The sequence below is a fragment of the Nesoenas mayeri genome (genome assembly GCF_963082525.1).
Source record: "Nesoenas mayeri genome assembly, chromosome: 2".
Taxonomy (NCBI): domain Eukaryota; kingdom Metazoa; phylum Chordata; class Aves; order Columbiformes; family Columbidae; genus Nesoenas; species Nesoenas mayeri.
In genome coordinates this window covers 89,404,804-89,693,161 of record NC_137543.1, presented here as the reverse complement: position 1 = coordinate 89,693,161, position 288,358 = coordinate 89,404,804, and the positions used below count along the sequence as shown (strand labels likewise).

General features: G+C 39.8%; 3 protein-coding genes across 6 annotated transcripts; 2 read left to right on the top strand and 1 right to left on the bottom strand.

Moving 5' to 3' along the window:
- The first annotated feature begins 24,145 nt into the window (after positions 1–24,145).
- On the top strand, positions 24,146–69,543 carry DUSP22 (dual specificity phosphatase 22). The gene is made up of 7 exons (XM_080338789.1): positions 24,146–24,435; positions 30,486–30,519; positions 39,015–39,097; positions 55,103–55,152; positions 60,509–60,583; positions 62,893–63,064; positions 65,880–69,543. The coding sequence occupies exons 1-7, from the start codon at positions 24,415–24,417 to the stop codon at positions 66,063–66,065; spliced, it is 621 nt and encodes a 206-aa protein (XP_080194915.1). The 5' UTR covers positions 24,146–24,414; the 3' UTR covers positions 66,066–69,543.
- Positions 69,544–91,079: 21,536 nt separating this feature from the next.
- Positions 91,080–104,379, top strand: IRF4 (interferon regulatory factor 4; the record flags this gene model as incomplete). Its single annotated transcript, XM_080338787.1, is given in 12 exon segments — positions 91,080–91,110; positions 91,113–91,264; positions 91,266–91,281; positions 92,871–92,882; positions 92,885–93,168; positions 93,626–93,812; positions 94,611–94,699; positions 95,262–95,403; positions 97,162–97,269; positions 98,561–98,914; positions 102,078–102,190; positions 104,236–104,379. Coding segments are annotated over 12 exon segments (1,632 nt in total).
- A 27,766-nt stretch (positions 104,380–132,145) lies between these two features.
- EXOC2 (exocyst complex component 2) lies at positions 132,146–261,055 on the bottom strand. 4 transcript variants are annotated; one of them, XM_080340025.1, is made up of 28 exons: positions 260,985–261,055; positions 247,575–247,730; positions 243,072–243,248; positions 241,508–241,634; positions 230,904–231,017; positions 226,000–226,124; positions 213,963–214,043; positions 209,925–210,070; positions 209,735–209,816; positions 209,132–209,234; positions 206,200–206,318; positions 195,398–195,523; positions 191,546–191,670; positions 187,512–187,580; positions 187,104–187,261; positions 183,940–184,061; positions 180,294–180,355; positions 177,542–177,622; positions 176,501–176,560; positions 175,531–175,592; positions 174,555–174,621; positions 172,590–172,706; positions 168,253–168,394; positions 143,759–143,814; positions 140,328–140,450; positions 137,997–138,058; positions 136,575–136,634; positions 132,146–134,319 (listed from the first exon to the last, which is right to left on the bottom strand). In XM_080340025.1, exons 2-28 carry the CDS (start codon positions 247,690–247,692, stop codon positions 134,226–134,228), a joined length of 2,778 nt encoding a protein of 925 aa, XP_080196151.1. In that variant the 5' UTR covers positions 247,693–247,730; positions 260,985–261,055; the 3' UTR covers positions 132,146–134,225. The 4 variants fall into 4 exon arrangements, with proteins under 4 accessions (XP_080196151.1, XP_080196152.1, XP_080196153.1 ...); XM_080340026.1 differs by having other exon boundaries at positions 230,904–231,011; XM_080340027.1 differs by lacking the exons at positions 247,575–247,730; positions 260,985–261,055 and adding an exon at positions 247,189–247,233.
- Positions 261,056–288,358: the final 27,303 nt, after the last annotated feature.

Genomic DNA, 288,358 nt, shown 5'->3' with positions numbered 1-288,358 from the left:
ACTTGGTCATGCCCTTAAAAATTTCAGGGGAATGAGAAAATGAAGGTTCAATGATACCTGAAGTGAGGCCCGTTCTGGTTGGAAGAGGCTGACTTGTTTTTCTCACAGACTTTTTTCCTGCTGGTAGTTTCTGGGACTTTCCCTTCCTGGAAAGTTGTTCTCTGTGGCTTGTAGCTTACAGCAAACTTTGTCTCCAGTTCCCATCTGGCACTTTCAGGAGCTAAGCCAGCTTTATGCTTTGGCTCACTTCTCCCACTCAGAAGAGTTTTCAGAGCAAAGTTGCAGATATAATTGCAAGGGGGTCCCTATTCTTAACCTAGCACAGCACTGTAGAGATTTTCCATGCTTTGGGTATGGGTACAACTGCTTTGCAGTCTGTTTGACAGGTCCAGCACGGCCACTAAGGGAAGCAGAGAAGGTGGCTGGTTCTTCTGTTGGCTCCATTTGCAAGGTGTCAGCCTTCCACATGGACACAGCCTTGTGTCCATTTTTTCACTTTTGTTCAGGTGGCAAAAGTACTGGCTGACTCCTTTCAGTTGCCACACAGCTATTTGTCCCTGAGTAAGCAACACATTGTGGCTGATGGAAAAAAGGTCCACCTGTCTGAAGTCTGAAAATAAATCCTTGTTTGTTGCTAACAACTGGCAGATGCCTTCTGGAGAAAATCATGAACGGGGAAACTGAGGTCTCTGGGAATTTGCCCTTAGAACAGGGTGAGTTGTAGAGAGGGAAGCAAAGGCAGCGATGGTGGAGATGAAAAGTCAAACCTGTCAAGGGGTTTTGGTGCAGTGGCATTGGACTAGAAATAGGTGCTGGTTTCACCCAAAACTGTGCTACACTGGGTAGAAGATACTTGAAGTTATATAATATATATAACAAATATAAACATATTTGATTTAAATCATGCAGCATTTACTCTTGCTTTGGCCTTTAGTACCCAGACTTGCTGCCTAGCAGTTTGAAATAAGTTATGTACTGAAGATCAGCGTGATGACAATAGCCTCAGGCTGTGTGTCAGGCTAACCAAAAGGTGCCTTCTGATGGCTGACTCCCTTGAAGAGCTTGACTTGGATCATTCACCGAGGTAAAACAAAGTATGGCCATTTCATAGAATTTCAACTTGCATCTGGGGTATTTTTCACTGAGATTTTGGATACGTTCAAATCCACAACTGAGCAAGACTCTAGGACAGGGACTACAAACAGATTGCTGTTGAAAAGGCTTGGCATGAATACCTGTGTGTTGATCTTGATGCGCTACCTAACACAAATAAGAGTCATATTCCTTTGTCATGGTTCTAAATATTTCATTATATTGTTTGTTTGCTGCTTATTTCATCAAGCTGAAGTGAAGGAGAACATAATAGTCTGTGAAAGACTAAATCTGGACCCACATTTATCCAGGCAACAACAGTGTGAGTGAAGTCATGTACAGTCTCTAACTGAAATTAATTTAGCTGCCTTATTGTCTTAAAAAAAAAGTTCCTTAGTGCAAAATAGCAAGATTACTCTATTTTACTCTCAACAGCATTTTTTCCTTCTAGGATTTTTGGTTACGTGATTGATTAAAGTTCATTTTTTCTTTGGTGACTAAGCTACTATTAAACTATCTGTGCAGGCAAAAAAGGGAATATTAGAGTTGAGATTCATAGTTTTCTTTTTAAAATTCTTCCATTTTCATACTCTTCACATAAAGTCAGTCCCTGATTAGGATTATGACAAGGTATATTGGGAGACACCCACTGGAAACTATTAATACAGATTTTCCCTATGGCTCTTTCTCACTCTTGCCTTCTTAAAATAAGGGGAGAAAGTAATAACTTTGCATGAATTAGTTTCTGTGGCATAAGGATCTAGTAGAAGATTTTTATCTCAAGATGCAGTGTAGAAACAAGGACGAAAGTGGGATGTCGAGTGAGAAGCTCCAGGATCTGATTCAATTACAAGTCCAGATATGAATTTCAGTGTTTGTCTGAATATTCATTTCATCACTAACACAAGATAAAAAGGCAGAACTGGAATTGTGGGTGAAATAATTCATACTATGTAATGCGCATCCACTGAGTTGCAGCTACAAAGTTTACCCTTCAAAGCAATGACCCAAAGAAAAGAATACTGGTTGCACTACTTTGGTATAAACAAAAGATGTCACTATCAGACACAAAAAGCATTGAGCTAATTAAAGATTGTTCCGAAACTATTCAGATCATACCATTATGATATAATAATGATTATTTTTAGTTTCTTTCTTTCAACAAAGGGAAACCACTGAAGACACTCTGTGAAACTACTTTATCTGAAAAAAAAAAACCAAATTCAGATCTACAAAGCTCCTTTCTTGATAGGAATGGTTATAGAAATGCTTCCAAGTTCCTGTAAATGCCCCCACATTTCACACATCATATCATGTGAAGCTGTTCTTGACCCTGAAGAACACACGGGTGAATCATTAAACCAAAATGAAAGAAGAAGAATATGGAGAATAGAAAGTGTGTGAATTGTGAAGACAGAACATAGTACAGAGTAGAACAAAGGGGAAGTTTCAAAGCAGAAGACAATAGAGCGAAAATAACACCAAAAGAAAAGATTATCTCCTGCACTCACCCACATTCTGGTGGGTTTAAACTGAACGCAGTAGGACAATATCTGTTACAGTATGGAACTCAATTTTCATTATGCCATTGAGGTCGAACTCCTATTGCCTCTTCTGGAAGCAGGACTGGATTTATGTGTTGTAATCAAGCTAAGCAGTAGGGCAGCGGCTTCGTGAAAGGAGCATCATTAACAACAAAGCTGTTTCTGCAGACACAGCCAGACTCCTTCCAAGATCAGTTGGATTGGTTTATCCTGGCCTCTTGGTCTGAGTTACCTCCCCCAGAGACATCGTGGGTTGGATCTGAAAATTGTTGCATAGGCCAACTTTCTTCCAGCTTTTGTGAGAGTTTCAGCTCTTCCCTCTGCTTCTCAAGTGTGATAGAGCAGAATGTGGTCCTTGGGTTTTCATCTGTCTTTATTGAGGTCAAGCTCCCAAAAGCCCAGACTGTTTTCCCAAAACCAGTATTTGGAAGAAATGTCCTATCTGCATGCATGATACTCTTTATCCCTGCTTCCACTTCCGTTTAGGCATCCTCTGCTGGACTATCATGATTCTTGTACATATTTTTCAAAGTTTGCCTTTTTTTTTAATTAAGTGTGAACACGAGATTCAAAAAGGAGCTCGTTCAAGGGAAGAAGTTCGTTGTCCCTCTGTTAGTCCCTTGGGGAATCTTTTCAATACTCAGTACAACTGGAGACTTGCATTCATTTCTCTGCAAGTCCCATCTGCTCTGGGGAACTTCCCCATGTAGGGGGAAACCCACATTCAGCCACAGCTGGGGGAGTCCCAGGCAGCTGGACAAGAGGAGTGAGGGGTGTAAAGGGCCTAGAAATTGCTTCAGAGAAGCAATTGTGTAGACAATCTTCAGTGCACACCAGTAGATGTACCTGGACTTGGAACACCTGTAGATTTGAGAGGTAGGCCTACTAGTTGTTCCATGATGAAACAAGATGGCCACCTTGGTCCCACTCCTTGGAAACAGCAAGTTTGGAAATTTGGTGAAAGCAGGTCGTGGAAAGTGATGGGAACTTTTGCCTGATAAAGCACTGGGCAAATCTGGGTAAACATGTTAGGTTTTAGCTAGATGAGAGGAACAGAGGAGGCCTCTGATGTTTGCAGAATTGAAAAATAAAGCTTAGGTTCACTAGTTGGGAGGTGGCATCTCTATCTACTGCATTGTATCACGAGATGCTAAGAGGTTATCCAGGGAAGATACCTATATGGCATCATGCCATTGATCTAACGTATCCCTAGGTCAGGTTAAGTGTGGATGTCATCCTATGCTGTGTTTAGAATCAGATTTTATAGGTAAATTTACCTCCATTTAAATAGTTTGTTCTGTGAGAACAACTCAGAAAAAGAAGTCTTTTTGAACCTCAGTTTTGAACCTATCTAAACAAATGGAAGTTTTTCTATTTCTTTCACAGGATCTTTAGACAAAATTATAATTTTCTAGCTGAATGACAATGGAAGTGTTGGTGGTTTGGTCTTACTACAGATGAAGGACTAGAAGGAGTACAGCGCCGGGTAGGTTTGTTAGTTTTTCCTGTCTTATTAAAACTCTAAAATAAGTGGCAGCAGAAGATGCATCAAGAACTTTTCAAGTGTTATCAAAAATGTTGATCAGTTTTGGATCCCATAAGAACTTCCCTGAAAGGCGAAAAGCACAGGTTTCTTTTATTTTCCTTACCTTGGCATCTCCTTAAACAACTCAGGTATGTCACTCAGCAGGGTGTAGCATTACGCTAATTATAGCAGGCGACACAGCATATAACAAGAGTGAGCTCGTTCATTTAAATTAGGAAAAAAAAATCTAGAAGTTAAATTACTTCTGCTTCTTAAGAAGTTTGTATAGTATGTAGAATTTGTATTTCTTAAGCTATTTCTATATCATTGCCACCTTTTTCTAAAAATTTTATATGTATCTCAGTCTAGTAAGTGGTTACATGATATATTTATAGATGTTCTTTGGTTGCCAATTCACATTTTTATTTTCCAGCAATTTTAGGACATTCCTCTGTAGCAGTACTTTCCAATGATACTGTTGTAAAATCTTATATATAGATCAAGAATCTGCACTGATGAAATAAATCTCTATATGTAGAAAGCTTTTTTTTTTCCTCATGCAACAGCATAATCATCTCCCCTGGCACTCATATCATATTCCAGTAGTGATATATGTAGATGTATCTCTGCAGTGCACAGAATCCTGAGTTATAAAAAAATCTGCTAAAATGTAAGTGTTAGGGAGCTCACCAGAGCTCTTCATTTTGTTTGTTTATTTATTGTTTAGTGATTTCCCAGACTGAAAATTTATGTTGTATGGTTCTGTGCCAGGAAATTACAGTAAAGCTCATTTACAATAGGCTTTGTGCAACACTTTGGCATTGCAGTAAAGTCTTTACGGTACACTCCCTTGACTGTAGTGGAATAAGTGAGCTCCTGATGCATCTACTCTGGTAAATGAGTATGAGTAAACTGTATCATATTGTATACAATCATCAGAACTATGCAAGCATTTAAAAACCTCATCCAGGATGCTTTAGAAGCGATTTTATTTTTTTGGAAAACGTGTAATTTACAGAACTGTTATAGTGTTTGGAATACTGCAGAATACCCTAGAATTAATACAAATACAACATATTATTTATTAATTTTTAATTAATGTGCATATATTTCCATTAAAATTAGAATTTTTACCCAGGTACTGCAAACCCCATTGCTATCAAGGTGGTTCTCTAAGAGTAACTCAAAAAGATAACAGAGGAGCACAGTCTGGTAAGGAAGAGTGAACTTGAAGTGATCTCACTATAACATATTTTTTTAGGACTCACAACAAAGGAGCATTTCAAAGGGAAATGTGAAGGTGCATGTCAGTAGGACAGCAGAAAATACGAAGGTGTGTATCTCAAAATGTGACGGGTGGCTGTATCACAATTTATTTGGAAGGAACCTCTCATACTCAGCATTTGAATAGCAAACAAGGCAGTAAGTAGATTAGGACTAAATTGTGACAGGTCCTACAAACAGAAGACTAGTAGGGTTATAGTTAATATGATAGAAAAGCAAGAATAAGAGGAGAGATGTATCAAGAAAGGACATTAAATCAAAATATCAAGGTAGAAAGTTTGTCTTTGCTGAACCATTTGCAAGATTGTGTTGCCAAAGCTAGGAAAAGAATTTACTGGGGGAGAATTATTAACCATATTAAGCTTACACTGATGATTACACATCCACGGTGAGCTGTCAGAAAGACAGGCTGAGTTGTTAGCTTGGCTAAAATGATTCATGCCTAGAGTGGAAATGTGGATTTGTAAGCGATGAGCATGAAGTTGTTAAGTGCACTGGGGGAGTGATTATTCAGAGATAAGCGACAGAAGAAGAGAAGGGAACCAAACCCAGGGTTTGAAGAATACCCCATCCCCCTTGCAGTGCTGGAGTGGGATAAAGATGTCTCCAAATAGCTTTGTGAGCTGTTACAGAGTGTGGAGGAGAATTAGGAGAGAACGGAGACCCTGAAGCCAATGAGCATCAAATTTTCAGAAATTACATTACAGTTGTGTCAAGAACAACTGGCAGACCAAGAACAGGAAGCCTGCTGCACTAGAATTGTAAACTTCAGTTAAGAAGTCACTAGAGACTATGGTGAAAATAGTTTGGCTGAATTCAATTGCCAAGAATAGAACTGGAGGAGGCCTAAGATGTAGTTAAAAAAGCAAATCTAAACAGTGCTTATAGGTGCCATGTTCAACAAACTTGGAGTACCTGAAATCATTAATTAGGTCTACTTGCTAAGTTAGACCACATTGCTAAATAATTCTAAAAGAAAGAGCTCTTCCATGTTCCAAGTATAAAGCCTATAGGAAACAGCTGCAGTTAGTTTAGAGAGTCGACTGGTAGTATAGGATGAATTAGTCAAAATAAGTGAAAATGCATGTAAAAAAAATAAAACCTGACTAGCCAGTTTGGTGTAAAACAAAAACAAACCAAATAAAACCCAATCCAAGCCCAAAACCAGTTGAAACAAGCCCAAACTGATAAAGGTAAATGGTGAAAATGGAAGAAAAATAACACAGATATTAGAAATTAACAACTAGAAATAATTGATAGAGTTCAGAAAAATACATTTAAAATCCACAGGAAGAGCTATGTCAACATTGCACTGATTTTGAAGAGAGAAATTTGATGCTTATCTTTGTATCAATTTCCTGTACATAAATACAGGCCATGATTTCAGGCATTTTGCCTTATTAATAAAAAATATATTTACCTGCTCACTAATTAATCTTATTCCAAATGAGATGAGAGAAAAAAACTGTAGAAATAACACAGTTCAGGATAAAATGTAATCAAGGTTATTTGTATTGTGAGGAGAAACACAGACAGAAAAGAGGTTAAGAAAAAGGGATAGGGAGTGATATAAAGACATGCAAAATAGACTAGGAGCTGGAATAGGGAAGGATCGTGATAGCAAGAGAAGAAGTTAAATGAGGAGAGCAGATAAAAACCTCTACTTGTGAGGTGAGAAGGAGGAGAAAGCTAAATAAAAGGCATGAGCAACTGAAAGCAAGCTAAAATGAGGAGGAAAATCACAGTATATTTAATCAGTTATCACTTAAAAGAAATTTATGGCTTCTGGTATGATTTAGCACATATTCTGTAATCCTTAAAGTTCGCAACCAGAAAGGAGACCCACTCTGTTAGACACTAGATATCTTAACACTTTTGCCTCACTGGGCTTTTTTGAGTGAAATCAACCTCTTTCCACAAGTATTTTCTTTCTGATCATAAATTCTAGCTCTAAATTTATATTTTCCTTTTCCCTTGCCTTTCATGGAGATTAATTTTTTGCATCCAAGAAGAGAGTTAAAAGAGTTTACATTGTTCTGGATTATTTGTTCTCTCTAGCTCTCACTTTACAGACCCATCCTCTTATATTAGAAAGTTCTTCTGCTGATCATGACTGGAATGAGTGACCTTTCTACACAGAAACATAGTGAAGCTATCTTTCATCTTTTCTTTCTAAAATGGTACCAAGAAAATGCTGTCAGTATTGATTCAGACTGCTTCAATCCTGTGAATTTTGTTTCCATTGCCTGCAGTATAAAATCAATTTTTTCTTCCCTATTCAGACTAGAAGGCTTTTGGAAATCACCAGAAGATTTGTTTGAATGTGGTCTGTATCTCAGAGACAGAGGTAATATTTTACACCTAACTTCAGGATGGAAGACTAAAGAGATAGACCTGTATGATGAAATGAAACTTGGAAGTACTTGGAACACTGCAAGACAACAAATGAAAACCAAAATTTTTAGTTTCTAATTGGAATGCACCCAAAACTAGCAAAATGTTTTAGTCAGGAGCAAAGGGTGAGAAAGGCTTTGGGAAGTTCCAGTAAAAGCTGAGATTTCATTAAGGCTAATCTTGAAGTTCCCCCACCCACATATGTCACCTGATATTCAAAAATATGCACAGAAACCAGAAACTGTATGGAAGATTTTAGTTTCAGCTGCATTTCCTAGCCTTACTTACAGGACCAAGAAGAAATGAGAAAAGTTCTCTTAGAAAATAGGAATCTCTTCTGAAAGGCTCCAGCATAGAGAAAGATGCATTTTATAAAAGGCTGCCCTTTAAAATTTGAAGCAGTAAAACCTCTTCGTGTTTTTCTTAATTTCTGCTTAAAACCCTACAGTCATTCAAGAGTGGATATGCAGTTATGCTTTGCAAAAAACAAATAAAATATATTGCTGGCTGCAAAGATCTTAAGATCAGCATAAGCAGATGAAGAAGGGTAAGAGGGAGGAAATAGCTTCATCCCCATTTTCCTGAGGTGCAATTTTTACCATAGCCATTGGATATCTTTACCCTTTAGACTTTAATAGGTAAATAGATACCAAAGGTGACTTTAAATAAAGAATTCTACTTTCACGATGTAAATTAGACGTTTCAAACTCTTAATGTACTCCAGCTGAACTACTTTTGTCTCTGAACTAATTCATATGAAGCTCTGCACTGCAGCCCTACTGAAATGCAGAAAATAAGCCCAAATTCTCTGAATCTCAAATCTAGTGTATTTGCTACCACCCTTCCTGTTATCCATTAATAAAGATGGGTTATGAGAACTGGAAAGAGAGATAAGATCTTGGAATTAATTTTTAGCTTGCAGAAATTACTTTTATCAATTAACTGAGGAGATCAACACTTTGAACAAAATAAAAAAAATAATGGAAAGCAAAAAATTGGTGATACTTTAGATTATCTTCAGTGAGTCATCAAAGACTGCAGAGAAACAAACAAACAACAACAACAAACCCACAAAATGATGTATCGAAGTAGATATAATACTGAATATAAGTCTCAGATCTCTGGATCCCTGTCTTAAATCCCCGATGACTGAAAGGAAGGCATGAGTGTAAGAAATCTGATGTACAAAGAAACTGCAATGTTTACATACAGCTTGAATATGTAGGTTTACAGACCTGTATAAGTACAAGATGGCACCTAACAGTGAGCTGAAGATGTTCATGTTTTCTTGATGACTGAGATTGTGGAGAAGGTTTTTAGGATAAAGTCTTAAAGTTCTGTCTCTGTTGTCTTTAAAGCTGATGGCTAGACATCATGAGAAAATACTAAAATAAGGTGTTCATTAGGATGGCAGAGGAAAAGTCCGGGGAAGAAGCTGCAGAAGGCTAAGATTAGCAGGAGAGAGCTGCGATAGCTGCATTCTATGTGAGACCCCTTAGCAGTAAGTGATATAAGGAAAGAAGAAGCAGAATCATTGGGTCCAGGACGAACTGAGGTTGGAAGAGACCTCTGGAGGTCGCTTAGTCCAAGCTCCTGCCCAAAACAGGGAGTGTGTCACGGTCAGATCAGGTTGCTCAGGCCTTGCCCAGTTGGGTTTTGTTACACACAACATCTATGGGCACCTGTTCGTGTGCTTAACCACCCTCCCTGTGACCAGGCGTGAAACTCTAGAGGACCATGTTGGATGTTGGAGAATGGTACAATCATTTAATTTTAAAAGGATGATTTCAGCATTAGGATGAAGTGCCAGAAGTTGTCAGCGAATGAGGTTTCAGGACTGGCAGGTCACAAGCAATTTTGTATAAGCCCTTGAAGCACAGCACAGAAAGAGATGAGACTTTCATAAAAAGCTCCTATGAGCTCTAGAGATAAGAGAACTTGAGTTTTATTTACACTGGTAGATAGACATTTAATTTTTATATGATTCTGCAGATTCTATCTCTTTCAATGGCTGACTTGCCTGTATTTCTAATGCAGCTTTATGTCCCCATCTGTCTGAAATGTTAATAGTCAGATACCTTCCCTAGCATTTAAAATATTCTGACAAATGAGAGTCAGAGTCAAAAAGAAGGATTTAATTTAGCCAGAATGACTTCCACAGTGGGTCTTCTGTTTAGAGGTTCTTTCTGGCTTTCGAAATAGAAGATGAAATGCCTCATAGTGCACAACCATCACCCAAACCCAAAGTTAATAAAATGCTATTGATTTTGGTGGAAGCAGAGTTAGGCTGACACTTTGTGGTTTTGAAAATTCTACCCATAGATGAGAATTGAAACTACTCAGAATATTAACTGTGATGGAAAAAATTCATAAGTAATAATATTTGAGACTGGGAGTTACATCTCACAACCCAGTAATGCCGTGTGCTTGTGTAGGTGCTGGAGCAATTCAGTTTTCTCACCTCTGTGCCACACACACAGAGTGACACCCTGCCCGAGGCAAGGCAGAACCGCTTTGTTATCAAAGAGCGTCTTGGGGGCCACAAAATAATGAAACAATAGCTTGAATGTCACAAGCACACAACAAGAACGCGAAGCACGTAGCAGACTTCCAGTTAAACAGCAACCCGGATGTTTATTCATCTGGTAAGTAAAATTTATAGAAGCAGTACATTTCAGGCCCTAGGGAGAGACTTGCACCTTGTTCTAGATTACCTGCTGGAGTGTGCCGCAGCTCCTCGCAGGTTTGTACATCCAGGCTTTGCTGCTGAGGTGTCGGTGGAATAGGAGTAGTTGTGTTTTTAGGTCAAACTCCACCCAAGCTGGTGTTAGGGTGCAGCTAAGGTGGGTACCTGGTCTCAGGAACTGGATAGTTTTCTTCTTGATCTAGGAGCAACTTCAAGGCCTGTCTTTCATTTCCAAAAAGTGTAGTGCTTCTGATTTTCCTGCTGCCCACATAACTGTCACCACTTCTGCATTTTTTTCTGAAATAGCAGCCTTCTGTCTGGTCAGCCACCAAACTAACACAGGGCTACTGAAGATTCACTAAAAAAAAATCTGTGTCTTAAAGCCAGGAAGAGTCCAATGCCAGTATAAACATGGCTCTGCTCTGAAGTCACGAGCCAAGAATTCCACCTGCTGTAGGAACAGCTGACATCATCACTTGCATTGGTGACCAGAAGAGGGGTTTTCCCCTGATTCGATCTCTATCCATCCTGTAGTCATGACCAGGTAAAGGAGGTGATATTTGATTCAGTTTCAATGTGAAGAAGTTCAGTCTTTTGCAGAAAGGACTTCCACAGCTTGACTCAACACAGAAGCACTTCCTCTGTTTCATATTGTACGTCAGTCACCCTGAAAGCAGTGAGCGTGCAAAGAAGATATTCAGAGACATAATATGGTATTCTGGAGAAAAATTTCAAGAAGGAGAAAAGCAATTAGGAGCTCTAGTGATCAGGCTGGATTTACGCTATCATGTTGTACGTTAAAATAAGCACATTTATAATGGGAAATGCTGAAGATGACAAACATGAAGCCCTATTACTGGAAGCAATTTTCAGAGTAGAACTGCCCTTGAGATGTTAAGTCTGGCTGAACACATAAAGCTGAAAAATACCTTGGATGAGCTCAAGGAGCAGTAGATACTGCTGTATATAAACAATGCTTATTTTTAGTCAAAGTTGAGGAACAAAAGAAGAGTTGTGCTTGGTCAGATGGAATGTCCTTTTAGCCCTTTTCCTATGGTTGACAGCAGATGCCTAGGAGGGAATTAAAAAGTAAGTTAAGTATTCCATATAGTGAAACTTTTCCAGAATATTCTTCTGACCTTCAGTAATGTGTAGCTCATGGACTTCTGTTGCCAAAGGCTTTGCTATTCAGTGACCCTTTATGGATTTTTCCTGTTGCTTACTGAGCCCATAGAGCACCTTTGTACACATGGTCTTTTGCAGCAAGGATTTCCACAATTTAGCTCAATGTGTAAAGGACCACTCATGTCCTTTGTTCCAGCCTGCTCTGTGCAAGTTTTATCTGATGCCCCTTAACACTTGTACTGGAGAAGAGATCAGGGACAGTCATTGGCTATTCATTTTGCCTATGGCATCTACTTGAACAGATCTCTAAACCCATCCTTTGCCAGCCACCTGTATTCCAGGATGGAGTCTTCTGAGTCTGTATTTACACAGCAACATGTTCCACACTCATGCAGGTAATACATGTTAAGTATGAATTATGCTCAAGCTCCAAAGCTTCCAGATGAACAGGCAGTTTGGAAGGAAGGCTTAGTGACTTGAGATGTGTTTTGCCCATAGAAAACTTTGACTAATTTTAAATAACACAGTATTTTCATGGAAAATGATGAGTGGTAAAAGCACTGAAGCTTTAGCAACATTCATTCTCATCTCTCTTCATCTCACTTCTTCCCATAAGCTGGTTTACTATGTAGACATTTTGGTTTACTTGAAAGCCTAACTTTACTTTTATACTTGTATGTGCTTTGGCTGTTAGATTGCATAGTGATTCATCACTGCAACAGAATAAAGAAAACAAATTTACATGTTCTTCCTCATTCTGGCTTTGCGACATGGGCAGAGGAAACCAACATCTTGAAATTAAGATTTAACATCAAAGTTTTCAGCAGAGAATCAAGTATGCATCGAAGGTGCCAGACTAACAGCACAGAGACTGAAATCCTTTGTGTAATCACAGAAAGGCTCACAGAGGCAGCAACAATGTATAGTTACCGAACATCGCCATATAGCAATCTTTTTCTGAGAGAATCCCTACCTCCCTCTACTAGAGATGGTTGAGTGACCTATTCTATGTCAGCAACTTGTCAGAAAGCTTTCAGACATGGGGAAAAGGGTACAGCTCTTTTGATTTCAGTGAATGTTGCACTTGATGGACTGGAGCTGGCTGTCACCTTCTGGTTTCCAATAGAACATAAACTACGTTGGGAGTATTTGAGGATATGAGACATACAGTGGTGTGATTTGACTCAGCAAAATCAACCCTTTTAGAGAAGGTCTATTTCAAATTTCTTGTAGGGGTAGAGAGGCACTGAATGTGCAGCATGGACAGGATGTCATAGATCTTGTTCCTCGAGAGCTGGTCCTTTGCCTTGTTCTCTTTCGTGATGAACTGCAGAAAACATTTATTTCCTGCCACTTGTGTTCTAAAATAATCCCCACTGTCGGAGTGAAAAAACGGAGAGGTCTGCGTGTTTCAGACAGCATTCTGCTGCCACATAGATTGTCCACCAAAACATCAAATGGAAATACTTTTCTTCAGTATGATCACTGCTATGGGTGTCACTTCTGTACAAGTGGAAGAGGAGGCAAGGAGAGGACAGAAGAGCCACCGGACAGCAGCCATTTCTTTGTTAGCTCTGTGAACTTTTTTTTCCCTTGAGCTTCTTGGGACTAGTATTTCAACCAGCACAAGCTATTGCCACCTGGACTAGCACCAGCTCTGCTGCTCAGCTGTGAGTCGTAGCAACACATAGCAGAAATATGTCTTGGGAAAGTCACAGCAGGAACTACCCACCACAGAGGATGTGTGTCCCAATAGCAACAACTTCGACTAGCCCTCCTCCTTTCTGCAGAAGGCTCTCCTTTCAGAAAACATATAAAGTGATGTGTAGAAATGTTAATTTGCTCATCTCTATGTTGCTTCTCTGTTTTCTGTACAGAAGAGGCCAGCATAGACACTAGCCTTTTGCAAATACATCTGTCACGATCCTGCTGACCCCAGGATGTGGAAAGAAGGTGGATCTGGTGAAGGTGTATAGATTCATGCGTTGGGTTCATTAAGTTCTAGTAGCTTTTGTCTTTGTGATTTCTTTCCTACTGTGATATTTTATGTTCAGCCCTGCTGACAATCTGGTGCTGTTAAGCCACAGCCATGCCATTGTTCTGCAGTGCTTCCAATTTGCATGGAAAATTATTCATGTTAATAACTATCCATTGTTCATGTGTTATCTTCCTAAGGCATGTTGGAGAGCTACACAATACAAGCCCTGCTGTCAAAAGGCTTCTGTAGACTTGGAGGCATGAAGTGATTTGCCTTCAGTGAATTCCGATGAAGGCTTTTAGGGGCTTACATAAAATCAGCCATAGTTCTTAAGATTTTCTTCATTTCCCCTCAGGTCATGCTGTCCCCCTTTGCTTCTGATACCAGCCTTTGACCCAAATACTTCTGCCTGAGCTACTGCTGAGCTTTGTTGTGTTTCAGAGGGACACCACTTGTCCTTCTGCACGGCGATGGAAAGTGCTTCGCTTGTGGTACAAGGGAAAGGTACTTTCTCAGCTGAGGTTGACTTAAGATATTGATTACAGATTATCACTTGAATTCAGCAAACAATATTTGGCCTACCCTTGCATTCTCTGCAAAGGGGTTTTCCTGTTCTTACATACTGACAGAATAATTGCTGGTTATGTGAAGATACTTGACACTTTAGGTCCATTGCCATTTTTCCCCATTTGTATACATAAGATAAGGTTCTGGAAAATAAAAATGTTTTTTAGCAGGTAGGTTCATGAACATGTTTTCCTCATCTCCAAAAACTGCTGACATGCTCACATTAAAAGAAAAAAAGTTGATGTCTGATGCGTGTAATCCAAAATACAGAAGTAACACTAATATAAGATGCAATGTATTGCAGAAAACTGTGACATGTTTTTAGAATATAAGGGAGTGCTTCAAAAAACATCAAAGCATCTTTTCAGTTGCTGTTTAAAACCACTATTGTTTCTCAGTTTTTAAGCACTATCACTCAGCACTGGTTTTGCTTCCTAATGTTGATTTGCTTTCAGCTGAGCCTGTGTTTCACAAAGTTTGTGAAACACACCTGCTTAAACACTTGGGCAATATGGAGCAAATCTGAAAAAGGCTCAGTATTTATTATTTCATAACTGAAACCCAGTCAGGTTTCTTTTGTATTTTAGTATGATATTGTAAGCCACACAGGAAACCTACCTTCATTTCTATAGTGACTTATTCTACAATACTTGGTCAGATAATATCAACTATATAATATATTAAAATTACTCAGTGTTGGCACCACTCCTAAAGACAAGCCCATCTACGTGCATGATAGCTCTATTCAGATACTAAAAGAATATAAAATGAGTTTCATTTTCTGCCAGATGACAAATGAAGTAACCATCAAAGCAGGTGAAATAATAATCAAATGAAAAAAGACACTGTGAAATTTCCTGAAATGTCTTCTTTCTCTATTTACAAAAAGATTAGGTCAAGTGAATCTTTTATGACAAATGGTGTTCCTGTTCCTACTGAAATCAATGACAAAGCTTCATTGACTTCACTGGCAGCATAACTGCTCCTGTTATGCAGTAAAAATACAAACCCTGACTGTGCCTTCGTGGACTTTATTGTACATTTGCATTTACCCTACCCAAGTCTAACTAGAGTTTGACTATCGCATTCCCTCCAGGCAGGTTTGACTCTTTCTGAACAAAATACAATTGTTTACAATGAAGAGACAGAAGTATTTTTGCTTACAGAACCAGGTTCAGAGACATGAGTTAATGAAACAAAACTTAGTAAGTGTACTGACAAGCAGAACATTCAGCCTGTCATCAGCATTGCCAGATTTACTTCAGTGGAAATATACTGCTTTTTCACACGTAGTGCTCTGGCAGACTACCCAATTTTCTCAGGTTAAGGGGAAGCTTAGGCATGAGGAAGACTAGAAACTTCCTGGTCTCAGAGGCAAATACATCTCCTTGCTCCCCACCCTTCTCCCCATTCCAATTTCCCCCAGCATTTGTATAACAGTATTTTTCAGAAATCTTTTCACAGGATTCCTCAAACCCCAAAAGGCTCATTAAAAAGCATTAGTTTGAAGGATGAAAAGCAAAAGTGGGAGCTACTGATCATTTTTCACAATTAAAGGAAGTTGCAAGAGGAAGGCAGGGGAAGGAGATGGTGCCAGGCCCTGCATTGTCCAAGACATTCACAAATGGGCTGGAAGAGATGGTGGATAGCCAAGGTGCCTGATGATACAAAGTTGTTTCCAACAGTCAAATGCAAAAGCTGCCTAAGAAAGTAGTACGAGGATCTCACATTATCAACTGACTCGATAGTCAAATGGCAGAGAAAATAGATAGATAGATAGATAGATAGATAGATAGATAGATAGATAGAAAACAGTGCATATGGGAAAAATACAGCCCTAATAAATGCAAACAGTTCTGAATGAGTAGTTGTCACTCAAGAAAGAGATCTTGGAGTCACTGTAAATGTTAATATAAAAACACCAGCTTAACATTCAGGCCAGGGACTGGGTGTGCCCTTGGCTCGCAAACCTGACCTGTTGGTTGCCAGAAAATGGAAGATACAAAAAGGGAAGGAACCCTCTGTACTCACCCTGTTTGTCATAGGTGTTCATTACTTGCCACTGTTGAGAGAAAGTGTAGAGCTATGTGGATCTTTGCTATGAACCAGAAGAGCTGCTCTTATATCCTTACGTAAAATGAACTGTTAGAGAGAGTAGATTTAACCTGGAGTCACAAAGGAAAGTGAAACTATAGAGAAGTATAAAACCTGAGAACCAGTGTTTCAAGTCGTGCATGTAATCGAGTCCCAGACAAAGGACCAAAGGATCAGAACAAACACAAAAAGCCTCAGAAGAGCCCACAAAGAGACCCTGAATTAACCCTTGATGGGTTAGAAGCTGGCTGGGTGTTGCTGGTGCTTTAGCACAGGGGATGAACAAGACTCTAAAATACCACAATAAAACATCATGGAAGCACTGGAAGAGCTCAGAGGCAGATGTGAGCGATACATCCTGGAACTGCAAGGTGTCCAGTAGGTGCGGAAAGAGACTGACATCAGCTTAGTGAACAGAGTGTATACAAGGAAGACAGAATCAGCAGTTCCAGTAGTTCTTCCCTTGGAAAAAGACACTGGTTGAAAAGATCAATGAGCTGTCAACCTGAAAGCAAACAGAACACATCTCAAACTAGTAATTCTTATCTTCCATGACATAACCTTACTGATGACTGTGCCTATTGTGCTGGATAAGGCATATGGGACATTATAATGTCTGAAAATGTCTTTAGTTCAATGGCCATGAATTTATACCATGTGCAGTGGCACACAGGTCTACATATCAACATCAGATGTTAATCTGTACTTAACTGGGCCACACCTGATGTTAGAATGGGAATTTGCAGAAGCACGGGGAGACAGACACAGAGGCAAACAGCAGAATTTGAAGTCCTGGCATTGTTAACTGCTTCCTCAGCTTGAAATCATTCACATCCCCAAAGGTACTAAACAGTTGCTGAGAGCAGCTACGATCATACTGATCCAGGGTGTCTCAGGTGGCCATATACTTAGAGAGAAAACACATTTTTTAGTATTACTTAGAGATGGCAGGCAGGCAAGGGGCACTGAATCTGCTATTAACCTGAGAACGTCTTAATGGCTTACACCTATACACCCAATAAGGCCTGTTTCTTTGCTGTAAGCGTGCTCCCTGCTCTGCTTCCCACTCATCTCCTGTTCTCAGCTGCCCTGCAGACCACTCACAGACTGAAGTGTCCTGGACATGCAGAATCCCTGATGCACTGAAGACACACTGCCAGACTTTCAAGGCAACCAAGTAGCTTGGAGGCAGCTTTGGAGGGACTCAGTCACCATAGTCACACAGATAACTGCAACAGGCCAGAATAACAGAACCAAGCAAAAACTCTGCAAAGACAACCGAATAACTAACTCTGGATGATAATATTGTTGTATCAAGAGTGAGCCACCACTACAAGCAGGGCCCTCAAGAATAACTAAATGTTCTTGGAGAATGTAGTGAATATATTGGAAATGTAAGTATTTGGATGGTGTTTTTTGCAAGTGGTATTTAAGGGCTACTGTCTTAGATTTTGGCTGAGAAAACAAAATTTGGATAGAGAACCATAGCTGTAACTGTTTCCAATTTTCCAAACACAGGAAATCTTAAGACAATTCCCATTAAGCAGAAGCTATGAGGAAAATGTCATCAAAATAAAGATCCCTGCCCAGAGTTTCGGCTGGAGGCAGGTCGTGATTACTGAATACCAGAGTCTACACTGAGTATCATGTGATGGTGGAGGGATGGGGAACTATCTCCTGGCACTGACTACAGCTGCTCTACAGGTGATTCAAAGATTCCTGCTAACTTTGGCAGGTCACACCCTCATGGCTCTCAGCTGACAGCTGAACATCTCAGTGATGTTCACCAAGTTTCAATGGGAACTTCAAAACTCACCTCTTTCTATGCTGAAGAGTTTTCATGGACCACATAGGAGAAGACAAAGGGATATTATGGTCTATTGGCTTCCTGCAGAGAGGTGTTGTGAAGGCTGTGTTCCCTTAGGATTATACATATATGAACTGGAAACTGAGGTTAGGTTATCATAACATTATTTTTCCATTTGAGGACACTTTGACGTGTGCCGAAAGAAAAGAATACACACCTAGCTTATCAAGGGAACGCATTTGGATATTTTCACTCACACTCAGCAATGGACTATTCTTAGTAACTAATAATATGCATGTGCCTCGCAGTATGCTTTTTGATAGCCTTGTTTCTGTTCCTTAGGGATCTAATATTTTACCATATTTCCAAGGAATCCTGCATTAAAAGAAAATGTCTTACTCTTTTTGTAACATGGCAGTTATCACACTGAAAAATAGATAGCACTGCTGCTAGGACCAATTTCTTTCTTATATTCAAATTGGGGGTAAAGGTGTCAGGTTGACCTGGTAAATATGTGCAAGTCAAAGCAGTATAAATTAAGGTTATAAATGTTAAAGAAATCATCTCTCTTTTAACCACTTAGTGAAATCAGAATTTTCAAGGCAAATTATTTTTTCTGTCTCTGTTTTCTAAATGTTTAAACCAAGCACCCCACAGCAATCCCAGTATCTGCGCTTCAGTTGCAATCTGTCACGAGTTTTAAGGTGGATTCATTTAAGTAGATACAAACAAAAGTAGCTGCTGGCAGGTTTAGAGACACACAAGTGCAGTAATTTGGCACATGGTTGCCATGGCAGCTAACCTACAACTAAATGATCCTGTGTGCTTTTCTCAGCCGTTCTCTAGCATTGTTCCTCCTGCCTGCATTGTCAGTTCCTTTTTTTTTTTTTTTGTGAGACCTGTCTTCCGCAAAGCCCTAATTTGTGCCACTTTGGTCTCATCTGCTGGCTCAGCCCTTTCGCCCTGGGGTACCACTTATTCTGCTGATATTATCCATTAATGAAGGGGAAGCAGGAAGAGTACAAGGCAGAAGGAGATGATGGTCCTCCAGCTACTCTGCTTGTTGAGAGCAGCTTCTTGAAAGCTGATTTTTGCTGAAGTAAACCACAGAGGTAACTCCCTTCAGTTTCAGGACTTAAAGCTTGCTGCAACATCACCGATGTTGATGAATTTACTGCAGATTCATGGTGACATAATAAAAGCCAAATTTGGCCTTGAGACAGTGAATTTATCAAATGATGAATGAATTCTGCTCTGTGGATATGTGGCAGTATATCAGGGTGCTATCTCTTCCATCCAGAAAACAGGCTTTGAAATGCTTTAGCAATGTTTATTACCAAGTAGAAATATTAAAAGAAAGGGCAATGAGTCCCCCAAGCTCTTTCCCTTCCATTGACCTCCCTCTTAGCATAGTTAGAAAACAAGCCCAGTGCTACTTATGAATTTTAAGGTTTTGTTATTTATTTCTAGTGAAACAGTTCCTTTCTGTCAAATCACTCTATTTCAGAGGAAATCCATTCCACTGGCTATTTCTGACCAATCATCCTTTTTATCTCCCTTCTTGCCATCTCTGAGAACTAAGTTGTGACGCTGCTTCAGGGGAACCCAACTCAGGTCTTATCAGTTCCTGACAGATCATGGAGAGCTGACGTGCCTTCTGCCTATGGCTGAATGTCAGCTCAGGGTTCACAGAAAGTGAGATCAGAAGATAAGCAGTAGAGAGTATTTACTTACTTATTTTTAAGATAGTAAGCTCAACATGCTGTCAAAGCAGAAGTTTTGTCTAATCTTTTTAAGAAGGTTCAGTTTCGGTATCAAGTTGTTTGTTAGTTTTCAGGCAATTGCCTAGAAGACGATCGCTGCTGCTGAAGACTTAGCATTGCCAGATACATTTGCGTGCAAAGTCAAGAAGTGGGGATTACTCAATTTATCATGCCCACATCACAAATAAGTAGAAAAATCCCTGGATTTGTAGGATTACAGGCCATGCTAAAGTGACCTCTCTTTTTGGGGTACTGAAATTTATGAGATTCAGCAAGAGTTTTTTGGTCTTATTTTCCGAGTTCATTTTTTCAGTCCAGTCATCTCAGGATAACTTGCTTTTTAAAATAGACTTTCAAAATATTAAAAACAGTACAGATGCTGAGCACAAGGAATAAGATCTTCAGAAGTGACAATGAATAAACATTTTATGATGATTTAGGCTTGCTGAAGACCTGCCCCCATAAATGCATCATGTCATAGTTTATTAAACAACAGCCAAAGAACTAAAACAATCAGTTTTTGGAATAACTGGCAAGAGGGCCAGGTCTGGCAACAGTATTGGAATTCCCCCTCTAGACCTGTGGGGAGGAAAAGGAGATACTATGCATCACAGTAAATGTTTAAGACAGAAGTGGATTTCCTCCCACTGCTATTTGATTTTGGTATGTTACACTCTCCCACTCTAATTTTTGCTTTCGCTCTAAAAAGCTGCGTGCATGCAATAACATTCTAATAAGGGAAAGCACTGCAGGCTGAAGTAGGCATCCTGAAGGGAGTTTCAAAACTTGAAAATAAAACAGAATCACACTTCCCATTCAGAAGAATGTGAATGTGTGGCACTTCCTATTCAGAAAAATGTCAGATACTAAGTTAGATATACTTGTCTTCCATCTGTATTGCCTAATATGATGTCACATGAATTGCCCATGCACAGTACTTTTCAAAGGTTGGAAATATTGTTATTTGCATTTTACAGATAGAGAAACCAAATTATGCGCAACTGACTCGACAAGCCCAGATTTCCAGCATAATAAGCACAAGGCCTTCCAGTTATTATTATTCCTTAGCACAACACAGACCCCTGCAGTTATCAGGAATATTATTTATTGTTTATCCTCTTGTCTCACAAAAAGAAACTACTTGCCAGATTGTTGACAAGGAATGCAGGCACAATGTGTTCAGTAGTTATTATGGCAAGCAGTGATTCATACCTTTTGGACCTCAGTCGTATCTTGCACAGCATGAGAATAAAGTAAATTACATTCTGGAGAGCTTTGTCAATTAAATATTTAAGCAAATATCTGTGATAAAGCTCACTGCTATGTTTTCCAGCAGTATGGAAGCAGAGAGGAGGGGGAAGTGCAGTACCTTAAGTCAAGCTGCTGCCCTTCCAGGCCTTACAGAGAGAGTGCTCTGATGTGTTTGAGGCTGATGATGACATGATACAGCCCCCAACATCTGCAGAGAACTAAGGGAGGGGTAAGTTCTGGAATTGTTCAAAAGCAAAATCAGTGTCTCCCTAGCGTTTCCCTGTTCTGCTGTGAGCTGAGGCAGGAGCAGGCATACTGCCTGGTCTGAGAGGTTGGGGGCAAGGGAGTTGTGAGCTGAAGCGAAGGTCCTCACTATGCCAAACAATCCAGACTGAAGCATGTGTTGGCTTCCTACTGCTCTGCTGGCACGGTTCCACGAGGTATGGAAGAAAGCAGCAGCGGATGGCTCATACTGAGTCTCCTCTAACCTGGGTTGCGTTGTAGCTCAGCAATGCTCCCTGGGCCACCTAGGTCAGATGGAGCAGAAGTGGCCAAGCTTCAGCAGTGCTTGCTGCTTGCTTTCTTCTTGCAACACCAGGATAAGATTACTTGTCAAACCTCTTGCTAGCACCCTGCCTCCTTGCCCGTCACTCCACACACCACTGTCACAGAAGCTGGTGCTAAGCTGTCAACCAGCTGCAGATGGCACAGGAGCCCATCCTGCCTCAGCTGCCCCAGGCTGTGCTCCTCCAGCAGCGCTGCTCTCAGGTGTGCTCCTTTCCCTGGAAAATTAAGCATCTGTGGTGATGACATAGCTGTTTCTAGGCTAGAGTTTTCCAGCTTCTCAGGCAGTTAAACTGACGGCTTAACTTCTGTTGGCTTTTAAGTGTGTCACTAGTCTCTGTGGGAACAGCGCTGGTTTTTGAAGATGTGGCAATCCAATAAGAAGCCACTGCAGAGACAGGTGGTCCTGCTCCCTGTCTCCGTGTGTGTTGCTCTGACCCCAAAGGGAGCGGCTGTCACCCCCCAGCCTTATATGGAGTTACTTCTCTGAATGAGTTCAGTGTTGGGTCAGACAATTGTTGGAGCTGCTTAAGGAAGAGGTCACAGCTGTGCCATTGATGGTAACATGGAAAACACATGACTGCCTTTTTGGCAACAGTCAGTGTTTGCAACGGGAGGTTTTGAAGTTGTCCTCGTAGAGTGGGCTTGTACTGGCAACCGCTGCCTCTGTAGCAGTCCTCCTCACTCATAGAATCATAGAATGGTTTTGGGTTGGAAAGGACCTTAAAGATCATCTAGTTCCAACCCTCCTGCCATGGGCCAGGACACCTTCCACTAGACCAGGTTGCTCAAAGCCCCATCCTACCTGGCCTTGAGCACTTCCAGGCATGGGGCACCCACAGCTTCTCTTGGCAACCTGTTCTGGTGCCTCACCACCCTCCTGGTGAATCATTTCTTCCTTATATCTAATCTAAATCTATCCTCTTTCATCTATCTCTTCATTTCAGAGATCGTCCATCAATTATTTGATATTTGGCTCTGCTGCCTGTTGGCTTTGCCCTTTTCTCTGTCTTTCCCCTTTCCATTGCCTGTCTTGGGCTGCAGTTGCCCCTGACCTGTCCAGTCCTACTGAAGTGTGCCCAACAAATGACATCTGGACATGACAGAGCTTCAAGTCACACACGACACATGAATACTGGTGTAATATTTTGTTGATTTTTTTTCCCAGTATACCATTTATATATATGCTATACATAATATATATGTTATGCTGAGAATAAAGACCTAATTGTCCACAGTGGGGTATTTTAAATATTTCTCTAAAATATTATACCTGTTTCACTCTGATGCATATATAAATGCATAGGGAACGTGAAGGTGGCTACAGAGTAACATCCCTCTTGTCTTTGTTTTGCATTTTAGCCACTAAGAATTCCACTTTTGGGGGGAAGTTATTGGGCTGGTTAATGGGAGAGATCTTACATAGTTGTGTCCTGTCCCCATGTATTTAAACTGTGCATCCCTTGAGTCCCTGTCTGCGTTCCTTATTACATTAACTCTTTGGAGTAAATTTCCCTCATTAACCACCAAATCCTCAATCATCATCTCCCAAGACAACATCCCCGTGGCTAGAGGGATATGGCTGTATCATGTTATGTTTAACTGTGCATTACGAAGCAAAAGCGCGGTTTCAGGAGGACTGCACAGGGCTTTGAAGCCATGACAGCCAAGACGCTGCAGTGAGCATCCTTCCCTGTCTGAGAATGGGCGTTGGACCAGATGGCCTCCAGAGGTCCCATCCCACCTCTGCCAGCCTGATTCTGTGATGTTCGCTTCAAACTAATTGCTTTTTCCTCTCTGTTCGTCTCAGTTAAGGCCACAAATGTCATTCGTGTACTTGCCAACCTGCCGTGCCTGCAGCGTGGCTGAGACCAAAAAGCAGGAGGCCAAGGCAGGGCACAGGTCGCCTGGCGAGGCCTTGTTCTCCGTGCAGCCCAGGCTTCACACCTGCCGCCAAGCGCCTCCCTTCGGCCCGACGCCTGGGCACCGCACGCCGGAGAGGGGCGGGCTGGCAAGAAGGGGGCTGCGGCCGCAGCTCCGGCGCCCAAGGCCCGGTGCCTGCCGTCAGGCACGCCGCCATGGCCCGTCCCAGGTCGAAACAAAACCGGTCTCGGGATGGCAGAGGCGGGCAGCACCTGCCCGCTCCAGCACCGCCTGCTGCAGCGCTGCCCTCTCCGGGCGCAGAGGGAGCTCCCGCCGGGGAGCCGCAACGCCGATCTGCGGGTCAGCGCCCGCGGGAGGCGACCCCGCCACTTACTCACCCCCTCAGGACCGGGGCGAGGCCGCGCCGCGCCGGGTGCCGCGGCCGCTACAGGTGGGGCAGGTCGGCGGCGCGGGGGCCGCTGGGAGGTGTAGTCCCGCCGGGCGGGCGGCGGCGGGGCGGCGCGGCGGCGCGGACTACAAGCCCCAGGGCGGCCGGCGCGCCGGGGCTTTAACCGCGCGTGGGGGCGGCGGCGGGAGGCAGTTCCTGGTGGCACGGCCCCGCCGCTCGCGGCTCCCGGGGGCGGCCGAGCGGAAACCCGCCTCCAGCCGCCAGGAGAAAGCCCCGGGCAGGGCGGGGGGAGATGCGCCTCACCCTTCCCAACAACGGCGAGCCGCGGCCATCCTTTAATTAACAATTAGCTCGTCCCCAGTCACCCCCGGCAAGCACTGTCCCATGCACGCTGACCCGCCGCCGGCAGCTCGCTAGCCGGCAGCTGACGGCTCCTCCCGCGGTGCTGGCGTGCGGGTTGCTTAAGCCATGGGGAATGGGATGAACAAGGTAACGCCGCTCCTCGTTTTGTTCCTGTGCGTGAGTGCATGTGGGCGGGCGAGGCGCAGCGCTGGCCGGGGGTGGCGGTCCCTCCCGCGGCGCCCCCTCCTTTGTCTTTTGCCGCCGGGGCGGTCTGCGGGCGCCCGCTTATAAGAACAAAGGCCAGGGCAGGAAAGGCTTTTCCCTCTAACTTCGGGGGTCCCCCCGCCCCGGGGCGAGATGGGAGGGAAGGAGGCCGTGGCTGCGCCGCTCCCTCGGGGCGCGCCTCCTTCCCAGCCGCAGCGCGGGCAGGCGGGAGGGGGGCCCCGGTTTCGGTGATGCTCGCTCGGGCTTCCCCTCCCCGGGCGGAACGAGATTACGGGGCTGGGGGCGGCCCCGCGCCCCCAACGGTTGCTAACGGCCGCTGTCGGCCGCCGTGCCCCCCGGCGCTGTGCTTCAGTCAGCCGCAACGCCGGGCCCTTCTCCGCCGCAGGGCTGCGGGCCGGGGCCGCCTCCCTCCTCGGCTGCGTTCCCTGCGGGGGGTGCCCCGGGGCGGCCTGGGGCAGAGCCAGCACCCCCGGGACTTGCGGCGGGACCCGGAGCGTCGGGCGGTCAGCCCAGCGAAGTCAGCGAGCGCGGGGTCGAATCGTTTTAACTTCTCCGTGGCTTGCTCCCCCTTCCCTGAAACAGGGTGGTGGGCGCTGACCCGCGCCCCCCGCGCCGGGCAGTGCGGGTTCCGAGGGCACAGAGCAACTGGGGGATGCGGGCTGGTGGGACAGGAAAGTGGTTGTCCCCAGTGGAGATGGCAGCAAGGAAGGAAGATGGATCTGTTTTGCAAAGGGTGTTGGCTTTTTGGCAGTAGGGGCTTATCCTAAGTGCCCATTCCCCCAGCATGTCATGGTGGTTATCAAGGAACAACTGTGATTGTTTTTTTTTTCCTCTGTATCTCCACCTCTGTTTTAAACCGGAGTTTGAAACTGTGGTGGTAACTAGCCCTTTATATATAGCTTACTATAAGGAACAGAAGTTGAGTCATTTCTTCTGTCTGACATCCTGCTTTGAGTACTTTAGGAGTATATTTGCTGAGAGCGTGGCCTCTGAAAAAGCTCACAAGTTGTCAAAGTCCTGACATCTTTGCCCCTGGAAGTCACATTGGTGAACGTCCAGAATGCTTAGCGTGCCACCTGGAAGGTGAAGCCTTTTCATCCTATAGATAGAGGCATTGAAATAGAAACTTTAGGTAGGGGAAAGATCTGGCTAGTTATTCCAACCAAGACAGCAGGTAGGAGGTAGAACCTTCGTTGGACCTTCTCTCCCTTTTTGGTTTCAAAGCCTGGGGATAATGTCGCCAGTCCTTGGAAGTACCTTCTAGGACAGGCCAGTTAGGAAGAAACACAGCTGGAAAAACTTCTTGTAGATTCCTAGTATGTTTGTAGTATTTTTCTGGGAGAGTTTTAAATTATCAAAACATTTAGAGTGACAGGATATGGGATGTTAAAGTTGCAATCTGGTGGTGGGGTGGGAAAGACTATTCTCAGCCCTTTGAAGCTGAGCATTCTTTGTCTGCATTACATCTTCCCGTGGTACTGTGTGGGCAGGAATCAGCAATCCGTGACTCCAGGCAATTTGGTCATTTTAATTCTCTCAAGTGTTGCCCTGACATGTACCAACTGGAGTTTTTGGGACAAGCATAGTGCCACTTTGATTTTTCTCCTCCCTTTTTATGGCTGTATCCATGAAGATGAAATGTTCAGCAGTTCGGGAGGAGCTGGCTCCTTTAAGGAGTCTACAACTGTGTTGGGTCCTGGCCATCAGGGTTTATTTTTGTAGGGGTCCTGTGTGTAGGTCTGGTGCTTGCCACCTTCAGAATGTGCTCCTAGATCATCTGTTCCTTTTGATCTCATCGGTCAGTGAACACTGAAGGGGCAAGGGGAAGCCTGGAGTCATCAGCACCGATGTTGGGGAGTATTTGCTTGACTCAGTGTGGGCTATCAGTACAAGTTGCCTTAGTTTCCAACTGAAGTGTGTTTTTTGTGGTAGAGCTATATGCAGACAGTAGGAGAAAATAAGCAGCTTATCCGATGGTGGATTATTTAATTTGGGGAATCTCTTTGTACTAATGCCAGGGGAAGAGGATTAGTGGTGACCTGTAACGGGTACGGTAAGAAAAAGCTCCAGAGATTGCTGCAGCTGCTGTGGCTGCTCTTGGATGCTGAGCCTTTCTCAGTGGCATGGTCCCCTCCTATTTTTCTGTCACATGATATTGATGTATTTCATAGTAAACAGCAAATACACCTGACTTTATGTGGCTGTTAGTGCTGGTCAATGGCTGGAGGCCTAGTATTCCTTTTAGATGGAGTTTGTCATTTGTTGCTAGTGTTCTCTCTAAAATTAGCTGTGCTTCCTTTTTATTTTTTTTTCTTCTTCTTAAGCCCATCCAAGACTCCTGACTTTTCCCAAATTAAACTGAAAGCATTGGTTCATAAATACCATTCTTATTCTGCTCAGAGGAGAATTGCCCAATGAGTATCCATTGGCTTAGTTACTAATAATTTTCAGTGATTTTTTTTTTTCTTTATATTTTTAAAGTACAGGATGAGTAATGGGGTCTGACTTAGGAAATTATCTGGGTTGCCCGATTTGTCTTCACGCTTAATGGCTAACTTTAACATGTATTCAAAGTTCAAGTTGAAGTCTGTAGTTGAAAATTACAAAGGTGTTTTTCAGGAGCTGAAGTCTAGAGGTCTTAACTATCTGTGAACAGGATATGCTTAGTGAAGTTTTTCCTGGGTATTAGTTCTTGTTCGTCCTGTTAACTGCCTGTTATTCATGCAGACTCTTCTGAAGGGGCGAGCTGAGAGTTATCTCTACAGAAAGGGCAGATAAGCCATGTTCGTTGTAGGAGCTGATTAATAAGAAATGTAAAATCAGTGTGGATAGTTGCAGCTGATGCAACCAGTTCTGTGGAAGCCAGCGAAGCTGCACCCGTTTGCATCAGCGGCGAATCCCTCCCCTGATCTGTGCCAATCTCCTGTACCTCTGGATGAGGTGGGCATGTCTGCTTCATCTGCAGTGCCTGGCTGGCTCTGCAGAAAGCCCCATGAACTTGGCCAGAGTGCCCATCAGTACTAGTGCATCTAGAAGCAGCATCAGGCAAGGAGTTAGGTGCTTTACTGTAAGTGTCTATATAGGAAATGGGAGCAAAGTAGCTCTTTAAGCTGCTTTCTAGAGAGGCACATTTTGCGTGAGGACTGAGGAGAAGCATTTGCTGTCAATTGCGGGGCTCTGATGTTGTGCGAAGTGGAGAACATGAGCTGTTCTCATGTGAGACAGGAACAAAGACAGGCGTTGCTGTTCTTATTGCTTGCTTGTGCACTCTTCATCTGTTATTTTGGTCCGTGGTCATTTTTTCAATGTTTTGGATGATATAAAGCGGCTACTGTTTTTATTCATAAAGCAGTGGCTGAAAAGTTCACAAAAACAACCACCTTATTTTTCTTCTTTTCTGACTCCCATCCCTTCTCTCTCACGCCCCTAGCAGCCATCGGCCTTCATTTTGCAGGGCCCAGAGTTGCAGTTACTGAAGGCAGTGTGAGATGACACAGCTGAAAGTTCCCAGCCGTAGTCTAGTGCCGAAGTATTAGTCAGCACGGCATGAAGATTCACTTCTTTCCAGGTAGCTTTCACCCATAGTAATGTTTCTTGCTTCTAGAATGACTAGGACAACAGGGGTAACATCTGTCCTTGGTTGCACGGTGTCCTAATTTCCTATCTAGCATACAGTGCTGCTTCATCATGCACGAATGCTAACTTCTGGATTTTTCTTCCTTTGGCAACAGCAATCTAAGAAGCCTCATTTTTGTACCCCCCCCCCCCGCCCCGTGTTTTTATAATGTCTAACCTTAATGACTGTGACTGGAATTTAAGCTTTTATCCTCTCTTGAGAGCACATATTTGATGCAGAAATAACGTCCTGGAGTCTAAAATGGTATAGTCTGCAGTACTGGTGATGTGATTTGAGATATGTGCTGCAGATAGGAAATACCAGGCAGCTATTTACAAAGATCAGAAAAGCTTTTTTTCTGTGGTATTGTTTTTTTTTTTTCTGGGCTTTAGTTGAGGGACCTGGCTGGGGTGATGGAGTTGGTGAAATTAGGTCATAACTTGGCTGTCTTTTGCTTTAGGGCATGTTTTTTGTTTGCAGAATTTTGGCCCTTGCCAAGGGCCATTGGGTACTCTGCTCTCTGGAGCAACTACGAGGTCCTGACTCCTGGCCTGAGATGGTGGCCTTTGGACTGCACTTCTAGCAGAGTCATCAAGTGTGCTTAAAATAATGATTCTGTCTGTGAAACCACTAGTCTTGTGCATGCAGAAAGGGACAGCAGGATGTTGGAAGCATTGTTTTCCCTCCTTCATACCCTGGCATTGGAAACTGCTCTGCTGATTTTTGCTGTCGTTGTAGGAATGTCAAATTTGTACAAATGAAGAGGGAAGGCAATGGAAGAAAGCTGTCTGAGCTTATCTGTGCAAAATTTACAGGTGCATGTTTGTACTAGACTGAAGAACAATTTTCTTGTCTAGCTGGTGTTGTCAAGCAGCCCTTAATTTTTAAGCAGGGTACAGCAAGGATCCCAGAGAAGCGATCTTTCAGTATTGGTGGCAGAACCGAGCCTTGTGGTTAGAGCTGGTGTGATGTGGCAGGGGGAGAGAGATCATCCAGCGAAGCTCAGAGGTAGGAATATTTGCACAAACCAAAGCTGCAGAGAACATGGGGAGTGCTGCAGCCCTTCTGTTTTCTGCAAGGCTAGATAAATAACAGTGAACGCAACGTTTTTATCAGATGAAAGCCCTGAATTTAAAGCAGATCAGTAGCTATTTTGCAAGTCCTTCTGCTGGCTTGCTAACCTTTGCCTGGTAAGCTGGGCTGCCTTTCAGCAGGAAGGCTGCAGTGAAACGGAGGCTGGGGCGATAATTCCCGATGAAAAGTCCTTCATGACTTTCGGAACTTGACGGCTGCCGGACTGAGCAAAATGGGTGGAGTTATCCCTTTAAATAGCTGAGTCTGAGAGACTGTTGCTGGTGTTGTGGTGACACTTGGGTGTTGCTAAGGCTTTAGGAAGTCGGTGCTGACATATCTGTATTGGTGGTATGTGCTGCATGCACTTAAGAAAAATGGATCATACATACAGTTTCGCCACCACAGTTCTGATCCCTTCAAAGGATATGGGCATATGTCAAAAGAGTTCAGGTGGAAGTGAACAAAATTCTTGGCCAGAAAGTATGTACTTGCTGGGGTTTTTTTGTGTCCTTACTGCTATTCCCAAGTTAGGAGGGTTATGAGAAGATGGGAGGGGTAGAACCACAGTGTCACCTGCCTCTGTGTGTGGCTGCACGTGTCCTCAGACTGCAGAGACTGGTACTCAGGCTGACCTTGAAATTCCCCAGTTAAAGAAAGTCCTGTAATTGAGACCTGTGCAGCCTTCTGGGAGTGTTGGGTTGAGTGGGTAGATCTGGGAGAGAAACATGCAACTAGTGGACTTTCCTAAATTCTCTTTCTATGTGAATACACTGTTCCTTGTTTGCAGTGATTTCCTCTGTCAAAGAACTGTGCCCTGCCTGGTGTGGCTTTGCACTTCAAAGGACTCAAAGGCTGTCATTTTGTAGTGCTTTGTCCAACTTGCTTAGCAACTTTAGGCAAATCAGCTTTTTTGTATGAAGTTTCATCATTAGTTAAATGAGGGTAACTCTTACCCTGCTGGGGAGGCAGGGGGAGTGGCACATTGTGAGGCCCACTTTGTTTTAGTAAACCACTTTTGCTGCCCTTGGAGAGCCTCCATTATGTGAAAGTCTGCATGATTAACACCCCTCAGCTGTCAACAAATGCTGTCAAAGCGCGGCATACCTAGTGCGATGTAGTTTGAGAAGGTTGCAAAGAGGCATAAAATGTTGTCAGCGCTCTTTAGATTGCATTTGACAATGGTCTGCTAAAGTAGTATGTTCCATCCTGTATGCAAATTGAACTTTGTCAAATTGTCTTACCACAAGATATCTATATTTGATACTATATTTCTTTCTCACAGATTCTGCCTGGCTTGTTCATTGGCAACTTTAAAGGTAAGATTAGTTTTATCATTATCTCTAAGACTACTTAGTAGGGGTCTTAAGGTGTTGTTTTGCAGGCCTATGGAATTCTCTGACATCTCTACAGCTTCTTTAATGCCATCTTGCTTCATTTCTGGATTCACCTGGTAGCACTTAAAGAAGAACTTATGTGCTCTGTCATCCGTGCAATGTGCTGCAAGTACTTTAAGAAAAGAAAAATGAACGCCATCTCCTTGGAGCATGCTTCAGCTGGAATTCCTAAACACTGACCTGTCTGAAATGATTCCTGTGCTTGGCAGGCAAGCCTGTGAGCTGGGCAGATTCTTTGTAAGGCATATTTCAAGCCCTCCTTATAAGTAAAGGCTTAGTATGCCTCCTGCTCATTGCTTTCATTATTTTGGTTATTTATAACAGCTGCTAAAGAGTTCTGTTATCACTACATGCGAGACTGATAGGTCTGCAGATTGCTGTCTGACCCCTGATACTTGTGCCGTCCGTGTTGCAAATATAAGATTCTCTGGATTTTTTTTCCTGTTTGCATGAGGTTGGATTTTTTGTGTGTGTGTGTGTACAGAAAAACAGAACCATATTTAGAAAACACAGGAAACTTTATGGAGACATCCAAATAAATGACCTGTTCTCAAAGCACTCTGTTAGTGTTAGTTCCAGCTGACTGTCCCTACTCAGAAGTAAACTGGTTATGCTCGCATACTCATTTTGATACATGTAGATCTTGTGTTTCTTATGCTTGGGTACAACAGCAAAGCTGGACTAATAGGGGCTGCTGCCATATACTGTCCTTCCTGGTCTGCCTGATACCACAACTGGTCTGTTAAGATTTGACAATGTATGCATTGGATTTAGGTGCTGCTGCACCTCCTGTCTTCCTCATGCCCACCATATCTTCCCCTCCATCCTGAAACTTGTGAGTTCTGTGTTTTTTGCGTAATTTACCAGTCTCTGGACCTGCTGAACCATGTTGCTAGTCTAGCGCTTGGAACTGGAGCCAATCACATTGAGAGGCAGCCCAGAGGTCCATGTGAAGATAAAAACTGGCTTTTGCCACACTGGGTTGGAAACACAAGTACAGTAGTGTGAGAGGGAGTTAATCATACCATGGTAGGGGAAATCAGGGGATGGAGGTGACCTTATACTGGTGGAAGTAGGTAATGAAAGGAGAAAAAAGAAAGCAGGAAACAAGGAAAATAAAGAGAAGAGGATAATTTTGAAAGCACTTTGCATGAACCACTGCATGACTCAGCGACAAAACTGACAGCCATGTTGCTTCATTTTGTATTTTTTTTTTTTTCCTGTCAAGTAATTTAGGAGAGGGGTAGGATGGGAAGGTGTTTGATAGTAAAGTCCTTCAGGTTTCAGACTGTTGGGCAGAGTGGGCAAGATAAGCCTGGCATCATATCTCTCGGTCTGTCCCTCTCTCTCTCTCTGGCAGCCCCACTAGTGAGCCCTTGACAGGCCGCCCGGGGGGAGCGAAACTCATCCGGAGCATGTGTTTCTTGGTGCAGTTCTGTTTTCAGCTGATGAGCAGTTTGGCCAGCTGAGGGGAGTTGGCCAAGGTTGTGGAGTGAGTCAGAATCTGTGCTGATGCCAGAGCCCGCGACCCTCTCGCTTGTGCTGCCCTGTCCGCTCAGCTGTGCCCCTTGCAAATGGTCCTTAAATGGCACGTCTGGGCACTTCTAAGCATAGAGGCGAGCATGTGAAGGTGGTGTGAGTAGGCAGTGGCTTTGGGAGTCTAGCTGAAAAAAAGCAGAGGCTGAAATGCTTCAGCTACCTCCACAAAAGAGACTGAGGGTGGGTTAGTGTTAATCTCCGCGTTTGTGTTACAGAGTCTTGTTTTTAAATCTATTAAAATGAAACAAAATGTTTGTTTATTGCTGTGACCCTTGCTCACCTTGTATTTAATGATTATGTTCTACAATTGTATCTGTTATTGTAATCTCAAATTAGCTACCATACTTGCACAGGAAAAAAGATTAGTGTTACAGTACTTCACTAATACAAAAGCAAATTTTGATGATTTTGTATTTTTCTGCACCTTCTGCCCCCAACACACACCCTCTCCCCCAGCTACTTAAGAGCAACGGCAATAAGCTGTCTGCAGCAAAATAATCCCATTTAGGAACAGGCTGATGGATAATCACCAGTGTGTTTTTCTGAAGAAGTTTGATTACTGTGTTCCTGGAGCATGTTCTGATTTGTGGCACTTTTTCAAAACGTGACTAATGAATTTTGAGACTGCCATAAAGGGGATTGTTGACTGAGAAATACTCAGCAACATATTCAGTTGGGATTGGTTAGAATATCCTGATTTGGGCAGCTGAAATATCTAGATACTTTTAAAGACATGGATTTACAAAATTATTTCCTATAATGCACTTTTGGGCAGTTTTCTATTTCTTCAGCTTGAGACCAATAGCTTGAATTGCATTTGGTCAGTAAGAGGAATAACACTGAATCCTTGGCATTGTGTGTCTTGCCCGGACACAGGCCTGAGACATTGTGGTACCCTCCAGGTTTCTGTGCAGGGGATGGAGAGGAGGGAGCTTCTCCAGAGGGTGAGTTGGTCACTCTTTGGTGAACTTGGGCAGGCAGGGTTTCCATATCGCAGTTGTAGAAGTACCGTTCTATGCACACTCCTGTCTCCCTGCAACATGGGAGACCTCTGGGGACACTGACCGATTGGAAAGAGGCACAGCTGTCCCAGATGGGTGACTCCCTGCTGAGTGAAAGCAGGACTTTAAAGAATGTTAAACACTGTAATAATAGAATCATAGAACACCAGATTGTAAGGCACCACAAGGATCATCTGGTCCAACCTTGGCAAAAGCACGGTCTAGACAAAATGGCCCATCACCCTGTGCAGCTGAATCTTAAAGGTGTCTAGTGTTGGGGAATTCACCACTTCCCTGGGGATATTATTCTAATGGCTGATTGTTCTCATTGTGAAAAATTTCCCTCTTGTGTACAATCAGAATCTCCTCAGGAGTAACTTTTACCCATTACCCCTCGTCTTTTCCTTGTGACTCCTTGTAAAAAGGGAGTCTCCATCTTCTTTGTAGCCACCTTTTAAATACTGGAGCATGGTGATAAGGTCTCCCCTAAGCCTTCTTTTCTCAAGATTGAACAAACCCAGTTCTCTCAGCCTTTCATTATATGGCAGCTTCCCAGTCCTAATCCCGGAGGGCCATTATCTGGAGAAGGCATTCAGCAATTGTTCCATTTGCGGAATTATTATTCAATATTCAGCAATGTTTCTACTTTATGTATAGGGTTTCTTGATGTTTTTTTACCCGTAATAAACTTAAAAACAGTCCCTGACTGAGGAAGTGCAAACTCCTCTGCATTTGACTGGGAGATGACCTGAGGCCTAAGAAAATCTCGTGGAATAAATCTGTGGCAGAAATGGGAGTTGAGCTTGCTGCTTCTGGTTTGTGTGCTGCTGCTGTGCAAACCTCTAGGCACAAAGAATGAGAGAGTTTTTTGTACCCAGCCTAGGGCCTTCAGGGTAGAAAGTTACTTGTAGTCCTGATTATGGAAAGCACCAAAGTACATGCTGAAATCCCACTAATCTATGTGACTTGAGTATGTCTCTGGAAACTCTACTGAAAAAGCATAGAACTAGGCATGTGCTTAAGTGCTTGTTGTTTTAAGAGATCTATAAGCATGATGCTACTCATCACTAGTACATTAAATCTGTGATGTGTTCCTGAGTGTATTTGAAATTGCACAGCTAGAGGGCAGAAAAATTCAAGAAGAACCACAGATGTCCATACAAAACACCAAGACCGAGTTTGGTCTGAAAGCCTAGAAGGAAACAGAGCTCTGGTGAAAGCTGATGAGGAGCTATTTCTTTGCAAGCTGTAGGTGGGAGGCTAGGAGAGAAAAATGAGGGAAGGGAAAGAGGAAGTTAACTTTTCTTCCTGCCTCTAGTTTGGGGCTCTTTTTGGTTTGTTCCAGTTGTATCGTACAGATGAAATTCAATCCTCTCAAAAGACAATTTATTGTGGGGTTGCATGCCCACGTGCCTTCTGCACTGGCAAAATGATGTGCCTTGAAAGGCACCTGTGCTAATGATGAAAATAAGTACTTTGTTTCTTGAGATACTTATATGAAAGGGCTTTTTAGCTTTTGCACAGATAGAAAAAATACCATTTATTTTGTTATGGGGTTCTAAATGAGTGCTTATTTCTTTCCAAATCAAAAGGTGTAGTGGTAGCAACCACCAGAGACTGAAGAGTGTTCCTACCTTGAATATTGAAGAGCTCGTGTCCTTCTTTGATTGTAATCATATCTGGAAGATTCAAGTTTTTCCAATGGTATATTTGGGGGCTTTTTGATTTCAAAGGGAAAGCCACAATATGAGGTTTAATTCCCCCTAAAGAGTCCAGTGTTGCTATGGATGAGCTGAAGAGTCTTGGGGAAGTTTCTGCCCTTCCCATAACTCAGTGTATAAAAAGGCAGTGGCCTCTAAATAGTTCTGCTGTGTTTCTAGATCCAGTTAATTCCTGTTAACAGTTGCTTTTTTGGGGGGAGGGAAAAGTTCCCTTTTCTAAGGATTTATTTCAGGTACTGAAAACAGGAGAGGGTGATGATACTATTCCCTTTTTCAGAGTCATCTTTTGGAAGAAGACATTTTATAGATGTTCTCATTAGAGTACTGGACCCTTTTCCTCACCTTTCTCACACCCCAAAAATGTCCTTCTGAGAGACTGGGACAGAATATATACTAGAACATGGTGTGAAGTGGGAACAGGAGATGTGAAGTTTTTGTTCGTGTGCTTAGTTTCTGTGTGTGTCTCTGTAAGTGCAGATCACTGGACTGTGGAACAAAGCTTTCCGGATGGGGAATCATTCTCAGTATTAGCTCTTAGTGCCCAGAACTGTGGGAGAGGAGATTCTCCTTTAGATGTCTATTTCTAGTTCTCTCTAAAGCAGAAAATAAAGTGTCGACAAAAGTTTGTTTTATTTAAAAAATAATAGTAAATCCAGTGATGATGAAACCAAAGTCTTTCTACATTTGTAGATTGAAACTTAATACTGTTGTATGTACTGGACTGACTTGCCTTCTCTAAACACTTACCTTGTTTTTGCATACATAGCCTAAAATTTTATACTGGAAACTTATTAGTTTACTGTGTTATAGGAGCATGTCTATCTTTTTGGACTAACAACAAGGTCATAAATGCTGGTTTTGGGAGAGAAAGAAGGGGAGGATGGTTTTAGTTTAGGTTAGGTGGCTAAGGGGAAGAAAGGTGACAAAATGAAAATAAAGTAATCTCACTTATTTTGTGGAGATATTTAATCTTCTAAATTCACAGGTGAGTTGTGGTTAAACGTTGCAGATAAGGCCCATATCACTGTGATGCTTTTTTCCCCCTGTTCCTGACAGGATGCTTTTGTATTTAATTGCTAGCAGTAGAGGTGGGAAAGCTGTTTCTTCCCATCTAACTCTACAAAAGGAGAAATCTTTATTCCTCACCCTGCATCTCTATGGAGGTACTAAAATACTAAATAGAGAGAGAATGGTTGTATGTATATTTGAGACTTCATCACTCTAGCTTTGGAGCCCTTCATTCATTGTTGTGTCTTAATCAGAGTGGTTGGAGCAGTATTGTCTCCCTTTTCCACATGAGGGATGGAAGCACAACATGTGACGTGATTTGCTCCTCAGCCACACAGTAAGGCTTCCCAGTGCTGCAGGGAAACAAATTATGACCACCTCCCCCACACTATGCTATTTTGATGACTTTGCCATTGCATTTGCAATTAAGTGTTTGCAGCTCTCTGCATATGAGTAGAGGTTAAGCTAGGAGTCATAGGTTGAAATTGAGGGAAAAGAAGCTAAATATGGGTGTGGGAGAGAGAGAAGAAAACTTCCCCAGTGTAAATTGTGTCCTTTTGTGTGAGAAGAGTTTCCTGAAGGCTTTACTCAAAAGTCCATATCAGCTGAGAAGAGCTTTGCTGTATGAAACAGAATATTAGGCAACTGACTGTGAAGAATAATAGCACATTTGAGGGACCCTTTAGGGATGCCCAAGATGAACTCTGATAGGTTTTTCTCATCTTTAAATTTGGAAATGGGATGTTTCACACTGTGATTTCAAACTGTCAGCCTGTATATGGTCATGCAGCATGGTGTTACAGTAAAGAAGTTAGAATTGCTGTGGTAATGGTGATTCTTCTGACTTTGGTGGTCCCTTGCATAACCCCTAAATTTTTTTGTAGCTTATGGTATGAGACGGCGAGTGACAGGGTATCTCATTTGTATTGCTGTTTAAATAGCTTTGCCTGTAGTATCTGTAGAGATTTATGGCAGGTGCTAGGGGAACCAGGGGAAATTCCCCTTTGTAAAGAGTTTAAAGTTTAGATGGAGATAATACAGTCATTGTCTGGGAGGCTTTTTCTCCTCTGCTTTTGTGATTTGATTACAAAATAACCAAATTAGGTTATTTCCTAAATACATTGAGGACCTGCTGGTTGCCTGGGCATGTGGATCTGGGATAGCCATTTCCAGCTTATTTCTAGGAATATGTGAAATCTCACTGTCTTTATGTATAGTTTTGATTTGTTGAAATTCCTTTAGCCTAAGTCCTTGGTTATCTGAAAAATGAAAATCTCTCGGTCCTTTTGAGTTGTACTGTATCCATTAGGCCTTTCAGACTGGTTCAAAGGAGCCAACATTTAATTTGGACCATATCTCTTTTTAAAGCTGTTTGCCTTGTATGGCAAGCCATTTCTTACCATGGGGGTCATACTGACGACTGGAGTCTCATTGTGCTAGCTATGCATTAACACCATGAGCTCCAGCCAGCAGGCTCTGAAATCCGTCCTTAGCCTTTGGAGAACAGAAAGCAGTGATTTTTCGGGGCACTTAGGCTGGCTTCTGAGCTTCCAAACCCTTGCCTGCTTAAGTGTTCTCTGAGGAATCAAGACTGTATTACACACTGCTAGTAAATCTGGAGGTCAGGTGGATTAGAAGGCCTCTCTTGGCAAACATTGGTGTTTCTTCTCTGAAATCCTCACTCTGAGATTTTTTTTAGGAAATTGTAACTGTTTTGTGAAGCTAGACGTTAATTCAGTTTCAGACGGAATTTGTGTTAATTCTCTCCTGAAGGATTAGGCATCTGTATTAGTTGTGCAGGCTTGACCATTAGCAAGTGAAATCAATGTACTTTTGACTCTTCTCTCCATTTTATTAGCCTTAGAGAAGTTTTCATAATTTGATTAGATTTAAATTTGATTGCCCATTATTGTGCTCACGTGGATCTTGTCTATGGGGCAATGTAATTAAATGTCCAATTCCTCTTTGTGATGTAGAAAAGGCATTGAAACTTTATAATAGAGTGGAATAAGATGAAGCAAGAGATACTAATTGAACTCTCGCACATACATAAAGAATGTACAGGTGATGCTATTGTTATTTTTGTACCTAGAGAGAACCGGTTTGAAACCTTTGTGGTCAGTGCTCTTTTTTTGTGTGCAACCAGGCTAATGTGAACAGATTATATGGGCAGATTTGGCGGGCAGGTGTTCACATCACAAAACCACTGCTGTAATTGCCATGGTGTGGTGTGCCATTCTCAAGCGAAAAGCTCTAAAGTAAATGGATGCAAACTAACTTTTACCTGTGTTAGTGTTTTTTTGAGGTCATTTTCTGGTATGCTAATGGTTTAGTGTAGGGAGAGTTGCTCACTGATGACAAATAATTGATTTTACCTTCTTTCTCATAGAAACAAACCTATACTTTTGCAATATCTAGCATCAAATTTTCGGTCGCCCCAGTTTGCTTTCCAGTTTTGAATGTCTGAAACCCCTTGGTTACAGGTCTAGGAACCACCTTTTCACAACTGTGCTTCCTTAATCTAGTGTTTCGCTTTTTCATACATTTTGATATCCTTATCATCTTTGTCTCTTTTCAGACTTAAAATTATGGCATGGATTGGCTAAATGCACATTTTTCCCTACTAGTCCACAGGAAATAAGACTCTACTTATTTTTTTGGCTTCCCTGTTAGTACCACCTGAATTCAAGTGGTAGAGTTGAGTTTACTCCTCAGACCTGGATATCATAAGGTCTATCTCCCAAGTGAAAATATATCTCCTGAAGGGGGATTTGTGGGTAGAGAGGAGATAAGCTGTTTCCTATAAAGCTCTGACTGCTTGTTCGAATGGCTGTCACCTGCACACAGGCATACACGGGCTTATATTTCAGATGCAAAATACATGAAACTTCTGACTTAAGAACACATTCCTGAGTCACTTAGACTTGTTCTTTATATAGTATATAATTTGTTTTGGAGTTAGAAATGTGTCTTCCCGTTACCCACTCAGATGTTCTAGAACAGCTGCATTTGGGGTTTTGCTTTACTTCACAAAGCTTCAAAAATAAATGTACCAATGATAAGTGATTTTCAACATGCACAGTGGAAAGGGGAGTGGGCTATTTCAAGCGATTAAAGAAATTATCTTCCTTTTTTTCCTTTATTGCAGATGCCCGAGATGTAGAGCAATTGAGTAAGAATAACATCACGCACATTCTTTCAATCCATGACAGTGCCCGTCCTATGCTTGAGGTAAGATGTGTGGAGGACTCTATGGTAAATGCTTAGTTTGCAGTTGACTCTTATAGTCATCTTCGGTTAATTATTTTGTTCTGTACAACTGGTGTTTTGAGACTGAATTTCTTGTTGAAATAGTTGACAGCTGTAGTCTTGAGATCCAGTCACAGATTTTGTTGTTGCTGCTGTTATAACAACAAGAAATGCAACTGGCAAAGGAAGAGACACTTACAGTGTCAATCAATATAACAATAATGGAATTGTGTTATTTATTTAGTAGTAAAGGTAAGTTTCCTTCTGTGTGGAGTTGAAGCATCAGATAAACAACATTCCTTCTTCCCCTTCCTCACTACCAAACCTTCCTTGTACTTGGGCCCATGTTGTGGTTTAACTCTAGTCAGCAACTAAGCCACACACAGCTGCTTGCTCTCTCTCTCTTGGTGGGATGGGGGAGAGAATTGGATGGGCAAAAATGAGAAAACTAGTGGGTTGAGATAAGGGCAGTTTAATAGGTAAAGCAAAAGCCACGTGAGGAAAGCGAAACAAGGAATTAATTCACCACTTCCCATGGGCAGGCAGGTGTTCAGCCATTCCCAGGAAAGTTGGGCTCCATCATGTGTAACAGTTACTTGGGAAGACAAATGCCATCACTCCAAACATCCCTCTCTTCTTTCTTCCCTCAAAATATATACTGAGCTTGACATCACATGGTATGGAATATCCCTTTGGGTCAGCTGTCCAGTTTGGGACAGCTGTTCTGGCTGTGCCCCCTCCCAGATTCTTCTGCACTTGCAGCCTTCTTGCTGAAAAGTCTGTGACTTGGTATAAACGTTGCTTGGCAACAATCAAACCATCAATGTATTATCAATAGTCTTCTCATACTAAATCCAAAACACAGTGCTATACCAGCTACTAGGAGGAAAATTAACTATTCCAGCTGAAACTAGGACAGCCCCTTTCTTGCATCTTTATAACAAATGGTTGTGTAAGAGGTTTGTGGTCCTTTTCCAGAGCTCTGTCATATGATACATCTAATATAGCAGAGTATCTGTAAGTCCCCAACAATTTAACATGAAGTATTATTCCCCATTTTACTGAAGGGAAGCTGATCTGAAGAGCTGAAATGACTTGAGTTGCTGTGTCTCAAGCAGTGAAAGAGCTGGGACCAGACTGCAGGTCTCCTGTGATGGACTGTTGTGCTTTCTTCTTTATGCCAACTTACCTTGGAGGGAGAGGAGTCTGGCTGGGCTTTGCTACTCCTTAAAATCCTGCTATTTGATTTGTGTTTGGAACTGGTGTCCCCTTAAATCTGTTTGTTCCTTCTCAGCATTCCACTTTTCAGGAAATATGGCAAAATAGCGGGTGGGGCAGTTGCTAGTGTTGTCCTTCAGATGCTGCTGGGAATCTCTACTTTTCATTCTTTTAATGTAAAAAATCTCTAGTGAATTCAGTCCTTAAACTACAGAATTTCCACCTCTCCTAGGCAAGTCAGTAGGTAAGCTGAACAAAAGATGTCCAAAGTATGCCATGATTAAAACCAAAATCAAGTTAATGGTGAATTCAGGGTTGACCTTGAACTGAGAAGTGTGCTGAAGCAGAGCTTTAGCTGTTGATTTTATTGTACTGTCCATTTGACTTCTGTTGTGCCTGGTGCTTGTTATGTCTGAAACATACTGAATTTCAAACCTGCTATTGGTTGAAGAGAGAAATAGTTGTACTGAGTAAGGGACATATAATGTTTCCTCTATGGTGCTGTTCTTGAAAATGAATAGAAGCTTGCTTTGTTTTATTATCATGACTAGAAAAGTAGGAAGACTAATTATGGCACAGATCAGCTGCAGCCTCAGGCCAGTGTTTCTTGTGGTGGTGACTGACAGTTTCAGCAGCCCACATGCCACCTCCTTGCTTGCAGTGGTGCATCTGTTTGTGGGGCTGCACGGTAAATGGATCTGGGAGCTTTTGTGGGTTAAATATAACCAAGTCACCATTTCTCCCTCTAGCTACCCCCACAGAAGAAATGACCGATTATATTTATCCAGATCTGTTCCCAATCTGGTTTGCAATAGTGTCTCAAAAATTACAGTGGCATTGGAACAAGTAGTGGCTGATTGAAGCTGGACTTGCTTTATTCACCCTTGCATCTAAAAGAAGAGTTTTCTCAGCATGTAATATGCTCCTTTGTGTGCTGGTGATCTTGAAGACAACTGTTAAAACTTTTATCCTGTTCTTAAAGTAGTGGAAGGATTGCAGGTTTAGTTTGCTTGGAAGCTGAGCTGATTATTAATTACTTTATCATTCATGGTCCTAGTGCATTGCTTGTTTGCAAATAAATACTTCTGCTTAGAAACAAGGGCCTAGGAACATATTAGGTTGTATTATTTCCTTTGGTACTTACATCTTTACCAGGTTGTAGGTAGGTTTGTTTACAGCTTGTGTATCCACACTGTGCTTGGGGCTTGTTCTCAAGTCCACTGAAGTCAAAAGGAAATGCTTTCCCAATGTGTCTCCCTTTTTTCCTTCCCCCTCAGATTTCACTCTTGAAAGGTGAGGCCTTACATTTGTGTTCAGAAATCCACCCAATGTTACTCAGACCTTTAAATATGGAATTGCAGTGGTATGAGAATCTTTTTTTCCTTTTTCCCCCTTCCCTCAAGGTTCTCTGTTTTGTATGTGTGTATATATGTAGATGTTGATCATCTGTAAAAAGTTGCCTTTTCTTGGACTGTGGTAGTTGCATTTGTCTTGCTAACAATATTTTGTCTTAAGTATTTCCTCGTCAACCTATAGGAAAAGCTACAAATATTTAATTAAAGCTTTCTGTGCAAGCCATGGAAGATAAGTGTTTTTAGATTTTGAAAACTCAATTGTGTTGTAGTAACATGTTGTCAAAGAGGATTTGGCCTTTTTTGGCTGTCTCTGGAACAAATGAATATGGATGCATACCATAACTCTCAAAGAGGTGACAAATTACCCACACCTTGCTTGTCAGATTTTGGAGTTTTGGTAATAACTGTTTTAATGCACTTCTGATACAGTACTTAAAGCTGATAGTGGTGGGTAGAGAACAAAAATGACCAAGCTGGATTCATTGTCTATACCCAAGAATGCAATACTCAAGGAATAAAAGCAAACATCAGTGTATGTGGGGAACACCAACTTGCTACAGATAGTAAAATTATTTTCTACTTTAGTAACTTAGAGCATTTCCCCTCTCTGTGATGTTACAGACCATTTTTACTTGATTCTGTTTAGAATATGCTTTCCACTGTGCTTTATATACTCCGGGATTTGAATATATGTTGGTTTAGTTCCTCATAGCTTGCCGACTTAGTAGAAAATGATTGAAGAGTTTCACAAAAACCTATTTATTAAATCTGCTTAGGTGCCATTGTGTGTGCCTGTTGAGAAGTAACTTAATGAAATTTGGTTTCAGACATTATCTTGATGATCAGGTACAAACCCTTGTGGATGTCTGCTTTATGGGTGGCTCATAATCAAAGTTTGGCCTTAACTTATTGCATGCCTTCATGCTGGAATAACTGGAAAAAAGTAAGTTTAAAAATCAATTGGATTCTAAGACATTTACCTTTAGACACTGGCAGCCTGCAGTAAGTACAAGACGTAGAATTCTTTTGTAAGAATTCAGGTGATTTAGACTGGAACAAATTTGCCAAAGTCTGGCCTGAACTATATTGCAGAATTGATCCTTAGTTCTTTTTGTATGAAGTGTTTCGAGGAAATTAGTTTTCTAATAAAACCAAGCCTGAAATTAATTTATATTTAGCAAGCATCCTAAGGCTATTGTTCCATTGAAGTACACCATTGTTTTACAGAACCTTAATCACCTAGGTAAGCATTTTGTAGTTTAAAGGTGCATGTTTGTAAATCCATCAGAAAAAAAAAACCCTATAGGTAGCTGTTGGCACGTCAAAGAGAAAGGACTGCATGCAGCATGGAACGAGGTTTGTTATTTCAGATGCGCAGAAGTCACCCCTGAGTGAGAGCCGTGTCCAACAGCATCATGTTTATTCCCATGGAGGCACAGAGGCACAGCTCTGGTGAATCAGGTTGGCTCCTCCAGAGCACTTTGGACAGCTGCCCATGGAACACTCACAGATGTTTTATAAATCCACACAAAACCCCTATACAGAGGAGAATAATTAGGTTTCTTGCCACCTGCTTTCTAATCTGTTTCTCAGCTAGTTCAAGTTTTAAAATCTCTATTCAGATTTTGAAAGACACTGAAAAGCAGATGCGGAAACATATCTCAGAGCGTGCTTTAAATAATAGCATATCTGCAGGTGACTTTGGATCTCTTGGTAGAACTTCCTTTTTAAAGCCAGGTCCTAACCAAGCTGGTGCAGTCAGTCAGGACTCACAGAGAATGTGGAAGCACTTTTAAATAATCCTGAGCAATTTTTCCCGATGTTGCTTCAAAGGATGCCAGCTAGGTGTTATTCTGCTGCATTAGATCATAAAATCATAGAAAGGTTTGGGTTGGAAGGGACCTTCAAAGGTCATCTAGTCCAACCCCCCTGTAATGAGCAGGGATGCCTTCAACTGGATCAGACTGCTCAGAGCGCACTCCAGCCTGGCCTTGAATGTTTCTAGGGATAGGGCAACTACCACCTCTCTGGGCAATATGTTGCAGTATTTTACCACCCTCATTGTAAAACATCTGGATTAAAAAAAGATCTGGAGTCTAACAAGTTTTGTGCCAGTTGACCTAAGTGAAGGAGGTAAAGGCAAATCTTGTTAATCTTGCCTGTAAAAATCTGGTCGTGAGTCCACTGAAGCTGAGTGTTTCTCTGGAGTTTCCAGGTGTTTGACCCTGTTCTGGGGCATATTACATGGAGATGAATGTGGGCCCAAACCAAATAGGATGTTGATGTGGATTGTGCTGCTGCTTGAAGACTGCTGCATCCCATCCTGGAAAGTACATGCTGTGGTGGACAGCTACGTCCAAGCAGCTGAACTTGCAGCATCCTTAACATCCTTAGTCCACATTCTTACCTTTCCCCTCTTGGCCTCCTCAGCCACACACTTGTACACATGCTGAAATACTGGCAAAAACCAGAATGCTTCCTCCAGTGCATTGGGCAGCGATTGCTGTGTGTAATGCAGGAAAGAGCACAGCATGAGCCCTGGAGGGGAAAGGGGTGCTAGAAGGTCTTCTAGTCAGCTGTCCGAGGGAGGTGTTATCCCCAAAGAGAGCCAGATGACCCACCTCAGAGAACAGCGCAATATGTGTGGCTAACAGATGATGTCACACAGATTCAGACTAGAAGTGAGGCTTTAATTGTGAGGGTAAGTAATTGCTGAAGTATATTGCCAGAGGCAACAGTGTATTTTCTCACACGCTCTTTTTTTTTGTGTGTGGAAGTTGGTTCAAGTAAGGCTGTGGTACATGGGTGTCTGAGCTTTGCGCTTCACAGTCAGGACATTTCACTCTCCGTGGTCCATCTGAGATGCTTTGAAGTGCCAGTTGTGACTGTTGTGTGCATCATAGACACATGTCCATCAATCAGGAAAGGGACTGAAACTACCAGCTTCTTTCACATAGTCCACCACATGTCAGTTACCTTTAATTTTGCTATTGCTCTTGACCTGCACCCGAGGTTTGATCTCGTAAATGTATGAATCCTGTTACTAGTCACCTGTGGTTGTAGAGTCTTTCAGCATTAATTTATTTATTGCATTATCATTGTCAGACAGACCATTGCTGCATTGCAGGTAGCACTGTGCAGTGCACTCATCTTGGAGACATCAACATTAGCGTGACCATTATGATATTAAATCAAGAGGAGTTTACTTGGGCGTTCTTGTACTGTCCTCTGCCACAAAAGCTTTCTACTGCTCACTTTGTTTATGACAAATTACATTAAGAGCAGGCTTTTGCAAGCATGTGGCTTCTATATGCATGTCAGTTTTCTTTCTGTGTTTTCTGTTGTTACAGAATATTTATTTTGCTTTTATTTAGTGTTGTTGTTGTTGTTTTTTCAGATGAGGAAAGAGTCTGTCAGTATATGTGATAGTTTCAACTAAAGTCATTTGGATGAAGTGCAAGTAAATGAAATCTCAACAAAATACGCACAATTTTTTTTGCCTAGGGGGTGTTGTAATTTTTCTTTCTGCTCAGTACCAAAGCTGTCTAAGTTTTAGGCATCTTCATTTCATGCGAATGGCTGATCTGTGTTCCTGCAATACTCATGAGCCATATGGTTCTGTTTCAAGTCTTACTTGTTTATGGGATTTCTTTTCCAAACAGAAGGGGTGATCTTAAAGCACTGTATGGAAATTTTTGAATATTGCAGTAATGTTTTCTGATTGTTGATAAAATATGCTGTGATGCCTATGGAACACTTGCTCTTCTTTGACTTTTCTTAAAATATTAGCTTTATAGCTTATGCTTTTCCCTCTCATTCTGCATAGTTAACCAGAGCATCGGCAGAGGACAGTTATTATTATTTTTCTTTGTATTCTGATGCCATTAACACTGTCATCACTATCTGTTACATGCTATGTCCAGAGTAGTGGTTTTCCTCCCCCTTTTCCCGAATTTATGAGTACCTAAATATGTGTTGATGTAGTAGGTGGGTGGAGGGATGGGGGAGGTAGAAAAGAGCTAATTCCTGACTGAACTAAGCATCTTTCTTGTCCCATCTTAGCTTGTACAGCCAGCACAACTTAAATGAACAGTATCTTTGAAAATGAAAAACTTCACAGGCCAGGTCATGTTATAAAGAATTTTTGTTTTGTTTTGGTTTTTTTTTTTTGCTTGCAAATTTTAACTTTTAATCAGAGTAGAAATCAGGTTTCAAATAGTCAGCATCTAAGAAGCTGAATGCAAAGAGAAGAGCACAGTTAAAAAAATCAGTGTTGATCTTTTAGAACAACCTTTCACACTTCCTGAGTGAACAGCCAAATACATTAATGGAATACAGGCCATAAAAAGATACTGTAACTGGAACAGAACCAGTAAGTGTGAGGAGTAGAAGTTGTAGAAAAATAAGAATGTTATGGAGAAGCTGTATAACTTCTCTGCACTAGTTTTATCTCTGCTGAGTGCTATGATATTCCTGCTTTGTGAGGTGTTAAGGGTGAGAAAATTGCAGCTGGGGAAATCACAAGAGGAAGTGATGGATCAAATTTGTGAATTAAAAAAAATAGTGTGAGTCCAGACCTTTGAAGGAAAGGGAAGAGCTAAATGACTGAAATATCAAAAACTGAGATACGTTTCTAAGATTGAATGGTCATAGACTACAGACTCAGTATAGATAATGCATTCATATTGGCTTACGTTAAGATCTGAAATCTCATTTCATATTTTTTAAGCCTGGCTGATGTTGTAAATCTTAATGCAGCTTTAGCTGTACATTATAGTCTTGCATGCTTACAGATGATCTTCAGACTATACATGTGCAGTTTTTTAGAAAAGAAAGCAATCTAAGCTATAGAGGAACTGAACTGGCAGCTCTAGTACAATGCAAGTAATCTATCTGCTTAGCATAGTTCGTGGATAGTATTTTTCCACCTAGTTTGATTTGTGCTATAGAAGCCTATCGTATCCACTCTGACCACTTAATGTGATGAGGCTTCCTATGGGGGAGCTTTTACTGAAGCTTTGAAGGTGAATAGCCTCTTTTAGTTTTCTTATTCTTTCCATGACCAGTTTGTAGAAATTTTCTTTCTTTCTCTTGTGGTTGCATATTCTGAACTGAGGTTTTTTTTTTATTTTTTTATTTTTTTTTTGGCGGGGGGTATATAGCAGGGATTACCCTGTGCTAAAACAAAAGAAACAATTATTGTGTCATGCCCCCAGCTCCCCTAGCTGATAACTCGGGAAGTGCTGAAAGCTGCCTTAGTGCTTTCTTCTTTGGTTCTGTAATCCAAAGGAATATCCTCACACAGACACCAGTCCAGAAGGAGTTTGTCTGGATTCAAAAGCATTTCACTGCTCAGCACAAAATAACTAAATAGGGAAATAATGGGAAACCAATCAGCCCTGGTGTGTGTGTGGTTTTGTTTGGTTGTTTTTTTTCCTTTTTTTTTAAGAAAAAAGCATGTGCTAATTCTGGACATATGCTGCTGAGCAACTGAGAATTACTAGTCTATTAAAAATGTGTAACAATATTGGATAGCGTATGAAGTCTTGAGCTGTAGGAGGCCACTCACACATGAAAATTGCATCTTAATGACATGATGGGAGAAGACCCTGCTGGGTGTGGTTGGGCAACATGTTCTCTGCACAGCCTCCGCTGTCTTTGGTATCCAGCCCAAAGACTTATGGGCAATATTAAAGAGGAAGATGGCAAGATAGCCTTCAAAATCAGAAGTTGCTAATCTCATATTGCAAAGTCATTGCTGTTTTATAAAGATTAGCTCTGCAAATTAGTAGTTTGGTCAAGTCAAACTGTTGCATTTCCATGTGTAGCACTAAGCTCTTATATCACCAGTGTTGGAAGCTGTGAATTTTCAGGCTTTGTGCTACCATCAAAAGGAAGTATACAAGTGCTTCTTCTAATAAAAAAAAAAACTTTCTTCTATGATGTTTCACTGCCTTTTCATGGTAAGGGTTTCCCCTCATGAGATGTTTCAGAAGACCATGCTGAGCAAAATAGCTACCATTTTTCTTTCAGGTGTAGTGGCACCAGAAGATTCTCTCTAGTTTGGAGTAATGCCCCATTTGGCATTGGCTCTGGTGGTGAAGTTGGGAGCTCTGACTAATTTTTCAAAAATGACATCGGTAGCCCACTAAGAAGCCGACAAGAGACTTCTACAAAGCAGCTTTTCAAGTGTGTCATGACAGGCCTTCATCATCAGGTATCTTTGGCAGAGGCTGCTGTGGTGATGCACTGACTTAGTTCCTTGTTTGACTTGCTCAGCACACACTGGCCATGTCGGGAAGCACGTTCCTGTGGTGGCAGATGGCAAGGAGAGGAGGATGAGGACCATTTGAAGCTTTCAATGGCAAGCTGTTTGCAAAAGAGTAAATTTGAAAACAAGTGCAATTCCATGAATACCTTATTAACTGTAGTGTAAAAGCTCTGCATATATGTGTGCATGTAAATCTTTGTTTCTCGTGGCTTGGAAGCGGTGTTGACCAAAACAGAGCAAATGCTCTGACCTGCTCTGTGTAGAGGAGAGGAGTGCCTTAATCCATGCTTGTAATGTGAGCATATTCCAAAGGTGTAGCAATCATGTTCCAGCATTCCCTGAAAGAGGCAGGTGGGATATATTATTTTATTGTAGCACTCCTTGAGTACCCCTTCACAGTTCAGGGACCAAGTGCCATAGGTAGTGCTCAGATGTTTGATGCACCCTGAAATGCCTGTGAGGCTTGAATAAATCATCTAATAAAGGTGGACTAACAAGGTCCTTCCTCTCAGCTGAAGTATTTAGTCCTGTAGATATTGTTGGTGTGTCCTAAAGGAGATCAGTCACAATTTAGTATAAACTCATTAGTGTTTTCCCACAGTCTACATTCCTTCAGATGAGCCAGGTTAGAACTGGAATTCAGGGTTAGGATTAGAAATAATACGTGCAGCTCTTTGTGCAAGTAAAGTAAAATCCTTCACTGTTCACCCGCTTATAATTCTAGAAGGGGTGATAGAGAGTTGAGATGGGATAGAGCTTTAAAAGGCCGCTTTATATTTGTGATTTTGCACATTCCAGCCTTAATGACAGGGACTTTTCAGAAGTGTCACTGAGACTACTTCCTAAGAAAACTATGAATAAACATTGCAAAAAAACCCTTGACTTGTGAAAGCTATTGTATTATTCAAGATAACACAAACCGAACAAATAAATTGTATTGCAGTAGCATCCTGCTTTCTGTGGTTCATATTCTTCATGTAATTTCAATTTCATCTATAATATTTTTCAAAACCAAACCTGAGTGTATTGTTCCCTAAAGTCAATTAGTGGTTGTTTTTTGCTGAAGCACAAATGTGTTTTCACTGAGTCATTAATAAAATTGGCACCAATGGTGATTGCTACAGAAGGTAACTGAAAGGACAAACAAACGGTTAAACCGTTTTCAGTTTAGCAGGTTCAGTTTGGTGCATTACTGGACAAAACCCTAGATAAACTCTCGTTGGTTTGGCTTGAAGAAGCTTCGTGCCCGTTGTTTCCCACTTTAGCTTTTTTTCTGAAATACCCCTAAACAAAAATAAGTCGTCCTGCCCTCATCTGTTGATGTGACGACTCAAATTAACACATGGTTTTTGACTAACCTGAAAGAACTTGCCAGGTGCTGGAGGTTTTCTATTTGCATCTGGGTTCACAAATTTAAGTTTAGGGTTTTAGGTTTAAAAAAAATTTCTTGGAAGTCGTTGATAGTATCTTTACATAAATTTAAATAGAGAGGTTTAATGCCAAAAATACAATCCAACTCTTCTTAAACGTTTTTTTTTTTTCTTTTTTACACCCCCACCCCTGCCCTTGGAGAACAGAAATTTTGTAATTTGAGGTTCTTTCTCCCCCTCCTTGCCTTTTAACATTTGAAATCCTAGATTGAAGTTTCCAGTGCTAACTAGAATCTCAGAAATGTTATATGTACAGCATTAGGTAGGGCCAGTGTTCTGAAGAACAATTGTAAAAAGCGTTACTTGGAAAACCCACTAAACATGAAATAATGAGTAGCATTTTAAGTCCTTCCTTTTATTCTCATGCATACTGTTTTGCTAGAGTATTGAGTTGTGTAAAAGTGACTGGACAGTTTTCTTTCACAGATAAACCGTATGGTAGTATGATTTAGGATGTAATCAAACAGAACGTAATTCTTAATGACTTCAGAACATCTTCAGTCATTACAAAGGAGCAAACATCCTCATAAGCACCGCGTATGTCTCACAATACTTTTGGACCTTATCCTGTTAAGAGTCAAAGTTTTTCTTGGTATTGTGTGATTAACTTTGTGTGTTCTTTAGGGATCCTATTCTCAGTCACTGACCCGTTATCTGGCATGTAGCACTTGTAGATGTGTCATTTTGCTGCTGCAAAATTCTACATGTTCTACTAAAAAAACCACAAGTGCCAGTTTTTACAAGTTTAGTTAAAATGAAATTGGACTTTTAAAAATAGTTTATAGGTAAGTAGAATAGAAATGGTGTTCTTTAAATTGGACTGTTGCATTTCGTGAGCATTTAATGAAAAAAATGGATTTAATAACAAAGATGTAATGATCTTTTTTAAAAGACAGTGGTATTAGGAAGGTGTTGTTCTGTAATCTTAGTGACTTTTCCAAATGTGAGATAACTGTTCAGTTTACAATATTAGTAGATTGACCTCTAAAATAATTAGAAATTTGAAAACAACTGCAATTCCATGAATACCTTATTGACTGTAGTGTAAAGACTCTGCATATATGTGTGCACGTAAATCTTTGGTTTTAATACCTTGATATTCACTGCAGCAGAACTGACTTAGTTCTAGAATCTGTGATGAAATTGTGCAAGTGTTGTCATTTCCCAAATAACAGTGAATTTTAGAAATTTTGCTTAACTCTCGCTTGTTTCAACTTTGACAATCTTGAAATCAGAGTACTTGTTCTAGTTTTGTTAGCTCTCACTGTATCGGTTTAACTGTAGCATTTAGTTTCAGGGCCTTAGAGACATAGTAATCTAGTTTTGGTGGTTACTCTGTCTGCTGAAACAGAAAACAGAAAAGTAAATTATATTTTATTTTACTGATTTTTTTGAGGATAATCTTAACAGGTTAAAACACCAAGAGAAATGGGAGTTTTGCTTCTATTTGATGGTGGCGTCAGTTAGGATAGTTGTGCGAATAATAAGGAAAAAGCTTAGAGAAGTGTGTGTGTATTAGCGGGTAGAGGTGTTTGATGATAAAGATGATTGTTGGAAAATGGAAAGTGAGCAGTGATTTAAAAGTAACAAGTAGCAAGTCATAGCACATAGAGATGAGCAGAAGAAAGCTGTGTTCAGCATCTCATTGGCCTGGGAGCTTGAGTTTGACCACATTCTGTATGTATGGACTATTTTATTACATGAGAGCATACATTAATTTCTGCTTAATTGAAAAGGTTGGATTTATTTATTTTCTTTTTTTAAACGGGTAATTTGGGAAAAAGCTTGTTTGGAGAGGTAAGACATGACTGACAGATATCAGCTGAAGAAATGTTTGAATAACAGTATATCATTAAACAGTATTCAATAAATAAAGTGGATATCTTCACGTAGGATTTGAGATAATATTTCTCTTTTCATCAGTTTTTATAATTGCAAGCTTTTCTCTTTGCTTTGAACAAATACCGAGTTTTCGGATGAGACGCTATTCTGTGGAACCTAATTTAGTGTGTGTCAGTGAAGTGGTATAATAACTGTTTTGAGTTGTTCTGTCGTTCTTCCACTGAATAATTTTTAGAGAATTGTCAATCCTAGGTAACAAAAGAGTTGATTTTAAAATAAATTCGTAAATAAAAACTTCCCTATGGTTGACATCAAATTTGTATTTGTCTTCCCACCTTTATTAATACACAAGTTTGGCTCACCTTTGTATATTGCATCTGCAACCAGATTTAAGTTCATTGAATGAAACTGCAAACTAAGTACTGATCTGGAGCCTGTTGAAATTTTCACTAGGAGCTGGTCTGTTTGACTCTTCAACAATCTTTTGATTTAGCTTACTCTGTTTTAGTCACTGTTTCCGTGATTGCCTTCTTACATCTTATGCTTTCCATTTTCAGAATGGCAAACAAACTGCTAGGCAATAAAACAGTGATGTCCCTATCTTTCTTTCATGCCAGTACCCCAGCTAAAATGTTGCAGGTATTTACTTGTTCAGTTGGCATAAACTACTTTGAAAGGTCCCTTTGGGACAGTTCTTAGATGTTGTCTGCAGGGTATGAGCACAGGAAGGACAACAGTGTCTTGGGGCACAAATATACAAATAATATTACAATCCTGGGTAGTGTTTTGTTTGGTTTTGGTTTTTTTCAGAACAGTCACAGAGAGCAGGATTTATTAATTAAGTATTTTCCTTTTGCCAGTATGTTTAAAAAAGCAAGTCTATCCAGCATATGTGAGCAATCACCATATAAATATCTAGACAGAAAATCCCTTGAAGTCTCATTTATTAATACCTGCTCGATACAATCTTGTGTTGTTGTATTTCAGGTGTCTGATTACAATGAATGATAATTGATCCTGTTATTATCATTGTTATTTCAACCAAGAGAAGTAAAACTTGATGGTAGGGTGGGATTCTCAGGAGTTACCAACTCTGGCCAAACTGTGTTTGGGTCAAAGCTGCTGAGAGTTTCACTGTTGATTTTTGTGGGAGTCAGGTTAGATCACTGCACAGTACATTTGAAATCCCACCTGTAACTATTTCTGAGTTGAGTGTGTGATTATTTCCTCCCAGGGAGGAGTCCATCACCACAGCCTTCCAAAAAAAACCCCATACAAGTGACATGCATCGGTCAAAATACCAAATTCCAGTAACTTTAACCATCTCCTGTCTGAGAAGCTATGTTAATAAGGCTAATAGGCTGATGCAGAGCATTTGCAAGTGAAGTAGTGAAAAGAATGCTGTGGGCTTTGCTGGAAGTTGTAAGTGCTGAACAACTCCGGAGGTACCATTCAGTACCTTGTGTGGTCTTTCATAGGGGTAGTTTCAGGCTTGCTTGTGGTAGTGGGAACTAGCCAGCCATATCAAAAAAAGAACATTGTGGGTCTTAAACTTGTGCTGGTGCTACTTCTGCTTTTAAAGTGAACATGATCTGAAAGCCCCTCTGCACTCAGCCTGTGAAATGTACTCAGCATGTGCCATAGCTTCTGAAATCTGTGGAACAACTTGCGTCAGTGTGTGCTGGAGGAGTGAACCTTCTGGCATATAGTGCACCGAAGTTAACCCATCTCTTCTGTTTTCTTCCATTTTTTTTTTTCCCCTAGTGGTGCAGTATTATTGGCATGGAGTTGTCTAGAGGTGTGGGGACTAGCATGTACATTTACTTTCAGGTCACAGGCTCTTGTTCTACTGGAGTGACTCACTTGAAGTGATACCAATGTCTGAGATAAACCTCTCAGATGTATCATACAAGATGCTTATCGTAATTAATCTGCCACAATATAATAGTCATCCTTGCCTTAACAGTCTACCAATGTATGTATTGCTGCTACATCACCTTTCTAAATGAATGTATCTGTGCAAGCCATTGTGGATCAGCTTGTGGCTGTGGAGCAATCCTGGTCTCCCACTGCGGGCATCCCTTCGCCCGAGGCAGGGCAGGAGGGACTGTTACCTGTTGGTGCTGTTGCCTCCAGCAGCAAGCTGCTTTGGTTTGCAAACTGACTGCTCATTCTTTCTCACCTCAGCTGCATTTTGCCTTGCAGCTCTCATGCACGATGCCACATGCTGTCACTGGCTTGGTGGTGTCCCTCATCAGGTGCTGTCACCATCTCCATGCTTAGGACTGTCTGCAGAGCCTTCCCCAAACCAGAAGGCCATAGAGAGTAGCAATTCTCTTCTAGTTGTGGCATGCTGGGGATGGCCTGTCAGAGCAAGGAAGTCCAGAAAAGCATGGAGGGGACAGGGCTCTTAAATTTGTGTGGCCATGAAGAAGACACTGGCTGGAGGGATTCTGGTGGGTTGAGAAAATGGCTGGTGCCATGTGTCTGTGATGGTGAAGAGATGGGGGTGAGGTATTACCACATCCTTTCTGACATAGTGGTGATTAACATCATGGTGTATCATGGTGCCAGATGTCAGTACCTCTTGTAAAAGGGATTGCCATTTGTTGTAAGATGGCAAGTGAAGTAACAAACTGTGTGTAGGGGAAATTAAAGAGGGGTTTCTGAGCCAGCAAAGCAAAAGTGGTGTTGGAGAAGATGCTACTTCAGGTAGCCATCATAGTTGAGCAATGAAAATTCCCCAAAATTTCCACACACCCCTCCCAAGCTGGTAAATGAAATGCCTGGTAGTTGCATGTTGTGTTCCACCCTATTAGCAAAGGATCTCTTACAGATAAATGTGTGAACTTCCATATGTGCTGTTGAACATGCAGGGTTGCTACAGGGGTTTGCATTGTTACAGAAAGATAAACTAAGGTGCATTTTATGGTGGAATTTTCCTGTCAATCCTTTTCTTTACAAGTACATCTGAAAAACTCATAACTCTGCATTTGAGATAAGTTGAAAGATGTCCAGTGAATGATTTAGGTTTCGTGTGTCTGAGCTGCAACCTGTATTCTTGGAAGTCCTATTTGAGAAGTTAGCTAAAAATGCTTTCAGACGTGTTCATTTTCTTAACAGTCATAGGAGCAAAACAAGCTTTGAAAATAAAAAGACAGTTAAAATGAGCGCTGACAATGCAAAGCAGTAGTGTATGATTATAGTGGTGTTTTAAATATACCCAGTAACATTTTTAATGCATCAGAAATGGTTATCTAACTTCCCTAATTGATCTTGTAACTTACTATGATAGCTGACTAAGAAAGTGAGGCTAAGTTTGTGAAAGCAAACTATGAATTTTATGGTTGTCCTTCTTGAAGTTTCAAAAAATAAAAAAAAAGACCCATACCACAAACATGTTTCTTCTCTGAAATGCATTTTGTTTGCTTTATCAACTAGGTAAAGAAAAATGATTGCATGGGATCAAAATAAATTGTTTATCACAATTTTAAGTTGTAGCATCTATTCAGAGAAAGGGAAGGGCAGGAGAAATTGCAACTTAGTTTTACTAGAAATGTAAGAAGAATGAGATTTTTGAAAAAGAGGTTTATACCTTTTTAGTAAAGATGATTCTATTTTAAAAAGCTTGCTATTGGGCCTTGGGATAAGCATTGACTAAGCTATGTGCTAGTGCCTTAGCAACAAAGCAGATGTGAAAACAGTGTTTTAAAATCTGGCTGCATAAAGATGATCTCTGCTTGTCTGAATAATGGTGTGCCTTCCTCAAAGCCAATAAAACTGCACCAGTCTAGGGCAGACTTGGACCATGGTATGTAAATGTATTTAACTTGGATATTTTCTTCTCATTCCTTTTTGCTTCTTTATACAGGGAGTGAAGTATCTATGCATTCCTGCTGCTGACTCACCCTCGCAGAACTTGTAAGTTTTCTTTAAAACTAAATCACAAACGTCCAGAAATCCGCCAATACCATGATACCTATTTTGCCATGAGCTGAAAGATCTGATTCTGATCTCTCACAAATATTACAAAAATGTGGTTTTTAATCTGTTAAGAAAACACAGTAACACTTTATTCAAGCTGCTTTGATTCAGACCCTGCATTTTGTGTGTAAGAGTTTGTAGGAGGGTCAGTATGTAAACACTCTTTGTGCACTTAAACTTCAGGAATTCCTTAGTGAGTCTGCTCCTAATTTAGTCCCAGTTTATTTCAGCCATTGTTTTTGTAAATCTTTTTACTTGGCTGGGTTTTTTTGTTTGTTTGTTTGTTTGTTTGTTTTGTTAGCACTATCTCCAGCCATTAACAAGAGGAAAATATTTGAAAGAGGTATGAAGCCTGGTGCTTCAAGGGCAGAAATAAATTCCTCTTGGTAGGCCTTTGAGATAAAGTCCCAGTGTACAAACTACTGCAAATATCTGCTCTGGACTTCGTGAACCTGCCTTAGAAGGCCCTGCTGTGCTTAGTAGTAGACTGGCACGGTGGGGAGTTTCTCTTCTGTGGTGACTCTTGCCTTGAGGATATATGTAGTGAAACTAGGGTGTCCCAGCCTTGTTTGCTCTCATCTCTGCTAACGTTCACAAAACACTCATTAACTTGCCCTTGGTTTTAAAGTTTTGAGCCATTGACCATAGCAAGTCTTGATTCCGAAGAGAAATCAAAACAGGCTTTGTAAGAGAACTTGGATGGTGACCAACTCTTTCTTCTAGAGCGCAGTGTTTATGTTGGGGAGAGGTGAGGGGGGTTTCAGCCACATCCTGCTGCCAAGTTTTGTAGAGAAACGAGTAGCTGAAAAGAGGTCTGGTAGGTACGGAAGGAAATGCAGCACTGCTTTTCTGTCACATCACAGCAATATTCCGGCTCATACTTTCAGGGGATATTTTTAGAATATGTGTTTTTCTTACCCTAGAAAGATTCCAACGTGGTGGTTTGCCTTTTCATTCTGCATTTCTGTCGTGATTTAGGGGAAGGGAAAAAACATATACCCTCACCCCTTGCCAAACAAAAAACATCCCAAACCCCTAAATTTCAAGATGGGTCTGTAATGAGGAGGCAGACAGATCACTGCTTTTGTCATGGACAACTTTTGTGGCCATAATGCTTCAATTTTATACAAATCAGTAATTTTTTTAAAAGTTCTTTTGAGAAGGGGAAAAAAATATGAGATTTAGAGGGAAACATTCATGTGTTGTCATGTTGTTTGTTGGTATGCTGAGATCTGTGTAGCATTTCTGAAAATGCTTTTCAAATCTGCTTCCTTTTCATTTCCATCCCCATGTGATCCAGATCTCTATTAACAAAGGACAGCATTTGTGATGAATGTTAATAAACAATCTGGCCCCTCCCTCACTGTTAAATATGAAGGAGTTATACTGAAAAACCACCTCCAGTGCTTGAACTGTCTGGCACAGTACCAAAGCTCTTAGAGCTTCAGTAAGATACAATATTTGCATGAGTATTGTTTCTGTTACACTGCAGGCATCTAAAATACTTGCTTTGGTATCAGGTGGTTGCAGGCAAACGTCATTACTTCTAATACTGATACATTTTAGCGCTTAAAATAAAACTTGATGAGTAACGAGTTTTTCTTTTTTGCTTTAGACAGTCAAGATCTTCAAGTAACATCAAATAGTGATGCTCACAAATAGCAATGTTGCTTGGTTTGTGCATACAATCTGAAAACAAGAGGAAGGTGTCTTTGTTCAGTCTGTGAGGATTTGACAGAGTCTTATCTAGGAGGGGTTAACTGTGCTGCCCATGTCCTCTGCAGAGGGAACAGGAAAGGGAGTTGGTCCCTCTGCAGTATCTTTGCGTATCTACCCTCTTCTTTGATAAGAGGGATTCTAGTGGTGTCAGGAGAAAAAACAAAAAAAGAAAAAAGGCAGCGTGCTGTATTGAAGGTCCTTGTGCTTTGGCAGATTGTTGAAGTCCAACTGAATTTTGGGACTGCAAGCTCTTAATTCACTTCAGCTCACTTTTTGTGAGGGGAAACATCTGGTTTCTTATGCACGTAATGCACATTTACTCCTAGTAAGCTTGTGTAGTGAAGCATCCTTCCTCAGAAGAATGAGTTGCCAGGGAAATACAGCAAGGATTCCCCTGTTAACATGTGGGTGTTCATCAAAGTGGCTCAGAAGCTTGCTTCTGCTTCCATATTCTGCCCCTACCAAGCACAGGAATCAAGCTGTTCCTTTTGAGACTCAAGGTGCTTCCTAGGTGTTAAATGGGTGTTTTCCCTGGACTATGAGAATTTTACCTTGGGATATTGACTTCTCCAGAAATGTCATCTCCTCTACAACCTGTTACTAAAAAGTTAATTCTGTAGAAATCAAATCTTCCCTTTCTGTCCTGTTCCTGCTAATTGTCTTAGGCTACATGTTTCTATGGAACTAACCTCCAACGGTCAGACTGTTAGTGGTGATAATACAGAAGCCAGATAAACTATTAAGAAAATAAATGTAAGTGGATATTTGTTGCATTTACATCACCAAATGAAAGAAACATCAAGATGCTTATTCCTATCTGATTTGGAGGCTTTCTTTTATATATTCTTTATAATATTCTTAGACATCTGGCTATCAAAAAATGAATATGTAGATCTGTTATCATAACTCTGCCCTCAGCCTTGTTTTGGATCATCCAGTTTACTGATGCGTAAGTTTAGATAACTTTTACAAGTGCTGGTAGGGGCACTGTACCAGTTGTTCCTCCTGTGGTGTTTTCCTACTGTGAGGCTCATGCAGTTCAGGACCCAGCTTTAAACTGGGAGATATAAAAGCCAGATATCATGTAATAAATTGTCTTAAAGTAACTGTTCAGTCCATAAAATAGGCTGCAAATCAATGCATTTATCAAGTGCTTTCCTGTTACAGATGATAATCAACTGTTTTGTGGTTAATGTAAGACTTAGCATTCTTCTTTGTGTCTGGCACTTGCCACACAGCTTAACTGGTCCTTAATCTTAGTTTTCAGGTAAATATGGTTTGTACCATAACCATTCTGAAAATAAGTTTAGACAGCTGTCTGCTAGAGCCAGCAGAAACCCTGATACTCTAAGGTTGTGGAGGAATAAGTTTCTCCTTTTCTCTGACTCAAGGTGAGGAGGGGCCACGGTTCTACAGAGCAGCACTAATTCTAAGCTTGACTGTTTCTCTTCTAATTTTCATGAATGCCTATAAACACTTAGACTTGACAGTGTTTCAGCAGACCAAGTGTCAGCAATAAGGAAGGATGAATAAAACTGAGTGAATGGAGTTGACTGCTAGCTATATTTAGTACTTTGCAAAGGTGTTATGTTCGTTCACAGATACTTATCAAACCAAAGCATTGAAGTGTTTAATTGAAATTTGTGCTAGACCATTGAAGTGAATTCACTGGTGCTTGGAACTGCGCTGTTGGCCAAATGGTCTAGAGAGAAAAAGAAAAGATGGGTGCATGAGAAGATGGGGTTGTTGTCAGTCCAGCCCTAACCAAGTTTGATCTGAATCTGTTTAGTCTTGGCTAGATGCTCCTTCATTGTGCAATAGCAACACCTGCACACACAGCCTGACGTCTCATTTGTCCTCTGAGTTCATTTGTGTGAAGCTGCTTGTATTCCGCAGGCAGACCTGAGCACTGTGATTTTTTTAGCACTCAGCTGGTGAAGATATTTTGGAGTGACAGTCTGAGTAAAAATGCATTTGTAAGGCTTTGTCCCTCCTCTTTACTCATCCTACATACTTGGTCAGTTTCTTGAGAAACATAAATCCTGAGCTAACATGTTGTCCTAAAGCTTGGGATTCCATTGTGCCTTGATATTTTCCAAATAAGTCACTGAAGTCTTCTCCAGGTGTGTTCTACATGTTGTATCCAGTAATGGAAGAACTGATTTGGAAAGGAAGTCCTGGGCTTGGGGAACCCTCTTTGGATACTTCAGCTTAGACATCATTACCTTTGCAAGTTCCACAGGCATTGCCATTCTGTCGCATCACTCTTGTCCTCCTTAAGGTCTTGAGTGTTTTATAGTAGCCGCAGCTGCACTGTTGAGCAGGATGGGAAGCTTCCTTTTATGTGGGTATTCCTGATTTTTGTGTGGCTGCTGGTGCTGGGCTGAGGTTTTTTCTTTTACCCTTGTGGTATAATATTCATCCTGAGAGGGGAAACATCTTGAATACAGGACGTTGTGTTTTGTGAGTGTTGAGCGCGGTGTGCTTTCAGGCTTGTCTTTGCCAATAAGCCTAGTACTGACTACCCTTTAAGAAGCTCCCTGCTTTACCTATATGTTGCACATATTGCTGCTGCTTGTGATCTTAAATTGCAAGAGCTCTCAAAGGCCACAGTGAACTTCAGCTGTATTGAACTAAGAGGTGCTGCTTGCACCTGCCATAAATTGCAGGCAGCCCCAAAACTTTTGCATTCTGAAAGGCAGAGGCAGGGTGAGCAACTTCTGCTGGTGAGCAAAGAGGTAATGCTGCAGATTGACTGAGGTGATGACAGCTTCCCTGTTATTTTCCTTCAGACTTGCCCCACTTAAAATAAAGAGGCGTGTGTAAGGGATAATGAGGGTACAGACCTTGAGGTTTGTAAACTCAGTCTTTATCTTCTCCGCATTTTCTCCTCCTGCTTTGAAAAAGGTAGGCTGTAGGTAGGGGTTGGCTGACACTGAGTGAGGGTAGGCAGAGGGGTACTGCAGTCTCAGAGGATGAGACTGGAAGGAGCTGCAGAAGCCAGGACTTGAACTGAGAATTTTTTCATAGCAGCACCAAAGGGAGAGATTTCATGTTGCAAAGAAGAAAGGCATAACATTTAGATTAGATATGTCCTAGTACCTGGCTTGAAGGAAGAGGTGAAGTCAAAGCTCAGCATAAGTTTGGGTAGCAGGTAGTGGATGCCTCTTCGTGAGAGACAGTCTACCTTGGGAACTGTTCATGTAGCCCTGGGAGTTTCAGCTGATATCTGAGCTTATGCAAAGACATGTGAGGTCAAGTTACTAGTTTCAAGGGGAATAAAACACAAACTGAAATACAGACTTGACAGTCATCAGAATAAAGTGTTTGTTAATGTTTACCACACTGTAGTACTTAAGATACCAGTTTCTTTTGCAGGTAGAGTGGAGGATAACTGTGCCAGTGAATGTTGTGTTTCATTGTTAGACACTAACTTTTACTTTGTAAGACCTGTATTCAGTTCTAAATTCTAGAAACAGTGTTAAGCGGGCTTTCGGATACATTTCTCTCTTTCTAAGTAGTGATTTTACTAAATAGAGCACTTTCTTTATTCCCCTTCTGCTTCTGTTTTCAGGGCAAGGCATTTCAGAGAGAGCATCAAATTTATCCATGAGTGCCGGCTTACAGGTGAAGGCTGCCTTGTTCATTGGTATGTATGCCACTGGCTAAAAAAACTTACTTAAGAGCTTCTCTACCTCAATTTGGATGTTCATAATTTCAATAAGTTAGTGTTCATCTGCATTTATAGCAAAATCCTCTTGGAGTGAAATGCCCCCTTTATTTCACAGAATCACAGTATGTTTGGGATTGGAAGGGACCTCAAAATATCATCTAGTCCAATCCCTCTGCCAGAGCAGGAACACCTAGATGAGGTTACACAGGAAGGCGTCCAGGTGGGTTTTCAATGTCTCTAGAGTAGGAGATTCCACAACCCCCCAGGGCAGCCAGTGTTCTGATACCCTTACTGAGAAGAAGTTTCTTCTCAAATTTAAGTGGAACCTCTTGTGTTCCAGTTTGAACCCATTACCCCTTGTCCTATCATTGGCTGTCACCGAGATGAGCCTGGCTTCATCCTTGTGACACTCACCCTTTATAAATTTGTAAACATTAATAAGGTCACTCCTCAGTCTCCTCCAAGCTGAAGAGACCCAGCTCCCTCAGCCTTTCCTCATAAGGGAGATGCTCCACTCCCTTAATCATCTTGGTTGCCGTACGCTGGACTCTCTCCAGCAGTTCCCTGTCCTTCTGGAACTGAGGGGCCCAGAACTGGACACAATATTCCAGATGTGGTCTCACCAGGGCAGGGTAGAGGGGAAGGAGAACCTCTCTGGACCTACTAACCACCCCTCTTCTAATATACCCCAGGATGCCATCGGCCTTCTTGGTCACAAGGGCACAGTGCTGGCTCATGGTCATCCTGCTGTCCACCACGACCCTCAGGTCCTTTTCCCCTACACTGCTCTCTAATAGGTCATTCCTCAACTTATACTGGAACCTGGGGTTGTTCCTACCCAGATGCAAAATGTAGAATTTTCCCTTCTTATATTGCATTAAATTTTTCCCTGCCCAACTCTCCAGTTGAAGAGCCCCAGAAGAATTCCAAATGCTATTAAAGCTTCATGCTAGGACTTCTGAGTCCCTGAGCTGGGCAGCTGCCTGGACATAAAAGGAGCCCAAGAAATTATTCTTGACCTTCTCTTCTTATCAAACCTTTTTGTAGGATTGATTTGACCAGAGATGTATTGATTAGAGATATGTTATTTATATCCCATTATTTTAACCACTATATCTCTAAATATGATTTCCAAAATCCTAAAAATTTGATTAGTTTCTATGACAGCTATTTTGGTGACTTTAGAGTTGTTAAAAATATTTCCTCTGAACATAAATTGATTTCCCCCCACCTCCCTTTTTTTTTTCTTTAAACTGCTGAAGCATTCAAATGTTGCATTTGCTGTCCTGGGACTGTAGAGAATTAAAAAAGGAAATTCCACCCTGTTTTGTTTTGTTTTTTCTTGCTCTCTTCTATTCTCTGTAGTCTTTGTGCTGTATGGCCAAGTTGACATATTTTGAGTTCATATTGGGAATCGGAGTAATCTCATGATTTGAATACTGGACTTGCACACAGACCCTGAGCATAAATCTTCAGTTTGATACTGACTCATAAATGTGCAAGAGTCCCTTGGTCAGTCTCCATGTATTTAAAAGAGGGTTAATTCATCTGAATTCTGATAGTTTTAAAATCTGTATATTTAAATTTGTGAAGCATTTCAAAAGCACAATACATTCTCAAATGCCCAGCGAAAGACTCTGGTACAAATGTAACTCAAAATAAATTCTTTATAATCAAAATTGTAATAGTTTGGAGTTTTTTGTCCAGTGCTGTCAAACCAGTAATGGTGGATGATTCTTACTTTATCCCAGTGTATGATTTGGTGAAACTGGAGTCCTTAGAGTTGAAGTTGCATAGTGCATGGACACCAGAAAGAGGAAAAGAACTCAAGCAACCAGACATACATACTTTAACAGTTCACTTAAAGTTCATTTTGGCCTCATGAAATTGAAGCCTTTAGTCATGGTGGAGAGGGAATGGTCTTATTTCACTGCTCTGATCTATATAAGCAGAAGAAAGTGGGTGACTTATTTCTAGCTTATTAAAAATCAAATCTAACTTAGAAAGTGTGCACTGTCCCCTGCTTTTGTGAAGACTTAAAACTTATTTCTTGCTTTACTATCTTATGAATTACCGCTCAGAACCTACTTTCTCAGTCTTGTCTTAGATTTGTTCTGATATGTTTCAAAAAGCAGCACCAAAACTCTTTCACTCAAGTATTTTAATAGTTCTTCCTCATGGCATGCAAAACTATAGCCTGCTGGGATGTTGGGAAGTGATGTTTTTAACTGTGATGGATGAAGTACAGCACTACTCCACTTTATTGAGCCTCCTATTTCATACAGCCTTGCAGGTGTCTCCAGGAGCGTAACACTGGTGGTTGCCTACATCATGACAATCACAGACTTTGGTTGGGAAGATGCACTGTCTGTTGTCCGCGCAGCAAGATCCTGTGCCAATCCCAACATGGGCTTCCAGAGGCAGCTACAGGACTTTGAAAAACATGATGTTAATCAGGTAAACGAACTACAAACAAGTGAGCTGCAAAACACAACCCCAAGCCAGACATGGGCTGCTTCTTGTTATTTTGTTGCCTGAGTGGTTTTGCTTTGAGAGAGCGGCTTCTTGGGCAAGCCTGCTCCACTGGGGAGGTGCGGGTAGAACTAAAGGTTTCGGGGAATGCTGGATAGTACAAGAGATGAAGCACAACATCTAAACACCTCCTGTCCAGCTGTGCTCTCAATCCAGTCGTTGCTTCATGTGTGCTAAGACACAATACAAGACTGACACCTTTAGAGGGATAAAGACTAAAGAGTGAGTTGCTCAGAAAGACCAACTATAAGTACCAGTTGCATAAATATAGTTGGCTTCCCTTGAACACATTTGGAATAGTAAGAAGGAAAGAAATCATAATCAGAAATCTTTGCTATCCAGGAATTTAACTAGGTTCTCGTTATGACTTGTGCATCATGTTCCCTGCACCTTCTGTGGCTGAGACTTAATAAATTTTCTGATGTGTAGAACAGTCTCAAATATGACCTTTTTTTTCCCCCTTCTTAACCTTTGAAGGCTTTGTAGGACTAGGAGAACTGAGGGAACAGTAAGACTGAAAAGTGATTTTCATAAAACAAAAATTAGGTTTTTTTACCCCTAAAAAGAACCATCCCACGCAAAAGACCTGCTCCCTGTGGGTGATCAGAGACTTCCATTTATGTTAACCTACTCTGGCTGTGCCCTCTGTTTTCCATTGCTCAGCATATCACTCTTCTCTGGGCCTTTGTGCCTATTTTGCTTATTAAAAATCAACAACAACAACAGAGGCAAATGAAAATCAGAAAGTAAAATATATGAGGCAAAGGATGCTGTGTTTTTTTGGGTTTGGTTTTTTTTTTTTATTCCCTCCCTGTCATTCTGCTGCAGAAAGCTCAGAGTCTAGAAATTAGCATTTGTTTTGCGTGATGCAGTTTGCATCTCTAAATATTTGCGTGGGGGTTTTTTTATTATTTATTTATATTTAACTGAATGTTTCCTGGATCGTTTGGAACTGGTCTAAATGGTAGAGTAACTGATTTTTAAGAGACAAAAATCAGAGCGGGACTTTCCAGACTTGTCTCCTTCCTCCCTTACAGTCATTTCTACTCTAATTGGTCTGGGCTAACAGCAATGACAATTAAGGCTATATGCAAATAGGCTGATAAAGACAGTAACGTCTCTCTTTTTTCATCCACCATGGACGGCACATTCTGCCTTTTTTTTCACTGAGGGGGAGGCAGTAGGTTGCAAAAAGAAATATCCACCTGTAGTCACTGGCTGGGCTGTAGTTTCCTACTGTCTCTTAACAGCAACCACATCCTTAGCAGGTGTCTGTTTACACACCTGATTTCAGGGGAATAATGCCATCTGCCAAGGGCGTGAACTTTTTTCTCATTTCAGCAGCATGGGTGTTTTGCTGTGCCACAACAGGCTGGTATCCTGTGGGGTTTCTGGAATTGGGGTCCTTTAGGCCTTGGTCTTACAGGAAGGGGTTTAGTCACTAAGGTCACAACATGGTTTACACCAATTCCAAACTTCCACATGGTAGCCTGAGACTTCAGATTTCACTCACGACCTTATGATCTTTTAGGAATGGGAGGGAGTAACTATGTTGAGGTCTTGTCTCCCACTGTCCTAGTAAATGGTCTTTATAGAAAAAGCTGTGCATGAGCCCCAAACAGAAAAAAATCTGTGAAAGTTAAGGCTTGAAAAATTACCACAGGAATATCATTCCCACTGGGACAGAACAGCTGGAGTCTGTGTCTGCTTGCTGCTTCTGCAAAGAACAACAACTAGGTTGGCAGAATTGACTAAGTGGACTAAAATTCATCAGCTGGCAAAGAAATGACAGAGGAGAATGTGTTAAAGGTCAATAAAGCTGAGTTGAAGAGAGGCAGTTAACAGGTCTGATTTCTACTCGTCTCTGTAACATGAGATGGAGCTATCAATTGGGAAGGTCCCAATCAAGGAAAAGGAGGGGTTTTTATACCAGCTGTACTTATGGAGCTTGTGGTAAAAATTTGTGGATTCAGAAAGTGATCTCATGGCAGAAAAATTCATTTGTTGCTATCAAACAGATAGATACTGCCTCAGCCTCTGAAAGTACCTGAGCTGAAAATTTCTGGACGCTGGGGAAATGAGCAGGGAAAAGGTCCCAGTATTATTGCCCTACTATTGCCTGATTGTTTCCTTGGCATTTGCATCTTGGTACTCTCATACCAGGACACAGAGCTGGACTGGACCTGGTACTTCTGTTACCATGTAATATATTCAGTCATTTGTGTTAGTAACATATAGTGTCCTATTCTATAGCTTTTAAAGCTCCTGGTCTTTTTCTTCCTGGCAGATACCTTTCCAGATATCCACAGTAGTTTTTTTTACTACTGGTGTTTGTAGGGTCAGATTGAAAAACATATGAGTGGTTAGTTTTTCTGATCTTCAACCTTCTTTAGGCCTGTTGTGACCTGAGCAAGCTGGCTGATCATATAAGCTTCCCTGCTTATTCATCTCATTGTATATGCAACAGGAGGAGGGTGCTTTAAGTCCAGGATGTCCTTGCCTTGTCAGCCAGCTGTTATGCAAGTGTGTCATTGTAGGGGACGTGAGGAATCTCGGTGATTTCAAATGTGTATTCCTGTGCCACTGTTGAAGGACATTGCAATATTTGGAGTGCTTTTCTTTAAACTACTTGTGTTCTTAATGGCTCTTGAAATTCTGTAGGATGGGAGGGAGTGTTATTTCTGTATCGGTCTTATATTATTTTTTCATCATCTCATATATGTGTGCTCCATTTCTGCAGTTCAGGCAGTGGCTGAAAGAAGAATATGGGGAAAACTCTTCTCAGGATCTGCAAGAAGCCAAAAATCTTCTGAGCAAATATAAAGAGCAGGCAGAGTTGCATCAGAGTACTGGAGGAAGACAGTGGAATAACAACTTCTCATCTGTGCCATCTCTCTCATACAGCAACTACACAACAGAGACCTAATCGTAGGAGGTTGAATTTTTTTCTTTCTACCTTTGAAAAACATCTTGCCGTAATTTCCATCGCATCTTCAAGACTCTCAGCAGTAATCATGCAAACAGTTGATTTGTAGAAAGCTTCTTGATGAAAATACTACATTATATGTGTGTGTGTGTGTGTGAGTGTGTTTCACACAGTTCTATAACCTGGGCAGGATCACGCTCTCTGTATGCCCAGAGACATGATCCAGTTGCTGTGGCTGAGCCCGTTTATCAGGCAGCCACGGGTACTATCCCCATATGCCCACATCGCCTGGCATTTGCTGTGAGGTTAGCTTGACTCCTTTCATTGTAGGCTAGCAAAGCGCTCTGAGAGGTGAAGTCTTGTGATTCAAGCTGTGGCAGTTTGACATCTCTGCACTGTGAATGTGGCAAAGATGTTATTGCACCTGAAGAAGAGACTTGGGTCCGTGTCTCCGCTGCTCCTGTTCACAGTCCACTGTCAAGTAGCACTGTGGAGGTGGGCTTGAATGTGAATGCTAGGCTGCAAACTGGAGCAGGTGAGATACGGATACACGTACCTTTCTACCAACAGTAGCATCTAGGAGAGAAGTGGGACAGACAGCTCTGAGTAATAACATCTTCAACTGCCACAGTTGTACTTGCTTCAGTGCACGTGAGACAGAGCTGTTGGTAGAACTGCCACAGACCAAGAGCACCGAGACTGTTACCACAGCTCAGCTGATGTGCACTGATTTAAGTCATGGTCCCTTGATTGTGCATCTGCTTTCCCAACATGAGCTTCTCTGGAGAATAGTTTATCTGGTCTCCAGTGCCGCTGAACTTCATTCCCCGTGGAACACGTGCCTCTTCAACACTTGCCCCTGCGCACATGATAACGTGTCTCCAAAGAGTGGGCTCAGTGTGAGTGTGAGCACCTGTTTCTTTGCTTGTGCTGTGGTTTGCTCTTTGACTTCAGCTACCTCAAAAATGCTGTTCTTGTCATTGTGGTTGTAAATGCAACCTTGAAAATTGCCTTGTGTAATCTTAATCTGACACTGAGTGAAGTGGGCGCATGTGTGTGTGAGTGTGTGTGTGTGCGCGCATGTATATTTCATAAATGTCTGTATTTGAGAAGTTCATTGTTTTCTTTTAAAACTTCTCATATTTCTCACTGGTTTAAAAATTCAGTTGTTTGAATTCAACTTTCTGCCATTTTAAAACCACTACATGTTTTGCTGTGATCAGATTTGTAGGAATGCATTTGTAAAATATATTTTAAACTAAGTTAAAACTAGGGGCCATACTCTGTTAACATTGTGTATTTCTGGAATGGAGCCATTGCCTGACTCAAGTGTACTCTAAGACTGTAACTTCAAAATATGTCACCAGGGATGCTGGGCAGTGTATTGATTTCTGATCGTGTAAGGGGGGGTGGCACTGATGCCAAGATCATGGTTTCTTGTCTTTGACTCAGAGGATGAAAGGCCTATTTTTCTTGAAGATTCAAGTATTCTGACCTCACATCCCTTCCTCTTCATGTGATTTCCTGCTTGCTTGGGGTGGCAGTGAATTCTTTGGATGGGAGCAAAGCTTTTGGGGTCAAGTAGCATCTGGCTGTTAAATATCTGTTATTATCTCCAAAAAATATATGTTGTGACTTGTGGAATATAGATCTTGCATATCAATAATTACCAAAAAGGAAAAAAGGGAATGGGGTGGAAGCGACCTGACCATTTCAGCTAAGTCCAGGCCTGCATCAGGGTTCTCATTGCACTATGTGTTCTAAGTGTACTGAACACAGCGAGGGCAGGATAATTGTGTCTGTGTTGCAGTAAGTCGTGCTGTTGGATTTGGGAATCATGCTGGAATTGAACTTGTTTTCAAACTTGTAGTTAAATGAACCGTGACCTATTTGGGATATCCAGCAACTGCTCTGTGTTTGCCTGCTAACAGAAGTATTTAGCTTTTCTCAAATATGTTGCTCTGCAAATAATTGGCTGCTTAGGAATTCCAACACAGCAGTGCCCGCACGGGCAGTCCCCTCTCTGCTCCGAGGGCAGATGTGGTAATTGGGAAATGCTTCCCTCGGTGACAGGATCTGACACGTGCTCAGGATATTTGTCCATTTTTTCAGCCCACTCCTCACTGTAGGATCTGTGGTGCAACTTCAGCCTGCCTGCAGCGGGCAGCTTCATCAGAAGTAGCCTGCCTGTGCTCTTGGAGGGATCCGGTCAGTCTGTCCTGTAGCTGACTGCCAGTGCTATGGATCCTGTAACACCCCCAGCACTCTCATTCTTGCAGTAGTGATCTTGTGAGTGCTGGTAACCGGACGACGATTCTTTTTTCTGTTCTGACAAATACAAGGCAGAATGGGAGACATCTGTTCATGATCATGTGTCCAATATAATTCTGTACTGAATTTTTTTTAGTAATTTGGTTGTTCTCATAGAGTCAGTCCCACAAATAGGATATTTTTTTGTTGTTAGAACTGAATTTGGCTTTAGGGCCATAAAGCCATATCAATGTGCATTATGCTGCAACTGGAAAGCAGATACAGGGTAAAGCAGGAAGACAGGGGGAGTGCCATATTGTCAGCAAGTGGAAGTGCTTCTCTCGTTTTAAAAGATGGAAGAGGTCTTTTCTGTAGGCTTTTGCGTCTACATCTTGTTTAGCAGTCTATATGTACTGCATACTGCATTTAAGCGTGGTAAAAGAGCAAGAGCAGTCTAAGAAAACTTGAATCTGGTTTCTCCTTGTAGAATGATAGTTTTCTCTTTTATTACGACAAGGTGCAGAAGAGAGAGTAGCTACAGTTCTCACCTTTGGCCTTTTAGAAAGGGAGACGAGCTCACACAGACTGAGAATGTGACGTGATTTGTCTTCCAACCAGCCTTTTGGTGGCAGTTTGTAGGACTTTCCAGCAATCTGGAACAAGATTAGACCCCAGTCCACCTCTTAGTCATTGGCCTTCATGGTGTAGGTGATGCACTCAATTGTTTTGTTTCTGTACTTCAAAACATTGTCCTCATTTTGATGTTCACTGGAAAATGTATAAAGCTTATTGGATATCCAAATTTGAAATGTATAATTGATTTATTGGCTAAACTTGATATCCATGTGTGATTATAAGCAAAAGTTTAGTGTTATACAATGTAGGTAATGGGTAAACGCATTAGTATTTATTACCCTGATTTTTAACCTGGAAAGAGTTGTTTCTGTACATTTTATGGTTGAGTGGGAAGATATGGCAAATCATATCTCTGTTTTTTAAAAAGGACAGTAATAACATTGGTTGCTATAATGGCCACTGCCTACAAACAAGTCAGTGAAAAATTATAGTAATTATTTCAGCTAGTTTAAAAACTCTAAACTTTGAGAGCTTCTTGATTATCTGTCTTCCTTTTCCTGGGCATCTTAGCAAAGCCTTGATTGCTTTTTCCAAATGTTTGTATTTAATAAGTTCTACAATTTTTTTATAAATAAAAGTGAATGTTAACATCTGATCTGCTTGTGTATTTCTTGAAATAAATAATAGTGTCTGGAAGGTTTCTACTCACTCTCTGTATCTCTGCAGGTACAGTAAGAGTACAAGACAAACTTATTTGGGTATTTATATTATGTTTTTATCCTGCACTCAGACTTCTTCAGACTTCCCCTCTCTTCACCAAGTTCTTCCAGGTGAGTTCAAGAATCTGCAGCACCAGCACCTCTTGATAGTAGTCACACAGGAGGACGTTGCATGTTGTTCTCTTACTCATCATTGCAACAGGGTATGTGGCAAGTCCAAATTTTTTATTCTTCTGAAATGCATTCTTTTTCTATAGCACACTGGTTTAGGGCTCAATTAGCTGTAAAACTTAGCTGGTGTACAGACTGCCAAGACTCAAGGCTCTCAGTAGCAGTTTGTCAGAGGAAACTGCTCTAAGTAGCAGATGATGATTTCTGGGGAAGAAAAAAAATACACTTACAGTTTAAGGGGGGGAAAAAACCCATTTAAATTCCCACAGATAACACACTGAATTTCTGTTTTGACACTGTCTCTGCTAAGAGGGTAATTCTGGCATTTGAACAATCAAAAAAAAAAAAAAACCCCAAACCCACCAACCTGAAAGTATAATCAGTCATGCCTAAGTAGCCAGATCTCATGGCCACTTTAGTTGTTGCTAAAGGCTGAACTATGTTGTTGCAGTGGGATGGACTCTGGTCACGAAGGCAAAGTTAGATGCTCAGGCACAATCAATTTTGGGTCTTTTTCTCCTCTCCCTCTTGCTAGTTTATAGACTGCTGGGAAAGTGTGGAAGTTTCCAAAGGGATCTCAGGGATTCAACTAACTGATAATATCCTTCACTAGAATAAAGTTAATGGGTCTGTGACAGCTTTGTGCTGGATGCACCTTGTTAGTAATGTATTTCAGTTAATCTTCTTCAGTGTAAGTGGGATGGGTCTGGTTTTATCTGTGTGTGTTTCAGTCCCTTTTCTATTTTTCTATGAAAAAAACTTAAAGTTTAATGCAGCCTGCTATGTGAAGCTTGAATTAATAGTGTAATTACCTCCTTCTGTCATCTGCAGCAGTGTCTTAGATATAGGCGCTATAGCATTGATGAGACAGAAAACATGTTTAAAATATAATCCCTTGTGAATTAGTAAAATCCCTTAAAGTTTTAGAGGAGGCTTTTCCCTACCCTCAAAGGAAAAATGCAGTCCTGCTTTGTCTTCCTTTTGGCCACATAACACCTCTCAAGGGCAATTTTTATCCAAATTACATGTAAAAATTGTGCTGCAGCCATGGTGCCATGCTACTCTTCCGAAGTTTTCATCTCCTTTGATTCAATGTTATATGTAACTGTTGCGAGTTCTAAAAAAATGGCAATTCTGATTTGGTTCATGTAGCCCTGTCCCACCATGCCGGAAACGCGGGGAACTAGAGGGTAAACCGGGCATGTCCTTAGCTGTGCTCATAACCTGATACAGAGCTTGGGCTTTGCCAGCAAACTCTGGAGGTCCTTCCATTTCCTCAAGAAGGTTGTACTGGTGGAGGGAAAATGATGATGGTCTCTAGAAAATACTAGACAGCATGAAGAAGATGATATCGCATTGTACAGCGTTTCTGTAGAAACCCCTGGAGACACAAAGCATGCGACAGAAATTGCTATTTTCACACTTTGTTCTCAGCAGAGCTTTAAATGTGGCTCTCGTTTTCCATGTGCCTCAGCTCCCGTGTGTTTAACTCTTTCATTGCTACATTTAGCTGCTGGCCAGCAGTAGCATTCTGCCCTCACCAAGGAACAAATTTTTCTTTATACGTGTTTGAATGTGTGCTTTGCTCTAGTGAATTATGCAAACCGCAGTTTACCAAAAGTGAGTTGCTTCTGAGTAGCAAGATGACTTCCTGTAGTTTCCATGTAGTTTCTAGTATAATTATTAGGAGTAGGTATCTAATGAAGTGTGAGCAGGAGATGCCTTTTAGATGCCTTTTAGCCATTGAACTGCCTAGCTCTGCCCTTGTAGGAGACACAGTTCTACTTGTGTAAGGCGAACACATCTGCAGTAAGTAAACTGGGAGTAAAATTCGTTTGCAAGCACTCTCAAAAAATGGGGTTTTCAGTCAGATGTGTACCCAGTTTCCATTTTAGTTGAGGCAATTACGAATGTGCAGATTTGTACCCTTCACTATGCATTGAACTATGAGCAGAGAGATCAGAACCAAGACATCCAAGCTACTTGAAGTGCAAAGTGGTTTTAAGTTGTTTGATCACTTGGTCGCATGTTCATACAGGCATTAGCAAAGCACAGCTTTAGATCTGGCAGATGCCTTTACAAATGGACCTTTTCCTGATTCATCTTCTTCCCTTCTTTCTCTGAAAGCGAGTGAGTTTTTATTTACTTTGTCAGATATGTGGGATGCAATTTTTGTTACTATTTTTTTAATCTCTTCCCTTCCTTCCCATCTTTTTTCCTTTTTTGTGTGTGTGAATATTTGGGTTTTTAAATAACTGGTATTTATCCCAGAACTCCGGAATCAGGATAAATGAATGTCAGTATGTAGCTTGCAAACAATTTATTTCCTGTAAATATGTATTAATTTAAAAAAAGCTTATAAGGTTTCTGATTTAATTGATTGTGTTAATAAATACAATTCTGCTGTTTGTGCATCTGCCCTGTTATGGTGGTGGTGGTGGTTTGTGACTTCTGTGGATGTTGTTGTCTTCTGTGGCAGCCTGGCTCGCGTACACCACTGGATGTTTTGGAAAAACAGCACTGATCCTTGACAGTATTGAACCTGACATTTTTAAAAATAAAAAGGGATATTTAACTTCTATTTGTATGCCAAAAAGCAATGTTTATTGGTGGACCATCATCATATGCAGGTTACTGATTACAAACAGTGTTTTGCTTCATTTTTTGTATTCCTTGCTTTTTAAGGAAAGGTCAGACTTCAGTGACAGTTTTTAAGAAGGTGAAACTGCCCTGTTTTTAGAGAGTACGTGCTGGAGATGTCAGAACTCTGGCTGTGTTTATGCATCTTCGCTTCATATTTCCATGAGAATTGCATTTTGGAAATCTTTGCAAGTAAGTCTGCAGCATGTAACTTTCTGGCAAAACTGCTTATGTAATCCACAAACCCCTCCAAACGTGAAAATCTGAGTGCGATGCAAGCTTGGGTCAAGTCCCGAGATCTTAGACATGAGATCCTTCTGTTCTTAGGTAGCTTTTTTACATAATGATGTCTGGTTTGCAATGAGGTTTTTAGCACACGTGATAAGGATCTCCATTTCTATGGAAGACGGGATGTCATGCAACAGCTTGTGTCCTCTAAGTAAAGTTCCTTTTTGCAGAAGTCTGCGGCTGGGGCCCATTTCCAAGATATGGAAGGTGCCTCTATTGCATACAAGTGAACTGGTTGGGCTTTTACTGGCTAGTGCTACCATTTGCCCCGGAAAAAAATTGACTCTTTTGTTTGAAAATACTGAATACCATTTGCATTTCTTCAAATCTTGCAGGCTGTGCAAGTTAGAAGTCTATCGTTTCTCAGCTAGGTAAGGCTGTATGACCGTTAATCATCAGTATTAAGTTTGGGGGAGGAACGGGAAAAAGTTTGTCACAAAACCCACTAGGGTATATTATAATAATGTGCTAATTCACTGCAAGTGTACTCTGGACTTTACTGTCACTAAGGGGATCTTAAATACTTCTCTTCCTTAACCATATTTTATTTTCAAGGGACTGAGGCAGGGTTTGTAACATGTTTAGAGTTGACCTTCATTTCACCATGGTGGTCACCTTACCTTGAGTTTGTTTTGCTGGAGGAAACATTTGTCTTGCAAGATTTCACTCATTTATAGCAGGGTTTTTCTCCCCTAGAATTGTACATTTCTGAAAGGCACATACATTTCCAAAATGGCATAGAAAGGGTTACAAGAGCATCTGTGATGCAGTAAGACAGGCTGGAAGTTCAATAGGCCTTTTTGACTGGAAATTCTTGTGGGTTTGGCTTATCAAGAAGGCATATTGAGAGGCAGACACATTTGTCCAACCCGTAAAATGCTGGACTGAGAAGCAGTTTAGCTTCTGCTCCCAAATCTCCTACAATCTGCTGTGTGACTAGGTAAGTTCCTTCAGTTCAGGTTTGCTTCATTTTCCCAATAAAATGGGGAAGAAAGAAGTCATAACATATCACTTTCCTTAGTATGACTCTGTGAAGTACACGATGAAAAGCATCAGTGTTGGTTATGTCTGAGTGGTGTTAAAATGCCTTTGTAACAGATTCTGAAGTGGGGCAAGGAGCTGTGGTGGCTTCTTGCTTATTCTCAACACCTTGGTCCCAGCCACATAGGAAGTGCTGTGCTGTTCAGGATGGTGCTTGGGTGTTGATGGGAACAGGGAAAAATCAAGGTCTGATTCCCCAGGCACCAGTTGTTGTACTTCAGTGTGAATTGCATAAAACCCAGATGTCATTTCTATATGGAAAATGATGGAGTGAAGCAGAAGAGGTCCAGAGCAATTCTAGTTGTGACTGCCCTAGACAAAATTCATGACACAGGTGCATCTGTTGGACATAAAATTTCAGGTAAAAATTAAACAGTAGGGATATGTAATGTGCCTGTGATGTCAAGAATGATGGGGAATACCATATGGAAAAAATTAAAGCAGTGTAATACCTAATGGTAACATAGTAGGGGCTGGTGATACATGTGCTGAGATATGTTCCATGCACTCCAGGAAAAAGTCTGCAGGCAAAACAAATGAAAGGGAATCTCTGCTGTTTCCTGTACTTTGGATATGTGGTTACAACGATAGAAAAAAGTCATGTCCTGATTTTCCCCTAGGCTTGTTCTGGAAGGAAAGTGCATATGGCAAATACATCCCATAAAAGTTGTTCTGGCAGATGAGAACTGGAGGAGGAACAAAATTAGTGCCTCCTTGGCCAAGCTGCTGCTGCTACTTTTGGACTGTTTCATGGAAGACATGAATTTGATTCATTTCCAAAGTCAGCTTGGAAACTCCAGGCAGCAGAGGAAGGGACTCCCCCTTGACTTAGCTGTTTTTCTCTGAAAGCATTGCACTTGTCTGGAATGCAGTCAGTGCCACTTCTCAATTCATTTCTGGGGGAAGGTCAGTGCATATGGGGACTGACCCTCTGTTCCTCATTTTGAGTGATTTGGGGACTGCAGTGCCTTGAAACACTTCAACCGGGGCTGGGGAGCTTGCAGCTCCTGCTGGGGGCACCCCAGTTAAAAAGGAAAACTCCCTTTAATTTCCAGTCAGAGTAGATGCAAAGTGTGTATTGGAGAAACCTCTGTCTTTCTGTTGGTGACCCAGGTCTCCTTGATCTCTCCATGGCTGCATCCAGCACTAAGCTGGGTGATGAGGACTGTTTCGGTGGCTCCAGGCCTCTCTCCCTCCCTTCCAGACCAAACGAAGACAGTTGCTGAACTCTGTGCTGTTCATTTGTTCAACAAAGTCAAACAGTTTCATCTGCTTTGAATTTGAAGCCTGTATATTAGGATTGTTAGAAACTAATAGATGATTCACTTAGCTGAAAATAGCCTATGTGAGGGCCAGGATGCAGAAAAAGCAGAGGTAGGATTAGAGAGAGCATGGTTTGGTTAGTGCTCTGAGAGTAATTTGCCAGCTCTGATGGGAAACAATAATGGGGAGGGAGACAGTAATCAGTGAATCAATCCGCACGGCTTGTTTAAAAATACCTCCTTTTTTGTGGCTTTGGTTACAAGAATGCTCTGTGGGCCACAGAAGAAAGGCATTAGTTGTTGCTTTAAACAAGCCATATTCTAATTTCATGTTTCGTGAAATCCTGTGAACCTCTGAGAAAGAGAATTTCCACCCATGTGCATTTTGGGGGGAAGAGGGAGGGCAAATGGACAGTGGATATTTTAAGTAAGCAGTTGTGATTAAAGTAAGGTTCTGTAAGTAGTGCTAGATTGCGGTTAAGGAGCACATTTGTTTCAGAAGGGACAGGATGAGACATTAGAAACCCTATTTCAATAGATGCAACCAAGACGGTTGCTGAAGGAAATATTTGACAATGAAGTTGAGTGTAACCGCCATCTTCTCCTGGGAAATGGTAATAAACAGGGTCGTGTCTTCATCGCCTCCGGTAAAACCTGCACGGTGATGAGGGTTGCCTGCCTGTGTGTCCCAGCTGGCTCTGTGCTTCCATACATATCCTGGCTTCCCAAGGGCTCATGAGCTCGGGCACAGCCGGGTCTGAACTCACAGAGCCAGGCCAGGGCTAAGCTGGTGACCCTGCCCAGCTCAGGCTGAGCTGAGCACAGACCCATGGCATGGTTTACTGCCGAACTGGATAAGCCACACCCCAGGCAATTGGGGGCTGGTTGTGCATTGGTAATATTGAGCGTATTCTGTTTGGGAGACAATCAGCCTGGAGACTTGGAGGTGAAGCTTTAAACATTGAGTGCAATCTCAAGATAAGCCTTTAATGCACGTTTTCAGAAGTCAACGATGCTTTGGGCAGTTTTGTTTGTTAGCCACCTTTCAAAGGGAGGTGATCAATATTCTTGGTCTGTTGTGTGATTTTGCAGCTTTAGGAAACTGGAACTTCACATTTCAGGGATGATTTTTTATTAGGCCCTGCAGATGCAAAGTCATTCCTGGAGGGAAATTATAGCAGTCAGAGAAAGGAAGACCTCTCTTATAATATATCTTTCCTCCTACCTGTCAATAATCATTAGGTGAGGGAAGATTTTATGAAGATCACATTCTAGAGATGAGTAATTTATTAATTTAAACAAGACTACCAATGGGGTATTGCCTAATCTTAAGGTTTCAAAAGAACTTCCAGCAAGGTGGTGTGTTTAAAATCTTTCTGGCATCTGCTGGCTTGAACAGTAAACAAATGCAAAAATACAAAACAAATTGTCTGACTTACGCAGATGTCTGCTGTGATCACCTTTGAAAGCAACACATAAAATGTAATGGAAAAGAAAATATTTCAGTCATTGTATGACCTTGGGTTACCATCAATTTTCTCTTTATTCCTGCAGTCTTCTAGAGGTTTGCACCAATAATTCTCAGTCTGTCTCACTGTTGGTGTGTTGCACAGTCATGGTGCACACTTAAGACCTGGTTGTAACAGGTAACCAGATCTTAATGGGGTCTGCAGTGGCCTGGCTCAGTGGAGGTAAGAGGAAAGCATAATAATGTTTCTAAAGGAAATCCAAGCAGGGCTTTGATTTTGGTCTGTTGGTTTCCTGCTGCTCTGCCACAAGGAGAAAGCTCTACAAGCAAATAGCGGCACCTGTGGGAGCTGGAAGGAAAAGTTGGAGGAACTTTCAGGAACTCAGTAAGTTTCTCGAGGAAGATACAGTGAGGTAGAGTTAAGCTTTTGTTCTGGATTTTCTGAGAGGGCAGAAAGGTGGCTAATATTGCACGCAAACAGAAAGATGAAAGGAAAAAAGACTCCTTCAAGAATTATGTTGGCTATTGTATCTCAATGCACCAAAAAACCCCAATAATTAAAACATTATGACTAACCAAACTAATGGTTGTAGTCCAGACTGTATAGACAAACTGGCTGCTAGTGAACTGTACTTGGCAGTGCAATGGTTACAACACTGTTGTAATACTTCTAGTGAGGAGTGGGAATATGAGGAGATAACACAGATGCACTGGTGGAGAAGATTTAGGACTTGCAGACTTAGACTACACAAGACCACACTGACCTCTCATGTTCTCCTGAGCAGTGGGAAGCTAGCCCCAACTTTCTGCTCTTTGTCATGATATTTTGTACTTCAAAGTACTGCCTACATGGAGGGGTGAAAAGAAGCCAAAAATGCAGTTGAAAGATAATGTTGCAGGTGGAGAACCTCTGCTCCCTTAAGCTCTGTAGAGCTTTATTAGAGTGTGCACTAAGTTGAATATTTTTTCTGAGTTCTACAAGTATAACATGGTTCCTTTTTTCTGTGCTATTTAGTGGCACCAACAGTTATCCTCATCCTGGGGCACTGGAGGCACCTACACGTGTTCTGAGTGTCACAGCTGCTTCACACGTTCAGAAACTGAAGATGGAGGTGACTCCCTGCTTCTGTGCCACTCTATATCACTTCTCCATGCTGAAACAACCCTATTCTGCCTTATGGACCTTCCTTGAACAGTCTCTCTCCGCCCTGGAAATGTGAGGTAATATTTTAAAACATAAATTTATAGATTAGGAGTTCCCAAAGGGATCCTTTCAACCTCTGGTGACTGTCAAAATTATGGGAACTTAGTTCAAGGGGACCTTTGAGGGAAGAGGAAAGAATTGGTCCCACGCAGAGATGGAGCAGCCCTTGTAATATGGGTTCCCAAATGAGCCTCGGGCAGCAATAATTGTTATTCAGTTCCCTGTCTCTGTCAGACACTTCTCTTTTTTTTTAAATTATTATTACTTTTTTTCTTTCCCTAATGAAGATAACTTATACTGCTGCTTCTCCAACAATACTGTATGATCTTCATTTGCCTTACAAAAATTAAGTACCAGTCCTCGGAGCTCCCCTGGTCCTTAGTAGAAAGGACTTGATCTGACTGTCTGATGTGGAAACACACACCTATCCCAAACATAGGATTATTGGAGTATACGGACATTGTTCTCTCTGACATATTGAGATATATTACACATTAAATGGATATTGGTCTTGGTTTCAGCCTGGAGTTTAGGTGTATAAGGAATAACATTACTGAAACTGTGGCCTGTGACTGCTGCTAGTAACACGGTGCTACCAGGGCTGTGGAGGCTTGGAAGTAACTGTGCCAGTACAATCCTCATCTGAGAGATGCCTCAGAAGCCCCAATACGTCTGTCATTTTATGCAGAGTATTTGCCATTACTCAAGAAGCACTGTGCCAGCAGGGAATTTTGTCCACATCCCTTTAAATGATGCTGCTTGTCCTTTTCAAAAAGTCTCTTAAAAAGTCATTGCCTTGCAGCTGGGGAGGGAAACCTCATAATTCATAGCTGCTTGGGCAGTATAGCAGCAGGCAGCACTTTGCATTGACAGGACCGGGACTGTCTGTCCGTCAGTCACAGGCAGCTCCTGGCCCAGACACTCTGCCCCCAGTGAAGCCAGTGGGGAAACTCCTCCGGAGCTCAGTAGCAGCAGAATCTGGCTTTCGGTGCTTTGAGTAGCAGTTTGTTAAGGCCACCAAGTGGCCATTTTCTTTATTTTATTATTTTATTTTATTTTATTTTATTTTATTTTATTTTATTTTATTTTATTTTATTTTATTATTTTTTTTTCTCCTCCAGCTTCTCCAGGTGACCAGCTGCAGCACCAGCATGGTGGAAGGGCTAATGTAGTAACTGAGGGATGTAACAGGATTTTGCCTTATATAAGATGAAATCCCGTTACATCTCATACCATTGCACTATCACAAATAAATTCACCCATCTGCAAGGACAAAATGTGAAAGAAAACTGTCAGAAACACTTTAAAATGTTGCAGGTTTGATAATACGCTCTTTATGGCAACCATTGGGAGTGATTTGTATGCTTCTCCAGCAATAAGAGCTTAGGAGCACTGCAAGGGGATTTTGGAGGCCTTTTAAAGTCAGCCAGGTCGAAACATCCAGAGGTGATAATGAGAGGGGATGAACGGTCCCACAATGGCCCGACGTGCTGCAGGAAAAGCAGGGACAAGTTACCCATGCCAGCCTCTTGCCCCAACCAGTAGCACCTTGTGCCTTCCCACTCACTCCCAGCCAGAATTGTGTTTGCTATAAAGAAGTACAACAGACAGGGTTTTTTTGTTTGTTTGTTTGGGTTTTTTGTTTGGTTTGGTTCGGTTGGTTGGTTGGTTTGTTTTTTAGCAGGCACAGTATTTGTTGACCCAATCCACAGCAAAAAAAAAAAAAAAAAATAATTACATAATAAAATGAGTAATGCTAAGTGGGTGAGGGAATTTCGTGGTGTCTTCTAGCATGCAGCACCTTCAGTGGAAGTGTGCACGGCTAAGCTTGCATCAGTGACAATGTGAAAACCTTTATTTTGCTTCAAAAGGAAAGCATTTGCCCATGCTAGTAAGTCACCCTTCAGAATATCCTTCCTGTTCGTGCTAACCCAGGGTACCCATGCATGCAGAGTTCTTTTTTTTTTTCACACCATTAGAAAAGAGCAACCTGGTACTAAAGTTAATGCAAGAGGCCATCCAGGCTGCATCAGCTGTTAACAGTCGCCGCAGCTGTTAACTCCTCAGAAGGCAGCGTGGGCCAGCATCAATGGCCAGGTGAAATTCAGAAAATAATCAGAATTTTCCTGAGATAAAGTGAAAAAAAAGTGAGCTGGACGATGCATTTTAAAAAGGGAGTTTTTCCATACCACTAAAAAGTAAGCAGCACCCCACCACCACTGAAAATTTCCCTCCCTCCCTTTGTAAATCTCCCCTTTGCTGTTCAAAGTACTTTGCTTCAACCCCTGTGAAGCAAGTTGGTATAAAACCAAATGGTGCCCATAGAAAACCCTCTGAACATGTGTGCACACACTCACACTTGTGTAGGGCTTTTCTGCTTCTCCCTGCCAGCACCTATGCAGACTAGCGCCTCGCGTAAGATTTTCTTCTACCTAAATTTCACTGAGTCCCAAATGTTATTCTCCTGACAAGATCATCATGGATGCTGTGCTCCAATTATCACGGCCCTTCCTTATGTGGAGATACCCAAAGCTGTTCTGATTTGGAGTGGAGAAAGATGGGAGGTTATGTAATACAATAGTGTATTGTTACTATAATTTCACATATTCACTGTTCTAGGAGACTTTTCCAAAAGCAGCCAAGTCTCTTTTTCCACAGTGGACACAACATTGTGAAGTTTCCTGCTGACATCTGACAACATTTCGGCTCTTGTGTATTTTTCCTCACATTTAGTACTTTTATCCTCCATCACCCAGGTGTTTGCTTACTCTTCGCAGATTATGGTATACTCTCAGTATCTTTGGAAATAAGGCTTTATGAACACTGTGCCACCAGGCTCTCTGAGGAAGGAGAAGCATCCCTGAGCCTCCCTCCATCAGGCTTTACTGACTGTCGGGGAGCAATGTGCCTCCTGCCCAGCTGAGGAGCGATGCAGCCATCGCTCTCGCCACAGCAGCACGTTCCTTGGAGCAACACGCCTGTTCCGTGGAGACCACCTGCGCCTCCAGCTTTCACCTCCTCCCTGGCAGGTTTACATGTGGCTGGCTCCTGCATGGGGCACAACACAAGCTGAGCTGTGGGCAGCCCCGCCACAACATCATTGTTCCATCCGTCCCCATGCCTGGAGGGATCAACCATCAGTCAGAAGGAGAAGCCTGGTTATGGTGCCCCTTCCACCTGCTCCATGGTGTGGAAAACCAATGCCAAAGCAGCTCTAGGCCAAAAGACACTGACTTCCCCAGAGGGACAGGTTACTTTAAGCAATTTATCAAAACTTTATAGCATCAGGCACCCTCCATGCTCCCATTCCTTCTCATTTATAAAGGCACCTGGCAAGGAGGACTGCAACACAAATGTCCCACTGTCACAGGATCATAGAAGGATGATTTCACTCCTGTAAGAGCTTGTACCAAAGCCCCCATCCAGGTCAGCTGGCCTGTTGAGTGCTTGGTGCTGCCCCACGATCCGAGCACAGGAGCTGAAACCGCTGAGGACCCAGCAGTTCATCTGGCACAGTGCTGTAAGGTGATGTTTGAATGCATGTGGTGCTGCAGCTAATGAAGGAGTTTCATGTTTTTGAAAACTTTCAGAAAGCGCTCACTGATTTATGTACGCGCTAGACTGATCGTTGATAGCAGGAGAGATTCTGACTGGATGTACTTGCTAACCCCCCTTCTCGCCCTCCACTGAAATCCTTGTTTATAAAGACTTGTTTCCTTTTAAATCATTCTTCTGACCATCTAACAGGTCTGACCCACTTCTTTTCAAAGTGAAATACCACTGTACATTCATTTATGGCTCACATTCACTCCCTCTAGCACACAGCCAAACTTGCCTTGTGCCACTGTGAATGACGAGTCAGGTCTCTTCTCAACAGAAAAACACAGGCAGGTTGTGTTGCTGCCTAAGGAAGAGCAATTCATAAGTGGAATTTTTTTTTCCCTTGAAATATCTTAAATTATGGCCTCCCTTGCTCACTAAATATTTTTTCCTTTGGGGCTGTGAGTTCCTCTTTTGTTTATCAAAAAGAAGAAGGTAACACAAACTGCTAGACCATTGCCACCACCTCCTTCTCACAACCATCTGCATCTCACCACCATCTGCTCAGTAAGTTCAGGCTGAGGATTTACCCCTCACTAATCAAGATAGGATGAAATCAAATTATGTTTGAAATTGTACAGGGTGTGCTATATATATGGTCTCTAAAACATCTCCTTCCAAAAGGTTGTATGTGCCACAAGTGATTTCTGCCCTACAAGGGCCACAGATAAGGGGAAAGACTCACAGTTTCTTTAAAGCAGCAAAATCTCAGTGGCAGCTGCATCTATGGTTTTTGTGGAACTTCACAAAGCTCCCTCCTTTCTGAGTCTTTTTCTCTATCATCTAAATTGCCTCTTTACATTGCTTTTCACAAATATGCTGTAATTCAAAAGGACATAAAACTGAAACTTTTTTACTGTACAGTGTTTAGTTTTCAGTGATTTTTCTTCTTGCATCACCCTAATCCTTTCCCTCTCCAAGACATTTTCTGATTTAACTGGGCTCCTTGCAGTTTAGTTTCTTTGAAGTGGAACCTCAACCCCAAAACATACAAAACCCAGCTGATCTTTTGAAGCCAGGAAACAATGTGGGTTTGAACTTAAATACAAATGAACCCAAGCACAACACTTACCTTATGCTGGTATGAAGGCCAGCAAAGATTGTTTAAACAAAAATATTTGAAGTGGTCACACTGGCAATCTCCCTTCCACTGGGCATGAGGCTCTCACAACGTGATGGGAAGTCCATTGGTAGTGGTGTCATCCAGCCACAGGCCCTTGAGAAGCCCAAAACATGCCAGGAATCAACCAACGTGCCAGCCAGTGCTCAGCGCTCCCCAAATCCCTGGAAATTCGCTTCTTTGCTGGAGGAAAGGACTCAAGAGAGCAATCCTGGAGGTGACCCCAGCCCCTGTGCCCAGCTGGCAGCCACCCCATCACCAGCTGCATCCTTGTCCCACTCCCACAACAGGAAATTGTACAGGGTGTGCTATATATATAGTCTCTAAAACATCTCCTTCCAAAAGGTTGTATGTGCCACAAGTGATTTCTGCCCTACAAGGGCCACAGATAAGGGGAAAGACTCACAGTTTCTTTAAAGCAGCAAAATCTCAGTGGCAGCTGCATCTATGGTTTTTGTGGAACTTCACAAAGCTCCCTCCTTTCTGAGTCTTTTTCTCTATCATCTAAATTGCCTCTTTACATTGCTTTTCACAAATATGCTGTAATTCAAAAGGACATAAAACTGAAACATATGTAGGTCCAGACCCTCCCTGCATATCCTTCAGTCTGGAAATGCACTCCAAAAAGGGAATTTTTCCAAGGGCATGAATTCAGCCTTTCCCTTGTCCTTCACTGTAATAAATTATATTTAGTTTGGGTGCCACCTCTGGAGTGGTCCTGCTTCTCCACCCCAGTGAGACATCATCCCCAGCTTTGTTTAACGTCTGTGATTAAGATGCAATAAAGAGTTTTGTCAGTGACAGCCACGTTTGGCATATCTACAGCCAAGTGCAATGTGTAAATTACATCTATGAGCAATGCTCATGACACATGACACAGCTGAAGAAATCTGGCCAGGAAGGTATATGGTTTGAAATCTAAACCCCTGTCCACCTTGTATTTTTACTACAAAGAAGGTTGGATATTGAAAAAAAAAAAGATGGTATTCCTATGCTTTGGATTTAGAAAATAAAGTGTAGCATGGACATGATGGACATGTTACTTCAGGGAGTGGGGGACACATGGCCATGCTGTGCCCCACATTGCTGGCAATGGAGCACGTTTTCCTTCCCTCAACACCAGCAGTGCCGGGTAGTCCTTAATAGCTGATAGCCGCCCAGCAGAGATGTGAATCTTAAAGTATTAGAATTAAGGGAGAGGTTGTTCTCAGCACCTCCTGGCAAGCACCAGAACATGACACAGAGATGGCTGACTTGTTTACTGGAGGGCATTGGAAAATATTTTTTTGTTTTAATAAAAGCAAACCAACCAGAAAGCACCAACATAAAATTTGATAAAATGTTCTGTTTGTGGCAACCAAATAAAAACACAAATAAAAAAGCTCGAAAAGAGAATTCCAACAGATTTTTCTTTTTGTTCTGGTTTGTCAAACATCAAACACACTAGATTTTGAGTTTTCATATGAAAACTGAAGAATTTAAAAAAAATGTTTTCTCTAAAATAAGTTCTCTATTCTTTTTTTAAAAGTAGTCAGGGAAAAGATTTGGCTTTTTTTCCTGATCTGCTCTCCATGGTGGTGATTTTTCTTTATTGTGAATTTTAAATTCCTGCAGCAATACCTCAGATTCAGCTTTATGTTTCTATTTTAAGGGGCAGAACCCTCCCCAGACTTCATCAAGATAGGATATCTTTCCAAAGCTTTTGTGTTGGGGGATGATCCTTTAAAAAACGGGGATTGGTACTGACACTTATTGCTATTTAATATAACATGTTTTAAAGAATGGAAATGGTGACTGGTAAAAATCTGAGTTTCTTAGAAAAATGAGTGTTTCCCCTTTCCACAAAGCTGGTACCTTTTGGTTTCTTCAACCAAATGCCAACAAGCAAAGAAATAAGGAAGAGCAGAAGGAGATGGGAACAGAGATTTTCTTTCAGCACCAGGTGAGCAACTGCCTGCGGTCCTTGTGATGCTCATCTCTCGGAGGAGACGGCTCCCTCCCTCACCTGAACTCCTCGGGGAGAGCTGGAAGAGAGGTGAAGCTCATCAACACCTCAGCTGCTCAGACGGTGAGAGTGAATAACGAATATGCAATGACTGCCTGTGAATTAAATGCATTATTTCAATACATTAAATGCAGTATTTCAAGACAAAGTGAACATATTTTTCACAAATACGTTTGTGTATCTGTTCAGAAATTTTCAGAAATCCACTTTATTAAGTGATGGCAACCACCTTTTATATTTGTGTCGAGGGTTTAGATTGCGGGGTGACAATAAAACCCTGGCAGATGTATTGTTAACCTCCTCTCCCCCCCTCTTCCCCCTTTTGCCCCTCCCTCTCCCCCCTTCCCACTCAGGACAGGCGGTCGGGAGGGAAAGAAGGACAGAGAGAAGAGAGTTGGAAAAATTAAAAATGTTTTACTAATGCTACTAATAAGAATAGAGAAAATAATACAAAATATACAAAACCAATCTTGAAAGTCTCAGCAACTGCAGAGCCGGCACCCGAAGTCCTGGACTGGACTCTGCAGCCAACCGGAGCTGGATTCAGTCTGTCACTAGGCCTCAGTTCACAGGGACGACTAGCAAGGTCCTCTCCTAATGTCGGCCATAAGCAGAAGAGAAAAGGAAAAAGGGAAAGGAACGAGATCCTCATGATCTCCCACTTTTATATGAAGTATTCACTTGAATGGAATGTTATACACAGTTGGTCAGTTTCTTGGTCACTTGTTTCTCGTCGCCCCTCTCGCGAGATGTCCAGCCATGCTTATCAATAAGTTTGCATTCCATTGCTATGTTTACCAAAACATGTGTCTGGTTCTCCAGGAAAATGCAGTTAATATGAAGGCTTTAGCTGACAGGCATATGCACTGAAAGAGAAACTTGTTTTTTAACAAAACCAGGACAATTTGAAAACTACTTACATTTTTTTTTCCCCAATTTTTCAATTTGTTTAGATGCATAGCTGTTGCTTGCTGATGAAAGTCACCGGACTAGCATAAGTTGAACTGCTTTGGGGAGATGGGGAGGGAGGATGACACCATTGTCAGAAATGGAGTTAATGCGGGAAAAGAGAATGGGAAAAAGATGCCACTCTGTAAGCACTTCACATCCAAACTTGCCATACAAGAAGTCCAGTTTCTTGCTCATGCAGCAACAAACTCTCAATATTGTTTTTATTCATAATGTTGATGATTTGATTCACAACACCACTCTCACACATGTTTTCATTTCCTCAGGTTGGTGGGATCATCAGATTTGTGTATCCAGCACAAACCTGACTGCAGGTGATTTTTTCTTGAAGTTTCAGGGAGCTCCTCCTTGTTGTGCTTGGACTGATGACGAGCAGGCACTGATCAAGAGCTGCCCAGTGGTTTTTCAAGGAGTGCAGAATGAGCTTTAAAAAATATTTATTAGCAAAATTTGTGTTGTTACCAGCACCCTGCAAAACTCAGACATGTGAGTGCGTGTGCAGGCACACAAAATCCAATGGTTTTCTCCTTTACAAAATTAATAAAACCTAGAACACCTCAAGAGTAAAGCCCACTGCTCCCATTGGTTTTAGCCCAGAAATGTTCAAATTTTGTGGTTCCAGATGGCTACAACAAGCAGTTTGGACACTGGAGCAGTACCCAACTCCTGTCCATCATACTCCTCTTTTCTCCTTTGGCTTCTCAAAGGAAAACCCCTTCTTTAACACTCAGCTTCTCTGTGCCAGCTCAGGACACTTGGTATTTTCCTCAGATGCCAGTGGTATTTATTAACTACCTCTTGTACCAGCAATAGAAACAAATCTATGTTAGCAACCCTCCAGCAGCTTTTGCCCTCAAGGATATGCAATCTTAGGATGGTTATTTCCAAGTCATACAGCTTTTCACACATTTCTGTGTATGGAAGAAAATAGTCCATAAATCTGAATATGAGTTATTCCTCATTTCAGAAATCTGCTTGTTAGACACACTCTGCTTGTATCTCCTTTCCCAACCAACATGTGGAGTGTTGGAAAGCATCAGAGAAAGCTCATAAAAGGGTTCCTCAGTTGTACCCCTCTGGATCTTAGCTAGCAATTCAGCATGGTGTTTGGGAAAATGGAAATGTTACTGGGGCGCTGGTGGGAAGGGGGTTAATAATGTTCCAAGAATAACCAGAGATCCCTGAAAAGATGTGAAAAGAGTAAATAAGAGAGAGGAAAAAAAAGGGGGAGGGGAGGGAGGAGAAGCATGGAAATACCTCTGGTTTCCAGAGAAAAAAAAAAAAAAAAAGTAAATTAATGCTTGGAAGTGCCATTAGATGTAGAGATATCAATTACATTATTATCAAAACAGTCTCCAGCACCCAGCAAGCAGTGCTGCTCTTGGTAGAGCTCTCACTTCTGGCAGTGCAATGGTGATGATGTGACCTTTCTTTCCCTTCAGGTGCCTGATGGGACCCAAGCCCTTGGGGCACAGCTGGCAGGTGTGGATGAGGCGGTGATGCTTACACTGCTGAAGCCTTTTGCCCCCCAGTTCCAGCAACACAGCCCTCCAGTCCCTGTTTTATAAAGAAAACACCATTAGCTGCCCATCACCAACACTATCTGCCCAAGCAGCCTGCTGCCCAACCAGGAGGCCCTGAGGAGCGGGAAGTCCGTAAAAATTTTGCTGTTGGTCAGCAGGTGTGAAGGTGTCAGCTCAGGGTTTCTAACTCCTGACCTGGTGATCCAACACCAGGGAAGGGCTCCTTTCTATTTGTGTGCTGCACTGGTTGGATGCACACTCCAACCTCCAAAGGAAAGCTGCAGGATATCTCAGGTGTTAGGATGTGCGGCGAAAGGCTGTTTCAGTCCCAGGCACAGGCTGATGTACAGAGGCATGAAGGCAGCCTAGTGAAAGGCAGTTTGAAATATTCTTGGCTATGAAGTGGAGGGGAAGTACGTGAAAAGAAAACCAAATGTACACTGAATTCACCCAAGATTATCACAACTGGGCCATGAGAATTTTCTGCTTAAAACTACAGAGACATGGCCACGCTTGCTGGTTTGTTTTATTTCTAACAGTTTAAAATGACTGTGTAATTAGTAAAATGGAAGATATATGATAGACTTATACCATTTCAGGATTCACTGTTTTAAATGGAGGAACTGCCATTACCCTCCCCATATGAGAAGGGAGCACTTATGACACCAGAAGTTACCACAACAGAGAATGCTTAAAGTCACCCATTGCAACTCACGTTAGACTGCTTATAGAGCAAGTGATTTGCTGGAATAAATCAATGTAATTGTGAATCTCCCCCAAATTTCCACGGTGTCTCTGAATTCTGTTGACGCCATCCACAGAGGTCTTTCTGCTGTGTGACTTGTGAACTCAACCCCGTGCCTCAGAGCTGTTACCTGAAGCGTGGGATTGTGAGGCTTTAGTAGTGCTGCTTCTGGGGTCTGAACTACACTGCTGCATTGGGCACTGGATGGGCACCATCTCACAGGGATCTGCAGCCAGGGATTTGCAAGGACTTCTGGGGGAAGAAGGCACCCGGTGGAAATGGGTGCCAACAGCAAGATGCTGAGCATTTCAAACACCTCCATCTTAGGAAAGGGGTTTTGGAGCAGATAAAGATTGTAGGCAGACATTTCTGGGCTTTTCTAAACCACTTTTAGGGGCTTAATTTGCTTTTGAAAATGCATTTTCTGGTGTCATTTGTCAAGAGCTCCAACACAAGCTTTATGGTCTTCCTGAAGAGCCCTGGTCAGGGTCTTCACCCAAGACCAGAGCTGGACTGCTGGGGAAGGGGCTCACTCGCTGCTGTGCTCCTGCTCGTTGGTGGGTCTGTGCTGGCTGGCAGTTCAGCTACTAAGTGCTTTTCGTCCTGCGCTCAGGCTGCAGCCACCTACCATCACAAGCACGTTGCCACCAGAGCTGCAGGCAGGTGGATGGCCAGAGCAACCAGTGCAGTCCTCTCAGCCCAGATGGAGCAAGGCGCTCCCTTCTCCTTCTTGGCAGGTTGCTCCTCTGCACAGAGGAACTCCTCCTGTGCTGGGGCCCAGGGGGATTTTGTGTTCTCCAGTACATGGCCAGCCCCTGAAGGAGCAGCAATCCTCAGAGAGCCTCCACTGCCATGCATGGTGCCTCCGGCGTATCTCAAACAGGCTCCTCTGGTTTAGAGACTGGGTTCATCTGCTGTTTTTTTTAGTGAGGCGGGAGAGACTGCACCCAAAGCAAGGGCAAGTTTTCTGAAGGAAAGGAGGAGTAAAGTCATGAGTGCAAAAGCATTTAATACATGTGCCCTTTGGTTCAGCACTGCTCCTTTCTGTAGGGACCCATTTCAGAGAGCCCCCAGCCACTGGACTGAGCTGGTGTCTCTTTGCTTTTCTGCCTTGCATGCAATTCCCAGGTGAGTCAGCTGGGACTTCAGAGGGCTTTGGTGAAAGCAGAAGCCAGCTTTCTATGCACTGAGGGCTTGCAAGCCACTGTTGAGAAGAAACAGTCACTTTTCCTGGCATGCCTTTAGTCAGCGTGACCTTAAGAGCGTGAAAAACTGGGGGCTCCGCGCTGACTGCGGTGGTTAAACAGCAGCAAGAGTGCTTTCACGAGAGGACTTCAATTTGGTCACTGACACAGAAAACTTCCACGAAGGCAGCGAGGCTTTTGGGTAAGGTTTGAAGGCACAGGCACTCACAATGGTGTGGAAAGCACTAGAAAAAAATGAACAGGCTTGAGGTACTGTCAATGTTTAGATCACCAGCAAAGCTGGTTAGGGAGGAATCATTTCTTCACATATGCAAAAAGCACCCAACAAAAGTTTACCAGCGCATTGCTGCAGCATTTAATGGAGACACCACAGTTGTGTTATCGATCAGAGTTTTCTAATTCACAAACTAAAATGGTGGTCCTAAATTTTTTTGCCATTTTAAACAGAAATGGCTGATGTCCAAAAACCCTGAGTAATGAAGTCAGCAAAGCTAATGAGATTAGCATGTCTTACTGATGAGAAGACTTATTTGCAAAGTTGGAGTGTGCATGTAGGCGTCTGGCTTTAAGCATCCCCTCTAAAATTTAGGCAACTGGAGACAGTTTTGTAACAGAGCTCTTGCTGCACAAAGACAGCAGCTGACCACCCAGCCAGGTAATTTCCCACGTATGTACTGTCTGGGTTTTTTATTATTAATTTTGTCTTCTCTTAAAGATTTCTGAACATGTTAACTTCTCTACCTCTCTGTCTTTACATGGATTTCTTTGGACAAGAACAACTACTTTTTAAAAAACATTCTCCAGCATTTGAGACAGATGATTTTTTTTTCACCTGAAGGGTTTGACCTACTGTCGACCAAATCTGCATATTTCACACTGGCCCAGAATTTGCTGTCTGAAAAGCTGCAAAAGAGAGAAGGCATTAAAAGTGTTTGGTTTATAGTGATACATTTCAAGATGGTTTTATACTTAATGACATTACAGTTGGTGCTCTGAATACCAGACAGTCTTTCCCCTAGGAATCAAAATTGGAGTTTTAGAGAGACTCTCAGGTGCCTTTTGGTAAAGCCGTGGTTGCTCGTCTTGATTTATGATGGCAGTCACCTCCAATCTCAGAGATATATTTTAATGTTTTGAAGGTGTCTTGACTCGTGACTGAAAAGATTTCAGAGAGGCATTGCCAATTCTGTTTTTTAGAGGATGGATGGTGTGTTATAAACCTGATATCTAAAAATGCCTGCATTTCTCACTTCTCCCTCAAAATGTGGCGATAATTACATTTAAATTTCAGAAGATGGCGTTGAAGATTTGCAATTAATATCCTAAACCCTCCACACCGGCAGCCTGCCAGCACAGCGCGCGATGACTGGTTTTTTGATCTGATACGTTACAGCAGAAAGGATGTGGATGTGTGTTGGAGACGTTAAAACCGTACAACAACAAGAAAGTGTCGTGGCATGAAACACGTGTTTGAAACCCGAAAGGCGGTAAGAAAGACTCTCATGCAAGCCCGGACCTTGCTCCTTCATCTCCCCCGGCTCCCACCACATTACGGCAGGGGACTTCACAGGCAGGCGAGAGACTGGGTTCCCCAGCACCCAGCCCCGGCTTTGGTGCCGGTATTTAAGACGGGCTTTGCCATGGGAGCAGCCCTGAGGTCAGAGAGGCGGGAGCCGCTGCCGGCCCGGGCTGGCGGCTGCCTCCGACTCCGGCTGCTGCCGCCCCATTCCGGCTCGCTGTCCCCCGCCTTGTCCCCCCACCTTCACACTTTAGGGGCTGCAAAACAGGGGCAGTCTCGCCGGGTGAGCGCTCGAGCCCCAAACCCGCCTGCTGCCGTCCTCACCTCGGGGGCCGTTTCTCATCCCCCTCCGCGATCCCGGCTCGTCGGCCCGGGCAGAGCTGGGTTGGGTCGCAGGGGGGGCGGGCAGGGGGTACTGGCCCGGACAGAGCGTGGGTGGGCGGATGCCCCCGCCGTCTCTCCGAGCCGCCCGGGGGCTCGGCCGGCGCCGTCTAGTACGTTTCTGGTGGGTGTAGCTAGCTGGGTCTTTTACAGTAAAAGCCGCCTGGCTAACATAGGTAGGAGTTTCCCCATGCTATTTATGTGTATGTGTCTGTATGTATAGATTAAAAAAAAAATACCAACGCGGACGCAGAGAGGGCGCCGACTTGTGCGCCCCCCCGCCCCGCGGCGTATGTTTACCAGCAATGGGCATGTGTCACTGCCTCAGATGTTTTCCAGCTCGCAAAGTCCCCGCTCCCCTCGGCGGCTCCACCTCCGGGCCGGGGCCCGCCTCTCCCCCCGCGCGGGCACGGCGCCCTCCATCATATAAAGAAACTTCCCGGTGCCGCCGGCCCAGTCGCGGTGCGCCCCGTCTCAGCAGCCGCCCCGGCAGCCGGCGCTCCCTGCCCGCTCCCAGCGCCGCGACAGAGGTAAGCGGCGGCGGCGGAGCCCCCGGGTCCCCGTCCGTCCCCCCGGGTCCCCGTCCGCCCGCCGGGCCGCAGCAGCGCTCCGTCCTTCTCCCCCGAGCAGAGCGGCCCCGCCGCGGGACCCGACGGGCTGGGGAGGGAGACGGGTGGGCGCTGCGGGCACCTCGGCTTTTCCCTCTCTGGGATTTTCTTGATGCTGTCGGCACTTGAGCGAGCCGTTTGGCCTTTTTTTTTTTCTTTTATTTTTTGGAGGAAAACAATATTTTTTTCCCTAATTTAAAGCAAACAAAAACAAAACCAAAAAGCCTGCCTTGTTATCTGCTCTCGAGGTGAAGGCGCACACCGCCCCCCGGCCCTGACAGTTCCCCCTGCCCGGGGAGGGTCATAGCAACGGGTAGAGGGGATCCGCTTCATGCTTTGTCTAATGGGTGAAAAGGACTTTTTGGGGGGTCTTTCTGTGGACTTCAGCAGACCACGCGCAGGGGAGCCGTGTCCCTGGCTACCTCACTGTGGCGAGGGGAGAATCTGGGGGAATGGGTTTGGTGTCTGAGGGGATGCTGCCAGCTGAAGAGGACTGTAAGGGTTGTGGAGCTGCCCATTTGCCCACAGTTGTGTGCACCTGTCATACAAGGGATCTCTCAAGGTCTCCCTGTGTGTAGAGGCAAAGACTGTGTGTGAGGAGTGACTTTTTTATTAGCTGTGATGTGGGGAAAAAAACACACCAAACTAAGCTGTTGGACATTCAAGCACTTTTTCAGGTCAGGGAGACAAAGCTAATGCCAGATCCCCATCACTGATGTCGGTCTCCTCAGTTTAGGACCTTTCCAGCAGGCGCGCATCCACTCCAGTGCGTGTCTGCACCTCTGTGTATAGCTGGGGCTCTGTGTGGCTGTCTGCACACTCCTGTGTCCCTGGGGTCAGTGCCAGGCTCTGTAGGTTGGTGTCTTTCCACTTTTAGGTATTTGCAATGTATAGACTTGAATGTTACTATATATGTGTGTTGGGAGCAGTTGGAGTGGTAGATATGTATAGGACATCATGTGTTCAAATGTGTCTTGCTTAAATGAGCTTGTGAAAACTACTTTGATGTTATAGTTAGATGCTGTATAAATCATAACTGCATGTGAAGCTCTCAAATTCTGTGCATGTATCTAACATTACATATGTGCACTGTCATGTGCAAATACATTTTCATGCAATTTTTTTTTTCTTTGGTGAAAAAGTAAATACCCAGTTGAACTCTGAGCAGGATGGGGAATTTATGCTCTAAGTCACTTGCGATGAAAATTTCAACAACCCATGTGTGTTCATGCAAAACAGTGTCGGGACTAGGGGGAAGTCTGTCAAAGTCTGCAGCATGAGCGGTACCTGCGGAGGTTGGTGGGGGGCTGTGCCTGGTTTCCTGAGGCTCTGTACCGTGGTTCCCGCACTCCCCTCATCCCCGTAGCTGTCCCTGTAGCTGTTGTTTGGTGTGATATGTGTGGCACTGGGGACAGGGGACTGCAGGCAGGGCTCTACACAGGGACTTCAGCTGGTTCATGACCTGTGGGTTTTCCTCTCCCCCATCCTGCTTCTCTCCCCCTCCTCCACAGCCCCCCAGAGAAGCTGGTGCTTGTGTGTGTGCAGAGAGGTGGGCTCGCTGAGGCACCCCCAAACCCACCCCGCACAACTCCTGACACGAGTGGCATGAACTTGGAGCCAGGCGAGTGCGGGATGAACTCGGTGAGCTGCGGCAATGGGAAACTCCGCCAGTGGCTGATTGACCAGATTGACAGTGGCAAGTACCCGGGGCTGGTGTGGGAGAACGATGAGAAGAGCATCTTCCGCATCCCCTGGAAGCATGCTGGCAAGCAGGACTACAACCGTGAGGAGGATGCTGCCCTTTTCAAGGTAGGTCTCAGCCCAGTGTCGGGGTTGTGGGACCTAGCCAGAGTAGGAGGGATGCCCGGAGGCAGCTGCAGTGGCCCCTTGCCATCCCCACTTCTGCAGGCTGGCTCTGCTGAGTGCCCACTGCTGCCTGGCTGGTGGCTCTGGCTGTGTCCTGGTGTCCCCTGTGTTTGCAGGATGAGACAGCCCGTCCTTTCCCGCTTCTCCATGTGGAGCTAAATGCTTGTGGGACTGCAGCACATCTGTTTCCACATTAATCTGGGATCATTTTCTCCCTTTCCTTGTGCCTGCTAAACTCTTTTCCTACCCCACCATGCTGCTTTGTTCTCAGCCTAAACCTGTAGGGAGTAAATTCATGTACATATAAGCACAAACATATATGCTGTTTTAAGCATTGTGGACTCATAGCTTGTAGTTGATTTTTTTTTCTTGTTCTTTTGATTATTTGAAATCTTTCCAGGCCTGGGCTCTTTTTAAAGGAAAGTTCAGAGAGGGCATTGATAAGCCAGATCCCCCTACCTGGAAGACAAGATTAAGGTGTGCTTTGAACAAGAGCAATGACTTTGAAGAACTAGTGGAGAGAAGCCAGCTGGACATCTCAGATCCCTATAAAGTGTACAGAATAGTGCCAGAAGGAGCTAAAAAAGGTAAATCACCTCAAATTCCCTGTGTAACAGAGTGTGAATATGTCTCATTGTAAGCATATGAGGACTGAAGCGTGCTTTTCCAGAATGGCCCTGCAGTCTTTTTAAGTCTTTTAAGGAGCCGAAATGCAGGGCTCAAGTGCAGCTTGTTCTGATGACTTAAGAGGCTGTGTCTGCGGGAGGACTGCTGGCATTTGAGTCAGAGCGTTGAAAGGGAGCCCTTGCAGAGGATGCAGACAGGCGCCCTGCACATCGCTGGAGGAGTTGCTCTTTTAGATGAAGCCTCCCTGCCAGTTATGTGCAGAGAGAGCCAAGCAAGCATCTGAAGGAACAGGCAAAAAAAAAATAAAATTGCTGGCTGGATCTAGGTTTAGAATACAGAGAAAAGCAGAAGCATTTTGAGCCAGACAGTAGGTAACTGTTGCAGGGGGAAGATCTGGGAGCGAGGGATGCCCAGCCTGCAGCCCCCATGGGCAGAGGCTGGGGGAAGCCCCTGGCACCAGGCAGGGCTTGAAGAAGGCGGAGGCTTGTCAGGGCCCGGGCAGGGCATCATGGTACACCAGCTATGGCTCTATGGCTGGGCTTTCCTGGGGGACTCTGGGGACCCCAGCAGGACAGACTGCCTCCAGGAGCTGCCTGCAGTGCAGGGCTGGGAGTCCTGTCCCAAACGGGTGCTAGAGTGCATTTTAGTCCTCTGCTTGTACAAAGGCAGATTGTATGGATTTGTCTTTAACGTGCGAATTTCAGATTTCTTGAAGATGTGGTTGACAGAATTTATTTTTATTCCTCTGGTGAGCATAGGTGCAAAACAGATCAGCATGGAGGAACAGCCATTAATGATGAACCATCCCTTTCCAATAACATCTCCGTACACTTCACTACCGTCTCAGGTATAACATTAGTTATGCATTTTGCTTGATGCTTGTCCATTGAGCAGCATCATTTTTGTGCTTTGTGCTGTGTCTGTATTTTCTGGTGTGGCTCTCTAGTTCTCTCTGGGAAGAAACTTTATTATGAAAACTGAGAAATCGAGAAGCAACTTTTCTAATGTCATGTAAGGCCACAGGGCAGTCAGTTTCCCTTGGTGTTGTTTATTCCTGAGTAATAGCTCTTTTCTGTTGGGCGATAAGATGTTAGTGCACTGCCATTCTGTTGGTTCCAGAATGTAAGCACCCACTGAAGCCTTGTTCTTCCAAGCAGACATTTACCAGCAATGCTTTGACTGCCTTTTGTTATTCCACCCTGCTTATTATTTACACCAGTGGTGAGAAGTTCATTTGACAGCCTCACTGGTGGTGGTGGCAAAGTGCCATTTGTGTAGCCTGAGTGATGCTTAGACCACCACGGGCTTTGGCAGAGAAAATCAAGGACCTGAAATGTGAAAGCTGATGCAATGTGTAGAATTAATTTTGACAGCTGCTGAGTAAAATAATATGTTGTTAAATCTAATAGGTACCGAACTACATGGTGCCCCATGAACGGAACTGGAGGGATTTTGCCCCGGAGCAGCCGCATCCCGACATCCCCTACCCGTGTGCCAGCGTCCCCTTCACAGCTCGCAGTCATCACTGGCAAGGGCCTGGCTGTGAAAATGGTAAGATGCTGCCATTTAGTGTTGCTTGCTGAGGCTGATCACCTAGAAGGACCGCAGATTTCAGGTTTTTTATTCATGGCTTTCATTGGAATTAACAGTAGTGGCCAGAGAGGAGTGCTGGGCTCTCTTCAAAGAGAGCCATGGGGCCCCTGGCAAGAGCCTTTGTCCTGGCTGTTGCTCTCACTGCCATCATATGAGTGATGTGGGGCTATGCAGTCCTCTGAGCTGATGTAAGTCAGCTTCCAAAAGTCCTCAGCTGTCTCAAAAGCCCTAAGCAAAAAGAAGGGAACCAACCCCTTCAAAAACCCCAAATGGGAACATGTGCTCTTTAGCTTTGCTTTCTGATTTTGGACCTTTTGAGGCATGCATCAGTGAGGTTTTCTCTCCAGCCTTGTGGGTTAGAATGGCATTATTCTCCCAAGAGGAAAGCTGAAATTATTACTTTATTTTAGTGCTGTGGCAATAGGACAACTTGTCATGGATTGAGTCTCTCTTGGGGCTGGTACCACAGAAACAGAATAAAGGGATGTTCCCTTCCCCAAAGATCTTGCAGTACCAGAGCCTCACATAATTATGGCTTTCTGAGCTCTGCATCCTTAGGAAAAAGCCTGAATTGTGAAAACTGGTAATGCTGAAGCCTGCAGGGCATAAAACATAAGAGAAAGGGAACTCTCTGCTGTAGACCCTTGCAGGATAACTCACCTGAGGACACAAGCATTTGCTTCATAAGGAGAAGCAGCTGGTTCAGAAGAGCAGGAAAGGATAGGAAGCGAGGAGGGACGACTTAGAGCAGATCCTACTTTATCTGAGGACAGTTCTCTAGAGGTTTGGTATGGAGAAATAAACTTCTGTTTCTTTAGGTCTGCTAAAAAGTAAATGCTCAGTGCACTGCAACTTTTGCTGGCAGTCTGTTGGAATTATAAGGCAGAATCCTTTTGCTTTTACTCAAGCTGTTTGCTAATAAAAAATCGAGGTAGCAAGCTGAATGAACTCTGCCCTGAAGTACGTACCCTGCAGTAGCTAAACACACGTTCGAACACTTTGCTGAATTTAGAGGCAGATGTTAGTGGCTGGTATTGGGTTTCTCATTGGGCTCTAAGATTTCTCCAGGAGATACGGGTGTTTTGTATGCACATCGCTTCAGCTCCTGACCGTGCTGGGTTCTGCCTTTGGGAAAGGTAGTGTGTGCTTGTCTGCAAGCCACTTGCATCAGCCTCCTGAGACTTCCATTGACATTAGGAAGCAAGAGGAAAACATTGATTGCCTGTGTGATAATCCACTTATTGACAGGCATCTCTTGGAACAGTCTAGTAACAGTTCTGGTAATAAAACCCTAATAACCTCCTGCAACACAATTTTTTTCACCTACTTTTTAAACAGTGTTAATTCCAGCTTTATTATTATACTAGTCTTTAATAATGCAGGTGACTTTTAAGAGCACTATGGTCTAGTTAAAAATGTAATTTATGTCTAGAATACAATAACATGTTAGGTAAGGAAAAAGTACTAGGGGGAATGCTGAAATGCTAAGAGAGTATTTTATGCAGACCCAAATAAAAATACAGTCCAAATAACATCTGGAGAAATTGGTAGAGTTGGTATACCTGGAAGAACAGGGAAAAAAGACTCTTTCAAGAAGCGGGGAAGAGAGTTCCTGGTGGGACCCAGAAAATCTTGCTTTTGCATGGCTGTGATCTCTGCCCAAGCTTTTCTTTCAGGATTTAGGCAGCTGTCACTGACTTTTGTTTGTGAAAACAGGTTGTCAGGTGACAGGAACCTTTTATGCTTGTGCCCCTCCTGAGTCCCAGACTCCTGGCATCCCGATTGAGCCAAGCATAAGGTCTGGTGAAGCCCTCGCCCTGTCAGGTAAGGTCCGTGACCCTGCGGGCTTTCTGGGGAGCTTGACAAGAGACTCCCACTTCTGACTTGCTCTGGCAATGTCTCTCCTTTCTGATGAAAAGAAAAAAGATGAAAAAAAAAACCCAAACAAACCTCTTTAATTAATGAAATCAGTGTATGAGCTTAAACCTTTGTTTGCTAGGATACATAAGCACTTGTAGCTGCAGCTCCAAGGGATCAAGGGACTGTGGTTAAACTTAATGGAAGTGCTCACGGTGTTTGTGCCGGATTGTTTTGGTGAGCCACCAAATCAGGCCTTCCCAGAGAAGCTGGGAAATTTTGGGAGGTCAGTGACTTTGAGTTCAGTTTTTTCCTTTGGGAAGAGCCACCCCAAAAGCTGGTGATCCCTGGGTACCTTGCTGTGCTCCATCTGGTGCCGTCTGGCTTTGCCCTGCTCCATTATTCCTGGTGAAAAAAAAGGCTTTCAGGAAAGAAAAGGAAAAGTTATTTCAGCCAGGTTTGCAGACATTCAGATGCTGGGGGACTTTCTGAATGACTCTAGGAAAAGGTGTGGTAATGTGCTTTTCATAGAAATAATGGGTAAACATTTAATGTGATGCCTGGCAGGTTTCTTGAGTGGAGTTGTTCTCCTGAATCAGGGTCTATATGTACATGTATCTGTGTGTGTTTGTGTATATGTATATATAAGCATATATTACACACACACGCATTATATAAATATATTCAGTGCTGTGTGAGTTCTTATGGGTCAGCCACGTTGACTGAATGGCCATTTGAAAGTAGGCTGGGGATTTTGGGTGCAGCCTTGTTGGAGCTGGAGCCAACAGTCGCTTCTCTTCAGGCAGCTGAATGCAAGATCACAGGTTCTCTGTGCAGAAGCCTCTTTTATGCAAAATCTGTGGAGAAATATAGCTACTTCCTGATTAAATCTGAGGAAGTGTACTGAGCTGGTGGGTTTAATTGTGACGTGAATTTGGAAAATGTGACAAACAACAACTTTTCATGTGCAGAGTTTTAAATGGAAATGTGAAGTTTGCAGGGCATCAGTTCCTACCAAATTCCCACATTGGTAGCCCTTAATTAAGATAAGAGAGCATTCATGCTACTGTGCCCCAAAAGTTTCAGTATTTATATTCTTCAGATGACTTTTGCTAATGTGAGCCTGTCATCTGGGTGGTTGTGACCACCAGGTTTGGAAATGTCACACAAACCTGTCTCTTGGCCTTAGTACAGATCTGAAACATAAAACATTCATACTAATGTATCACAGTGATTTTTTTTTTTCTTCTCCTTGTAGATTGTCGGCTCCACATCTGCTTATATTACCGTGAAATACTGGTAAAGGAAGTGACAACTTCTAGTCCTGAAGGTTGTAGGATATCCCATGGCCAAAGTTACGAGGTCAGCAGCCTGGAGCAAGTTATCTTCCCTTATCCAGAGGATAATGGTCAGAGGAAGAACATAGAAAAACTACTGAACCACCTGGAACGAGGAGTAATACTGTGGATGGCACCTGATGGCCTCTATGCTAAGAGACTTTGCCAAAGCAGGATCTACTGGGATGGGCCTCTGGCGCTCTGCAGTGACCGACCCAACAAGCTGGAGCGGGACCAAACATGCAAGCTTTTCGATACTCAGCAGTTTTTGGCAGGTAATTCCCACTTAGGCTTTGATATAATTTTTGGAGATGTCACCTGGTCACTCTCCATGCTGGCTTTACCAGAGTGCTCTTTTTGTCTTACCTTTCAAGTTACAGTAAGAATTACTCCTCACTTCTTCTGGGAAAGCACAGTCAAGGGCTACTTGACTCCTGAATAAGAGGTAGTTGACTCCTGAATAATCCTGTCAAATTCTGCTCATTGTGCACATTCAATGCCCCTGCACAAACCAGCAGGAATGAATGGATGCTCAGCTGGTGATATCCCAAACCTCACATCTCTTTAAGAAGCGTAAGGAGGAACCTAGCAAAATAGTCTTTCTGTGTATTAGAGTGACAGAGGAAAGCGGATCCTGATCTTGGATCTACTAGTCTAAGTCCTGGGTAGGTCTGTGGTCTGCACTCACGCTGCTCTCAATCTGACCTAGAGCAAGCCTGAAATCTTGCTCATAGTATACAAATATGAGCATGAATTTCAGTAGAAAGCCTTCTTTTCAGTCTGTGCCAGTGTTTAAAAGACATTTGAGGGGTGAAGACGATTTCACAAGCTTTGGAGTCTAGGGATTGCCCTAAGCAGGAAGATGCGTTACCTCTCCAGAGCAATGTGGGAAGGTCTTGTTTTGCACAGGGCAGTTGGCAGCATCAGTACAGAGACAAGGACACGCTTCAGCACGACACCTTCTCCTTCCAGCTCGTGAAGGGAAGAGGCAGAGCCTCAACCCCACTTCCCAGCACTTCTGAACAGTTAGAAGGAGGAAATTTGTCCACTCAGAGAAACTGGTGGGAGCTGGTCATTGCTGCAGAGGACAACTTGAGCAGCAGGAACACATTGCTGCTTTTTTGAGCTGTGTGGCATCGCTACAGGTGAACTGAGTGCCTGTGGCTTGGTGTGTTTTCCCATAGAACAGAGCATCAGCACTGGTATGAGTTTCTTAGGAGAATAATGCCTTGCAAATTTAAAACAAAAAATCTCCACAAACCAACAGCTTTAGACTGCTTTATGTGCCAATGCTGATGCACCGTCCAAGCAGAGTGGTCAAGCAAGAAATGGATTTAATGAGAGAAATATCATATGGATGTGAAAATTGACAGTTAGAAAGGGGAATTTGAGGTCAGGTTATTGGCTTGGGCTTCAATTACATGCTAATTTAAAGATGCATAATTCTGCCTCTGATTATGGTTTTGAAATCCCTTTCCCTTTTCTCAGGTGGTTTTTTAGATGTACTCTGGGTTCTTCCAAACGGTTGACAGGACATCTCTTTTTAGACACCTAACCCCAAAGATAAGCTCAAGCAATAGTTTTTTTTCCCCTCCTAAATTACTTATGCACCAATGCCTGCACAAACCCAAGCATGTGGTTGAAGTCATAGTCTGTGGTGTGTGCAAAGTGAGTTTTTGCATGTGTGGATGCTCAGCTGGGTTTGTAAGTGACTTGCCATGGGTGTATCACATCTGCATGTTAATTGAATATAGTGAGGTCCCAGACTGTAGGCAAGCTTTGGGGTTCTCTGCTTAGGAAACCAGGGCTTTCTTGGGAAGAGAGACAGGAGACCTCTACCAGTAGAGGAAATCTGGAACAGTGGAGAAAGGAGCAGAAGTAAAACTGCTGTGGGCCACAGTTGTTAGGACCCCATTGAGGAGCTGGATGCTGCAGTGAAAACTGCACTGGAGCACTGAGGCCCATGTTGAGTGGCCTGTGCTGTTGAGAAGGCTCAAATGGCAATAAATCAGAAACCAGGTGGATGGTCTCTGGGGACTACTGCATAATAAATGCAGTAAATTGGGCTGGTTGGAGAGTGGGAGGATAGGGGAAGAGAATTTGAGAGTGTGAGGGTGGCACCTGGAAGGGACTTGGCTTGGTAGAAGGAGGGGTAGCTGAAGCCAGAGTAGCAGGAGATGGGGAAGGTTTGGGGAGGAGCATGGGGAGCTCTGCAGTTTAGGAAGAGTCACTTGAGTCTGGAAAGGAAGACAGAACAAGTGGAGGGTTTTGGAGAAGCAGGAGGCTGACCTCAAGCCTCAATTATCCTGCTGGAGGGAAAGAAAGGGGTTTTTTCTCCAGATAAATGCCACAGGCTGCTGTGTGGCAGTCCCACAGGTATTCAGGATTTGGAGAAATGCTGGAGCCAAATAAAACTGGAGAAAAAGAAAAAGGAAGAACAGGGGTTTGAGACAGACCCTGGGGAGAACCGTGCTTTACTCTGTTTTAAGTGAGCTGCCCATTGTTTCACTCTTATAACTGACCCTCCCAGTAAGATCAGTAGTCCCAAGCCACAGCTGGGACCTTATTGTGGTAGCCACTCTGGTCTGAAAAGCTTGAGGTTAGAGTAGAAATGGCAGGGGTGCATTTTGGGAAAAGGTGCATTGGTCACTCCAAGTTTAAAGAATTTCCTTTCCCTGTATAGAAGGGTGTGCTTCATTATAAGACATTGGTTTTAATGGTAATTTCATTTTTTTTTCCAGAATGCATGAACAGGGTTATAAATTAAGATGAAATCTTTACCAATCAACTCTGTAGAAATGGTTCATATAATGCAGACTTTCATGAGCATAATGTATTAGATGCAGTTCTCTGTTTTTTTTTTTTTTTTTTTTTTTCTTTCTGGAAGGAAATACAGTGTCTAAAACATAACATAGTGATTTTCATTTGAGTGGAAGTCTCTGGTAAAGGCCTCCCCCTCTATCTTTCATAGGGGCCACTTTGAGTATTAGTGTAATAGTATGATTCAACCTTTTTCCCTTTGTACAAGGGTGCAGGTTAGTGAAGGGACTATGGGAGCACAGCAGACACAGGCTCTTTTGCTGGCTCAGTGCATGGCTTAAATTAGGTCCTTCACCTTTCTGTGCCTCCCCACCCTCCACTAGGCACAAGGATGACAGTGGCTCCATGACTGTGTCTGTCTGAGTCTGAATTCTGTGGCTGGCAGCACTTTGAGTTCCTGTCTCTACTAAGCCATCAGCTTCAGGGCTGGTGTTGGGTGCCTGCTTGAGTGGGTCCTGGGTTCTGCTGTTGAGGCCCAATAAAAATACTATTTGGAAGAACATCCTGGTTTGTGCATATGACATGACTTGTGAGACAAATGGTGGGAATGAGCGAGCAGCTGCATGGTGCTTGCCTGCCTGCTGGGGTTAACCCACACAGTCCTTCCTCTTTTCCCAGAGCTCCAAGCCTTTGCTCACCATGGACGTCCGCTGCCAAGATACCAGGTCGCTCTGTGCTTTGGGGAGGAATTTCCAGATCCGCAGAGGCAGAGGAAGCTAATTACAGCCCATGTAAGTAAGACTTCTGCCTTACCTAAAAGAAACATATTCCTTGGAGGACAGGAATCTGCCAGTCAGGCTTTTCTACCTTGTGTAGGTTGTGAGGGAAGTAATAAATTCTTGAAAATGCAGCACCATCCAGAGCAGGGTTGATTCCCCATATCTGCCAAGGACTGACTGGTAGCCCTCAGTAGGGCAGAGCACCTGATATCCCTCTCTGTAGAGCTTAAGTGTCATCCATGATCTCTTACAAATACCTTCAAAACCTAAAGCTAGAAATACCTGGAATATCTGGGCCTTGTTGTTATCACTGGCTCTGTTGTGCAGCTCTTTGGGTTGCCAGGCCAGTGCAGGACATGGCGCTTTAACAGCTGCTGCTTCTGAAGATGCTCCAAGATCCCAACCTGCATCTTGGAGACCTCAGCCCTTACTGGGATGCAGGGTCTGCCTGTGCAGCTTCAGGGTTAAGGTAGCTGATAAGCTCATGGGTTGACTGACCACAGTTCGCACACACTCAAAGCTAGTGTTTCGGGATGCTATCTGAGAGAGGGTGATGACGGAGACCGAGACCAGGTACTTTCTAAATTGGCTGTATTGGCCCATAAAACCACAAGAGAGGTGATCATGCACACGTTAGTGGCAGTGCTTAGCTTATTGCATGCTTGGGAAGAAAACAGGTGTCTCCATTTTTCAACAGCCCCTTCAGTAGCAGCATGGGTCCTAAGTCAGACTTCTGTCATAAGCCATGGCCTCTCCTTAGCTGCATAGCTTTCACACTGCTACACTGCTGCTCAGTGTGTTTCTGAGGTGGAAGGCAGGAAGCTCACAAATCCATCCCGAGCTATGCAATGGCTGGTTAGAGGTAGCTTTCCACCTCTGTCTCTCCTTAAACTCTTCTATCCCCATTTTGGCTTTCCAGTTTTCCATCCCTCCTTCCAAGCATCCCCTCTCTTGCCCACTTATCCATCTCCTATCCTGGCAGCTTCTCTGTGAGTCTGTTTCTCCTGCTCTTTGCAGAGTTTTGCTTTCCCCTTGCCAGTTGCTCCTCAACCTCTTGGGCTGTCCCAGCTCATGAGCTGGTGGGGTTCCACCATTCCAGCAAACAGCTCTGCCCTGGGTGCTGTCTGGCTTACCTGCGCCCTTGCCTTCCTGTCTGCCCCATGGTGGGACAGGAGGTGCTCAGCTGCCCTTGAATGTCGATGAGAGGAAGGGAAGGGGGATTGGTGGGGTGTTCCAAGGCAGCAATCCCTTCTGGCTCTCTGGCTTCCCAGAGGTGGGACCCACAGACAGCGTATTTTGCCTCCCAAATGGTGCTGGTGTCGTGGAGGGGCTGGCTGACCAGGAGGAGAGGGTTGTGGAGAAGAGTTGTCCAACCTTTCCATCTCCCAAGAATAAGGAGAGCTTCAGGTGTTCTCTATGTGCAATGTAAATATTTGCAGTTAGAGCCCAAAGCCCTGAGGGGTATGGGTGGTTTCTGAAGAGACAGAAGTGAAGGCAGCATTAAATAATACAAATCCCTCTTGGTGGTTGAATGGCTTCCTCATCAGAGCTTGAATGAACAGAAACGAGAGTCACCTTGGTGTTAGAATGAAGTCTAATTTCAAACACTGTCATTTGGCGATGTATATCAGTCTACCCGAGGGCTCCAGCATTTTAAGTTAAGTCCTCAAAGTGCTTTGCAACGCAGATGAGACTTTCAGTGCTTTGTATATGCATTTGAACACGTTGAGTGACCATAGATGTGTCTGGCCTGTAGGCATTGCTCGCACCCAGGGGCTGGCTAAGGGGACTGCAATTGCTAATACATCATTAGTGTCACTGGGTACCCCTCTAAACAAAGGCTGTGGAGGTAAAGGGTGGGTGCAGTTGACAAGGCACTTGGCAGCAGAACAGGCAAGCCCCAGCATAAAACAAAGATTGGTGGGATCACTGAAATTATTTTCCCATTCTTGTAAGCAGAACTGTTTTGTCCTGCCTTGTTTTTAACTTAAAATCACTGTAAATAAGTAAGATGAAATTTTGCCACATGTCTGATTAATGTTTTGTCTGTTCTTAAGGTTGAACCAATGTTTGCCAGACAGCTGTATTACTTTGCTCAACAAAACAGTGGACATCTTCTGAGAGGCTATGATTTACCAGAACTTGTGACTAGTCCAGAGGATTATCACAGATCTATTCGCCATTCCTCTATTCAAGAATAAGATCCTCAGAAAGAGTGTTTTTAAAGTCACTGTAAAGATTATGCAGAGTGGAAGAGCAGTTCTGGGTCACAATTTGGAGATCCATATCACAGTTGGATGTGTTCAGGGGTTCAGTGATAGGAAAGTGAACTAGGACAACTATATTGTATGATACAAATGACGGGTCTTCAACATTTGGATGCTACATCTCACATAGGTTCTACTGTCACTGAGAATAACTCAAAACTGACAAAATCATTGCTATGTTTACCTTTGCTTAATGTTCTCCTTGGGTTTTGAGGAATGATTCTTACTGAAGACGTAAATCTGGAGTTTACACTGTTACATTTGCAGGGCTATTTATTTTGGATTACTGATCTCAGGGAAGATATATAAATTTGTAGTGTTCCCGATTTGAAGCTTTACCTACTATAGGTGGGTAGCAAGTGTAGATGGTTTATTGAGAATAGCTAATACATGTAAGTGGTTATAAATTTAGATTCATAAGTGTGATGCCTATATTCTTGTATAGAATATTTCATTGTATTTTTTAAAAACAATGGAATTCTTCAGAGACATATTTTTTTAATGCCTGACTGACATTTGTCCTGACAATGAATTTTGTTGCTGCCACTGTTGTTATTGGATTAACCCCCATAATAGCAGTTTTTAAGATGATGCATTTATGGTACTATGTTAAGAAAAGAGGTTGCTCAACTCATATTACCTGTGGATTTAGTGGATCAACCACTCAAATTCTAGAGTCCCAAAGAGCAGGTTTAAAAATAAATTATGTTTTATAATTGAAAGGTACTATGCATTATATATATATATGTATGTATGCATTAGAATTAAGTTGGCAGACCTTGAAAATAGCACGGAAATGGTCCTGCTAGCCCTTTTTTGATGTCACATGCGTGAGCCAGGTTAAAATAACCACCACCTCTGGCTTATACAGAGCCAGCTCTGCTCTTCATGTGCACTCGCAGCTTCCTGTCAGTGGTACCAAAATGAATGTGACTGGAGAGTTCAAGTAGAACAGCATTTGGCCTCCTGTATTAAGACAATCAAGGAAATACTTGTTTTAATATTTTTTTTTTCAGAAATTTTACAGAAGTGTAATTTGATGCCATTTGCAGATTTTAATCATAGTGTGCCATTATAAAGACAAATAGAAGAGTCTGTTGAGTATGCATGTCAGTGAGATTTCCTTGCTGGCAAGCAGACCGTGTGGTCGTAGAAGCTTTAACTCCAGAACACGGTCTCCTTACGCCTAACAGACATACTTCACTTGACTTTCTAATTGTGGAAGAAAAAGCGGTACTTGGTCTGGCAGCAGACTTGTGTTCTAGGGACTTCAAATTTATACATCTTAAAGATGCATGCTCTTTTGGGATATATTATCCCCCTCCGTCTACATAGAGCCAAACAGAATTAACAGATCATTTTTACTTTTGTGTTCTTTGTTACTTGAAGCGTTTTTCCTGGCTTATAGATTTTCATAGGGGAGACCTCTTTCTTAGACATTAAAAGCACTGCTCTAGGTGACCTTCAGGGCTTTTGCATATGCTTTTGGCCTGTACCTACATTTTACTGCAAGGGACCTTTGTGTTCAAACTGAACTGGTACAATGCAAATATTTGATGTGTTTTTCACATTTTTCTAGTGGTCATTGCTTCAGATGCTCATTGCTTCAGCTCACATCTTAGAATAAAGTCCTTATTCCCTACCACCAACTCGATTCGTATGTGTTGTTTTCAGTAGTGGGGCAAATCTAACGCGCGCGGTTCTGCACTGTAAGCCCGGGCAGCACTGCTGGCTGAGTCTATGGACACCTATTTTCTAAGCCAAAAGTGCAGGGAAAGGTCAAAAGGTAAGGATTTTTTCTTACAAAAATGTCTGCAATATTAGCTATACCTAGTAGAAAAAAACAAAACAAAACAAAAGGAAAATAAGGGTGTTGCCCTTTGGCTGTTGGTTTCCTAAACTTTGGACAACGCAGCAGAGTCCAACAGCTGGGGATCTGGTGCTGCCCCTGTCCCCCCATGGCCTCTGGTGCTGGGTACTAGGCTGGTGCCCCCCCAGCCCAGCCCAGTGCTCGGGGACCCTCTGACCTGCCTCTTGTGGGCTGGAGGTGATGGTCACTGGTTGCTGTAGTTTCCAGAGTGTTTTCAACTGAGAAAAGCTGGGAAAGGGTGAAAAGGAGGATGACAAGTGAACTGAATTAGTGAAGTTGGGAGTAGGAGTGAATGTCACTGGGCAGCCGCTGTTTACTGGAAATCAGGGTCCCGAGAAACGTTCTCGGGTGCAGTAGCTTACAGGCAGAGCAAAGTGTGAAAAGTAGTTACAGGATTTGTGAAGTGTCTGAAGACTGGGGGGAGGGGGGAGAGGTGGTGGTGGTGCATTTTCTCCTTATGTGGAGGCTCCTGGTGACTATCGAGGTGCATTATCATTGTTGGCTTTGGAATGAGCTTTTAATTATATTCCTTGAAGGAGCATGATTTAAACTCAGCGGCTGTGAAGAGGGAAGGAGAAGAGCACCATCTACGTTTTGGCCAAGCACAACTTGCTTTAGTATGAATGCAGAGAGATGTGAGGTGAAAGTTTATTCTGCCAAGCAAAGAGGTTGAGATATTTCTCATGGAAGGCTGGAACAGGGGAAGGAAAGTATAGCTGTTGATTTGTACCATAAGTCACATTGCATGTGAGAACTTTAAAGTTGCATTTGACTTTTGTGGCCATCAAAATAACTAATGGATACGTAAAGTGGAACAAAAAAAGCCAACAAGAAAAAACCCTGAAAACATTTTCTCCTTTTAGTATATTTTTTTTTACAGTCACTACGTGAAAGCATTTGAAGTACTTCCTACTTCTCTTAACTTCTGTTTATAGTTTCTGAGGTCTACTTCCTTCCTGTTATGATTTCAGTGGCGTTGTAAATGACATGTTTTACTCCTGTCAACACTGACGGCATTACTGATATTTTTTCGAATTATTTCAGCATGCCATTTGTGTCAGCATTGGCTTCTCTGATTTTAACGCATCCACACTTAGAATTGTTTTTTTAAAGGGTTTCGTGCCAGAGCTCTGCAGCTGAAGTATCTTTATTCAAAATTTGGTTCTGCTAAGTGGTTTTGCTTACTGCTGTAAACTGTATTAGCCTTAAAGGGATTGTAGGTTAACCAGAAATGAGGAGATATATTTTAAGCTGAAATATAGTGTAACAGGGTTTGTGGAAAAAACACAGGATTCACGTGAAAAACCCCTGTGGCCTTTTAGACGGGCATATGCATGCTGTTTACATCAGCATTTGTCAGCAGTGTGGAGGTGGGGAAACACCACCTTCAGCAGAGAGCTTTCAGGAAAAAGTAAAACATTTTCTCTTGCACTCTCTCAGATCATTGTCTGTGTATACATGTAGTAGAGGGGTAGAGGGGAGAGAGGGAGAAAGAGTACTTGCCAAGAACAACAACAACAAAAAAGCTGAATAGTTTGAAACAGTCATAATACCTCCTTTCCCAGGCAGAACTATGTGTTAAGTTTAGTTGAACTCAAGTGGCAAGATTTTAAAGATTGCCAGGGTGTCTTTCATCTGAGCTCTGATCCGGCTAGTAGGAGGCTGAGAGTTATTTGTGACCAAGTGCTTGTGAATTTGGTTGTCTCTGAAGAGAAGCCAACAGGTCCCTGTGACTGGGGGAGGTGAGGAAGCAGCGAGTGTGTGGCTCATACAGGCACTTGGCTTCCAAGCGTGTGGCCAGGTGTCGCACATCCCCTGTGCATCCCAGCAGGGTGGTTATATCCACTGCGTCCCACAGCCCCACAGGCGCTGCAAAATGCTCAGTGCCTTGAATGTGCTGAGATGACAGTCAAGGAGGAGCCAACTTAGGTGTCTCAAAATAACACTCCTTGAACTGTAGACATGGAATAACTGATGTACATGCTGGGGTAGGAATGGATGAGTTGCCGTTGCCCTTTTGGCATCCAGCAGGAGGGTAAGACAATCACCTGTGCTTAAGTGGGCACCAAATGCCTTTGTTCTGGGCTTGGATTTGTTTTTCCACTTTGCATTGGCAAAGTCTGACCTGAAAGCTGATGTCTGAGTGGCTTTGCACAGGGTGGTGTTTCACTAAATGGCAGTGGTCAAGAAAGGGTAGAGCCCAGTCCATTTTCTTCAGCTCTTAGACAGGAGTAGCTTTGTGCGCTGGGAAACAACAGAGATGAAACACAGGACTTCATTTTGCAAATGTTTTATTGTTTCCACAGTGTTGGTGGAGCATGGCTGCCTTGCATGTCTCTGCAGGCGAGCTGGCAGCCTCCTGCCACTCCAGTTACAGGCACGGGACTGTATACTGGGCACTTTTGTGAAATCAGTCTCCATGTAGTATCAATGACACCACATACCAGAGAAGGTTCTGTGAATGTCCACATGAATCGGGTGAGGTTAGAGCAGATACTCACACCTTAGTAGCTGAAATATACTTGCCAGGCTCTCTCAGCTGTATCAGCACTAGTGCAATGTGTGCATTACCATGTGTGTGAAATGCATTTAGTTGCATCCTCACCATATTGTCCACCTGTTCCTTCTCACTTCCTCTGTGAAGAGCAGGTGTTTAAATCTGGATCAGGCAGTTAGAGAAATGCCCTGATTTCTTCAGCTCTACAGGATGCAGAATCTCTCTCTGAGCTGGGAATGGCCAGTGCAACACAGGCAGAGGTCAGACACTTTCAGGTACTTCTGCTGTTTGACTCCAAAATGCATTAGCTCTGTCTCTGACTCCTGCTCATACATCAGGAGACTCTTTATTTCCTGTAGTCTTATGCCTTCTACTCCTGGTCTAATATAGGCACCAGCCCTGGCACATGCTCATGGAAAGATTTTCTTCTTTACTGGTGGTTGCAGCAATCTAGTAATGTGCATTGCTAAATACTTTGTGAGTCTAACAAACACCTTTGGCTCTCTCCTGGATCCTTTCTCAACCTTCCTCTACATTGACCTCAAGATCTAAAGGCAGGCAGTGCTTCTTATTGTTTTCACAGTGCCAAGCATGGTGGGGCACCACTTTTGGAGCTGAACCTCTAGATAACACCACAATTCCTATAATTGTGAGTAGGATGTTCTTTGTTCTTGCCAATTGTGATTCTCACCCTTGAAACCATAAAATGCTCAGCATAATATGATTGTGGCAATCACTTATCATAGGCTTTCCTGTAGGAAGCTGGTGTGCAACTGATTTCAGCACGAGCCACCACATTCAAATTACTTTTTCTCAAGGAGGTGATTGAATCAATTGTTTCTCACGCTCCTGCTAAAGCCATTCATAATTCTCTCATAAAAGAGAAGGCTACACGTTTCCAGTTTCTAGCACAGAGCATCTAGCTTTAGATAAAATCGCTTTTAGAGGTATATGCCCTATGTTTTTCCTTTCAAATTTCTCCTGAGTTTCATGATTTTTATATCCTCAGAAACCAAAGTTATGGGTCAGGTCTAGTTACATCTCCAATAACTCATTTTCATTTCCTCTTTTCACACATGATCGAGAGCTTTAGTCCTCTTCATGACTGTCCCCTCCCACAGAAAAAACCCAAGCGAGTAGTGAGAGAGAAAGACTTCAAAAACAGGGTGAGTGACCTCATCGTGTATGTACTGTAGAGACGTCAATCTCCAAGAAATAGGAAAGGTCAGAGCTGTTAAGAGCATGGGGTTTTTCACAAAACAGCTGAAAAACCCAGACTGGGTCTTAAGAATTCATATTATCCTCATCCCTTTTCTCATCTTTTCCCCAAATATTTGGAGACCTTCCATCCACAGTGGTTGCTGCTGTGTGATTTTTAACATAGGTTGCCATCTGGAATGCACTGGTCACAATACCTTTTGCCAGCTTTGGACTTAAACGGTGAAGCAAATGACAGATATTTCCATGGGAATAGTGCAAAATGTTTTAGTCCTTTTAAACAAAACACGATTTTTTTTCTTCTAGAGCTTCTCCCATCCCCAATATAACCAAATCCTGGAAGTTTTCATTGCACCATCTGAACAATTATATCATTTGCACTAATTAGCCCGGATGTTCTCTGGGCTTTGAACAGTGGATGGGAGAGGGGTGGACAATGCCACTCCATGGTGGGGAGACAGGAAAGTGGAGGAGCTGGGAGCTGCATCCCAGGCTTTGTGGAGGAGTTTTGCCTGGTGTCCCTGGGCGCGAATGCAGGTCACCCGTACTTGCACATGAGACGGCGACAGAAGAGTGACCCTGAAGTCTCACTTTCCTTTAAAACCAACACTCTATGAATAAAATGGCTTACCTACAATCCCCACACAGATAGAGGCACCATTTAAATATAGCAAGCATTGATGTCTATCTGTAAATTACAAGGAAATGAATATATCGAGGCGACGTAAACCACAAAAAGGAAGTTTGAAATCAGCCTGGAGCTGATAGGTGATAGATCGGCTGCTGCTGAGAGACCCTGATGAACCTTCACCATCCACTACGGTGGTGACACAGCTGCCAAACCCGTGGTGCCTGTCCCGGCTCCCTGGCACGCATACCCATGTGCTGTTGCTCGCCAGGGATGTGCTCCATGTGGGTGGTCCAGACCTGTGATGTGGGGGCACCCACACCCATGGAAAAGCTGAAGGCACCCCGGGCACCTGGGATCTCTGCTGCAGGGAGGGGATGGCGCGGCATTTTCTGGAAGCTGATGAGCTCATTTCTGGGAGGCAGCAGTGGTGGGTGCTTTGATGTGCAGGGGGTGCAAAGAGGATTAATGCAGGAAGTTGAGGGGAAAGGCTTTCCTTTTTCTTTCTTTCTTTCTTTTTTTTTTTTGTATCTGAAGCACAGTTTCTACACTGCTTACCATTCCACAGCCTGCTAGGTGCAGATAGTTAGCAAGGCTGTTTAGCTCGGCTTCATTTTCTTAGGAAGACTGATTTTTGTTTTTCTTTGCAAAGGTTATATTAAAGCCAGCATCATTAAGTAAAACATGAAGTTTTTTGCATACAGCATGTATGTGTGTGCAGCCAGCAAGTCACCCTCACACCTCTAAAATGTCATTTTACACATTTGGCCAGGCTCATTCCCATGTGAGAAAGGGAAAGGGTGCTAATGGTGCTCTAGAAGGTTTATGAAAACGCTGGACTGGGGAGAGGAGACAAAGAAAGATCAAGAGGGCACATAGGAATGTGCATCTGCTGCAGGCTTTCAATGTGCATTACTGACTTCACTTCTTAGACTCTACCTGCAGAGGAGTGTCCATCAATGCTTTGTGCCTTATTAAACCCCAGAGACTTCACTGTAGGACACAGGCAACTAATTGCGCTGCTCTGAAACTCTGTCCCTCCTGCAAGGCCTTATAGAAAACAAACTACACATGCCAAGGGTCCAGTTAAACCCATTTCTCCTTCTTCTACATGCTTGGTGCTCCCAGGATGAAGGCAGCAGCTCTGGTACTGCCAACCCCTTGAGCCTGACTCCTGGCAGGGGAAGGCAATTGCTTGTGTGCAGCCTCTCCTTCCAGCCTCTTCTTTCAGACTCTCCAGCACACCCCTGCAGATGGAATGATACTGAAATTTGTGTTGTGGGACACAAGGACTATCAACATTGATCTTTACCAAACCAGCCAAACCGCGTTTTCCCCATGAAAATTTGCCATCTCCAGATGGATAAGGCAGAGCAGGGTGGCTGCAGGCATGGACCCAGTGGTTGCAAGGAGCAAGTGTGGAGGAGGACAGCTGGCTGAGGACAGTTCCCTTAGCAGGTTTAGCTGGGGATCACTGCTGCCATTTAGTACGTGCTGCTAAAGTGAATTAGCCCTGCCTTTCACGAGGGAAGGGGCGAGCAGGTCTGCAGTGCAGAAGTGGGTTTTGGCCAGGAGGAGAAGTCAGCTATTTCTCAGAAATAAAGCAGCACATGCAGATGTGGGGGAGCAGGAAAGGTATGAAAAAAAAATAAATAAAAAAATCAGTGCATAAAGAGAGGTCTCCCCTTGCCACCTTCCCCCACCAAAAAAAAGGAAGAGAGAAGCTAAAACTGGCTGGAAAAAGAGGACGGCAGGTATGGGCTGCTGCTTGTGGCTGCAGAGGGAAAAGAGATTATGGGGTGGAGGGAATAAGAGCTGTGATGGGGTCAGGGAGAGGTCTGTGAGGGGCGAGGAGGGGACTCTGCAAGAGAGTGGGCCAGGAGCAAGCCTGGAGGATGCAGGAAGGGACAGGGAGTTAAAGTCATTGACCAAGGGGTTAGGCAGCAATGAGGCTGCTAAACAGAGATGTAAGCAGAGGGTGAGTGAGAGTTTGAGGAGCAGGTCATGCTTGGATTAGGGTAGAAAGCTTGAGGAAGAGGTTGGAGGGAGGGAAAGGACAGAAGGTGGCACAGCAAGAGGGATGTTGCAGCCACTGGTGCTCTGGCAAGCAGGAAGAAGGGAGAGGAAAAGGATGGAGGATAGTGATGGTCAGAAATAAAGATTTGGTTGCGCTTAGAGGAGTCAGTGCCATGTATCTAGATCTAGAGGAGCTGGAGAAGAAGGTGACTGGAGGGCCTTGCCAAGAGGCTTTCAACCACACTGGGAGAATGGGAAAAAGCAGGTCTTGAATCATGATAGAGCTTCTCAGAACGGAACCAGTGCTAGAGGGAGAGAAATGCAGGTGACTCAAAGCTGTTGGAGAGGTCCTGAAGGAACTTAGCTGTGCAAAGGGGCAAAGCGGGGGGCTGAAAACAGCAGCAGAGCCAGTGATACAGCTGAGGTCACGGCAAGGCCATGTAGAGAGACAAGAAGATGATGCTGAGGGACAGGAGAAGGTGGCCATAGAGAAGGAACTGAGAGCCCAGAAATCAGATAAGGAGCAGCGAGTACACTGAAGAACGTTTTTAAGAGGAGTGAAAGTTAACAAGTGGTCCTAATGTGGTGAAGCCTTAGTGAAAGTGGGATGTTGAATAATTCCTTGGTTCCTCAACAAGGTCAAATGAAGCTTCCTTGGCTTCATGTAAGCATCTCCCCACATCCACCCACGTGCTCCTTCACCTGCCCAGCTCTCTCCAGCTCTGTGTTCAGAGGGGGAAGGCAAAGCCTATTATTTTTGGAGTTTAGTCAGCAATTCCTGCTCAGTCCACCAGGGAATCTCATCAAGACTGCGAAGGGTTTAATGGTCCAGGAAGGTTGATTTTTAAGCAGTGAATCGTTCGATTAATTTTATTGCCAATGACACTAAGAAACCAGCTCACATGACTAGTCAACATTTTTTCTTTTCCTGGAAGTGCCAACTCGTTGGACTGGCAATGCCGTGAGCTGGCAGAAGGCAGCGCTGTGAGCTGCATGGATGCAAGGAAGCACATGCACCTGGCATGCATGGGATTGCTTTTAACCAGCTGAAGCAGCAGAGACACTCCATTCCTTTCCACAAGCAGGCAGCCAACCCCACACATTGAGTTTCTCCCTCTCCCCCCAAGCCCCTCGCAGCCACTCTGTGAGCTGTGCGAACCTGCTGCTTCCCTCCTCTGCTGCACGGACAGAGAGGAGAGGCCAAATGCACAGGGCAAGGGGCACCTAAATGACGCTTCAGAAGGATTCATACTGACAGTAGTGCCTGTAAAACCTCTCCAAGCTCCCTCCCCTTTATTTTGGGTCTTGTGCAAACATGGGGCCAGGTCTCCTGCCTAGCAAGAGAGAAGGTTACCCTGCCCTCAGTGTGTGCGGGGAATCATAGAATAGTTTAGATTGGAAGGGACCTTCAAAGCTCATCTACGCCAGCTCCCCTGCAATGAGCAGGGACATCTCCAACCAGACCAGGTTGCTCAAAGCCCTGTCCAGCCTGGCCTTGAATGTCTCCAGGCATCTACTATCTTTCCAGGCAACCTGTGCCAGTGTTTTACTAGCCTCATTGTAAAAATTTTCCTTCTCATGTCTAGTATGAGTCTACCCTCTTTTAGTTTGAAACCATTACCCCTCATCCTATTGCAACAAACCTTGCTAAAAAGTCTGTCCCCATCTTTCCCATAGGTCCCTTCTTAAGTACTGAAAGGCCACAATAAAGTCTCTTTGGAGCCTTGTCGTCTCCAGGCTGAACAACCCCAACTCTCTCTGCCTGTCCTCATAGGAAATGCTTAGTGAGGTTTGCCAAGGAGCAGATAAAAGTCTATGGCAGGTCCAGAGTAACCCCATGCTTAAAGGCCATCCTTCCACCTCTAAAATAGTCCTGTGGTTATTTGTGAGAGCTTATTTAGATCTGCTTTTAAACACATTGGAAACAGGTGAGTTTTAAGATATATACACAAAGAAAACATGCCATCTATCACTTCTTATGCTGACAATTAAAGCAAAGGTTTTCTTTTATTTCTAAGGAATATTGTGAGCTGTGTTCAATTGTATTAATGATGACAGCACTGGCAACAACAGCAATAAGTATTATTTTAAAGGGAACGGAGGTGTTGGTGAAATGCTTACAGTCTGGAGTGGAGCAGGGCTAGGAAGGAGGCTTGAAATCCTGAGTCTACTTTATTTGTGGGCGAAGATTTCACCCCAGATAATAAAGTCTGAGTTTTTAAAAAACAGAGGTGACTTCAGTTATTTGGGAGCAGGTCTGTGATGTTACTCAACTGCTGAGGACATTCCATGAACCTCACAGCCACCTGTGTTTTGATGGCAAATTTGGAACCAAAGTGAGTGATGCGGTGGAAATAATTATCTCACTGGCTGATTTAGTCACTCCAGCAAGGTGTTTGCAGAATGTAGCTGCTTTGTATAGGATAACAAAAAAGCACTGGGCTGGCTAATTCAATTAAAAGCGAATAGCTAGAGTCTAGGCACTGACAGCATGTGGGAGGAAGTGGTGTTGTTTCCACTGTGACTGGCAGTGAGCGACTAGCAAAAACAAAGTGGTTTGAGGAAGGCTTGCGTGTTAATGGCATTTCCCTGCTCTGTTTGTCAAGCAAAGGTGGGAATATAGAGTCAGAATTTACTTGAATCGGTTCTTTTACAAGAAAAGATGAGGGGCCTCCATGGGAAGGATGCTGGGCTGCCGTGGCATCGCCCTGTGCTTGCCTGCAAAGCACGCGTGTGTGCAGCAGGTACTCAGACAAAGTCTCTGTGGGTGAAACAGATAAAAAAAAAGTATCACTGTGCACAGGGTATGCTGGAGATGGTAGTTTGTCTGCCAGGAGTGCTGAGTTGCTCTTGTTCTCTTTCTCTAGGCTCCTACCGCTTGCTGCCAGCTGGCATCTTGTACCTAGAAAAAGGCTGCCAGCGGCACGGCTGATTCACTTCAGACCTGCGGCACTTGCAGGCCCACGGTGCAGCCACAGGCTCAGCCGTCTGGCTGCGGGGTTGGGCTGGAGTGCTTCCAGAAATGAATCAGACTCTCTGCCTGATGGCCGCATCAGACATGGTAACCCAACGGTGTGTGTAACAGCATCTTCCTCCATCTCTGCTTTTCTGTGTGTGTTCATCTTTCTCTCATTATTAAGCTAAAAATGCCACCTGTAATGGTGCTGGGCACTCCGCTGGACAGCTTATAGGATGTTAATTCCCTTCTGACTACCTCAGGTGACTTTGCGTAAGGAGAAAATATTTCTTTAGTGAAACTCACTTTAAAAGAAAATTGTCCATAAATTATTAACGGCCTTTCAGTGGCTCAACCTTTCAGTGGCTCAACCTTTCAGTGGCTTAACCTTTCAGTCAGCATCTTGAGAGAGAGATAGAACCAAGGTGCAGCCCAGAGAGGGGCGGTTCCCAGGCAGGAGGGTCACAGTGAGCACAGCCTTGCTCACAAGCACCCCCTTGCTTGTCACAGGGGGTGCTTCATGTTCCTGAAAAGCCCCCACACCGAGGGGTTGGCTCCCTCCTTCATGAGCTGGGAGTGAGCCTGGCGGGTGCCTCTGGTTTGGCAGGAGCGTGGTTTGATGACACATGGGCTTACGTGACAACGTACAGCAATGGAGGGGAAGTGTGATGTGCCTGGGAGGAAGCACTGGGCAGCAGCCTGAAGACTGAGCCTTCCTCAGCATCAGCCTGCAGCACTGAGGGGTGCTGTGAATGGTAGTAGCAAAACCTCCCTCGCCCTTTTACAAGGGAGGCCCCTGTGAAAGCAGCACATGGAGCAGCTGGGGCCGAAGATGCCTCTACTACAAGTCTGCAGAGAACAGACTATGTGCATGCAGAGTCGGGGTAGGAGTTTCTCAGCACAGAATTTTGGCCTGTATTTGACGAGGCACCAGCTGGCAAGTACATGGTGCCTCTTGCACTGGAGCAGGGAATCCTCTGCAGCTCTGCCTTCCTTCCCACTCTCAGCTCTTATGCTAATCCAAAAACTACCTCCCCAGACTGGTACCGAAGTTCTCGCTGTAGGTCAGGCTCAGTTTTCTAATAGGTCTCATTTCTCCTCGAATGCATAACAACAGAACCAAATATGTAGGCTAATATATTTTGGCAATTTAAACAGAGTGAAGATATTCTGGACTTAGCTCTGTCTTTTCAAAGACGAATACAGTGGCGTAAATCTAGAAAAATAATCAGGCTTGAAATGGCATTACCTCTGGGCTCTCCCCTGCCCATCCTGTTCTACCCATGCTGGTTTTGGTGATTTCTTATTTGCATTTTGGTTCAAATTAGACTACAAGCTCTTCGGTACACTGCATGTGCATTTCTGTGTCACTCAGCACCGTGAACGGACAGAGCCAGCTGGGAGGTATGTATGGTGCCATGCTAGGAGGACTATCCCTCCTGGGATAAGATGGCAAGGTGGATATAAAAAATACAGTCAAGCAATAGCATTGCTAGAACAATGGTCTGCTGGAAATTACCGGTCACACACTTGCTGGCATACCATAGAGCGCAGCCTTCCCAGCAAGTGTGTTCTGCAATGGCCCCTGCCACAAGCTGCGGGAGCATCCCCAGGAAAATGGTGAAAGGCAGAGGGTCTCCTGTGAAATCCGAGATGCCTCAGTACCACAAAAATAAGTATCTAGATCCGTTGAGGTGTTTTCATATTACAAAAATAATAACATAACCCAAGGCTGTGCCCAAAGCAAAGTTAGCAAGAACATGGCCATATGATGTGCATAGCCATACTGCAGAGCTCCAGCTACTCCAGGGCTTTTGAGTCCCATGCTCTCAAACCATGTCCACAGCTGACTGTATAGGATATTTTAGTTGTCTGAAATGGTTTTAATTCCCACCCCTGGTAAGGGCAGCTTCTGCCACTCAGAAATGGGGTCTGTATGAGCTGGGCACCATTGGGGCAGGACCAGGATGCTTCACCTTTGGGTAAAATCCTTGTGTCCATTGCGAACCAGCCATACAGAGACAGCAGCTACTTGACCGCATTTATTTACATAAAAAAGCAGTTCCCTTTGTTCTGTGGTTGGCATCAGGAACTTCACACCAGTGATTTTTGCAAAAAAAGTTGTTTTCTCTTACCCAGCTTGAATGGGGCTGCCTCTCACTCTCTCCCACCCTTTTTTTTCATTCTCACTTACTGCTTTTGCCTCTTTGCAATTCAGCACTACTGGCTGAGGAGGGCTGGGGCCTCGGGCAGGGAGAGAGGGAAGGTGGCTTGCTGGCATTCATTTTTTTGCAGCAGTTGCATTGTCCCTATCTATGCTCTTTTAGCTTCGGGTCGCATCTCATACAGTAGGGAAAAGAGACTACCTGGTGTTTGCGTGGCCCTACACTGCACTGCAACCCTCTCCAGCCCTGTGGGATGTGGGAAGCCCTTGTCCCAGGTGATGGGAGCATCCAGTGGGGCAGCCCCACACTCCCTGGCACCTCACTGCCCCATGGCCCAAGCCATGCTTGCAAAAGCACCATCAGTCTTGGGAATTGAGCTGCATCCCATGTGGGAGAGCGTCTGTGTGTTTTTTCTTTCTTGTTTTGTTTTGTTTTTCCACTGCCGTCACAGGTCTGTCTGCTTTTCCTCTGCCTGTCAATAAGTCGTGGCTGGTGGACAATAAGAATTCTGTTTTGCAGAAGCAGCAGTGAGTTTTGTGACATTAAAGGTTTGGGCTTTTTTATTTTATTTTATTTTTTAATTCATTGAGGGGTAGGGGGAAAGCAAAATTTCATTAAGATTTTTCCTGGAGAAAAAAACCCTCCAACAAACAAGGCAAAACAAAATAAGTAAATAAAAACAAAAATCAAAGAGCAGCCACTCAAAAGATTGGACAGCACTTCACACCAGTAGGGAAGCTGGCTCAGCCCAGTCTCCCCAGTCACTGGCCTGCTCTGGTGTGGGGTGCAGGTGGCTCAGCAGAGGCATTGGGATGCCCAAACACCTCCATCTCCATCTCAAGGCTGCCTGTGGCCAAGACTGAGCCAGGAAGATTTGAACTTGGTGGAGGAGCAGCTCAGTGGCAGGGAGGGCACCTCTTCACCCCTACCAAGAGTGGTCATTTCAAGGCTCAGCCCCGCTGGCTGTGCCCCTGCTGCCCGGCTCTCTGGGGCTGTGCCCCATGGGTGCCTGAGGGGAAGCCCAGCCTGGGGGACGCCTCTCTGGGAGCCAGGCTTGTTCCTCCCTGAATCGGAAAGAGCCTGGTTTTGGGTGCTCGGGTGGCCAGGCAGGGCTGCAGGGAAAAACACAGAATCATTTAATAGTTTGTGTTGGAAGGGACCTTCAAAGCCCATCTAGTCCAAGCCCCCTGCCATGAGCAGGGACATCTTCAACTAGATCAGGTTGCTCAGAGCCCCGTCCAGCCTGGCCTGGAATGTCTCCAGGGATGGGGCATCTACCACCTCTCTGGGGAACCTGGGCCAGTGCTTTACCACCTTCATTGTAAAAATGTTCTTCCGCATGTCTAGCCTGAATTTCTCTTCTTTCAGTTTAAAACCATCACCCTTTGTTCTGTTGCAACAGGCCCTGCTAAAAAGCCTGTCCCCATGTTTCTTTCAGGCTCCTTTTAAGTGCTGAAAGGCTGCAATAAGGTCTCCCTGGAGCCTTCTCTTCTCCAGGCTGAACAACCCCAACTCTCTCAGCCTGTCCTCACAGGAGAGCTGCTCCAGTCCTCTGACCATTTTTCTGGCCTCCTCTGTCCCCTCTCCAGCAGGTCCATGTCTTTCCTGTGCTGAGAGCTCCAGAGACAGATACAGGAATCCAGGTGCCGTATGGTCAGCAGTGCCCAGCAGCCCCACAGCAGGCGTGCAGGTCAGCGCCACAGGGCTGGGCCAGCGCAGGGCTTGTGTGTGCAGGACCCAGCTTTTTCTAAAAACAGAAGACTTACTCAGAAGCAGAGTGGAGGTGCCACTCGCCTCTACTCCAGCTCTTTTATATATAGTCCTCATTTCTCCTGATTTTACTTCAGTAGTTACTGTATGAATCGCAGCTCAGAAGTGGTGGGGAGGGGGAGGGGAGCGAGGATAACTGAGCACTGCTGGGCAAGCTGGAGCTGCTGGTTTGCTGCTGGATGTGGGGAGTTCCCTCTGCAGGGGCTGGGCCAGAGAGCAGCCTTCATCCACCACAGTTGTTGGTGTGTGTGGGGGGATAAGGTTATCTTAAATAATAAAATTACAGAATCATTTTGATTGGAAGAGACCCTCAAGTTCATTGAGTCCAACTGTAGCCCAACACTGTCACTAAACCATGTCCCTAAGAACCTCATTTATGCATCTTTTAAACACCTCCAGGGATGGTGACTCAACTGCTTCCCTGGGCAGCCTGTTCCAATGCTTGAAAGCACCTTCTGTGAAAAAAATTTGCCTAACATCCAATCTAACCCCCGCCCCGGTGCAACATGAGGCCGTTTCTTCTCATCCCATCATTTGCTACCTGGGATAAAAGACCAACACCCACCTCGCTACAACTTCCTTTCAGGTAGTTGTAGAGAGTGATAAGGTGAAACCTGTGTCTATTCTTTTTTCCTCAGAGATATATCATTAGCATTTTCATTAGTATTTTCCTTCCTGTTGTTGCTGGGTTTTTATTTATTTATTTATTTATCTTTTTTAAAGCAGCATAGCCAAACTGCAAAACTAAGAGCTTTGTTTCCCTGCTATGTTGGACAATGCAAAGCCTTTGTAATATGCGTTTGCCTTAGCCTCCAGTCTTTTCAAGGGAGGTGCCCAATGACACCTCTGAGAAGCATGTTAGCTCAAAACCTACACTCAAAGGGAAGGAAAGACAACAATGGTGGCTTGTCCTTACCTTCAGGAAACTTGACGTTGGAGGCAGCAAAAGGCTGCTTTCAGTTTATCTGCAACTCGGAAGATCCACAGATCCATCAACCAAATGTCTTGAGGAACCGCAGCATTCCTGTTACCCTTTCCCCAGCACAACTCATGATGATGTAATTTGGAGCTGCATTTAATTCATGGATTCCCAAACTGATGAACGAAGGCTTCTGCTTATGACAACAACTTGAAACGCACATAAGTAGGAGGCCAGTTTTTCTCCCTTGGCATTTTTACAAAACTGTGGCAATGTAAACAGATTCATAACAGCCAGAAGAGATGTCACTGGAGCAGCCTGAAGTATTTTCCTAGAAAAGATTCACAGAGGCTTGAGTCTTTGGCCCACATTGTTATAAGCAGCAATAAACAGAAATGGCCCTTTTTAGACACTGAGACTGCTGTACTCAGAATTTGGGAATTTAAAAGCGAGGGACATCTTTCCATATTGGTCACTTTAAAGAACTGACCTGATTTTTCTTCTTCCAGTGACACCACTTCTCAAAAAAGCAGCACATCTCTTTCTGAAATTTCCTACCAAATTTAATAAAAGCAGAGCACAATCAATGCACACATATATGCAAACATACACACACGCACACATATCAGGTCATCCTCATGTTGGAGTCAGAATAAAAGAAGACCCCCAGAGCCCCAAACCACCACTAGACCTCAAAATACAGAGGTTTGACTTCACCTTCAGTGAAGAAGATTGTGAGACTGTCAAACAGACGTTTCAGGTATTTGGATGCTCAGTTTTTATTATTGCTCTTCTCTGCTTTACTGTCTAGACACCAAACCAAAATGAGGTTACCTGGTGCAGTAGCACGTCATAAGGGACATTTCTTGTCTTCAGAAGCTTCCTGTCTAAATTAATGGGACAGTAGATCTCTACCACCATAAAAAACAACAACAATGACAAAAACAACAAAGAGGGTTGATAATAAAAAGACTGAAGTTTTGAGAATTGAAAAGAAAAAAGGAGAGGAGAGGAGAGGAGAGGAGAGGAGAGGAGAGGAGAGGAGAGGAGAGGAGAGGAGAGGAGAGGAGAGGAGAGGAGAGGAGAGGTGAGGAGAGAAGAGAAAAGAAGAGAAGAGAAGAGAAGAAGAGAAGAGAAGAGAAGAGAAGAGAAGAGAAGAGAAGAGAAGAGAAGAGAAGAGAAGAGAAGAGACTCAACACATGGCCAGCATTTCTTGAATGGAGTCATATGCCTAGAGCTGCTGGAAATTGCACCAGTGACCCTTTTGCGGTCTTAGGCACCAGACCCACATCTTCCCTGGGGCTTGGGGCTGCTGTCACCAGCCCTTTAGGTGCCCAGTCCTAGTAGGAAGGAATTTACAGCCTCAGACATGGCCCTTGTCCAGGTGGTGCTGTCCTAGTTGGCAGTGAAGGGAGCATTTCCAGTAGCTGGTACTACCACTGGTCACTGCTTCTTCATGCTCATGGACAGCTGAGAAAGGAAGGACCAGGCACACGTAGCCATGACTGCCCTTCTCTCCACTTCTGGCTCCTCCTGCTTTGCCACAGGCAGTGCCAGGGCTCAGGCTGCTGCTGCTTGGCACTAATGGGGTTCATGGTGGTGGCACCTTCCTCCCGAGTGAGACCCCAACAAGCCTCAGCCCCAGGGCTGCAACATGTTTCACATGGAGGGGGTCTCAGCTGCAGACCTCAGGGATCTCACAGGGAGTCATGAGGCTAGAATAAAGCTAAGGAGGAGATTTTTTAGCTTTCCAGCTTTAGCAAGCGCTTGTGAGCAAAATGATTTATTTCTTCAGAGGCTTATAACTTGGGAAAAATTTGGATGGAGGCTTTTTGCAGGCAAGCGGCACATTCCAGACACACAAGCCAACATCTTGCCACATTTCAAGTCCTTTTTCCGATGCCTGGGGGCATGAATAAAAGGTCACTAAATTTCTTGAAGCACGGGGGGAAAAAAATAGAAGAGCATACTTTCTTCCAGCTAAACGTTCAGCAACTACTTAAAATTTCCAGGCAGAGAAAATATACTGGGGTAGACTCCAGCCTGGGATACTTTAGCCCAAACAGCTGTCATATGACAAAATTATAAACAAATATAATTAGGAAGCAACAGGTAACTGCTGGATTTTCTGGTACTCCATTAAAACATGCTTTTTATATTTTTCAAAGAATGAAAGCTGCTGTGCAGGTCTATTTGCTATGGTTGGGAACAAGTAGCACTATGCTTTTCTTCTCCCCCCACCTCCTTTTTTCTGAATGAAAGTGTTTTACAAACGAAAAATGAGGTTTCCTGAAATGAAGGGCTGCCTTCTATTCTGAGTTGGCTTCCATGAAATGTATTTGAGAGCCTCTCATCCCTATCTCTGAACTTGCTGCAGGGCAGCAAGTGACTGTCCCATCCAGGTCAGCTTGGCTGAGCAAGTGGCTGGGTTGCGCACAGTCCTGCGAACCTGGTGGGGCATTCGAGGAGGTTCAGTGTAGCTCCAGGAACAGGTCTGCCATGCTCTTCATTGCCTGCCTCCACATTCAGAGTCCAATCCCAGCATCTCCACTTTGCCTCCCCAGGGCCTGCAGGATGCCCTGGGATGTGCAGGCTGCAGCAGAGCTGCCTCCCATCACACTATGGGGCTGCAATCCTGGTCACGCATCTTCCTGCTGATTTCCCAGGGAAAGGCTTGGCTGCCTGGGCAGCATTACCTGCCCTACTTGGGCACCAAAGGGTCCAGTTTCCCCAGGCTGGAGTAGGGAAGGTGTCCCCTGGACTGCTCTCCAGGGATAACCTGCATGTGCCCTGGGGGCTGCTGGCTGACTCACTCTCCCTCATGCTTTCTGACTCATCTCCATCACTTTCCTCCTGGTCTTCTCTCTCTCTCTTTCTCTTCAATAAACCTGCCTTTGTATCCTAGTACCTCTTCTCCCCTTCATTGCTACTGCCTGGACCACTGCTGGGAAGGGTGGGAATCAGCAAGGATGTGCAACAAATCCCAACCCTGCGGAATGAGAAAGCACAAACGCCTCCAGAAATGCAGCCTGACCTGCACGGCACCCACGGGCAAGTGACAGGAAGCATCAGGCACATGTTGGAGACTGTGGGACAAGACCACTGTGACTTTTCCTAGGAATGGCCAATACACACGAGGGGAGGCTTCAGCACAGGAACGGCAGCACCCCAGTGCGGTCAGCATTACTTGATCACACCGTGAGCACCAGAACGCTCCCCCACAAGGGAAAAAAAAATGAGACTGTATATGATAAACTCTTACGTGCGATTCCTTGCATAGGTTAGGATAATAGTCTAAATGGCATGTAAGTGCAGGAGGAAAAACCTGTAGCTGTTCAGTATCTCACAGAATCACAGAATGGTTGGGGTTGGAAGGGACCTCTGGAGATCATCTAGTCCAACCCACCTGCTAAAGCAGGTTCACCCAGAGCAGATCACACAGGAATGGGTCCAGAGAAGGAGACTCCACAATCTCTCTGAGCACCCTGTTCCAGTGCTCTGGCTCCCTCAGAGTAAAGAAGTTTCTCCTCATATTCAGATGGAACCTCCTGTGCTTCCGTCTGTGCCTGTTGCTCCTCATCCTATCATTGGGCACCACTGAGAGGAGTCTGGTCCCATCCTCTTGACACCCACCCTTGAGATATTTGTAAATATTGATGAGATCCCCTCTCAGCCTTCTCTTCTTCAGGCTGAACAGACCCAGCTCTCTCAGTCTCTCCTCATAAGAAAGGTGCTCCAGACCCCTCATCTTCACAGCCCGCTGCTGGACTCCCTCCAGTAATTCCTTGTCCTTCTTAAACTAGGGAGCCCAGAATTGGACACAGTACTCCAGATGTGGCCTCACCAGGGCAGAGTAGAGGGGGAGGACAACCTCCCTCAACCTGCTGGTCACACTCTTCTTAATGCACCTCAGGATACCATTTGTTTTCTTGGATATCTCTAACATTAACCTGTGGACACACTGCCACAAAGTATTGCTGAAGCAACAGCTCCACAGAAAAATTAGAAGCCTGGTAAGTCGCTCCCTTTCCCCTCATCCATAGTGTTGACGGGTAAAGGACAGCAGTGCAGCAGAAGAAAAAAACATCTTGATGCAATCTAGAGCAGACGTTAAGCACTGCAGGGATGCTGTAGTGAAATCTTCCACCAGGCAGGCAGGAAGGACTGTCTGTAAAACGTAAAGCTGGAGCACTTACTCCTTCTCATGCTTGGGAAGGCATCATGCTTATTAGAGCAGTCCTAGCCTCAGTTTTCATCCTGCAGGGCAAACATAAAAGGAAAACAGAGTGTGTTTGTGCCTGTGAGGAGGGGTAGACCTACCAAGGGCAGGCCTGAGGAGACTGAGCCTTTGTTCACTCCTATCTATCTCCTGCCAGTGTTGCTGTCACTGCACATACTCTTCTATCCCAGGGTCAAAATAGCACAATTTCTTGTGTCACATAAGAGATCTTGTAAAACAGATTCCATTTGGCCAGAGAAAATCTTTGTTAGGCTGAAGTTAAAATGTAAATATATTGGTGAGAGCGCATATTTAAAAAAAAAGACAGTGCCATTACAAAATCCTCCTCAACTAACCCCCTTCTCCAATAAATCAAACACATAAACAACCCTTTCCTAATAAAAGTCCCAGCAAACTAAACCAAACTGAAAACAAATGAAACACAAAACCCAAAAGGACCAACCAGCCCCAAAACTCTGACAAAAGGACAGGAATTGTCTTTCAGTTGAACATGGTGAACTGAGTAGATGAAAACCCAACCAAAATGCAGATCTGAAAAGTGGGAAATTAAAAAAAGCAGAAAAAGATGAAGAACAGAAGGAAATAAATGCCTGGGGCATCATTCCAAAAAGCCTAACATTTTGTGATGTGGCAAGTCACTTCAGATGATGCTCCTCCAGCCCTGTGCGGCTTTGTTCCCCTCCCCACTTTCTGCAGCACAATAAAAGCACAGGAAGGATGCTTGATGGCAGATCGGCCATCAGCCACTTTCAAAGGGGAGTCATTTAGTGAGATTCACTCATACTTGTACAAGCTGAAACAAAAAAAAACCTGAACAACGTTGGTAAAGCAACCAGACTGATCTTGCAAACACACTTCATCTTGGACCTGGCTGATGGGAAAAACACAGTTATAGATAATGTAACATTATGAATACTGATAACACCTCCCAGCAAGCCTCAAATACCTATTTCCAGATGAGTGCTTACCACCACGTGGTCAGTCAGGGCTGACCATATTGTGTACAAATCTGATTATAACAGCCCTAGTGTTGTATTGGTTTTACTTTTCTTTAAATATAAGCATGTATAGAGGGGGAAGGGGGTTTTTGACTCATCCTTCGTTTCTGTAGCACAGTGGAGCTGTCATGCTTAGACCAAAATCTGTGAGCTGTTCAACCCGAAGTGGTCAACCTGATAAAAAAGGCTACCCAGAAAGGCTGAATTGTTTTAACAGTGAATGTTAATCACTTACTATCCTTGGTAGAAGCTAGCTAGTCAGACTTAAGGTCTTAAGAGATCGAGATAACCCACAGTATTTCTTCAGTTATTTGAGTGATATGCTCCTCCCAGAAAAGCTGAGAAAGCTTTAGAAGCTTGGATAAATTATCATTCATGAGAACTGGGGTGTATTTTTTTTCGTTGTGTTTTTTTTTGGGGGGGGGGGTTCTTTTTTTTTTTCTTTTAAACCCAACTCACAGATAAAACTTGACACAATCCATGGCTGGCAGGAAACCCTGGAGGGTGTGGTCTGCTGGGTAGAGCAGAGGTGCAGGGCTTTGCATATCTCATTTCCATTCTTGCTGCTGGTACTGACTCACCAGCTGGCTGGGCATCAGTCACCTCCCAGCTCTGTACCTCCTTGGGGAGACCAAGGCATATCTGGTGGGACAGCTCTGCTTTTTAAATTAGCTAGCACCAGACACATGATTTTGGGACTACCAAAGTCAATGGGCGGTTTCTGTTGGCTTTCACAGGTTCTAGTGTTCATCTCTGCAAAACGCATCAGGAGTCAGAGATCAAAGGCTCAGGATACCACTCTAGATTTGTAAACTGAGTTTTCAATATGCCCACATGTTGCACATGAAGGTATCGATTGAAGTGTTAAAGTCTTGATGCGTATTAATATTAGCCAGCCAGAAGTACCATGACTTTGTTCAAGAAGGATTTCCAAGTTTATGTCCCTGCTCTGGCACCAATGCATGTCATCACAGGTGAGGCTGATCTCATATCAAGAGAAGACCCTTGGGGCACTTTGCCCTACCCCAAGCAGGTCTGCTCTCAACCCACCTAGCCTTGGACCATATGCCCCTTGTCCCTGCTCTATTCCTTGCACCAGCCCTTTGTTTTGGCAACCATCTGCTGAGCAACCTGATACAATCAATGATGAATTTGAGGGTGAAGGACTGAACCAGGGTGGTGATGCAGCAGCGTCACACTTGTAGGTGCATGTTGAAGTAGTGTGTCCAAGTTTGCAATGCTTTAGTCCTGCAGCAGAATCCATTCCTAATACATTAAGCAAAGCACCTTAACAAGGTGTCTCAAGAGCATATAAGGTGAACAAAGAGGCACCTACATGAGCTGTTAGTCAGGAGTCCATCTTTAAACATTCCTTACCCACAACACTTCAGCAATCTCCAAAACTGGAGTCTCCTTCTCTGGAGACATTCAAAACCTGCCTGGACACCCTCCTGTGTAACCTCATCTGGGTGTTCCTGCTCCAGCGGAGTGGATTGGACTAGATGAACTTTCGAGGTCCCTTCCAATTCCTAACATCCTGTCCTCAGTTATCACTTTAGACAATTAAATACCACTTTGCTGCTTCTTTCTGACCAAAGAAACCTTGAATTCCCTCCTGCCCACCTTAAACCATGGGGATGGGGACTCCCTATCTCAGCACAGCCTACAGCAGAGGAGCTTTGACATGGCTGCCAAAGGCAAGGGAGGACACGAAACCAGAGGCCCTCTTCCTGAGAGCGTGTCCTACCTAGGCTCCTGAAGATCCCGACTGTGACATCAATGTGAAGCATCTGCGGCAGGAGGGCACAGGACAAATTCAGCTCTATGGCTGCAGTTACACTTCAGGCATGAGGATGATGCCTGTAGCAGTACTCAGCTGCAGGAGAGCCCCCCCAAATGTGATGGTAACAACAGAGTTGCCCACCATATTTAGGGGTTGTAGGCGCAGGCAAAGAGATGCAGTGTTGCACTCCTTCTCCCAAGTAACAAGTGATAGGACAAGAAGAAATGGCCTCAAGTTGTGCCAGGGCAGGTTTAGATTGGATATTAGGAAAAAAAAATCATCACAGAAAGGGTTGTCAGGCATTGAACAGGCTGCTCAGGGAAGTAGTGGAGTCATCGTCCCTGGAGGGGTTTAAAAGGCGTTTAGATTAGGTTCTTAGGGATATGGTTTAGTGCTAGAGTTAGGTTATGGTTGGACTCAATGATCTTAAAGGTCTCTTCCAACTGAAATGATTCTATGATTCAACTGCTGTTTTTTGACCACATCTCATCCGAGGTGCCAAACTCTGCTTGCAAAGCTGGGCATATAAAATTAAGAGATGAGTACTGGAAAAGTAAACACACAAGTTCTGATGTGCTATGAAAAGGGTCCTTGGGTACATTCACCAGGCTGCACTGAAGGATGATAGGATTAACACCATTCAGATGGGTCTCTGTAGCAAGTGTTCTTAGGAGGAGATAAAACACATACATAGAGAATATACTCGCATGCAGAGTCTTGAAGGAGTGGAGTTTATCGAGGTTCAAAAAGAGATTCAACATTGACATAAGCAGGACCCTTGGAAAAAGTGTATTTTGCTCATGAACTAACCTGTGAACCACCCAGGTTGTAATGCAGTCAGTGATTATGTGAGCTAGAAATCAGCTTAGCCGTTTGACACACAACTTAACTGCTCAAAAAGGACAACCTGGGCACTGCTGCTGCACAAGGCTGCAATGTGCCTCCAAGAGATACTTTCCTCAGAGACTGCACCAGGATTAGCCCAATTGTGTTGCTGACTATGGAAGTTTCAAAATATAGAATAGATTTTATCCTTGTGAGACAGAAATTTTCGCTAGGGTTTTTTTTTATTCAGTTTCATAGCACTCTAATTATTACAAAGAAACATCTCACCTTCTGTGCTGAGGTATCACCTTCTCTTGCTCTCCAGCATCAGGGGGCAGAGATGTCTGAAGAGACGTGGATGGAGATTCCCTTCCCCATTCAGTCTGTACCAAAGAGGGTTACAACGGGTGTCTACCAACATTCTTTACAGCAATTGTTCAGAGCTCACTGGTCTCCATTTATTTTCAAATCTATGTCTGCCCATATTTATGTCAGGTTCTAAAAACATCTAGCACAGTTAACATTTTGAATTTTAATTATCTACCAAATATCTAAAAAGATAAGCTGGAAGTGGAAGCACCTCTGTGAGCAGAAGTATGATTGAGTTAAATGAGTGAAATTTATCAGAAAAAATGAGTAATGAGCAGTAAGAAGACTGTCTCATCTTGCTAATTTTACTTTAAAAATTATCTGATTTGACATTCTGTATTAAAAATCTGCTTATGAACCAAGAAAAGCGAGAGAGGTACTCCACTTGGTTGAAGCAGAATCTGTGGCCACAAAAATTTTGCTGCATTAGTACTGCAGCATGAAAGTCCCTGCCACTGAAACGAAGACTCTCGTGGTTGTTTCTAGATCACCGTGCATCTAGAAATAGCTGGGTATGCTGGGCTTCGGGCTTGAGTCTACACAGAGCCTGCTGCTTATCTGCACTCACATCACAACTGCATTAATTTCACTGCACAGATGTCATCATGCACAGAAGTGCCAAGCAAAGTTGTCCTTCCCCCTACCTGCATGCCCCTAAACCCATTTCAGGAATGAAGGAAAAGATAATTCTGAACCCTTAACTTGTATTTAATGAGCTATATTGAGACTATCAGCCCATTTTATTTTGGTGCTTTTGCCTGGCAATGAACTTTTAATACTAAAGTTATTTCAGAAGAAAGAGGTCAAAGGGTGCCAAAACAGGCTATAAAACTAAGTATGTGTTAATAGCATCTGTTACAAATAAGGCTGGATTCCACTTTCCATTGTCTTACTACTTTTTCCTCAAGTTGTTTAAATTTTCCAATTCAAAAGGAATTTGGCTGAAGATTTCCCTTACTTGGTCTTGACCTCAAAGAGGGCTGCTTGCAGAAGAGTTGTACAAAATCTATTACAAGCCTTTAAATAGTGAGGGCATGAGAGAAAAGAAACAAAGAGATCTTGGATGTTCAGACTAGAAAAAAGTAACGTGCAATAAAGGAGCCCCCCAGTCTCCTCCATTTCATCACAAAAATAAAGTGCAGCAGATCTGTTAGAGCTGCTACTCCAAAAGCAGCAAGTAAGTTTCCCCTCACTGTTCTGTGCAATGATAAATGTTGTAAACTGTGTCATTTAAGTTACTCACCACACACATTATTTCAAAAGACTTCAAGGGTGCATTGATGGCTCTCCAAATGAAAGCCCCCTTAGGCTGTCAAGTAATATTGAAAGAAGTGTATAATTTACATGATAAACACCTTGCTCTGAAATAAATATACCATTTTGGACATGCTCTCTTAATATCTTCATGAAAAACAAGCTTTTAGAACTCTGAGGCTCAAACAACACAAAAAGAAAGAGAGCTGAATTGCACAAAACTCTTTAACCTATGGTAGCATGAAACAAAAACAGAACTTAAAATAAGGTGATGACAGAAAAGGCTATCATGTTCCCTAATGAAGCTCTGTTCGCTGATATTCCCAGTTTTCCCTTTTATCTCTTGCCAAAAAACCCCTCTAGTAGGTACTGCATGGTCAGAAAACAAGCTGTCAACCACATGAATCTTAACACATAACACAGCCTGTGCAAAATTATTTTTGCCTATAATTAACCATCTAGCATTTTTACTGGTTTCCTTCAACAATATTAAAAGAAACAATATGATAACACTGCAAGAGCAGTCTTAGCTCTACAAACACCCTAACGTGTGTACACTTAATACTAACTCCCAATACAGAAGAACAGGAAAATTGTTGAAGAGGAGATAGCAGGTAAATTGAACCATCTCTTTATCAGTATATGGACAGGCCAGAATGTAACTAGGGATAAATGTTCAAGCAGGATTTTTGGTTATCTTTTTTCCTTGAATTGTTAACCTACCAGATTCTCTCATAAACATCTTTTAAACAAACTGAAAAAGTACAATTATTCTTATTTTCTTTTTTTTTTTTTTCGGGTAAGGGTTGTCACCCATAACTCCTCCAGGTACCTGGCTAGGCCAGCAACACCAACAGACCAAAGGGACTAAAGTCCTATTTGAAGTCTGTCATCGTGATTAACAAATCCCCAAATATTTCAACTTAGCTGGAAGCCTGACTAGTTCATAATATATTTGTGTTTTACTAGTTAAATAACATGTGCTGTTGCGTGTTTTGACCGTAGTCACAGCCTATTTCTAACTCCTGACTGATGCTAGAATTGTAAGTGCCATTCCAGAACTACAATGCCTAACAGACAGAAGCAGGCTGCAGATGTTACAGACCTCAGGGGCCCCTCTTCCTGTTGCAGGATAAGATGCATCAAATCCATTAGATCCAGAGCTTTACAATGTTAAAGACCCAGATCTGAATTTTGAATCTCAGGCTTCAGCAGGAGCACTGCATTTATTTTTCAGTTTCTATGAATTCTGATGAGGTTAAGGATCTTTTCCTTCTGAATTTTAGAGATATTATGGACTGAAAAGAACAAAAAACGCTACGTGCGAAACGTGTGAAACATGTAAACCCCTTTATTGCTAGTGAGTCCAGAGACCTGTTTGGACACAAAGATAAGTATTTGCATCCACTGATACAATCAATACTGTATCAATTAATATTCTGAGGAAAATCACACAGCTTCAAGAGTATTTTAGCAGGACAGGTTCAAAGAATTTGGCTGGAGGTAACCTAAATATGGTCTGGCAGCAAGTTTGAAGGTGTAAATCCCCTGTGTAGCATTATCTCTGATGACTGTGTGTAACCATGGCAAAACACTCATGTCTTGATGTTCCCCTCTTCACAAGGCCAAACCTAGAAATTTGCAGTTTTTTACCTTCCCTTGGATTAGAAACAGAAAATGCCTATCACTACATTTGAAGTTAAAAAGGAGTTAAGTTTGTGTATAAAATTTGTGTATAAAATTCTTCTATCATAATTTAAACATTAATCACCATTACACCTTCCTTTATATCAACAATTAATTATTTTTTCCCCCCCGAACATATGTAGAAGCATTTTTAACTAAAGTAGAATCAGCATAAGCAATAACTAGGTTTATCTTTTTTCCAGCTTCATGCTCTGAACAGTATTATGCTACTTTTTTATGGCTCTGTTCTATCTGCATCTCTCTACTTATCAATAGAGCCACAGAAACATGCTATTACTTCAGAAATAAACTTCATTTCCTTCTCTGTTGCTACCCAGTGAAATTAAACTGGTTGGAGTCCTGGGTCTTCTTATGCAACTAGAGGAAGATGCCAGAGGTTTAGGCTATGGAATACAATTTCCCTGATCCCGAAAAGACAGGCACGCTTGAACTTCAACACATGCATGAAACTTAGCAGGACTGTGGTTCAAACTCTCTAAGTGGCTTTTTAAGAGCTATAGGAAGGTGTTTAACTCCAACAATGATGTATTATAAGCACATTTCATAAATATATTTTCTAAAGAATATAAATTTAAAAAAATAAACATTTTCTGGGTGAGAAGGGGCAGAATTTCTTCATTGCCTCATGCTAGTTATTTGATCTATTTCATTAGGTTAATATCCAGGCATGTAATGAATTTTTCCCTATTTTTTTTTTTTCCGCCATCATTTTACTGGGGGACTTAAGTATTTTTTCTGTGTCCCTTCCCTCCCATTACATTGATACAGAATTCGCCTTTTATTATTTCTTTGCCCACCTCCTGAACTACTCATGACTGTTCAAAATACAATAGTAGGAGAATGCCTTAACATCTCCAGAGGCTGAATATCTCAAGACAGCATATTATGGTTACATTTTCCCAGAAGTCTTTAGCTAGTTTTAGCAAGATATATTTTACAGCCTTATTACTTCCCATTTTTTTCTCTTAAATGACAAATAAAGCTCTCTAGGTTTTTTATTTCATTTTTTCCCCCAGTCTGTATTGATTTGAGATTTTTCTAGAGTTTCAAAGTTCACATAATAATTCACTTTATTTTCTCTTGTACTGTTTTCAGCATTTACCTTTGCTTTAAATGTCAGGGTCTTTCAGTTCTGTTACTTTGATTTCCTTGCTGCCTCTCTCTTCTCCACAAGCCCTTGCTGATAGTGTATTTTGGCATGGGGCATGGTCTCCCAGTCTTTTTCCACTTCCAATACTATTTTTTAAACCTCATTGTATCTTTGAACAGTTGTGTTTTTTTGTTTTTTTTTTTTTTTCAAAAACCACACCAACCACTTCTTGTTTTTTGTAATCTTCTTTGACTTCAGGATTTAAAGACAAGCAACAAGTTGTTGTAACAGAAGATGAGTAAGAGAATGATGTTACAAAAAAGAGATGCCTGAAGATGATAAATGTGTGTTCAATATTTAGGAACATGTCTGATACAAATGTAGAAAATGTAGACCTGCAAAATTCACAAGAAAATTATGTTTCTTGGAAAGTGAGGAATTCAAGGAGAGTTTATGACCAATCTTTCTTAACATTTTATTATGCTGCAGTGAAGTCCTTTAACAGATTCAACTAACTGGATGACTATTTCAGTTAATACCAACAGCTGAGACTACATCTAGCTTAGAACAGACAACATTTAACAAAACAACATTGCTCCATAGGTTCAATGATTCTCCCTGGAAGTCAATAATGACATATATTTGAAGTTTCAAGCTTCAATTGAACATACTATTACTACTTACACACAATTTTTTTAACGAGTAAATACATGTGCAGCAAGATGTTTCTTCAGTATTTCATACCACAGGAGCTGTAGACTTATTTTTAAAGCATGTAACTGAACTGGCAAAAGAAAACAGCCGACAGTGAAAAATTCTTTGAAAACTCAGTGCACTGTTTCTGAAAAGTCCCACTTAAAATGACTGTAAATACATGAAGAACATGTTATTACTGCATGATTGACTTGCAAGTCATGGTTTCAGTTATAAATTAAACCTATTCCTCACCTCCCAAAACAAGACCATTTTCAATTAGTTGCTCTCTTGTTACAGCTTCCTGCATCTTACATTAAGTTCCAGAATGAAAGTCAGTGTCAAGTCTTCTCTGTTGGAAAGATGTTTTTTGATCTTTGTGTAACTATATCTTAATGGCAGTAAAGTTGTTCTTTCCTCCTGGATCCTTATTCCCCTCCACACAAATTCAGAAACTGGTGGTGAAAAGAGGACTGACTAACAGGAGGCAAAAGAAAGACAGTGGTAGTAAGCCCATAAGAACAAGAAAATAAAAAAGGAGTAAGAAGGAAGCAGCAAAACCAATGACATATTGTGCTCTTCCTTCTAGCTATTTATGACCGTAAGTCTCACTCAGCAGTATACCTCATACCATTACTCAAAGAGTTGGATCTCATAATTTCTGTTTTGGTGAAACTTCTTTTGTTTTCTTCAGAATCTTCAAAGAAATCGAAGAAATGCAGAAAAAAATGGGTGATGTTTAAGCACATTTGTCTTTTGAGTTGCCTGCATTGTGTCGTTGTCTATGTTTTCATCATTGCTGATGAAGAAGCTTGAAAACAGGTCAGCTGCAAGTGCATGCTGCTTTTGAATTTGTTTAGTAACTCTTCCAGTAACCTGTAAAAGGAAAATAGTTACAACTTTGGCAGATTCTGAAAAGGGAACAATTACCAAAAGTTTTGGCTACTCTGTGACTTCAAGGACATTGTCTGCTTAAATAAAGGGCTTAAAATTGGATCTATTCCAATATCTAAATACTACAGATATTTAGAAATACAGCAATGTGTCCGGATGATCTGTGGCCACAGGACAACTCAGCCACAGAGATTTTATCAAGGTGATAAAATAGGCCTTTATATGGTTTTCCTTTCAGATAAAGACCATCTTCTTGAGAGAAAGACATTTGCTGAAAACAATAGCAAAAGGACTGGCAAAGAGTGCCATGAGATACTTCTGTAGGGAAAATCCAGAAACCGACAAACTATGTACCATAAAACCAATATCCCCGGTCAAGGCTGTGGCTTTTCATGTGCAGTTGAATTGTGAATTTCAGTTCTCAAACTTGTCTTTGGAAGGTATTTTGTTGATTTCTCTTAAATATCATGGCTGAAAGAGAAGTAGGTATGACTGCTCTAAGAAATAATAATTCATTGGCAACCATGTGTTTTTGTCCTTCATAGATAACAAACTATGTATGAGCTCATTTTGGAGCATAACAATGGTTCATTTACATCTACACAGCTGCCAAGAAGGTACTTGGTGCAGTGGATAATATTTATTAGAATCCACAGACTACAGGTGTAGGACCAAGGATGTTGATGGCTCTGTTGTACGAGACATTTATCGAAACAGTGGAGATGCATTACAAAGTTCTACAGTCTTGCCTGTATATTACATTCTTCCCTGTATTCTAGAGAACAACGTGTTCTCTGAACTTTTTGCTCTATTTCAAAAACAAACTACATAGGGCAGACATGTATCACCTCAACTTTTTGGCAAGCTGTGACTATTGAATAGTCAGTAACAGAAGAATTTATACGGCATGTTAAAAAAACCCAAACAAACCCAAGAACAATAACTTGAACCACAAAATTAGTATCTGCTTCCCTCAGTAGGTCCTCTGGAAGATGACTATGGGGTCCTCTGGAAGATGACTATGGCCGCTTTATTTGTATTATCATAGTAATGAGTGTGAATGAACAGAAATGAACAGCTCTAAATCAGTGCCAAAAGTGTGTCATTTTACACAAATATGTATAGATTACAAGGAGCTGCTTGGAACAATGACAATTACAGTGTAATGACCTGTGCAACAGAACAAGCTTTGCACTGTCCAGGGCTCACAACTCCAAGGCAGATGTAAAAGTGACATAGTTCTTGATTCTCATCTGTTCCATGAAGCTCAAGTGCTTCTGATTAAGTGGGGAAAAAACAAAATTCTACAGGTGTTTCAGAAAGTCTGAGTTGAAAGAAATCTCATTAAACTAAATTGATTCCTATCTTTAACAAAGCATAAGAGCTAAATAAAGCAAGGAGGTATCTTGAGGGTTGTTGTGGCTTGCAAGGAGTAGTTTTGAATAAATAGACAGAGAACATCTGGATGAAGGCACATTTGCAGACCATGGGCTGCACAGTCCCTTCACATATCTACAAAATGTTCTAAATTGACTGATAAGTGCAAACTGATTCGATGCAGTTCAGTTTCTGAAAGTACAATAATATCAATCTATCTCAAATTTGAAACATCTATACTTACAATAATATACTAATTTACAAATCCATCCTAGTTTTACTATACTACTTTTTATTAAGCTATGCTTAATAAACAGACTACCAAATGCCAGGTTGAACGCAGCACATCTTGGTTGTCAAATGTTGCTATGGTGGGGAAAAAATTCCTCCTCCTGATGTTAAGCAAGAAGCATAGACCCTTCTTCTTTGTGTTTAAAATGGAACAAGTCAGTTTCGAGAGTTTCCCATATATCACCTGGCAAAAGCTTGGACTTTGTTCCTTGGTCATTTTTTAATTGCTGCTAAATTCAGTAAGACAACGTACCCCACAGAAAATTTAAGATTAACAAGGAAGGCTAAAATAAATTACAAAATAAATACAGAGCTACATTGAACTGACAGTAGTAGGATGGGCAAGAGGGATAACTCACAAAGCCATTGGCTCTTCTGTGTAATTTAAGAGGCTATGATGAACAAGCACTTAGCTTATTCTCAACTCTGTCCAAAGAGGCTTCAGCTCTGTAATTCAGAAGAGTCAAATACAGTGAACACTAACCCTGTTATAACAAAGTTCTGATAGAAGAGTAAAAAACAATGGCTCCAGAAACAAGAAAGGACACAAGAAGGTGCATTATACTCACTTTTTGTCAGTTCCACTTGAGAGCTGAGGCAAGGCTTCCAAAGCCTGCTTAAAGCTTGAGCTGCAAGGGAAACAAAAATACTCATATTCCACTGGTACAAGTCTCAGCATTCACAGTTTCTCTCCAGAAATTCCATGGAGACGTGCTATATTTTATCCATTCTTATTTCAATACATTAACAGAATATTAACTTGACACCTGACATCCATGTGCAAATTGAACATAAAGTGGTCATGGGTTCAAGGTCTCTTGACACTCCTAATGTGATGTATACCATACATCAACAGGAAATGTTAAATCAGCAGCTGATTTAAGACTCTGCTGGACATCTGGGACTCTCCAAGAATTACAGATGGCTGTCAATCTGCCTTCTACCTCAACCTAAGTGACCATCAGAGTTTGAAGCACAGATAAAACATTCATTTTGGCTTTCTGTGCTCAGTAGACAGGTCACTGCATTCTCCCCTACAGAAGGGGGCCTACAGAGAGAACTACAGTAGATTCACATTGAGGCAATGTAGATTCATAGAACAACTTAGGTTGGAAGGGACCTCTGGAGGTCTTCAGGTGCAACCCGCCCCCCTCTCAAAGGAGGGCAAATGTTGAGGTTAGAGGAGGTATCCTGGGGAATTATCCAGTCAGGTTTGGAGTAACTCCAAAGATGGGGTTTCCATCCCTCTCTGGGCAACAGATGTGGAACTGAAGTGCGGGGAATGACACAGGACCTGCACAGATAGGTACAATCTTGTCAGCAGAAGTTAAATATGGTGACTTCTGGCAACTATAGCTAGTGACATGTCCAGGAATAAAAAGGCAGCTATGAAGCTCCAGCTTCCAGGGTTCATGGTGCTCTGCCCTTATGAGACAAGGCCACGTCCATTTTATCCAATCTGAGCCAGTGCCAAGTAGTTTTCATTTAGAGGTCTTCATCACTATTGGACACTCAGGGTAGGGAAGCAAGCCTTTTGAAATTGAATGCTGTGACACCACAGGATACTATCTGTGACAATATGAAGACACATTAGACCCTCAAGCCCCCTAACCTCTCCTACAAAATGCTGATCAGGTAAGATGACCAAATTGCCAAGTGCAGGAACGTGTAATGCCAGTCCTAAAAGAGGTGTAGATAACTAAAATAATGAATGAATGTGCCCATATCCAACCTCCAACATAATCACCTAGAAATTTTAGTTACTCAACTTTACTCAAAACTGCTGACAGCTATCATAGTTTGCTTTTACATGCTTGGCTACATCAACCACTGCTAACGCTTTTTCTCCTCCCTTTATATTGATGTGTGACCTGTCCTGCACTATTTATCTTTGGTCTTGCACCTCGCTAATGATAGATTACTGAAAGCCTTTTGCATGTTTACCGAGCATTCCGTTATATTGAAAAAACAGACATTACACCACATCTTACTTGCTTTCAGGTGTTAGGTATATGGCCACGGTATCTCTCAATGCACAGATTTCAAGTCTTGCCTAAAGACAGAAATACAAATATTGAAAAAATGACACAATGTTCTTTCATCAAGTGAATACCAGTGTCCCACCAAAGCTTCATCTTTTTTTAGAGGCAAATATAATTGCCCATTGCAGTTGTAAGCAGACTTGGCTTTTAACAGTTTGTTTCCTGTATTTTTTGTTGCCATGCTGCTATGGCAGGAGACAGCTAAAAGGAACAATTTCGCACTTGTGATTCAAGTCAAACTGTTTGTACGGTCACCATGTAGCAGTCTAAAAACATTGGCTTGTCTCTCAGTAACAGTAATAAATCTTCAGTTCCGTTCCATCTTTTCTGTACTGTGACAGAAAGAAAGAAGGACACAACCTTAATTTGTCTTTGTCGGTGTGGGGTTTTTAAAAAAATTTCTAATTAAATACAGTGAGCTTAACTTCTTACAGTACAGCTTGACCAGGGAGGAAGGAAACACAAGAATACAAAAATCTGTCAATACGCATTTTATTCTTGGTTTTCCTGTTGAATTTATTTTTTTCCAACAGATGAGGAAGTAGAACAGTGGTGCTCTGCGTCTTGTCTGTCACCTTGTGGGCACACACAGGGTACTCCTGCACTGTACTGTGTGTCTAGGTATTAGTTTTCACCTAGGCAAACTATGGTGGAGAATGAACTCAAGGATTAAACAAATTTCACAGATCGTCCTTTAGTGTTTCAAAAGCAATCATTATCATTGCAGCTTTTACCTGAAATAGAAACATTCTGCGTGTGGTCAATACTTTAAGTAATTTAATTTAAAAACAGAAAACGAACTTCATCCAAATTCATATTCTGTTCTTAGTCATCATAAAGATAAAATTGAATCCAGTTAGCCAATACCGAAACTGATCTACACTTAGACCCAACTAATATGACATTAATCTTCCCAAACAAAACTTTTTATAATGCAACACAGACATTTAATTCCAATTCTAATGAAAGGTTTTGGCTTTTAGGTCTTCCTCTCATCTGTTGCCTAGATAGGAAGCCAGCTGAGATGTATGCTTTTTTAGTGCCAGAACTTTCTGGCACAAAATACAAGACAGCCATTCACCAATTTTACACTTTTCTCACCACAGTGTTCCACCACTTTTTGTATGGTGCTCCAAGCTGAATAGCCTTGGACTTTTTGAAGTCCTACACATAAGATTCTGGAATCTTCCCTGTATTTTAGGTCATACCAGTACCATGGTTAAAAGTGTCACTTTCTCAGGTACCACAGTCTATATAAACATGGTGGAATGGCAAACCCTACAAAGCTGAAGGTCATGGGATGTGGGAATACAGATGCAGGCTTCTCTTTAGGAATGGGAATTTTTTTTATCAGTCTGACCACACTCAGATCACTCTCACACCGCTGCTGTCTGCTGTCTGATAGGTTTTTCTGTGTTCAGAGGAACAGAAAACGACCAGGAGTGACAAATTTACAGAAGAGAAAAAATCCTTTCAATTAAGGGTTTGGGCAGCAAGTTCATAGGGTGAGCTACCTAGTCCAACAAAAATGATACATTGTTAGCTTTGCTATTCATTGATTTAGTTTTAAATAGTCTGATAATTTTATTTGGCTGTGATCTTCCTACATTAATTCTCTTTCCAATGCAATTGCTACCAGCAATTGGAAAACAAGGCTCAGAATTGGACAATTATTTTCCCATCATAATGCAAGAATGCTGCCATGTACAATGAAAATTAGGAGTTTGCTCTTCTTGCTTGTTATAGCCATTAAAACTTACTCAATAGTAAGTACAATTATAAAACCAGCCATAAATGAATAAGACAGTGTAAGAGTATCTGTTCTACCCATGCTGCAACAATGTGCTAATGTAGAAACAGTATAACATACAAGTGACTAGTTTTGCAAAGACTTGCAAGACCCTACTGCATCACATTTTCAACATCTTAAAATCTCAAAATACCACAAAATTGTTTTGTCTTCTTTTTTTTTTTTTAATGACAGACCAAAGACAGTATTCAGTGACATTTCTAATAGATACTATTATGATGCTTTCTATCTCATAGGCTACAGCTAACTTTGTATGCAGACACAAAGACAACACTAAAATACAATCAAACCCAACAACCAGTATCACAAAGGGTATTAATCCATATATCCGAAACAGGTTGTACAGTAATCCTTTTTATTTCCTTGCTTTTACTGCTACAGTAAATCCAACAAGTACATTGATTATGCCTCTCTCTGTTCTTCCCAGTTTTCTAGATTCAGATGTTTGACAATACAAAGTATTTGGGTACCTGCAAAGCTCCATTTTTGCTGAAGGATGAAACACACTGCATCAGTCGACTCAGTTCTTCAGAGACGGCTTCTACAACCCTTGACATTACCCGAGGAACTAAGTCTTTGGAAATGGTAAACACCTGATTTTTATGAAAGAAGAATCATGAGCACAATATCTATATAAACAGAATTATTTTATACAGTAACATTTCAGGAAAAAACATTAAACACTGATTGAAAAGATCATTTTATTTTTATCAATGGACAAAAAAAAAAAATCAAAGCAACTGGATTATGAAGCATTTCTTTTGGCGCTTGCCTTGTACTTTGAATAATTATGTCTGTTAATAGCAATGTTATGTGATAAAGACAACTTTCTTGCAATGCCTAAAAAGTCTAAAATATCAAAATATGTGCTCTTAGCTGATGGATGCAGGTGGTCTAGTGGTTGTACATAGAGCGCTATTTGGTAGACTGCACCTTTAATTCAGGTTGTGTGACTGACCAATGACACATTCAGCCATTTCTTACCCACATATTTTGCTATTTTTTCCAGAATCCTTTATATCTGACCACTGCCAGATGGCTGGTGCCTTTATGCTCTGTGGCAGAGATAAGCCTTTGAAAGGGTTTGAGAGCATTGCAGCATCACGGATTTCCGTTTACGTTTTTCCACCACTGCCATTTATTAGTTTCCTGGCAAAAACATCACACCTTACTGTGTTTTGTTTTTTTTACATGCATCAAGACAAACATTTTAAAGTGCTGATTTGTGCAACTTTAAAAAGTTGTACTTGGATCCTCCATTTGAGGTTCAAAATAGCAACTGCAACATAACAAACACAAAATTAAACATTAGATCTATGCCTGAAGGAAAGCATGAAGAAACCTATCTTCCTTAAAGGGAGCTTTAAGGAAGCAAGAAATTGTTGGTGAATTTTTTTAAAAAAGCATGATGTTTCTACATAGAATTGGGGAATATGCAAGCCAAGAGGTTGGAATATAGGAGGAAGTGAGATTATAGGTTAGACAGACCAAACTTGTCTCAAGACTTAGAGGTGATGATAAAGCTGCACTAAAACTGCACAGGGCTGGGGAAGAAGGTGACACAAGGAACTGAAGATGATGTGACTAGAGCGGTGCAAGGCAAATGCACAGTTTAGAGTTTTTAAACACTTGCCGCTCCTCCCACCCTCAATTTCTGCTTTAAAATGATCCAGAAAATTAAATAGCTGAATGACTTTTTACTAGAATACCCTTGCTTTATGTGAAGTTTAGCTCTCATGTCTGACAAGGAATTGTTGTAATTGACAGAAGTTATTCAGACGTGTGAAAGTAAATTAAGTGGGTTAAAAACAAACAAACAAAAAAAGAATGCAAGGTTCCTACACAGTTTTCAGTGACTTATTTAATGCATTACGGATCAGGGATCCCATAAAGCTGATTGTTCCAAAAAGCAGGTCTGCACCAGAGGCTAAATACACCAACCACATATATGTCAGCTCTCTCAACTGTTGTTGTTATTGCTAATTCAAACATGCAGCCTGTTTTAACTCTTTTGACCCACAAAAGCTAAGTAAGTGACATACTTAGCTATATAGTAAGGAAAAAAAACGCAAAACAACAAAAAAAACCCAGTAACGATTTGGGAATGGGTCATCTTACTCAGCAGCAAATATTGCCGAGCAATTCAACACAAACATACCAGGAATACACCCAAAAATCCTCTACTGAGAAGAGAATATTTGTGCTCACAACGAGCACTCTTGAAGTTACTATACAGAATCCAGGAAAAAAAAAAATTCTCAGCAACAGTGAATCATCAGAAATTTGCAATAAGAAGCCCTTATTTTGATGTCAGTTAAATCTGAATTCAAAGGCAGAGAAACAATTTTCTTTCCACTTCAGTCCATGCTTGCTGTTCAGCTGATGGTTAATTTTGCTGTTTCAAACTACAGAAACTTGCAGCCTTACTAACTAAACTTAAATCTGACCCAGCTTACAGAATTTCACCAGAAAACAGTGGAAATGGGAGTTTCATCTTGACACATGTTTTCATATTTCCGTAATATTTCACATCTAGAAATTTATGAGGCAACACTATTTAGGCCAAAATCAGTATCGGTCTCAAAGAAGTCAGCACGGCAGTGCACCGTTCTGCTGCAGCATTTTAACAAACACGCACGTTTACAGGAGAAGCTCAATAAGTCACAAATGCCTTTGAATTTTTTAAAGCAAAACCTCTCATTTTCATTTTTATTAATTTCTACTAGACTGAAAAACAACATTAAAAATGAATGTCACATTGGTATATATCTTTGGTGCTGCTTATTGAAAGCATCTGGTAAGAATCAGCAACGCTTCTGTGAAAACTGCTGTAAATAAATACTGGAATTGACGATCTTTTGAGGTCCCTTCCAATCCCTAACATTATGTGATTCTGTGTGAATAAAAAACATCGCAAGTAATATTTAAAGATTCTGAAAATACAGGACATTTCAAAAAGATGGACCCAATTTGAAATAATTTTGCTTTGAAATTGGGCCCGTTTTGGAAACACCCTGTGCTTTAATTTATATGAATGCTTGTAATTTAATGAGGAATAAAATAAACAAAAACCTCAAGTGAATCTCATCATATTTTAAGTAGATGGAAAAGGCAGAGCAGCTATACTTGTGCTATTTTGAAAGTTAAAAGTGATATTACTACCAATGCTTGTATCAAGACCACAAGTAATATGGTAACACTCTCGTTGATTAGAAGGATGGAGTATGTGTAACAGAGGCTGTAATTTAAAGGACTACAGAAAACTCCTGCATATTATCACAAAAGGCCAAATAACTGCAGCTCTGTAAGAATATTATTTTAATAATAGTATTTTAATATTCATTCCCTATTATAAGCCAATACCTACCTAAGTATTTAAAACACTATTTGTGCTACACAGAGACTATACAACTTTCTGGTTTTAGGCTTCCACTTTTTATCATATGTACAAGAATGGCATACAGCACTCCGAGTGGCATTTGTTAAACACTTATTCCAAAGCAAAGCACAAGCTCATTTTCATATGTTGTGGAAAATAAAGTTCATCAGAGAAAGTGAGCATCATATCTATCTATCTGTACATCTCTGTCTATATATATTTAATCTGCATGAAAAGGGAAGAATTGAGCTTTAGACTTGGGCTTTCCTCTTCATCAGATAGCGGAAACAAAAAGGTGTAATGGGGTGTTACTGAGGATAAACAGGAACTGTTGATCTCCTTCTGCCCTTAAAAAAGTTTGCAGTTGCACACTTGGTTGGCTAAACCTAACCCAAAACACTCACATCTATAATGGAGACACTTCAACAGAGGTACAGTTTTCAGGAGTGATGAAAGCCAGGATTTGCCATGCAAAATATACTGAAATTATTCATATGAATGCAAGCATGAAGTTTTTCTCACCTCTGCATGTACAGCAATGATATTCACTAATGCTTCTTTCAAATAGTTTCTGACACCTGAAACAAAACAAACAGGATAATTAAAAACTTTCATTCTGTTGTCTCAACAAAACCATAATATTCTAGCATTCAATACTATACTTTTTCTTTTCATTCTTTCACTAGTACTTTTGCAATCAGAGGCAGAAAGAGAAAGTTCCACAGCCACACCACCGGTCTATTTCCTTTTTCAAATCAAATGGAGAAAGACACGTTTCCTTACAGCAAAAGGTTAAAAAAGCCAGTAGGTTCCTGTTTCAATAGTCGTCTTCTTTCACCAACTTTGCAATTTAATAAAAACCTACCATTATTAAAAAATAAATTATGGATGTCTTGGTAGAATACACATACTATGGCACAGAACATGCACCACTGCTTGGTAAGTTCTAAGGAAGCAGAGAAGTCAAAGGTTTTTGTTCATACAACTGTCTTCAGCAAGATCTTGCTAGTTTATCAGCTTCTCTGACTGTAAATTACTGTAGAGTACTCTTGTTTCTCTGAGAGAGGTTCAGAAGATATTACTCACAGCAGTTTATAGGAGATGTCATGCCTTAGTAGAAATTTCCTCTTGGGGAGGATGGAGGAGTCAAATAAGCATTTCATTTACCAAGCATATGAAATGTTTGTCAATGTATACTACAACGGAAATTCTAAACAGCACATTCAACAGGGTATGCTTTAGTCAGGACAGGCTCTTAGTCCCCTATGCTGCTGTAACTCTGGAGTAACTTCCCAGATCTGGACTTCAGTTGTGTGAGATCTAAAACAGGCAAAAAAAATCTAAAATTGCCCCATTTACTTTTCTGGGCACTTCACTTTGTAGGCAAAGGCAAACTAGAAAGCATTTCATTCATTAAAAGTATGCATAAATGTTGGAAGTGCAACATAAAGTAACGAGAGGGTTACTCGATCGACATGACCTCAACTTCTAATTTCAATTACTCCAGCATGAATCAGAGAAAGCGCCATGAACCCATCACTCTCTTTGGTATATTCAATCAACGGAAAAGGATGGGAATCGTGGACAAAGACTGGTGAGACCGCACAGCTCAGAGATCACAGTGTGATTAAGGTTTCTGTTATAAAAATTACAAAGTGAACCTTTAATCAGTTCATCTCACTTGCTCCACCTTTCCTCAGAAAACACTGATGCAGCAGCTTAATCCTGCTATGAAAAATAGCTTTAAAAGAAGTTACCTGAGATCACAGAAATGAGTTATTCTATGGGAGAATAGTGTCTCACAACTGCCATCTCAGTTGTACTCATTTTTTTTTTAACCACTGGTCCCACAACTCGCCTCAAGATCTAAAAAGCAGACACTTGCTCTTTCTTACTTAGACAATTATGAATGAAAATTTTGTAAGAGTAAGCTGAAAGGCCAACAGGACCCCCTTGCATGAGTTACTGACACTTCCATCACCTCTGTCTGCACTGTGTGACACAGCCTGGAGATCAGATCGGAGGGAGCTTCCCAGAGGGCATCAGGGGTCTCTTGTGGGAAGCTTGGGGTGCTTGGGGGAAGGTGGAGGGAGTGAAGCTGAACAGTGAGTCCTGTTCCAATCTGCAATCAGGATGTAACTGAGCTCTGCACCCAGGCCTGTGTATTGAGAAAGTCTCTGTTTAAACAGTTCATAGCAAAGAAGCACATGTCAGATTTTACTGCTCTCACTAAAAGCAGTTTGGTTTCTGAACATAAAATAAAAAATCATCAAGACCTTTATAGAAGGAATGTTCTATTCTCACTCTGGAAGAGATGTAAATAACTGAAAAACGTAAAGAAAAATACAAGGCTTTCCCCACACATTCCAAAACATCTCTAATGCCTTTTCTTGCTGTCTCTATTATTTTGCTTGAAAAATCTCAGTCACCCTTTCCATTTAAACTAAGCCAACAACAAGTCAAACAGTACAGTTTACTAGGTTGAAAGCTTATAATTTATTGTTATCTTAGTGATTTTTTGCAACAAGGAAGGAAGAGAGGGAGGGATAGAGCAATACCAGAAATTTTATGAAACTGTCATTTTTTTATCCTCCTCTGTAACCTGCAAAACAAAGTAAGAATGCTACACACCAGTATTGAACCACACCAAAAGATCATAGGTACATGTGGAAATGTAACACCCCCTTCCTTTTTCCTCTTCTACTGTTTTCCTTCTACTTCACTCACCCCAGTTTAAATCCTCTGCAAGTTTCACATAACAGAGGACAAAATTTCTATCATGTCGCACAAGCAAATACGACTTGACTAGGCACCAAATGGTTGCATGCAAATCACATCAAGAGGTACAGGGCAAATTTGGGAGCTGGTTTGCAGTTAACCTCTGGGTGCAAAGTGTTGACTTTGGTCGGCAAACCTATGTGGTATTCAGCTTTTGACTACCTACCAGCCTCATCTCGTGACAGTAGCGTCTTTCATGTGGAAACTATGTGCTTTTACTTTTGCACAAAGGCCATGCAAGATTAAGAAGTGTTATCGAGGAGGCAAGTGAAAAGTTGGAATGTATAGAGACCAAAGCAGGTGAGTTGTGCAAGAGGCTGATGTGGTTCTAATGAAGAATTCTCATTTCCCACTCATCCCACCCAAGCTCCTGAGAGCACCCAAATTAAACAACTTTTGACTGTGCTAGTAAAAGTTGCCTATCAAATGTGTCTGTGGAAACCTTTCAGAAAGTATTTCTTAAGAGACAGTCACTGCTATACCATAATCAGGTACTCTTAATTTCTACAAAATGTGAAATACTAATGCCAGCGACATTAGCACCAGGTGTTAAATACCATCGCCTGGCGGCGCACAGCTAAGACTCAGATGTAAATGATTTTATAACTGAAGACTTCAAAATGAACTGACTGAATGGAATTGAGGTGGAACCTATAGAAAAAACGAAGTGACAGTAGATTAGTATCGTACATTGCTAGCCCATCCCAGCTGTAAGACAACATTGCTAACTTAAACTTCAGCGAAAGCAGAGATATTTTACATTGCATTTTTGTTCCACATACAATGACAAATGGGTGAAATGAGACCTTAAAGGAGATAACTTCTTGCCATTCCAGTTGCACTAATTAGGTGTTCCTGACCTCTCACAGCAGGTCCAGTCCTGCTACAATCAGGGGACTCAGTACAAGATCAAATATTTCCTCGGTTTCTTACGCAGGTTTTGCAGCTTAAGAGCAAATAATTCAGCACAAACTGTGTGAAGTTAAGCAGTGTAGAGACAGTCCAAGTATATGAAACTATGGTTTCCTTAACTGCATCTGTCTAAAAGGCCTTGTCTTGGAAAGCTAAACAAACTAAAGATGGAAAGAAGATACAATTGCACTCCAAACATGCAAGTAAGTGGAACCAGACAGGGAGAGAAGGGAGAACTAGCTAAGCTGCAAAACAATGCTGGCACAAGAAAGAAAGGTATAAATGAATCCACCATCTGCAAACTTAGGCTGGAAATTAATAGTAACTGTGTAAGAGGTTTGCCCTCACTATGCTATTAAATATGCGGTGTTGTGACAACCACTGCTGGACGGAGCCAGTTTCCTATAATGAATAGAGCATAAGTAAAAACTGTATTTCCCTCCAGCCCTTCTTTTTTTTTTCTTATTTGTGGAGGATTTTCATTGTTGCATGTGGAGACAAAGCCAAACATATCTGAATGTCAGGACCTGCAGGCATAGTTAATAACTATACTACATTTTGAAAAATTACAATTAAAAAATATCCAATTTCTGATTTATATCACTGCACTGTTTGTGGTAGGCTTTGTTGAAGCAAAGTATTACTCTTCTGGAGTATGATTCACTGGAAATACAAGCAGTGGCATCCAACTGTGAACTTGTTGTGAAATTCAGTTCAAAACGAAAAAATTCTATCTAGAATAGAATTTTTGTGCAGCTTTCTCTGCGGCTGCTCAGCAGCCCACGCAATTACAGTTTTTGGGACACCATGCTGCCAGTCCTTTTATCCAGCACTGAATGCTAATGCACCATATAACTGTAGGTTGCAACTATTAGGCTAATCAAGTGAAACATAACATCCTTAAGTCTAAAATAGCTCTTATTTAGCATACTGAAGCACAAATACAATGCCTTTCCATAGCTTCTGACAGAAATGTGTTAAAGAAAGTCTCAACAAGCCCTTGCAATTTCTATGAGGAAAACGTTATTATTCTGTTACAGCATAAATGCATTCCACTCCCACTCTCTTCTTAACACCGAAGAGTCTGACTTGCTGGAATTCTAGCTGCCACTAACAAAGCCCCAATACTGCTCTAAAGAAAAATGGATGGGAAGACTGAAGATGTAAAAATGAAGGATAGTTTCAGCCATCAACTATCACAATGGCTGACAGGAACTTTAAAACAGTACCTTCCAGTTTTGGGGCCTTCACTGTACTTTTTACTGGTGAAACATCTAGCAAGATTATCCATTAAATTTAATCTCCAGTTTACATCACCTATTAATTTTTTTTTTTTTTTTAAACAAATTAAATTAATCAGAAAATCTACAGTTACAAGCAATTTTAACAATACAGTCAAGCTGTAGCAAGGATGGCCGTGTAAACCATGGGAAAAGCAGAAGGGAAAAAGATTCGTGGTTCTGAGGAGTAACAGAAACTAAACTTCTAGCTTGCCAATGCAAGACTCATTCAGGAGATCTTCAGATGGCGTAGTGCTACCAGTTGTCCCACATGTAGTTCTCAGAGATATGTTTCCCCCAAGTACTTAGATGACAGCATTCTACTATGAAACTCCAAAGTGACTGAATAAGCATGCAAGAGCTGGAACTGCAATACCGTATGTGTAATTTTAAGACGCAAAAAAGCTACAAAAGCTTGCATGCACAAATAGAGCAAAAGCTGCACGCACAGTAAAACTCAACTCATCAGGATGCTGCTTCTCTGACAGAAGTCAACACGGGTCTTCAAATGTCCCAGTCCTTCTAGTGTGACTTGACAGAGAGAGGGGATATGAGTGACAAACATTTTTCTGTCTTCTGTAGACTCAAGTTCAAAGAATGAAGTTCAGCTAGGACAACAGAACTACACCAAAAAATTTAACCCAGGCACTTTGGGTTCGACATTAGCTCTTGTGAGATTGAACCTCATTTGAGGTGGACAACTGGGGAGCCAACCTTGCTGCTGCCTCTCACTGAACAAGCCTTTCAGCTTGGCTGTTGTATAAAGAGGAGGATAAAAGCACATAACTATTCAGAGAAAGCAGGTGGTGTCAGCATGTATCTCTGCTCATTGGCAATAAACCACACCAGACATGAGGATGAGGGGCTATGATGGGTCAAAAGAAAAAAAGTTCTGAGGCAAATTCACAGTCAAATGAAAATCAGGTGGGAATATTAGAAGCTGCTGCTCTTCTGTGGAGGAGTTAAAAAAGCCATGCAAGATGCAGGAAGTTCTACAGTTTGACAGCTGTCACTCTTTTTTTTTAGGTCACTAAAAAAGCAAAGAAAGCAAAGAAAGAGAAGGATTCACCATAAAGGAAAGAATGGTTCTTTGTACATTGACCAAGCTACCAGACCTGTTTCAAGACTGAGCTAACTTGCTTATTAGAAACCTAAGCTCTGAGGGACTGAAACAGAAATGAGAGTTGGGTAGGCACAGAGCCATCAATTTAGGAAACAACAGAGAGCATTCTGGCCTCTGCAGGAGGCCAGTGCTTGCATGGGCAAGCAACTGCTGCTGGTGGTAGCAATGTTTCTTAGTGTCTCTGAAAAGAGAGCACTAAATTTGTTGGCCTTGAGGCTTGAACATGACTTGGTAGAGCCAGGAAAATTGATGCCCAGGAGTCTAAAATTTCGAATTTTCAACCCATCTAACTGTACGCAGTATTTTTACAATTTATTGTTCTGTTTGGTGAGTCATGCCAGTAACAGTCAATCAGTCTGAAAACATTTTTGCCTGATTACTTTTTAATAAAAACTTTCCTCAAAAATTACAAACAAACAGAATTTGGTGATCCAAAGAGATTAATATTTTTCACATTTAGCCTAAGGAAGGCACCTGCTTTTTAAATTATTTGATATATATTCTTTACAATTACATTACACCCTACTGCCATATTTGACTGAATTGATATTGGTAATGTTAATCTCCATGTTTCAGACATATAGTACCAAACTTTACAGCAAGTCACACTCGAAGTGTTCTAAACTGCATGTCAGTTAAGCTCCTGCGGCTCCTCTAAGTTTTTAATCGGCTATATGAAACTACCAGGAAAAAAAAAAAAACAACAAACCACACAGATCTACTGCAAGTCGTTAATCAGCACTGTGTAGTGCACATTAAAAAAGAAACTAATGAATGGTGTCCACAAAGCCCTGTAACTTCTTTAAACAGTCTGATTTTAACTGTTGAATTTCCTCTACATTCTGGCTGCATCGCAGCTGAAGCAATAGCAATATTGAACAACTACTTTAACTACAATTATTCTAGCATGTTTTCCAGTGTGGTTCAGACATTTTGCCCCCATGAAACTCATGTTACAGAAGCTGAAGTATGAGCTAGCAGAATGCCCTGTGGGATGGCAGTCTGTTATCTGTATTTCTGCAGGTCTCCAAAAGGCAGAGTGCTCTGCAGTACCCCAAGTGAGCAACCTCATGCCCTGTGCTGCTGCTTGGGGATTTCAAGATCAGATGGATGTCTCCCGACAAGCTGAGCTGCCCGACACATACCACAGAATTTCACTTTTCTATCTAACCTAACCCATAACTTCCGACTAAAATCAAGTAATCTGCTTTTGAAAACTAAAAATACAAACAGGTAAGACTGAATGGGTGGGAGGGAGAAGAGGCACTAAAGAGTGAAACATTGTCTGAGGTCACAGCAGGTCAGCAGAGTAGTCAGCACTGTCTGCATGCAGAAGTTGCTAGAATAATTAAAAAAAGAGTGCAGACATACTGCCATACACAAATTTTAAGAGTTCTGCAGAATAGCTCTAGGCTTCTCATACTTACAGATGACTGCCTGACACGTCCCAGAGCGTGACAAAGCTCTATCTGTCAACTACCTTATCCCAAGAAATGAGCAAGAGGCAGCACAGACTAAAAGTGAAAATTAGAATGAATACAAAAATATTTTTACTTTTAGTATGCAGCATTCCAAATAAACATGACATACCTTACATGTAAAATACATCAGACTCAGGCTACAGGACTATTAAGTATGCATAGCAAAAAAATATTTGACATTATTTTGGTATTGTGAAGCTATGTGAAATACATGTTTTCACTGACTTTTTCAGAGCACTCAATTTGGATTTGAAAAGAATATACAAGCAATGTGGTTGTAGAATTAAGTGCAGAGGATGACGTGAAAAACAGGGTGGCATCAGCTACCCATGAGGACCAAGAGCATGCCCGAGGCTACATGAAATGCATTTAAAAATCAAGGTGTCTCTCAAAGCTATCTAAAAATCTAACATTTATAATCAGGGGAAATTTAATGTGACTGACAGTCTGTTTAATTCAAACATAGGACTTAACTGAAATAATTAACATTCCATTATGAATGTTTCTAGAACAACAAACCATATTTGCCTCATTAGAAAATGCCCTAAATTATTTAATGTTTCTGGAAAATATTTTTAAAACCTAGCTACTATTTGCAATTACTATACTAACGCAATACCTCATTTAGAAAAGTAGTGTTTTAATTTCCAAGAAGCCTATACCATTCAAGACAGTCTTCTAACCGTGGAATAGACAGAAACCTGACTTGTTTGCAGACACGAGCCTTTCATGACCTGCAGCACTGGTACATGAGTATGTCATGCTATTTTACTGAAGCGCCCCCACCCACACAGTGATATCATCTAACCTGACACCCGGCAGATGTTTTTTCTAAAAAAAGGTAAAAAAAAATAGAAGAGATGTGACTTGGAATTTCCCCATGGACATAACAAAGCAGCTCACCTCTACTCTTTACAACAGCACACAGGTTTCTCCCTTCAAAGACTGTTGAGAGGAAATCAGCTTCAAATACCGGTACTATCAGTGGCCTGTTTTCTAAATTAAGGTAGCTAGACAAGCCTGTTTGCTCCTGATTACTAAAAAAGTATTCACTATCACACTTTGTTGTTTGCCCTGGATATAAACATGTTCAGAAAACTGTCTGTAGTACGCTAAGAGCTGAACACTTATATCGGGTGGTAGCTCTAAAAATGGAACAACTCTACCAGGTCATAACATTTACCACCACTTAATCTGTTTTACTTATAACGTTCCCTCCCCATTTTGACTCATAAGTAATTTTCAAGTTGATTTTTAAAAAGCTAATAATTAGTAGCTGTCAGAAAAACGAATAACGAGCAGTGCAAAGAATGGCTTTCATTTAGTTATTGCTGCTGCTTTGCCCAAAGAAAGAAATACGGACATCATAATGTTCAGTAAATTCCTTACTTTTCAGCAAGATTTATGCAGTTTGATTAATAACACTACTTTTACTACCTCCAAACATGATTATATACATTTTAAAAAATATGTACATAGTATATTAACAAATAAACACAGCCCCACATAAAAGAAGGGATAAAGTTGGATGAAAGTAATTATTTAAAACCAGTCTAGAACTGAAGATACAATTACAGTGTTCACAGACTTTTATGGATTCATGTGATACATCAGAACCAACTGAAATGTCATACAACTCCTCCAAGGTTATTAAAGCAGAAAAAAAAACACAGATTGACTCCATAACCTCATTTGAATTTAACCAAGAATGTAAAATCTTTCACTAGGCCACTTCCTGCTATTGCTAGACATATTCCCTTCTTTAAACGGAGATGGATTTCAAGGTACTGTACTAAGTGTTGTTTTGAGAGTACATTCAGAAGAAAATGTGAACGTGTAGGCAAACTGGAAACTCTCTGGAGAGATTACCCACTTATTTAACCACATTTCCTGTTTTTTAACCCGTTTGTCCTAAGTCAGTCCTTAGACTACTGACAAAAATAGATACAAGTGTGCTATAAATAGTCCATTAGCAGGTCTTTCTTGGTAAAACTGAAAATGTTTTGATAAATCTATTGTTCTTACTAGGTCCATACTAATTGAATTGTGAATCAGATTAGTGTTTCCTTGAAATTTTTCTCAGCATATCTCATGGCAATTATAAATATACAGTGCCTTAGGAATCAGAGAAAAAGTCATATGAACTGATAGTGACCTAAAAAAATAGCTATCGATAATTGAAATTTAATGAAGAAATTAATGGTAATCTATGTAGGAAAGTGCTTTGACAAAGCACAGTTCTGAAGCAAGGAAGGACAGAGCCTGATTGCTGAGAGTCAGAATCTAGCTAAAGATATTGAGATCTGAAGGCCAGAGTGCTACATCCTTGAATTAGTTGCCTTGTTCCTATTTTCAGCCATGAAACTATGTTGATGTAACACACTGAATGTCACTTGAATGTGACTTGACACAAGTAGCCACAAAACTACTTTCCAAAAACATTAAACATGAAGGCTTTCAAGACTTACGTTACTTGTAGTTTTTGAACTATTTTAATTCAAACAATAGAAATTAAGTCATGATGTTCAAAGAACCTGAAAGATTCTGTGTTTCAGCTGGCCTGGAGTAGCAAGAGCTCTAAACACTGCCAATAATGTGATTAATACCTTTGTCTATGCATGAACTTCAGTCTACAAGAGCAGAACACCAAGAGAGTAATACTGGTTCTGTGCCCTTGTGAAAAGCTCAAACCAAGATGTCTTAAAAAGAGAAGCTGCTGAGGCTGTTTCTGCTACTTTCTGCTTTCTGCTACTCCATCCAAACTGCCAGAAGGATCTGAGGGACAGCTGAAGAAGCCTGAAACCCAAATACTTGCTGCTTTCTGATCCTTATCACACATATTAAAATGCACTGTTTCTTGGGAGAGACTATAATCTGTTTTATCATTAAGAAGGAGCAAAACCTGTAAAGGCTGAAGACTACAACAGGAAATGCAAAGCCCAATAGTGCTTCACTTTGGAAGTAGAGATGTTTGGTAGCATCTAGTACTTAAAAGATGTGCAGGTAGCTGAAAGCCAAATTGATAGGTACGTATTTTCTCAGGAGAATTTGTTAAGAGACGGATTTACTTTTCATTTCCTCCATCAAACACCCCATAAAGGGTAAGGGGCCTTTTACCAACCCAGACCTGAAGGTCATGAGCAAAGGATGCTGCATACTATACTGAGAATCGAAACACAAAGTCTCTCAAATTACTTGAATTATTGCAGAATAAGCCAAATTTCAATCTGTTAATCTGGTAACAAGAAATGTAATTGGTGAAAGAAAAAAAAAAAACCAAAACCACAAACCCTCTATACCAGACAAAAAGCCTATGCACTAATGTAAAAAAAATAGCTACCTCAGAGCTCATAGCCATCCATACTTCTTCATCTGAGCATACACAGGTATTTGCTCACCTAAATCACCACTTGTAAAACAATACATTGATCGCTCTTAGCTGAGCCCAGTACTTGAGATATATGACCCACAGAAACCTTTTTTTTGTTTGGGTTTTTTTTTTTGTTGCCTTCTAAGTATTAACAACATTGTCTGGCACAGTTATAGCTATTAAATGGTGCCCTACCTGCACAGTTGCCCCAACAACATGTGGCTGAAACCCAGAAATGTAACCCTGAGACAGAATAAGATTACAAACACTTCACAGACAAAAAGTGTGCTGCCCTACAGATTTAGCAGCACTTACCATTTCTACTTCAGTATTAACAGTGTTGGGGCTGTTCAAGTTTTTTTTTTTTGGTTGAATTTAAGTGGTTATATATGTTTGACTTAAGGGGAAACCCAACAGTACCAAATAATCACAACTATCAGATAAAGTAGCTAGTTTGAGGTAGATGAAAAAAAATTGCAGTATGAGAAAAAACATTTAGTCCAACTACAACATAATATATACTATCTAAAACAAACCCATTGTCCTTCCTGAGTGGGAAAAATACGTTCTGAAGACTGAATTTTATGTGTGAGATTCTTAGATATAACAAACCCTCCTTCTTGACATGAAAATGAATACATCTAAGGATGCATTAGTATTACCTGAATTTTTTCTACCAGTAATCCGTTAGCTAGCTATAGGATGGCTTCCTAAGCAAATACTGCTTCATTCTCCCCAAGGAACATTTTTAACAAATTCCCTTCCTCTGCCCCCCATAATTTTCATAATATAATAATCATAGCATTATGTGTGTAAGTCCTGTTATCACTAGATTTCCAGTAGAAGAACAATTTTAATGCTGAAGGATTTTCTTTGGATAAACCAGAGCCTGTTATTAACCAACATGTAACGTGCTAAAAAATCAACAATCAAAAATCCCCAGCACACCTCTCACTTTACAGATGTGCAAGTTAACGTCCACTCAATGTCCAGTGGTATCAGTGGGGGTAGAAGTCAGCAACACAGACTAAGCCCCCAGATATCCCAATATAGGAGGTTTTATGGCAAGAAGTGTCAATTAAAAAAAAAATAAAAAAATGAAGTGTTTCACAGAGAAAAGAGTGTATCTATATGCACCATAAAGATCCAGAATGACCAATTCAATCAGAAAAACAAGTAACTTCTTTAATTGTAAGGTATAGTAGAAATCAACATCACTATCAAAACTGAGAACGGTTAAATCAAAAAATCTCAAGCAATGTTTCCTTTCATTAACACAAACCAAGCATAGTCTGAAAGGATATTCATTTATTTCTTTCAAACACATCATTTTTAAGGCACCCTGAAGGTGTCCTTTCATGATTTTATAAAACCTAAAATTATCAAAACCTTTCAAAACACAGACTCACTCAGGGAACTGTGTGTTCTTCTCACAACTCCTGAAGTCACTGGTACTGTAATAATAGCCTGTCATATGCAAAATGACAGCAATTTCATAAATGGAGAATGGGCTTAGAGATATACTATATTTATGAATTTACTTCAGTTGTCACTCAAATATTATTATTATTACAAGAAATCAGAAAATTTAAGCAAACTGATCCAAAAGAGACAAATTTCACAAAGAAAGTATTTGGAACAATGCAGACACCAATAATTTTAGTTATGTCCTGCATCTGTCTAACCTTCAAGCTACAGAAAAAAAAGTAGTAACCAGTGAAACACGCCCTGCATTTAATAGAATGACTTAGGACAGACATACTTTGGGAAGTAAAAGAAAAGGCAAACATCACAAAACGAAGTAGAGTGTGGACTTTTTAAAAGAGGGTTTTTTTTGTTTTTCTTAAGAAAGAAACTTTACAAGCGGTGCTTTGAGCAAAAAGATTACTAGGAGCAATAAGACACACAATTTTCCTGTCTTTTATGGTATAGTTTTGTTAGGATTAATAATGATTTTTTTTTAAAGTTGCTATTTCTATTGAATTATATCAGAAGTACTATGGCAATGCGCGGGCAGCACAGATATAATATAAAAATCCCAGTACTTCTGGAACCTCATTCTGCAAAGGTCTGTGAATGCACTTGACTCAAAATATACAAGCAGTCAGTCATCAGGCTGGAAGAAACCACAGGGCTGGCTGGTAATATTTTTACATACTTCAAAATTGCTTTGTGTATAATTTTTGGATACATGGAATTTTTATTTGTCCTTAGTAACTGCATTCAGCAAAATCACAACCAAATCAAAGCCAGGGTATTAGCTTACAAGCAAACACTAATAGGTAGCAGCATTTTGTAGGCACAGTGGAAGTGTCAATGCATGGGAAAGATCTGAGCAAAGAAAGGCACCTTGATTACAGATGTGGTGAATTCATAGTAGAAGGTCATGCTCTGCTTCATTTTACCAAATACTCAAATTTGAGTTCTATGGTAAAATCTAGGTTTTTCTTTTTCATTTTTTTTTTTTCTTTCTCCTCCCTTCCCCCCAACATGGTATCTTGCAATGACCTTGTAGAGGTAGTCATCATTTTGACTTCTACCAATGTACGTATTTAAAACTGCACCATCAGTAATAAATACTCCCAAAGGTATACCTTAAATTTACAGCAAAAAAAATGCCATAAGCTGAATTTCATGTAGAATTTTATTAATCTCTCTCTTTAAATAAGTAGTGAGTTGTAATCAGACCACAGCAGCTTTTAGAGATGCTGCTGCAAAAGAAAAAAACCTACCAAAGCAAACAAACCAACAACTGGACCAAACCAAATAAACCTTACTGCCCTCTACTCTGCTAGAAAAAACAAAAAATGAGATAAAAATTGTGGCAAGGCACATACAGTATTCAGTGAGATTGCATATTTATCCTATTTATTAGTGAAGGTGGAAACTTGCACTGGCTTCCAGTGTAACTATTTAATAGTTTTTCACTTCCAAGTTTCATTGAATCCCTATAGCATTTTGAAAAGGGCATGAATTTAAAATGAAGAATGTCTTTGCATGACCTGAACAATAGATCCTTAAAAATTGTTCAAGTCCAAAATTAACATTTGGAAGCTATCTGGACTCAGGAGTGACCCACAACTGGAAAGCTTAAGATTTTTCACAGTTCAAAGTAAAGGCTTTTAATAATTTTGAATTACTTCAACCACTGAACAAGTCCAACACAATTTCATCCACACATCAATAAAGTTTAAGTGTTTCATTAAATTTAAATTGCTATTCGTTGTGTAAAGAAATTTTAAGCTAATGAAATGCTTTTTATTGCAATGGATCTGCTGTGCTGTTAGAAGTCTATCATATTTTCCCACTTAAAAAATAAGTTCAAGGGCTTGATAACTTGGCTACAGAGAGAATATGCTCCAGGTTGAAATTTGTATAGAAATTTTGTACAGAAAGCTGAGATGTTTTATTACACTAAACACATCCACCTCTGGATAGAAAGCATTACTGAAGCACTGAGAAGACTGCTATTTTCCCACTCTGCTAGGTTAGCTGTCCAGTGGCAAGGTGAGTCCTGGAGATCGTATTTTCATCAGTGCTTTTACAAGTGTTAATAACTGCAGCATCCTTAACTACTGCACACATTCAGGGACTAGCAAACAATATTTTTTATCTCTCTCTTTCATATTGAATTCAACATTTGTTTATGCTTGACCATAAACCTCTTGTGCAGCATTTCAAACCATAATCCAGAATGTGAAGTGACTGGTGGGCTTACTCACAGCCTCAAGGCTTTTGGAGTTCCCCTGCTGAGTTGTCTGGGACAAAGCTCAGGTACTTTAAGATGATTCTCTGCATCTACACAGGTGGTACAGGAGGTACTATAATGCTAGATTTTGTACAGCCCTTGAAGAATGCCCACCACAAGACACTAAGCACCTCTATCAGGGGAGAAGACACGCTATTACAGATTGTTTCTAACTAGATTGTTTCTAACCTGCTAAAGGTTAATAAGACAAAACCATTCTCGAAGGACAACAGTGTGAATTAGAGGAACCATATAGGCAGGTCACTGCACAGCCAAGTCTGGCAATTTTGATGCAACTGAGTTTACTTAAACCAATAGCAAAGTTTTAACCTGGGACTTCCCATTTAAATATCAGACACAAAACTCTGATCCTTTATAATTTGAGGTAGAGGACTATGACTTAGCTAGAAACAGCAGCAAACCTCTATTACAGATGAACCTTAAATGAGCACCACAGTCACGTATAAGTACATAAAAACATACTAAAGTTTCCCAAATATTAATCATGATCTGTAAATGCTTCTTGACCTCACAGTGCACCCCCCACATACTCTGTCTTCTGAAACTGTGACTATGACCTCAGTATGATCTAATAAACTCTTCCTCAGTTTGAAGTTCTACAGTTTCTACAGCATATTGGCTTGCCTTGAACCCAACTTTTAAAATGGATGCCTGGACTTCCATGGGATCCCGTCTGCAGCACTGACAATCTGAAAACAGGAAATGTAATTGTGTGCATTAACCACTGCAATGTGAAAAATGCAAGTGTTCCAAGGGAGCAAATACATTTAAATATAAAGAGATAACCCTCAGACTACATTTAATCCCTCAGCAGATAAATTCTGCACAGTAAAAAAATTAGTTCTGTCAATACAGAAGGCCAGGACCCAATTGATAGCTGTGCAACAGCAGTGCAAGCAGGAATGCCTTTGGAATCTGGTTAGAGATTGCCAAAGGGACTTTAAAACAGTTCTGGGTAAAGGAAGAGAGCAGTCCCAAGATCTTTGAGCAGCAAACACTATCCAACTGGCTATTATGTGAGATACAGAAAAGCATCTACAGTGAACACACCTGTGGAAATAAATCTTTGTGGGAAGAGAATAAGCCCAAGCTAAAAAGCCCAACTAAGGAGCACGGGACAGTCCCAGTATCAGTTTGGGACTACAGGGAATTTTACTTTTCAGGTGACTTTCTTTCCCCACTCCACTTGTTTCATTATATCACAGTTTGTTAGAGATTGTTGCAGAAACTATTTTGAGTGTTACCAAGATAATAAAAATCTAGTTTCTAAGGGTAACGATTGAAGGAGCAGTCTAATACTGAGCCCATTGGAACACCTCATTCAAAACCAAGGTGTTTTGGTTTTTTTTTTTTTTGGCTTATAATCAAACTCAAAATAAAAACAAATAATAGTGACTACTGACTTGGAGTTCTAAGCTTTTTTATATTGTGACGTTACCACACCCTCTGGTCTTCAGTTCTGGCTCCCAAATCCATCTGAAGCATCACTGGGTTCATCCTCCCTGCTCCTTCCATCCATTCATTCCTACTCACTTATCCAACCAGCAAACTCACCTGCCAGTGCTCCCGAACGGTTTCCTGACTCATTCCAGTAACACTGGGGCACTCAAAGTAATCAGTAAACCAAACAGGTAACATTAAGATGGCATTTATGCCTATCAAATGCAAAGTAAACATGAAAGCATTCACTATGCCAACAAGTTAGACCATTGAGTATAGTTCAGCTGATGACACTATTTATTACTATTTATGTTTTAATGAAGAGGTTGGGGCAATACAAAATTAGTGTGGGTATCCCCTCATACATGTGTGTAATAAGGGGTGCTGGAAGAGAAATAAATGATGGTTACTCCTCCTTCTCTATGCATTATCATTGATTCTAATCCTCAATTAATCTTCTGCTTTGAGCAATGCAGAGAACAGATGTTATGATCAAAGACAGAAATAAAAATACTAAATAATATTAAAATAGCTGAAGTGATTCTCAAAGAGTGTGCTGAGGTGATGACCCTCACCCAGGGTAAAGACCAAACTGGCCTTTGAAATGTCAAACTGAAGACAACTATGGTACAACTTCCTACAACTAGCTAGACAACAAGAGACAAGTTGTCTGACATTGCTGATTGCAAATCCTCTGGCGTTGCAGTGACTATCATCCCATTTTGGTATTAGAGTTTTGGTATTAGAGTGACTTCTAATACCATCAGTTAGAAAAGGTACATGAACAGACACAATTCTCTTCAACAAGGCTAGGATACAGTCTGACCAAGGAATCACATCAGGACTTCTTTTTAGCGATACAATGCTTTTTCACTCATGCTCTTCCCGTCTCTCAAAGAAAATAAACAAAGCCCATCTTAGGTCTTCAAAATTTTCAGACAAGAAAGATTTTTTTCCTTATCATATTATTTCCTTTTTTAAAAATACACCCTGCCTTAGAAAGAAAATTTACAAATTTACTAACCACTTAATTTTGCAGTTTGAGAAGAATGCAAGTTTTCCAGCTTTTAATGGAAGATACTGAAGATAAAAATGGTTTTGGAGCCTAAGCCCTGGAGCTTAACAGTCTTTAGCAAAGCACAGACAGAAATGCCACAGGGTATTACAGGAAGGGGTTTGACAGGTAAAGCCAAAGAAAAGGTGGGAGAGATATGGATGACAGTCTAGTAAATAACTACTGGTAGGCTAGATAGCAGAAAATGCTATAAAGCGGAACTGTGAGTAAACAGACATGTGCAAAGCAAGAGGAAGCATAAGAAATAAGATAGTTAAGTTGCAGATGAACTTCTACTGCATGCTTGCATGTGTCAAGTCTAGAGTCTGCTGAGACCAGCCAAACAACAAACTTGATTCAAAATTAGCATCAGAAAATCTTGCATGCAAGAAGTGTGTAGAAACACAAGAAGTTAGCCAATAAAGTTTACATGCAAGTGCAACACAATATGTGGCAGGTAGGGACTGGAAAATGCAATGTCTTTCCAGGACAGTTTCTACTGGTATTTCTATAATAGTCAGAAATTAAAGATAACCTGTCAGTAGAAACTACAGGAAGCTGGAGAAACAGTTCCTTCTGTTCTTATCTTTTGCAACTGTTTCCAAGGACAGAGAGGATACAATGTCCACCAGCAAGAATGATTCTTAATATTCATAGTTCAGACACCAATGCAATATGTTAAAGAAATCTCACTGTTGTCAGAAGTGAGAAATGCAATGAAACCTGAATGTCTGAAAGTGAAATTGAAGAAAAACCTGAGGTTAAAATGAAGTAACACAAAAGAAGGTATTTTTGAAACAGGCAGTCCAATTTGTGCATATATCTCAAGCAACATTTTTTTTTTTTTTCAAAATTAATTGAAAGGCTACAATATGGTAACCCCAGACTTTGAAATTTTAGTACTTGATTCTACTCTGTTAAGAATGATGTGTAGTAAACCAAATGGAAGAACTGCAGTCATGCAACAGATGGATTGTTACACTTGCTGGTTGAATATGTCATTTAAGGGCACTAAATTCAACTCACCCTAATAAGTATCTGATTGTTGATACAGGACATACTAATATTTCCTTATTATAATGACAAAATATCAATTTACTAATGTATGTTGCAAATGTAGTTAGTTTGGATGAAAGATAGCATATTTTAACTGGAGTACTTAAAGAGTACTGTGCATAAGAACACTCTGCTGTTCCAAAAGCTTCCACACAATTGCTGGCAGTTAAAGCCAAGTTCCCTTTCCAGTAGTTCATGTTGGCACTCTCACCAACGGTGATTCCCTGTGCACTCCGAACTGAAACCCGAGAAACACTGCAAGAAAATGAGATACAAAGACATTCAATGAAGGCATGTCAGGCTTCAGCCTGGGCCCTCTCCTACTCCAGCAGCTAGATGGAAATGCCTGCCTAGTGGAATGTATCCCTGACCGTGCCACAAACAGTTAAACAACTGTCATTTTGTAATGAAAGCAAGCACAATTGACAAGTCCCTTAGCAACTTCATTTGCTATTGCTGAACACTTAAAAAAAATATAGCATTTATTTCTTACATGCAATAGAACTGCAAACCCATCATTTTCTTCCTGTTCACATACATAACTGTCACGTTATATCCCCGCATCAAAATGGCAGAACTTGGCTTACTAAAGCATAAAAAAGGCAGACAATTCCTAAACATAGGACATCAATAGTTTGAGATCTGTTGGAATTCAAAATAATCTGTATCTAGTAAGAAAATTCTGAAGCCATCCATTTGAAGTGTTAAAACAAATCTAACGGGTTACAGAGATTCAAACCAAACTATTTTGCACATTTCAGTCAAAAAGTAATTGCCTATTTATCTTTTTTTTTTTTTTTTTTTCCCCCTACTATATCCAAATGTTTTAAAGATGTAAATGCACTTGTCATCTTTCATGTAAGCAAGGTGCTGGTGCCCCAAATTAAACAAAAGAAGTAAAGTTAGGGTTGACAAGTATGTCGCCGTGTAACTACAAATTAAATATGCCTTTTGATATTTCATTTTAACTGTTGAGTACCTTATCATCAGGCTATTTCCATTAGCGTTTTTTTATTAGATTTTTAAATTAGACAGATAACAGATGTGACAAGTATATCAAATCTGATTTAGCAGATCTGACACACATAATCTTTTACTATAAGAGCAGCATTTGATATATTTGAAATGTTTCAAACAATACTCCCTTAACATGCCAAATAAGAAGAAATTAAGATTTAAATCTACTATATTCAATTTATGCCAAGTACAGAATGAATATCTAAAAACCACAAACAATCAACTTCCAGCTGAATGTGCGAACTCACCTGAAACTTTCAATGCAATGTGAAATTCTAAATGCTACAAACCCCTCCCCACCCAATATCTGACAACACCAGTGAAACACAGAAGACACATATTTTAAAGAGATTGTTAGACCAGTCTCTGCAACTCTATATGCTTTGAACTTTGAGTAAATGTTGGCTACACTGCACTGCAGCCAGCATTTCAAAAATAATTTATGAAGAGAGATCAGCATCTCTGAATTCTTCAGAAAAAGAAATGAACTCCCACTTTTTGTGTGGCAAACAAAACCACGCTTACTATAGCAGTTGCATATGTAAACAACTAAAATAATGAAACTTGCCACGTTATTAAAAATAATTTGACATTTTCATGCAAAAGTTCACATTAGTAATCTAAAAGATTGAATGTCCACATACTACAACTACTTTTGCTTCTACTGCACAAACTTTAACACACAGAAATCTTTTATATTGTTCACCCTCCAAAAGATTGTAGGCTTGGTTTCTAGAAGGGATCACAGAGTCCAATTTTGTCGGGTGACTAAGAAAAAATATATGTATTTAAAATAGAATTTAAAGAAACCAACAAAACTCAATGCACTGCTGAAAGAGAGAAGAATGAACATAAACGAAAAAACCTTGTATACTGAGCTAGCGGATTGACCAGTATACACACATACACAAAAAGTAAAAATATACCAGGCAACTGATTAACATTATGTTTCCCATTATTCCTTTCATCTCTTTTAATTCTGTTAGTACCATAGAATAAATTAGAACAATGTTTCCAGCAAGAAAAAAAGAACCAAACTAGATTTCATTTTTGCTGCATGTTAAAATTGAAGTCTTTGTTGTAAAGACTCAGAAATTGACATTGAAATTAAAATGAAAATTTAAATGAAAGTTATTTATTAACAATAAACCTAATTAAGTTAATAATAATGCCTTCTAACACCAGCAGTCACACTTTAGATCAAAATAAAAGGGCAAATGCGTAATTACATTGTGTACAAGTTCTAACATTCAGAAATTTCATAGCGAAAAGAGCAAGTATGTTGAAAAACTGAACAATAAAAGTTTTAGCACATAGGCTAAATTAAAATTTGCCCCATGCAAACAATTTGCCCTTCTTTATATTTAAAACTGTAACAAAAAACATGTGTATAAACAAATATCTGATAATTGCAGGACAATTGCCTAAGTGAGCAAGGCATATGCTTTTTTCACACTCAAAGTAACATGGTACAAAATTTTATGTATTTTTCAAAGCTTGCTCAAATGGCAGGATTCTTAATTTCATTCTAATTTCTCCTTCAGGACTGTTCATTTATTATGGTTCTTCTCTTTCATCTATTTTCCCTTCTATTTCCCCATGAATTATATGATGCAACGAAGTATTGCCCCCAGTACTTACAGACACATGACTGCAAAATTGCCAATGGATAAAAAGATTATCAAGGTTTTTGAATATGGTTTTTCTGAATATTCTATATATTACAAGACTTTAGATAGTCTAATTAAACACGGATGTTCAAACTGTCAGGAGTCAAAGGCAGCATTAAAAAAGAGAAAACCTCTTGAGTTATTTATACAACATAGCAAATCCTGTGGACACATAGACAGAATCCTGTCTCGACTTTGCCCCTTCCACATTACACTTCACTACTTCTCAAAATCTGTAATAGCTCCACTTAATACAAAACTCAGTGTTATCTCCAAAACAGCCTCCATTTTATGAAACAAGTCAATGTACCCACATATGTACAAGACAAATGTACATATGGGAAAAAGATATTATTATTTAAAGACTGGAGTATACTTGATTGTCTTTATGTAGGTTTTTTTCTGTATGTATTTTTTTACTGACATTGAAAAGAAAGCAAACAAAAAGCCAGAATAGAAATCAGAAAATTCTCCTACTGCATTCATCTATATGGCTCAACAACAGAGTTGGCAATACATACATGTACCTTCTGCACAGTAGATTTATATAGATTTGAGTCATTTGGCTGGTATTTTAGACCTTGACTTTTGTAGCCTTGATTCCAGAAAAGAAACAACGTGGATGGCATTGCAAAGCCAAAACATTTAGGCCACTGCTGTGTTTCTCAGTGATATTACCTATATATGGCATGTAGCACTATAAGTATATAATAATATATACATAACTTCTGCCAGCTGTGCAAAGAAAGTGATCAGTGGCATTAATAGGCTGTCATCCCTAGAGGACAAAAGTGCAAGGCTGAGGGGATTTCTTTGATTCCATGGCAGCTTCTGGTAAGCTCATGACTGAGTGAGTATCAGACCTCTGTGGCCTTCTATTTCCACTTCAAGTCTGTCTCTTGTTTGAATAATACCTTTCAATTAATTTCTGTGTTAATTCTAAGTCCACTCTAATTTATGTTTCTACCTTGCTCATCAAGTCTTGGTTTCTTCCTTTGTTCTACCTTTGTTCCTTGCTTGATGCAAGTCTTCATCACAAGCTTTTCATTCGAGTCTGCTCCCTACCTTACAGTTACCTTATTTTCCACCAGTATTGGCATCCTCCCCATAGACAATTCCATCTACCCAAAAGCATTATCTTCCCCATAGTCCAGATCAGGTGTTCTCTGCATTTTATTCAGTCTTCCAGCTTTTTCATTCTGCTTGGTAACAGCAGGGGGAGCATCAAGAAAGGAACACTTGCTAGTGCTTGACCAGAACATCTGTTCAAAAGTAGTTGCAGTCTTGAATCTCTGAGCTGGACCACCAACATGGGAAATTCCTCATCAGAAAATTCTTCATGTTATTCCTAACCAACTTACATACTCACATTTTTCCAAAATGTCCTTTGCAAAAGCGATACCTGTGGTATCAACATGCCCAAACTCTGGTCAAATTTGTAATTGCCAGATGGAATGCTTGAAAGTTTCAGACTGCTTCAGGGAGATTATTTGCCTTTACATCTTACCTTTTACACACAGGCAAATTCATGCCTTTTCCCTTTTCTTTAATTAAAAATAAAACAAAACAAAACAAAACCTGTTCTCGTCAAAATTGCCTTTGTACTGTCACCAGTACTATTTCAAAGCTAATGCAGGAACACTATATTAAAAAAAAAAAAACCAACAAACAACAAAACAAACTTCAGTCCAAACTATTATATCTTGGTGATCAGGCACACCTATATCCACTAAGGAAGACCCAGTAGCTTTACTTATGCAACACTTCACATCACTGATACCACCATTCAAAAACACAACTAAGGTCCAAATGTTTTGCCTTGCCCATGCCACCAACTATTTTTCTTTTTTAAAATTAAGGCTACAGATGTCAAAATCCAAACCAGCCAAATGACTCAAATAAAATCTTTAAATTTTGCAGTCATAAAGATTAGTGAAGAAAAGATAATTTCTACCATACAAATATTTTTTTTCCTCAATAAATCAATGTGTTGATGTTTAAGAAATCCTCAAATGAACTGTGTGTTTGACTCAGTGTGACCCACTCTCAGTCATGTGTATGTTATTTTAGTATAATAAAGTAGATACTTTTCATGCTGTATGTGGAGAGGAACTCTGAAGTAGAGCTTTTTTTGTTTGTTTGTTTTGGGTTTTTCTAAGAGGAAAAGACAGCATATCTACCGCAGTACTAACTGCATCTCTTATCATCCATAATTGTATGTTTTCTTAATTGTAATATTTTTGTACAATTTAATTTTGTTTATGAATACTAGCTTGTAGGAAAAAAAAAATACTTAGAAGTCTGGAAAAAGTCAGATTATCATATGCCCCACAAAGAGTTGTTTTGTTCCCCCCCCGCCCAGAAGTTCATTTACCTCCTCCAAGATGGAAGCTTTCCCTATCACTTACTAATTTTATCTTCAGAGCCTCAAATATTTCCACGGTCAAGTAACCATTGCCGTAAGGAAACAAACTGAAGGTACTCAAAGTTACACTTTCATATGAATAGTCAACAGGGGACATTTCATAGAATTTATTTATCAGAAAGAGAGATTATCAAGATGGAGAAGGTGGAGAAGCACAGAAGAAGTGACTACATGTTCCTTCTTAACATGTCTAGCGTAGGAATTAAGAAATAAACCCCAAACAACTTTTTCACTACTTCAAATTGGCACCTCTTGGCCAACACTATGATACATAACCCTGAAGAGGAGTCTCTAATAGTCACCATCTTCACTTTCAATTTTTACCACAACATTTCAGAGAAAGTACTTAAAACCAACAATGAACTGGACACCAAGCTGAGGCACACCTCTAATACAAATTTAGTATTCCCTTTAAATGAAAAAATGCTACAGAATAATGCTAAAGGCAATGTGCATCTAGTAAGTGGATCCCAGTGTACTAGATCAAGAAATGAGCATACAAAATCTGACACAACTTCTTTGCCTTTGTTAGTTGGTGGGAATGCAAATGCATACTTGAAACATGGTAAATTATGTATTATGTAGATACAAACTTGACAAACTTGCAAGATTAAAATCTAAGTTATTTCCACTATAAATTGTATCAGACCACAGTCAGAGCACAAAAGGAGTAATGAGACACTTAAGGAGACACTTCTCCTTAAAGTAATAAACCCGAATATCTTTGTGTCTTTAAGGCCCTGTGGGTAAGCACTGCAGCTCTTGATTCACAGATTGCAAGCTTGCTTCTTTTAATTACCTCCCTATCAAAATTTAAAGTACTACAAAATTTCTACTAAGTTTGCCATACACAACTCCATGAAAAAAAAAATCAAGCCAAGAAAGTACAAATTATCACGTCAATCAATGATTTACTAAAAATTAATACAAGTTCACCTTCAAAATGTCATGTACTATGTTACAGCAACTGATTTCTAGTTGGTATTAACCACGTAGTCAAGTGCTAAGTGATTTAGATGTATTAGTTTTAGATATGACAAATTAGATGTTTAAAAGACCTAAATGTAAAGATGCACACAGTATACACTCCTAAAACAAAAAAAGGACTCATGTATATTGTGCTTTCTTGAAAGAGAGGCTCTTAAAGCACCTAATTAATGCCTAACAACTCAGTCCTTCTAAATACCTTATACCTGCCCTTCTTTAATGGTTTAACATCCTTTGTTGAACTACTGTTATAGTATGCATTTTCTCATAATTTTACCTTTTCAGAACTGTAATTACATCTATTACAAAAGTGGCCAGGTTCTTTGGAAAAAGTCCCAAACAATCTCAATGAATTTCAAAAAAAAAATAGCAAAGATGTCTTTTATAATTCCTTCTATTATATATAAGCAATGAAGCAAAATAATCACAAAAAACAAGCATTAAAGAGATTACCAATGATAAAAGCTGCTTTAATCATTTGGGGTATTTGAAAAAAGATTTAGGAATTAAGTAAAGTCTGTGAGAAAGAACTTATAATAAGAACATGTCAAAAGTTAAACACACAGACTAGAAAAAAGCTTAATTGTACAGTATATTTTAGCTCCTATCAATCACTGTTAAAATCATTTCAGAGTTTAATAAGCAGATATTTACCTGCTGGAACAAGACAGTCTTTCCAATCAAAATATCCTGCATAAATGCCAGGTTCTAATGACCCAACTATTGGATCTGCCTTGAATTCAATGTACATTTCAAACAGTCTTTGATCCAGCTCTTTCAAGGATTCCATACTAACCTAAAAAACAAAAACAAAACAAAACAAAAGAGAAAGAACATAATAAATAGTCATTAATTACAATAATTGAGTCACATAATGAAAAAACTTACATTATGTCGTCTTCAATTTTCTGTAAAGCATATATAAAAACCTAGGAATTTCCATATTATCTGTCCATCCTACTCAGTATAATTTCTTTTTTTCTGATCGTGCTCAGCAACAGATGTTGTTGGGAAAGGTTGAAGAAATGCCAAAGCAGGCAGATCACACTGTAATTGTCTAATGGCATGATTTTTTTTTTCCTGTATGTCTGGAGGTCTCGATCTTGCCCCAAGTAAACAACTGAATTTTACCAATGCTTTAAATATGCCCATAACAATTTGCATCCTGAAACATGAAGATTTTCATATAATACTTAAAATCTACTAATTGTAATATTACGTTTTCTCACCATCTGCTCTACACTTAGAAAATACATAGATTTATTTAGGAGTCTCTGCCTTCTGAAAGCGTACATGTGAACTTCCCGCTCCTCTACCTCAAGGCACTGCCATACAATAGACGAATAAGCTGCACCTCGCAAATACTTGCAGAAATTTTCTCTTTAACAGCTCTTTATGCAACTTTTAGTAATTCATACAACTTAGCCACAGAAAGCTAAAGAGATATACACAATTTTCTCATTGTATCTGAACAACTGTAGATTTTATACACAACTTTTTTTATTAAACACAGGTACCACTTGTAGCTTCTAAAATAATTCTGGAACACAATGTGTATCATCAAATGTTAAAGAAGAAAGTCAGTATTTTAGCATGATAATGGATGCTAAATGCAAATAAAACATGCTGAAAATACCATTTGACTACTGTTTAAATGTATTTATGCTCATAAGTAGGAGCTTAAGAAATAGTGAAATAAAACTTTTAAACTATTACTCATTTTCCTCAACTGTTAAAGGAAAAAAACAGATATAGTATATGTAGTATATATAGTATATATATAGTATATATATGGTAGTATATATATGTAGTATATATATGTAGTATATATAGTATATATATGGTAGTATATATATGTAGTATATGTAGTATATATATAGTATATATATACTACATATACTACATATACTATAACATATATATAAATATATATATAAAAAATGTTTTCCAGATGCAAAGCAGTTTAAAAGTGAGGAAGGTGGCAAGGCTCTAGACCAAACCAGGAATTCAGAAGAAAGAAAGAAAACAAGAATACCAAATCCATATCACTCCTTTGCCCACGAAAGACAAAAGATTTAATGCTGAAAGCTGCAGAATACAGGATGAAGCTTATTCGCTGCAGGGATGTCTCTAAACTGGATTCTTCTTTGGCGTGCCTGTGGTGTTAACCGAAGAGAAAAGGGAACTGCAGTATTTGAGTCAGGGATAGACAAGCCTTCAGGAATGAGATCATAAGTGCAAGGGAAAATAGATGTATTATTGAGGTCAAAGTTGCTGCCAGATCCAGGAAAGTTGGGATGGAGAAGCTGATGCTCCGAAACAAGAGACACTACCACTTTCCTGCTTTTCCACCTGATGAACCTCCTTTAGCTTGTCACAAGATCTATATCCCAAAGAGAAGATTTTCATGCGGCACTGAGAATTTGATGCCAGGAGAAGGTCAAGGCTATTTTCTTCTTCTTTCCCTTCTCCCCGACAGTCTGTTGACACTCAAGACTTGAAAAAACACACTAAAAAAATGTACAAAAAATTCTCACTGAACTCTCTTTTCCCCCTTACACAGGATCACAGAAATGTAAACCTGGAATGGGTTTCAAGACATTTTTCACCTCAATTTCTTATGATCAGGAAGAATAACTATCCTTAGACTGTTCCCATTTAGGTTTGAGCTACTGGGAAAAAACAGTACAAGTTCCAGTGGGAAATTCCTGCAAACATGCACCCATACAAAGAATGTGTGAAACAATCGCTTCAGTGGTTCTTAAGAAAGTGATTTAGAATTAAGTAATTCCACCTTACACTTCTGCAGTCATTCAATATAAAAGAACATCCGCATATTCAGTACAAGCTTTTTTCCCATGCAAGTTCTCTTCAACCTGTTTCAAGTTCAATGTACAATTAGGATGGTGGTGGGTAACCTTGTTTTTCAGTTCGTGGAAAAATTACAAGTAAGAATAAACAATTCCTCTGAATGTTATTTTGAGCTCAGGATGGGTGAGTGAAGCAGAGCAGAGTCCTCAACAACGCCCATTGTATATACCCATTCTCCTGACTCTCAAGTGGGGTAGATGCTCATAAAAATATACAATTGTCTCATTTTTATCTTCCTGCTGTGAACCTCCCTGTAACCAGAGTTTTCAGTTTTAGTATTAAAGCCATTTTAAGTCTCTATCCTAGTAAGCCCTCTGCCTTATCTAAATATCAGAACTGTGGAAACCATTGTATTCAGAAGCTTAATCAGTAAGCAAGGATGGATGTTGTGGGATACATACTTTTTTTTCCACTTGATAATTGACTAAACTGATGATAAAAAGTTGAATTAAAGAATCTCCACAGAAAGGCACTTAAAGTTATGTAGAAATTCAATATAATTATTGGTGAGTACCATAAGTACATGCCAAGATGGCATGTGCTAGAGCAGAGTGTAAAATTTGGCAATTCCATGTCACTCTGTATTTGTAAGCTAAGAAAAAAAAAGGAAAAAACAAGCATGTAGCATGTAAGGAAATTTTCTTAGTTACCATTTTTTTATTTCTGTATTTTCAGAATATTAGAAACTAATGATTTCCCTTCTAACAAAGGCAACTTTAAAAATCTCCCAAACAACAGATTGTTTTCACCAATATACACAACAAAATTAGCTTTAAAATTCAATTTATAAAGCTAACAGAATTTAAAAGCATAGTTTTGTTTCCACCTCCTCAGATAAAAACATTGTATTTTTCAAAAATTTTGTCAGTTCTTAATTTCAAATTATTAATCTAATAAATAGTTGAATAAACTAGGAAACTTTCAGAAATTTAGGTGACAGAACAAAAAACTGAAACAAACAACCCCCTTAAACTCCTGTAGGCTTCTAGCCTCTCAAAGTTAATGAAGGCTTCAAAAAATGCCATCTTAAAATGACTATCTAATTATTCAAATCCTCCCAGCTAGCATTACTGTTTGATGTGTCCCATACATGCAGTATGGCACCACTCGGTGCTTTCAAAGGGTTAACACAGATCTGAAATTAATCTGCACTTCAACATTCAAATTTTGTAATTTTAAACCTATCAGACTTATAATGGCAATACTTTGATATGCCTGTACATTCTAGTGTTGAATACACAACAGATGTCTTATATTTGCCTATATAGACAACACTAAGTGTACACAGCTCAACGCTTGGTTGTCTTGGCAGCAAAGAATGGCAACATCCAGAGTAATTTTGTATACTGCACTAACCACACTAATCATATAAAGCCCATTTAAATACTATTCAAAATTACTTCAGCCACAAAAATTCAAACAACATTCAAGTAGAACCTGACTAAGGAAGTACTAAATAGCAGAAACATCAGTTTGACTGAAATCTTGTACTCTGTACTGGAAAAGATAACATTTTACTTCCAACCAACAAATGTTTCTGGAAACAAACTAGCTTTATAGTCCTAAGGATTAAGTCACAACATTTCTCATAAAAAATGATTAATCTTTACAAAAAGGCAGGAAAATGAGACAGCTACTGCCGCCCACTTTGACATTTTCGTTCTTTGAAAAAAAAAAAAAAGGCAAACAAAAAAAAATAACACAACAAAAAAACCTGAACTAGTTTATGAACAACAGCTATCAGTAACACAGATTGCCAGATGAAATAATTTATCAAGTATATTTCTGAGATAATGATCATTTATTCTCTGCATTAAGAAAACACAGCGACATTAAACAGCTTTACTAAGAAATCTGATAAGCTTTGCTATGGAACACACATGCCCTGAACAAGAAGTCACATTTCCTATACCAGCTATTCAAGCCGTATAGGAAAACAGACAACAATATTGTTGTTGTTGTGTCCAACTGATGCTTGGAGTCCCACTCATCTGTAGAAGGCTCACCCAAGAGTCCTTTTGGCTATATGAACGCATGCACTTAATTTCCACAGAAAGGAATAAAAGAATAAAACCTGTTTCCTTCAAGCAATGATACTTGATTCCAGTGCTTTCACTTACTTGAGTTATTTTTTCAACACCTTGAAAGCCGTGTTTCTCAAAATGTTCAGCTATATTCAGGAAGGTATGACGTTCCAGATACCGGCAGTTGCTGAGTGCAATTAAAAGCCTCTGTTCCTAAAAATTTGTTTTAAGAGAAGAATGAACATAATAGTTAGAAACATCAGCATGACCGATACTGTAAATGTATAGTATTTTATTGACTTGGTGTGAAAAAAACACTGATAAAATAAAGTGGAGTTTACAAATATTTTTGTCAATAAAGCCCCAAGATCTGAGTGAACATCAGGTATGATGACTGAACACATATGCTTTTTCTTCTTTCTATGGGATCTGGAGCATTCGCTGGAATAGCTGTGACTAATACAGAAATGTGGTTAAGACTTTACAAAAATTAGGTTTGGACAGCTTTCCAGGAAGCTGTTTCTAGCTTTTACTTTGTTTCAAGAAATATAGTAAGAATTATGACCACCACAAAAATGTAACTGAAGTTCATCTTCACTTTCACATGAAGATGGCTAAAACAAGGGAAGCAAAACAGGTACTGAACAAATGCGTTCATCCATTCCAAAATACTAAAAGGTTCAGATGGACATAATACAAATTCAGTAGTTAATTAGCAAAAAATTCCAGGTGGTTATAATTTCTCTCTGTTCTCCAATTATTTTTTTTTTTTTAATTTTATTTACAAGAAGGTCAAACACATTCCGGAGCTGAGATACCAGGATTGCTTTTCCCTGATGTTGGTGAAACAAGGTGTAGTTTCCAAAGAGACAAAGAACCAAACAAGACAGAACTATTATTTAAACAGACTTGGTCTTCCCTCTTCTCTTCTCCTTCCCCCAGGTGGAAAAATATTTTTCTACCTTGGATGGAAGTTCAAAATGAACAGCAGCAATTATTTTGAAAACAAAAATATTTGGCGAAGAAATAATCATAATACTGCAGATCTGATTGAAAATGATGTTGGTTTTCAGGCCCAGAAGAACTCCTGACAGTTTTGTATTCCAGTAATATGATGACTGGTGTTGAGAGGTGCAGTTGCCTACTACTTCTAGTTATAATCAGTTGGTATATAGCCTATGAGAAAAAAAAAGCATTTTAAAAATACAGTGACAAAACCTACTTTGGTCACTCATTTTCTCTGTTCTCAATCAGGAAAGAGAAGAGAAAGTGTTCTGTGACTTACAAAAAAAAAAAAAAAAAGACAACAAAGTTTGGTTTCCATGGCATCAAAAACTGTTGATTTAAATTGTTGATATGAAGAACTAATTATTATAGTCTGCAATTCAGAAGCTTGGCCTGATTTGGCTATCTGTGATGCTTTGTTGTAGCAGGAATGCTTATTGCTCTTGTACATGAGGCAAGGCTGGGCTTCTGACAATATTCAAAACCTGTACTAAGGAATATTAACCTCACAAGAGGTTCTCACTAGGTCTCTCACAGGCAACAACTACATTTTTTCCACTGGACTAGAAGAAAGTACATTAACCAAAGACAAAGTGTCAAGAACATTAAAATACGTTTTTCCAGCTTCCTATAAACAACAAAATCAAACCCAAACAAGCCACACAAATAATCAATACTTACTCTCTCAGTAAAGCATTTTTTTTAAAACCTTCATTATTGAATATCTATATCTTCATGGGCTTTAAAAGTAACTAATAATCAGACCAGATCTTATCATTTAAAAGAAGGTCATAAATGAAAAGTCAAACCCTCCACTGCTTTAATAGCAGTGCTATTTTCACTGATTTCAATGATGGCATTTTAGTTTCTGAGGAAGACTTGGTTTCAAAAAAACAACTTCATTAGTTAAAGACAGTATTACTAAGATACCATAAACAAACACTTGGGTTTTTTTTCTTCTTTTTTTTTTTTTTTTTTTGTTCCAAGACCACGTTCGTGTAACTTTGAGAGGTATTAAGTTTCACATCAGCTTTTAGAAACAGAAGCCAGACTTACTGAAGAAAGACTCGAGTCTTCATGAATACTTCCAAACAAATCTGGAGATGAAACGTCAACTGAAAGACTAGGAATACAATTTAAAAGGTGAGTAGCATAGTGATTTCGATTATCTGATATGTGGTGGGTTCAAATGAACAGTTGGAACTGTAAACTGGAATCTTGTTTCAAGCCCCATGACACCAGATAATAAAGCAGCCCACATTGTTCAGTTTTCCTAAGATGTCCACAAAGCCTGCAAGAGCTTTGTGGACAGACATGACTATTCTAGCTACAGACCTTTTCTTCTTAATGCGTCTTCATTTTCTGTGATTATTCTGGTTTACCACAGATTGTGATTTGTTTTTACACCTATCCGGCCAACAGTCCTCCAAGTAGAGAAAAAGAAAGTGGCATTAGGAACAGTTAACTTGCCTTTTTCTAATGCGTATTGCAGCTTCCAACATTTGCCAAGTTTCTGGATTTTCACAAAGAAATGACTGGTACTCTTGGAAATTCAGACTATTTCAACTTGTTTTAGTCTCTAAAATGAGTGGCTCATGAGCAATTATGGAACAAACTTTGAAGAATTTAGCAGAAACACCAATAGAATCAATCAAAATGGGAGGGAAGAAAGGTGAGGGGCTGTTTCTCCATGAATAGACACTGCTTGGTGACAAGGACAACGCATTCCACGTAAGGTCATGTCAAAACCAACATACCTGTTTCTACAGCACACTACTACTCCTATCATCAATTTAAAAAGATATAACTAATACCATATTAATTACTTTGTACAATATTTACTACATGATGTCGTTCAGTTATTTGGCATAAAAAGTATCTACTCCTACTGCAAAGCATCACTAAGGAGAGGCAAAAGTATTCACAAGAAATATGAAATACTAGAGAGGATAAAACCACGCCACCACTGAAATTTGAGACTTGCACCTGCAATTTCAGAATACTACACTTAGGTCATATTTATTTTACTTACTGTGCTGTATCTATGTCACCATCAGGTTTGGTGCTCAGTTGTTCCAAACAGTCTATAAAGACCTAGGAAACAAAGCAAGATCTATATTTTCTGCTAGAACTAGAAAAAAAAACAAACAACAACTTAAATTCACTTTTATTACAGCCAATAAAAGCAGAACAATCATATTTCTTTAAGTCTTACATACATTAATACAGTAACATTGTAGTTACACCTTTTGAATGTGTATTTTTAATTTCATATGCATCACTGTTTACTTGTAGTAAAACACAGGAATTTTTAATTCTGCTAAGTGGTTCTTATCATGCATGGCTAAAATTATGCAGTGATAATCTGTTGATTTGCAAAGAAGGCATTGTTAATAGTTTTCAGCTGCTCAGTCTGAACAGTTGGTCCCAAGTAAACATCACAGAAGTATCCTTAAAATCCCTCTTTTCTTTTGCTTGGGATTTCTTACTTGAGAAGACTATAAAAATGGTTCTAAGGCCTAAAGTATGCTATTACCTAATTTCAAATATATATCAAAAAGAAAACTAGCCTTTTTTTTTCCCTTTTTTTTTTTTATTTTTTTTTTTTTATTTTTTTTTTTTACAAATACTGGCTTCTGATAGAAAATTTAAAAGCTACGTCTTCAGTTGATGAAAATCAGCATCGGTCCTTTTACTGTAGCATACAGAAGTTAGATGACATCAGCTCAGTATCTCTCAATCATCAGAAAAATCTTGAAGAGTCACAACCAGTAAAATCTTTGAATATGTCACTTACCATCCGAGGATTTGATATAATCAGATTCAGCTAGTAAGCTCTACATAATTTTGAAGTCAAACATTTCTCAGTATCCCAGAGCATATCAGAGGAATAACACAGTCATCAACTTAAACTTCCTTTTGGGAGGTGGGCAGGATACAAAGCACACATTTTTGTTGATCACTTGTATTCACAATTTCATACCTAAAAGTGCTCGAGTTACCTGCATGATCCCAATGCTTATCTGGCACACATCCTCCTGTGTCTTCTGCTGCTGGAAAACCTGAAGATGCAGACATATTATTTCAGCAGAACAACTTCAAGTGGCCTTATTCTCAAGGAAGTCCTGAGTAACCTACCCCTAAAGAGATGACGCAGGTATAGGAATGGCTGCTGGGACACTGTTTTCCCACTGATCAATTTCAATTTTTCCCCACCCTTAAAATGGGTAGAGAGATTACAAGTCCCAATAAACAGTTTGACAAGCCTGAGGAAATAAAACACTAAAAGGAAAGAAGTTGTGGTGCCTAGTACATGTGATACATACCATTGGCTAACGGAATTGCAGCAAAATTTCCCAGGATATTTGAAGACCTTTGCACCCTAACAAAAAGGATTCACCATGCACTGCAGATTCTTTTGAGTAATGTTCACTAAGAAACTAGACAAGCTAAAAATAAAAATTAAAATAACGGAGGAGAGTAAAATAATAACCATAATAGAGAGGCCAAAGGACTTTGGAAAAGTGTTAAGCTTCCTTAGATCACTGAAACCTGAAAAAAAAACATCAGTATCACAACCAATCAGGGCCTCAAGGTACTAAGTGGATGTGGACAACTGGGACTCCTGATTTAGAATAAAGTTTACAGAAATAAAAAGCTGAATTTAAAATCCTGCAAGTATTTTGGATGCAACACTGAGTGAAGAGTAACTCCTAGGAATGGCCCTCCCCCACCCCCTTTTTTTTTTCTTTTCATGTAAATAAAGTAAGACCTACTGATATCTGAAAAATACACTAGTAGCATTTTTCCAAAAGAACAGCTATTAAGATTTAAATATGGGTCCAATCTGCCCCATACACACAATTACCCCTAACAAAGGAAACAAACAGAATTCTAAAAGCTAGCAGTAGTGAAAAGGGTGTGCATGGAAAAAATAAAGAAGAAAGCTAAACTCCTGTATCATTCTCTGACAGCTCTTGTTCTGAAACCCAATAGTAATTTACATAAAATGAATCAAAATAAAAGCATAAATCAAAACTTACGCTGGCCTCTCCAGGTTTGCAGTCCAGGACAGTTCTGAGAGATTGCAAGGAATGGATAATGCACTGTTCAAACTGGGATGGCTGAAAGGCAAATGACTTGTTAGCTTTGGATAAGCATGTCAAATTTATACTAGACAAATATATAAAAATTCCCATGCCATATGGTAAGCTTTTTATTTCCAAATTATCACAAATAAGGAAAAAAATCACAATTAATAAAGTAAATATATATTAATTAATAGAATTGTTAAATTTTATGTATAAATTAACATCAATTAATATATTACCAGAGGACCCTTTTGCAGTGATGTACTTTTGTACTTATCTACAGAATTATTACCATAGATCAATGCACTTTTTTAAAAATCTGAATGAGAGACTTCTACACCAAGCAGCTTCCTTTAGAGGGTCATGAAAGTGTTTCATAGTTTGTTTATGGTAGAATATATTGACAATTACATTATAGATGCCTTTGACACCCTCCCTTGTCCACATCTTGATCTAAGTTGGGATATAATTTCACTTGGGATATCTGCATATATATTTCAGCAAAAAGTTTTTAAGAAAAACAGATTGAAACTGCTTTCACATGGAGGAAAATAACCCACTGGTTTGGGGGTCCTTTTGTATCTTCAGGTTTCCAAACCTGAAGTATGAATATCTTGATGCATGTATCAATTTCACTATGAAAGTGTAAACGAGTTCACAGCACCAGTCATCAGTCAGTTTTTCCTTGTTTTTCTCACTTCCCTGTTAAACAGCACCTTTTTTTTTAAAAGATGCTGCCTTCTTTTCTGAGGCAGGAAGTTGGCGTACAGGGCAACATGAAGCAGAGATGTGTCACTGTCTAGAAAAGAGGGACATCATCCTATTGGATTTGGGTCAAAGAGGTGGACAAAAAAAAGCTGCTAAGCCATGTAAACCTGCTCTTCATCCAGCAGGTAGTTTATGGCATATCACTAACTTTAGACTTAGGAGTAACTTTTATTTCTGTAAATGCTAAGGTGGAGGTGGATCATGAAACTGATGGCTGCATAGTAACATGAAAATCATGAAAAAAGCCACTAAGCCAATCTGTATTTATTATTTTTGGACTCAAAAGAAAAAGAACAGCTGTAAAGTGCTACTCTTGTTTTTTCACATAATAAAACATCACCTCTCAGGAGAAGAAGGCTGTTCAGATATGTTATTCTTTAGATATTATGAAAGTGAGGAAGTTGCTTCTGTGTCTTACTGTATCTATTACTTGGAATATAAATGCTAAAGTGGTTATCAACTGGTATTTCCTACGAAATTAAAATACAGTTTCTATCTTAAGCCTAAGATATCCCCAAAGAGACTGCCTGGCCCTTGTTTATACTGGTTAATTTTTGTGACAATGTATAATATTACCACAATTAACTCTACTTTAGTAGATAAATAACCCTGCTATGACAAAACACAGTAAACTGCTACCATTACAACTTGGCGCACCTCAACAGGTATCTTAGGGAAATGCTACATACTAGGAATTCATGACTGATTTCTAAATACAAAAAAAGACTTCAGCAGCATTTAAACAAAGATGAGTTAGGATACAGCAAAAGCATAAAGAAACAAAGCCCTTTGGGCAGATCCTTCCTCCTCTCTCCATTTTACAGATGAATAGAGCAAAAACCAGAAAAGTTAAGGGACCTGCCCAAGTCAGCAGCAACTGAAACCAAGACCAGAAGCTGTAAATCTGGTTATAACACTACAATTGCCCGACAACACTCCTTCCTACAATGCGTATATTGTGATTGTTTAATGCCCTCCTACTCAACTTCAAATGTGTATTTATAGAAGCAAATAAGAAAAACTAAAAAAGTCTGCAGAGCATTCTCTTAGATAATATACACAAAGCAACTCTACCTCCCACAGGCCCTTTCTGCTTTCGCAGATTGTTTGTAAGTCACACCTACAACGTGCTTGCTGTGTTTTAGGCATTACTCATTACTGTTTATTTCCAGAAAGCATCTCACTAATTTATCTGAATTTGGTTTCAAGTCATTCGTTGTCTGTGTGTAGGCACTCTCCTAAATTAGTTGCTTTACAGTTCAGTTTCTCATTATAACCTATTAAGTGACCTATTTATTTAGCCACAGACCAATTCCATGGTAGTGTCTAAGTTATGAAGCATTTTGATGTGAACTGAACTTGTGACCTCAAAAATATCTTTTTACTTCAGTAAACCATCCATAAAACAAGATGCTTAACTATGAAAGTTATTATTGTTTATCTCAGCAAAATCATTCTAGAGGTTAGCAGTTACTATACTGATACATTTAAATAACCCTACTTAGGGCAGAAATTCACGCTACATATGATGCCTGATTCTCATTTATTTTTGTCTCTCAATACATGGCACGAATCTGCAAAACTCTTACTTATGCCTTTTTTTTTTCCCCCTATTTTGCACCTTCAAAAATATTGCTGACTAGTATTATCACTATCACTTAAAGTTACTTCAGACATAACAGTTTAAGAATTATAAACTGTATTTGGTGATGGGATTTGTTAAGAGTGCTGTGAATAAGTAACCATTCAAACAAAAAACCCTGTATTTTTTATCTTCCTATATTTTAATTAAATTATAGACACCAATATACACATATATAGACAAAGTCCAAAATGATTCAGTTTTTGGATAATATAGAAACCAGTTTCATTACACTTGCAAAAAAAAAAAAAATCCAGCAAAGAAAGGGCCTACAAGACACATAAGTATACCTACCAACGATGTCAAACCTTCATTGTCAACAACCCAATCTTCTTTTTCAGCTAACCTCTTTATATCTGTAAGACAGAGCAATGGTGAGGGGGAGGGAGGTTGTGTTCATTTTCATTATTAAAAACTCCTTGAACTTGAAAAGATAAACCACAGACATTGGGACTGCAATGACTAGGCATACAAGCAAATAACTCTACAAGCTTCAAAGCTTTCTGCATTCTCAAATGACTAAGAATGGCACTCATACATGGTATGTTGGTGACACCACACAGAGAAGCATCTCTGTGATACATGGCAAGGGTTGCATGAAGCACATCTTTTACTGGAAAGCTTAAAATAAAGAAACACTGTGAAGGCTTCAGGTTTGTTTTTATTTTTTAAATTTTTAATCACAACATAAAATACGGCATTTAAGAACCCAAGCCTCTAGCTTATTATACTTCAGCTCTTAATTAAAAATAGAAGAACAACTGCCCAGCGTTCTAGCAAAGACAAAAAGGAGAGCATGTAATTCATATTTAATAACTATAAAAGAGGCTCAGAGTACCCACTCAGTGTCAAGAATCCCTGGTGCTAGCCTTTCTTCAAAAATACCTGAAGGCACATGCAAAAAACACTCTCTTCTGCTACCTAGAAGGTACCAACTTCTATATGCTTATTGAAGCTAACAGGAGCTCATGCACTTAGACAAAATTCTTCTATGGACACATGCATGCTGCATCATCACTTTGAGGGGGGGGCTTAATCAGCTTGTAAACAGAATAAAGATAAATTGTGTTCAGTTTGTGAGGGCTTTGACATAGAGCTTTGCACACAAAAATTACATATCAGAACTGTCTGTACATCACAAAACTATTTTAAATGAAAAAAATGTTGGTGAATTACCATCTCTCCCCAAAAATCCAGGAAAAGAGGAGAATTAGTGCATGCTGAAAGGTATCTTCCCTACGCTTGGTGCTTTAATTAGCTAAATGAAGAAGCTTGGTTATGGTTTCATACTCTGCAATTCTACATCTCATGGAAGTATAGGCTTAATGAGTATAAATGTATTAAGGGACTGTGCAGAATAACTACTCTGTTCAGTGCCCTGTTTAGTAAACCTCTTAATTCAACCAATATTCTTGCAAGACTTCAGATTGCACTGGTCAGCCTTGAAAAGTGTTTGTGGCTACTCAATGCTTTTGCATTGTGTTCTGAGCTAATACAAATGAAACAAATTTCTTTTCTCGTATTTCACTGCTCACCAAATTCCAGTCAATTACATTTTTACATTCAAGTAAACCCCCTGTCTAGTCTGGCATTCACATATTTTGGCTTTCATGACCTTTATGACCAGTGATCATATATGCAAGGGAAAGAACACAGACTGCTTCTCAGTGTCAGCATCACAATATGGTCTTTACTGTACGACAACAAGAAAACCCTGTGTGTGGGCAGATTTGTTCTATTTAAATAGTTAATGGTAGCATGCTCTATTAAAAATTTCAACTGACCTGAATGCCTTTGCCAACTTAAAAGATGCAATCAGAGATGAGCAGTCTACACAGCTCACATTTCAGAGATTACAGAGGTAAGACTGAAATCCAGGAAGAGCCTTTTTGACTTATATGTTACAGGTATAACCACATCTGAGATCCATTTACATGGCTCCTTAGAATATCCATTAATTGCTCTTTCACTGGCTCCCTAAAAATAACAGCTTCTCCAAAGGCTCAATTGACCTGGTCCTGTCCAGGAAAACTATCTAAACACATTAAACATGCAAAATTTTGCTTTAGTTGGTAAAACAGAACAAAGAAAAGTGTCCCATAGATTAGGCACACAGTGCAACAGGCATCTTTTCTCCTGCTTGATGCTACAGCCAATACATAGAACTGCTTCAGTGACAGGGGATGGAAGCAGCAGTCAAGGAGGGCTGCTGCTATTGGCTGGACGAGAGAGAGAGAAAATTATCCATCAAACGTAACATAGTGGCATCTCAGGGGATCTGAACTCTAGGTTCAAAAGTATGAATAAAGCCGTTCAGATCAAATTCAGAATTATTCACACAGAGACTGGGAAAACTACTTTTAAAAAAATTTAAGGCAGAGACTACCACAAGAATTTTTCCTGCACAGAACATATGTGGCCAGCAAGCAGGATGTAAAAAGCAGAAACTCTGGATCTGAATGAAGAACTGGGCTATTGCTATGATGCAACAACTAGGCAAAACTACTAAGGCAGCAGACTTTTTAGCTGAGTTTCATCATTAATCACATACCAGACCTCTCTGGACTGCCCAGGAGAAGCTAGGTGGGTAGCTCAGAAATTTGACAAGCTAAGGATTGTTGGCCAAACAGTTCAGAGCTAGATACTCTCTTCCTTTGAAACAGTCAGGACATCTGAGGACTCACTCACAAATCCTAGACAGAGAACACTCGAGTCCAACAGGACAATCCTCATGCCACATTTAAAAACCAAAAAAAAACCCCCAAAGCCCAACAAAACAAATCAATCTTTTGTACCTACCCGTTACAAAAATAGATAATTTATCTGAAATATGCTAAGTGGCAAAAAGCAAAAGAGACTTCTTTAACTGAAATCTGAAATAGTATTAATGATACTTTCCGTGCAGAGTTTTAGAGAGACAGGACAACCGAAGTACTTTTATAGCTGACTAGTTTGATGTTAATGCAGAAAAAGAATGTTAATGCTAAAGTGGGATTTAAAAAAGAACTAAGAGCCAAGAACACAATTCATATCAACATTGTATCAAATAAACCATAGAGGTCTTATGATTTGTTGTCACCGAAAGTTTAAAAATTTGCTTAATGTAGCCACCTGAGCTTAGCACACTCAGGGCTTGGGTAAAACACTTAGCTTCACATTAGCCTCCAAAATAATGATAAATCAAATGTGAAGGATTAAAAACTGATTAAATTGTAAGACTTAAGGAACTAGAATTTTTTTAACATTGAGGGTAGTTAGTCTATTGCAAAAAACCCTTCTAAGTGAATTAGTAGATCAATCTGCCCTGATTTTAAGAGAGATGTTTATTTCTGGAAGATTTACTTGTTTCACATTTAAGTTTCAGAGTTGAATACAAGCTGGTAAGATGAATGGCCTCTGATGCACATAGAGTCACATTAGAGAATGTGTTACTGGCCTTGACAATCCAGACATTTATGGCAAGAGCTGTGTACACAGAAGGAAGCCTGTGGATTTCGATGTTAGTAAAAGGCCTTGGAAAACACACAAGTACAATACTTCATAAAGGACAGTAGATTTTTTTTCTTAGGGGTGGGGCATTACTTACTTAATTCTTCACTTTATAGAAGAGCTCAAAAAGAAAATAAACTATATTTCCAATATGAAATGAATAGCTGCATCATGAGATAAATCACTTGCATTGTAAAACTGTCTCAACCCAAAGGAAACAGATCTGAACTGCTGCATTCATTAGACTAAGGAAAGGACTCATAGACATTTCTGTCAGCAAAGTGAAATACTTGAGTAATTCTTGTGAGATATTACAGAACTCAGAGGAGTCCACTGCCACTACAATATCTGCAACAAACATGGTTATCTTCCAGAACAGGGTTCAGCCTAATCAAAGGCAAAAAACCCCAAAAAAAGACAGTAAGCAAAGAGACCTGCAGCCTCCTTTTACCTTCAGCTGTGTGTTGTAAGGTCACTATAATGCAACGTACACGAAGGTCCAAAATAAGATCCTGGATTATCTGAAGCATATCATTGGGTATCTCGAGTGCAGTAAGAGACTCAGAACTAAGCCTGGAAAGTAAATACAGTAAGATTGGAGTGTAAATCTGCAGAGCTTTTCAAGATGATACAACACCATTGCATTTTTTAGATATTTTCTGTGCATGTGAATACAGTAACTCCATCCACAGTTTATCTTTGAAAACTGATTATCCCATTCAGAGAAGATTAATTGTTTGCTTAATTCAGAAGCCTGCAAATGCAGATTCATTTTTCTGTAACATTATTGTAATGCCTCATAGAAACATGCCAACTTTTCCCACTGCCATCTTGCACTTTGCTGCCTGCCTTTCTAAGAATAATCTTTTTGGAGCAGAACTAGCTGCTTTCCTCTCTCTCCACCCCCTGATTTTTATGTGAATGCCTAGATCAAATCCTAGATCCACCACAGGGTTTCTGAGATATTGTTTACCTGCACTACAACAGTAATAGCCATCAAGCTGCTATAAATGGTGATGTGGCTGTGGATCAGATTACCAAGAGTATACACATTTAAGGAGACAAAAATACAGCTACTGCATCACCTGCAGAGAGAAGATTGAATTCATTCACTGTTTTGCTCCCAGGTCTGACTGGGCATAAATCACCAACTACTATAGCTGAGGATGGGCACATTCATTTCTGTTTTTTCCTTTAGAAATAGTAACACAGCAGCTGCTTGCAAGGAATAGCATTTCAGCTTTTAACTAAAAGGCTGCAGTTGTGCTCAGACTTTAGTTAGGGGCACAAAGTGAGGTTCACTGCTTTTATCCAACTCCTGAATATTTAAGCAAGGACAACTCAAATGCAGTCACTGTCATTTGTCCTACTGCTAATACTGACCAAAACATAGGTATTAGAAAATGCCAAAGAACAGGAGTAGGAGGGCACAAGCAAACAGGTTTGATCAATAAGTGGAATATTTCCAATCATCCACCTGCAGGCTTTGGTTCCTTACCCTTGGTGTTGGACATAAACCACCAAAACTGAATTAGCAGACTACATAAATCTGCATTATCTTCGCCATCAAGGAAACACAGGATGTGAATACCCATCTGTGAGAAGTTTAAATGACTTTAGACTGCACAGAAGTCCTGTACTTGGAGCTGATTCCGTTTCTAAGGGAACATGTAGCTGTCACAACTTTAAGATCATCTTTTCCCTCATATAACGCACCCTAACAAATACATACCTTCCTATCTTTACAATAAGGCAAATGTCTTGCTGACAACAGCTTCAATTTATCAAATAGCTCTCTAATTTATCCCGTGGAACCTATTCATGTAGGCAATGACAGAACAGGGTACAAGAGAAAGACCATGCAACCACTACAGCTTAAGCTGTGTGATACATATAAACAAGCAGAAAAATTAAGATCACAGAGATACAAAATTAGATTACAAGAAGATGATGTAAGTTTTTGCACTCTTAAATATTAATCCAAGCAGAAAATGGTAAATCATGTATGACATGAATGAAAAGAATAAAATTCTATCATATGCTTCATAAGGACTTTCTTAGAAAAGATACAAGTGAGACTTAAACTATTACATAACTTTGCAATAAATAAGGCTTTTATGCAAAGTGTATATGCTTTTCATGAGAAGTGTCCACCTTCATCGTTTGTGTGAGTCACAAGAACTTATTAGATTGTCAAAGTGTGGGGGCTCAAAAAGTACTTGCAGTACTTGCTAAAACTTCTGACGTGGTCATCACTGGTTGGTACCCCATCGTGGTATGTTCAGTTCTCCTCTTCTTCAGATTGCTCCTCTTCTTCTTTAGACTGCTTTGCATCAGAGTCTGGCTCACTTTAGTAAAGTGCCAGCACAAGCATCAGTAATAACACGAGGTGGGGAAAGGAGTGGAAGGGAGAGAGAATTTCCCCAGCTCCCAGTTCAGTTGTTCATTACCAGGGCAGTGGCCAGAAAGCAAGAGGAGATTGTCTAAAAAAGAGCCTTCATATACCCTATAACCTCAGCCTGGATCATACCTCAGATGGTAGGACTCTGAAGCACAACCAACCTTTAGAGAATCTGTTGGTTAAATTTCCAAGCCAAATTACAGGTGTGCAAGTGCTAAATTCTATCATTTTATAATTTGAGTGAAATTGGATTGCTTCTCATAAAGGGGCAACACTGGTGTCAAAGCCTGTTCCCTTGCCCCTTTACATCTTTCCATCAAATGCCAAGTCAGTTCCTTCTTCAAATGGAAGCTTTCCATGAAATTCAGCCAGAATAAGAGGCTTCACATGGATTTTTCTAAATGGTTAAAAGTACAGGTAATGTAACTGACAACAGACTTTGGAAAAGTGTTACGCAGACTTGTCAACAGGTATGTATCACTGCTAGCTCCATCCACAATAAGGATATCGGTACATGATTATATTCTTTTCTTCCTCTGTGCTTTGCTTATTACCTATTTTGAAAACTGCCCATAAAAAGTACAGTCTCATATCCAGGTATTACTCAAGTTTCCAAAAAGAAAATGACAATTCTTAAATTTTCCACACACAAATGGAAGCAAATTCTGTATATTAATGAGACATTTTGTAATTAATGACGTGCACATTACTAAGTTTACAAACAAACCTAATTATAAGCCGAATGACATTATAAGCAGGAGCATCACATTCCATAAAACAACTGTTAAGGTAATTATGATTTAAGAATTATACTACAGTCAGAAGCATGCTATTTTCAGCCATTGTGGCAGAGATGGAAAGACGTGTAGTAAATGAGGCAGATAATTGCTTTCTACCCCAGAGAATCAAATCCTGTTTCATTCACGGAGCATCTATGCTGTGCCAGACAAATACTTTATTCTAACTTTTCCATAAAATGCTATGGGAAAAAAGGAATATATCATCACGTATAAAGCTATATCATGAGACATTATTAATTACATTTGCACATAGAATCCTACATCTGCCATTAGTCATTTTTTTTGTAATCCTAGTTTTAAAAATGTTAAGATTTTTACTACTCAGGGTATTTAATGCGATTATCAAAACTATTTGTCTTAAGGCACACATATTCCAGGAGCAGCATAATTTTGTAGGTCCACAGATCCATTTACCTTACAGTCTGGATAACATGTGTTAGCCACTGGCCAGAGAGTTCAGATTTCATCTCCCAGCCACCATATTGTCTTGATTCTCCTTCTCTGAGGCTGAATGGAAGCAAAGCTCCACGGATAAGTTTTACCAGAGAGTGCATCACTTCTTGAATCATTTTCTGCATCAGAAGAAGGGAAAGAAAAATGAAGCAAAAAGCTCTATCAATGTGTTTAAGTAGCCATGTACTTGCTATACACAACATCTTGGAATGTATGATTTAGAAGTGGCTCCACATAGTAGAAAGTAGAGAAGGAGGTATATAAGGGCATAGAGATGACTTAAGAAATCTCATTTTCAAGGTGGTGAAACTAAAGTATCTTGCTATGAAGGACAAATGAAAGAAAGCCATGTTTTCCCCAGTAACTTACCTTGAAGTCATTTTGTCTTTGCCTAGCGTTTTTCTTGGATCTTTCCATTTGGCCAGATTTTTCAGCAGTCTTGTGAAAATGAGAAAATTGAGAAGTGTAAGTATCTCATAGCTACTGTTGAAATAATTCTGAAAAAGGGGTTTTCAAAGTGAAGAAGTGAAAACCAATGAGTTTATGATACAATTATAAAAACTCTCTCATAGCTTCTGAATAACAAAATACTATATAATCAATTAACTCTGCTCACTGTAGGTCAGCATGCTCATGTTTACTTCAGAGGAACAATTCGCATTTAAGACAAAATAAGAGACAAGCATAAGACTAACTCTAGCAATATTAATTTCATGAAGTCACAGTTTTCTCACCGAGAGCTAAAACATATATAATCCAACTGTGCCTCAAGTTTATGCAAGGAAACTATTTTCTCAGCATGTAAGCTGCCCAGAGAAGGTGGGAAGTACTTTTTGGACTCAGGGCAATTTGGAATTGTAACATCTGAGGGGGAGAACTGAGGTGTTTTTGTTTGTTTTTAGGAACAGCATTTTGTTCACAATACTCTTTAAATAATTCAACTAACTGTCAAAGAGACTCTGCAAAACAATCAGCATCCTCACGGACACTTCACATCTCTGAAAACAAAGGAACAAGAGAACACCTTGCACAAGACAGTTACAGTTGAAGAAAACATGGTTTGACTAACAGTCTTCCTGTTTGTAGTTCTAGCCCTCTGTGGAGTCTACTGAGAATACAGTAAATTACACCAAAAAAGTTATTTGAAATACTAAGTGCAGATGTAGAATCTTATAGTTAGAAAATCATCTATTTTATGTATGTACAGCAACATCTACTGGACAAGAAATGCAATAACATGACAAGAGTATTCTCAAAATCAGTTTACTTTCAAGTCATTAATTTGAAATGCTGTATATTTCTAATTCCCTCTTTAGCTAAAGCATTTCAGGTTTTTAATGTAAAATAATCTGAAGTGATAAAAAGTTAGACAAAAATAAAACTGCTTAACAATTTTGGAAAATATATAGCTATGAAACTCTTGTGCTTTGAAGTTCTGAATTATATAGTTTCAGACAAGGAGAACAGCACTTGAGTTATTGCTGCATACATTATCTATTTCTCCCTTCTAATGCCTTAAAAAAAAATAAGATGTAATCCTTTAAATCTCAGGTATCAACTGAAAATTCACACTGTTTTACAGCTGGATTAAAGAACAACAAAAAAATGAACAGATCTTTGACATCTCTCTTTTTTTCTTCCTTAGTGGTTTTGCTGAAGACCAATCTTAAATCTTTCCTGTATAGACAGACCAAAACTATCTTGTGGTAAGACCAACGGTTACTACTCACATTTGTGACTTCAACTAGAGTGATTCAAAGAACTGAACTTTTAAAACTGTTGAAAATACCACGTAAACCTTTAACTGACAATATTTTAAAGCACAAAGCTAACCTTTCAGAACTAAAAAGAACCCCCCCCCTGGAACTCCCAAAACCCTACAAACTGAACAAGAGAAAATACAGTTTGGTATTAATATGTGGGGATTTTCTTTCCACATTTTTAAAATATCTTGAAGATTTGAATAAGCTAATTGAAATGACCTTTTATGTCACTTTCACATGACCTTTCTTAAAAAACTGTAGCAGGCACCTCACTCTCTGTATGACAACAAATCGCAAGCAACATGGCAAAATAAACGTTTTCATGGACAATTAAAATCTGTATGGCTTCTGACAGAAAAACATATAGACCCGAGTCTCGAATGTGATGTGACAGATATTCTTAGGTGTTCTGGAAGTCTTCTAGCTTATGCCACCCCCTCCTCCCACTCATTCTCAGTTGATTGTTACATGCAGAACACACCAAAGGAACTGGGGGAACCATCCCCCCTCTCTCCCCAAGAATTTGGGAGGCTTCCATAAGGACCAAAGGAACAAGAGAAATCAAATGTGAGGGGATTAATTTATCCAAAGCTCAGAATCTAGCCCAACAGAGAAGAATAGATGTACCTTAAAGACTAACAGGGAAATTACCTCCTCCTACTTTTTTTTAAATACACGGAAACAATGTTTTTTTTCAGACATGACATAAGATCATTGCATTTTCCACTTGCAGTTATTTTCATGAGTAGAATTTCTCAACCTTGTTTACAGTTCAAGTCTCAGTTTCTCTAGAAATAGCTTTCCTTTTCATTGTACTCAGAAAAAAAAGTCATCACAATAACTTAGGTGAATTTCTAAAGTCTAATTTCCAGTGGTGCTGTTGTCAAATATAAAGGTTGTCATTTCCCTTATGAAATTAAGTATTTTTGTGAAAGTCAACAGTACTAAGGTGTATTCTTGACTTCACTTCCTTTACTGAATGTTATGAGTAAATGTCATATCTTTCTTCTGATTTTATAATGTAAAATGAGAATCACAGATGGAACCTATTTCACTGGAGTGATAATGCTCTGTATATTGTGTTCAACATATAAAATGCTACAGTACACCTATTACTATTATTATATGAAGATATGCTTATTTACAGACAGTGGCAATAAATAGAATGACCGCTTGAGAAATTAATTCTTTAGTTAGTCAGAGAAAAGGAAGACAACAAAGTAAGCTTCCAAATTTCCTTTTCCCAAGGTTTTTGTTTTAGTTTCTACTAAAGCTGCAAAGACAGTAGATATCTATGGGTGCAGTTCTGCTTCAGGGATAATTTTGTAGTGGAATACTGTAGCTGTGATGACTTAAGGATTTAAGTACAGCAGGATACTGTAAGTAAGTATGGCAGGATAAAAACCATCTCAACAGTTGAACAGAGAAGTTTTAGATGCACAAACTTTTTGGTTTGATATAGAAGCCGACAATATGCTTGTCCAAAAGCTTGCTTATTTTCTACTTCCTCTATATTATTGTGCCTCTACCTCTCTTTACAGACCTTGTATTCATTTTTTTAGGACCCAGAGTCCAAACTGCAGTCAGCAGGACTTCTCAGTGATAACTGTGTGAATTAGGTGTGCACTAGTGCCTTATCATCTGTTGATGGAACAGAGAGTTGCTTTTCACTCCACTCCAATCATGTGTTTGTCAGACTTTCTCCTTGGGAATACACCATCACTACAGTTCTTGCGGATAAGAAAAACATGGCTTGAGGACAGAAGCAAACTCTGTAAAATATACTGTAATTCTGTGACTGAATTTCAGCAATAACACAAATCCCAAAGCTATTGCATTTATCTGGTAACAATTACGATGGTAAGCTGTATACTACCCATATCAAATTAATTATTAAATGTTTTCTTTCAAAAATCTGTTAATAGTGTGCATATAAAAATGGCACACGCCATGAATCATTGCTTATTTTTTTTCCCTGCTTCTTGGATTATCAAGATTATATTTACATAATTTGTAAAAAAACCCAAATAGATCACTTGAGCAAGAAAGACTCAAAGCACAGGTGACTGCAGCTCACTGCTTTTCCACACTAGACTCCCTACAGTATGTCTGTGTATACCTCTTGGCCTTGGTCAATTTTGCAGCACTCGTCTTGAAACCTGTCCTCACTTCCAAATACCTACAGCTCAAGAAATGAGTACTCTTGTTCCAAAGAAAGGAAACAATTTTTTTTCTGTATGACTTTGTGTTTTACATATCTCTGTCCATCATGCAATTTTCTATTTCTTCAGATCACCGATGAAGGGAAGCTGGCCAGCTATGAGCAAGAGGTGAAACTACACAGATACTGACTCCAGCATCTGGAACACAAAGAGACACAACACTGAAAGAATTCTAAGTAATTCCACTGTATGCTTTTATTATTTTAAAAATGAAAAGAAAAACCTCACTTCTATAGGTTAGTATTGCAAGACACCTACTAGTCAAGGTAGCATCTCTCAAGTGTGTAACAGTCTACATATTGCTTTATAAACCTCTCTGATTAAAATCAGTCCAGTCACTTCTTCCAGTGAAATATTTCAAATGTAATTATTACAGAGCTTTGTTACTTAAAAGTCTTTTATATAGAAGAATCCATACCTCGCTGAATAAACTTCCATTCACATAAGAAATCCAGAGCTTCCAGAAGTTGGGCAGCTGACTTACAACAAGTTTTGTCAACTTTTCAACAAATATAACTTGCTGAGGAGCTTTGTATCGCCAAGCTAAAAGAGGAAGAGGCAAAGGAAAAAGCAAAATTAAAAAACTTTGAATTAATAATGAAAAACTTACTACTAGCTTGATGCTGCTTAATATTACACAAGTGACTACACAGTATGCCAGTACTATGGCAACATATACAGAGTAGGTCCTCTTTGGAGGGCTGGCTAATGCAATCCACCTAACAAGCCACTTGGCCGTATTCTGTCTTCAAACCACTCTAAAAGGTAAGGTTACGTGAAAACAATCAAGACATAAGAAGTTTCAAACAATGAGGTGGTGATGCTGAAGAAAGAGGGTTGCTAGACAGGCTAGTGAAGGCAAACAATGGAAACTGGAAGATCTGCTTTATTTCCAGCTTAAAAAAAATTTCCATTGTGGCTTGTGGCAAGTTGCCAACCTCTCATCTTCATTTTCATTTGTTTAGTAAAATCCGAAAAACAGGGGAGATTCCAAGATTGTTGTTAAAACTCAAGAAACTTATCACTAATTATATACTGAGATTCCTGGATGAGGAACACAATTGTAACATAAAACCTGAAGCATCTCTCACTTCATGAACCCACTTACACTTCTGGTACGCTGGCGATTAAAACACATCAGGAAAATAGGCTACATACTGGTAGCAGATAACTGTTCTCAGCTTCTTATCAAATGGTGCAAAGGGAGGCTGGCAAGGGAGGTAAATAGAAAGATGGAAAGGGGCAGAAGCACTAATTAACACAGAAAATAAAGAGAACTTCTTTGTGAAATACTTTCTATAATCATCTCCCTTCTCCAGTGAAACTTTCTCCATTATGATGTTTTAACAAAACAGGGCATTGGTACAACAGTGATAAGAAGCTTATAGTTCACCTCAAGAATTAGAGTCTACGTCAGAACACTTCAAAAAAGAAATTGCAAATTAAAAAAACCCCACAAAAACAAACAAAACCCAAAACACAAACAAAACAACCAAAAAATCACAAAATAAAACACCTTAAAAATGTCTGTGTTTGTTGCATGGGGTGTTTTTGTGTATAGACTGTTTTTATAAATGAGAAAGTTAAAGACATTACATTATCCTACATAACTCTGTGGCAATGTAGAAAAATATTGGGTAGATTAGCACTTTTTGCCTTTATTCTGCTAGAGAATGTTGCATACACAGAACAGGAATACACCAGTCAGGCAAAAGTAGCTGCCTGATAGCACATTAGGTAACTAGGAAACTTCACCAGAGCCTCACTATTTTACTGTGTTGGTAAACAGTCTTCAGTCTCCTTGAAGTACAGCATGCCTTCAGCAGCATCCATTTGTCGAGCTCAAAAATTGGTGGATAAATTTGCACTACCCAAAATGCTCTTTTTCCTCAAGGCCAAAAAGTTTAGGGACTCTGAATTAGTATTTGAAAATCCAAAAACTCACAATGAAAGCCCAAAATTTGGAGAGAGGCTCTGACATAAGCATAACTGCTGTTAGTGATGCATCTGTTCAGGAGGCATGAAAACTTCAAAGCTCAACTAGCAGAGCTCATAGTGTAGACATGTATCAGATGCCAGAGCACCGCTATTGCCAATTTGGTTTAGAGAACTGGTCTATACCCAGTCGCAGAAAAGCTCCTCTTATTAACATAAGCTGTGACTACATCAGAAAGCTGTGCCAACACTGCTAAAGCAACAGAGCCTCATAACACCAACAAACTCCAAGTTCTAACCAAAAGATTTCAACTCCTTCAAGTAATCATTTCATCTTTGCCAAAAGCTCCAGCAACAACTCAAGGTTATAACCAGGGATGTTCCTAACTGGAAACACACTGTCAAGATTGACTTCATGTATGAAATTCTTCTCCCCTCCAGTAAGCATATTTCAGGCTTAATCCCAAGCCTGCAGACAGTAGATATTTGTTAGACTAAGCTACTTCACATCATGACGAAAGGATATTTTGGTCATAAATTCAGGATATTTTGATTTCTTTGAATGAAAGCTCCAATCTATATCAAAGCAAATTTAAAAAAAAATTATTCAACTATAATCTGTGCTATAATATCATAAAGATGAAACCAGAGCTACTGTTTCTATGTTCTCGTGAACTTATGCTCAAGCAAGAGGTGAATTTATTTGAATACTGCAGTTTTGAATTCAAAGTCATTCGTTCAAACCATCTCATGGACAATCACTGCCAATCACATGGGTGAAAAAAACACATCAAGACATCAAAAAAAAAAAAAAATCCTCAAATTTGCTAAAGAACAAAAGAATGCACAAGCAACCTGAAAACAGAGCCCATCATGGCATATTTGGAATGGCAGCTCCTGCACAGGTATGATTTTGGCTCTCCACTCAGAGAAATGCAAGGATGGTGGAGCTTTTAACTAAGCTCACAGTGGGCACTTGCACCCAAGTACCAATGAACTCAACTCAGAGGCAACTCATTCTAACTCTGTGGCCTTTGCAGTTGATTGTTTTGATGTTCTGATTCTCCAGTTTTCCTTTGAATCTTGGTTTAAACTGGGAGCTACAATATCTGCAGAGCTTGCTGAAGATTTATCTTTTCCAGTTCATAAAAGGTTATGGATCCATAACTAAGACTCTAAAAGTAAAAATAATTGATTGAATTGGAATTGCCTTCTGTAGATGCAACTATTTAAGGAGACACACGCGGAAAAGCATTCAAACAAGGAAAAAATAAACTGGATTTTGGATGTTGCTTGCTACATTAAGCATGATGTGTGTATTGTTAGCGGACGGTATCCAAGAACAACCAGTAATTTACTGTTTTGCTCTGTAACACTTGCTAATCAACTTCATTCAAGGTTTTGGGCTGAGGAAGGACAAAGGTAACAGTAACACAGTAATGTAATTACTTGGTATACATGTATATTTTGAAGAGTCTGTGTAATTTACATTTTGAAATACATTCAACTTCAAACTGTGACACAATTTAATTGTCTTGCATGTGAAGATACACCATAGCAGCACAAGAATGTGCATTTCTCATTATTCTTCATTCTATGTTCTTGAAAGATTCCCCTCATTCTGTCTTTTGCTCAAAAAAAAAAAATCCAGTATTTATAGATTTTATTTTTTTTTTCCCCCCCCCAAGGAAGTCCATGGAATTGGGAAGAGATTAACATCAAAGCAGACCAAAGCCAAAAAGTCCTTCATAAAACCCCACTTTGGTAAGAAATTACCTATCCTGTGAAAAACATGTTTTCTGTTTCCTGTGGTTACCAGGAAACACTCTTGAGATTAAGTTGCTTGGACAAGGGTATTGAAAACACGGCACACAAGGGCTCAGCTGGCTGAGGACATATTGATGGAGCTTCATCACACACTTTGTTTCCCTGAGCTTAGGGAATTAGGGAACAAGGACCAGATATAAGAAGTCACAGAAGGAGCAAATGCAAGGAGAGCCATCTTAGCGAACACACACATAAAAGATATAACAACAGCAAAAGGTGGTAGCCAGTAGGTGGTTATGTAAATGAAAACAAAAATCCTTGTTTTCTAGTAAGACAACTCTTATTACTTTCAACTATATGTTAAGAAAGATTTCAGCTATGAACTACCCGTTACTTGCAAAAAACATCATAGCATCTCTTTAGTACAAAATGGCAACCCATCAGAAGAAATAATTTGGTAACAAACCAAAACAAACGCACAGAGTGTGGGTTTCTGTTTGTGTTTTTTGACTACACCACACCCATACGGAAATGCAGTTTTGTTTTGCCAAATGAAACAGATGCCTACCATCATCACGGCCAGACTGAAAGCTGCTGCCCCTTTTCAGTGAAGCAGTTTGACTGAGATGGCCAATCGGTGATGGACGCACATCACTGTCTAGGTCTAACATGGGGCTGTGGAGCAATGAGTTGCCTAGGGACAAAAGGAAAAAAAGTTACAGTGATTTTGTACATCAATTGACTGCATGCAGAATTCTAATTTAACTCAGATGTGATACAAGACAAAAGTTATCAAGCAAAAACATTCTTAACCTTGCTTATTTAGACTGTTCATCTACATCAATGCTACTCAATAACACCACTATTGACTCCTGCAACAAAGCCAAAACCACAAGTACCATGTGGGAAATACCATTCTTTGGTTTGTGTGTTTATCTGTTTTTACATTAATTAATGCCCTACACTTAGCTCCTTAAAAGACATGGACAAATATGTATTTATGCCACTAGTGACACAGCACACAATATTTTTTCTGGTGTGTACCAAAATATATGTTTCAACAGCAAATGTTTCCTATGCCTCCAGCTAAGGCAGTAAAGGACAGAGCGTTCAGCTACTTCTTAGCTGTTTGACCTCTATAGAGTTCAGGTAGAAAGAGTCCATCCATCACGAAGCACATGAACTAATGGCACTGTATGCTTGTGCATGTTTGTAAACCACCCCGTACTTATCCATATCTACAGACAGGCAAAATATTTCCCAGTGTATCAAATAATTATATTTTTCTTTAGGTACCTGTCCATATTTCGATCACTATAAGCAAGTCCTAAGCAATGATCTAATCTGATGGAGGTGGATAATTAAGAGTCTAACATACATTTTGGAAAACAACCATACAATAATGAGCAGACCATGAAAATTTTTTAATGTTCTGGACACTGCCAGCGCCTCTTCTAAAGACTAAATTGCTGCTTTATGCATTTCACCTTGCAGATACATTTCTGAAAGTAACCATCAAAAATTATTTTGGCATTGGCCAACTGAGCTGTAACAGCTAAACTTAAATGAATCACAGTTCACAGAATTATAGAACAGCCCAGGTTGGAAGGGGCCTTGAAAGATCACCTGGTCAAATCTTTTGTGGGAATGGGAGCCTTGAGGAGATTATCTAGCACTTTGTCCAGTTGCATCCTGAAAACCTCCAGTGATGGGGACTCTACCACATCCCTGGGGAGGTTACTTCAGTGATCGATCATTCTCACAGTAAAAAAACAAAAACAAAACAAAACAAAACAACAACAAAAACCCCCAACACTTTTCTTATATGGAGATTAAACCTCTCCTGGTAATTCATGCTGAGTTTTGTAGTGAGAATCTCAGCATTTGAGTTTATCTTGCTTGATCACTTCCATCAATACCCATATCCACTTAAAATAACAGGAAGGACACACAGTAAGAGCACCAGCTGCAACACTGCAATACTCATATTCAAGAATAAAACGAAGCAATTGGGATTTGAAGAATATTTATTCTGAATTTATGCTGCTCTTAGACCAGGATGGTAGTAAAGATATACTTTAACTAGTATATAAAGATATAGTAGTCACTTCAGCTGCTGAGGCTTAAAGAGTAATATTAAGTACTGTGAAACTTATCACAAACTTCCAATAGGTGACAGCATTGGGTTTTAGTTCCTTTTGAAAGAAGATCCTCCTCCCGTAATTCTTTAATGGCTTTTAAAGAGCTTTCCTGTGGCCTATCACTGTGGCATCGGCATTACTGAGCTGTTAGCTCCTCCATTCATCTTAGTACTGTTCATACTATGATGCACCTAAGTAAAGGGATCCAATTTGCTACATCATTCACAATTGTGGCAGACACACTGCCTTAACTGACTTGGTGAACCCATCCATGCTACCTTTAGCCTGCATTATAATTCTGTTCACTTTTTAACTCCTACACCACTTATTAAAAAACCTAATCTTTATGACACCTTTAAAATTGTTGAGTTTTCAGCAATATGGAATCCACTGCAGTGATTTCAGTGTATTATCCACCATCACAGACAAGATCTACAATGAGTTGAGCAAGAATTTTGGGAAAGATTTTTTCCTTCTGAACAAGCTAAAAATACAAAATAATGAGAAAAGTAAAAAACTAAAGCTTTCAGATTTTTTTGAAGTATGTATGCTGCAAGTGAAAGGAGTTAATTATGGACATGTATTATGCAAATACTTATACACAGCAGAAACCTGTGTAAGGTCACACATAAGCAGTACTTACAATTTAAACATCTATGACTTCTAAAACATATCTTAAATGTTGTAAATTTGCAGTAATTAACTCCTGTGAAAACATTACAGCAACCTTACATAATGAAGTAAAACCAAAACAAATTAATTCTTCTCCAGATTATTAAAAAGCACTCATTCAATATTTTATAGTTGCTACCCAGAATAAAAATAAAATTGTATAGAAGACCCTGAGAAATTTTAAGTGCCTCACATAGTTCTTGGGCTTCCCTAAGAACATATCTGTGTTTTATTTGGCCAGAAAAAACCCACAAAAACATATGTCAAAAAGGGCAAATCAGAATTGTTACAGGCATTGCTAGTTAAAACATACACTAAAAAAATCCCCAAGAGTGCAGCAATGCTATTTTTACAAACACTACGATTAAAAAAAATAATGATACACCAAAACTTCTCTCTTTGATGTCTTCACATAGAATTTAGGTTCTCACCTTTCAAACACCTTGTTAATATGAGGAATTTCTTCTAAAAATGACAGTGCCAATTAAACCTCAGAATTAAGAAAACCAGACACACTTACCAAAACATCTTAGTGTGAATTAGTTCAATTAAAACCATTTGCTTGAGGGAGCTGAAAACGTGAAAATTTTGTATTTCTGCTGATACACTAACCCCACACTACCCAAATGGTTTATATATTCACCAGCAACAGAAAACATGTAAAGAATACTCTCTTGTTCCACCAGAAAAACCACATCATCAGTTTGCAGCCATACCAGGAAAAGAAAGTTTAATGTGAACTAATTTCTTAATTGGTTGTCTTGCATTACAAGCAAGTATAACACAGCAGCAGGGAACTACAACAGCTCATATACCCTCAGGACTAATAAACATCTGGACTATATTAGCAAAGCTGATCTTGCTTTCGACCTACCAGAAGATAGCGCTTGAAGACTGCACACTAACACATAAATCTTCTAAAAAGTGAGACTTAACTTACAAACAATCTTCCTCGCATCCCAACTCATTCCCTCTCTGGAGCCAGAAGCTTAAATTTAGCAGCATAATGTAATACAATGAATTAATATTAGTATGTACTGTAGACAATAATATTTATAAAACTAAATAAACTACCCAAAAAATAATTTACTGCCTATTCATTATTCGATTTGTGTACTATTTCTACATTCCTAGATCCTAAATATAGGACAGCAACAATCTCAAGTTTCAAGAAATTAACTTTTTACTGTGCTAACAGGTTTTAAGATGTTGTATAAATAGCATGAACAATACATTCCTGACAGATCTTCATTTTTTTAAAATGCACTGCATCTTTGAAGTTACAGAAGTATTTTTTTCCAAAATACAGCATCTACATGTAGCATATCTTTCAGTGACTCCAGTGCCAAGTGTATATTTAACCAAAGAAACACAGGAAAAATAAATGTACTACATTCTCTTCTTCTATCAGTCATGACAAACCAGAACTATAATTAAAGCCTTACTCTTACTACATTTACAACTGTAAAATCATGAGAAGACCAAATAAGAAGTTTTAAAAATCTTAACATTGCCTTTTTTTAAAAAGGATTTTAAAGGTTTCAACTTTTTGTGAACAGATATTTTGAAAGCATGTAGAATGAAATAAAAACATTCAGATACTGTATCAAATATAAATGGTTCAACAGCTTTGTTCAGGACCTGTTCTACCACAGTAAGATCTCACCAATATAAGGATCTAAAAAAATAAGTGCAATGCTTTTTGAGGTCATTTATTTAATTTGTGCTTTCACTTTCTGTAAATCAAAAGTCACGTGTGCTGACCCTTAATTGCAGGTTTACTCTAAGTTTATCAGTACTGGAGTTGTTACAGGGTGTTTACATGCTGACAGGACTTATGGCTCATGTACATACCACGACCCCATTTTTTGTAATGTCACATGTATGCTCTTGGCACGCAGCATGTTACAGCCTCCATTAAAAAGACAACCAACATGAAATTTGCTTAAATCAGGTTTTTCCATGATCTGCAAAACCAGTCAATGATTTAAATCTTTAAAAGCAGCTTTTCTTTCATATTTTAAAGTTATTACCAAACCGACTGTAAAAATTGTTCTGGAATACCCATCGCTCCGGTACTCTGCTTGTTTATTCCCTCCCTTGCAGCCTGACGGGCAGAGGTTTCTTGTGGGAGTCACACATCTCCCGCCTCCCTCCCATAACCCAGCCTCAGCCACTGTAATTCTGCCAGCCTGGCGCATCACTTATATGACATTCAGCTAAAGCTTTTTACAAAAGCTACTGGGTGACCAGGGGATAATACAGTGCCAGTACTTTTTGCAGTGACAAAGAAAATTGTTAACAAGTGACCAGCCTCAGGCTGAATAGTTTTTCAGTGTAATTTTCCATGGTAATTCAAACACCAGTTATTCCACAGACTGCATGCATATAGACAGCGTGTATATGAGCAAGATTAAATGAAATAAAAGACCCTACAGATGTGCAACCAGGTGAATACAGTTACTGTACTCTTTCATCCATTATATATCCTACAGTGAATTTTCTCACAGGCTACAATAGCGAGGGAAGGCTGATCTATAGCCTCTAGACTCTCTGAAGGGCGACAGACTTCCTTACCACCCTTAAACACCTTTGAACATTTTTTCCTGCTCACAGCGGGTCCTTGTCCTGTGCTGCAGCCTGACCACCCACTGCTGCTTGTTGACCAAACAGCGCCTGGAGCCTGCACAGACACAACCAGGCTGAGATTCCTTTCAAGGACACCGCATTGAGAATTTCAATTTGTCTAGGCAACAAATTAGGCAAGCAGGAGAAATTACCGAAAAATTAACCTGCTCAACAGATGAACGACTGCATTTTATTCTTTTTCTTGAGGACTTTTGTTCTTCTAACTGTGCATTTATTAGGAACCTGACATTTTTCAATGATTGAGAAGAAAATGGATTGTATTTCCAGCAGACAAAAGAGTGCAAAAGATTGAAATTGCTGCACTTTATGGAAAGAATGTTTTTGGAATACATTTTAAAATTAATGCTTTTTTAAATCTTAAGGCTAGTCTTCATTATACTAAAAATATTTATAATAGAACTATTTTTCAGTTTACCACAAAAAGGGTAATAGGACCTATTATATCCAGTGGTGTTCTAAGTATTTCACAGCCTAAGAGTAATCCTTATTGTCCATCCTGCAGGCCAAAAAAATACTGAACAAAGAGCCAAACATTTCAATTCAGTACATAAATAAAAATGACGTCATTTTACCAGCACTAGCTCCAGTGGACATCAGCAACTTTGAAAACAACCTGCTTTTACTTAACTGCCCAAATAAGGAACTAAAAGACTAGAGCAGACACCAAGGCAAACTTCTGGTCACAGAAGAGTTTTGCTTTATCTTCAGAAGTAATAATCTTATCAATTTTCATTTTAAACTATCTGTGCTGCTTTCTAATCACAATATTTACTGTTTCAATAATACTCTAAATATTAAAGTATTATATAAAACATTACATAAAATGAGAACGTCCCCTGCACTTCTGAACATGTCAGATTCTACCAAAAACTATAAATAACAGCAAAGTTACACATATGGGTAATAAAATAAGAAAACAAATCCAGTGTCAAATTTGTACTGATTAATTTTTAGTCTTTTTATTTTTTTCTTTTAATTAATAACCCATTAAGGGTTTGCTTGACATCTGCTGTCAAAAGGGTATTTCTGCTACGGACAGGGGATGTGGTTTAGACATGAAATAGCTCCCAGCTGCAAGAAGTCTTCTTCCAGATGTACAGTAAGCAAAGGCAATGGAAGAGAACCAGCTGCTAAGATAACAAATTGAAAAGGCCCTTTTGACACAAGCCTTGCCGGCCTGTCTGATCTAACAAAGATAGATCATTCATTGCAAGGTGAATAGAATCTCAGTGTGCCATATAAGAAAGAACAACACGGTCTAAGCATCCATCTCTCTCCTTCACGCAACGTACAGCTGCTGTCACTCTGGCACAACAAAACTCTGCATAGTTTTTTACAATATCTGGAGAGCTGTGCATCACATTCTGAGTGCTGCAATTTTTTTTTTTCCATCAATAAGAACTGCAACAAAAATCACAGTGATCCAACTAGTACACTCTTGTTTTGAGAACTGTCTCTATTTTGGGAACTTCAATAAGTTGTATATTATACATCTTGCAACACAAAAGAGCAGCAGAAAGATCACACTACAACTGTGTTAGTGTTTCCATTTACAGTCTTAGTTTCTAAAGGGTACAAACAGATAGCTTGCTTGCAAAAAATGTTACATATCTCAGAAAGGTCTGTTAAGAAATTAAGACTGTTTCAGTCAGTTTGATGATAACTGGATGACAGTCCCTGTCCATGTTAGCTCAAAGTATCATGAAACCTACTAAGGCACTATTAAAGTCTAAGCGAATAACCATTGGCCACACAGAAGAGAGTCTTAACCTCCACAGCTTCTTTCCCTGATACTCATGTTAAGAATCTCCTTGCTTAACTCATTTTGGCTATCTGCCCAGAGCCCCAGGCAAATTTTAAACTAAACCTCATTTATTTACATTTATTTTCATGTCATTTTACGTCATTATATCCCCCATGTTTCCTGCGCTCCAACAAGTCTGGGAAGCATAAACCATAGTGAAAAACTACAATCATGCCCCGATAATAAGGCAATTGCAAAGTAAAGTCAAAAATTACAAATACATAAAATCTTAATTGAAGGAAATAATTTACTATCCAGGTACCACGTTTAAAAGTCCACAGACTTCTACAAATCCTAAGTTCAAAGTTCAGAAGAAGCTATTCAGACTTTAGCCAATACAAGGCATAAAATACCAGCATAATTCAGTTCATCATTCAACTATCTCTTGCTAGAGATGTAAGAAATTTTGTTTTGAGGGAGCACAGTCTTCTTCCATGTTGAGCTTTATATTCAGAGCCTTCAAAATGCTCTTTTTCCTGTCCATTCAGCCTCATGAATCTCCTTCTCTCTAATACATCTACATATTAAGTAACCACAGCAAAGTGGCTTTGCCTACTTCAGGTCCTTGCAGTGGGGCAGCAAAAGCGGGATGTGATCAGATTTATGAAGGGAATTCAACAACGCTTCAGGAAATGACTTCATAACCATAAAAAAAAAGGTTTCAAAAACAATAAAAGAGCGCAACTGCCTATTCCATTAGTGATGCAGATAAATATTAAATAGAAAAAACCAAGAAGTTAATAAATCCCATATCTACAGCTGCACCTTTAATGAAAAAATCTGACCATCAGGGAAGCAGAAGAACGGCTTTGTGATTTGGGCATCCCCTGTACTGTCTCATGCTTCCACTCTGACTTTGGCTGTGTGATCTCTTTGTCCTGGCTGCTCATACTTCAGAGCACTTCAGAGCAGGAGAAATTTTTATCTGCCATCATACATACATACATATCCACTCTTTAAAACACAAAGGCCTGGATTCCAACAGTTTCTCATAAAATGAACATCAACTGCCTGCATTTTTTTTTTTACCTCACAAATGAGGAAGGTCTGCTATGGCTATACAGAGCAATTTGTCCTGACTGCCATTACTAGGGGGCTGGATGGGATGACATATCACTAAATGTCTTAAAGGAGATAGGAGAATATGCTATTTCTATTATAAGAAAATGAAATTATTTCACTTGTAATGACTAAAAGATTAACCTCCTACTAGTATGGAGACAACTGGGGCAGTTTTGTACAGAGAGCACACTGTTGGCTTATGATATCACTGACTTAAATTTGAAGTAAGTTCTCCTCAGAATTCACTTAGATGAATTTCCCTTGCTGGATACATCATGTCCAGCAAATAGTTTTTTTGAGAATAATTTTTTTAACAATCAGCTACAAAAATCCTGTCCAGAATGTCTGAGTTTTCAATAACGACTTTTCCAAGTAAGAAAAGCAAAGGCTTTCATCTAATTCCAAATCCATTTCAGGTAGTAAAATTCATTAACGATTCACAGCACAGCCCTGCATTGAAAACTAATAAAATAGCAGCAAAATGCTTTGGCATAAACTCAGTCAAAACTTGAAAAATCGTGCACAAACACAAAAATAGATACAATCTGCTACTGAGGTTTAAGTTTACTGTGCTGAAAAGTTTTGACTAAGTCAGTTTGAATGCACAGGTTCACAGTCAGAAGAAGAATGAAGCTAAGGAAAGCAAGGAACTGTTGATATGTTCAAGGTGGAACTGTAATTGCTGTCTGCTTATTTCAGCGTACACAATATGAAGACTACCATCTGCTAGAAACAACGTCTGTTATCCCTGTTGAAAAGGGTAACCTAGAAAGAAATTTAATGCCCTTTTCATCATAGTATCAACCTTACAACCCACCTCTTCCTCCAAATGCTTGATATACAAAATAATCTTTTTTGGAAGCACGTTTGAACTGGAAGAGTCTAATGTTTGAAAATTTATTACTATTTTCTCTTACAAATAACCTGTGAATTTATGAACACATAAACCACATTTCTGACTTGTTTAAGTTGATTAGATTGCTCCAAGTCTAGCATAATCAATTTTATATCTATGAGTAAAAGCCCACAGTTTTCCTCTTTGAAAAGCATACATCTATTGAAGTAGATTAAAATACATTCCATACTTCTGATCACAATCACCTTTATTCTACTTGGCAGTTAATAGCAATTCTTCCAAGTTTTGTTTTTTCCTTCTCCTGTCTGGTGTATGCCAAAATTAAAGATCTATGGAAAGGAAAAAAACACATTCAGCAACCTCCCTTTGTCCTACCAGATACTAAGTGAGAAATTCTATCAACTAAGATCAATTATTGAATATTTTACAATGTATCCTAAAACTACATTAGTAATGATCACATAAAAGGCTGGAAGAAAACTACTGAAATTTGATGAGTTCTTTAATAGAAGTGATAATATATTAGTATTTGTTTCATATATGCACTAACTATTAACTATTCATACATACTTTTACCGGGCATTCAAGTTATTTAAATTCCCTCTTCTGTGAGCCAAAAAAAGCTGCTAACATAATAGCCCCTTTGATATTAAGGCTGAGGTAATCAGATTTGTTGCAAGAAAAACACCACACTGGTTGAGATTTTCAAGGCAAGCCTAGGAATTTATACACGTTTTCCATTCATTTACTGGAGCATGCACTTCAAAATTATATAGAGCACTACAACAAAAAGGTCTGAAGCACTTAGTATCCTCATGCCCCTGTTTTTCTTGCTAAGAAGCTGAGAGATGGCTATATAACAATTTGCAAGTGAACAGAGAAAAAGCAAGCTTAGAACTGTTAACCACAGCTATTTTTGAGAGTTTTGCTCCTGACAGCTGTTATGTTGGTGGGTGGTGGTGGTCACAGCTCAGGGTTTTGCCGAGGAGAGAAGGTGGGGAGGTTTTGAAAACATTCTGAATTTTGACCAGAAGACCAAGAAACCAATCTGGTGTTCCAGCTGGTCCCACAGGACTCCACGTCATGTTGTGGAACAAAGACGGTTGGTAAGTGCTTTAAGCCAAAACGTACTGACATCACTGTCATATATGATGCACCCTGTGAACTCTATACCTGATGACACAACCTCTGCTAACAAGAGTTTAAGCCTCTTGCAGCAATTTTACAGCACATTTCTGCAGCAGTTCCAACTCTGTAAGGTTTCTGTGGTTTCTCAGAAGAGAACACCTTATTTGGTTTGGGATACACACACACTAGTAGTAAACATGGGAGTTACCTATAAGCCAAGAGAGACCAGATTCCAATATGCCTACTCATTTCAGAAATACCAGCAAACTCATTAAGAGTTCTGGAGAAATAAGGCATTACTCGTGATTTTCTAATTTAAAAATCGAGTTTTCAGATTTTACTACTGGAAATGCCAGGCCAATAGCCTCTCATCTACTCCCTTTTGAAAATACTCTAACGTAACAGACCATGTTAACTGGTAGCTAAATTGCTACCACACCCAAAAGCAATAGCTACAAGTGCACATTTCTTTAGGGAGCAACACTGGCAAAGTCAAAGACAGAATACAACTAAGTATTCATATTGGTCTTAATATAACCTGTCTAAATATTCAATTTGTCCAACTCCGAGGTCTGTGTCTGAACAGTGTAGCCTGAATTTTGAAACTGCACATGAACAAAGAACAAGAAACACTACATGTCAAGAAAATACAGATTATTCCACTATGCCCCAATGTCCTACATATCCATATACTAATGGCATATCTTGTGACAAAGAAATCTAACTGGCATATTCAGACAACAATCCAAACTTCATATGACCTCAAAGAAGAATTTCAAAAGGACAGTCAACTTCAGATGATTGAAATTTAATGCTTTTCCCATGTAAAGAGCTTAAAAGTTGTAAGTTAAACAAAAAGAAAAGTCCAACTGCTGTTTTGTTTTTATAATAGAATAAAGAAAAAAATACAAGTCTGTATTCAACTTCGTAAAAAGCTATCAAAATGGAGGGGAAAAACCCCCCATATCATTCATACACTAAAACTCGTCAAATAAAAGGCAATGCCAAATTCCAAAGTGTCACATATATATATGCATAAAACAAAAATATATCCTTGCCTTTTTGTTCTTTAACATAGCTCTCCTTACAGTTGTGCATGAGCTGCAGAATCCACTGATGTTGAGCACCAATGCACTGCCAAGCAGGGTCCCCAGGCGCATGAAGATCTGAAAGATATCTGTAAAACCCAGTCCAAAAATCACAGTTCTGACTTGACACACTGAAGGCCTCATTAAAACAGACCAAAGATGTATTAGAAACTACTTTTTCTTTTTTTTTTTTTAACTTAGTTTTAAAATTCAAGAATTGTTAAGATACACTCATACCCAATGCAAACACAAGCTTTGCATGCTCTATTCTTCATATAGCGTAGCAAAATTACATCAAAAAAACTTGTGGAAATAAACAAATTCATGTATATTTAATAGCACATTAATATGTATTTTCCGTGTGGCTCTAGTAAAGTACTCGGCAAACCAAGCTCTTATCTGCCAAGGCTGCAGTTCAGTACTGCATGTCTCACTTGGAATCAATGATGACATCTCAAGCACATAAAATATGGTATTTTTTTCCTGTTTTATATCTCCTGATTGTATCACCACATAACCTTACCAAGTAAACAGAGAAGATATTAATTTTTGGCAGCTCATTAAGCACACACATGCACTAACAAATGTAAACCAAGATCCTAGTGTGGTGTTTTGTTTTGTGGGTGTGGGTTTTTTTGTTTTGTTTTGTTTTTGTTGTTCTTGGTTTTTTTCCCATTAGGATGTGCAAACGGTCTGGGAAAAAAGAGGGAAGGAGAGATAATGAAAAGAATTGGGGCTTCTAATAAGCAGAAGCAAAACACCCTCTGTCTTTGGGGAAAGAGGAGTATTAGCAACCAGCTGTTGCGATTTTGAAGGGAACATAGAAGTATTACAGGCTAACATTTGGCATTCAACACTATCTGAGAACAGTACTTTCAAAAGAGTATTTTCAAAAAGCAGTATCTGCTATACTATTTAATGCGCTCCTTTCCATTCTGCATTAATGAGACTGAGGGCAGATTCAAAAATTCAAGATGCTGAAGGTGAAGTAGACTTATTTATTATTTTAAACAGTGTAGGGAATGTTTAACTTCTTCACAAAAGCTGCATTACTACAATAATGCCTAATTTTAATTAGGACCGTGTTGCAAAATTCTTATTTGAGATCTGTGTGCATCACTTGAACAAAAAATAAACTGTCAACATAGGACTGGTTGAATGGATAAGAACATGACACAACCCACCATTTGGACAGGGTGACATTTATAAATCAGGAGCTCAAGTCCTTCCTCATTGTTAAGGGGGACTTTATGCTTTGCTTAGACACAAAATTAAAAAAAAAAAAAAAAGAAAAATAACACTGGTCTTAGAAAAAACACATCTACTTGGCTGTTAAGTGATATTGTAAACTGTTTGTGAACAGTATAAAATACTTATCAGTGTAAATACCAGAATAAAGTGAGACGAAAATATGAATTGAAGTCTAATTATAAAGATAAACATTGAGCATCTGAGGGGTAAAACCACAGTATTTTGGGTCTTGCTCAGTCTTAGACATTGGAGACATACAAACCAAACATATAAAGGAAGAAAAACCATCATAAAAATAGCAGGGTTTATGCAAATAATTTTACAATTAGGGTTTTATTAATTTCCTCTTAGCTGAAGTGCTCTGAAGGAAGTTTTCTTCACACTTTGCCTCCAGAAAATTTACACTGCTAGCACACATTAGCATATCTGAAGTAGTGAAACTAATTCAATTGCTTTGTATGCTGGCATTCTGTTAATTCATTAGAAATAAATTGTTTGACAATTGTCTACTCCCTGCTCTCCTGCATTATATTATTTTACATGTGGAAATACATTTGGTAGTTACATTAACACAGTCTGCTTTGTCGTAGGCTGGGATATAGTTAAAGACTCAATACTTCAAGGTAAGGGGCCTAGAGAAAAACTACAATAACCAAAAACCAAACAAACAAAACCCCCCACAAACAAACAAACAAAACCCCCACAAACAATAAACTCATAATCAAACACCTATTCAACTCTGATTCTTCCAAAGAACGCTTAGAAGAGATCATAAGACTTGGCTTAGATAAAGAAGCTGCTCTTTAAGGTTTTCAAGACTGACATAGAAAGGAAATAGTAGTGTCTCCTTCAGAGATACAAAATGCTTAACTACTCACCTTAAAACACAATTCCAATAAATGGGCACTATTTATATAGCACTCAGAAGAATGAGAAGCACTCTACATAAATGTACACTGCCATTGTCTTCATAAACTAACACAAAGGGACCTAATATATCAATTCCACACTTATGTTCAACAGTGCCTGGTGAGTATACAAAACACTGAAGACCTCACATGAGTGTTCGAATTTTAAGAATGCTTCACATGCAGCATATTTGGCCAACATCTTTTAAGACAACTGAAAAAAGCACTCAGAATGTCAAGCCACACTAGGAGCCCTAGTAACATCCAAAACTCAAAAGCTCCCCAAGTAAAGCCATCACTTGTTCCAGAACACTGTAAAGTTTGAGTTCAAGGACTGTAAAGCAAGTTAAGGTCTACCAGTAGAAGAAGGTCCAGTCAACTCATGTCACTAGGCCTACAACAGACTTCGGCTTTGTGAATGGCAGAAAATCTAGGAATTTCAGTGAAAACTGGGGAACTGCTTCGTGTTCATGAAGTATAAATGAACTACACTATTTAGACTGAGTAGTAAAAGAGCCAAAACCAAATTTAAATGGCAGTTTGGATTAAAACCTCATTATCTGACTCAGGAGTACCAATCCACTGCCATTATTTATATAATCATAACATCTTAAATTCTCCACTTACAGCTTTAAAATTAGTATTTAAACCACAGTAAAAATAGTTACTACCCTATTTAGGAAACAGATTTAAATACACATCTAACATGATATGTCTGATGAAGACACTAGTCAGATTATTACCTTATATAACGTTTTTGATCATGTAACGTTGATGGAGTTTCAAGCAGCTTATCCAATAGAAGTTCTCTTAAAGCTTCAATTCTGGTTTCAACTTCAGCATAATCTAGAGGCAGGGAGGGGAAATAAATCCAATATGTGCCTTCAGCAGGGCTAGGAACTGAAAACTGTGTTATTTTTCTAGGACATCAGACACTTCTAGAGTTAATCTGGAAATCAATATAGCTCATTTTATAACAAGCCACATCTGAAAATCTTGTATACGACAGTTCTACAAAACAAGAAAACTGGACTTCCAAGTCTTTCCAACAATATGCCAGTGAAAGATACCTAAAGACACATTTTAATCACTGTAACTTCTTTTTTTTATGTACAGTTAATACCAAGCATTAACAAATAAATAAAATTGTCTATGATTTCATGTTCTGCTTTATATACTTCACTCAGAATACTTGCCAGAAATATTGTTTAGAGTAATTGGTTCCTAAAGATCCATAACTTTTATGGATTAAAATCCTTAATAAAACTCACATAAAGTTATTTAGACTACTATGTGCTTTTTAGCCTTTAAGTTGAAAAAAAAGAAAAGAGGCAAAATAATCTTACATTTTTTGAATACCTGAACCTCTGTCTTTCCGAAGAGTGACTTGGCTTTTTCGTAGTCATTAATAACTACATCATAATCACCCTTAAAAAAAACAAAACAAAACACACAAAGAACAAACATTTATATTTGTAAAGAAAAGGGCAACAGACTAATTTGAGCAAATAGCAAAGTATTTTTAAAGGATTATACCTTCTGGATATTTCTTTCAATATTCAAAGGAAGGTTGAAAAGAAATTTAAAACGTTGAAGAACATTAAGTGCATTCCTCGTTGAATCAGCTTTATCCTTGCGACCCAGAACTTCCTGGAATAAAGTATCTGCTGTGTTACTGGCTCCTATTTTAAAAAGGACAAAAATAAGAGAAAGAGTAAGTAATTAGTTCAAATGACATACATATTTTCCTCATTTTAATGAGTCATTCAACTTTTTTAAGAGCAAATGAGTAATTATTGCTACATTTCTATAGTTTAGTTCAACTGTGTTAACATTTTACAACTGATGAAATACTATTTCCAAGTGAACCACTTAGCATTTTAATGTGGTAAGACCTCTGTGCAATTAAAAACAATCACTCTTTCCTATTTCAAATGCTTAACTTTGCTGCAGATATTTTAGTTTGCTTTGGCTCCAGATCCACATTTTACAACTAAATTATGCATCTCAGGATATGGAAAAAAGCCATAGAAAGGTGTTTTTTGTTTTTGGGTTTTTTTTTTTCACAAAAGTATAATTTCATAAATTAATGTCATAGCTTTAAGAGTTATCACAGGCTTTTGCAAACACCGGTTTTGTGTTTTCAAATTAAGTCTTCAAAATCATTAACAACATTTTATATTTAAGTGAGTCACTTAGAAGTACCCATGATTAAATCACAGACAATAGCATAACAGAAAAAAAAAAAATCTAACTAGCTGGTCACGAATACAAATAGAACAATAGAACGAATACAAATTGTCTTCACATTTCTTTAAAAGTCTTACTGGCATCATCGCATACAGGATCAAGCCTTGGTCAACCATTTCAGGCAGTTAAGTTTCTATACTATCTGGGAATACTCTTGAGTAAGTACATTAAATATAGCCTTAAAACCTTTTCTATGCAGACTAAAAAGCATTCTATTTTGTAATATGGATAATTTCTTAACACAGAATAATACAATTGAATTTATAGTAGGGAAGATTTACAATGCATGCAAATATTTGCATTTTCAACTTGTGACTTATTTTTAATTAACAAAAAAAAAAAAAAAGAGAAGTGGAACTGTTTTAACCTTTTTGATCATTGCATGTAGAAGTTTCTACTTTATCTGGTCTAGTGACTATACTTTAAGCAAAGATGAAAAAAATTACATCAGTCTCACTGGGTGGCTTGCATGCCATTTTCTCTACTCAACACTGTGGGTGGCCTGCTCATGTTAAAAGTAGTCTTTGTAAAATAATTGTTATATCTAAATAATGTTTAAACTTTGTTGAAATTTTGAAGCCTTGAAGTAAAAAAAGTTTTGTCAGGATAGCTATTTCTGCTGCATACTATTTAGCATAGATTACTTTAATCCATTAAGGAGAAATACACAATGAAAACAGCTAGCTGGATATTTAAATAGAGACCACTGATAAAGTACAATTTTTCTCTTGAGATTATGATAAATGCTTGTTTGGTAAATCCTTCTAGTAAGTGACACGTTCTTTTTTTTTTTTTTGTTAGAATTCATATGTTTCTTGTCCATACTTTTAACAGCCAAGAAGCAATGTCCCCTATCTGGGAATTAAAGTTATATTCTCAACTCATTTTTTTTTAATTCAATGCAAATGTTTTTAAAAGGCAGTTCATAACTGCAGGAATAGCACAATGATTTCCATCTTTAGTTTAAAACTACACACATTCATCTCTTCATTAATTAATTTCCTATAGAAATCCTCAAGTCAAGTGAATTATTTTACTTTTTTTCTACGGGCGCTTTTTTCTGTTTTACATGGAAATTGAAATATATCAAATTAATGAAATTAATGAAATTCAGTACTTCATGGAAAATAGGTCTGCCTTTTTAGACTTTAAAAAATATTATACATTTTCTTCCCTCCTCACGCCTTTACATCCTTTCTACATTAACAGTCTTTGTATCTTGATTACTGACAAATAATCTAAACCTAAATAAAGTCCACGGATAAAAACTCAGGTCCTATATTGACTAATGATGTTTTCAAAACAGATGATTTATCTTCTATGTGCATTTTTTTTTACTTCAAAATAAAGCTCTTGTTATCCAACAGTTGTCTTTCATAGAACATTACAGAACCACCACATAATGGAATTTGATTGACCTCCTTTAAGATACAATTCTTCATGAAATTCATTATAGCACACCATATACTTTTTATAAATAATAGCTTGTTTAGCAATTAAATTTAGCAAAAACTCTAAATGTTTATAATTTTGCCTATAACACTAGACCATGCTTCTAGTAACCCCTGCTATTTCAATCCAATAATTTGGCACACTCTTAACACACATTCGGATGCCACGAAAAACATCCTTATTCTTTGGAGTTTGTAATCAAGCTCACAATGCCAATTGTCTCTCAAAATATGCACTTACAGTAAATGTAAAATTCAACTACAGACTTGAAGTCATTTTTGAAAGCAGGTCCTGTTACTCATGGATTATAGAAGCTTTTCAATGGTCAGACAAGAAACAAAGCTTTGATCCTGAACTACTTTGCATAATATTATTTACTCTTTTTAAATCCTTGTATTCCTACTTCCCTCCCACCCATCATGACTTGCAAAGTATCAAGAGGAAAAGGGGCCAATTCTTTTCACAACAGAACCAAACTTAATATAATACCACTCTGAAGCTCCTGGCACAAGTTCCTCTATAGATCCAGCTTGAAAAAGACAGTCTGCATTATCTGCATACAGATTTTAGCCACCATTTATCAAACTAAACAGCTATTATAGGTAGGTATGTCTCATGTTAGCGTGTAGGAAAATGTCACAGACCTAAAATCTTGCTTTTTAATTTAAAATATGTCATCCAATTTTGTCAAAGGGAAAGTGCTCTCCAAGGAATCTGTGCCTGGTGCACGACATAGCACAAATACAGAACACAGAGCATTGTGGATTGCACCGGCAAATTTCAGCAAATGCTTTTTTTCTCCTGTTCTATATGTATCAAATATTCTGCACACACAGAGACACGTTAGTCTTTATATATAATGTGCGTGAGAGGTTTTTTTGTGTGTGCTTGGGTTTTTTGCATTCCAGACAACAAGATCGGGGAATAACAATGTTCAAGCTACACCTTTATTGTGAGCATTAATGAATCTCTACTGAAAAGAGCTAGCGCTGTTCACACACCCCCTGCTTTCTTTGTGCTCCCCATACAAAAACACACATACAGTCACTGCTTTCTTCATACAAGAGAAGAAAAACAGTGAACTTCCATGTCACTTTCTTGATTTCATAAAACACACTCAGACTTTCCAACACTGAGTCAGCTATCTGCATGTCATTCCTGCTTATTGATACAGCACTAAGGGAAACATCCCTTCCTCTGTGAAAAAAATCACAATGAAACAAAGTAAAATTATCTTGGCAGAAATCCCAGAATGAAAAAAAAAGTAAATTTTTTGATCTGATGAAACACATACCGACGTGCAGCAAATTCAAGCCATCTCTCTCAATGCAACCTTACAGTTAATACAGAGAAACAGTAAAGAAATAACTGACAGCTTTTCAAAGTTTCTTAAAAGAATGTTAATTCCAAGTAGTCTAAATGGCAGCACATTAAGTGATAAAGATTCTGTTAACAGACCTTGTTATTGCAAACAGCTTTTTTTTTTTTTACCTCTTTTGCTCAGACTTCTTACAATCCTGGTATTTAGCTTTGCTCATCCTTCTACAGTTCTGACTATCCATACAGCTCCTGTTTTCTTTCTCCATTCAAAATTGAGATGCCACCAAAATTCATTTCAAGTAAATGCTCTAGAACATCTTTATTTTGGTATTTATTTTCTTTATTATCACAAACATTGCTGAAAGTCCTGGCAAAAGCTGCTACTTATTTCAAAAGGTGTACTATCACACCCTGAAATCACTGCCATCAGATAGAAACAGGTAGGAGACACTGTACCATTTTCTACTTTTCACCATATTCCTGGGAATATAGTAAAGCTTGTTAGAAAGTCTGAAGTCCATAAATAGTTGCTGCTGGAAGGACAAAACTTACTGTTCAGAACATTCTCCAGTTTTTGCGTCATGGATCCTTCTACTTTTTCCGTTCCATCCGCTTCCAGTTTTTGATGGATTGCTGGAATAAAGTGTCTAGTTAAAATGCAGAACATTTTAATAGGTGGGAATACATTACATCAAAGTGACACTTTTAAACATTTTACAAATTAAAAATAAAGTGTTATTTTTCTTGTTAGACATAAAAAATACAAACATGCTTCATGGCAGCAGAGTCTAGTGGAGGACAGGGCTTAGAGCCAGACATTGCAGAATTTTAACCATTACTTTAACACAGACTTCCTGTATCTTCTTGAACAAGACACTAATGCTCAAGGAAAAAAAAAAAAGAGGCAACACATGGAAAGAACAATCCCAATTAGCAATCACGCAGTACAAATGTTAATTCAATTTAGTATTTTAAAAAGCATCATTAAAACAAAATACTTCGGCTTTGTAGAGCAAAGTTTTTACACTGATCTCACCAAAAAGAGATTAGCAATAATTAAAGGGTAAAAAGAGTCATGGGGAATTTGGATAATCCCAAAATCAAGTGCTAAAACCCTCCCCTCACCAGTTGCTTGCATCAATAGAAATGTACTCTCAAAACACGCAATTTATGAGTATCTTGTTGCAACACACTGCATTACATAGAAGCATCACAGTGCCTTTGCTCAAAACCATATGAAAATGGAGGAGAGCTTGCCTTTTTTTTTTCTTTTTTGAAGATGCTATTTTTTCCTGTCCTAAAATGCCAAGAGCCTCAACTCGTTTCCACATCATATTACTAAAGGACATGAAATGTGTAGTATCAGCATTAAATTGTTGGTTTATTATAGCTTGTTTTTCAGGAAGAGGGCGATTTACCAGCATACCTTAACTACACCATACCACTCTGGAAATAGAAACAGTAAATGGAGTGTAGATACTCCTTTCTTCTACTCACTCTCTCCTACACACTCTTCCTTCCCTCTTCCTCTCTGTACAGTACAACCAGCATAGATCATATAGATTTTTTTTGAAGGTAGCATTTCTGTATACATGTATAGATTATACATGAAACAATTTTTAAAATATTATTTGCATTTTAAATTTTCAATCTGTTAACATATTTAAAATCCTCTCTATGAAATAGTCATCAGTTCCTGTAGCTTCAGACAAAATTAAGGCCCTAAAAAAACCTCGTACAGTTTCCTGCTGATTCTCAGTAGAATGAAGCTAAGCTACACTTGAAAACAGTGATGTTCAGTGCTTTGAAGAAAGTGAGCAATGATATATTTTAGCTCAAAACACAAATACAGTTTTGAAACCAGTTTCCCAGTAGTCCCGGTTTATCTTGTTTTGCTTTGCTTTGCATGGCAGAGCAACCCGAGTCCCTCAGCTGTATTCTTTTAAGACGAAACAAAACTAGAAGATGCATTCCATGAGTATATCTAATGTGCTCCAGGAGATACCTGGAATTCAATTCAGTGGGTGGTACCCGAACTAGTCTAAAGTACAGCCCAAACTGCCTATAACGTGCACATTCAGATGTCAGCACCTACTGGTTTTGGGATGAGAGAGATTTAAAAGGAAAAAAAAAAAAAAAAAAAAAGGGAAAATTCTATTATTTTCAAATATCTAAGTTTGACCCTTCAAATGGATCCTGCAGAAAGAATTTAAAACAGCTTTGCTTTTTTGAAAAGGCAAAAGCATCTTTTTGTCTTTGTTATTGAAGTCATTAGAGGGGAAAAAATAAATCTAATTTAGGACACCATATTTCTTAAACCAATCAACACTTAAATGAAATGAATTAAAACAGGTTCTTGCATATTTTAAGAAACAGAGGTCTATCTTAAAATATGGTGTGTCGTTAACCATAGCACATATTGTATATATGACACTACCTACAAGAATACCTCTACAACTTTATAACAAAAACATTAAAGGTTTTAATGATACTATTTCATTTATATACATTGGTTTCAGTCACAGGCAGCTAGTTACTAAACTGCAATTCATGTTGCATACTGAAAGGCAATTTCATCAGAATAGTAACCATAACATAAAACCAAATATTGCAAGTACTTTTGGAACCACATCAAAGTGTAATGATTTGAATTTAAATATTCTGAAAATATTGTACAAAGCATATTTTTGAAAGATACTTTCTAAACGGATGTGGATAAAAAACTAAGCTATATTTAAAGATTTTAAAAATTTAGTATTTTGGAACTATTCATTACCTAGCATTAACTGCTGACCAATGAACTGTTACATAATGTTACTCCTGAAGGGGACATACCTAAGAATTTCCAAGACGGAACATCTAAATCTCTACATCAAAGCACCTTTTATCACCAATATATGCCAAACACGATGAAGACCTCCTTTAATGTACAGAACAAGAAGTTTTGAAAACCAAGATTTACCATGTTAGCACATTCAAAAATGCCAAGTCATAAACTAGTTTTTTATACTGACAGCAGCTTATTTAGAAATTGCCTGATCATTAACCACTTCCTGAAAGTTTTAAAACACATCTCCAAAGCAATTCTCTTTCTCATGTCCTTTAGATAAGAATATACAATATCAGTACTATTCCCTTCTTTTCTTTCTAGAAGATGGAAGACCAGAATTTTTTTCACACTGGTATAATTTAAAGTTGGCAGCTTGGCATAAAGTATTTTAAATTCTTAGCTTGGAAATAGTGGTATTGGAAACCCAGGAAGAATAATTCCATTAAGCAAATTCATAGGTGTGTTCAGGCAGAGAAAAACACCTCAATGGCACAAAATATAAAAATAATACAAGGTATCAATTTCCAGAAAGGTGGAAAGCACTGTGGAGTAACAATAGAGGTATATTAAACATATGTAACTGGTAGTGTAAACAAAAAGGTATTTTTGAACCACTGTCTAAAATGAAGCATTTTAGGACATATTGAAGAAGTGTAGACCTACCTAAACTACTCTCTACTCACAATAGGATTTTCTGTATATCTTTCTGCCTGTTTAACATGCTACTTTGTGTACAGAATCTATTTTTACACATATTCAGATTTTGCAATAAGTACATCCATATGAATACCAAAGTTGAGTTACAAAAATAAAGTTTCAAGTTTTCATAGGGAAAAATGTTATGAAAAATACTTTATCAGAAAGTCTAACCTTACTTTGTATGCATCAACAGATTTTTAAAAAGCTAAGTACACGTCCCTTCCATGTGGACCAGACAAGAAGTCTCCAAGTTAGAAGTTTAGACAAGCAAAACTATGTGCACTCAAGAAAAATAGCCGTAGACCTAATCTGACTGGAAGGAATCCAGAGATACTCAAATTATTATTTTATCGTAGAGCACTAAACCCATGTAATGGTGAGATGGTGCTGTTTGGGACAATCCCCATTCTCATGCACCCACAGGCATCTTTTTACTGGACCTAGCAATCAAACAGCTGCAGGGCAGCCATAATGCGATGATTTGGTGGAAAACTAACTCAGTAAGTAAGAGATTTTTCTTTATTGACCAGTGACCTTGTCTAAATCTTGCCCCAGATGCACCACTGCAATACAATGGAAGAAGAAGGAGCAGATGGCCAAGGGCAGGTGGAAACCCACCCTACACCTCCCAGAGTAGCCAGCAGTGGAGATTAACTTCAACACAACTTCATATCCTCAACTCATCACTGGCTGCAGTAAGAAGAGCAAGGAGAAAAATTTAGGTCTTTGAAGACCTGAAATAAAGGATGGACAGGATATTTTTCTTGAATTGCCAGTTACTGTGGACTTACCTAATACAAGCTATACAAGTTGGAACAGCAGTTGGAAATTTAGGAGAGCCTGTTTACCATTATTGAGGAGCTCTACTGTGAGAAGCATACAATAAATAGAAATGACAGGTCCAGATGCTTCAGCTAAGGACAGAAAATTAACTGTATTTTGTATTATCTTCACCGATAAGTGTTCAAGTTTCCAGCTAAGTCAGAATATTTCAAAGGCTTGCAAAATTCAGAGCTGCAGTGAGATACTAACTAATAATAGTGAAGAGACTAAGTTTAGAGCTCACAGTCTCTAAACTGTGACTAAATATTACAGGATTGGTTATTTTTGGTCAAAACACATACAAATTCAAATCTGGCAAATAAGCCTTCGTACAGTCCTTGCAGTAAAATAAACTGCAATTAATACATTGCTGCTTGTGATGAAAACTATTTTATTTAATCTAAGGAAGGATACAGTTTTCTACTTGGCAACCATAAAGCTAACAAATTAAACCACACTTGCCAGGATCGTGCAGTTTTTGACTTGCAAATTTCATTCTTGATTTACTTATTAGACATTTTAAAAACACATTTTGAGATAGGCACCAAGAGTGGTATTCTCAAAACCTCCTCAGCCTAACTCAGGTCAAATTAACACAGAAGCAAGTTTTCTGCTATTTTCTGATTGAAGATGGCTAGAAATGCATTTGGTAGACCTGAAAATCTTACCTATTTCCACATAAATATAGTTAAAGAGAGGAAAAATAAAGTACCTGAAATGAATCAAACCCTTTTAGTCAGATGCAGAAAATAAGGGGGGAGGGGGAAGAATACAAAAAAAGGAAAACCCGACTCAGCAAATTATTTCTGAAGATCTTATGTGGTAACTATAAAGAACCTGGCACCCAGGCAGAGATATGGAGGGATGAAGAACACATGTTAACACACTTCCAGGATTTATGCCAACAGATTAATAAAAATGCCTTTGGTTTCCTTTATTGAAAGATCAACAATTTGAACAAAACATAAGATGGCTATTGATGAGGACAGCACCCCTACGTAGGGTAAAAATGTATGGATTCAACAGGAATGCATAACTATAAATAATGAACAAAAAACAACACATAAGGCAGCGTGTCCTGAACAGAGCTGGTAATACATTACACTAAGAGAAGCTAAAAAACCTGAAGTTTGTAACTAAGGCCATTAGTCAATACTACTAAGGTTTTTTTGGTTTGGTTTGTGTCAAGTTTTTACCTTTAAGATTTCTAGATATTTTTGCAAATTGCATGGCAAACTTGGCTTTATTTTGGTAAACATTGCTAATTCAAGCAGAAATTACAAAATACTGAAGTAAACGTATTGTTTTTAATCGCCTTGTTGTGTTTTGTTTCTCTAGCGTTCATTTTTTCAAGCTGTTTACTCAGCACAGTGGGGAAAAAAAAAATGAGATACTTAAAATGAATAAAAATATTAAAGCATGGTGCTAGGAAAGGAGGTTTTACAGAAATAAGAGAGCGAAACTGTAGTCTAACAACACTGATAAGTTTGTTCTCACATAGGTTTGTATAAGGCAAGTGTGATGTTTCTAGGCAAATATCTCAGAAATAGACAAGAAAACGGGGTTTATTATTCTGCTATGGATCCACTAAAAATTCTGGGGGTGGATTCAGGTCCTCACTGGGATATGTCAAAATGTTTGAATTTTTACCAATGCAGTGCTAACCTTCTGGATCTATGATAGCTAATGGTAGAAATAAAAGCAGCTTTTAAATGCTGCATGTATTTTAAGAGTGGTATGGAAATCAAAATGGAATTATGTAATATGAAATTAAGCTGGTTTCATGGCTGTAGGTGAAGTCTGGCTCAAATTTAATCATAAGTAATTTTTTGGACACTTGCAGTCAACTTCAGTATTTCCTACTTGAAAAATGCAATTGTAAAAAACAAAAACAAAAAAAACCCTTTATTTTTGATGCTTTACTGTTTTTCAGATGTGAACAAAACAATTTAACTGAAAAACATGAATTCATAAAGCATGACACCCACATAGTAACTAAAAGCTACCATGACTGCATGCATTTCGGGAAATTCTGCTAGTAATCAGCTTACATTTCTAAAACAATTACTGATTTAAAAGAAGTTATTTGAGCAGACAGCATAAAGCCAGGTACAGGCTTGGGCACAGAAATTTCACTACGGATTGAGACAACTCCTGCTGTTTCACACTTCTTCAAATCAGAGCATCTCTTTATTTGAGACACTGAAAGAAACCACCCCCTCGACAATGCTACGGTAAAACTTGCATGAAAGTTTGAGCCTTTTATCAATCATGACCACATAACTTTGCCTTTTAGAGTTGCCTTAAGATAATAATGGGTCTGCTACAGAAATAGATCATAGACATTGCATGAAGAAGCATCCACCTGAGACTAAACTACCTGCACCATCACCTAGATGCTTTACCAGCACTCAAAGCTTTCTCAGTTGACCTCTCTTTCACCATACATTGCTCATTGCAATGCACCCCTTGTTATCTGGTGCTGCAAGCTCAGAACACAAGTTCTCAACAAGCAAATAAATCAGCATGTCTATTTTTCCATTGTGCGTACACGAGAAGGCCTATAAACGCAAGGACGAAATATGTAACTATAGTGCAATAGCTTCTTATTCAGCTTTTGCATAGAAGTGTTGCACAAGGATACCTCAAACCTTCAGACATGAGCATCCATTTGGAAAGCTAGACCATGAGCTTAGAGCGCATCAGCTATTGCTTCATAACAACTTGGAGGCACGACCTTAATTCTTAAACTTAACTTGCATCTACTGTGGGGCACAGACCCACATGTAAACTGTTACTCTGAAGTGACTGATACACTATTAAATACATGGCTAACACATGGAACATCTTAGTTTATCCTTGCCAGGTTGTTTCCATGGTCCTGTTCTTTCTTAACCTCTATGGATTACCATATATACCTGCTATAATAGCAGACTTCTTACCCTGCAAAGACTATATTCTATTATTTGAAGTGAGATGAGGAAGACAAGATTAATAGACACACACCACACAGAGCACTTCTAGCTACTTTAAGTCAGGTGCATAAGATTTAAGTAGTAATGATATGTTTGAATTTGATTTACTCAGATCCATATGTTTAATAAAAATTCATATTATTTGGGAAAATGTCAATTAGATATGTTAGAAAAAAGGAATGTGCTACAAGCAAAACCTGGTATAACAGTCCGAAGCTGTACTACCTAGCAAAAACAGTCATGGAGCTAGCAATGTAAAACCACTTCAAGATTAGTCATCAGTCTAGAATTGCTCATGAAAAAATTGCTGTATGTACTCTCTTCAAATTCAAACATGATATAACTCTTCAAAAGCCAGAAGTAAAGGCACACTTCTATGACTGACAAGCATCAGTTTTTAGTTTCTCAAATTGTCAGTCTGACTCAGAACTGAATATAGATCTGGTGGTTTATTTTGTCTTAGTTTCAGAAAAAACTAATTTAACAGACATAATGGCAACAGAATGCTGAATACTGAATCAGATCCAGGATCACTGTCATGCTCATCCTAGAATGGGCCTGAGGGAAAGAAGTGCAAAAATATTCTATAGGAAGGCAGAAGAGAGAGAGGCAGAAGAGAGGCAGAAGAGAGGCAGAAGAGAGGCAGAAGAGAGGCAGAAGAGAGGCAGAAGAGAGGCAGAAGAGAGGCAGAAGAGAGGCAGAAGAGAGGCAGAAGAGAGGCAGAAGAGAGGCAGAAGAGAGGCAGAAGAGAGGCATTGACCAGATATAGGATCATTTCAGCCAGGTAAACATTATCCTAGCCTATGTATTTAATGAAGTTATTAGATAAAATGCCAACTATAGTCCAAGTTCTTCATCATCCTAGCATGCGCATAAACCACATATCTGAACAAGAGTGGAAGAGCAAAAAAAAAGAATAGTGCTGTAATAGCCAGCAGTGCTTCTTTTGTACATATTTTTTCCTGAAAATCATGTAAAATGCGTTTGTAGTTGTAACTGCACAAGAACTATTGCCATGACAAATCAGCAAGTTCAATCTAAATCTCAAATTTGTTCAATGTAGCTGTGTTTCAAAGACAACATGACATCTTCTTTACTTGCCAATACAGATGTCATACTCGCATGTTTTTTGCATAACTGAGTGACTGAAGTGGTCATTTCCCTATTTTTTTTCCCTTTCCCTTAAATAAAAAGAAACTCTGCACCATAAGCCTCTTTGTAAAGAGCACTTCTGAAAAAAATATATTCTAAGTAAATGCATTTGCTAATTCTCCAAAGACTTCTGTGCAGGACACGACTTGTTCATGACAACTAAACACGGCTTGTCTACAAGCACATAAACAGCAGCCCTTTCAGGAATGCTACCGTCTAGGTTGCAATTAGAATGACAGGAAATAAATCAGCTGAACTCCCCACCATCGACAAGTGGGTCAAATTGAGGTGAGCCCAGTTCCCCTCAGCTCAGTTTACAGCTGCCTTCAGCTGACGAAACAAACTTCCTGCTGAACGGCTCCTCCGCAGCAAAGTCACTGTCACACTGGCAGCCAAGTTACCGGGCAGAGAGACAGGAGGATCTGATAAGGCAATTCTATCTTCCAAGAAATTAAACCAAACAAGCAAGGGTTCTACTAAGGAAATAGGAGGTCAAATAGGCTAAACTGTTTCTAAAAAACAAATACAATAAACATCTCGGGATAGCTTTTTGTGGTTTTTATTGCTTACTTGTGAAAACTTTAATACTCATTTAAATGTGTCATACAGTCTGATAGCACACTCAACATCAGACTGATCTTACTGATCCCAGCTAATTGAAAAAGCTACACCATAATCAGTAATTCAGGGTCTTCCAGATCAAGCTCACGTATTTAAAATAAACACTGTTAAAAAAAGTGTATGGGTTCAAAAAAAAAAAAGCAGGTATAAACAGATGTGCAAAAAGATGAAGTACCTGGTAAAGCAAGTGTTATACTGCTTCAAGTTAGCCTCCTACAAAAGGTAACATCCTGCACCAATTTCAGGAGACCCAGGAGAAATAAGTGTACACAGATAGCTCCACTCTACAACTAAACAGACCTACAGTTTATAAAGCACTGGTGCTAGAAGTTGTGTTCTAGGATATCTGAAGGGGAAAAGTGAGTGCCTGACTTTTTGCCCATCAACAAAAATGTATCTTCAGAAAATGCTTTAGATCTTAGAAATCTTCTCAGAGGAAGTGAATCAAAAAAACCCAAGCCAAATCAAGACACCTCAGGAAAACAGAAATCATATTGGAAAACAGTATTCAGTAATGATTTTCTATCGAGTCACTTTTCATCTGTGATTGCTGTATGCTCAGCAAATTAGGAAAGTTCGCAGAACCAAGGCTATGTCCGTAATACTTCGTGCTGAAACAATCTTTCAGCTTTCAGATATAAACTGTTCTTCATGTACCTGTGTTTAAAGGCACACAAATTCTAGTTGCACCTTTTAAAATGAAAAAATAAGAAATACAAATTCACCTTTACATTTGTAAGGACAGAAATGTGCCCTTAAATCACTGTGCACAAACACTGTATAGCCACAGTATAATGGCATTTTTAATTTAATCTTCTGTTAAAGAGCTTGAATTTCATAATTTTGTGCCTACAAATGAATGAAGGTTTTGTTTGTTTGGGGGTTGTTTGTTTTTGTTTGGTTTTCTGAAGAAAAGCTTTGATAACTGACAGTAGTGCAGGATGATGATGTCAGAAGTACCCTCTTTTTTTTGCTGATACTGGAAGCTTCTCCACATCAAACTTAGCTGTTGATTGTACCTACCACAGGTTCAAGTCTTGCCAAGGATATACAATTTTTCCATCTAAATTCCCTCAAAAAATGTACTGCGTAAGGGGGAAAGAAAGGGCAAATAAGCAGTTCTGCATTACAAAGCTAAAATTCATATGCATTAAGGGACTTATTTTTAATTGAAAAGAATCAAAAATGCTTCTGCATGTGAATTTATTAGGAATTTTCAACAGAGAAATGCATATTAAAGTGCTACATAAGGCAGCTGTGACCTGCACTGCATTCTCATTAAAATTTGGTTTCAGAATTTAAAAACTAAATATTGTATTGATAAATCCTTTGAAGTCCAGTGTTATAACTTTGAATTTATAAGAGATTAAGACTTCAAGTCTTTCATTTTCTTTTACAACACCATCAAGGCCATTCACTCTTAGTACTATTGTAATTCCCTGTTTCTAGCAACACAAGCTACAAGTCTGCTTCCTTCTGAGTACTTAAGGGGGATCACTGGGAAGAAAACTAAAACAAGCCACTTTGGTTACAGATGAAAAGTGGCACCAAGAACCACACGAGTCATCCCAAGTTTTCAATTCATAGTTTATCTAAAGAATTGCACTGATAAATTCTGATTTTAGGTAAAAACACCACTCTGATACAGATAAGAGATGTAAACCAATATTGCAGCTATAAGATTTTTTCAAAAAATTGAGAACACAGTATTTAGTGAAATAAATGAGTTTGATTTCCCTATCATTATTTTATTAGTATTTTTCACGTTCCTAGTAGCTCTCTAGCCTCTCCATTTATCAGAAAACCAGTCTCCAAAGGCAAGAAGCCTACACTTTGATAGGACAAGAGAAAAAAAGAAATCACTTAGTTGTGTTCAGTCTTTCTAAAACCTCGCAACATTCATGGCTTGCATTAGCTTTCTGTAAATCCTACTAAGTCCAAAAAGTAATCTTACAAGATAACACAAATGTCTGCCCGCACTACTTTTTATCCATAGCAGTAACTGTTTGGAATCAGAATTCTGAACCTTTTAGAGCACTTGATATTGTATATGTAAAGCAGATTTGGTTGTGAAAAACAAGTCACATTCCAATATTTCTTCAGGATTATTTAGGAGTTTGAACTATTTAAGAAAAATTAGGATTTCAGTATTTTCAAGATTTTAAGACTTACAAAGAAATAGGCCATTATCATTTTTTCCTAACTTTTAATAAAAAACTCTGCCTAAAAATATTGAAGAATGCCAAATACTGATTTGTCTTAGTGTCTTTTCCTACAACTATCACCACAATCTTTACTATTTCCACTAAATCCTTTAATACTTCCCTTCTGTTAGTGAATCGATCTAGATTCAGGTCAAGGTTTTCCAAAATTGATCAGTAATACATCAGTTCTGGGCAGAGTAATAAAGATGTTCAGGAGTTAAGATTCTTCACAGGAAGAATCTGAAGATGTCTCCAGAAGAGGTCATCCCCATCACAACACGTATGTCCACACTTGTAGTAGAAGGTCTCTTAAAAATTAGGCAGGCAGCCAAAAGCTATCAACCACTTTTGAAAACGCTGTCATCAGAAGGGCAGGTGACAGGTTTATTTGCCTGGGGCAGGAATACGGGTAGACAACGAGGTGAGACAGCACTGCCTTCCCTTTTCCCTCACACGTGGAAGTGGTTATCAGACAGTGAGAAACCTGCAAGTAGGCCATGAGAAAACTGTTCTCTAAAGCAGTATTCCTAAAGCCAATGGAAGTGCTAGTGTGGCTGAGGCTAAGAGAAGATGTAAGTTTTCTTACACTGTGGTACCCATAACACAAGATCAATGATCAGGAATGATAATCCTGCAATATACAATAGCCATGGATGACAGCACATAATATCAAACCTGCTGGGGATGGCCCAGCACTGTCACTTTCTTATCCAGTACAGTTCCTAATTAGACAGGACTACAGTAGCCCACAATGAGCTTCTACTAGAGAGAAATTTTATGTTTTAAGTATATATATATATATATATATAAATATCACAGACAACTAAGGTAATCTCCCTAGTGTGTTGCATTTTCCCTACGGCAAGCAGAATATAAAGGCCATCTGATTTCCCAAGTCAGATTTTACTGAACACTCATGTAAGTCATAGAGTCTGACTATGGGATAAGGCATCATAAAATCAGGTTTTTATATTGGTAGAGTTTGTAAGTCCTCTTACTATCATCTCCAGTTCAACATTTCCTATGTTTTCTGGATTTGTAGTCTAAGCGGATGCATCAAATCCTTCCCATTCCCGTCAGATACATTTGGTGTCAGCTTTTGCAAATATACCACAACAATCAGCTAGCCAGTCCCAGTGACCAGCACAATACAGATTTTGGGCTCATTACACACTTTTTAGAAGAGAATGCAAAGAAAAACAATATTTTTAATATTAAATTCAACCATACATGCAGATCTTGTCTTTTCTTTTATACTGTATATAGGAATTGGAGAGCATCTTTACCTGACAGAGCATCTTGTGCTTCAAAAAATGTGCTGAGACCTCCTTTCACATAAGCTAGACTCCCCTCATTTTTCTTATTAGCTTGTTTCTTCAAGTTCACAACAGCCGTTTTGAGCTGATCAAAACTGAAAACAAACAAGAAAACCACCATAACATTCAAACAATGAATAATGTCACCTAATGAACAAACAAAACAAACTACTTGGAAAACAAACCAGCTACTTTTGCCACAACTATTAAGGACAGAGTAGTTGCTAACAAGTGTGCTTCTTGACAATAATTATTTACTCTTAGTCCAAAAATGTTTTGGTTTTTAGTCTTAATCCTAAATTGAGAGATCCTATAACTTGTGATGGAATAGACTTCTTTATAATACAAATTAGTTAAGAAATTTCTTCTAAACATGCAATATTGCTCTTAGCTAACTGCCCGTACTACATTAAATAGGTACTAGTACAATCCAGTACACTTAGTACACTGGATTAACTACTGCGATGTTAGAAGTCTCTCTAATAATGACATTTGTTTAACTCTGCAGCGCAGTTCACAGTGCTTTTACACTTCCACTTTCTGAACTCCTTCAACATTTTTATGTTGGTTCAGACATACAGTTCAGAATTGAACACAATATTAGTGCAAAAATAAACACTGAACAGATTCCTGCTTAATGAAAGTATGTTTTTCACATGTAGTCCATGGAATTGTTTTTGAAGGAGGCTTCATGAAGACATTTTAATCCCCAACTTCTTGTTTGTATGGTAGGTTTCTTTTTATCTTAGCTTCCTAATATTTCTGGATTTTTGCTAGTTTACATTCAATTTCACTTTTTCGTTTATTTTGCAAGTGACTGGAATTATTTCAGAAGTGATATGTCACAACTAATTCTTAATTATTGCATAGCATTTTTTTGTTGTTCGTGATGAATATGATCTCAGTAGTTATGCTACTAGATTCATTATAAAAGCACTATCACAAACAAGCCCAGAAATACAAATGTAACATGTGATTTTCATCCTTAAAGTCTCTTCTCCTACCTGCAGGCCAAACCCATCTCCCTAATACAAAAGAATCAAACAAAAATCATATCATACCTCAGAGAGGGGAGGCAAACAATTAAATAAGGAAATTAAGACATAAGGAAATTCCCCAGCAGCTTTTGTCCATTTTAAATAGTGATAGAAAAAGACATTTTAAGAGAACAAACCAAACTTTAGCTCAGGTAGTGAGAAGACTATCACCACCTGGTGGGAGACAAAAAACACTAGTGCACTTACAGGCACTGTCCTTTTTATATTGATGACATCACAACATTTTGCTTCCTTTCCTATTTCAATCTGCTGGTCAGAAATCACATTAGCCAATAGCCAATTGGTCTATTTGGGCATACAAGAAGTACTTATCAGCAGCATTTTCAAACTAACAAAAATCCATACTGTTCTCTTTTTAAGCACTGTTTCATGTTATCTGATGATCTAATAGTAGGTCTAACCAGTTTATTTATATTTGTCAGGATACTGTTGGGGTAAAAAAAAAAAAAATAATTAAAAAAGATGTTATTTTAATTGCTCAAAAAGAATTTCCTTCAGGGAAAAAAGCAGGCATAAGCTAACCAAAACATCAGTGCTCCACACATTTAGCACTCCCAATACCTGAGGTTATGTAGAGGACAAGAATGAAACCACTGCTGTGTGTTTCCGGAAAAACAGCAAAAACTATATGGGGCAGATAATTCTACAACTCCAGAATATTTCTAAGACTACATATTTTGAAGTAGGAAGGAAAAGAAAAAAAAATCAGCTTTGCTTATTTTTTATTTAAAAAGCTATTTATAATTAGATTCAAAACATGATTGGATTCACCCTACCCTTTGAGCCATTCTTCCTATTGAGTTTTAGACAGTTCTTGCACCTTCAATGCTAAGACTTAGATTTTATAAACCAATAAAATCTTAACATACAAAAAACCAGCTTTCATTTAAAACCAAACATTAATACTTTTTATTCCACTGCACTGAGGGGACTATGACTTGAAACTACTGACATACAAAGACAGAAATTGATTAAAATTTTCTTGAAAGAAAGATTAAGTTCTTACGTAGATACTAGACAAAGCTTTTAAAATGTTTTTTTCTTAATAGGAAGCTTCAAACCGACATGAGAATGGTCTTTCATGCACTGACTCATAGGCATAATACAAATTATAAAGGGGCCATGCAAGCTGGTGTAATTATTTAAGTTATCAATTCATAGTACTGACGACCAGAAAAAATCAGTGTCTTACTGACAGTTTGTTCTATTAGAACTATAACCGTTACATTACACTGTTGTTCATATTCAATGGCAATTGTGATAAAAAGAGTTATTTAAGCAGTTCTAAGGAAGTCATTTAATTCATTTTCTGGATCCACAGCACCCTTAAATGTACTTAAACCATCTATGACAGACACCCATCAAATCAAATCTCACTCTCCTGTGATGGTCATCCTGCGGCTTTTTAAATTACAGGGTTCCAGGGCTTAAGCAATCTGATATTGTATTTAATCTGCATCTAACCTAAACCTCCCCTGCTGCAAACTGAGACAGCTTGTTCTATTCTTAGCAAACCAAGAACAATTGATGACTATCCTTGCACTGCCCACTACATATTTAGAACATGCATTCTGTATCATTTTTTTCTTTTCTAAGCATTTATTTCATTCAAGCTGTATACCCACAGATATTTATATATTCCTATTTTTGTGACTCAACTCTCCCAACTTTCTTAAAGCAGTGGCCAAAACTGGTCAGCACACTTCAACTGCAGCTTTAATAACACTAAGCAGAATAATTATTCCCATATCCTGCTGATGTACCCCAGAAGATGATTTGTACAGCCAGCCAACTGGTATTTATGGCACATTATAAACTCCAGGTTGTCTTCTGTACTACTGTTGTCTAACTCCAGGTGTGTACTCTGCTGCCTGCCTCCCCCACAGCCCTTAGAGCCTTGCACTCAACTATTTCATGACTGTCTTTTCAGGCAATTGCTAGGGGAAACACTTCATTTACTTCCTCATACCACCATGACAGGTTTTCCAGCTCCTTGAACAAGCTCTAAACCATCCTGCCATCTGCTCCATAAGAGAGGCCATACATTGAAGCTGTTCCTTCACACAAAGGTCAAGTGCCTCTCTTTTTTCCTGGCTATCTTTCTCAGAAAGCCTCTTCCAATCCATCACAGAACTCCGTGCAGATGAGCAATCCCTCTTTATTACAGTGAGATGCTTGTCTAATCCCACATGTGGGGCTCTGTAAAGGCACTTGAGGTTGGCCCGTTCCAAGGGGTTTTGTAATTCCCTACAGTGCTCTCAACCCCATCACTGAACCACACATGCAGGCCTCTGATCTCTGTCCCCTCATTTAACTGCAGACTGTTATCAACCTGATATTCCTAATTTGATGTCCTTGTCAAATTGCAAACCTGCTGGCAAAGATGCTCCTGCCCCACTTTTTCAAATGGCTTCTATTTCTCAGTTTCAGTCCTTGTTCTTTAATAATGGATCCATGGCTATACAAGTAAAAATGTTGTCTGTGAAACCAGTGGTACAGCCAGCTACACATCCACTACTACCTCAATCTTTCCTCTTCACCTGTAGATCAAAGAGAATACCAGGGCTCTCATGTTCTCCACTTTTGTCCCCAGATGTTTGCAATCTCTATTGATCTACACCTTTCTTGGCAGTGTCACTGGTGCCCACATGAATGAGCAACAAAATGGCAACAGTCCAAGAGCCAAACATAACAGAAATCTTTTTTAAACAGTTACATCAAAAGCCGTTTGTTCTTTCTCATTTTATTATCCTTTCAGCTTTTTTTAAAAACCTGAAGTTATCAGATTGTGACAGATACAATCCATTTTCAATCACTCCTCCTTTAGTTACTTGATTTCAAAAGATAATGTCATTAGGTGTGTATTAGGTAATGGTGTTCTCTTGCTGTTGTTTTAGCTCTTCAATCTACCATCACTTTGAGAGGAAACTAAAGTATTTCCCAAGCAGACTAATGGTTATTTCTGGAGCTCCTCAAAACACCACTGTCCCCTCTCCCCACCCCCAACAAAACAAAACCACACAAAAAATCCAAACAAAAACAACAACCAAAAACCAAAATACCAAAACCAACCCTCACCTGTTGCTAACCATTAGATAACAAAAAAATATTAAATTTCCAAAGTGGTATTTCCCTTCAAAATGCTAATCAGATTACCCAGCTGAAACCAAAGGACAATAAAGCTTCATCATCTCTACTAAAATTAGTTTCCAGTATTATCTGAACACCAGCAGACAGAAGTTATAGAACTGAGTTATACAAGCAAAAAATATATTTACGTAACGCATTAATGTAAGTGCACATTATGAACCCGATTTAAAAATGAAGAAGTTAACGATCAAGATTTTAAAAGACTCACCTTGACACTCAGCTTGTCAAACTTTTTCCAACTATAGCATTTTCCACAGGAGCTGATTAAAAGCTAACCAATCCTACTAGCAGTTTTACTCTTTGTCATCTGTTCAGTGCTCTTATTCTGAGCTTCTAGCCATGACTTAACACCTGGAGTTTCCAGTCAAGGCCAGGCTTCCTAACTTCTTGGTTCATAAAGGGCTCTAGTATGAAGCAAGACAATTTCCATCTGACATGGGGGTTTGGGGTAAAGCCACAAATTAGGTCTGGTTAAAAATGAAGTTTTCCTCATAACCACATTGGGCAAACTGGTTGATTCAAGTGTCTAGCCAAGCAGAAATACCACAGGCAGTAGAGACTACAGGTCTATTACTGAAAATGTCAACCACCAATGACACATCTGGTGTAAAATGAAATATCAAGTGACTTGCATTTAAAACAACTGTTTATATGATACCAACAAACCTTGTTGTTGAATGATTCTCAATCAGGTACCAGGCAGCAGAAAAGTTTTCACTAGTGAAGTCAGCACTCATGCCAGGAAACAGTGCCTCTAAATCTTTTTGAGGAAATCTGCCTCTGAAAAATGAACATTCATTTCTTCAGTGAGAAATATCCCAGCAAACATATTACAACTGTCACATTAAAAACCAACCAACCAACCAACCAACAACCCCAAATGCAATTCAAACAAATCACATTCCAGCAAGACGTAAATTTGTATCTCACCATGACGTTAAATTTGGTATTACAGACACATGTAGCATGACTGGGAAAAGGAAGACTGAAATTTAATCTAAGTAAAACTACTTTTACCATTTTGTTTTCACCATTACACATTTGTCAGAAGTATTGCCCATACAAAATGCTTCTAAAGAAAGAACTGCTGCCTTCAGAAAATGGGACTAGACAGACTCACCATGATACTAATAACGTTCAAATTCAGGACCACTAATGCTGAATGTACTCAAAGTCAACTCTACCTTTTAAACAAGAAAATCAGTGCACCAAGCCAAGTAAAATATGACACAATATTCTCTATAAACCAGGAACCAGTATCTATCTAACTGTAAGGCAATGGGACATCACCAGGTTGACAGCTTGTAAGGGATCTCACACCATCATTGTCTATTGGTTCACATGCAGGAAAAGTCCCACAGAAACATGACGGAAGACACACGGACCATTCTTTTATTATATACAAACACTGAAATAAATCCTGAGTTAAAACCATCCTCTTGCAAAACAGAATACACTGATCTGTCTGCTTATAGTACACAAAACATAAGGAAAGGTGGGTATGTCTTCAGTTAGAAACAGTGTGTTTTGTTTGTTTTTATTCAATCCTACAATGTACAAAAATAGCATGCAAGCTAATTCCTTGTGAAAAAAGATTCTCTACAATAGCACAAGTAGTTTCTAAGCTACTCCTACAGAAAGTGTATTGCATTTATTTTTAAGTCAGTGTAATAAAAATACTTACAGCACTTTTTGAGGAAAACATGGCAATCTTCATCCCTCAGTCCAGACACACACTTAATGCTTAGCCATGTTCATGCCACCGCGCATCCTCAGTACATCACCAGGTGCACTCACCATTCTATTCTTTACCACCAGCTGCATTTCACCTTCAGAAACTAATCATGGCAAACAAGTTCACTTTTGGTCAGCCCAGAATTGGTCAGGTAGTTGGACTAGGTGATCACTGTAGGTCCCGTCCAATGAAATATACTATTCCGTTCTAAAAATTTACTGTGTCATTTTTGGATGACACCATCAACCTCAAAAGCCAAAAAAATCCCTCTCTGATCCTCACAAGCTTGATGAATTCTGCTATACAAAGGACACTGTATATATAAATGTAAACCTGCTGTACTTCGCATTTGAGATCAATTGTGGGTGGGGGTAGCAATCCAGAGTCAGTTATTGGAATTACACTTCGCATACATGAAAAGCCATTTGAATGGACATGAAAGCAATTACTTATTAGTTTTGGTTTTTTTCTGTAATATAAACATATTTCATGATAGCTATAGCCATTTTTATTACAAAAAGAAAACAGCAGATTAAGTGAGGCAAATCTAAAAATACAATTATACAGAAACAAGAGTTGTTTTCTGTGAGTTTCTATTCATATTTAAATGGTCATCAGCACAAGCAGGTACAAAGGACCTACATACATAATGACATGGCACAGAAGAATTTCATCAGTAGCACCTGATTACAGCAGGGGCATGAAACAATACTTTTTAAAAATAAGCAAAAACCATCAAATGAGATGCAAGGAAAAGTGATGACAGATATGAAAAGCAGAGAGACAGGGAAAATAGCGCAAGAAACAAATGTTGCAAAAAACCCCTGAGGGTCCCAACATTTCCCTGTGTTCAACAAAAAAGCTATAACATTAATATAAAAATTTATAAAGAAAAGTAGTGAGATTCAGGATCACCAATGGCCTTGAATTTCATGAATGCCAGTTAGTGAGCAGAAAATGGTGATGGAACTAAGAAGGTGAAGAAAATTTAAATTTATCCTTCCTTTAAATAAATTTTAAGATGTCTTATTTTGCATTCAAAGTAGTCGAAAGTGCATAGTAGGCACATGATTTTACAGGACAGTACTTCACATATATTAGATGGCACAGCTGCCCATAAAACCTTTTTATTAAATCCACACATGGTAGCATCTTTGTGGACAACTACATTTTTAATGCTAAAAACCAAAACCAATAAAAACTTTACATTTTTTCTCAGGAGAGATTCAGAACTCCAGTGCAAGCCCTATAAGTGCATGCCACAAAACAGAATTTTGTTCATGTTTTTCAGAACTTCAGTATATTTTTCTCAAAAGCCAAAAGAAACAGACATGACACCAAAAGCACACACACTCAACAAATATACCATTTCCAAATGCTACCTATTACTGCAAGACTGTAAGATATAAGCATGATAGCTTAAGCTTGTGTATGAGCTATACAGTTCCACAGGAGTGGGGAAAAAAAACCTCACTGTTTTATATATATACATGCATATATGTTGAGATAAAGACCAATAATTCAGCTAGGGATGTAATAAATTCCTGCAAATGAGTTTTGCCCATAGACAGTGGGACAGAAGTGAAGGGGTTTTCTTCAGTTTGATGTTTGACTGCATTGAAAAGTTATTAGGAGCTTTTTTCCAGCAGATGTATTTGCACAGAGCCATAAATTAGCAATGCGTTTATGGCTGCTTTTATCTGTGCAGACATATTTTAGACATAGTCACAACAGAGTAGAAACATGAATGTGAATGTGTGCGGTATGTTAACAATATGTTATACTCTATGGTGTAGTATCCTTATTTTTATCATAAATTTTTCCAGTAGTTTTTCCACTAACAGATATGGGGAGCTTGGAATGACTTGCCACAGCTGTCTTCACAACAAGCTGCTCATTAAAAAGTTCAAACTGAAAGCAACTGTATTTCTAAAATGTCTGGCCAGATGTATCTAAAAAGAGACTGACTCCACAAATGCACAAGTTTGTTTCATTAACTTCCATTAGTAAGTTAAATAAATAAGTCCTTGGATGTTGTTCTCATGAAAACTTGCTTACCGTTTACTTATAAACAAGCACATATGTGACTTGAGAAAGCATTTCTGTTTTACTCATTTCAACATTATAGAGTAAATTGGAACTAGTAGCAAAAGCTGAGGTCATGCTGACATGCAATGAAATTGTTGATAATTTTTCTGTTGATTTGCTCATTATATAAAAGTAGCTTCAGGAAGCAACTCCAAATACTTAATAATTGCTTGAAAAGCAATTACTGTAAAAGAAACTGGGAACCACACATCAATGCAGAGAACCTCACAAAAAGAAGGGAGAAATTTACCATCCATGATAACTCTACACATTTTGCTCCCTTCACAACTTTGGCAAACACATATTGGATTTATATAGTAGAACTTTTTGCTAGGCAGATGATTTTATTTAAAACAGAACCAGATCTGGTACTAGACTTATAGTAAGCATTTTAAAGTAGTCTTATTTATCCCTCAGCAACAAATTTAAATATAAAAGTAATTAAGATTTCACATACTTTTTATATCAATGAGAACTACAATAAAAATAAATCGGGTTTCAGGCCACCATACACTTCCACTTCCCTCAAACGTGTTTTGAGTGTATCTAATAAACCCATGCAGTATTAGATGTAGTGGTCTTTGTTTTCTCATAAAGATCATATGTATCTACTTCGGATTCCAAATACATAGGGTGCAATCAATTCACGTGTGCCGCATGTACCTATCAATACATGTCCCTCCTTCCACTACCCCAAACTTCAGGTTCCGTATAGCCTGACACTCAGGCTATTTTAACATCACAGCATATATTGGCTCTTACAAATCCTGTTACTTAATATGTGCATATACAGAGCATTTATATTCTCCAGAAGTTTAGGATCAGTTGTGATCTCCATGGCTAAATCACAGCCTCCAAGCAATCAAAATTGAGTAACAGCAACAGAACACAATGGATACTAACAGAGTCTAACTATGAATACAGCTTAGCAAGTTCTAATTTTTCTGTAAAGATTATTTTGTTCCCAGAGTTTCAGGATCTCGTAGTATGCTTTTCAGCATACATAACCATATTTGCAGATTAAAGGTAGGTCTCAAAACAGGATACAGTCACCAAAGGTAACTTGAACCTCAATTCCACATGAGTTTGTAGGTCAAAAGGAGCAACTTTAAATAAACACAGATTCTGAATAGCAACCAGCATAAACAAGCTCCAGCTAGAGCTGCTGTACACTCCCCTCTCTGTCTGGTACCAGACCCCAAGAAGCAGGCTTTGTACCAGCTGTACTGTGTTAATAATGCACGCAAAAGACCCACATAAGAGACCCTGGAGTAGACTAAACACGACAAATCAGAAGGTGTTAACAAAGGTCTTTCCAAAAGCAAGAAGACAAGGATGGACCCTGGCAATTCCTCCCTAGTAGCACTAGCTTTGTCAGAAACAACAAAACAACTGCATTTGAGAAATGGCAGAATGTGATAAGAGATATCTACTAAGAGATTATAGGCTGGTAGCTGCAACTGATGCATCAGCCTTACAAGCAGTAAGTATTAATGGATTTTTTAACATCATAAAATTAGGACTACATACTACTATATACCACATCTCCCTCACACAGGTTTGACAATTTTTCTGCATGCATCTCTGTGATAAAAGCTTCTGCGAGCCCATCATATTCAAGGATGAAATCCCATAGAAGCCACTTAAATAAATATCAAAGCCTCCAGAAAGTCTTTTCCTATCTTACGGTAGCAAGTGGATACTAACCATTAGGTGGCAGCGCAAGATCATTTGTTCCCCCCTCCCAGACCAACTCTTTTGGAAGCTGGTGTGGGAAGAGGGAAGCATCTGTGTTGAGTGGGTGGATACAGAAGTATGTGGAATGCACTTAGCATGTCAGCATTTGCTTTCATGTACGACATGGATCCACCATAATGACCTCTGCTACATGCAAAACAACAAGTACTGTTCAAAAATTTTCTAAGCACCGCTAGGTCTGACTGCTCTTACTGCTTTGCAGAGAATGGATTTTCTTAGACCGAGTAGGCAGGGAAAGTAGGGAACCTTTGATTAAACAAGGGCTTCTGCAGGGGGGAAAAGTATGTGACACATCTGAACAAGCAATTCATTCACAAGTCTTATGTAGATCTAAATTTTCCACCAACAGATTTCAATCAGTGCCTTCACAAAACAGGCATCACATGTTCTCTCCCAGAACTGTTCAAAATTCTGAACAACCTTATGTTGCTACCAACCTGCTCTTCTAACAGCTCTAAACTGTGAAAACCAACCCAAGTACTGCAACATCGCTGTTATTGTTAGCATTTTCACATCAAATTTCCACATTCCTCATACTGAGGTGACTACTCCATATACACTTTTTCTTCCTGCAGGCTATTTAAGCCTTCTGTAAGAGCTTCTGGCTACATCTGCGTAATAGCACAGCCAGGAATATTCCACAGGGAGGAAAGTGGCACAGTACTACTTTGCACTTAAAGCCAACATAAAAATGGTGACAGAAAACTAAAGCTTTCTACCAGTCTTCGCTCCATTCTGAAAATTAAAAAAACCCCTAGAGCTCAAAGAATATTTGAAATACTTATTTTCTGGTGTGAATGAAAAACTTCATAGCACACACACAATATGCACTAAGTGACAGCAATGTAAAAAGACCCCTCATCTAATTGAATCAGTTCTGTAATTTAAAAGATGAACAAGCAACTATTAGCAAGGCAGGAGAACAAATGTGTGCTAATGCTCTTGTACGAATACATTTGCGACTTACAGGATCACTGAAACATAATAATCAGCAAGTTTCACTACAATATAAATGATTTTACTGCTTAGCAACTGAGATTCTAAGTTAGCTCTATGGCAAAAAAACAACTAATGCTTGGAAAAAATTAAGAACTTATCAGCCAGAAATTATGTATACTTAACACTTGTTAAACTTGCAGGCTGAAAGATGATGGCTTGCACATTGTGTATACATATAATATTTAAAATATCTTGCCTACGCCTATGTAGAAAACAACCAGGATGATGAGTGTATATCCATAGTTCTTGCTTTGCATCCTTGCAACATTTGAATATGAATAAGAGAATTACAGAGCATATTTTGAGTAGATATATTACTCCTATGATAAATCTACAGGCAGTACTCCAATTATTAATAGAATATGTTAGACCCACTATTATCTATTTCCCTTAATTCACAGTTCAAACCTTTTGTTCACTTAAATCCCAGTCACACCCAAGTAAACTCCACTCTTAAGTCTACTGAGTCAGAATAAATATTTTTTGTCCCTGTGCTTGCCTAATAATTTAATGAAACACTGTACTAAAGCACTTCTGTTCATTACTTAACAGGATCTTTTTTCTAGTATTTCAATGTCCCATTTGTAAAACCTTAAAAACACCCACATGAATGATTCAAAAGCTATGATTAATTTTTAAACACATTTTAATTGGAGGAAGTAACATAAACAATGTTTAAAAAGCCACAAAGTGAACTTCTATAACTAAGCATAACTCATACTAAAAAATCATAATGTCACAACAGATAGGTGATCTCACTCTTTCCCATGCTGCAGATCGTCTCTTCTAGTTGGTGTCAGAAATACTGTGGCCAGCAGGACTAGGGAAGTGATCATTCCCCTGTACTCAGCACTGGTGAGGCCCCACCTGGAATCCTGTGTTCAGTTTTGGACCCCTCACAACAAGAAAGTCATTGAGGTGCTGGAAAGATTTCAGAGGAGGGCAACAAAGCTGGTGGGGGGCCTGAAGCACAAGTCTGATGAGGAGCAGCTGAGGGAACTGGGGCTGTTCAGCCTGGAGAAAAGGAGGCTGAGGGGAGACCTGATCACTGTCTACAACTACCTGACAGGAGGTTGTAGCATAGAGGGAGTTGGTCTCTTCTCCCAAGAAGCAAGCGACAGGATGAGAGGAAATGGCCTCAAGTTGCACCAGGGGAGGTTTAGATTGGATATTAGGAAAAAATTTTTCACAGAAAGGGTTGTCAGGCACTGGAACAGGCTGCCCAGGGAAGTGGTGGAGTCATCATCCCTGAAGGTGTTCAAAAGGTGTTTAGACAAGGTTCTTAGGGACATGGCTTAGTGCTAGAGTTAGGTTATGGTTGGACTCGATGATCCTGAGGGTCTCTTCCAACCAAAATGATTCCATGATTCTACAATTTGCTGACAACTGACAGCCACAGACAGAGGTAAGACTTCTTTCTCTCTTTCAGTCTGTAGTATACACATTTCCTGCCTTCTCTTCAGTGTGCTCCCATCTTGCTTATCCCTAGCCTATTTTCTCACATCTGTTTTTCTCCCTGGTTCTTTCTTTAAATGTTTCATTTGTTTACCACTATTTGCATAACCAATACAAGTCACTGCCTTCCTTTCCATATTAGCCATCGTGCTGCAAGGGTTGTAATTCCCACCAAGTCAGATCAATGACAAACACTTCAGCTTCAAAGTTAAAATACAGCCCAATTTACACACATTTAAAAATAGTTTAAAGAAGCCAAAGGTATAATAAAGTAGCAACCCATTATGCTGCAGAGTCCCATGTCCTTGTATACACAACTGTTCTTCATCAGATTAGGCTTTCTTTTCTTTTAAAGCATCTCAAAATCCTAAAAATTTTTATCAATTCTAGTGACAAATTATTCCCATGTCTAGTCATGGTTAATGGTAATATCTCGCCTATCCACTCCCTTTCTTAATTTATAATTGCCTGTTTTCACTGCCTTGTACAACTGCACAATAACTCACCTACCCCACACATCAAGCACTTGCAAACATGTGAGTTTAACTGAACTATATGGTGTTAGAGATTATCTTACAAAAGTAATCACCACATTGCTTCAAATTTTCAACTAAATTACAAAAGCTTTTCCATTGGGGAGACACAGAATGTAATTAAACAGAGAATGTTCCATCTATAGTCAAAAGTATTAACACCATTCTGTCACTCACAGCACAAGGGTAGACCAGGCTTTTCCTCTCTTTCCCTCTCTCCCCTCTCCACAACTTACCCCTGAAACCCTCTACACAATTACTTGTTATATTAACTAGTGTTTCTTCTCTCAAACTGGTCATTTTCAACAGCAGTGCTTGCCATAATCTTCATGCTTCACCTCCGATGAACTTGAAGGTGAACCTGGGGATCACCAAACTAGACTTGATATTATGCTTGCCCAAAGATTTCCCTATTTCCCATCCAACAAGAGATTATTTCCTATCTGTATTTAGATATTTCTGACTTTTTTTCTTCCACACAAAATCTGAGGTTTCGTTAACATGATATTTTCTAATGCTTTCAGATGAAACATTTAAAATATAGCACAGCTGGTTTCCTATTTAACAAACACCCAAAGAGATGATTGTAAATTAAACAAATATTAAACTAATGCTGTTTAGGTTTCTAGAAGATAATTCTTAATCTATCACAATGATACTGTCTTAAAGTTAAGAACTATATATTTAGGTTATGAAGTCAAATACCACATTAAAAGTTTTGTTAAAAAAAAGAACAAATTAAAAGTAACTGTGTCATAACCATGGTATTTACAGAAAGAAGTATTGTGAAAAACCTATAGATAGAGCACTATGCAACAGAACTAGTTATCTTGACTTAAATGCCAGATTAAATATTGGAAGAGGTTCCGGGGTTCAAACAACATAGACTTAAAGCAGCGGAAGTTAGTTTTAATGTCAGCCTGTCACAACTATTTCTTACAGTGTTTGAGAAGATATTATATGGGCTTTGAGATCAAGTGCTTAATTGAAAAAGTAACTAGACAAAATTAATATATCGTCATTTTAAAGGAGACTTGCTACCATAAGGCTGATTAAAAACTTAGTTCTGTGCAATGCCAATAGAATATATCACATGGATTAAAGAACCACACACACACACAAAAAAAAAAGCAGTGAAGAAACAAACCTGAGAACAACTGTAGGTAAAATTTAAAGTTTTACTAAAGCCCATGTTACTCTTTCATCAGTATTTGCATCATCATCAATAAAATAACTTTATAATCATTAATTTTTTATAATTAGTTGGGAAAACCTTAGGAAGAAAGACTACCATGTAGACTGAGAAGACAGAGTTATCAAGGAAGCAACAAACAGAGGGAAACAGTCAAATATAAAAAGATATATCTAGGATGAAGGAATCCAAGCCATCCTGACACAATAACGAGCAACCGTGCCAGCTGCAAAAAGTAGCACTTCAAGAGAATTGGCTAACAAGCCACTCACTACTGGTCACCAGTGCAGCACTAAGGTAAAAAGGATTATCTTTTTAATATTATTTTCTGGTTGGTTGTTTTCTTGGTGTTTGTTTTGTTTGTGGTTTTTTTTGTTTGTGCTGTGGTTTTGTTTTGTTTGTTTTTTTAATTATGAACAGGGTAGGGACTGTGGTGGAGGGACAGGAAGTCTTCTAGTAAGATGCTTGGAATACTGTTCGCAATCCTAGAGTCCACATTTTATCAGGGTTGGAAAAATGGAGATGATGAAAGATGTACCTGTCAGATGTTACGCAAGAGGCTAGAGAAAAATACATACAAAGAGAAAAATCTTCAATTTATTACAAAAAATAGTTTAATACTTTGAAAAGAAAAAAAAAAAAACATATCCAAACTAGACAAAAAATACACAGCCAGAGATGGAAGGTGATGAGGGATCCACTAGAAATCCAACACGGATTTTGGGAAAGTGCAATTTCCCCATCAGAACAAGGTAACAATGGACCCTGCAGATTTTCTGCAAGGTGCACTCCCTCACAAACAGAGTACTCAGCACATGAGACCCCTAGTAATCATTTAATCTTAAGCAGCCTTTGGTTTTGGTAGAGCTGGTATCTTGATAAAGAGAAATATCATTTCTGATGCTATTTGTGGGAGCTGGGCAGGTTTGGAGCTCTAAGAGCATCCCACTCAAAGCCCTCTAATTCCATTTTTCGTTCACTATAAAGTTCCTATTTCAGAAAAAAAATGTCATAAATTCCACTATACTTATGAACCAAATAAAGAAGTCTGTGGGCTGGAAAACGGTATTAAAATTTCAATAAAATAAACTACTTGATGTGGTATAATAAATCACATTTTACAGTGCAATTTTACCAACAGATAGCAATCTAAACATCCTTAAAAGCCCCATGAAACTCAAATGCAACAGTAACTATTCCATAAAGACAATGTACCCAAAGCCTTAGGTTATTTATCAGTCCTCAAAATCTAAACATCACTGGGGTTCAATATATCAGGCTTTCAGATTATCTACAGTTCTAATTGATGATCCAAAAATGAGGATTATGAAGTAGGCTAGAACGTGCACCAACAACTGTTTTGAGTAGCAAATAACATACCAAGCGCTAATATATGTATGTATTTTTAAATCTTTCCCTGTCCTGTAAACCATTAAACTTCTCTGGAATTCACAAAAGCACATATAGTGAAAACCAGTAAAAAAGTGGATTAAAGGCATTTGGTACTCACTTGTCTATCTCAATACCAAGCGGATTAGCTGGACGTAGGGACAAGGGGGGAATCCCTTTGTTCCTATCAGTGCGCATGTCATAATAGTTCATTTCATCCACCCAGACAGCAGACTGATCCAAGATACCTAGAGAAAACAAAGCGCAGATCCTTAAAACAACAAGGGCGGTCCAGCACCATCAACTCCTAACATACTGAATTAATTTGAAAAATCCTGATAAATATAAAATGCATGCCTAGGTAATATACTGCAAGACGTATGGCAAAACAACCTGGATGCAATTAGGCTAAATTATTTTATTATAGCTGCTGAAAAGGTATTCATGGCCGGGCATCAAACATTACCCTCTTACAGAGTGCCCAGTTTCATGTACATTAAGAGCATTTTCCTGATCACAAACTATTAGTATTTTTAATTCCTCCAAGTCTTTCGGTATTTGCCCAAACCCCATCATCTACTACTTTCAAAACAAGCAATTACAGTCTTCATATTTGCATATTTTAGACAAGAGCCCTTTTCTGTGCCACTCGCTAACCAAAAAGTAATTGAACTTTGTTCACATGTCAAGCTCAGTGACTCAAAGGACACAGGATCGACATTTTTTTTCCCCCCCAAAGCTTTGGCACAGACAATGCATAAAGGTGAGGCACAATAGGTCTTGAATCTCAGCCAAAAATGCAGCCAGCCATATTCTTGGCCATCCCCTTCTTTAACACACCCATCAGATACTCAACACCAGGAATTACCCCATCCCCACTCTCACCCATTTGTTTTAAATATCACTTCCCTCCCATCACCAAAAGCCTCACTGTGTAACATATGCACTTGATTCACTTTTCTATTATTAACATCTTAGTACAGCTTGGGAGAAACCGCGTGTTATTTAACCGTGCCTGAATCTCAGAGAACAAAAGCCTAAAACAGTTCTTGTGGGAACCTCTAGGTTAGAAAAGATAAATATCCAACTTCATCAATGAGGTGTTCTGAAAGAAACATTTTCAATCCAGAGGGTATTTAGGCTGGATTCTAGATTAAGCAGAGGTCCTAGACTGCCTGGCAACATCATTTCAATGGTTAAGCATCTCATGAGAAATACTTAAGACTTTCCGTCTTGCAGGATGGTTTGAATTACAAATAAGAAATGGCACGGAGGACTCAACTTTCTTTAAAGGATTAGCTGTCAGCTCAGGATTTAGGTATAAAGCTCATGAGCTGGTTTATATTTTGTATTTATCTAGTACACTTTAAAGTAATTACTGGATCTGTTATGAATTTTTTTAAAATTTTAGAAGTTTAGTGCTACTAGCTACAGAAAAATAAAGGGCTACTTTTCATTAGTCATTGAGGGTTTTATCAGGATATTGAAATGGGTAGATGAATTTCACATATACCATTATTTTATATATATATTTGCACATTTTATTGATGTACTCTGCTTTTTCTAGACAATTGAAGATCCTCCTGAGGTGGATCCATTTTAAACATACATTTTATTTAAAGAGGCACTCAGTCATACATTTGTTTAGCAAAGAAAACAGATGTGAATTTGAACAAGAAGAATACCTATTTTTTCAGGTTTAAGCAGTTTGAAGGAAACAGTTGAAGTCCCTTTGCCACCAGACTTTGTAGTGACAATAATGTCTCCCTTGTCATTTTTAGCCTGTCCAACTCGACACACAATTTTACTGGCAGACATCCATTCAGCAGTCAGCAGACAGTTGTGCCCACAGATTGTTAAACCTGGCAAAAAGAAAAAAGAAATACCTTACTGTGAATAGAAGTATCTTTTGAAATTCAGCAATGCAAACACACTTATGATGCTTCATATATTTTACATAAATATATGCCCCTTCTCCAGTCCTTTACAGCCAACTACAGTGAGAGTCACAAATATATTTTTCAGATCTTCCTGAGGTGGCTCAGGTCTTTTTCTCTAGTGACATCTCATGAGACACATGCAGTGCTGCTTGAAGCTTATTTTAATCTCTTCCACCAGTTATGGGCTACTGTAGCTTTTACTTCATGTTGTACAATACATCTTCTGTCTGCAAGACACATAGACAACTGCTGTTCAGTACCACATTTACATGAAACTTCCTATCAATACTGTGTGCAAAAAGTCTTTCATAAATTCACTCCCTATGAAGGAGGAGAGGGGGGAAGGGGAATGGAAAATCCCTTAACACTTAAGAGTCAAGGTACTCCTTAATATAAGGTACTCCTTAATGTAAGGTCCAAGGCTCCCTGGAATGTCATGTCAAATCAGTCTGACCAGGCGATCAATCTGACCAATCAATCTGATCAATACTGGTCAGATCAGGACTCTGGATGCTGGAATAGATGGATTGTTTATTAGATCTCGAACAAGAATTTCCATATTCTGAACTGGAGTTTTGTTATTCTGAAGAATTGGCAAGATCTTAATTTCTATAGTATTGATTTGCAAAACAGCTTCATTGGGCTCTTCTTAAATTATATCCTTACCTAGAAACATTTTGCCTTATGTCCAAAACATCAAGGCCATACTAGTGTGTAGGCTATAGTGAAGTATAAATTAGGCAGGCACAGCAGATCCTCCCCTGTTGGCCTGGCTTTTGTTTTTAATTTCTAGAAATCTCTGACCAATTTAAAAATAGTTACAGACAGAAAAGGGTCAGCATGTGTGGCTCAGTACCAAAGCTTCACACTTTCTCTCACAAGTTAAGTCCCTGACATTACGCAGCAGACAAATTTGGCAGTTTTCATGGTTGTCAGATGTAAAAATGCCTTGCTCCCTGCCAAAAACTATTTTGAAAATGAAAATAAAAAAATAAAAAATAGATAGGGACTGAATCTTATTACAACTGAAAGCAATTTTACTTAAGCAAAGACAGTAGATTTCTTTCTTAAAAGATGCCTGAATAAAGGGTGGGGGATGGGGAACAAAACAGAATACACACACAAAAAAGTCTTAAAATAAAAACATTTTTTGGTTGTTATTTATTTGCAACATTTTGACCACGCCAGTTTTTGCTTTTCAGAGTGGAATAAAAAACCCACACAATTATGATGCGTGGGTTTTAACCTCACGTTATACTATTACATCCCTTCTGGTTTTATGGTAGCAAGGTCCCTGAAAGAAAAAAGATCGCAGTAGGATAGAAGACTAACTGAAATAATTTGTCTGAACCATTCATAAAGAGGTTTTCACCCAAAGGCCTGATTTCAGGCTTAAATTAAGTAATACTTTAAAATCAACATCTGAGCTATAGCAATTTAGTAGGGTAAAATTTTTTGAACAAGTGTTTTAGAGATCCTTGTATCAATTACTGTCTATTCATCAGAGGTTCTCGAGCTTTAGCTCTCAAGAAAAGAAGATCACCAGATCTGACATTTCTGAAATGAAGCGGAACAGCCTTTGTCTGTCTCTTGAAAACACATAAGATCGTAAGTCTCTATTAACAGTTTATATACCACACTAAATACAGTAATGGCACAAGACAATTTCTAAAACAAAGCCATGTTAAGTGAGACCTTTTAGTGGTATAGATACAACTTTTTTTTCACCAAAAAGAGAAAACTTCCCTTTAAATAAAATTTCATTTTAATATGTTGCATGGTACAAAGACCTTTGAGAACGTCATACTCAGGTTCTAGCCTTTATGTGCCTTTCAGTAAATAGGCACAAGCAATTATCTTACTGAGACTTTCCAATTTTGGTTAAGTTTTTTACAATGCCTACAAAATAGAACTGCAATCATCTTAAAAGACAAACTAAACCTTGAGAGCATAAATGTTACCAGTATATCCTGGATTTGACTTTTTGTACCATGAGCTATAGAGTTATAAATAAAGTTTATTTGTCGTCAAAGATACAAAGAGATTACCAGAAGGGTCTCTCTTAAAATGAAACAGAAAGGCATATTCTTATATTATGTGATATTCTTTTTATATATATATAAAGTTTCTTGCTTTTCCTTTTACTCTAATGTATCTCAAACAGCAGACTAAACTTTGTAAAACTCTCATGCAAACTTGCTTAAATCTCATACCTACAAAGGCTCACTTTTGCAAGTATTTCTATTCAAGACACAGGGAATATTTACATGTCTAATTTAACCATCAAAAGAATTTTTTTCCATGTCTTGGGCCTTAGCCATTTACTGAAGCAAGCCTAAAATTGAGCTAAGAAAAAAACCAAGGCAATCTATTTTTTTTTTTTTAATCTCAAAGCACGAGATTATTAGCAGCCATGTGTTAAAAGAGATAATAATTAAAAAAAATTTAAAAAAATATTATATATATATACATAAATAGTTGGTCAGCCATAATACCGAGGCACAGTTCAAGAGATGTCTCCCTTCCAAGAACCTAGCACAGATGACTTCTAAGAGGATCATACCAATGAACTACTAAGGTTATCCAAGTCCATCAACCACACAAATACACAGAAATAGACTCACCTCTAACATCATCAGTTATTTGATTTTTTTCTCAACAAAAATTCATTAGTGTAATGCACTCTTGTCTAGCAGCTCAGGAAAATACTACTTCCCTTTTCGAGAGACAGCAAACTGAAGTGAAGGGGAAAATTGTAGTAGCTTATGCTTGGCTATAAAGTTCATTGTGGTGGCCAAGAATGGAATTCGGGAATCTTGGTTTACAGCCATGAAGTGAAACATTGTTTCTAGCAAAGCCAAACAAAATACCAATGGACTTCAGAGGAGTCATGATTCCACAACAAATTAGATAAATTGTCTCTAACATGAATACTGGAGTACACATATGCTTAACTTCCAAAAGAAATAAGGGAAATTCCAGTAGTTATAGTTTACTTGGATTTCCAGAATTTTTTACAAAATCATTCTTGAAAGGCTTAAGAAAATTAAGCAGCTATAGGATATGGGCCTTAAATGGATAAATAATTTGTTAAGAAAGAAACAGGGCGACAGTAACTGGTGTGTTTTCACTGAGGAAGGTTTCCACAGCATACATGCTGGGATCACTTATGTTCAATATACTCATAAATGACAAGATAAAGAGGCTACAATGTTTGTTGATGATATTAATTTACTCAGAATGTAAAGATTGTAAAAAATAGAAAAAATGTGGAAGAGACCTGATGAGACTGAGTGGATGAACTATAATGTAGATGCTATAAAACAGTAGTTGAAATTCAGTGAACAAAGACATGATGCACACAGGCAAAACCTTAAATTCACAGACAGCCTCAAACAGACTACTAACCCTCAAGCATTAAATCATGGGACTATAATAGAATAAAAAAACATCATCTCAGTGCTTAGTAGGAGTTATACAGAAAACAGAATCCTATGGAAGAAATTCAATACAAAAGCGAGAGTACAGTATTATGGCACAGTGCATTCACATCCTCAATAGTGCATGTAACCAAGATGATGTTCACCCACGACTGGCAGCAAAACCAAAAGAGATTCACTGAAGAGCAACAAGAAAGGTCAAAGACACATGCAGAAAATGTAAATGTGCTAGGACTTTTTAGCCTGGGAAAGGTGCAACAGAGAAATGATAATCAAGACACGTACGGTCAGGAGAATCAGAGAAAACTGCTTGTTCCCTCTTTCAATGCCACAGCTATGACAATTCAAACGAAGTTACCATGTTAAAATCAAGGCAGCGAAGGAAATGGTTCTTCACATAATGTGAAGATAAATCATTGAACCTGCTTTGTCATAACTTTCTCGATACATTGAGAACACTTCTGATTGGAAAGTCTCCATGCTGAAATTCTCGATGCCTAGGAAAGTAAGAAAGGAGCATTACATCTCTTCTACTCTCATAGGTATCCACTCTTACTGTTTAGCATGGGATGTTAAGTCAGGTTAAGGGCTCATCTAGCAGAGCATGGTCCTTCTGATTAGTTACCCATTGGGCAGCATCCCTCAATTTGTGGATTCAAGCACCTACTTGTGAAAAGGGCATTTCTCATACCATGCAACATGGACTTTACCACATACACACACACAAAAAAATCTCTAATCAAATCCTAAATGTGACAACCTACAGTTTCAAATGAAAGGGTTGGGTTTGTTTTTTTTTTCAACTTACCTATGAGGTCTGTAGGTCCAGTCCCCAAATTTTCTCCTCTAATTGTCACTTTTGTCCATGAGATGCCTTCATTGGGAGAGATGCCAGTTACAAGTGGGGGCTGCCTTGCTCGAGACATGATGACTATTCAGTTACTGAAAACTGAGTTGTTTTTATCTGTTCAGCAAGAAACAGTAATTTAAAAACAATAATTACATTATGTAAAAGTTATTTAAAACCTTTTAAGCCGTTCTTCTAAAATGGTAGCAAAACATGAATGTAAATATGGAACACCACTCTCAAAGCCTTTTTGCCACATAGTCATAAAACAATAAAGAATACTTACATCTTCTTTGTATTTCTATTGTTTTTAATTAAGTATACCTCTAGTTCTGAACTGTAAAGAAAAAGTATATTCAGAAAAATACTAAACCCTCAAAATGCTTAATGAAACTAAACATACATTCCAAATCACTTATGCCAGAATTCAAATCAGCCTATTCAATCCTCTATTAGAAAGTTATTATTGTATTCCTTGGAAAATTTAGAATTTCTAAGCTAAGGAATAGACTATGATTACATATTGGGACAACTTCCCCATCAAAATTAGACTTACTGGCACAGTCAGTCACATGGGAAGAAGCCCCCAGCATTTATTTGTATAAAGGATCAACATTTACATAAACTGAGAAAAATCAAAACATTACTTACAGACACTACACTAGCAAAGAATATCAACAAATAATATCTCAACAGATCAGCAAAAACAATAATAAAATTATCAACCAAGCACTTCCAGAAGAATATTCCTTTGCACCTGACATAGGAATCAACTCAAACCAGTTAAATCCCTGTAATACAAACACCAATATGGTAGACATGTTATGCAGCCTATATTTAGTTTACTGTGCAACTGATCACAAATTCCTATGGCTTATCAGAAGTTTCCTTAGTGCAGCTCTGTAACTACAAGCAGATTAGTATAAACTGAAGCACATTAGCTCCCACCAACTTCTCCACATTTCGACACTTCCTAAACATAGAGCCTGCTCATAAATAGACAGGTCCTACAAAAGTCATAGAAGTGGCAAAACCATTTATTGCAAGGACTTGTATGGTAATTCTGCATTACCTATCCCATTTCATGACCCTTCACAGAATCATATAGAATGGTTTGGGTTGGAAGGGACCTCTGGAGATCATCTAGTCCAACCCACCTGCTAAAGCAGGTTCACCTAGAGTAGATCACACAGGAATGTGTCCAGGTGGGTCTTGAATGTCTCCAGAGAAGGAGATTCTACAACCTCTCTTGAATAATTCTACCAAGACACAACATCATCTTTAAAATTCCTAGTAAAAGAAAAATCATTTAGTATTCTGGAACTTCAAAAAGTTATTATGATCAGTTTATAATAGGAAGCCATCTGCATTGGAAAGGTAAGAACCAAAAATAACCTACAGGAAATGTATTTATTTCTAAGAAGGAGAAGGTTGTGCTCTGACAAGAAGAGTCCTGTCCCTCCTGCCCTACTCCTATATCTTTTCTCCAAACTGTTTTTTCCCCCCTCACCTCACTTCAAAACTGAGGCCAGGTCCTAGTCTTACTTTTTTCCTCTCTGACTTCTTACCCATAAATTCAAGTAGGGAGGGAGAGGGGTGTTAATATCCCAATTCTCTTTTCAGATCTGGATACCTTGGCAATTCCTCTTCCTTACCTCCTGTTCCTTATCCTGAGCTTTCTTGACCAGACAGCACACCTGTGCTACTGTTGATCCACTTCCTCGCCACAGGAGAAAATGACAGACCGAGTGTTCTGTCAAGATCCCCAGTCCTGGAGTCACCAGGCTTGCCCGGCTCTCCTCTCAACTGCACTGCATTCAAAGCTACATTACCACAGTATCGCCTGACAAAACAATGGGCAGCACAATAGAAATAAGTTTCCCACTTCCTGTTGCTAAACCTAATACTGGAGCAATTAGAATCCAAAATTACAGGCGAAGTCTTGCTTATTCCTATACAAGATGCATATGCACAGAAGTTCAGACCTTTCAGAATCTGAAGTTTCCTTTGGAGTCCTATGTGAAGAGGATGTTAGAGAAGAATCAGGTGTCTAAGTTTACCTAGAACATGGAGGACAAACTGCATCTATTCCTCATGATCTTATCTATGTAGTCTTTGCAGCTTTTGTCACAGATCTGCAGCAGAGCTCAAAGTTTAACAACAGTTGTAAAGAAGCAATGGGGTTGTACCACCCACACAAACCTAGTCAACTTCTGCAGGAAGCAGCAGATACCGGTAAGACAACTTCTGCCCAATTTTTTCATAAAGTTTTATCAGTAAAGTGTTATTAGTAACACAGATGTAAAAACCCATCTTCAGGAGCTCAGTGGTAATATGTAGAGGAAGACATCTTGAGGAAAACAAGTAAAATAGAAGCTACTTTGGCATTATTTGTTTGATTTTCTACGCTCCACCCCCCCCTGCTCCCCCATTACAGTTCCCTTGCATTGTAGTCATTGTTTCTTTCAAAATATTAATACCTAGCACACAGGTAATTGGTTTGAATCAGCACCAAAATTCAAAAGTAATATTACAACATATTTTTCTGGATTTCAGAAATTGGCACTAGATCTCCCTTCATGACGAGCTGAATAAATGTAATAAAAATGCTGAGCCTCCTGAGGTCTAATATTTCTTCTAAAGTATTTCCATATTTACTGCAGAATTGCTTTAAAATACCTCACTGGAATGAGAAGACCACAGTAAATCTCAACACATTACAAAAGCACTGCAGCACTGAGATTCTCTATTATTATTGTTGTTGTTTTTAAATGGCACTTGGTTTCATTTATTTCAAAGAATAAGTGAAGGGTCTTATGGAATTTAACCTTATTACAAATATCAAACAAATGCTTGGGAGCCTTCAATTCATTTATAGCACTTCCTTTCCTCCTTCTTATGGCAACCATGTCAATAGCTAAACTGACTGAACTGTTTATTGGGAAGCCTAGCCAGTATACTATCATGGCCCACAGCAAGTTTTCAATTTTTTAAAATGTCTTTAAGACAAAGGTGAAAGAATAATGATATTTTTCATTTTATGAAAATATAATTAAGAGCTTTTGTTGCAATTCTGTGCATTGCCCTGAAGAGAAGTTCTATTCTTTACAAATAGGTATTATGTATAAAATAATAATATATTTAAAAAGCAGCCTTCTTACCGAAAGACTGGTTCTTTTCAGACTAGGGAAGATTACATAAAGACAGTTTTCTACACAAGACATTTTCTCAAAGGAGCCAGGCTCACTGAAGAAGTGTTAACAAAACTATTTTTTTACAATGAACAATTTTGTATGCTAACAGAAATCCCTTTTCCTCTTCCCCCCCGCCCCTTTCTTTTAAAAACTTCATTTCCTCACAGTATCTCTGCAACAGTTTAACATGGATGACATCTGTTTGACTGCTCTCATGATCTTGCCCATATTATTCTCTCTATTATTCTGTCATAATTCTTGTTATGAAAGCACAAGGAGTTAGAAAGCCTCTGCAAAGACCACCTACTACAAAGCCATCTTGAAATATGCCTTTCGTAAACATCACCTTTGTTCATACATGAGCTGCTCAAATAAACTGTCCTCTCATGAAGGTTTGGTTAAAAAAAAAAATCCAGACAATTCTGAGCATTACAAGCTTGCTAAAGAGGCGACATCTTCATTCTTTATCCTAAAAAAAGCAACTTTATAAACAAATAACGAAGACGTGAAATATGGCCCAATGTAAGGGAAAATCTAAGTCTAGTTGCTTTTTGGCTTTTGTAAACCCGCATTTGGTTTAAAACAAGAATTCTTAAATAGGGCTCCCCATTCAACTTTCAATGGTGAGCAGAGAAGAAACACAAAATAAAACGCCAATAGCTACTGTATCTGTGCTATAAAGCAGCGCACTGCTTACCGCTCTGGAAGATGTACCAGAATAAGAAATAAGTGAACAAAAGAAGTTCAGAATTTAAGGATATTAAATTCGCTGGTAAATTCAAATCTCAAAGGAAAACTACAAACATCGGGACAACATATAACTTCGGAAGATGAGTAACAATCAGGTGCCACCTCACAAATTTCACCAGTGGAAAAATTGGCAGTAGAAATGTTTTAAAAAGCGGGGTTTGACTTATAAAAGAAGACAGCAAGTTGGTTCCAGTGTCTCAAAAATCAAGTTAAAGTTTTCAGTGGTGCTTTCTGACAGACTCTCTTGGAGGCAGACAGACTCAAGGTCAATGGAAATGCCATGGTCATCTAGCAAAGGGAATCTAGGCTGTCACGAAGGGAGGAAAGAAAAAACCTGTTTGTTATGGCTGGGAAAGTCTAAGCTACAAGCAAGCACACAAGTCTTCAGGTATCAAATATTTATTTGTTCTCACTCATATATATGTGACAAATTACAATTTTTAAAATGTTGAGGCAGGAACAGCTGGAATGACACTGCTCATGTTCAAATCACAGTGTGTCTCAGACCTTGTTGGTTGTTTTTAAAAAAACAAACGAGCCTGAAACCAGTAGCTGAGGTACTCCTGTCACACTAACATCACAGCATTAAATGTCTTTTGAATTAACAGATTTATGAAACACTCTTTTTTAAACAAGTAATAAATACTCAGATTGCAGAATCTAGATGATGGCCCTTTCACCTTAAGCTACACAAACTTGTGCTTCTACCAAATAAATCTAAGAATTTGTTTTCACTAGAAAACCCAAAGAGTACCCTGAGTAAAACACACTATGACAGAATCAGTGAAGCGACACAGCAAATGACCCCAAGAAGGACGAGAAAGTAAAAACTTCCTACATGTTTGTACTCAAAACCATTACAAAATGATGAAAAACACTATTGCCACCTTTGCTGTGCTTTATCTTCCCAACAATATAAATTCAGACAGACAATCTACATAAACCAAGATTTAAAAGCACCCAAAAAGCAGCATTGTGAAAATAACTGACATTTATTAACCCCTCTGGAGATCTTCAGTGCCCTAGAATTTCCACAGCCTTCAACACTGCATTAATAATACAAAGTCCATTCCTGCAAGCCTGCCAGAAAAGACTGGGAAGTGAATAAGCTAAACAATGCTGAAATTCCAAGTGATATTAAGAATCTATGCATGTTTATTTAAATAATAAAAGAAGACTTGTCAATTTAAACAAGAAGTGCTCATGAATCTTATATTTGGAGCGGGGGGGGGAGACTTCAAAACACCGCTAAGCTACTTATAATGAAAAGATGAACAAACGTAAAAAAGGGGGTAATTTCACCATCACACAGAAATAACAAAGCCTCATTTGTCTTGCCCTGTCATATCCGGCATGTTGATTCAAGCCAATATTAACACTGACAAACATGTTAACCTGCAGGACAACATCACATGCCAAAATCAGTTTCAATTTGGGAAGATGTGCAAGTTTTGAGATGGAGAGGGTAAACGATGAAAAAAAGATTGCGAGTATTAAATGACAAAATACCATGCCTTTCTCTTTTTAAAAAGGCTCCTGAATATTCCAATCAGTCATGAAAGGCATACTAGAAATTTTAGTTTTAGGGTAGCCAAGGAATAAGAGCAGCACTTTTGCTTTCACAAGAGCCATACTCGCATATTTCATCAGTATCTCAGAGGTCCTGCTTTCCTTAACCCAGCAAGGTACATCTTCATGGCTATACATCTTGACAGAGCGAAAGCAAAATAATCACAGCACTCAGCGATACCATTAACATTTCTGAGTCACAAGGGATTAAAAGGTTGGACCTGAGGCAGATACTGCGGGAGCCCTCGGCAGAGGAGTTCAGCGCCCGACGCAGCCTGGGCTGCAGCTGCGAGGGATTGACAGCGCTAACTGGGGAACCCAGTGCAGGAGAAACTCCGGGCACAGTTCCGGCATCCGAAATAAATTAAAGTAAATAGTGGTGCTCTCTCTCATCCACCCTGTTAGCAGCCTCTGGGTTGAGCCGGAGACCACACACCGGGACCACACAGCACCAGCTGAACTCACTCGCACGCAACATCTCGAAGCTGTCACTCTGCTGAGGTACGAGGAGGAAAAAGGGGGGCAGGAGTGCAAGAGTGTGTGTGTGTGTGTGTTTAGAAAAAGCTGCTTGCTCTCCTCTCCTATCATTACAGCTGGTTATGTTTTGTGTGGTTGGGAAGGAGGGAAAGAAGGGAGGGATTAAAAAAGACCTATAAACCTCACTAAGAAAACATACTGGTCTTGGCCTTTTCTAGTAATGATTTGCACTCCTCCTGTACTAGTTTGGTAGCTGATGAAGGGCTAACAAAGCATCCATTTAACATCAATTAACCTTTTATCTATCACATGTCAAAAAGAAAAAAATCTAGACCAGTATAAATCTATTTCCTTGTACATATTAAATGACAGCATCTTATCAGTTGTGACGTACTGCATACCTATATATTGATATATTTTTACATCAGGAATTTTGACAGGTTATTTATTTGGCGAGGGGAGAGATTCCCCGCAAAGAACAATTAACCACACAAATGCCATTACAACATCAATATGCTGAGTTTTTCTACAAACATTCCACTGTAGAATGAAGCTTTGTTCATTACTATCTTACACCATAAACAAACTGAAGGAAATTAATGAGCCTACATATGACACTGGGTTTGTGACCTATCAGCAAAAAGTAAAAATATCAAGCCTCTAAAAATAGATTCAAAAGAACATTAATCTATAATACAGATGAACAGAGTTTTAAATTTGGACTTGTGTGGGGAATTCTTTGGTTCCTTTACTTCAGAAAATCATTTTATCTGCCAATTTTATCACCTATTCAAACAGAAAAAGCTGAATAAAATGTTTCAAGAATTTAAAAATCTATTTTAGTCAATCTACTTTAAAAAAAAAACAATCCTTTCCCTCCAGTCTGCTACCATGAACACACATACCTCCTCCATCAAACTCACCAGCACATGAATTTAATTTAATCTACCTACACAGTTTGAACAGCCGAGAAACACACTGTCACATTTTCACTTCAGCTCAAAATCTATTTACCTACGGGACAATGACAATCTCCAACTGCCACTATTACACAAAACTATCAATATCACAATAATCCAAACATCAATATTAGCCCTATAAACTTGGATTAGGACATTTTGCTGGGGAAGACCTCAAAAAAAAATTCCTAAATATGTTTCACCTTATTCAATACATTTTTTTAAAAGTTACCTTTAAAGTTCCATAACTTCACACTGAAAAGAAATCATTCCTCCAATTTGTTGATCTGGTCTACATGCTGGTTTATATCAGTTCTTGAATGAACAATTTTGCTAGAATATTCAATGTTACAGCACCCATTCATTACCAAGACTTAAGTCAAATCAGTTTAAGTTTTCTGAACATCTGTTCTGGTCGTACTGAACTGGCTAGAAAAGGGCGATAGTGTAGAAGAAAACGTAATTTAAGAAAGTCTGTACACAGATGTTTCTCCCCGAAATTTCCACTATTTTCATTATAAATTTCATTACAACTCCCCAGATATTAAGTCATCTACTTGGTTAAAAGCTTCTGTATTTATTATGTGACACATCGCTATAATCTAGCAACGTTGTGAAGAAAAGCCTTAAACATCTCTATATAAACATATATAGAGAAAAAAGTCAACTCAGCTTTACACAAAACCATATCACAGATGGCCATAAATCTCCCATTAATTTCTAAATTCTCGCAGAGCACGTGCTTTCCTACATCTGCTTCTATCTCCAACATCCAGCAAAACTTGCTTCGTCTAGAAGTAACTTTCCTTACTGTCCACCAATTAAATGGTTCATCCCTCTGTTGTTCTAAAGTTATCCATAAATTTCTGTGCATTATTTAAGATATTAAAAAAATGGTAAAGAATCTTAATACCCTCATCATCTCTCTGTCTCATGTTGTTCACAGGCAGAAATTCGAAAACAGTAATTTAAACATCAAAACCTTTCAAATATGTTTATGCAAATGCATTAAGAAAGATCCAGAAGTTTATAAAAATAAACTAAATAAATTCCAATGGGATGGATTTTTTTTTTTTGCTACAGAACCATAGTTTTTTTTTTTTTTCTAAGCCCTGTAACTATACACATTATTCTTTATAAAAACAATATATAACCACTGTAATTACACAGATCACCTGGTTGAAGTTTTAACTTGGGTGCTTGTAGGTAGGACTGCAACACTAAGTTTAATATTTGCTGTGAGACTTCAGTGGTTCCTTTTGTTTCAAAAATATTTAAAAGATGAGACATGCACTTGTGTTACTGACACTCCTGTATTTTTCATGTTCTCTCCAAAACACAACTTTCTGGCCCCTGCTCTGGGAAGTACTCAAGCCACACACTACAGCATCTTTCTCTATTCATATCATCAAACACGTACTCAAGTATTTCACTGTGAGAACCTGTATGCACAGGTATTTTTCTGTCATATTTCAGCCTGCTTCTGCCTTACTTACTCTCAGTCTTCATTTCCACTCATCCATCTAAAATCCCATGTCCTGTATGGAATTATCACACTTTCAGAGTAGTGAAGTCCTGTGAGAAAGAGAAGCTCCCTTGCTTTCTATGCTGATGAAAATGAAACAGAAGAAAATACCATCAGCTATACACATAGCTCTTTCACTTTTTGCCAAAAATCAAATGGTCAGTTTTCAACCAAGAAGCAAAGCAGAAATTAAAAAAAAAAACAAAAACAAACCAAACCAAAACAGTAAGACTGAAATGGAGACAAGAGTCACAGAATTCTTAAAGAAAAAAATTACGGTAATCACTTTTCTAATTGAAACATTTTAAGATTATCTCGAAAAGTAATAATTAAAAAAGTTTAGTTTGTCCCCAATATAGAAGTGGGCATTTAAAAAGGAACTTTAGCCCAGCATAGCCCTAAATCTTTAACTACTACAGGCTTTTTCATTAACTTGCAAATACAGAGTTACAAATACAGGGTACATTGCTTCTGGGTTATCCATGAAGTGAAAGAAAAAATACAAATCTAAATATATCTAAAAATTTATATTGTAATCTGATCCACAGACACTTTTACACTGCCAGAGTTCACACTGACTTCTGCACAATATAGTCCAAGGTCTGCTTTTGAGAATTAAACTGAAAATCTTGGAATCTGTAGTTCTCTTAAGGCCAAGAGAAAACCAGGCCCATTAACAGCTTTGTGTTTCAGAAAATTTGTTTTCCTTAGAAATAAAACAAAATTAGAATGGAAACACAGTCTTTCACACCCATCACTGTATGCAATCATAATATTTTCTACTGAAATCGCTGAACATACTGTCTGCAGATCATACTTCTACACAGATCAATTTCCTTTTGAAGAAAAAACACTAAATACTTCCAAAATAATACAAAAAATCCAATTACAAACCATTTCTCCGTAGGAGAGAGGGAAGGTGTTTGATTCAGTGTTGTGCAGAATATGAAATTCGTAGCTTATCTTTCCCTATGCAGAGCGCATAACATACCGATCACATAATTAATCCTTATTTTCAGGCACTTCCCTGAAACACTGACACAAATACTAAAAAATAATTTTCATGTTAAAGTACAAAAATTTAAATCAGCTTTGTTTTTAAATTGATATGTTGCCAGCTGTAAACACAGACCTTTGCTTTCATGTTCAGTGCAGAAGATGAAACATCAATTTGACATGACTGTGTTATGCATGTGCTGTCTAAAGATCCCTCATTCTACCAGCACTTTTACAAACAAGATTTCCCCTGTTACTAAGCACCATATTTCTCCCCTGGGAAAAGTAATTTGAAAGACAACATTGCACAGCACAGAGTTACCGAATGTAGGTGGTCCAAGACACATAAGGTCAAAGTTAAGATGAAGAGCCAACATCTGACTTCAGCTAAAAGATACGAACTTAGCCGGTTTTGGATTTTGAACCTTCAGTGTGCTTTTAAATACAGCAGCAGATTCCACTCTTACTGAAAAGCCCACACAGAAAATAAGTTCACTGCAATATGTACAGTCATTTGAGTAGTATTTTCCAGTCCTTCACTGTACAATGAAGTACTACCGACCACTCCAGTGGAAGACTTTCTCTGTCTGTTTGCATAACTGAGTAGTGATGTACAGCCGTCCAGAACCTATGCAGGTGATGTCTGTCTGTGCTTCAGATGCTGTTTTGACCTGGAGCACAGGACAAAACTGTAACCACAGATTATTTCATGGATACTTTCTGAAGTCAGAATCCATGATTGTAAGAGCACCTTTTCTATTTAGTCTTCCGGCACCATCCTATCAAGATGTTACTTCATTTTTCTTTTCTTTTAAGGGAAAGCAGAAAAGCACAGAATAAACAAAATTAAAACAACTCAATACTGATGTTTAGTTTTAAGTACAGTGCTTAAGACTTACCGGATTTACAGCTAAACAGAACAATACATTGAAATAAATTGATGAAGCATGGTTTAACATAACATATCCAAATGTTTTCATCACTTAAAGAGGTTGGTGGCCTCTGCCTTTCTAGTCAACCCACTTATTTTGCCTTAGTCCACCTTCACTGTGCTGAGTAGCATAATAAAAAACAGAGTGGATATAGTTTCTTTTTAGTAGGACCGTGGGAAAACAATTGGTGGATTACATATTTTAACAACTTTATTGTCCATTTTTGTCTGAAGTGCTTTCAATAGCTAGGAAAAAAAACCCCAAATCTGCTCATTCACAAGAAATCCTACAATTTAGAAAGAACCTGAATACTACAGGTTCAAAAATACTTAGTGAACAGTGAAGATAAAGCAATTTCTCTGCACAATATCCAATGCTCAAAGGGCAAGGTCTTAAAAAAAAGTCTTTAAAGTGAAATACATAAGTTCATAACCTAGAACATTAAGAGATTTTCAAATGAATTCTAAAAATGTCTTTTAGACTGTTCTTAATCAATAATATTTGATAAAGCAATTACAGTATTTTAAAAAAACCTATCAAGTCTGCAAAAATATTGTCATTTATTGAGCGATGGCCATGAAAACACAATACAACTTTATATTCTGTTTAAAAAAAAAAGTACAAGTCTAATGTGTAATACGCTTATAATTAAATAATTTCACCTCTGATGCACACTAAAAAAAATGTACGTTTTCTACATCAGAAAAACACCTTACCATTACAATATAAATTAATCATATTTTCACTAAGATAAGTAATACCAGTATAATGAAAATCATTGCATCCTGTTTTAAATTATGTTTAAGACAGCAGAAATCCCACCTAAGCAAACACATTGTTGTCTGAGAGTGGACACACAGGAAAGAAATTAGCAGCAGGACATGCCTTTTGCTACTTCTTGCTGGCTCTATGCAAGCTGTGATAGACACTATAGAAATAGGGAACCAAGAATTACAGAACTTTACTTCTTCAGGTGAACAAAACGTAAAGTAAGAAAACAGACCTGTTTTGCTAAGCCACAAATTTGTTTATTTACAGTTTACATTAAAAAAAAAACCCACAAATAGAAGCCTTTTAACTGTTTTGACAACTTTATCAAAAGCAAAAACAAAAAGTTTACAGTAATGAAATACATTCAAATTCACTAAAGGTGAAAACAGACTGTTCACTTATCTTAAGAATGATCAGAAAGCCTTGAAAATTGAAGTGAGATTACGATTTCAGACTAAATTTTTAAGAATATTTGTAATTTACATTTAATCTGACTTTCTGTCAGAGCTAAAATGGCTTAATACTTCACCAGCTTTCAAGTCAAAACTTCACAGAGTATATGGCTGGAAGCTGTTAATCCACAATGGGCATGCAAACTGCAGGAAATAGAAAAAGCAGCAGTGGGGGTGGGGAGGCAGGATGAGGAAGAAGAAGGTAAAGCTGGAAGTGTAGAAGGAATGCTATTTTGAAAACCAGTAAAACTGAACAGAATGAGAAACTCCACTTTGGAAATAACGATTATCCCCATTTTTGAATAGCTACTCCCCTTGATAAGAGCCTTTTCAGGTTGCTAATTAAGATACTGAAGAGGCAAGGAGAAATGATGTTTGGTCAACCAGCTCAGGACTCTCCAGGACTGCAACACAGTCCAAATGAGGAAAAAATGTAGAACTGGGTGGAAAGTAAAAGATAAAAATACAGAGGTAGCACAACACTTCCAGTTGGGTATCAATGAAAGCAATCGCCTCAAACCAGTATATGTTATTTGTTCCACATTCACAGAATCACAAAATGTTTGGGGTTGGAAGGGACCTCTGGAGATCACCTAGTCCAACCCATCGGCTAAAGCAGGTACACCCAGAGCCGATCGCACATGAATGTGTCCAGGCAGGTCTTGAATGTCTCCAGTGAAGGGGACTCCACAACCCCTCTGGGCAGCCTGTTCCAGTGGTCTGGCACCCCCAAAGTACAAAAGATTCTCCTTATATTCCTTATTATCGTAGTATTTTATCATACTTGCTTAAGTACACTCTCATTTGGGGCAGTTATTTCTGAAATGTTAAAGTACCACCAAATATGAAATTAAAAAATCAGACCTGCAAGCAACGAGCTCTTCAGGGGTCCGAACTCCCCTCTGCCCTGCTTATTTCCTTTACCCCCCCGCCCCCTCCTCGCCACACACACAGACACTTCATTGAGATTTAAGACCGTTCTAGCCCAGCCTTGTCTCATCACAGAACCAGCAGCCAGGGAGCTCTGAACACATCGCTGTCAGCGATGAGAAACAAAAGCAAAAGCCACTGAATCTCCGCCCCGCCCGCTGCCTCGCAGGGCCAGCTTCAGAACGGCTCCCTCACAAGCGCACCCACGGCCCAGCGCAACCTCATCCAGCAAACTCCCATCCGCCGACAGGACACCCTGTATCGCCCCTCCCCAACCCGTGTCCCGTCTGCCGTCGTGGGGCTGGAGGAGGAGGGAAAACGAGCTGCTGCAGCCGGGAAGTGACCACCTCCTTCTCTCCACAAACGGCTAGCGGGGCCTGGCGAACATCCGCCCATCCGAGCCTCTGGCCTCGGGAGACGAGCGGGGGTGGGAGACGGGCCGTGCCGGCGCTGACGGGCGGTACCGGGGCAGCCCCGCGCGGGGCGGGGCCAGCAGGTGCCTCCAGGGAGGCTGAGGAGGGGCCGCGAAGCGCAAGACACCGAGACACGAGCGCCGCTCCCCCTCGCCCCAACGGCCGTTAACGACAGCCCCGTCCGCGCTCCCCCCGCAGCTCCCCGGCGGGGGCGGGGCCTGGGACGCGACACTCGACCCCGCCCGGTGGGCGAGGGCCTCGACCTCCGCGGGGAGCGGGAGAGGAAGGAGGGGTGAGGCTGAAGGGAGGGAGGGGGAAGGAGCCGGAGCTGCCCCGCTGCGAGTCGGCTCCGCAGAGCCCGGCGAAGGAAGAGCGGGGCGGGAGGCCAGACACTGTCACTCACCGGCCGCCGCCGAGTCCGTATCCGGTACCTGGGGCAGCTGCGCTCCCAGCAGCGCCTCCGCGTCCGGCGGGCACAGGCACCTCCAGCCGCTGCCCGAGAAAATCGATGGAGCGCGGAGCGATCGAGGGGGAAGGGAAAAGCCACCGCCCCCTTACGGGCACCGCCCCCTTACGGGCACCGCCCCCTTACGGGCACCGCCCCCTTACGGGCACCGCCCCCTTACGGGCACCGCCCCCTTACGGGCACCGCCCCCTTACGGGCACCGCCCCCTTACGGGCACCGCCCCCTTACGGGCACCGCCCCCTTACGGGCACCGCCCCCTTACGGGCACCGCCCTGCGTGCCTGCTCCCTCCCGGTCCATCCATCAAGCCCTTGAAGGGACGCTGATAAAGGTGCTGACAGTACCGAGGTCAGGTCCCCCGGTGGAAGAGGAGCAAGGGAAAGCACTACTACAAATAAAACTAAAACTAAACTAAAATAAACCAAAATAAAATAAAATAAAATAAAATAAAATAAAATAAAATAAACTAAAATAAAATAAAATAAACAATTTGGACAACCACAAGCATAATGACAACAACAACAATGATAATAATGTTAATAAACCCATCGCTGAGCACTCTACTGAGATCCCAGCAGGCTGAAGCTCATTCAGCAGCAGTGTGGGGATCCTCTGTGCTGTGGTGGAAGGGGAGAGCCTGGGGGTGCCCTCTCCATAGATGGAGAAAGGAAGGGTGATGGAGAAAGGCCCAGGCACGTGCTCTCAGCATCGGTTCTCCTTTTCCAGTGAAAAAAGTAAAACTGTTTCTTACCAAACTGGCTCTCTACCTAGGGGCCCTCTGAACCGAGGCTGTTTTTCCTTTTCAAAAGGGTCAGGAGATCTCCTCTCTCCCTTTTTGCTGGGATTGTTGGAAATGCAGTTGCAAAAGTCAAGTTCAGGCAAAATCTTTGTGGGAAGGAGAGGAAAAGTGTTGAGAGAGAAAACAGAGGAAAGAACCAATTCCTCGATTTTGCAAAACGAGACTTAGAGCTGGACACTAGTGGGAAAACAAATTACCTTTCCTGAAACCTCAAAGAACTTAAGCACCATAAGAAGCATTATGGCCAAGAAACATATTTTTCCTCACTTTTTTTTCAGAGGTTAAAGACACCCAAGTTAAATTAGTAGGCTGTAATATCTTGTCACATGAATAACAGCACTTTTGTGACTCTTTTTTCTAGGCTCTGTAAAACATTACACAGCATGTCGCTGGGGAAAAAAAATGAGACCATCCAGTACCTGTCTTTTCTCTAGTTGCCTCCAAAGTTTTTACTGATGACTCTGCAGTTGTCTGCTAATATCCAGTGCAGAAAGAGAGCTCTTCAGTCCCCCAACAAAAGTAAAGTTGGCATGACATTAAAAAAAAGTGTAACTATTTGCCACCCATTTCAAAATGATGTTTTTCCTCTATGACATCTTGTTTGCATTTTCTTATTAAAAGCCTGTCATCGAATGTACCAAATAAAACACCTATTTTGGAAGTTTTGGTTGAAAAAGAGGGCCCCATCCAGCACACTACATACCTGGATCCCAGGCCTGCCTGATGCCCTCTGGGAGTGGATACCAGTGCCCAAAAAGCCCATGGACTGTAGTGAGGTCCATAAAGGGAACTGTCTACCCAGAAGATTTCGTAATAAACAAGTATGAATTCAATTTTAGTTGAAGTGACAAACTTCAGTGCCAAACTGAAGTCTTCTTGTGGAGTTGGCTGCATCTTTGTCTCTGTTGTAAGTGCAAATGCCCTAAAGAGATGAATCATCAAGAAGAGGGAGCCTGAACTTGAGGAGACACCCCCCCACCCCCCCTCCAATATTAGCTGAAGTGAGAAAAATCTGTGAAGCCTTTTGCTTCTGGAAGTATTACCTAGCCCCCCCTTTTTAGAGATTTTAACCTGCTGTTTCTAAACAGCTGCTCAGCAGTGGCTTTATCCAGACCTTGGTCCTGGGGAACCTGTCAGAACAGTACAACCAGACTGAAGTCTGCAATGACAGAAATTTTATAAATGGTGTATGTAGGTTCATCATGAGCATCCACACAGGCAAATCCTACTATTGCCAAGAGCCACATCCAGGACTTTTATGATCTGCAGGGGCCCTGGATAATATTGTAGATGAAGAGATTCCTGTATGCTGTACTTTGTTGAATCTACTGTGGGTGGTTTTCCGAGCTGGTGTGTGGTGACCATGTGGTAACCATCACCTACCCCTTCAGTGACTCTAGAACAAAGCTGACGGTGACTAACTGTAGGTTTGACCCACTGGAGAAAAGAAACACCACCCTACACTTCTCTTTAGAACAAAAGGAGGAAAACTAGTGCTGTTAATATACATATATCTATCTCATATATATAGCTTGCAATGTATATACCATAATATATAGTATATATTTGCTGTCATATATAATGCTGCTAATATAAATATATTACTCCATGAAACTCCAGATGCTGTTAAAGAGATTAATCTTTGCTTTTAAAACTGAGGAAAGAAATGACAAGTTGCAATATAATGACCTGGTAAATACTAAGTATTATACCTCATAGAGGTCACAAGAGTAATTGCTCATTCATGCCTTTTTCTAATTCATTTATGCAGATTTGACAGTGATCTGTAAGCATTACATCTCTCTACAAAGTTGGGTAAACAGATATGAAAGCCAAGAGAGACTATTATGATCATCTTGTCTACCCTGAATATTGAAAGCTGTAGAATAATTTCCTCCAGCTATTCTCACACCAAGATCTTTTTGTAGTTGTTCTTAGGAAGACAACTTCATTTTATTTTAGAGCATTGGAGAAATGGCAAACCCATCACTGTGCTTTTGAAGATTTCTCAGTGGTTACCCTAACACATACCATGCTACCCTAACATGTGAAAATTAACTGATAGAAATATAAATGTTGTTTGGAAAGGTAAATTCATCTTGCTGCAGCATCTGTCCATTGCAAGCCTGCTTCTTGTTAACAGAAAGATCTTCCTTTTGAAGATGTTTGTAAAATACAGCAGATTTACTCCTTCACCTTCTCTTGATAAACTGTATGGATTAACTTTGATTCTACACTGTATAACTGCCTCTCCAGAACTGTTGTCTTTTCTGAATGCCTTCAAGCTTACAGCTATCACCTTACTTTTTTGACATGTCAACGTCCAAAGCAGATCTCTCCCTACTTCTGTTTGAATTTGGGAGGTGAATATTATAACCAGGGAAAGGAAGAGAGAAAAGCAAAGAAGCAGAAGGCTGAAAATGACCTTAGGAAATCACCCTTTCTGATCCTTTCCCTTGCCCCAAGATAGGATCAACTATTCCTGTGTTATAACATAACTGTTTTTTCAATCTTGTTCTTAAAGTCTTCCCAGTATGGTGCTTTTGCCATCTCCTCAGGCAATCTTTTCCAGTGTTTCCCTACCCTTATCACTAAAGGTCTTTTTTCTGATGTGTACTCTGAATATGTCCCCTGCTGCAATTTCAGTCTGTTAGTGAAAAGTCTGTCTTTACTGACCTCAGAGAATGGACTGTTTGCTTCATCCCTGTAGCTGTCTTTTACATATTTAAAGACTCTGCACCCTATATGTTAATTTCCTCATTAATCCAAACAGTTCCGTTAGTATCCTGATACTTATTGTTTTCTGGACAATCCTCATCTCTGCTGCACTCTTCTCAAGTCACTCAGTGTCATTGTGGAAGTGCAGTGCCCCAAGCCAAGCATGCTCCAGCTGAAAAACAGTTTTTTAAAAAGGCAAAAACTAAAATGGAAGTCGTATCATGGGTTAGCAGAACAAAATAATTGCTATGCCTACTTTACAGGCTGTCTTCCTGTTTCTATTGCCTTCATATGGCATTTGCCTTTTTACAACAGTATAAAAGCATTGACTTGTGTTTAGCCTGTGATTCACTCTACATTTTTTCTATGCATCTGTAATCCTGTTTACTTTTCCCCTTCCTGTATCTGGGGAACTGATGATGCTATGTCTAATAGACTACGCTTGCACATATTGAATACTATATTTTGTGTTTTTCTTAAAAAACAATCTCCAGTTTGACGAAATCCCTCTGAATTCTAATTGTGTTCTGTAACACACTTCTAGCTTCTCTCTTCTTCATGTCCTCTCCAAATGTAACAAACCTGGTCTCTGTTCTGTTCCTCACATGTTTTATAAGTAGTATCAGATAGAGGACGAATCCTTGAGAAATCTCTTTCAGTACATCTCTCCATTTTGATAGTAGCTCCATTTTGCTGAGTCTTCTTCAGCCCTACTTTTTCTGACCACATGGGATTTTCAATCTGGACCATATTATCTTTGCTTATTTTTGAAAAAGTTGCCAAAAGCATTACTGAAATGAAGATACATGACTTTTTAGTACTTCTCTCCTTTGTATAATACCTATTACCTTATTGTAAAAGGAAATCAGATTGGTCTACCAAGATTTGTTCTTCACAAATCCATGTTCATTGTTACTTGCCTGTCTGTCTTCTATGCTTACACATGGTTTGCTCAATAATTTCTACAAACTGAAGTAACCTGATCTATAACTCACCAACTCACCAGCATGAATGAGCAATTACTCTTTTTTTCTATCTGTACTTAACTTTAATCTTGATTGTAATTAAGAGGGCTGCTTCCATGACCATGAGAGGTGTCTTCCGAACTGGAGATCAGTAAGCCACTAAAGCCATGACAGTAGAACTAGGAGCAGAGCCAAGAAGCCAAACTCATCCTTGACTACTCTAACAAAGATATAATCCTTGTACAACCTTTATTCACCTCATTGGTTTCACTTCCTTTTCCTTTCTTGATCCATTGATGGAACATTCCTGTTGGCTTCTAGTGGCAGCCATAGATTTTATGAAAAATTCATACAGATATTTCAATTTCCAGGCAGATTTCCTGTGTTGTATTACGCATCCAAGACCAACTGCTTTCTGCTTCCTCCTAAATTGAAAATCACCTGGATCTGTGTTGTCAAACCAACATCCAGAAAGTGATCTACTTAAATGTTATGCTTCTATTCCTTTTTGAAATAAATAAGTACAGAAAAAGGTTATTTGACCTTGGCAGCATTTTAACCATTATCCAGGAGTTTAAGCCAGAAACCTTCACTATTAAGTGAAATGTATTTCTCTTAGTTGAAAGGCGAGAGAGAAAGAAACAGCTTACTGATCAGTGTTTTTCCTCAGATGATTTCTGGTATGCTTCAAGAGAAACAACATATAAATTAATGCACACAATATTTTGAGTTTTCTTCCAGAACTTGTACAGTCACTTTTTCCACATCAAACAAAAAATAAAGTCTTTTGCACTTTAAACCATTTCCAACAGTACATAAAATTCTCTCACTGTTTTACTTTCTTGGCTAACACCACGCTAATTCTTCCCTTTCAAGGCCTGTCCAAGGAATCTGTGCACTACTGACTCAGAGGCATAATTTCTCTAAACAGCACCAACAAAACAAATTATTAAATGACTTTATGCAGCTAAAAATATTCAATGCTGTGTACCACAGCTCTGTCAAGGGTGTCACTACTAAGTTGCATCAGTTTAAATATGTCTTAGAACCAACCTTCATGTACTGTGTGTGTTTTAAAACAGTAGATAGGAGGTAAAAGGTTGAAATTTAAATGAACTTCAAATTTTACCACATTTCTTTCTCAAAGGGAAAACAAACAAACAAGCAAACAAACACAATGCTTCAAAGACCATTTGATAGGTTTTGTCTCTGAAATTCCAGGTGAAATTCCACCCCTGTTTTCCACAAGACCAAGCTCTGTCACGACTGCTTTCATTTCCATGCTTTAAAGAATAAGTAGGGAAAAGCTGTTCATTTGATATTTTTTCACAGACTCCTGAAATTGTATTGAGTGTGGGCAGAGACCAGATCTCCTGTTCCAAACTGAACTATACCCACCATGGGACAGTTCATCGCTGCCTGCACACACCAGCTCCCCTCTGCTGGAAGTGGGCAAACCTCTGTTCTAGGAGCAACCAGGGCCTCCCTATGCATCCTAGTGAAAATCAGCTAGAGTAACAGAGAACTATTTATTTAATTATCAGCCAGTCTAATTTTGATGGAACCAAGTTGTTTCTTTCACTTGCCCCATTCAGTGGCCCTGCGACACGTGTCTGTAGAGAGATGAGATGAGCAGCCCAAGGTCGGCTGGGTTTTGCCACTACCAGTGTTTGCTTGCCCAAGCTATCAGCTTGTAATTTGATGTGTATGTGCAACTTCTTGCAGGAACATGGCTTTACTGTACACACATTTTGGGGACAGATCTGTTTTGCCATTAGAACTATTTAATATGTAGTACAAGGGGCACTGTTTTTTGACAATTGATACATAACAATACATAGTCAGGTCTGATAATACAATAAGTGTATCACATACCCACAAACTTGCAAAACCGTATGCATTCTAAAAGAAATTATATAGTGGGTTTTGTATTTAATATTATAAATAAGGTTTCCAGCTATTTCTAAACTCCTTGACTGTATTTTTATTTCTTCTTAAGTTTCCCGGACTCTCCTTTCCTCTCTTCTACCTGCCATCCTCCTGATCTCTAATTCTCATGTGGTGAAAAAGGAAGGGAAAATTACAAAATAGGGCTGGGGAAAAGGTAACAAGAATGGCAAAAAACACTTGGTTAAGCTGTGCAATCTGAGCCAAGTATATTTTTTTTTTTCCAAACCAAACTTTTTAGATAGTTTATGTTCCAGTTAGTATCACAACTGTATGCTATTAGCAAGAGGTTGCATTTTACATCAATTAGATATAATTATGAAGTTCCTTTTAGAGACAAAAAATATTTTAATATATAAAACAAGCAATTAACTTTAATATGTGGATTTTGATCTATGCCCTAAATGTACAATCAAAGGTACCAGATCAGACAGCTTAATCTGAAAACCATTAAATACCTGACAATATTTGATTCTAATGAACTACAGTTCTGGTCTTTAATGTTTCTTATTGACACTTATTCTTAGACGCAGAAGTACATTTATGTGAGAGAGGTACTTGGCCTTGACTTCAGATCTACAGCAATTTCCACAGAAATCTCTGAAAAGAATGTTGGTCAGTGTTTTAAAACATAGAAGCCTAAATTTAGACTGTTAAATCTGTATTTAGCCCTGCAATGTGCTGAGCACTCTGGCTGTGGTCCAAGAAAGCACTTATGCATTCCTATTAACTTTAAAACACGTTCATGTCTATTATTCACTTTACCAAAAGAACTAAACTCTAATACTTAAAATTAAGCATGCACTTCTGTAGCCTATTGGACTCCGCCTTATTCAGCCCCCCATACCGTTCTGCCCACATCTAAGACCCTGACTTACTTTATTTGTGTGACTTGCCCTATTGAGGTAGTGAGACTAGTCATCAGATACACTTTCCGAACTTACTTTAAGATCTACATTTTAAAATATACATTATGGTCAATATCTGAATACAGTTATAATGAGCATTCTGTCATGTTTCTACTTGTTATTTGTTATTATTATTTATTGTATTTTGCACATCCAGATCCAACTTTTGGGCACCCTTCACCCACTTCTGAAAGCCTTATAAAAGTCCGACAGCACTGGTTAAGCATCAGTTTTCCATGTCTTGAGAGGGACATGACCATAAATAGGAGACACTGCAGCAAAGAGCACCTGGGTGAAGTGTTAGGAAGAACTGTAACACCAGGGACAATTAAATGCTGGTATAGAAAACAGACTGAACCTCTTTCACTGGAAGCCTTGAAGAACTGCCTAGATAAAGCACCCACAGGAATGATGCTATTCCTGGTGCTGCAGTCAGTCATTCCTTAAGAGGCAGGATGTACTGAGTAAGTTCATAAGATGCCTTATAGCGCCATGCAACCATTAGGATCAGTATCAGGCTTATATTTGGCTCTTTTTATGTACTTGCTAGCCTTCTATGGTGACACCATTGGATTTGCTCACTTAAGATCTGTGTCATGACTCAGTTATGAACAAATTGCAGGATTAGATAAATTTTTTGGGTTGTGCAGATATTTCTAGCAACAGGAAAAAAAACCAAAACAAAACAGATGGCATGTGAAAACTGGCTAAAATAATTTTTATTTCTCTTTTCCGTTTCCCAAAGCTATTAGTTGCAGTTAAAGACAACATCAGTCATGATCTACCAGAAATTCTGCTGTTTTCTTTGAAGGAATATTTGCAGAAAAAAATACAAAACCAAAATCAGAGCACTGATGGTCATTTGCAAATGTGATCACTGCTATTGTCCAGGATTGTAAGAGGTCCAACCTGCAGCTACAGTATCTGCTCTCTCCTCCAGAACATAACCACCAAAACCCAACACCCCATTGGTGCCATCTTCAACAGCAGTTAAAAAAAAAAAAAAAGAAAAGCCTGGAGGAAAGATCTTCTAAAGCACATTATGCTCCTGTGGTTATACAACAAGAATTTCCTCTATGGGCAGTAAACCCACTTTTAAAAAGGTCCCTTGTGCCCACTGTAGTGTCCCTGCAATTCTGTGCTGTGACTCAGCAGTGCCAAGTGCCAAGCAGGTGGTGTGGCTGCATTCTCAACAAAGGGTAAGAACCCTCAGTGGGGAGATATGGGGAGCACCATCTTCCATTTTTCCTAATTGATTACTGCTCACATTTACAAGGCAAAACTAACCAGCCATAAATTTAAAGGGAATTGTTCCTTTAATCACTTGTGTTACACTTCAGGGAACTTGTAACATCCAGTTGAACCAGAATTCACATTTAATTGTAATGAGGCACAGTGTACACACGTGAGAGACACTTTGATAGACTGCTTGGGGCATTTTGACTGCCAAAATCAACCTTCTCTATGAGAAACGTATAGCGAGGGAGTTTGGAAATAGTATTTGGAACAGGCTGGAGAGGTCTGCTCCAAGTCTGAACTTCCCCAGTGGGGAGATCTAGGCTTTTTGAAGAAGAAAATGGGGTAATTTTTAGGAAAAGATCAAACATGGCACTATTGGTTAACGATGACTTGGTTGCACCAACCTTTAAAACACACACACACACACACACGCAATAAAACAAAACAATTAGGCAAGAAATGAAAAAAAATTACGTAGGTTTGGAATTTTGTGGAGAGACCAGAGAAAATATTGATCAAAACTTGAAGTCTAATTGCAGACCCTCATACCCAATCACATGCACCTACAAATACAGAGGTACCAGTGACACACTAACCCTGGCTGCTGTGAGATTACATTCCTGCAGAAATCCAGGGAGGCAAAGTACGGTGCTAGTGCCAACAGCACATCCAGACATGGTTGGAATTTTCCTAGAGAGTGCAGGGGGGCTGCTTCTCTCTTCCCTCCACACACATTATGTAGCTATTGAACTCTGCAAGACTTGTAAAGAATACATGTTATATTATCTTTTCATTTCCACGGCATCTGTACATTTAAAGTTTCATGCCTCATTGCGCCTGCATGTGAACATCTTGTACATATATTTAAATTGGTGCTCTTGCCTCTGATCTTGAGAAACAAAAGCAACACTGATTTTTTTTTTCCATTATGTATTTTTACAAAAGAACTACTGTAAAAAAATAATCAAAGGTATGCTGGGTTTTTTTGTGTGTGTATGTTTTGGTTTGTGTTTTTTTTGGTTTTTTTTTTTTTTTTTTTTTTAAATTTCAGGGGGTACTTTTCCTCATATTGCAACGGTTTTGAAATTGAAACTTTGCACTGCTGAGAAAGTGCCATGAAAATATAACCCACTACATTCCAGGAAAATAAATAAGCAAGGCCACCCAAATTTTCAATTAGTGCTAGTGCAGTATGCAGGAAATGACTGGAGAACCGTCAAAGGCAGCCTTAGGCTGGGTCGTGGATACGGAACAGTGACAGGAAGGTTTGAAGCAGGAATACAGGCTCAGTGTGAAGATGGCTCTTCTCCAAGGAAAACTGCATGCTAATAGGTTAATACTGATTTCCTGAAACATACAGCCTGGGTATTACATGCTGGAATTTACATTCTGACAAAGGCAATTGCTGAGCCTCAAGACCTTGCTTTTTTGGTGATGAAATAACACTAGAAAGTTCAAGCTGCATTATATACTTCATGTTTTAAGCTTATTAAACATTCAAAGTACAAACTGTGCACATATTTTTAAACCACCTGAAATAGCAACAACCTCCCCAGTTTGGGAAACTAGTATGAGAAACATTACATTTCAACAGGTCAGACTTGTCTGGAGTGATACCATTAACAGATACCAACCAAGGTGGAGTGACTAGCACTTCTGGAGTAAATCTGCCCTGAATCCAGAAATATTGCCCGATCAAGCAAATTTGCACAGCATCAGGAATGAGACACTTTTCTTTTAGCACAGCCTTTACAGGCAAAGTAGTGTATGGAAGAAATCTGAGGACTCAGTTGGACAAAGCACTTGAGAAAATAAAAAACTAAAAAGCACAAAAGACAATACTGCATCTCTTTCTGCAAATTGGAGGAAGGGCTCCCATTGAGGACAGAAGAATCTGTGCCAGACCTTCATCCTGAATGAAATTAAAAAGGAAAGAAACTTAAAGAGAAAGACCACACATCTAAAGAATCCAGCCAACCTTTCCCCACAAATGTCCTCCTGTTTCACTGCGTCCAACTGATTTTGCAGCTGTCAGCTGAGGGTGGCACTGCAGCATCACAGGAGACCCTCATCCCACCAGCCAGACCCAGTTACCTTGGTTGTCTTTACAGAGTGTGGCTAGCAGAGGAGTACACAAAGCAAGTGCAGCCATGAGTCCAAGTGGGCAAGAGATGATGGGTCTTCCACCAGCCTCTGTGAGGCCAAGATTTCTCTGTGTATCCATCCTGATATCAGCAGGGAGTGTTAGTAATGTTTTTACCCCAGTGCTTGTGTGGGCATGATCCCATGTCACCACACACAGCCAGCGGTGCCCAGCTGTGCTGCCCTGACTCCCAGGCACCCATTTAAATAACAGTTCTGCCTGTACCTGGTTGATCCTATTCATGAGGTACATACCATTTTCATTGTCTGTCACTCTTCAGAGAACCGGAAGCCACCCTATGAGTCTTCTTAACAGTCCAAATTGCACCACAGTCACTGGGAATTCTGCCCAGATAGAGCCTGGAAAAAACTGGGCCACGAAAAGAGACCTTAATTATTTGCATTAGGAGGCAGAAACAATCTCCTTGCAGTTCCAGCCTGTCCCTTGAAAAAGTTCTGTGGGACTGAATATGCTGAAAACTGTTTGGGGTCCACTGAGTGATGCACTTTCTACCTCTTCTTGGGGAAGCTGTTTTGAATAAGCTGTGTAAAAGTCTTAATCAGCACAGAATACTGTAAGTTCCAAGTACCATACCTACCCTGGAACCTTTTTAGTTGAAAGTCAGTGATTGTGTCATTTGCCTATGAAAGAGCAATTAATAGAGCACGGAAGGAAGTGGAGGGAATTTGGGGAGTTTTAATTTGTTTTCACACATAATGGTACATTTTTTGGTTATACACGATAATTATTTAATCAAATGGAATTTGCCTGGTGGTATTTCACACAACACTACTGCCAGTCACCACAAAGCAAACAAATCGTTCAGGTGGTGAAGGGAGAGTTTACTCATCTGTCTTCTGGTGAGCTGCGTGCTGTGAATGCCAAATAACACATCTAATACTGCTGAAGTGATCTGTGGGCAGCTAAGTGGGATAGGCACCAATTCACAGCAGTATTTATGTGTTTTGGGGAGTCTGGACAACTTTTACAGAACTTGAACATGTGTGTAAGTCTGGGTATATGTTCAATCATCATCCTGAACCAAGATGCTCTATCGAATTAAGGCCACAGCTTTTATGAAAAGATACTTCTTCCCTATAGGAAGAAAGAGCCTCATTTCCTTTCCACGTGAACACTTGATCCATGATAAATGTTTATAAAGTTCTCCTTCACCAAGTTTTTTGACTGCTGAAGAATAAGTATTTAAAGAATCACAAATACTATAATCAAAACCACAAAAGATGCTACAAGAGTGTTCTCTATTGTATGAAAAAACAAAAGAGATGAAGCTTGCAGAAAAATTCATTTTCCTGGTTTGAAAACTGATCTACTGTACAATATAGCATGTATTATCTTTGTGCAGTATTTTTAAAACAATACCTTAAATGCCATTGGCTTAATTCTTACCATATTACTATAACAAAACTATGGAAGCTCTGCAGAAGACTAATGGAGAGAAGGTTTGGGGGTCGCATCTGCAGGGTACTGAGCTCTTTAGCTTCTATTTGGTGAAGTCCTGGAGATTAGATTCATGTTTAAAATTAAGGACATACCTAAGTGTCTTGCTGGATGGGAGCCAGAGTGCTCAGCACCTTGCAAGACTGAACCCTTTGCTGCCACTCAGGAAAGAAATTTTGAACAAATTCCTTAGGTGGTGTAAAAGTTTTTATGAAAAGAAAAGGGGTGGGGGGGTACATTTCCTAATTGTAATATGCAAATAAGAACCATAAGTTGCCCGCAGAAACAGAGGGCCACCTGATGGGAAATACCTACAAATTTTAGAAATATAATTATACATGTAGAGTTGAAGAACAAGACTTTTAGTTACGCCATTTGGGTAAAAGTCCTGTTTCCATAGAAGAAAATAGGAGCATTGTAATTTTTGTCATGGGGCCGGGATTTTGCTCATCCCTTATTACATGACATAGGCTGATTTGGACCTTCTTCTAACTCCAAATTTGACTCTAATATTAAATTAAATGGCAATTTCCTATGGCCAGTAACCAAATTATCCAATAATATCTGCTTAATACAATCAAAATAAAAAAGGTGGAAGTCATGTTATTTTAATGCAACTGATTTGTTTCCTGAATTGTAATCAAATGGGACAGCAGGATCAAATTAGTCAGCCAAAAATTACAGTTAAAAAAAAAAAAAAAAAATTCAGAGGTATTTTGAACTACACACCTTTGCACAAGTAAAACTCCCTCAATTCTAAGTCTTCTTCCCTTCTTTCCTTCCCTACAACTATTGTTTATGTCAAACAGAATGGAAGGCAGGAAAATCTATAGGAAATGGTAACCATACCTCTGGGCTCCTGCAGATCAAAGGTAGTTCTCCATTTCCTCTCCAACCCATCATGCAATTACTCTGGGAAAAAAAACCTGGGAGGTGATCATAGTAAATCACAGACTGTCCTGAGTTGGAAGGGATGCACAAGAATCATGGAGTCCAACTCCTGTCCCTGCACAGGACAACGCCACAGTTCACACCATGTGTCTGAGGGCGTTGTCCAGGCTCTTCTTGAACAGTCAGGCTTGGGGCTGTGACACCTCCCTGGGGAGTCTGTTCCAGTGCTCCACCACCCTCTGGGGGAAGAACCTTTTCCTAATATCCAAAAAAAGCTGAGGGGACTGTCCCAGATACGTTCCTGGGCTGCAATAGTCACCTGCCCAAATGCTCCTGCAGCAGTTGCAGCAGATGCACATCCAGCATCTGAGCATCCTGGCAGAGTTCGGGCTTTGACCCCAAACACACACCTGCACTGAAATTCTAGCCCACTGCCAGACCTCCTGCAAACTAGCACTGACTTCCACAGAAGCAGAACATGATTAGCAGCAATTTTCACCTTGCATATTCAGTATGTTTGTAATTAGCTGTGAATTAATATGGAACATTCCTATATGACTTCACTTTTCACCAGCAAAGGGCGTATATTTCAGCCTGGGGAGAAAGAGAAACTTGTTGATGTCAATGTGTGGGGGGTTTTTTGTTGTTGTTGTGGTGGTGGTGTTTGTTGTTTTGTTTGTTTGTGGTTTTGTTTTGTTTTGTTATTTTTGTTTTTTTCCCCATCAGCCTCCAGGTACAAATACTACAATGAGAAAATGGCTATTTAAGAGTGGAGTCTGACTCTCCATTTACATTATCATTAATTTCCACAACAGCTACCAAGGAAAAAATGATTTAAATATATTTTTCTACAGTAGCAGGAGTTGAAGAACTAGTAGAAGGAGGTGAAGTACTAACGGACACATACAGGTTTTGCTGGTGGAACTGTTAATGAAATCACAGCCCTTTGGCAGAATTAACATAATTGCTCTGTGATCTATCAATATGCATTTCTCCTCTCCCAAAACACATGACTGCAGTAAAATGCCTCAATAAAAAATTATCTCAACTTATAAACAAGTATGGTGACAGGCAGAGAAGGAATGAGACATATAACCTTCTGCAAACAATCAACGATTTATGCAGAAAACTACTGCTTTTTTAATTTATGTTCCTCTAATAGTTTTCTCCTTTTCAAAAACCAGCAGAGGGAGCTCGTAACCTCTCATAAATCTAACTAAGGGCATGTTGGGGTCGGCCATGAAAAAACAGATTAAATATTAAGCTGTCTTTGGATTTCAAATAAATACGTTAATTGCTGATTCACCAAGTTCTACATAGATGTACAAGTTCTGGACAGTGACACTTGATACACACAGAACTATTTTAAAAGATCCTTTTAAATTTGATCCTGACAATTATTCATACAACTTATAATAGTTCTAGCATGCCAAGAGACACAGGTTAGAGGTGAGGATGAAATGATGTAGTCAGTCACATACCATACGATACGTAAGCATTTAGGAACATATTTTAGAGCTCTGATGTTGCATCTGTGTAACCCTATCTGATGCACGAAAACACAAGTGATGTTATTTACAAGCTGTCCTCAAGGGCTGCTGCACATAGTTGCCAGGGTCTACTGCCTTGGAAGTGCTGCTGGCTAAGGTCATCACTGGGGAAAACCTATCGTTTGTCTGCCCTTGACTTACATCTTCAGAATGCAAGTTCTACTTTTGTAGATCTGGGAAAACATGAAAGGTTCAAAGTACAGAAAAGCCAAAAAGGAAAATAGACAAAAGGTAAGATTTGATAGCAGGAATTGACACATAAACCCACTGTTTCTCTAAACAACCAAGTGAAATTAATGAAGATTAAATGAGCTCCATTTGCTGTAGCCAAGAACTGAATCTTAACACTTGCTAACTCTCAGGAGAGGCTCTACAACACACTAAACTTTTTCCGGGCGTAGAAGAAAAGACATCTTGCAAACATCTTTCCCTTGATGAATAATCATAGGTTTTAATTCCAACCTTTTTCAAATCAGGCTTCAACTAAAAATTGCCTAAGGCTATCTGCAAGAAGCTGTGTGTCTTTGTGACACTTTGGCTCTGGAGGTACACAGGACATAATTATCTGCAACTTTTTCAGATGTAATTGTAGAGCGTTATTTTCAATTTTTACAGCAAACTCTTACCATTTGTTTTAATTCCACTCCTGTGACCTCAGCGATGGAGGAAATAGTTCTTTCCTAGTTCTAGCTCTGTAGTCCTCTGGGGAAGAGGATGCTTTAAATAATGCTTGAAGTGCTCAACTAATATGCAATTCTGTTTACACACACATTACAAATAGACTAGTCAACGTCACAAAGCAAAAGACAGTAGAACTTGGATTGGTAATATTCCTGGAGTGCACATCTCCACTGCAGTGATGAGTGAGTCCTGTAGTGTTACTGCTCTCAGCAAAAAAAGGTCCAATTCAACATGCAAAACGAGCACTCTCATCTGATCTACCTTACTTGGTCCATAGGACAACTCATTAAAGAAAAACAAATAATAGATAAATAAAAGGAACAAAAGGTAACATCATGTTGTCTGTGGCCTTACTTCCTTTGTAAGAGACACAGTACAGAATTTCAGCCAGTTTATTATTTGAGTATTCCACACATGAGGGATCAAGTAGAGATCAGTTAATTAAAAAAAAAAGAATATATTATTAGAACATCATAATTAAGGGGGGAAATTGTTTGAAAGCCAGGAAATTCCTCATTTAGTTTTCACAAAGTCCTGACTGTTAGAGCTTCCTTATTAAGAGAGATGGCTTGTTCTGCCAGAGGCTACAGAGATTACAAGGTGCAGAAGAAGATGCAGGAAAAGAGCTCATGCCTCAGTCAGGTAAAAAAGGGCATCCCATTGGTAGAAGAAAGTCCGCCCTGGCAAAGAAGCTCTGCAAGGTGCTAGTGCAAAAGTCCCAACCATGACTCCCACATCACATCCCTCATGACCCCCCATAAACCCAAAACATGTCTGCTCTTACTGCTTTAAAGTGTCAAAAGACAGATATTTGGAAAATGTAAAATGAAGGCAAAAGTCTCTTGTTCTACACCCAAATCGCAGCCACCTTTTCTTCCCCTTGGGCTGTCCTGGGAAGGGCTGCAGCCATGGCTGGAGGCTGCAGTGGGCCATGGTGTGTGTGCCCACACAGCAGGGGAAGACAGGGCTGCCATGCTCTTGGCATGGTGGTTGGCACCCCATGGGACCCACCAAGGTTCTGCTGGCTGGCAGGGTGGCTGGAGTCACCTCCAAACATACATGCATGGCTCAGCCAGACACCCCAGTAAGCTGGGGAGCTCGCTATGGTGGGATGCATTAAAAATCCTGTGCCCAGGAGGCAAACATAGGACTGTGGCTGCTCCTGAGGCTTGGCTCCTCCAGCCTCAAGCTCCTTCCTCACCCCCATTCCCACGACTCAGCACAGTTGGGGATCACTTCTGCTGCTTCAGCCGGTTGTCGCTCCCTGCCTCATCTCTCTTTGAGACCATGAGTCACTTCCTCTCCTCAGATCCCACCTTTCAAAACTTCCTTTTTCCTCTTCAGGGGTATGTCTGTCTGAAAGCCTTTTTTGAAAGCAGGCACTGGGCTTACTTATGGATGGGCAAAAGCACCTCTGGCAAACAGCACGTCTTGTGTCTGATGATGTCCAGCCAAGTGCACGTAGCCATATCTGTGCAGCCCTCATCACACTGGTGTGCACAGCTTGGCACTAAGCCTTGTCCCATCCTCTGCTTCAACTCACTGCAGCTGGAGGGTCATTCTGAGGGTCTTCCTGCCCGGTCCCCTGCCTGCAGGTGTGAGGTGAGCAGAGGGAAGAGAAGTGGAAAGGAATACTCAGCTGGCCCCAGATCCGCTTGCTGGCCCTGGCACCTGCCTCTTGTTCAGAGCACAGCAGCGCTGGGATTCAGCCACAGCTGGAGGGAAAGCAAGAAAGTAAAAACCAAAGCAGCTTTGACTTAAAAAATAGGGTTAATTTCATTTATCCTCTGTTTTTTTAGCTGCTGGGTTGCCAGGTCTTAAGGTTTTCCTCCTCAACCAGGAGGGCTAGAAATGTGTTTCTTGGAGAGCAGCAGTGGATCTCCTGAAATCAGTGACAGGAGCTGCTCTAGCAAGCCACCAGTGCTGGTCCTTTGGGAAACTCTGCGTGATGCCCCTTTGAGTGAGATAGAGAGTTCACAAGATTTCTGTGTTATCAGCAAGATAATCAGATTGGCTAACAACTTATTTTGCAGATATGGAGACCAAATCTGACTGTGCCTAGCTAGTCAGGATGAAACTATTAGTTAACTTTCCTATATGTTACTGTAATTTCAAGATTATGCTGTTGGATCAGTGTACTTCTACTTCTCCAGCCTTTGAACTGCTTGGAAGGCTGTATTTTCTCCTCTGAGACCTTATGAAGGCTTTGCCTTCACGTAATGCTGTTATCACTTCTTTGCCAAGTGGGACTATTAGGGGAGGAAGCATAAAGATATTTGGGACATATTCTCAGCTGGTGTAAGACAACATCTGGAATTGGGAGGCTATGAGGGTTCACACTAGCTGAGAATTTAGCCTCTTGAAGTTATAACAAGAATGTGCTTGTGGGAAGAGGTGGTTTGTTTCATTGTTTTACACCAAGGACTTGGCAGTTTTTCATGCTAATTTCATGCCACACTAATGAAGCTACCAGGCAGACAATCACAGTATTTAAATTAAGCATGTAAATTGATGTGGTGTTGAAAGATACTGCTTCATTAGTATATTTTATTCTCAAGCATGATGCTTTTTGTGGCCAAATATACCCACACAACTGACAAGGAGCTTTGAGAAAAAGAACTCCATGTACAGGTTCCTATGTGTCACCGTCCTGCAGATAGAGCTGCACCCCTTCTGATCACTCAGGTTCAGTCCTGGCCAGTAGTCTGCCATGTCTTTGGATGCACAGACTCTGGTACCATGACATTAGCCCTATTGATGTTCTGCTCATTTTCATAGTGATCTAGGAATACAGATAAAAAATCATTGGTTAACGAACATCACTTATATCCTCTCCAAAGTGTGCCACTTGCTAATAGTATGGAGGGAATGCAAATTTATTTTAAAATTTGGTCCACAATTCCTCATTTCTTACAGCACACCTGAACTGGCATGGTGCTTAGGCAGTTATGGCTGATTGTCCCATGGTACAAATAGACTACAACTCTCAAATGTAGGTGCTGAAAGTACATGCTGTTCCGTCACTGCTAAAAGGAACACCCTGGAAATCAGCTGTGGTCCCTGCTCTGAATTATCCCCATAGGAAAAAGAGCCCAGCAGCTGGACTAGGCAGAAGAGGTGAATTAATGACACAATGTTCCCACCAAAGCCTTGTATGCTATGTCACCTGACATCTGGTTTTGCCACAGTGCAGAGCCCTCTGCTCACAGACCACATTTCCTTGAACCCTAACGTAGGACAAGATGGTCATTTTTTTTCCCAGCTGAGAAAAAAGACATTATCCCCACTTTACTGAATTTCAGGAGGTTACCCCGTGGTAGAAATACATTATTGCCTTGCTGAAAACTTGGCATCATGCATTTAGGTCACTACATGCAATTCTCTAAGGCTAATTAACCTGTCAGGTGTTAGAGGACTGTATGATCTTTCCTAGGCAGGAATAAAAAGTATCAACAACCAGCGCTTGCTACTAACATTGGATGGGCAACATGAAAATAGATAGGAGCAAGGTCTTCTAGGGGAAGAAGTGCAAATTTTACGTGGAAAGATAGCTAAGTGACCATAAAGTCAAAACAGGAACACATGCACATTTGAAAACATTTTTATGTTAACAAGGTTTTTATACAAAGGACAAAAAAAAAGGTAACAGCATATTACTGCTAAATCTTAGGTTGCATTTATTTTTCAGAAGGAATTTTTTCCAACAATGTGTTGCTATAAATTTCTTATCAAGAAGTAACAAAAAAAGTGATCTCTCTTTTCAGACCAAGAGAGCAGCTTTGGTAATGCCTGTATTCATTCAGCTTTTCATTCCAAACACCATCCATCATGCTGTACACCCCTTACACTGGACTGCAGAAAACATACCACAAATCCTACTTGAAATAGCAATGCATCTTGAACAAAGCTGACTAAACTCAAAATTAAGTTTTCAACAACCGTGTGTTAAAAAGAAAATCAATGAAAGAAAAACAGCAAGCTCTACTGAACAAACATCCTGCAGTTAAAAAAAATGTTTTGATTGATGAAGAAAAAAAACCATAACATTTTAGGTGGCCTAAAAGAAATTTCAAGGATCATATTAAAAAGAAAGCTGGCATTGTATTAAAATAAAATTATCCCAAGGGATAACTGGAATATACTGGGTAACCAGGACACAGCCTGGTTTTACCCTTTCCTCAAAGCAGTTCGTTAAATCTTGCATTCTCATGTCACCAAGTAAGGGAGTTTACCTTCAGGATCATCAACTTTCTTGGTTGTGAAGCAGCTCTAATCCACTTCCTTGATCCTTCTGCAATTGATTAATGCCATCCTAATTCTGTCCTGGCCAGGCACAATGTAAAAAACCAAACGTGTTACATTATCTACAGGAAAAGTATCCAGGAATCTAGGTTTGAATCCAAGACACATTTACCTCTACAGAAAGGTCACAACAAAACACTAAAATTTACTGAGCTGTGATACATACAGAAACAGCAAGGTAAGCTGAAAGAAGCAATATCTTTCATCTGATCAACTGGTACAGCTGGAAAAAGCAGAGAAGCTTTCAGGCAAAGAGACCCAGTGCAGCTATGGACAACAGCTGAAGTTTAGTTTAGATCAGCCCTGCAGTGAAAACAAGTCTTTTTGGCATTGGACATTTACATAATTGACCCTTTCTAAGGTAATTTTTATATACTCTCTATTCTTTACCAAAAACCTTTTCATAATGTAAGTAGAAATAAATTTGCAGCTTTTATTTTTGTGACTGCAAACCCCCAGATTCTTTCATAGGATCTCGTATGCTAGAGCTAGAATGTAAATGCATTTGTCAAAATTAGCTACATTTTTAGTATTGGAAACTTCTGTACATTCTCAAAAATTCTTAAACTGAGTACACTGATTCCAGAGAATTGACGGTTCTTTTCCGACAGCTTAATTTCTATCTTTATAGGCAATATGAATCACGCCCGTTCGTGAGAAAGCGTAGATCAATGAAATTACTATGCAAAATGCAACTTCCTCTTAAGTGAACTTGCCAACTGAGTGTCTTCACTTATAATACTTTGGATGCTACTCTGGATGGTATCATTGTGAAGAAACACCACTTTGCTAGGAGCAACCAGCTGCTCTTCTTTCTTGCATGTGTCTTAGCTTGTTTATCTGCTTCCAGTCACTTATGCAGGCAACAAGATGGCACAGGTGTCCCTACGGGCACATAACTTTTACGTATGTCATGTTTGTGGAGCCAAATCTTCTCAGAGAACAAAATTCCCTGAATTTTGTCATGAATTTCCATTCATTCTGTGCATTATCAGTGGGATTCTTGAGTGTTGACTCATTCCTGGTTAGCTACAGCTGTGCAAACCCATGGCAAGTTCCTCCTCTGTGTATAGTAGGTGCAGCTGCTGTACTATATCCTATTTTATTTCTCTTTCAGATATGGAAACAGCAACACAATGAAAAATCACGGAAGCAAAAACTCCCAACAAAAGAAAAAGCCACTATAAAAAAAACTTAGTGGCTCATTGTGGTAGATTTTCTTGTTCGCAGACAGCCTTGCCAGCTCAAAGGAAATGAGATGTATTCACACTGAAAAGAAACAGGCCCCTTCTGCAAAGCCAGGGCCCCTTGGGCTTCTGCTGGAACTCATGGTTTGGGCTTTGGAGGAAAACCGTAGGGACCTTCTTGCCTTACCTCCCTCCTGGGCAAGCACAGCTTTCTCCTCTCTGGGTGGTCTTTCCAGTGATGGAGGTCTTGTCCTTCCGCTTCTGGTGTGACCCAGGAGTGAACTGAGCTCATTAAATGTACTTGCTTTTCCTTTGAAGAAAAGAAAAAGGGTGGAAATCAGTAGATGCAGATTATGATACCACATTTCTATTAAAAAAAAATAAAAGATGGTGTACTTGTTTGTAGAAATCAACAGCATTTCACCCGTTTGATACATCTTTTCTGACAGACCACAGTAATTGTCAGATCAAGCATTTCAAGACACGTCATTTCCAGAAGAGAAGAGTTAGACACACTCTTGATCGTGTGCTTCTGTTTATTCTGTGTAAGGGATCTAGGACACCTGTGTTAGTTTTAAAGCTACTACATGTACAGCACTTGACTGCTCTATTTTGGCAAGTCCCAGCTGTTATTTCACATGTGTGAACTAAGAAAATACCCAAGGTAAACACAGACTTAGAAGAAGTACCAAAAACATTTACAGTAAAGTGCAAGTATGGCCCAGTATGTCAACCTGCTAATATATACAGTGTGCTGGCTCTGATCTATTTTCATTTAGGGAGGCAAAGGAAAAGTGAAGTAACAAAGCCTGTATGAAATGCCACAACCAGTTTCCAGTCATTTCTCCTGAAGGAACAGCACCAATATGTATTTCTCTTCTAATACTTTTTTTGTACTCATAGTTGTTTCCAGCCAAACTTACCCAAATGTGGCCAATGCAGAACAAAAATATTTTTTATATTAGTTTTGTGCATCTGACAGCATTTAAAATCTAAAATCAGTTTAAATCCCGATTACTTACATGTGTGCACACGCTTACACTCCCCCTCTACACACACAGTGTTAAAAGGACATTACTGATAATAATTTATTTTTCTCTGCTCTTGCTGTATTTCATAATATCCCTTGTCTCTTGAAATACTGCCAGAGAAGATTGTCTTTAATATACTTCAGTGGTGTCAAAAGAGCCTCAGGAAATGAGGACTGAGGTGAACCTAAGGTCCACTTTATGCCACCAGTACTCTGATTATACATACTGCTTTGTACAGGAGGTAAAGATCAGCACTCCTGATGTCCTGTGTTCAAAAACCAATATTGTCTCCACTTCCCATCTCCTCTAATTAAAGCAAATTACTTTGACCTGCTTGGTTTCTCCTCCTGAAGTGATGTTCTATTATTACCTACTCTTGCTCACAATCAGGTTTGAGTTATGCCTCAGAAACTCTTAGATTTCACCAGAAATGAGTTTTACTAGAAAAAACAGGGTTTCTTCATCTCCATGATTTCCTGTATATGGGTCAAATCCTTTTAAGTACGATCATCAGCTCTGTAAACACTACCCTTAGAGACAAACTTCCAGCTGCCGCCTGACAGATTCTGACTTAGCCACCCTGTAGCCTGTGAGCCATATCTTCTACTGGGCTAAGAAAGAAAAAAAAAAAAAAAGAGCTATTTATTCAAATTCAAAGCAGCAACCTGAGCACAGAGTAATATTTTGTGATGTATATCAGAGTGAAATCTAGCAGGTATGAGAAGCTGTAGGAGAAAACGGTCACTTATTGATTAGTTATAAGACTGAAACTTTGTAATGGGATGGGAGGACTTTATGTGACAACGGTCAACTCCAGTTCTGAAGAAACATTTCCCAATGTTTTAGTTCTCTCTTGACAAATTCAGTCCTGATGTAAATGAGTCCTCTTCTGCTGAAGCTATGCAATGGATGAGTTGCCTTGCTGTTCAGGGACCACACGCCATTTTGTGATTACCTGATTTCTCACTCAAAAGCTTTCAGTGTTTAAAGACAAATATCATATTGATCCCATGTTTGACATGGAAATGTTCAGTTGAAGTATCATGTCCTTCCAATTACAGGCACTTCAAACTCAATAATGTTGTGCTTACATCAGTCACTGGTCATTCACTACTCCCATTCATCATAATCCTGGATTGCTCTAGTTCACTCAGCAGTAATTCTAGATGGCTTTCATCATTTCCATGGAGAAAGTATACCTACAATTACGTCTCTCAGCAGAAGGAATTAACATCATTTGGAGGTTTATAAAAGCACTGGGGAAAAAAACCATATATATATTTATGCGAGAAATAGTAATGAATAGTAATGAATAAGCATGCAAATATCTAATAACAATACAGCTCATTTTGTCAATAGTGAAATGTTGATTTGATGCATTCAGTCATTTTATCTTTCTGCCAAACCATGCAATGCATTTTAGAATGATAGGTCTAAAGATTCTAGAAAGCTTCCTGGATAATTTGAGAAGAAGTGGCAGGGCAGGAGGGAGGCAAAGAAAAGGCACATGCAGTTATCTACAGAATTTCATAGAAAGCCACCGATACAGCTCAATCTAGGAAACATTCCTTTGCTATAGTGAATGAACTATGGGATAGTTAAAAATCATCTTTAGAAACAGTAAAGTACATCCTATTACTTTAAAGCAAAGACAATATACACCCAAGGCAGAGAAAATTTTGCCTCTCTCATTCCTTACCCTCACATGTTTTGCGCATACTGAGCTCTGGCCAACTCTGTCCATCCAGTTCTAGCAGCTTTGATGAGTTGTTCGAAGTCCTGCAGAAAACTCTGGGTGAGGGCTGGGGATTAAGCAATCTCTTCGGTCTGCTTGTCCCGTGTTGTAATTATAAGACCACCCTCCTACATAAGAGCCTGAAGATATCACAATATCAGGTGAAAGGTACTTCTACAGCTTTCTGTGTATTTTAGCCAATACAGCTTTGCGATACTGGAGGATAAGCAGAGAGCACAATGATTAGAGGGTTGATGGCTCTGTAGAAGTATTTACATCAGGCTGATACTGGCTTAATATGGTCTTTACTAGCTTCCATTATGATGATTTATAAGTCCTTCCCATTCTTGAAAGAAATAAATGAGGCTTAGTGTTAGCTTAGAAAGATTACAGTTGTGTTTCTATAAAGAAAGAGCATAACTGGCAGATGGCTGTCTATGTGCAGATAATGCTAGCAATGAAGAATTTCAAGTGGTGCTTATTTTGTGTATATGTATACAATATGTAGTAAAAGGAACAAGAGAAAAGAGGAGATGAGAAGTTGCAGAAAATCCCTCAAGATGTAAAATGTATGTAACTTGGAAATTTTTATCACTCACCAGTATTGCAAAAGACACTACAGCATGAGAAAATCGTACTTAAAGTAACAGTGATTTGGTTGGGATGGGACCTTTGGAGGCAGGGCTGTTGTTAGGTCAGATTTAGTGTTCATGACTGAAGTTCATATACCAAAACAGAGAGGATGTTATTAATTCTACCCTTAGGTCAGCTGTCAGTGCTTCAGCTACAGCATAAACTTAGCCTGACTTAGACATGTCGTTTATCCTTGTAGGCTTGGTTTACACCTGCTTCATCCAAACCAGAGATAGTTTCAGATATCAGTTTATCTTCCAACCTGATTTCAGTGCCATCAAAAAAATCAGGTTTTTTTCAGCTCTCATGGAGACCTCTTACTCAAAGAAAAGGTCTAAAACTCAACACCAACTTCCTTTTACTCCCATCATGGACTCAACTTGCTTTTGCCTTCCCAGCAAATGCAATGGTGCTGGAGAGAGCAACCTCTATTCTAAAATTCTTACATGTGGACTTTCAGCAGAATGATCTCTGAGAACTAGCTTTGGTGGCAGAAAGAGTTGTTTCCATCCATATTTTCTGATGGTGTGTCTCATGTATATTTATTCTATGTAATGCAAACTTGCCTCTGTCCCAGTGCCTGCAAAATAGCTGAAAATAGATAAACAGCTTAGCTTTCTCCCGGGTTCCAGCAGTTCTTCCATTGACTTCGAAGACTGTGTATCATTTGCTCCTTCTAACACTACAATGCTATGGTCTTGATCCTAGTGCACAGACGCAATGACTGAGAATGCTAAAAAGAGAAATTGACTTCAATTTTTCGCTTTGCATGACATGACAAAAAAGACTCTTTCAGAAACAAGTAGGTACTAAGAGAAAGCTGTTTTGGAGCTACAAAGCCTTATAAGGACCTTTTCAATGAGTCAGATCCATACAGAAATGTTGCTGCTATGAGAGATTAGTACTATGAGTTAGGAAAAGAAGTTGACTGGAGCATCTTAAAAGAAACAATCTATCTTTGTTGCCTTTTAAACTGATTAGGGATCAGACCACCAGCATTTCTACATCCTGCTTTTTCTCACAGTACTCAAGGATTATAAAAATGTTGACACTTCAACTTTTAAGAAAATTAAAAGAAAAAAGTGCATGTGTTGTTTTTTTTTAGGTGCACTATGTTTAATAAGTAATTTTGTAGCTACAATAGTCTAAGGGTATAACCAAGGCCAGGTGCATAGAGAGAGGTATTATATTTTATTAGACTAACTGAAACGGTTGAAGACATAGAGAAGATTTAGAGCATGCAATCATTCTTCAGGTAAGAAGAATACAACGTCCTTGATTGCATCAAGCTAAACTGTGGAAAGAGATGAACTACAAGGTTATGGTCACTGACCCCCTTGTACAGGTCAGTGGGAAAGAGGGAAAGAGGCACAAAACCTGTCTGTCATCTGCACCACTCAAGAGGAGTCCCAATCTGGGATTCCTGATTCAGAAGTTTGGAGATTGTTATGCCCAGAGACTGAAGGGGACAGGAGTTTTGTTTGTTTGATTGGTCGGTTGTTTTTTTCCTCTTTCTTCACAGTGTCATGTGCAGCAGGCTGCTTTTGACAGGACTTTTACTCCAGCAGTAGGAAGTTAGGAGGCAGACAGATATCTTGCTAGTAAATAACACACTTTCATATGGCACATTGCATCTTTCTCATGCATTTGTTGGCAAAGGATGGCAAACAGGGACTTTACACTGTAACCCCACTGACTACCTCTTTGACTGTTTAAGTCAATGGGACCGAACTCAAAGTGTAACATTTAGGATGAATTTAAGTCTCTGAAGAACTGAGATCTGAAAGAAAAAAAAAATCACTGTCTTTAGAAAGCTTGCAGATGGCATAGCTCAAAGAAGCACATTTGAAATCTTAATGAAAAGAAAAATATATTTGAATTAAAAAAATCAAATTAAAAGCAGCAACTAACAGCTGGCACCTTCTACTTTCTAGTATATTTTTCCTTGGATTCAGCTGCTCTTAGGAACTGTACATAAAACAAAGCTTTGAGTCCTGAAGCCTAACTTTGTATCTTTGCTCTGTAAAAGTGCATAATTAAATAGAAACACTAGTGAAACATTGTTAGAATTTAGATGAGGGGGCAGGTATTTAATAAATGCTACTAAGGTACGATCTTTTAAAAATGAAAGTACATCATTCAAATACTATTCTGTTCTCATTCTAATGTAATGAACAGAGATGTGTTCACAAGTATTTCATGAACAATTCTTGTGCATGAATCAAGCCAGGCAACAGAAGCAAGGCTCTCAACTGACCAGCAATGAGCAAAAAAGAAGGTGAATAGCAAAAGCTAAGCATCAGAAATTAATGCACAAATATAAAGCTCTGCAAAATGACATTCCAGCTGTGGTCAGTCTAGAAATCTGTGGACAAAAAGAGACTAAAACTACAGATAAATTAATTGTTTCAAATTTTTCTTGTGGATTAATACAGTGCTAATTTGCCAGAATGCCTAACTTCACAAAAGATGACATCTTATATACAATGAAAATATTATATTATGGCAATAACTCAAATTTTTTTACTATTTGTCTCTTTTTAGACTGGCATGTATGCAGACTATTGCAGAATATGCAGCATCAGGATGGGACATGAGAACGGACACTCCCCTCTAATTCTGGGATCTGTCCCATGAAGAGGAAACATCCACATTGATATAACAATATATGCTTGTGCTTGTCCATATGATGGATTAGAAAGACTGAACAGCCCTTAGGAAAGGTTCCTTTGGGAACTCTAGCAGGGTATTTGTCAGATGTGTTTCACATATTGGCAAATGTCTTAATTCTCCTTTGGTACATTGGATAGCTGCTCAGCAATTATTTGGCTGGTTAAAAAGTTCTTGAGAACTTTTTACACACCATATAATCTCCAAAAAGAAAAGGGCATCTACATTTCCTCCAGAGTGGTGAAGAGGGCTCAGAAACAACAAACAAAGAATTTTCTCAGGGATTACACTTATGAAATAAAGTAATTTTTTAAAATTTTCCTTTTTATTTTTTTTTTCTAAAAAAAAATAGCTAAATAATATTGGCAAGATTTTTCTGTAGTATATATACACACATTCATAGTGTGCCTGTATGTGCATATCTATATATATGAATATAATGACAACTTACAGAA

What these genes read in the sequence shown, in the direction of transcription:
- DUSP22 (XM_080338789.1), top strand. Translation starts at nt 24,415, where the DNA reads ATGGGGAATGGGATGAACAAG. An exon ending in TGGGGAATGGGATGAACAAG is followed by an intron (nt 24,436 to 30,485) that starts GTAACGCCGCTC and finishes TCTTTCTCACAG; the next exon opens with ATTCTGCCTGGCTTGTTCAT. An exon ending in GAAGGCTGCCTTGTTCATTG is followed by an intron (nt 60,584 to 62,892) that starts GTATGTATGCCA and finishes TATTTCATACAG; the next exon opens with CCTTGCAGGTGTCTCCAGGA.
- EXOC2 (XM_080340025.1), bottom strand. Translation starts at nt 247,692, where the DNA reads ATGTCTCGAGCAAGGCAGCCCCCACTTGTAACTGGCATCTCTCCCAAT. An exon ending in AGCACAAGATGCTCTGTCAG is followed by an intron (nt 214,044 to 225,999) that starts GTAAAGATGCTC and finishes ACTTTATTCCAG; the next exon opens with CAATCCATCAAAAACTGGAA. An exon ending in AAGACTCGAGTCTTTCTTCA is followed by an intron (nt 172,707 to 174,554) that starts GTAAGTCTGGCT and finishes ACAAATTTTTAG; the next exon opens with GAACAGAGGCTTTTAATTGC.